At 44.2% G+C, this 288,358-nt stretch overlaps 1 pseudogene; it reads left to right on the forward strand.

Annotated features, from left to right (window-relative positions):
- The first annotated feature begins 28,571 nt into the window (after positions 1–28,571).
- On the forward strand, positions 28,572–219,057 carry LOC144753281 (uncharacterized; annotated as a pseudogene).
- The last annotated feature ends 69,301 nt before the right edge of the window (positions 219,058–288,358 follow it).

Genomic DNA, 288,358 nt, shown 5'->3' on the forward strand with positions numbered 1-288,358 from the left:
TGGGGAATAAGGAGTGGAACACCCTTCTGAAAAAAACCCTCACTCCTTGTTTATTACGCAAAAATTATTCAGTCAACACAGGACCTTCTCTGGGCACAAAATTCATATTTCGTCGATTTGGTGTTTTCCCACCAAATATCAGTGGCTCTACCAAGACCATGTCCAGTTTCTATCCAACAATATTGAGCCCTTTTCAACCACAGCCTGCTACCTTGCCCCGCTGGTGGTTTTTGAATTCCATTTCTAAGTCTAAGGGCCTTATTTAAATCTTGGCTGGTAGCCCGGCCACTGATGGGGTGAAGAAGCAAATTACTCCATTGCCCTGACGGAGGTGCCACTCGCCTGATTTAGAAATGACAACTGACCCAGCAGACATTTCTAGCATTGTCAGGAACTGCTGTCACAGTGGCTCCTGACAATGCATTGTAAGGTTGACAGATAGCTCCGTCAGCATCATGGAGCCATATGAAGAACTTGCAACTTTTTTTATTTTACAAAAGAAAACCCAAAAGTTAGATTTTCCTTTTGCAAATAAAAATAATTGGCTCCTCTCATGGCGAATGTGAACCACCAGGAATTTCCTGAAAGTGATGGGTATTGAAAAACGACTGTATGTCCGCTCATCTACGTTAGATGAGAGGACATATAGTCAAAGGGAAACAACATTTACAAAGTAGTCATTACATCACACTACCTTTACATAGCAGTCATTACATCGCAACATCCTTTACATCGCATGTCATCACAACGCAGCCATTACATTGCATGTCACAACGCATGTCATTACAATGCATGCCACTACAATGCAAGCATTACATCGCAAGTCATTACAATGCATTCCATTACAACACATAGTACCCTTACACTGTCCAACACTTACTCTACTGTTGCACTCATTGTAGTTAGAATAGTAATTTATACCCCTACACTATCCAATACCTACCCTACTGTTGCACTCACTGGAGTTAGAATAGTATTTTTTACCCCTACACTATCCAACACTTACCTTAAATGCAATGTAATGGTATGCATTGTAAAGGTATTATGTGATGTAATGGAATGCATTGTAAAGGTAGTTTCTGAAAATACGATGTAATGGCATGCTATGTAAAAGAATGCGTTGTAAAGGATGTTGTGATGTAAAAACTGCGTTGTATAGGCATGCATCGTACATGTATGCATTGTAACTTCATACATTCATAGGCAAACCTCCAATAGCCCTTATGCCGTAGGGTCATCAGTGGAGTTAGACCACGGCAGAGACAGAGTAGTCTCCGTCATCTAAATAAATGGATGGATGGATTCTTATCTGGGTTAAAAGACAATTCTAGATCCATCATGGCAGCCTCTTGTGGATAACAATTGACAACTATCCTCCTTCTGTTACAATGCTACAAACTAATTGTAGTTTAGACTTTGACGTTACATTGTAAAACAACTTCCTACAAAATTATTACTTGTTATGTTTCAGGCCTTTTCTATATTGTAGATTTCGGTTATTGCAGAAACGTTGTTCATAATTACAGCTGCACTGAACATCTGTCAATTGTTTGCAGTTCTGGCAAGGTGAATCAAACATGTCTATTCTGTTGTCAGTCAAAATATTTATTGTGGGAGCATCCATGGTGATTGCAGCAAGCATTGATCCTAAGAAGGAACTGCAAACAACTAACACTTGGAGAGGCGCGCGACCGACGATCTTAAGATGGCCGTGCCTTAGGGAGCTCCGAGATGACGAGCGGCGCTCGTAAATGAAGGGCTGTTTTTCGGCGGCGGTTCCCGGACTGCATTGCAGATTCCGATGTCGGAACCATCATGCCTTCCCTGGGTGCATTTTCGCCCTTTAAAACGGCCTTTTGAGTGAGTTCTCTGCCATTTATCAATCCTCTCGAATTCCGGCCGCCATTTTGATCTTTCCTACGCAACGTTTCTTTTTTCTCTTCTCTCCTCCGCATTGCTGTTTTTTATGCCAGACTCTTGCTGCATGTCGTTTTTTCAACAAAACATTGCTACTAATTTCTCTTTGGGCCTCATGGTGTTGAACTTTATATGCTGACTAACTTTCTGCTATGACGCTGGCTGCCTATCCAAAGTACACTTCCTGACTGGAAATTTCAGCGCTGCTTCTGGACGGTTACTTTAATTTTGAAGCCTGAATTCCACAGAGGAGTCAGAATAGCCTGCACAAACAGTTCTGAGGCAGAGAGTGTCACACAGCTGCGCAAAGCTTTGACAAAAAAAGTGCGATGTCGCCTCTGAAGAGAAGTAATATTCTGCTGTTTTAAATAGCGCACTTTAATTTATCCTTCTGAATAACTCACCTAACTCCCTGTCCTCTCCCACGCAGTTGAGCTTGAATTTTTGGTGAAGTGGATACAATTGCACTTCACTTTTGCTGGCACAATTCATAGCTCCATTTGGGATGGTTGAACAGCAAGCAACAGACATTATAGCATAATTGAAATATGCGGCTGTATTATTACTATACTACACTCTAGCTCTCAAATCTGACCAGATTATTGAGGTACCCAGGAGAGAATTTTTTGGATTACATACACAGTCATTGTTTGAAAGGCCGCTTCAATTTAAGAGACGTTAATACTGTCTGCAGGCCTCCTCAAACAGAATTGCACCTGTCATCATCCCCTCTACTCTCTCTAAAATCCTCTTCATTTTCAGAATTATACCCTGTAATCTGGCAAAGTGTTCAGAAGGACAATACTAAGAATACAATTGAAATTTTGAGAGACTACCACGCTTCTATATTTCCTCAAGTTTGGATCTCTAACCAATAGCAGCTGCTTCTACCTTTACCTATCCTTTGCTATAACTGCTGGCCCCTTGGCAATTGTTTCATCAGTGTCAATTTTGACTGTTGTTGCTAATATTTGGCTCCTGTTTATTTCTTACCATTACTTTGGGCTTCTTTATTCAAAATGGAATCATCTCACAATACTATAGCGCATAGCAATGCTTCTAGCTCACGTAAAGACCCTGCAACTGGCAAGCGTCTTAAAAAGGACCCTCCATCTCCATCAAAATCTCCGCTCCCTGTTACATTAGAAGACATTATGGAGGAACAACATCTTATTCGCCTTTTTATGACAGACACAGCCACAACTCTCCAGAGGTTAGACAATAAATTGTGTAGTCTAGATATGAGGCTAACGGATGTGGAGCAAAGGGTCAGTGATGCTCAGGTTGTTGTTGCCAAGGTTGCCAGTCTGACCAAGGAGGTTGATCAACTCAAGAAAACTCCAGAAGATTTGGAAACCGACGCAATAATCTCCGAATTTATGGTATTCCGGAAGATTCTGAAGGATCAGACATCATCCAAATTTTGAAATCTCAAGTCCTTCCTATTACTGGTATTCCTAAGCACCTAGATGTTAATATTCAAAGAGCTCACCGTCTAGGTCCAAATAACTCTTCTTCCACTTCAAAGCCTAGAGGGATCATTGCATATTTTCTTTTATATTCAGACCTCATGACCATCCTTCAGAATGCTAAACAACATAAGCAATTACTATGGTCTGGATATAAGGTTTTTTTCACTCAGGATGTTTCCAAAGCAACTGCTGCTCGATGGAAAGAATTCCTGGATTTGAGACCTACGCTTCGCTCAATGAACGCCCGATATGGTCTCATACACCCATGTTTCTTCAAAGTAACCTATAAGGAACGCACTTTCAGCTTTGACGATCCAGCTGATCTTCGGAAATTCATCCACAATCATAAAGATGACCTCATGGAACTCAGCAAACCTTAGTTCTTCTGTAGTTTTATTTGTTGTTTGATTCTGTTCATATGTTGTTCTTTTTACTTCTTCTTATGTGGTAACATCTTTTTATTATCTTTTCATGTTATAGGTTCCCTTTGTGAAATTGTAATGTGTAATTCCCTTCTTCGTGCTATTGTGCTGTCTGTACTGTCCACCCAGCCCGTTGCCATTCCTTCCTAATCATTGGTAAGTCTCCTTCACATGTTCTTTTGGTCGCAACTAGTCATTGTTTTTTTTCTGCTTTTTACTATTTTTGTTTCTTTTCCCTCAACATGACTATTGTGGCTTTTTGTTATGTTTGTCTCCTGCTCGTGCGGTAGTCTGGTCTTCGCCGCCCACCTCTTACTCCACTGTTTTTCACTTGCATGTCTTTTATGACTGAAGCCATCTGACTTTTTGTCATCTTTTTTTTGCTTTCATTTTTTGAGGGACTTCTTCCCTCTCCTTTTTTTCTTTCTATGTCTATCCCTTTCCTCATTTTCTACCTTCTCTTTTCTTTCTTCTCTTTATTCCTGGACTTTCTCTTTACCCTCTTTATTACTTCCTCCTCTTCCCTTCTGGTAACTCCTCTACTATCCAATTATTTTTTGCTTCTCATGGTGCACATACAGATTGATTTTTTTTGCCACTTGCACCTCTTTTGTTCCTATACACGCCTTAATCATTCTTTCCGGCTTTCTTATTCCTTATCTATTTTCCTTCTTATGCTCTCCTAATCCTTTGCTTACTCTCTCCCTATCTTTTTAAATGAATGGTATTAGAATAATTTCTTGAAACGTAAAGGACTTCGAAATCCGATTAAAAAACAACGTGTCCTTTCTCATTTAGCAAGATTGAAATGTCAAGTTGCTTTATTGCAAGAAACACATTTATCTTTACAGGATTTGTCTTCATTGCGTAAACAATGGGTGGGAGCAGCTTTCTGCTCTCCCCCTGTTACTAACAAAAACGGTGTTATTATCTTATTTCATAATTCATTGACTGTTCAGTTGCTGAATGAGTCACAAGATACTGAAGGTAGATGGTTGTATTTGGATTGTACTGTTAACAATGTTAAGCTTTCCTTTTGCAATGTTTATGGCCCTAATGGTGTTGACCCCACCTTTCGGAATGATTTGTCTTTGCTTCTCTCCTCACATGATACTGAAGATTTAATTTTGGGGGTGATTGCAACCAGCTAATGGATCCCTTTTTGGACAGGAAATCACAAACCAAGCACATTCCTAACAAAATGCAAAAATCCTTTCATAAGGCAATTTCCTCCAGGGGCCTTATTGATTCATGGAGAATATTCCACCCTGACTCTCTTGAGTTCTCCTTTTTTTCTCCAGTTCACAACTCACACTCACGTATTGACTACATTTTTCTCACCCAACATGCTTTTCAGTTCATGACTAACTCAGAAATAGGTTCCATTCTCATTTCCGACCATGCTCCCGTTATTTTAGACATGGATTATCCTTCTCCTACTCCCACTTCCAGGCGCTGGTGCTTTAATAACTCTCTCCTTCTAGACCCTCTATTTGTTGAGCACTTTTCATTGTTCATGGAAGAATTTTTTCATACTAACCTTCACTCCACCTCTGAATTTCATTTTATCTGGGACGCCTTTAAAGCTACCGCTAGAGGCTGTATTATTGACTTTGTATCTCGTAAAAAGAAAAAAGCCATGGCTCACTCCACTCAAATTCTTAAACAAATTAAACATCTGGAACATCTCTATTTCACTACTAATTCCCCTAATACATTGTCTTCTCTTATTAAAGCTAAGATGCAGTATACCAAACACTCCTGGGACTCTGCCTCCAATAATTTTCTTAAAGTTAACGCTAAAATGTACGGTGGGCGTAATAAGGCAGGTAAATCACTTGCAAACTATTTCAAAATTAAAAAACAAAAAACTAAAATTGTATCTATTACCGACTCACACGGTATTCTGCAGTCCTCTGATGCCGAAATCCTTGATTGCTTTGTCCACTATTATTCCAATCTCTATACCCCAGAATCCAATCCCTCTTCAGCACAAATTGATTCTTTCTTTCAATCCATCCCTAAATCCTCTGATAATCATGTAGATCTCTCCTCCCTAGATACTCCTATTTCAGAGAAAGAAATACTTAATGCCATTACTCTTTTACCAAAAGAAAAAAACGCCCGACCCTGATGGCTTCACAATACGTTTTTATCTTCATTTTAAAAATGTTTTAATACCACATCTTCTTTCTTTGATTAACTCTTTTCTTGCCAAGGGAGAATCAAAAGGTTCTTTAACTCAAGCCATGCTCTGTCTCATTCCCAAAAAAAGACAAAGATCCCTTCCTCTGTAAAAATTATCAGTCCATATCCCTTATTAATACTGACTGTAAAATATATGCAAACATTTTAGCCTTACGAATTAACCAAATTATTCCTGATCTCATAAACATATATCAATCTGGATTTGTTAAAGGTAGATCCATTATGGACAAATCGATAACTCTCCTTAATATTATACACCTTGCCTATCAAATGGATTCCCTTATTGCAGCTATTACATTGGATGCCGAGAAGGCTTTTGATCGGGTTAATTGGGATTTTATGTATGGAGCATTAAGATGGCATGGTTTCAGTCCTCCTATTATTCATTACATTCAATTGCTTTATTCCGCTCCTTCTACTTATATCTGGGTAAATGGTTCGCAATCTGAATATTTTTCCCTCCATAGTGGCACTAGGAAGGGGTGTCCCCTTTCGCCTCTTCTTTTCGTTCATGCTTTAGAACCGTCTTTAGAAAAAATACGTTGTTCTTCTTACACTGGTTTTATTTATAAAAACGTTGATATAAAATGCACAGCATATGCAGATGACATTTTGCTTTATATTTTTAATCCGCCAACTTCTTTACCTTCTCTCTTTTCTTTGTTACAGGATTATTCTTCAGTCTCAGGTTATAAATTGAACATAGATAAATCTGAAGTTTTACCACTCAATAAATTTTGTCTTTCTCATCTCTTTCAGGGATCTGGTTTTGAATGGAACCCTATTAGTATTAAATGTCTCGGTATTCTATATGCTAATACCATCAGAGAAACCATTAAAATTAACCACAAAGACGTGCTTAAAAAAGTTTCTTCCCTTATCAATGGTTGGTCTCCTCTCTTTTTATCTTAGTGGGAGATACTTGCAACTATTAAAATGATGTTACTTCCTATTATAAATTTCTACCTTTCTATGCTTCCTATTTCTCTCCTGCATTAAATTTTTAAATCCATCAATAGTTTATTAACTAAATTCTTATGGAGTAATCATAAAGCTCGGTTATTGCTTTCTCGCCTTCAACAGTCCAAACACTCAGTCTTTACTCTTAAGCAAATATGGTCTTTTTTGGATGATACTGTCTCTTCCCCCATAACCGCATGGAGTCCTTTAGAACTCGAACAACTTGCCCCTTTTTCCTTCCTTACTGCTACTCGTTTTACTCACCCTCCGACACGTTTCCTTGCCCCCACTCGTAAATACTCTAAAGCACTTGCTCTATCTTTGTTTCGCTCTTTTCTCTCACAAGCTGATCTTCACTCTCTTACTCCATCTGGTATAATAAATACCTTAAAATTAACAATAGAGCGCTTTTTTGGAAAGAATGGATTGATAAAGGCATTACAACTTATACTCAACTACTTAATGATAATGTCCTGACAACTTTCTCTCACATTCGTGACACCTTCCATCTCTCCAACACACATTCTTCTCAATATCCTCTGCTCAAACATCTTCTAACTGACTTTATTTCACAACAAATTTTGTTGCCCACCTCTCCCCCAACTCTCCTTCATCCACCAGATTTTTCACTCCCTCTCAAAGCTGCTGCGATTTACAAAATAATTTCTCAACCTGACATTACTAGGACTAAATCTAAACTTGAGTTACTCTGGGAACAAGACCTAGCTCAAGAATTTTCCTTGCAGTTGTGGGATAATATCTGGTCTAAAATATACACAGTTTCCCGATCAGCTAGTACTACACAGACTTGCTACTTTTTTTACAACAGACTTTTATTTACTCCTTCTGACTTATATACATTTAAGTTACTTGATTCTAAAAAATGTTGGTCTTGCTCTCATGCAAATGGTGACTTTTTACACATGTTTTTCTATTGTCCATTAGTAAAATCCCTTTGGTCGCGCATTTGGTTACAATTGAACAAAATCTTAGCTACTGATTTTCCTTTTGAAATTGTACATATTCTCTTGGGTGGCTCTTCACCTATTTGGAATGTTAACTGTAATGTTCCCAACTTTATCGATATTTTTACAGCAATTTCCTTTCAGGTTATAACCACCAACTGGAAGGATACTTCCAAAATATCTTATAATGCCTGGTGGAATTTATTATGTCATCATCATAGATTTGACCGTGCCTTTGCCACCACGACTTCTTTATTGATTAAGAGAGACCTAGTATGGATGCCGTTAACTGACTTTCTTTCCAGAAGTGTCACATGATGTTTCTTTTTTTCTCACTCAATTTTCTCTTTTATATTATATTTTGCTGTTTTTTTTTTTTACTTTTATAAGTTTCTTTTGCCTCTGCAGTTTTGCTTCTATATAGACAGAATTGTTTACATTTGCATTATCTTTTAATATATGAGCTTGTTTCATGGGCTGTTCCCTTTTTCTCTCCTTCTTTCTTCTTCATTCTTTCTTCTCTTTCTTTTCTCCTCTCTCTCTCTTGAATGAGAGCAACTACAGCAAAGACAAGAGAGACAGGTTCTTAATAGACAGATATAATAGCGAACCAAAGCAGAGAGGACAAAAGGTTCTAAATAGTGAGGAGAGAAAGTGACAGCTGTGTGTGTGCATGTGTGAGTGAAAGGGGAGAGAGAGAGTGGGAACAAGAGAACAAGACAACAGGGATGCGAGACCGAGATGGAATACCACAACAGGTTTAAGGAAAATCCATAAGATAAAGCAGGAGAAAAGAACAGACCAGAAGTTGAGTGTGTTTGTGAGAGAGAAGCAGAGATGATAAAGAGGCAAGTGAAAAGGACTTATGATTTGAAAGAGATAGGTGATGAGGCGGCTCAAAGAAAGTTCAAGAGAGAAAACAAAACCAGTGACCCAGACCCAGGAGATATTGAAAAAAATAGAGGAGACAATAAGAGGTAAGGCATAGACACAGGAGAGGAGAGGCAGCAGGGGATTAGAAGGCTTGTGTTTCACAGGTAGCTTTCAGCTACTGAGAGCAGTTGAAAAACATTAGTGAATCAGCGCGGAAGCACCGATTCCTGTATGTTGTTCCCTAGAGTTGTGATCCCCGTTACTTCCCAACCCCCGGAATAACCAGGGTTTCTGGTAATGGCAGTTCTGGGGGGTTATTTGGGGCCACTGATATTCGAGGCCACAGTTTTAATCAGGCTCTACTATTCACTGGGAATGGGGCTCAGGGCTAGCAGCAGCAATAATATGAAAGAAGCCAAGCAAATGAGGAGCATAACCAGCCGGAACTGGACTGGAGTAATATTCTCATGTGCATTTTGTATTACATGGATTTTACCTGTGCTGCATGTTTTTCTGACTGTATGCCTATTTTTTTTTATTTATAACTAATAAAAACTACTTGAACAACAAAAAAGTTTTTAATGCTGAGATGTGTATTCATGTGCCAATGCATGTCTGTCTATTTTCTTTTTTGTTTTTTGCTTTTTAAAAGGGAGCATTTTAGTATGTTAGGCTCACTAATACGGTTGGGGATATAAACAAAGAACAATTCCAATTTACATAAACTGGCACAGTAAAATGGATGTAGCCATCTCTAGCATGATATGATAGCCATGTGCACAATGACAAATATAATCTGGAACATGTACATTTTTTGTGAGGGTAAACAATGTGTCAATTTTATACTAAAAGTATTTGTACATTCTTTATAATATGGATTGCATTTTCCATGGCAGTTTCACCATCATCTGTTTTTTTGGGTACTAAGATGTACTTTCAAGATTTTAAAGATGTACTTCAATAAAGCAGTCTTGTTTCGTTAGGGCATAGGGACAGTCAACCAGGGTTTGTTTCTGGGAGAAAGTGTGTCAGCCCTCAACTGATGTGGACTCCACTCCTGTGCACATTCTCTTTTGGAAAGTTACATCCTTTTTCCTCCCTATTGAGATTTTGGAGCCAAACAGATCTCCAGGACTGCTATTCATAAAAGGATGTAAAGGTCCATTCGCTTTCGAGGCTTCACCAGATATATGACCCAACAGCACATAGTCGGACCCTTTCTAGAAGGTTTGGTGACTTCAAGTACCTTGGGAAATCAGCACTGCACCCTAATGTTGGCAGTGTTGGTGTCTACAGGGTCTCCCACGGTATCTTTTCAGGTATTTAGTATTACACTTTTGTTGACATTGATATTCACAGCCGTCATGTTGATAAAGCAAATGGAGGCAGCTTGCTTATGTTCCCACCTTCAACCAGCAGAAAAGTGCACAATATTGCATCTGAAAGCTGCAGAGTCCTTTGGCTGAAGCAGGACGGGTACTAGGAGAAGAATCTCACCATGCCTATAATTCTTGCACCCTCCTTGTTGACATTGTTCAGCTTGTTTCAAAGTCCAAAATGGGGAGAGCACATGGTACTGGTTGAGCTTTAAGCACAAATCAAGAACCCAACATGCAAGTCTCCTATAGCTCCTGAGGCTGCTTTGCAAATCATGTTAACCATTACCTCTGGGGAACCAGGCGACCCCTGCCCAGATTGCTTTTGGAGCCAACTATTTATGCTCCTGTATGTCAGCTAATAAGTTCATCCTAGTTCAAGTAAGATGCCAGAAGATTGGATACATTGATCTCTTCTTCCAGTAATATCAATAGCCTGCCGATAACCCTGCAGTTACAGGCAACTACCACCATGTTTCACTTGCTGCTGTCGGTCCTAAGATCTGTGAGAAGTCAATAAACAAGAAACTATCTATTTCAACTCTAACAATTCTTCACTCAGTCTTGGCCTACCTGGCCTCCATCTGTCTCACAGCATCATGGTTGTCATCATCACAATCCAGAATGAGTTAAGAATGATCATGGTAGCCATCTTCTTTCTCGACCTCTGTGTCCCTCCTGCACTGACCCTGTGAGCCAGTCTCTTCTGATAGTTAAGCTGGTCAGTGTTGGGGTTGTCAGAGCTGCACTTGAGGGTTGTGCTACTTTCTGAGAGAGAGGAGCCGAGCAGTCATCATGCCCTATTTAGGTCTGCTACCAAAAGAGTCTCTTGTGGAGTGCCACAAGAATCTCCTTTGAGCCCTACACTTTGACTCTTTATGCAGCTCCATTGGCAACGCTGACTCAAATCACTCTGAGACTGGATGGTCAAAGTAACATCACTTGCGCAAGTTCTTCCAAGGCTTAAAGGCAGTCGCAAACTGGATGGATGCAAATTGTTTAAAACTTAACCCAGATAAAACTGAGGTGCTGATTCTTGGTGGATTTACCTTCTGCTAGACTACTGACTGGTGGCAAAACCTGTTAGATCAGTGTCCAACACCACTTCAATCACTAGGAATCGGGGGAGATAGCTTTTGGTGACAATCTTTTCTTATCCCTTCACATTAATAAGGTATCTGCTATCCGGTTCTGGTATTCAAACACCTTTATCAAAATCCTGCTGTTTATTCCAAAATCTGCAGACTTTTCTATCATTCAAGTGCGATTAGAAATTCGTTTGGGTTACACCACTGCCATTTTTCTAGGCTAGCCAGCCTATTCGCTTCACAAACTTGGAATGATTCACAACTGCGCTGCTTGTCTGCCACTTGGATCAGCGTGCAATGCACAGATCTCTGAGCACTTGAGATCTTTACATTGACTTCTACTAGACATGTGTGTTATGTTTAAAAGCAAATATGCCTGCTTTAAAGATTCCTTACGGTCATAGCCTGGCTTTTCTCAGACATATGCTTGCTAGTATAACCCGCACAGAACCCCTCGCTATACATTGGCCTGTTTGCTGCAAATCCCTAAAATCAGGAAAATTGACGAGATGGTAGATCCTTTGATTTCAGGCAGTCAATCTTTGCAACTTCCTTCCATTAAATTTACACCAACAGACTAATCTATCTAGATTCAGGAAACTTCTCCAGACCTGACTTTATACAGTTTAATAGCACCCATTTTTCTTCTCATTATCCAGCTCAATGACACCCTCAGGTAATCACACGTTCTACAAATACTACAATTAAGCAAAACTATAAAAGATACTACCTATGCGGGTATATGTAGCATCATTCACCATTATTCATGCATTCACTAAGCAGGTACAGGGGTACTAAGAAATGTCCACCACTTGCTGAGCACTGGAAGAGGGACAGGTGGTTTTAAAAGAGGGACACGCAGGAATGGATAAGGAATAAAAGATATCCATAAGGTGTGAGGGAAACTGCATTAAGATTCAGTATGAGGTGTAAGCCTGCAACATTTGTTGCACATGAAGATCAGTCCTGTAGTCTGAATCCCGAGCCAGAGGGATTGTGTTGTGATCTAAGCAGTAGTTTGGATCGCTGAGAACTCGCAAAGGCAGGAATTTGGGGACCACATGAGAGAGAAATGTGGCGGGGACCCCTTCATCATACTTTGTATGGGTACCCCCAAGGTTTTGTTACACCACTTCTTGGCTATGGGAAACAGCCTTTACAATGAAGTGTTTACCACGTTGTGCCTTTACTTCACATTTTTTTGCACGCATATTTTTACAACGTTTATGCATTTACAATGCATGCCTTTACCACACATTTACAGTAAGTTCAGGGGTGTGGGGGGGGTCTTCCCACAAATACATTGTCTATATATCGATATATATCGATGACACTGGAGTTTGTACTACACATCCCAGCATGCACGGGACACTATACTCACCTGTGAGGCCCAGTAAAGGGTAAATGGAACAAACAAAAGCATGCTGGGATAAATGCCTTTGAATCCTTCAAGCAAAAGACACACAATTGATGGACGGAATGCAGAACAAATCAAAACATTCACCCCCAGTCAAGAGATTTGGTTTAAATCCATGCGCGTTCACTGACTAGAGACGCACTTCAGATACAAATATTCTTGCACGTGTCTCTCCTTATTAGTGTGCGCCAATAGGCTCAGAGAATGAGGCACTCATTCTGCAGCACACATAGATGTTACAAATCGCCATTAGTGATTGTTTATGTGCAGCAAGGAACACCTTCCTGCACATGAACAACCATTCCCTGCAATGCAGGTAACCTTGCACTATGCTGCAAGGGGGCCTGCGTTGGTGCTGGGCAGCTAAATTGAATACCAGTGACAGGAGAATGCAGGGCTGCACCGTATTATGTAAATGTGGCACATCTCTGTGTTTTCAGAATGTCGGAGCTCAGCGTTGCCAATTGTGGCATAACACCACGCTCCACCATCAGGTTTCTTATGGCACAGCTTCTACTGTTTTTGATGCAGAGGCGAACAGTGAAAGATTGGCATATCGCAATGGGGGTTACCCACTGGGTTAGTTCAGAGGAACTGAATGAGGCCACCACATGAGGCAAGCAAGAACAGGGTGGGAAAAATAAACAATGGCTCCAACATACAGGTCCCTGCACACCATGGAAACTGATTTCTCAAAGAAACTATCCATGGCACACACACAGTTTTTATATGTGCCTACAGCGCGTTCACTGACTAGAGACACACTTTAGATACAAATATTCTTGCCAGTGTCTTCCCTTATTAGTGTGCGCCAATAGGCTTGGAGAATGAGGCACTGGTAGTGCATAAACACGCGGTGAGCTACAAGAGAATATTTTTCCACTTAAATTTGGCACCTGTCAAAGGACTGAATAGTGTAATTTATGTTCTAAAAACATTCTTTCTATTAGGTTGTTTCTTATGTTCAGCTCATCTTGTTTTGCTGGAAGTGTTTCTTCTATCATAATGTTACTTATTGTTGTCTACTGTATAGAGTGTTAGAGCCAGATGTGTTTCCCAAATGACATATTTAAGATCTCCCTACTGACAAACTATTTAAACAGATGAGAAATATTCAACTCCAGAGTTAAATGCCATAGAGACGATCTATCAGTTAGAACTTCTCAGGAGGAACCATTCAACTTAAATTCTCCTGAAGAACTTAGATTTTTACAAGTGCCCTATGTTATAATGCACTTGTAATTGTAATAAGATAGGGGGTATGTTTGTCACGTTTGTGATGCGGTATCCATCTTCCAAATTCTAAATCAGGCCGTTGATCTTCAAACACGAATGAAAGCAAGAAGAGACAAGGCCTCCCTCTGGGATAATACATTTGTCCAATAAGTCAAAAACATCCTGACGTCCTGACAGTGATAAGTATGATTTATGTAATCCATTCAGAACAGCAAAAAAAGGATCAAACTGGATCAATTTATCTCTGTACTGTCTATTGTTGTGTGCAGACTTTGGTAATGATTTCTGTTATGTTCTGTTCTCATGTTGGGACACCTTCATGCACAAGAACATTTCATGGAGGCGTTTTCATCTTTGCAGCAAACATTGAACTAGGAAAAAAGGAGAGGAAATAAACATATTTCTCCTTCTTACGCCTGCCCTAGGGAGGCATGTCGTTTTGACCTATTCTCAGGGTTACAGATCCTTGTAATTCCGGGAATGCATCAAAATCCATGAGTGTTGCATGGGAACACCTACAGCAACTCCTATGGAAGGCCTCCTTGAGGCAGTGTAAGGCAACACAGTGACTTGCACTTATGTATGTGGCCATGAAAAGCCACGCAAAGTGTCTTTGCGTGGCCTCGTAGATAGGCACTGCCAGTTGGATGTCTTCACCAAGAAACAGCCTTGTTGAACACATAGATCCTGTGAGCTCTGGAGGTTTTGTCAGTGACATTGCAATTTTCATTTGGTGCTTTATTTACCTGAAATGACAGTGGAGCCTGACACACCTGGGGAATTGGTGGCTACTTTCATTATTTTTCATTTTCTTTAACTCTCTGAGGCCTGCCCTCTCAACAGTGGTTACTTTAATTATTTTAGTTATTTACTTTGCATCGAGCTTTAATAGGAATGATTGCTATGATAACTTGTATTTTTTTTTTACATCGCACATTGGTAATATGGGCCATTCTTCAGAATGACATTCCCCATGCAAGTTCTTCTAGCACCCTCTATGTTTTTCCACAGGTCAGGGGTGCCAACAATAGAGTTGAAGGATTAGCATGAACTCTTTGAGAGGTGTTTAGAAGCCATTGATGGGAATGTATTTGTGGAAAAGGGAAACTTGTCCTGTTGAAGCAGTCAGTGCTTGATTGATACTGAAAGGTGAGGGAGAGCCGTCAATTATGTTATGTTATGTAAAATAACTTATTAAGTGCATGAATACAGGGAGGTGGTTTGGCACTTGTTCTGCCTGGTTTTTCTGATTAGATAGGACCAGCTCATCAGAGCATCACTAACTCAGCCAGAACGTTACCACCTCCCCCTCCCTAGGGCCTATTTACAAGGTTTTCAACATATATCTACCACCTAAGGACAGGGAATTCCTAAGATACATACCCAGACCTCCTATAATGTCAATCAATCGGCGGCCTCGCGGTCCCATTCGAACCCAGACCTCTCTACCCAGACGGCAGTATCAGAATCGGCGGCCTCGCGGTCCCATTCGAACCCAGACCTCTCTACCCAGACGGCAGTATCAGAATCGGCGGCCTCGCGGTCCCATTCGAACCCAGACCTCTCTACCCAGACGGCAGTATCAGAATCGGCGGCCTCGCGGTCCCATTCGAACCCAGACCTCTCTACCCAGACGGCAGTATCAGAATCGGCGGCCTCGCGGTCCCATTCGAACCCAGGCCTCTCTACCCAGACGGCAGTATATCCTATGATTACCATTACATAAAGGGATCAGTCTCACTATTCATCAGGGGTATAGTACTACAATATTCTGGATCACACAATAGTTGCCAAATTAGATGATGTACAACTTATCCTTCAATCCAAGAGCTCCTCTCTCCCTTATTCAGTTATCACTTACCTGATCAGGGGTAGCATCTGTTCACAGTAACATCTGACTAGAAGAACAGGTTACCTTTTCATACAAGAATAAGAGGTACACTGGTTCACTATGCAAAGGTTATCATCAAATACAAGTTCTCCTCCACCCCCTTGCTCAGTTACCATTCACATGGACGGGAGATGCATCCGTTCACCTGACTGCACCTGACTAGAAGAAAGGTTAGCTTCATTAATAATAATAACCTCTGCACAATGGTTCACTAAGAACTGGGGTATCTTTATTACAATCACAACAATAGCAACACATAATAGACACATACACAGATCTGCAGGGTCTCTGTAAAGACCACATCAACATCTAACTAACAGGGACTGTAAATAGACTGCACACCGCTGAAAGGAAAAGGATTAGTAATACAAGGTTAATGTTTCATGGGCACTAACATAACAGGACAGATATCACCTGATTAGTATGGAGTCTTGTTCTAGCTGTCATCTGGATTCCTCCTTCGTCTGTGATTCTCCTCTGCACTCTTGGACATGCATCTGCGCTGATCACTCTGCACTGAACACCTCTCCCCCACGAACTGTCTCCGCCTTCCAGCTTCAGTCTAATTGTTTCTGCCGCTCTGATAACCGTTCGCTCCACTAGCTTCTTCATTCTGTCTGATTATCTCTGTTCAAATGTCCAATTCACTCCAGCTGCTCTCACAGATTAGTATAACTTCAGTCTCTTCCAAAAGGCATCGCTTCAGACTCCAGCTGACCACAACTCCTCCTGATAAGTAACTACTTCCGACTGCTGTCTTCAGCTCCAAACATTGCTTCATCTCTCTCTGTTCAGAGCACCATCTACTCACTACTGCTTCTAGTTTCTCTCTCTCTGGTTCCAGCTCACTGGCTGTCTGTCTTCCCTCTGTTCCAAGCATCCACTGTCTCTTCTCCCCTGCTCCATCTCCTCTCCTTCTGCACTCTAACGCTCTCCGTTCCAATCATCGACTGCACTCCTTCCAACCCAAAGTCCTTCTCCCTGACTCCGCCTCTGCACTTCACTAATATGGAATGCTGTCTCCTCATGGAAAGTTCCAGCCATCAGCCTGCCGCCCTCCAAATTCTTGCACCTCCCCGTACCAAGGACACATCCCCAGCCGGCCGGCCCGATGTTGTGTCTTCGGCACGAAGAAAAATACAATCCTTCGACAAGGGCCGGCCTGAACCGGTTCTCTCCAAGCGAACAACACCTCATAACTAAAACATTACCTTTACCCTGCAAGCATCTCAGTCTGCAGGGACAGAAAGCAAAATGGAGTCTCTCTAGTTCTGGGCCTTGTAGGCCTGAGAAGGATGAAATAACACTTAGCTCTATCAGAGTACCTACACAAACCATACCAATATGTAATATGAAGTCAAGACAACAGGATCCACCCTCTACTATAGGTAGAATCATGAAAGGACACATAATTATGTCAAAGCCAATAGGCAAATAGATGGATTAGAGTCAACAATAAGGTATCTATCATCATATTAAGCAGCTATCCTCTAGTTTATGCTTCTAGGTATGGCAAAAAGGCCTTAACAGGACCAACACAAGGCAAGAATAGAGATTCAGGATGGTAGCAAGCTTAAAGTCACCATCACTCATAAATAGAGCCCAAAAATCGAGCAGAACAGCACTAAAACTAGAGTAAGCCCAAAAATGTCAGGCACCTAGTTCTGGAATAGGCATGTTTTGAGACCCTTTCTAAATAAGGCAAGTGAGCTCCCAGCTCTGATATCCATAGGAAGTGCTCAGTGCTCTAGGTGTTGAAGTACAAAACATTTGCATTGTCTGCATTATGTTCTGCTGTGAAAGCTAGGTGTTTTAAGTTGAATGAGCCATATCTGTTTAAAGATTGCACGCGGTTTGCGCGGTGAGTTGTGGCGGCACTGACGGGGAGACTCTGTGGAGTTAGCGGCAATTGGGCTAATGTCCCTTATGAGGTGTAATTATTACTGACAGTGATTCAGTTGCAAGCTTAATAACCTTCTCGTACACTGCACCGGACTGGTGAAAGTTTCCCCAGTGTGAGGTAGGAGGCTCATATGTGAATTGAATGCACAGGAGTTGTGGGAATTATAATAGAGGTGTATAATATGTTATCAATGTTCTTACATAATCATTTGAATAAAAAGACAGATATTTGTAACACAAGTAGTGTTTTGGAATCTTTGGTAATGCTCATGTGTCTTGGCACTATAGTTTTGACAACGGTTATGGTAATTTAATATTAGATACGCAACATAATGATGAGGAAATTGTATTTCTGTCAGCTTATATTGTGAGCACATTGTGGTTTTTTTAGTTGATGGTGGGGCAATTGGCATATGACACAAGGAACTACAGATGTACATTTGAGTAATTTATGAATGATGAACAATTTAGGAATTAAGGGTCTGATTATGAGTTTGGGGTCCATTGTACTGCCGAACCCGTGGTGGTGGTGGGGTGGTGGTCAGGGACCATCGCACCAGTGACCTGACCGCTGTATTACAAATACAGCCATCTGATCGTTTTTGGACTGTGGCAACTGCCAGGGAACAACCTGGTGGTGGCGCAGTGATCTGGGGCAGGAATATGTTTGGAATTGCCTCTGCGGCATCTTTAAGCATATTCTAAGTTTCCCCACCCCACCCTTTTAATGGCTGTGAGCCTGCCATGAAAAGGCTGGCGGTGGGAAAACAAAGGCCCCTGTTACCTCTGTAAACTGGGATGCATGCAGGGGAGCACATGGTGTGCCCCCCTGTCTGCATACACACCCTGTTCCTGCATGGCCTGGACTTAATAGTCCATACCGTGCAGGAACTTACTTTGGTGCTCCCATTGTGGTGCCTCTTTCAAAGGCACTGCCGTGGGAACGCCAAAGACCACCCACCAGACCAAGAGAAAACTCTGAATCAGGCAGGTAGCCAGCGGTCGACAACGGAGAAACAGCGGCCCTCATCCTCCTGGACCTCTCCGCAGCCTTCGACACTGTCTGCCACCGTACCCTAGTACAGCGCCTCAGCAACGTAGGAATCCAGGAGAAGGCACTGGAGTGGATCATCTCCTTCCTCGCCGGAAGGACACAGAGAGTCCGCCTCCCCCCATTCAGTTCGGAGGCCACCGAAGTCATCTGCGGCGTTCCTCAAGGCTCCTCGCTCAGCCCAACACTCTTCAACGTCTACATGAGCCCCCTCGCAGCCATCGCACGCCAGCACAACCTCAACATCATCTCCTACGCCGACGACACCCAGCTGATCCTCTCCCTCACCAACGACCCCACCACCGCCAGAGCCAACCTGCACGAAGGGATGACAGACATAGCCAAATGGATGTCGAACAGCCGCCTGAAACTGAACTCGGACAAGACGGAAGTCCTCATTCTGGGATCCTCACCCTCCGCCTGGGACGACTCCTGGTGGCCCCCCGCCCTGGGCAGCGCACCCAAACCAACAGACCACGCACGCAACCTGGGCTTCATCCTGGACTCCTCCCTCTCCATGACCAGACAAGTCAACGCCGTCTCCTCGTCGTGCTTCAACATCCTACGCATGCTACGCAAGATCTTCCGATGGATCCCCTCCGAGACCAGGAAGACGGTCACCCAGGCCCTCGTCACCAGCCGTCTGGACTACGGCAACTCCCTCTACGCCGGAACCACCGCCAAACTCCAGAAGAGACTCCAGCGGATCCAGAACACCTCAGCACGACTCATCCTGGACATCCCCCGCCGCAGCCACATCTCCGGACACCTGAGGGACCTGCACTGGCTCCCGGTTAACAAGAGAATCACCTTCCGGCTCCTCACCCACGCACACAAAGCCCTACACAACCAAGGCCCAGGATACCTCAACAGCCGCCTCAACTTCTACGCTTCCAAACGCCAGCTTCGATCGCCCAGCCACGCCCTCGCCGCCGTCCCCCGCATCCAAAGAGCCACCACAGGAGGAAGGTCCTTCTCCTACCTGGCCGCCAAGACTTGGAACTCCCTTCCAACCCACCTCCGCCTGACCCAAGACCACCTCGCCTTCAGGAAGCAGCTCAAGACCTGGCTGTTCGAGCAGTAGCGGACCCCCTCCCCCCCAGCGCCTTGAGACCCTCCGGGTGAGTAGTGCGCTATATAAATTCTTTGATTGATTGATTGATTGATTGATTGATTGAGCAATGCTGGTGCTGTTTACTGTAGTGATGATTATGTCTAATACACTAGACTTGTAAACACATTTAGATGGTGCATGGGTTTCCACTATACTCTACTAATTTGATAAGTGACATATGCATATTACGTCTCAGGATGATTGTTTTCATGCTGAGGACATGTGTTTGGCCTATGTAAATTGGGCATGTCATTTGCGTCTGCTTAAAGCTGTGTTCCTGTTTATGAAACCCTACGGTACATTTGAGGATGTTGGGTGGGAATCCTCCCTTTTAAGTATCGCATCACGTTATTGATAGAGATCTGGGGTCCTAATAGGATGGCGGGCGGACTTTCGTCCGCCAACCACCCTAGCGGTGCTGGGTCCCCCCACCATACTAATGTGGAGGAGGAAAATGGAATGCGGGTGGAGAAAAATGTCGGGCGCGACCCACCATAGCGGTGCTGGGACCGTCCGCCAGTGGTCCCGCACCGGCAATTAGGATGACACCGCCACGGTGGCATCCCCATCCACAAAATTGTGGCGGGCGGTGCACACAGCACCGCCCGCCACATTGCTGTGGCTGCACTGTGTGCATTTGCAGGCACAATGTGGCAGGCACCGCGCGGTTGTGCAAGCCAATACCACGTGCACCCCCACACCCCCAATACCTTGAGGGCCCGCTACGGGCCCCGCATGCAGAAACCACATGCCCTTCCATGGCGGCAACGCTGCCATGGAAAGGCACATCACTGCATGTATAGTAATATGGACGGCGCCCGGTTGACTGGTCGACCGGCAGAAAACTGTCCGCCGGGGTCCGCCGCGCCATGCTAATGTGGCGGAGGAAAATGGAATGCGGGCGTAGGAGAATGACGGGCGGCTCGCCACCGCCATGCGTGCGGAGGCGATTCGCCCAATATTCTAATAGACCCTATAGTGTGCACTGTAAAATGAGTGCTGGAATTCCTAATAATCCCCCTGTATCAGTAGTCAACCTTTAAGGTTGTTGATGAAGAAGGGCTTTAAGTTTTTATAGTTGAGGGAGTGCCAGTAAGCTTTGAGGAGATAAGGAAGTGCATAGCTGGGGAAGTTGTTCTTTAGCTGTTTCATCTGTGGGACCAAACCATGTATAGTTTGGGTGCGGTCCTAGTGCAGGATGGGGTCAGACATGAAAGAGTTGTTGCATTTGCGTCACATATCGTGGGAGCTGCAGAAAGTTGTTATTCCTCCATCGAGAAAGAGAGGCATTGGCATGCTCATGGAGTGTGCAACACTTAAGGGCCTCTGCTTGGGGTACCTTTTTGATCAGTGAACAGAGCACAAACATTTGGTGGATTTCTTCTTGACAAAGACTGCATGCAGAGCAACACTCCATATTGCAAATGGATATATAGTTTACAAGAGTACTTGTGTGATATCAGGAATGTACCTTGTTAAAGAATGTGATACTTAATGGTAATGATAGGAGGACGTGCCTAGGTTTTCCTCTGAATATCACAGTGTGTATGTAAAGAACATGATAGCAGCATGTTTGTCTATGGGTTTGATTCCAACGTTTGGCGCAGCATGTGGTACGTCACCGCCACGCTCCCCCAAAGTGATTAGGAATTTCCTCCTGTCTGGCGGGCTGGTTTTTGTGTTTCCGTAGCAGTGCCTCTAAAATTGGACATCGCAATGGGAATGCCAAATATAGTTCCTGCATGGCATGGACTGTATAGTCCATGCTGTGCAGGAATTGGTGTGCATGCACATATTGGGGAACATGTTGTGCCCCCATGTGTGCATCCACATGGCTTGAGTTGCACCAGCTTTGATGGGAAGAGTTAATGGGAAATTTACAGTGATGAAGTTGCTATTAAGATTGGGTGCATTCAAGTTCATTATGTGTAAATGCACAGTGACAAGTTTAAGAAAGTGTCATGAATAGTCAGGGAAGGGGATTTTCTAACAGTGTGTGTGGGAGTTGGTAGAAGAAAGGCCTTTCTCCAATGGTCTGTACTCAAGGAAGTGATTGAGATGAGTGTTAGTTGCATCGTGTTGAGGGATGATAAATGTGGAAAATGAGGAGGATGAGAAGGTAAATATTGTATTTACCTTCAAAACAAGATTTGGTCCAAGTATTTGGACATGGACATGAGGGAGGATGTGTGAGTGAGTCAGCGCATTGATACAGAAAACACTTTCACAGTTAGTGCCAGTGTACCTTGTTCCAGGGTTTGCCTGGTTTATATTTCCTTCTAGCTGTTTCCTTGTGCATTATACGTTATTAAGGTTCCAGCCTTCCTTGTTTTTTCTTGTTGTTTAGTTGTATTTGTATTTTTCCTTATGTTGTTATATTTTCTCTGACATATGCTTTTTTTGTGTTTGACTAGAATTGATCATCTTCTTCATTGTTCATAACTGTATTTGCGGAAAGGAGGATATGTAATGTTATGTTATATTCTCTTGCTGCCTAGTACACCGTTGTGCTTTCTTTTTTAACACCCTTACCATATTTGCTACTTCAGCCAACAGAAAAGATATTCACATAATCAGCACACTGAGCACAGCAGTCAAATTAGCTATATCCCCAAAGGCCCTTCTTTCAGCTAGATGTTTTCTCCCAAACCTTCATCAAGGTTTCTGCGGTCTGTTAGCATTATCCCAAAATAAAATTATGTATGAGTACGCTAACACCCTATAGGCTTCCCTCTACCAGAATCAACTACATTTAAAAGAGTAAAAAAACATTGCTTTCAGACGCTAAAAAAACTACACTCTGCCACAATAGGTTGTATGCATTAAGCATAAATCCTTAAGCCTTAAGGTACAACACACATTAAACAGGAGAAATATTTTGAAATTACAGGGCAGCTTACCCCCCCCCCCCCCAGATTTTTTCCTTGACTGTTTTGGCTGGCTGTAGAATCCTTTGCATTTTACCCCTGCTAACCAGAGCTAAAGTGCATATACACCCCCTTTGAATATGATGAAAGTGGCATATTTCAAATTGACATATTTAACTTATCTGTACGTCTGTAGTACGTGGTTCAAAGTGCCCCCAGGGCAGGTAATTTAAATGTTACAAGTGGACCGAAGCGCAGGATGTGCCATCCACTACAGAGACAGTGTAACATTACTCTAGGCTTACCCTCTGTAACCTCGCAGTGCAGTTTTGAGCTTCAAATTCAACTTTTCAAAATAACCTCTTTTGATAGTCTTAAACATTCCTTTTAATTATTAATAAGTTACCCCTATTTAGACCTTCTTGCCCATAAGGCAGGGTGCATGCATGTCACCTGGATTACCATTTGTACTGACAGTCACCCACTGAAACATATAGAATCCAACAAGACCTCCAAGCATGTCAGTTGGTACACCCCAGAACTCAGAGCTACCAAGTGCAACTGCCACCTACTGGATAAATGATGGTGCACCACTCATAACCCCACCGACAGAGAAGCTCACAAAACAGCCCTCAGCAACTATCACCAGCACATCAAGGAAGTCAAGAAAACAGCCAACACCTCCTGCATTGCCTCATTACTTCCCACATCGACTCCAAAAACCAATCACACAAAGAAGCTCTTCAAAATAATAAAATAATTTTCTTTTCCAAACGCTACAGAGATCACCATCCACATGCTCCCAAGAACTCTGTGACACCACTCTATGACATCCTCTCAGACTGCTTCCACAGCAAAATTACGAACATCGACAACAATTTCAACCTCCAACCTGCAACCCTCAACAGCAATGACCTCAATCAACCAATAAACATCAGACTAACTATTCCCTCCAGGTCTCCACTCACCGCCCTGACCACCGGAGCTATCATGTTTTCGATCCACTCGGGGTGCCCACAGACCCCTGCCCCCACCACTTATACAATCTTGTAATGAACCCAATCAGCACACAGCTTGCCAGCATCCTCAACACCTCAATCTCCACAACAACCTTCCCGGACAGATGAAAACATGCAGATGTCAGAAGCTCTCCTAATAAAAGCCTCTGCCGACCCCAGAGATCTAAAAAAATATTGTCCAATCTCCCTGCTTCCCTACCTGGCCAAAATACTCGGGAAAGCCATCAACCAGGAACTCACCAAATTCCTGGAACATAACCACCTACAGGATGCCTCATAAATGAGACCATGCTGATTGCCACCACAGACGACCTCAGAGCACTCCTCAACCTCACAGAAACTGTGGCCCTGATGCTCCTTGATCTCTCTGTGGCATTCAACACCATCTCCCACAACACTCTCATCCACAAACTCTACAACATAGGCATAGAGCAAGACACCATCAAATGGAATGCCTCATTCCTTACAGGATGCACACAGAGCCTCCTGCTGCCTGCCTTCACCTCCGCACCTAAAGAGATCATATGTGACGCTCCACAAGGATCATTCCTTAGCCCCGCCCTGTTAAACATCTACATGACACTCCTCACAGATGTCATCAGGTCCCACGGACTCAACATAATCTCCTATGCAGATGACACTCAACTCATTCTCTCGCTCAACGAAGACCCCTCCAACCCCAAAAACAACTTCTGCAACACCATGACCAACATAGCCAAATGGATGAATGACAACCTCCTCCAACTCAACTCTGACAAGACTGAAGTACTGATCTTCGGGAAGAACACCTCTGCATGGGACCCCAGCTGGTGACCTGTAGAACTCGGACCTACACAATGCCAACTGACCATGCATGCAACCTTGGCATCATCCTCAACAGCCAACTGACCATGAAATGACAAGTCAACGCATTTGCCTCCTCCTGCTTTCACACACGTATCATGCTCCACATAATCTTTAGATGGATCCCAATCAACACCAGAAAGACTGTCACTCAGGCCCTCATCACTAGGCGCCTCAACTACAGCAGTGCCCTCTATGCTGGCATTTCCACCCAGCTCCTCAGAAGACTCCAGAGCACACAGAACGTTGCAGCCAGACTCATCCTGGACCTCCCCAAATAAACCCACATTGCATCCCACCTGAGACACCTCCACTGGCTCCCCATCCAGAAGAGATGCTAGTTTAAGATTCTCAATCATGCCTACAAAGAGCCCCCACAATTTTGGACCTGCCCACATCAACCTTTGACTGAACTTTCACCAACCCTCCAGACAACTGTGCGCAGATTCTGCATAGGGGAAGAAGGGTTACACCATATTGAATTTAGGCATCGTGGGAATGTTTGCTGTAAGGTACACAAGACGTGCTGCAAAAGAGGGATGAGTTGCCCCATGAAACTTTTATCCAATTGGTTAGGGTGGGGCTGAGAATCACCCATACCCACAGGCATGAATGTGGTATCCAATGCACGTTTCTCAGAGTTCTTTCTGGACCTGTGGAAGATCAGAAGTCTATTGGATCTTCTGTTGGTGACATGAGAAGAGCCTAGAAGAATAGACCTGCTCTCCCTCTTATACCCAGGACAAACAGTGGACTTCAGGGAACATAAGGATGACCTCCAGTTCAAGCTACAGAGACACAAAATAAGATATAAGAGACCTTTCCATCTACATTCCAGCTGGCCAGTTCCAACTAGATTTGCCCTGGACCCTGCTGCTGGCCTCTGCTGGAGACGTCTTGACCTCAAGTTCTGTCCCCAAGGTTCTGCACCAATGGCTTGTGTAAAACTGTACTCCTAACTTTTACTGAAAACTGGGACTTAGAAACTTTTTGGCTCCAAAGACCTTTGGAGGACCAGGATCAATCTAACAAGCTGATCTGATGAAGGTGTGTTGCCACTGGGCCAAAGCTTCATGTTGCTGTTCCCCTCTGAGCTTTTCTACAGCAGCAAATCTGACTCAATGTGACCTCGTGGAGAAGGCATCTGGCCCGTTGGAGCCCTCTCTGGCTATAGGCTGAAGCTTTGCCCTGCTGGAAGAATCTGACATTCATAAAAGTGACTAAGTCTGAGGGTAGATATTTTCACAGGCCAAAGGTACAAAAAGTATTCAGTCAACACAGGACCTTCTCTGGGCACAAAATTCAAATTTTGTCGACTTGGTGTTTTCCCACCAAATGTCAGTGTCTCCACCAAGACCTTGTCCAGTTTCTATCCAACAACATCGAGCCTCTTCAACCACAGCCTGCTACCTTGCCCCGCTGGTGGTTTTTGAATTCCGTTTCAAAGTCTAAGGGCCTTATTTAAATCTTGGCTGGTAGCCCGGCCACTGATGGGTGAAGAAGCAAATTACTCCATTGCCCTGATGTAGGTGCCACTCGCCTGATTTAGAAATGACAACTGACCCAGCAGAAATTTCTAGCATTGGCAGGAACTGCTGTCACAGTGGTTCCTGACATTGCATTGTAAGGTTGACAGAAGGCTCCGTCAGCATCATGGAGCCATATGGAGAACTTGCAACTTTTTTTATTTTAAAAAAAAAACCTCAAAGTTAGATTTTCCTTTGAAAATAAAAATAATGCGCTCGTCTCATGGAGAATGGGACATTGTGCATTTTTCAATGCCACTTACCACCAGGTATGTCCTGAAATTGATGGGTATTGAAAAACGACTGTATGTCTGCTCATCTAAGTTAGATGAGAGGACATATAGGCAAAGGGAAACAACATTTACAAAGTAGTCATTACATCGCACAACCTTTACATAGCAGTCATTACATTGCAACATCCTTTACATCGCATGTCATTACAACGCAGCCATTACATTGCATGTCACTACAACGCATGTCATTACAATGCATGTCACTACATCGCAAGCATTACATCGCAAGTCATTACAATGCATACCATTACAACGCATAGTACCGTTACACTGTCCGACACTTACTCTACTGTTGAACTCACTTGAGTTAGAATAGTAATTTTTTACCCCTACACTATCCAACACTTACCCTACTGTTGCACTCACTGGAGTTAGAATAGTATTTTTTACCCCTACACTATCCAACACTTACCCTACTGTTGCACTCACTGGAGTTAGAATAGTAATTATTACCCCTTTACTATCCAACACTTACCTTAAATGCAATGTAATGGTATGCATTGTAAAGGTGTTATGCAATGAAAGGGAATGCATTGTAAAGGTAGTTTCTAAAAATAAGATGTAATGGCATGCTATGTAAAAGAATGCGTTGTAAAGGATGTTGTGATATAAAAACTGCGTTGTATAGGCATGCATTGTACATGTATGCGTTGCAACGTCATATATTCATAGGCAAACCTCCAATAGCCCTTATGCCGTAGGGTCATCAGCGGAGTTAGAGCACGGCAGAGACAGAGTAGTATCCGTCATCATTAGACTATGATTTGCCCAAATATCAATCTGGCAGGAAGTCCATAATGGTGTTTGGGAGGGAACTCTGTTGACACTGAGATCAAGTTCCCCCTCCGTCAAGATTGAAATGAGGGTCTAAGTCCGAAGGTAAAACTTCCGACCTTGTCGAGACTGGCTTTTGTATCCAACTGATGCAGTATAGTGGCAGGCCTTAATTTGGGCTTAGTACTTTTTGGCTCTAGTTTTGCATTTAAAGTAAAAAAATTCTTAACTCAGGTCTCTGGTATTGCAATTTTGTCATTTTGATGTAATTTTATTTATTGAAACATACCCTCTTTTCCGAAATCAACTAGGAATTCCTCTTATGTTGTGTTTATAATGTATTAATGTTTTGGTATTCCAGAAATAAATCACACATTGACTCTAGGTTTTCTCTAAACCATAGCTACCAGGGGATTGGGCTCAGGTTAATTTAGTGACTCTAGGGGTTCAGCCTCTCAAAGATTGTGGATATTATTTGAAGTAGGTACTCACCCCCAATTCATACTCCAATGTCTTACACTTGCACAAATATAAAGGTTAGATGTGAATATGAAAGTCAATTATCCTGTTGGCTGCTGCCGTCGGCCATTGGCCGACGGCAGCACTACCTCGCTGGTGCTGACATCGGCCAATGGCCGATGCGACCGTCCCCGTTTATTAAAACAGCCGCACTGCCGCAAAAAAGCGGAAGCAGCCATCGGGTTAAATGAAGGGTTTATTGATTGGGACCAGTGCCTAATTTGTAAAAAAAAAGATATAGTATCTGTTCTGTGACAGAGCAAAACAACAACTAACCATCACACTCATACAAGTGTGACAATTCAGACAATTTCAGGCCACCCTAAGCTATAAGAATGACTCGGGCAGAAGGCAGCAGTAATCTCTGATGTATATTGAACTATTAAATAGTAGTTGTGCTCATCTCAAAAGTAGATGCAGAGTGCCACCAAGTGGCGAACTGTCATAAATAGTTGTGTTGATAGTTGGCGGTGCTGAGCACCAGGAAACCACTGACTCAAATTAAGCACTGCTTGGGATCATGGATTAATTGGATGGGTGTACTGGTTGAAAAATGAATTGTTCATTTTCTGTTCTGAGTAGGTTGATGGTCATCAGCTAACTAAATAAATGGATGGATGGATTCTTATCTGGGTTAAAAGACAATTCTAAATCCATCATGGCAGCCTCTTGTGGACAACAATTGGCAACTATCCTCCTTCTGTTACAATGCTACAAACTAATTGTAGTTTAGACTTTGACGTGACATTGTAAAACAAACTTCCTACACAATGATTATTAATTACAGCTGCACTGAACATCTGTCAATTTTTTGCAGTTCTGGCAAGGTGAATCGAACATGTCCATTCTGTTGTCAGCCAAAAAATGTATTGTGGGAGCATCTATGGTGATTGCAGCAAGCATTGATCCTAAGAAGGAACTGCAAACAACCAACACTTGCCCAGTAATAACTTGTGGTGCCCCAGGAAACAATGGGCTGCCAGGGAGAGATGGAAGATATGCCAGGGAAGGACCAAAAGGAGAAAAAGGAGACCCAGGTATGTGCATTGAAAAGAAAATTGTTCTAATGACTTTATTCGTCCACCAGCGCATCGGGACAGTTCTGCCTACAGCCCTTTTGACTCCCTACCTCACCTGTTTGCCGCCAGTCTTGCCGGTCTCGCTCTCTGCTCCTGGCTCTTGTCTCCCCCCGCCGCCGCAGCCTTTGCCATCCCGGCGCGGCCGCTGAGAGGGAAAGAATACAACTCCCATGGTCACTTGCGGCAGGAAGCCGCTCCCGCATATTTCCGCGCCTGGAGGCGTTTAAAAATCAAGGTCGGAGGAGGAGCTTCGCGCGATTCCAAGATGGACGCGTGAGCTAAGGGCTCCCGAGACCCTTTCCGCCTCCCGCGATTATCCTGCGAATGATCCTGATTTTGACGACGGGTACTTTTTATTGATGCCCTGCTGATGTCCATGTCTATTTCAAAAATCGATTTGGCCGCCGGATATCGGACTTACTGCATTCTGGAATTTGAGGCCTACATCGTATGCCAGCCGGGGGCTTGAGTCCCCGAGGTACCCAGGTGGCAATTGAACAACAACGGCTGATGAGCCACGCCCTCTGCCCCTGGTGTACTTTCGGTTTCGTTTTTGGTCGCTGTTGTGAACGCCCAGTCGCCGATCGGCGCTCCAGCTCTGTTCTCGCTGCCAACCTTCAGCCAGCGCTGTGTCCCTATCCTCTCGCGGGTCCGAGCTTGCCGAGATGGAGATCGTTTTGGCTAAATTCTACAGATCCCGTTGGAGCTCATTGTACGTCATGGCGGGCAGGGCGGTCATCGAGAGGCACACCGCTAGAGGCCCGTCCCGAGGGGGGGTCGCCCAATCTCAGACCATCGATCGATTTACTAGACCTAGGGGCTCCCCGGGCGGGTCGAGTAGTGCCCTAGAGGAAGCTGGTGATGGTACTCCTGAAAGCGAGGAGCCAACTCTGAAGGACATTATGGGCACTATTGCGAGTGTCCAATCCACCATGGGCCAGCAATATGAAACCTTGGCGGCCAAAATAGATACGGTGGCAATCAATGTCACCCTCATCAGAGCGGACCTGGGGAAAACCAACGAGCGTGTCAAATCCCTTGATATCAAGACGGCTAGTTTGACCACGGATGTCTCGGATCTCCAGACCACAGTCCGCAATCTTCGGACTACTTGTGATCTGTTCGCCAATCGGCTGGAAGATTTCGAGGGCCGGGCCAGACGCAATAACGTCCGCATCGTGGGTGTCCCGGAGAACTCTGCTGATTTGCCTGTTGATATCCTGGTGGAGGACCTCGTGCTTAAACATTTGGCACCAAAAGGTTTAAGTAAATTCTTTGCTGTGGAGCGAGCTCATCGTGTCCCGGGTGGTAAGCCGAAGTTGGGTGCCGCTCCGCGGCCCATAATTGCCAGGCTTTTCAATTTCCGTGACAGAGACGCTATCCTACAAGCTTCACGAACGAATGGACCCACTAAATTTGAGAACGTATCGATTAGTTTTTACCCGGACTTCACTCAGGCAGTCCAGAAACAACGAATGGGCTTCACGGGTGTGAAGAGGCGCCTCAGAGAACTGGGACTGAAATATGCTATGCTTTTCCCGGCCCGCTTGAGAATTGAGCATGCAGAGCGTGCGTTCTTCTTCGACCGCCCCGAGGTGGCTAGTGACTGGTTGGACACTTTATCGACGCGCCATGAGGGCCCGGAGAACTCGAGAGGCGCTGAAGGAGGTTTGGAGGACCAGGAGCAGTGAGTCTACATCGGCGAGCCTGATTCTATGGCAGTGGCTCAGAGACTATGTCCTGTTAGGGTGTGAATGCCCGGGGGTGGGGGGGGTTTAGGGCATCTTCCTCCTCTGGGGACTTTTCTCTCTTTTGTGTAGGTTAGTTTAATGGGGCGACAGGCACACTGCAAGTTGGGGTGGCTTTTAGGTCTACCGCAGGGGTGCAGGGAGGGGGGTTTGAGTTTGATGGGTTCACTGGGGGTGGTGGGGGGGTTCTTTTCTCTTTGTTTGTTTCTAGGCTGTGCTTTGTTTTACATTTGCTATCCTGTGGCTGTTTCGAGGTGGGGAGGGCGGTCCGTTTTCTTCTAGGATGGGGGTAGGGGACTTAGGGTGTTGAGCTGGAATGTTAATGGTCTTGGGGACAGGATAAAACGTGGGATTGTACTACAATACTTGAAGAGATGTTCACCGGATGTGGTCTTGCTCCAGGAGACCCACTTGGTGGGCAATACATGTCATGCACTGAACAGACGAGGTTACTGTTTGGTGGCTCATTCCGGCTTTACCTCTAGATCGAGGGGGGTTGGTATCCTGGTTAGGAACTCCCTCCCCCTGGAGATAGATGACAGGGTGTTGGACGATAGAGGCCGTTACGCAGCTATTCTGGGGAGATGGGAAGGGAAGTTGATTTCCATACTGTCTATTTATGTTCCGCCTGGCCTACAGTCTACTACCTTCGCCGACTTGGGTGAGGTAATTCTGGGTTTGCCTGATGGATTGCTAGTGGTGGGTGGCGACTTTAATTCTGTGGTGAATGGGGAGAGTGATCGTAGCCCCCCCCAGGCTCCTCCCTACATCGCAGCTATGGCTGGGGAAATTCTTGGATGCTTTTGGGTTGGCAGACTGTTGGAGACAACTGCACCCTGGCCGGCTTCAGTATACTTTCCACTCGGGAGCCCATGGAAGTCTCTCGAGACTTGATTATATCCTTGTGCCGGTGGTGCAGTTGGTCTCGGTGCGTGAAATCAAGCATTTGGCTAGAGGAATTTCAGATCACTGCCCGCTATGGCTCCACATCGATATACATCTGGGGGCTGGGGGCAGGATTGCCCCGATCAATCCATGGCATTTTCAGAACCCCAAAATCAGATCTGAGGTGGTCAAGTGTATGAACTTTTACTTTACTGAAAATGAGGGATCGGTGTCCTCCCCGGTCTCCCTCTGGGAGGCTTATAAAACTGTGATCCGTGGTCAGACCCTGTCTTTGGTTGCTGGTGAGAGGAGGCGCAAAAATTAGGAGGTGGTGAACTTGGAGTCTGAGATTGCCGTGTTGGAGGAACGGTTGGAAGCTGGGGTTACACCCGAGAAACTACATGTCTTGGCTCTTAAGCACTCTGATTACAGGGCCTTGGTGACTGACTGGGCTGAGGCAATGAATCGTGTGCAGCAGGGACGTCTGTATGATGTGGGTGATAAAGCGGGGAAGTTGCTTGCTTGGATAGGCGAGACAGAATGAATCGTGTTGTGCCTGTAGTTGAGAAAGTTGATGGAACGCGAGTCGTGGACCCGGTTGAGATAGTTGAGGTGTTTGCCCAGCACTTTCGGGTTGTGTACGCGCCGGTTTCGAACATGCAGGAGGAGGACTCGCACTTGCTGCTTCGTGATCTTGAGTTGCCTAGTCTCTCGGAGTCGGACGGGGTGTTAATGGAGGCTGATTTTTCCATTGATGAGGTTGCGCTCCCTATACGCTCCCTTCGCTCGGGGAAGGCCTCTGGTCCCAACGGTATACCGGTTGAGTTATACAAGCTATGCCCGGATAAAATGGCGTCGTATCTGCTTAGTATGTTTGCGGCATCGCGAGACCTTGGATTCCTTCCCAGGGACCAGAGGCTGGCCTCTATTGTGGTTATCCATAAAGATGGCAAACCCCGCGAGCGCTGTTCATCATATCGCCCGATCTCACTTTTGAATGCTGAACCCAAAATATTGGCGAAACATTTGGCAAACCGACTGATCACTGTGATTAGCGAATTGGTTCACCCTGATCAGTCTGGTTTTATCCCCCAACGCAATACTGCGCTCAATCTTCGTCGTCTTCACGGCGCCATCGCGAGGGCGGGGTCTCTCAGCGAGCCGGCCATCTTGGTTTCTCTCGATGCCTCGATGGCCTTTGATACGGTTGAGTGGCCATATTTGTGGGCTACTCTTGCCAAATTCGGTTTTGGTCCGAAGTTTATTGCATGGGTTAAACTCCTGTATAAGCAGCCGTTGGCGCAGGTTGTGGTTAACGGTAGGGCCTCGGAGCCCTTTGTTCTCGGGCGAGGCACGAGGCAGGGATGTCCTTTGTCACCGCTATTATTTGCACTTGCGCTCGAGCCCCTTGCTGCCTGGCTCCGTTGGGAGCCTTCACTAAAGGGTATTCGGTGGTCCCCTGACTTCGAAGATCGTATATCATTGTATGCCGATGATATTTTATTGTACCTGACGTCCCCCCGTAAGTCACTAGGAGTCCTCTTTGATGTTTTGAGTTCCTTTGGACGTAACTCCGGGTTGGTTATTAATTGGTCCAAGTCGTGTATCTTCCCGCTGACCGGTGATCCTCTTTCGCTGCCCCGAGTATGCCCGATCCCGGTTTCTAGTGATGGCTTTAAGTATTTAGGGATCTATATTTCACTTGACCCTGTGATACGCTATGAGCGTAACTTGTTGCCTCCACTCGCCCGGCTTCGGTCGTACGTCGCTGCGTGGTGTGGTCTACCCTTGTCCCCCCTGGGACGGGCGGCCCTGTTCAAAATGTTGTCTCTCCCCCATTTTTTGTATGCCGTACAAAACACACTTGAGGGACTTCATCGGAATCAGCAAGGTAGGTGACCTCTGGGTTAAGAATAGAGTTAAGACCTTTGCTGAATTGAAACAGGAATACAGTTTGAATGACTCGGAATATTTTCGATACCTCCAGGTTCGTCATGCCATTGGGTTGGTTTTTCCGGCCGTTTCTGATATTCCGGAGAGCTCCCCCTTGGAAGACAGGGTGCTGGACGGACATATTCTAGACAGCACTATCTCCCTTATTTATAAAAAACGTATCAATACTCGATCGGACTTGCTTGTTCAGCTTTGTGGTACCTGGACTAACGATGGGCTGGAACTGGATGATGAGGATTGGCAGGCTGCGATATCCTCTCCCAAAGAGGTCGCGATTCCGGCGCGTCTGCGACTCGTTCAGCTGAAGATTCTGCACCGAGTCTATGTCACGGGTCCGCGACTGATGCATATGGGTTTTTATGAGGATGGGCTGTGTCGACGTGGCTGTGGTATGATTGCTACCTTCCTCCACATCGTGTGGGAATGTCCGGAAGTTGTGTCTTTCTGGACTAGAGTGCATGCGGTGATGAGTGAGGTGACGAATGTTGAGTTGCTGCCTGAAGCCCGGCGCTATCTCTTGAACATATGGGAACCGAACGATTGCACTGTTGCTCAGACTCGGTGGGTCACGCTGGGAAACATGGTTGCGTAAAAGGGACATTGCACAGTTGTGGGGATCTCAGAGGGCACCATCAGTTTCCAAATGGGAAGAAAATATGGACTGGTGCATGCTCAGAGAGAAGATTGTTTATGTCTCCCGTGGCAGGCCCAAAAAATGGGGTAGGATATGGGACCAATGGAACTCATACCGTGGGGAGATATGTGATCCCCCTTCATTGGTCCCCCTGACACTCCTTGTTCCCATTGAGTATACGTTTCGGCTCCCTCCTGTATCACATTATTGATATGTTTCTGGCTCTGGGTCCCCCTTTCCCCACCCCCTCCTTTATCTCCTGGAGGTTCTCCTGCTTTTCCATGTTGTATTTGACTGCCTCTCCCCGTATCATATGGAACAGACACAACAATTTAGGATGCAGCCTCGTTTTCCTCTTTTTCTTAGATATTTTTGTTTGCTTGTTTTAAAAATGAAACCTTTCCATATCTCATCGTTATGGATTTGACCAATATCTTGCACCATTGGTTGTCAGCTGATGAGCTGTGTAATGCTATACTGCTTCTCTGGTATGTCGCTGGCCGGCCCAGAGGGTTGTAGGCCTGTAATTGTATTTTCTTTCTTGCTAAATAAAGGTTTTTAAAAAAAAAAAAAATCAAGGTCAGCCCCTGCGTCGCGGGACGTGCGCGGGCAAGCCGGGCTAAGCCTGGGCAAGGGGCGGACCATCTGTGGCCGTCAGAGGCCAGAAGAGGCTGGGCTGGGCCACCCCTCTAACCCTTAAACTTGGACATAAAGTAAGCAGAATGTATTTACTGTGACATTGAACTAAAGACTTTGTTGACCGCTTTGCTTTTTAGCGGTGAGGGGGTTACCCTCGGAGTGATTAGTGGACATATCATAGCTGCATTGTGAACGTGAGAGTCTCTGTCCGTGGTAGCCTCTCTAATCGCAGGTTAAAATCTTTTTAAAGCGCCTAGTGAATCCAAAAGTTTTTTAAAGAGCGCAATATTAAACCGGGGCTATGACTTCCAAACATAACGGAGTGCGACAGAAGGCAGGGGTAGGGGGAAGTGTGGTAGGCCCCTTGGATGCTTTTTTGGTTAGAGCTGGTTCGTTGCTCCAACATGAGATAATGCAAACAGAAAAAAGGCTTTGGTTAGGAGTCTACGCAGCTCAAAAAAGATCTTCAATGGGTAACATTCAGTCGGTCAAATCACCTGTGATAGCGGGTCAACCTATAAGCCTATATGACAAATAGCACCCATTTCTGGAAAGTCCATTATTTGATGAGACAGATAATACAATTAAAGATTGCCTCATTCTCCCAGAAAGGTGGGTGGAACACTTTAGTGGCCTATACTCCGAGACCAGTCAGTCACCGTTCACTCCTCATGGGGAAATTTTTAAGGCCCCAAAAATTAATTTTATAGAGGAAGAAGTAATGGAGGCGATTGTGTCCACAGCTGTTATCCTCACAGTCCTCGGGATCAGCGTGATGCTTAATGGGGGCCACCTCCTGATCTATCCAAACCCCGAATGCTGTAAAAGCCGTGGGCTAGAGAAGGATCAAGCGAGGGCAGGGAAGGAAGGGAACAGCAGGGAAGGAGATCTGAAACGACAAACAAAGAACATTGGCCTTCTTCTTTCAATACGCTATATATTATGATCTCAATATATGCAATATACCAACAATCAATACCCTCCTACACTCTACCTGTAAAGGAAAAGAATGTCATTGCAATGTAGAAGATAAGACTCTTCACAAGCCCTGGAAGGATGTGAACTGCGTTACTCCCCACTGTAACACACAAAGAACAACAATCATTACCCAATGCCCTATATGCTTCTGAATAAAGGATTAATAGTCGCAATGTTTGTACATAACCCCTTAGAGGAATATCTAAATATTCCAAAGTTCCAACACCGGGTGTGAGTTCGCACGAAGATGTCCTTCAATTTGCAGCCGCAATATCAAAAGGAAAAGGTCCTATGAAGGAGCCACAAGACGCAGGCTTCCCAACCATGGACAGACTTACCAAGCCTGGTAAGATTCCTCTACTGGTTGACGAGATTTCGTCCTCCGCATGAGCCTTAGCAAAACAAGCTTCCCAACGGAGGGCAAAACGCTGCAAGTGTTACGTGAAAAGGCAGCAATACAATCCACAGCGCGTCCTCCGCAATGAGCCGTAGAGAAAGGCTCTTCCAACGGAGGGCAAATGCAGGCGCTCCTAATGCCCAACAAACAACGAGGAGAAACAAACCGTCCTCCGCATTGTAGTGTAGTTCCTATATTCCCAATAGGCTCTGCGCATTGGAATAATATATTCAGCAGTGTAGTCGTAGGACTGAGGTCGACTAGGTCTCTACTGACTATATTAGACTTAAGGTTTGCCAGCGAGCTCAGAGGTCACTAGAAACTTTCTCGAATAAACGAGGAGGAGTTTAACCTCCCTGGATAGACAAGAAGGGATTAGCTTCTGACAACCATATAACATGACAACTTTGCTCCCTCAGAATAAGAGTGTATCTCTAGAGTCGTGTGAAAACAATAGACAGCTATTTCACTCAGTCAAGTGTACATACTTAGTTTCACCAGAGTGCAGAGAAAAGAGAGACGGGCGTTTTCAATAAAAGGTGTAATTTATTGAGCAGTCTTCTTTCTCATACAAGAGAAATGAATTGCCACAATTGCAATACTCATAGTAAAGTAAAGTGCGTACAGTAAAAGGAGGATTATAAAATAATACTGTAAAAGCATTGATATGGCTTCTTAGCCATATGATACTTTAAAATAGATAAAATATATACATACATATATACATTGACTAACGTACTCAACTGGTGCTTCTAAATACGCCTACCCCGGTGTACCTGACCTAAGCCTAATACGTGGGAAGGAGTAAGTAAGTAGCAGTTTAAGTTAAGTTTGTTTTGCCAAGAATCTGACTCAAGAATTCTCTTTAAGGGTTTAGTCAGCTCCGTACCTGGGTAATAGAAAGCAGGAGGTCTTGTATCTCTCTCTCAGGACTCGATATCCCAGTAACCCGCGAAGGTATCTGGAAACACCGGAGCTGGATTTCTCGGCAGGAGAAAAGCCAGCGTCTCTCTCAGTGCGTCAAAAGGGAGGGACAGCGTCCGTGGGCTCTCGCATCAGCTGGGCTCTCGGGCAAGTAGATAGCTGCTCTGCTCCAAAACCACCACAGTGTGTTTGCTTAAGGCAACGTTGGTATATTTATACTAGAAAGGTGCCGGGTTTGACGTAAGGTTGGACATAAGACGTCAATAAAGATGTCACTAAGAACTGGCCGTTCCTACAGTGCTTCACAGGAGTTCTAGGACGAAATCAAAACAAAAGCAATGGGGATTTCCCAGGTTGCTGGAGGTTTGGTTTGTTTAGAGAACTCGTTGTGCTTTCTAGGAGTCCGGGGAAGTAGCCTTGCTTAATGTGACTGCATGGGCTTCGACTAAATATGGATATGATTCTTATGCCTTTATAGGGATATTATTGATTATAACCGTACAAGGGCATAAACTAGAAATATCGATTTAGGTTCCTAGATAAAAACACAATACCCACTCCACGATCTAATGTCCATCATTACTAAAACTAAGCAATAGTAAACATATAAAAGTGCATGTGTCTTCCAACCCACCCCAAAATACATTTTTTTGCATTTGAAATGGTATATGTGAAATACACGAAAATATTATTGGTACTGTACGCTTTTTAAGCAGTGTTATCATTCAGTAAAAAGGATGCATATATATATCAGCTGAATGATTTGCGAAATTTACACATGAAATGGCTCTTAATATAGAAAAGAAGGTTGAGACCATTCCATCACATATAAATACAGTTGCTGTAAATGTGCTAGAGGCTGAGGTAATATATTGCCTCTAGAGTTCCTAAAAATAGAAGCTCTGTTCTTTAAGAATAGTTCTACTTTAAGCAGAGTACAAGTGCCAGAAAAAAGTAAATATTTTGGAATTGGAAAAAAAATAATTTTGCTTTCAGGGGAAAAAATAGTTCCAAATATTTTCAGTAGCTTTTGTTTATCAAAGCTGAAGGCCGAATTCAGAGTTCAGGGAACGCTGTGTGCTTGTTGCTTAAAAGGTATTCTTTTTGTTCAGGGGAGAACATCATTTCAGACAGACTTTCAAAAAAGTGGTCTACCGCTTCAGGTGAAAGTTCGACCAAGTTTGAAAATGCCGCAACAGTGCAGTCTTGAGCATGATTGCTATCGTCGATGTCAGGATCAGCAATGCTCACAGAAGGTCGTACCTGGGTGATGTTGCTCTCATCTCGTACTTCACTACCACCTAATCGTAGTGACGAAGTTTCAATAAATGCCGTCATCAGAATGGGTAGCCGCTGGGGACAACACGATGCATGAGCCGTTACAGGACTTAGCAAAGTATCTGTATCCAATGGTACTGCTGATGGTAGTGTAAGACAGACGTCCAACACGCATTCGTCTCCGCATAGCATACATCGAAGCACAGGTAAGATGCAATTCTGCCAGATGGGTCTGAATGAAAGAAACCAGGGTCATATTCAGAGCTCTTAGCCGGGCTAATCTAAGGACTTTAGTTATGCGGTCCCGATAGCGTATAGCTAGGATCGTTTCTTCCATCGTTGCTGGAGTCTTGTCTGCGACTTGGCTTGCCATATCGGAGCAGAAGTATCAAAAAAAAATTCCTGCTACGAGACCCAAAAGAAGTGGTAGGCCGCCAAAAACAGAATGGACAAAATTAGGAAAAATGCCCAGAACTGTTTTGAAGGGTGTTAACAGTCCCGAAAAAATTGTCTTAAATACATGTGGGATACCACTGGTATCAAACATATTTAGGATTTGGTTTAGCATTATTGCGAAATGCACGGGGCAATTTGTTGATAAAAGGCTATGTATCTCTGTCGTTGTCCTTGCAACTGGCAGATCATACGTTTCTTTTGATGACGTTAAGGGCACATTTGTCTGTAACAGAACAGACTTTATTCTGCTTAAAGTATCAATTCGAATAGAAGAGATATTCAAAGAAGGCCAAATTGTTGCCTCCGTATCTGGAGTGCTGTTTGGATACAATACTTGCATACAGCAAGTGACCATGGAACTCATGCTCACGAGATAGGCTTTTCCTGGCACCATGCCACAACAGCTGTGGTCCACTATTAGAATATAGCTCCCGTTAGAAAGCCGTCTAAAGAATGGCTCTATTTGTGTTGCAGGTGTGCCGTGCTGGTGACATGAAAGGTTATTTGAAGTCCCCTCACAGGCCCCATGTAAGTTAATACCTTGACACAGAAGTATACCGCTTAGTGATCATTTACAATTGTTACCACTAAGAAATACATTCTGTTTCTTTTCACTGAAACATGTGTGTGTGTAAGGTAATTTCCATGATGACTTAATGTACCCTTTACCCAACCTTTCATACTGGCCCGCTGGTATATATTCTTGGCAGTATTGAAATTGGAAAGTTGTTATCGGAATTGTAATTATCCTGTGTATTATCCATTCAATGACAGGTCTTTCTGACATTGTCAATGGTAATCTCTCAAGTTTTTCAATGCTCAGAATCGTATAGTCTGCTCCTTTCTATGCCAAACTGATTTGTTTATCAGTAAGGTTAAAGATAGAGAATAATGACGTTGTGTTGATGAAAACGCCATGGTACGTAGCCTGAACACAGATTTTGCAACGTCCAGCCAAGCTGTACAATAGAACGTAATTGGGACTGACCATGTTGTAACATTAGTAAGTCCTGCTCTATTATATCAATAGCAGATGATACAATACTGTCCAGTGAATATATTCTGGAGGACAGAGTCATTAACCCATTGTCCACAACAGAAAGTGACTTTTCCAAATTAATACGATCAATTTCTCGTATTTTTTCAGCTGTTTCAATTTGCATTTCTTTCCAAGCTTTGTTGTATACAGCGTATATACCGGCCGCTATGAAACGTTTTTGACGCTGCTTGCGTGGTCCCATTATGAAATCACGCAAGTCAGCACCGTCTTTAAGTAAAGTCAAGTGTTGCCTAATTTCAGCCACTGTGGATTTCTGTAGCCATTCGAGGCAGAGTTTCCCTACACTGTATGTTGTAACTATCCCTGGATGTTGTCTCTGGGAGTATCTAGGGTCTGGCCTGGTCAATTTGAACCCCTGTATTTTGTTCAGGAATCTATCTTGACAGTTATTTGTATCTGTGGGCCAGATCAACCATTGTTTCCAATCAAGTGTTCTGTTTTGGTTAAAAATATGGGATACGTCTATCTCAACATCTGTAGTGCTATTACTGTCAGGTGTTGGCTTTGGAATAGACGGTTTGTTCAAGTCTTTAATCTTAGCTAGGCCAAGACAAGTAGTCTGTTGAATGGTGTTATTCAAGAATATAATTTGCTCTGGGATCATGCAGGCTCTAAATAATGCTTCTAAACCTTGGACCTGCCAATCTTTGGTACCCCAGATGGTTTTTGTTTCAATGTTGTTTTTCCAGAAATCAAAACCAAATGTAATTATTTTTTAATAAAATGTTTCCGAATAGATCAATTTAGTATTTGTCAGCACTGTTTTCACCCCTGTCTTATTTAACAGTTTAAAATAAAAAGTTTCTGCTTCACTTGTGTTAAACCCGGAGAAGTATGGGAATTTCTCGTAAAATGTTTTCGAACTACCTTTTGGTGGAGTTGCACAATGTTCCCATTGATTATAATTAAAAACATTTCTAGGTTGAGCAGATTTATGCAAATAATGGTGTGCAAAGGGATTGTAGCAGTACATTTCTTCATAGTTAGATGAACCCTGTAGGTAATCATGTTCTGTAAATTTTGCTGACATTACTAAATCTGACATCATATCATTAATACTTTCAAAGTCCCAATCATCAGAGAATGTGTTGGTTTTACAAAGTCACTTAATGAAACCTTGAACTGGTGTGGATATTTCAAGAGCTCGGCCGGGCCATAGATTTCGTAATCCGTTTTGTCCCAAGCTACCCTACCGGGTATTGGATTGACTGTGACATTCACTGATGATAGTTCTCTTTTCTCGATGTGAGATGACTTGTGTGGCTTTAGGACCAAGTTGATGTTCTGACTTGCCGTGTCCATTGTACTGTATTTTCCCTCAATGAATTTTCCCAAACAAAGAACCATGATGAGCCAAAGCAGGAGGAAAAGTACCCCTAACACAATCCAAAATTCAAACCATGGAGAAATCAGATAGATTTCTTTGAGTTGATGAAAGAGTTCAGCTACTTTGTCTTTAAAAGTTTTTTTTGTTGGCGTTTCTTCAGGCTCGCTTGGATCCTTGGAAAAGTCATCGAAAGTCATCGAAATTGATGAAGTAGCCAGATGCAGTTCTGTCAATTGTTGGAATCGCTTCGGGATTTTCATTTGCTTTTGGAATTTTCTTTGTTTCATTAGCATAGTCTGAGGCTACATCGTTGTAGACTGGTGTTTCTTGACGAACTGTTGCAATTTGGGTTTTAAGAGGCATAAGTTCCATGGCATTGTTGCATATTCACTGCAGGTTTATCAAATGTGATTAGTCTCTCAGTTTGAACCTCTTGTATTGTATTGTAACGTCCTAGATCTTCTTCCATTTGAACACGTACTGGTCCAGTCGTTGATTCTTTCGCGACTGGACTATGGAAATGCCGTCTATATGGGGGCATCAGCAGCTACCATAAAAATTCTGCAATCTGTGTAGAACTGTGCTGCTCGCCTGCTCATGAAAGTCCCCAAACGATGTTCGGCGAATGCCTCAATTCGGTTGCTTCATTGGCTACCAATTCAGGAAAGGATTGTGTTCAAGACCTTGGGTTTGGCGCATAAGTCCATCCATAATGCTGGCCCGTCCATTCTTGATTCCCTGTTTCATCGCCATCAATCGTTGAGATCTCTTAGATCCAACCAACGAAATCTGCTGGTAGTACCCAGGGTGAAGCTGGCCCGGATGGGCGGCCGCCTGCTTTCTGTCCAAGCAGCCAAAGGATGGAATAAACTCCCAGACAACATCAGGCATGAATCTAATCACCTTGCTTTCAGGAAGCGACTAAAGACATTCTTGTTTCAATAATGTCTTTTTTTAACGTCCTCCGGTCTTACAGCGCTGGGATGCTCGAGGGTAGCCATGCGCTATACAAGAAAGTATTCATTCATTCATTCATTCATTGTATTGTAGCAAGTTTTGGTACTCTGCTATTTCTTGGGAGTCCACTGGGCCTACTACTTATTATTGGCCACATGATTGTGGTTTTACCAGGTCAATGGATACAGCTCGGTTCTCCTTTTTACCAGCAAGAAGCGGTAGTACAACTGATCTTGTTGACAGCTAAGACAGGTACTGCTTTTCTGTAAGAAGGCCCAAATTCCTTCTTCACCGCGATCTTCTCTCTGACCAGATCCCCAATCTTTGTAATCCAGACAGGCCTTGCTGGGACAGGTGGTTTATCTTCAGTGGCTGTTGGCTGCTGTTTTAACTTTACGTTGCTCAGGCCTTTCCTTGTTTCATTTAAGTCCTGTAAAATAGCCAAACGATCTTTGATATCAAAGCATTTTTTTTCTACCACTGAAGTCTGACTATCTAAGTCCTGAATATGCATTCTAGTACAGAACAATAGTTCGTACGGACTGAAACCTTTTAGAGAATTTCTTGGCAGAGTATTAAGACTACGTTGGACACTTGTTAAATGTTGGACCCACCCATCACCCGAACCTAATACCCTCGCCGTTATAGATTGCTTTATGTCCCGGTTTTTTCTTTCCACAATCCCATTTCCCTCAGGATGGAAGGGACAAGAGTACCGCAATGCAATACCCATGCTGGTCATGGTCTCCTTATAAGCCCGAGAGCTAAAAGTAGGACCCTGGTCAGAATGTAGCATGCCAATTGCGTATGTGCCGATATGGACTCGCAAATCTTTGTATAACAGTTCTGGCGTCAGCCGAGTGCTGGTGTCTACATTTGAAGTGAATCTAGTCTTAAATATTACTGGGACGCATTTTCCCTGTTGGATTTTGCGTATAGATAGCCTTATACTATCTAAACGAAGAGCCATGGCAATACTCCGGCCGGTTCGCCACTGCGATCTCTGTTGCAGTTTGGACAGCTTATTGCAAATTTGTGTAGTTGCAGGCTCCTTCCCGGCCACCAGTATTCTGATTGTAATTCTTTCAGAGATTCCTTGATCTTCTGGTGTCTTAGAACCTCACCCATGTGTGCGTCTGCTATTAACAAGACTCTCCTGTTCGTGTTTGGAATTACCCTATTCCCCACTCCAGGGATTCGAGCAAAAGGAACGGAGTTTGCATCGATTATGTATGTATAATTGAGTGGATAGTTCACGGGTAGTGCTGCACAGTTGCCTTTTGAAGACGTTTTTACCGCCAGCATGGTTTCCCTGTCTATGTATTTTTCTGAACGCTTTTTTGTGGCTACAGAAGCCGGATTAGTTGCTTCCGCTGTGGCTGTGTCAGCCAATGAATTCCCTGCAACGTGAACGCCATCACGGTGATGACTCAGTGTATGTATCACGTGAGTCTTTTGTAGTTCTTTCTGTAAAAGAACTACCTGTTCCCAAAGCGTTTTATGCTTTATTGTGGTACCTGTGTCATCTTTGTAACCGTTTTGAACCCAGTTCTGTATGTCATTATTGTAAGATTTGACGCAGTAATGCGAATCGCACACTATTAGTGTCGGGAATTCGCGATCGGCATTTTCAAGCGCCATCTTTAAAGATCTGATTTCAGCTCGCTGAGCCGAACAGTTTCTCAGTGATTCAGTTTGGGTAATTTTTGGTCTGAATTTACCACAGCGCCAGCGACCTTTAACAATCGCGCACGCAGCGATGTCTTCTCTACATCGTAATGTTGTGCAAATCTGTCCATGTAGATTACACATGTGTACTGTTCGAGAGGTAGAATTTCGATTGGCAGAGGATATTCTTTTTCATATGTTAGATCTTTCCGTTTTTTCATGTTCGGGTCAAAATAGTATTTCACTTTTTCTGTAGCAACAGAATTTTCCCATTGTATCCATTTTGGATCTAATGCCACGGTAGTTAAATTGCGTGGACTTGTTAATGCCTCAAAGGCTGATTCTGCTGTTAAAACAGTTATCCTTTTGCCTTCGGCTTGGGCTCTTTCTTTTGCTACAGCTGTTTGAACCGCCTTTACCATGTTTTCCGCAAGACTGAATGTTTTTTCAGCTTGTGTGTACAAATGTGATTTGTAAGCTATTGGTACCGTTTCTCCCTCATTAGAGGTCAGGTACGTGAATCCGCATCTTCCTGGGATGACTCGATTACAAGGTTGCGTGTGTTTTCGCGAGTTTGCAATTTTGTTTTAGCTAACATGTCTGTTTGCAATGATCTCAAAATTTCTGTGTGTTTTTTAGTCCAATTGATTGGTTTAAAATCAGGTTTTATTAATTCATAGAGAGGTTTAACCCTCTCTGCATAATTTAGAATGTATGTTCTTCCAAAATTCAGGAAACCTAGTATTGATTGTAAGTTATTCAGCGTTTTTGGTGCTTGGAGGACAGCGCATTTTTCTAAGAAATTGTCCGCTAGGCTTTTTCCTTCACTTGATAATTTATATCCTAAAAACAGGACTGTTAGATGGGCAATTTGTGACTTTTTAAAGTTGAATTTGTAACCCTCTGCTGCGAACCCAAGCATTATGGTGTTCACTCTTTTCAAGTGAGTATCCAAGTCATCATCTGTTAGATAGATGTCATCGACATATGATAATGCTTCATCATCATATATTTGTAGTAACTCTGTTAATCTTGCTGAGAATATTCCTGGGCTATTCTTGAATCCCTGGGGGAGTCGACAGAATTTTCTGCGACCCCATTATTGAGAAAGCGGTCAAATACCTGCTTTCAGGTGCAATGTTTTGACAAAAGAATCCATTAGAGATGTCTAATGTCGTTTTGTATTTTTTACGCACAATGTTATTCATTACTGCTGCACTGTGTGAGTTTTGTACTGCAAATGTCTTGCAACATGAGTTAAGGTGTCTGTAGTCCAAGACTAGACGATGTGAATCGCCTGGTTTGGAGACAGGAAACAAAGGATTGTTCATTTGTGAGGTGCATGTTTCAATCACCCCTTGGTATTCAAGTTGATCTAAGATCTCCCTGACTTGTTTTTTAGCTTCTTGCTTAATTGGGTACTGTCTTTGTACAGTTGGTTGACATTTTAACTGGATTTTGTGAGGAGGAGAGTCCTCATCCCATCCTACATGATTTTTATATAATGCAGAAGCTTGGGCTACTGCCCATTTTCTTGCATATAAGGATTTTTTATGAATTGAAATATGATTTGAGAAGGCAGGCATAATCATTTCTTCGCCATGAGGGCACTCCCTGACAAACTCTGGTGGCCAGTCTTTCTCAGCTAAAAGGATGTCATAGCTTTTGGAAAGGTTATCCCAAAATAGACCCCTTACTTTCCTAGTCTTATCTCCCTCTATAAGTAATGTTATTTCGTATATTTTATGAGGTTTGCTAATTCTGGTATCTGCAGTTTCCACCTGAATGTATTCATTCGTGTCCACTGTCTCCAGATGATTCAGCAGGGTCTTGCGAGCTATGGTCACTTCTGCTGCGCTGTCTAGCATTGTCTGGGCCCACTCTCCGTTTTTCAGTTGTGTCCTCAGTATTCTCGGCATGTTTAATTATTTTAATACTGGCTACCTTCTTTTTGGGAAATTGTAATTTTTTACTTTGATGAGCAGGTTCCTTGTCTTTGGACTTGACGTGCTCTTCCCTGTGTTCTGACCGTCCTCTTCTTTCCGATTTCTGCAAGGAAGTCTGAAAAGATCGAGAGGGACGTGTATCAATATCTTGATATCTATCAGGTTTCTTTAGATTATCCCTATTTCTAAGGTTGTATCTTTTCTCAGAGGGCTCCCTCTGGGGAGACTTGTGTCCTTGGTCCGGAGATCTTTCTCTCCGCCGAGGAGACCTTCCTCTGGACTGGAATCTTTTTTCTTTGGGAGTGGATTGTTTATTTCCATCCCAGCTCTTTTTTGGAGTGTTTAGATTATTTTTAATAAATATATTTTTAGGATTTTCAGTTAGTTGGGGTTTTACTGGTTTCCCACCCAAACTATTTCTACCTAGTTCTTCATAGGATTTTTCTATGATTCTGGCAAGTTCAAAAGGCTGTTCTGCTATATCTGTTTCTTTCAATTTCTGGCGGATCGCCACAGATGCTGCTTCTCCTTTTATGTTGGCTAATAATATAGCCGAGATCTGCTTGAAGTCTTTCAGTAATTTCATACCCAGAGTTAAAGCAGGTTCTGGACCGTATTCATTTTGAATCTGTCTTAGCACATAGGGTATTACCGCCATGGACGGAACACCATGTGTTTTTGTGTAAATGGAAGCAAAGACTGTGCCCCAAGTGTCACAGTCCTCCACATGTGGTGCGATCCCCATTGGAAGACAGATAGTCAGAATTCTGTGTTTCTCAGTAGAGGTAGTATCCGGAAACACTGCCTCTATTTGAGTTATTTTTTGTGCTAACCAGAATGGAATTTGTTCCCGTTTTGTGGGTACTTTACCCAGACATGATTGTATGTTCTGTGGTGTAATTTTGTTTGGGTTCCCCTGATGAGGGGTCATCTGTGGAATGTTAATAGCTGGTTGGACTGTTGAAGTCCGCATTACATATTGGACTAATTGTCTATGTATTTTAATCAGTTGTTTTAGCTGTGCTAATAGTTCCCGGTCTGACATTTTTTCTATGTCTGGATGTGGTGTGTAGCTGGCTAGAACCGGCCAAGTTGCTCCTGGTCTACCTAGTGGACCGAGCCTGGTGATGTGATTATTATGTTTTAGGGCGCCTTTAAACCAGAGCAGGTGCTCTTGGTAATTTAATGGGATTTCCAGTTCCTCGAAAGGGGTGTATTCTTCCGGAGGTTCCTCTATTTTGTAATAGTGGAAGTCGTGTGTGACAGCGTTTGCTGCTGGAAAGTTTATCCATGAATAGAATACCTCTGTCTGCCGATATTCATGGGCCTCAATTACGATTATGACTGTACCACCTCGTGATGTCAGTCTGTTTTCTATAAGTTTAATAGTTATATTTCTTCTTATGTTGACCAGAATGAGTATAGCATTCGGGTCATTCTGTTGGAGAGTTGTGTCTTCCAACAACAGTTGAGACGCTGTAGCATCTCTTTCTTCGTCTCCGTCAGGCATTTTACTGACAGAAAGTCTTTTTAGTATGCAGATCAAGTTCCAAGGAAACAAAGATTAGGTGCACAATATTTTGGAACACTGTATCCTTCAATGTTGACTAAACCAAAAACTATACAAAGGAATCTCTTCCTACTAAGTTCCAACGGATTTTAACCTTTTACCCACTCCAGACGTCTTTTGGAGTATTTACGGGAAAAAGGGTCTGTGTGAAAAAGCACGACTGAGTTACTTTAATGTCTTGTGTTAGATTTATCGCCTTACCAAACGTTGGGCGCCATGTAGTGTAGCTCCTATATTCCCAATAGGCTCTGCGCATTGGAATAATATATTCAGCAGTGTAGACGTAGGACTGAGGTCGACTAGGTCTCTACTGACTATATTAGACTTAAGGTTTGCCAGCTAGCTCAGAGGTCACTAGAAACCTTCTCCAATAAACTAGGAGGAGTTTAACCTCCCTGGATAGACAAGAAGGGATTAGCTTCTGACAACCATATAACATGACAACTTTGCTCCCTCAGAATAAGAGTGTATCTCTAGGGTCGTGTGAAAACAAAAGACAGCTATTTCACTCAGTCAAGTGTGCATACTTAGTTTCACCAGAGTCCAGAGAAAAGAGAGACGGGCATTTTCAATAAAAGGTGCAATTTATTAAGCAGTCTTCTTTCTCTTGCAAGAGAAAAGAATTGCCACAATTGCAATACTCATAGTAAAGTAAAGTGCGTACAGTAAAAGGAGGATTATAAGATAATACTGTAAAAGCATTGATATGGTTTCTTAGCCGTATGATACTTTAAAATAGATAAAATATATACATACATATATACATTGATTAACGTACTCAACTGGTGCTTCTAAATACGCCTACCCCGGTGTACCTGACCTAAGCCTAATACGTGGGAAGGAGTAAGTAAGTAGCAGTTTAAGTTAAGTTGGTTTTGCCAAGAATCTGACTCAAGGATTCTCTTTAAGGGTTTAGTCAGCTCCGTACCTTGGTAATAGAAAGCAGGAGGTCTTGTATCTCTCTCTCAGGACTGGATATCCCAGTAACCCGCGAAGGTATCTGGAAACACCAAAGCTGGATTTCTCGGCAGGAGAAAAGACAGCGTCTCTCTCAGTGCGTCAAAAGGGAGGGGCAGCGTCCGTGGGCTCTCGCATCAGCTGGGCTCTCGGGCAAGTAGATGGCTGCTCTGCTCCAAAACCACCACCGTGTGTTTGCTTAAGGCAACGTTGGTATATTTATACCTGAAAGGTGCCGGGTTTGACGTAAGGTTGGACATAAGACATCAATAAAGATGTCACTAAGAACTGGCCGTTCTTACAGTGCTTCACAGGAGTTCTAGGACGAAATCAAAACAAAAGCAATGGGGATTTCCCAGGTTGCTGGAGGTTTGGTTTGTTTAGAGAACTCGTTGTGCTTTCTAGGAGTCCGGGGAAGTAGCCTTGCTTAATGTGACTGCATGGGCTATGACTAAATATGGATATGATTCTTATGCCTTTATAGGGATATTATTGATTATAACCGTACAAGGGCATAAACTAGAAATATCGATTTAGGTTCCTAGATAAAAACACAATAGCATGAGTCAAGGAATGACTCTCCAAAGGAGGACAACCGCCGGAACACCGGCTGCAAAATGCCAAACTTCGCGGAACCTCCGAAGTTCAAAGACAGAAAGGCCAGAAGCTTTCTTTGACTTGAATCCAATAGAATACAGGACCGAAACAGAATTCCTCCTTCAGGGGTCGCAACAAAGCAAAATATCCGACGTAGGCAACAGAAAGTCCCTGCCTAATATAGAACCGCCCATCGCCTGGTTGTCGCTCAGACTTCTGGGATATGTAGTCTTCTTCAGTATTTCACTTCTGTGCCCCCACGTAACGCCTAGAATAACCGAGGCGCTCATACTGAGAACTTAACAACAGCAAAGGGGAAAGCACCAGGCCTGGACAGGGGGCCAGCTGACTTATATAGGGCTGACTCCAGTGTATGTGCAAAGATCCCAAATGTCTTGCGGGCGCTCCGGCGCCTGCACTGGCTCCCTATGAGGGAACGCATTAGGTTTAAGACCTTGTGCTTTAGTCATCGTATTGCACATGGCAGGGGCCCGGCCTATCTTCAAAAGCTGCTAACCATCCATCGCCCTAGGCGACGTCTGAGATCTATGGGCAGCAAGCAGTTCATGATACCTCGCATATATAAAACACGGATGGGAGGCCGCTCTTTTAGATTCCTGGCCAGCAAACTATGGAATGACCTTCCTGCCGAATTGCGTATGGAGACGTCGGAACCCAGGTTCCGACAGAAGCTAAAGACTCATTTATTTCCGGAAGAATAGCTTTTTCTTCTCTGAGTCCCCCCCCTCTCCGTGGCCTGCTGTTGGCTCTCTGTGTTGGACCGCATCTTAGCGCGGAGACGCACTGTTCTAGTGTATTCAGGCGCTTCATAAATGTTTTTATATTATATATTTATATATAAAGTAGTTATAGTCCCAATATTTCAAAAGGGCTCAAGAGAAGATCCGGCCTGTTATAGGCCCATCTCACTCTTGGACTCTGCTGCCAAGACCTATATAAACAAACCATATCATCTGTTTGTTTCATTAAGGTTCAAGTATAACATGCTCCCATGGCTATTATCATTCCCAAAAGTTTTTTCCAAGGAAGGGGCTTTGGGGGCCTGCCCCTGTGATAATTTTTCTGAGCAGAATAACTCACATATGTTTTTTTTTCTGCGATTTTTATGTTTCATTAAGTAAGAAGTTTATTTTGCCATTGTTAAGGGGCTGTAACTTTGAGCAAGTTAGACTGGCTATGGCCTATCTGCAAATGCTTAGGACCTTAGTGGTGTGTTTTGGGGTAGCTAGTTACATCACAGGGGCCATGAGGCGAAGAAACAAAGTACAGCTACAGCAGTAACTGCCCTCTACCTCTTTACCTATAGTGATTTTTAAACAGAAAATTTGTGGTGTGACGATTTAGCTGATGAAATATTGGATTTTAAATGGAGAACTCAATGGGTGACAAACTTTTTTATCTATATATTTGTACTCCAAGTGTTCTTTTTATTTTATTTTTTTTGATGGTGCTATGTAACATATTTGGTCCATGCATTTCTTTTATAGTATTTGCTTATTTGTAATGTGTTATTGATATTACTTGTTTGTTTGTAATGTGATTATTTACATCATGAAATATTGTCCTGTGCTTTGATGGTTTTAAATTTTAACACAAATAAAGCAAACTTTTGACTTTGACTTTGACTTTGACTTTATGGATATGTCTACTTGTACCTTTTGATGTAAGAGAGACACACAACATGACTATGATCACTCTCTCTCATCAAGAAGTCATCAGTGGCCGCCACCAAACAACAGTGTGAAATATCAGGCAAACACCCAGAAATGTACCTAGAAACAACACCAGAATAGACTTTCTGATCTGCAAAGCAGTTGACAGACTCCCTTCCGGCTAGTACATTTCCAACAAATTCTCCGGAGCAACCCTTCACCCTGCACAATAGGGCTGGTTCTGGGTACTGTGAAACCCATGGCAAAATATTGACATGTGCATCCTCGCCCTGTCCTAATTCTGAACCTCATATTGTTCATCAAGAAGTGGAGAGAGTCCTAGGAGGGTTCTGAGTGAGAAGATGAAATGATAGGAGAAATGCCTCCTCAGAGAGACAGGTTGTGAAGAAAAGGTGTGTATGTGGATATTTGTGTGTGTGTTTTGTGAAAGAGAAGGAGAGGCAGCTTCGAGAGACTGGTTCTAAAGAGACAAGTTAAAAATACAGCTGTGTTTGTGCTTAGGTGTGTGTGTGTGTGTGTGTGTGTACGTGTTTGTGGGTGTGTGCATGTGTGTGAGAGAGAGAGAGGGAAAGACTGAGAGAATGAGAGCAACTACAGCAAAGACAAGAGAGACAGGTTCCTAATAGACAGATATAATGGTGAACCAAAGCAGAGAGGACAAAAGGTTCTAAATAGTGAGGAGAGAAAGTGACAGCTGTGTGTGTGTGTGTGCATGTGTGAGAGAAAGGGGAGAGGGAGAGTGGGAACAAGAGAAAAAGACAACAGGCATGAGAGTCCGAGATGGAAAACCACAACAGGTTTAAGGAAAATCCAGAAGATAAACCAGGAGAAAAGAACAGACCAGAAGTTGAGTGTCTTTGTGAGAGAGAAGCCGAGATGATAAAGAGGCAAGTGAGAAGGACATATGATTTGAAAGAGATAGGCGAGGAGACGGCTCAAAGAATGTTTAAGAGAGAAAGCAAAACCAGTGACCCAGACCCTGGTGATATTGAAAAGAATAGAGAAGACAATAAGAGGTAAGACATAGATACAGGAGAGGAGAGGCAGCAGGGGATTAGAAGGCATGTGTTTCACAGGTAGCTTTCAGTTACTGAGAGCAGTTGAAAAAAACTAGTGAATCAGTGTGGAAGCACCGATTCCTGTATGTTGTTCCCTAGAGTTGTAATCCCCGTTATTTCCCAACCCCCGGAATAACCAGGGTTCCTGGTAATGGCAGTTCTGGGGGGTTATTTGGGGCCACTGATAATTGAGGCCAAAGTTTTGATCAGGCTCTACTATTCACTGGGAATGGGGCTCAGGGCTAGCAGCAGCAATAATATGAAAGAAGCCAAGCAAATGAGGAGCACAACCAGCCGGAACTGGACTGGAGATAATATTCTCATGTGCATTTTGTATTACATGGATTTTACCTGTGGCGCATGTATTTCTGACTGTATGCCTCTTTTTTCATTTCTAACTAATAAAAACTACTTGAACAACAAAAAATCTTTTCATGCTGGGATGTGTATTCATGTGCCAATGCATGTCGTCTATTTTCTTTTTTGTTTTTTGCTTTTTAAAAGGGAACATTTTAGTATGTTAGGCTCACTAATACGGTTGGGGATATAAGCAAAGAACAATTCAATTTACATAAACTGGCACAGTAAAATGGATGTAGCCATCTCTAGCATGATATGATAGCCATGTGCACATTGACAAATATAATCTGGAACATGTACATTTTTTATGAGGGTAAACAATATGTCAATTTAATACTAAAAGTATTTGTACATTCTTTATAATATGGATTGCATTTTCCTTGGCAGTTTCACCATATTTTTTTGGGTACTAAGATGTACTTTAAAGTTTTTAAAGATGTAGTTCAATAAAGTAGTCTAGTTTCGTTAGGGCATAGGGACAGTCAACCAGGGTTTGTTTCTGGGAGAAAGTGTGTCAGCCCTCAACTGATGTGGAATCCACTCCTGTGCACATTCTCTTTTGGAAAGTTACATCGTTTTTCCTCCCTTCCGAGATTTTGGAGCCAAACAGATCTCCGGACTGCTATCCATAAAAGGATGTAAAGGTCCATTCGCTTTCGAGGCTTCACCAGATATATGACCCAACAGCACATAGTCTGACCCTTTCTAGAAGGTTTGGTGACTTCAAGTACCTTGGGAAATCAGCACTGCACCCTAACGTTGGCAGTGTTGGTGTCTACAGGGTCTCCCACCGTATCTTTTCAGGTATTTAGTATTACAATTTTGTTGGCATTGATATTCACGGCCGTCATGTTGATAAAGCAAATGGAGGCAGCTTGCTTATGTTGCCACCTTCAACCAGCAGAAAAGTGCACAATATTGCATCTGAAAGCTACAGAGTCCTTTGGCTGAATCAGGGTGGGTGCTAGGAGAAGAATCTCACCATGCCTATAATTCTTGCACCCTCCTTGTTGATATTGTTCAGCTTGTTTCAAAGTTCAAAATGGGGAGAGCACATGGTACTGGTTGAGTTTTAAGCACAAATCAATAACCTAACATGCAAGTCTCCTATTACTCCTGACGCTGCTTTGCAAATCATGTTAACCATTACCTCTGGGGAACCAGGCGACCCCTGCCAGATTGCTTTTGGAAACAACTATTTATGCTCCTCTATGTCAGCTAATAAATTCATCCTAGTTCAAGTAAGATGCCAGAAGATTGGATACATTGATCTGTTCTTCCAGTAATAGCAATAGCCTGCAGATAACCCTGCAGTTACAGGCAACTACCACCATGTTTCACTTGCTGCTGTCGGTCCTAAGATCTGTGAGAAGTCTCTCTCGCACTGACCCTGTGAGCCAGTCTCTTCTGATAGTTAAGCTGGTCAGTGTTGGGGTTGGCAGAGCTGCACTTGAGGGTTGCGCTACTTTCTGAGAGAGAGGAGCCAAGCAGTCATCATGCCCTATTTAGGTCTGCTACTAAAAGAGTCTCTTGTGGAGTGCCACAAGAATTATCTTTGAGCCCTACACTTTGAATCTTTATGCAGCTCCATTGACAAAGCTGACTCAAATCACTCTGAGACTGGATGGTCAAAGTAACATCACTTGGGCAAGTTTCTTCCAAGGCTTAAAGGCAGTCGCAAACTGGATAGATGCAAATTGTTTAAAACTTAACCCAGAGAAAATTAAGGTACTGATTCTTTACTGACTGGTGGCAAAACTTGTTAGATCAGTGTCCAACACCACTTCAGTAGGAATTGGGTGAGATAGCTTTTAGTGACAATCTTTTCTTATCCCTTCACATTGATAAGGTATCTGCTATCTGGTTCTGTTATTCAAAAACTTTAATGAAAATCCTGCTGTTCATTCCAAAATCTGCACACTTTTCTATCATTCAAGTGCTATAAGAAATAAGTTTGAATTACACCACTGCCATTTTTCTAGGCTAGCCAGCATATTCGCTTCACAAACTCGGAATAATTCACAACTGCGCTGCTTGTCTGCCACTTGGATCAGCGTGAAATGAACAGATCTCTGAGCACTTGAGATGTTTACATTAACTTCCACTAGACATGTGTGTTATGTTTAAAAGCAAATATGCCTGCTTTAAAGATTGCTTATGGTCATAGCCTGGCTTATGTCAGGCATATGCTTGCTAGTATAACCCGCACAGAACAGCCCGCTATACATCGGCCTGTTTGCTACAAATTGCTAAAATCAGGAAAATTGATGAGATGGCAGATCCTTTGATTTCAGGCAGTCACTCTTTGCAACTTCCTTCCATTAAATCTACACCAACAGACTAATCTATCTAGATTCAGGAAACTTCTCCAGACCTGACTTTTTACAGCTTAATAGCATCCATGATTCTTCTCATTATCCAGCTCAATGACACGCTCAGGTAAATACACATTCTACAAATACTACAATTAAGCAAAAACTATAAAAGATACTAACTATGCGGGTAGTTGTAGCATCATTCACAATTATTCATGCATTCACTATGCAGGTACAGGGCTACTAAGAAATGTCCACAACTTGCAGAGCACTGGAAGAGGGACAAGTGGTTTTAAAAGAGGGATACGCAGGAATGGCGAAGGAATAAAAGATATCCATAAGGAGTGAGGAAAACTGCATTAAGATACAGTATGGGGCGGAGAGTGCCCTGTGTAGACGGGGTTGCGGGGAAGTCACGACTTTCATGCACATACTTTGGAGCTGTCGACAGATACAACAGTATTGGGCAGATATTCATGAAGAATTACGGTCTGTACTGGGGGTAAATCTGAGACCGGAGGCTCGCAGATGTTTATTGAATGTTTGGGAACCCACAGATCTCAAGGCGTACACTACGCAGTGGGTGACACTTGCTTTTATGATAGCCAAGCGGAACATTGCACAATTGGGGGGAGCCAGTCAGCCTGCCCATGTGGGGAAGTGGAAAGAAGACCTAGACTGGTGCATGTTTAGAGAGAAGTCGGTCTTCGTAGCAAGGGGATGCCCCGGGAATTGGAGTAGGATCTGGGGAGTGTGGAACGGGTATAGAGGCGACCTCTGTCCCCCACCAAGTAGGCAGGGTGAAATGGAGGCTCCTGAAATCCCCTGATCTGTTGTATGTAACATTGGTTATTTATTTTGCTGAATTGATTTGCCTCTGTATTGGAAGGGCCAGCCTGTATGTACTCATATTATTGTAATTGGTCGAATTGTTTAATAAAACAAATATAAACATTTAAAAAAATTCAGTATGAGGTGTAAGCCTGCAACATTTGTGCACATGAAGATCAGTCCTGTAGTCTGAATCCAGAGCCAGAGGGATTGTGTTGTGATCTGTGCAGTAGTTTGGATCGATGAGAACTCGCAAAGGCAGAAATTTGGGGACCACACGAGAGAGAAATGTGGCGGGACCCCTTCATCATACTTTGTATGGGTGCCCCCAAGGTTTTGTTACACCATTTCTTGGCTATGGGAAACAGCTTTTACAACAAAGTTTTTACCACGTTGTGCCTTTACTTCACATTTTTTTTACCACACATGTTTTTACAACGTTTATGCATTTACAATGCATGCCTTTACCACACATTTACGGTAAGTTCAGGGGTGTGTGTGGGGGTCCCCCCAAAAATACATTGTTACTATATCTATATGTCGATGACACTGAAGTTTGTACTACACATCCCAGCATGCACAGGACACTATGCTCACCTGTGAGGCCCACTAAAGGGTAATTGGAGCAAACAAAAGCATGCTGGATTAAAATTCCTTTGAATCCTGCAAAGAAAAGACACACAATTGATGGACGGAATGCAGAACAAATCAAAACATTCACCCCCAGTCAAGAGATCTGGGTTAAATCCATCCGCGTTCACTGACTAGAGATGCACTTTAGATACAAAAATTCTTGCCAGTGTCTCCCCTTATTAGTGTGCCTCAATAGGCTCGGAGAATGAGGCACTGAGAGTGCACAAACACGCGGTGAGCTACAAGAGAATACTTTTCCACTTAAATTTGGCACCTGTCAAAGGACTGAATAGTGTAATTTATGTTCTAAAAACATTATTTCTATTAGGTTGTTTTTTATTTTCAGCTCATCTTGTTTTGCTGGAATTGTTTCTTCTATCATAATGTTACTTATTGTTGTCTCGTGTATAGTGTTTTAGAGCCAGCTGTGTTTCCCAATTAATATTTAGATGTCTAATTAGACAAACGACTCATCTGACATATTTAAGGTCTCCCTATTGACAAACTATTTGAACAGATGAGAAATATTCAACTCCAGAGTTAAATGCCATGGAGGCGATCTATCCATGAAAACTTCTCAGGAGGAGCCTTTCAACTTATAACTTCTCCTGAAGAACTTAGCTTTTTACAAGTGCCTTATGTTATAATACACCTGTAATTGTAATAAGATAGGGGTTATATTTGTCACGTTTGAGAAGTAGTATCCATTTTCCAAATTCTAAATCAGGCCCTTGATCTTCAGATCCGAATGAAAGCAAGAAGAGCCAAGGCCTCCCTATGGGATAATACATTTGTCCAATAAGTCAAAAACATCCTGACATCCTGACAGTTATAAGCATGATTCATGTAATCCATTCAGAACAGCAAAAAAAGGACCAAACTGGATCAATTTATCTCTTAACTGTCTATTGTTGTGTGCAGAGTTTGATAATGATTTCTGTTATATTCTGTTCTCATTTTGGGACACCTTCGTGCACAAGAACATTTCATGGAGATGTTTTCATTTTTCTATGTGTGTTGCAAAATGCAGCAAACAGCTCTGGAGTTTTTGCCAGGGACATTGCAATTTTTATTTGGTGCTTTATTTGCCTGAAATGATAGTTCAGCCTGACACACCTGGGACTGGTGGCTACTTTCATTATTTTAAATTTTTTTAAAACTCTCTGAGGCCTTCCCTCTCAACAGTGGTTACTTTAATTATGTTAGTTATTTACTTTGCATTGAGCTTTAACCCCTTCACTGCGGCGGCTATTCCGCCGCAGTGCTAAGGGGGCGGGGCGGAAGAGCGGCGGGCGCATGCTGGTGACGGAACCGCTCCGTCACCAGCGTCGGTTGCGCTGTGCTTATGACGGAGCGGTTCCGTCATGGCCCGCCCCGCTCAATAGAACGCTCAGCGCAGGCGCAGAATCCACGCCGCGCAGGCGTGCCGGGCGGGCCATGACGGAACCGCTCCGTCATCAGCACATCTCGCCCGCGGCTGATGACGGAGCGGTTCCGTCATCTGCAGGGGAGGGGTTAATAGGAGTGATTGCTATCTTAACCTGTATTTTTTTTCAATTGCACATTGGTAATATGGGCCATTCTGCAGAATGACAATCCCCATGCAAGTACTTGTAGCACCCTCTATGTTTTTCCAAAGCTCAGGGGTGCCAACAATAGAGTTGAAGGATTGGCCTGAACCCTTTGAGAGGTATTTAGAAGCCATTGATGAAAATGTATTTGTGGAAAAAGGAAACGTGGCCTGTTGAAGCTGTCAGTGCTTGAGTGATACTGAAAGGTGAGGGAGAGCCGTCAGTTATGTTATGTTACGTAACAAAACGTATCATGTGCACGAATACAGGGAGGTGTCTTGGCACTAAAACTAGAGTAAGCCCAAAAAATGTCAGGAACCTAATTCTGGAATAGCCATGTTTTGAGACCCATTCTAAATAAGGCGAGTGAGCTCCTAGCTCTGATATCCATAGGGAGCGCTCAGTGCTCTAGGTGTTGAAGTACACAGCATTTGGCATTGTCTGCATTATGTCCTGCTGTGAAAGCTAGGTGTTTCAAGTTAAATGAGCCATATCTGTTTAAAGCCTGCACGCGGTTTGCTGGGTGAGTTGTTGCGGCACTGACGGGGAGACTCTGTGGAGTTAGCGGCAATTGGGCTAATGTCCCTTATGGGGTTCTACCAAATTTTTTTAAGATATTCAACTAGATTGATTAAGCAGATATTCTGACTCTTTTCTGCAAGACAAATGAGGTTTTCAACTTAGTAAGTGTTAGTGTAGTGGAGAGTGGGACATGGTTCTATTGGTGACATATTGGCAAATGCATTGCAGCTTTGACACATTGTGTAATTATTACCGACAGTGATTCAGTCGCAAGCCTAATAACTTTCTCGTACACTGCATCAAACTGGTGAAAGTTTCCCCAGTGTGAGGTAGGAGGCTCATATGTGAATTGAATGCACAGGTGTTGTGGGAATTAGAAGGGGTGTATAATATGTTCTCAATTTTCTTACTGAATTTAAATAAAAAGACAGATATTTGTAACACGAGCAGTGTTTTGGAATCTTTGGTGATGCTCATGTGTCTTGGCACTATGGTTTTGACAATGGTTATGTTAATTTAATATGAGATACGCAACGTAATGATGAGGAAATTGTATTTCTGTCTGCATTTATAGTGAGCACATTGTGCCTTTTTTAGTTGATGGTAGGGCAATTGGCATATGACACAAGGAACTACAGATGTATATTTGAGTAATTTATGAATGATGAACAATTTAGGAATTAAGGGCCTGATTATGAGTTTGGGGTCCATTGAACTGCTGAACCCGTGGTGGAGGTGGGGTAGTGGTCGGGGACCACCGCACCAGTGGCCTGACAGCCGTGTTACAAATACGGCAGTCGGACCGTTTTGGGACTATGGCATCTGCCAGGGAACAACCTGGTGGAGGCGCGGTGGTCTGGGGCAGGAATATGCTTTGGAGTGCCTCTGCGGCAACTTCAAGCATATTCTAAGTTTCCCCACGCCACCCTTTTAATGGCTGTGAGCCTGCCTTGAAAAGGCTGGCGGTAGGAAAACAAAGGCCCCTGTTACCTCTATATGTTGGGATGCATGCAGGGGAGCACATGGTGTGCTCCCCCTGTGTGCATACACACCCAGTTCCAGCATGGCCTGGACTAAATAGTCCATACCGCGCAGGAACTTGCTATGGTGCTCCCATTGAGGTGCCTTTTTCAAAGGCACTGCCGTGGGAGCGCCAAATACCACCTACCAGACCAGGAGAATACTCTGAATCTGGCAGGTAGCCAGCGGTCACCTTTAGCAATGCGGGTGCCAGGCGGTGACGTGCTATCCCACTCCTGCATCGCCAAAGTCGTAATCAGCCCCTAAGTGTTTACTGTTGTGATGATTATGTCTATTACACTAGACTTGTATACACATTTAGCTGGCGCATAGGTTTCCAGTAAACGCTACTCTGATTTTGAGATATGGCATATGCACATTATGTCTCAGGAGGATTGTTTTCATGCAGAGAACATGTGTTTGAGCTATGTAAATTGTGCATATCATTTGCGGGTGCTTAAGGCTTTGTTACTGTATATCCGGTTGTATATATAACCCGTAGGGTTGATTTGAGGATGTTGGGTGGGAATCCTCCCTCTTAAGTATTGCATCAAGTTATCGATAGACATCTGGGGGCCTATTAGGATGGCGGGCAGACTTTCGTCTGCAAACCACCCTAGGGGTACTGGGACTGCCCGCCAATAGTGCGGCGGTCGCGCACCGGCAATTAGGATGCCACAGCCACCGTGGCATCACCCATCCACAACATTGTGGCGGGCGGTGCACACAGCTCCGCCCACCACAATGCTGTTGCTGCACTGTGTGCATTTGCAGGCACAACGTGGCAGGCACCGCGCGGTTGTGCATGAAAATGCTGGGGGTACCATAGGTACCCCCAAGTGAACCCCCCACACCCTCAATACCCTGGTGGCCCGCTACGGCCCCCCACATGCATAAACCGCATTCATTTCCATGGCAACAACACTGCCATGGAAAGGCACTTCACCGCATGTATAGTAATATGGACGGCGGTGTCTTGCAGACATCACCACCATATACAGGCCCTCTTCCACACCTGTCGACTGGTCGACCGGCGGAAAACCGACGGACGGTCTTCCTGTCCGCCGGGGTCCCCCCGCCATACTAATGTGGTGGAGAAAAATGGAATGCGGTCGGATGAGAATGTCCACCCGACATTCTAATAGACCCCATATTGTGCACTGTAAAGTGAGCGCTGGAATTCCTAAAAATCCCCCTGTATCAGTAGTCAAAGTTTAAGGTTGTTGATGAAGAAGAGCTTTACATTTTTATAGTTGAGGGAGTGCCAGTAAGCTTTGAGAAGATAAGGAAGTGCATATCTGGGGAAGTTGTTCTTTAGCCGTTTGATCTGTGGGATCATACCATGTATAGTTTGTGTGCGGTCCTAGTGCAGGATGGGGTCAGACATGAAAGAGTTGTTGCATTTGCTTCTCATATCGTGGGAGGTGCAGAAAGTTGTTATTCTACCATCGAGAAAGAGAGGTATTTGCATGCTCATGGAGTGTGCAACACTTAGGGGCCTCTACTTGGGGTACCTTTTTGATCAGGGAACAGATCACAAACACTTGTTGGATTTCTGCTTGACAAAGACTGCATGCAGAGCAACACTCCATATTGCAAAATGGATATATAGGTTACAAGAGTACTTGGTTTATATTAGGAATGTACCTTATTAAAGAATGTGATACTTAATGATAATGATACGAGGACGTGCCTAGGTTTTCCTCTGAATCTCACAGTGTGTATGTAAAGAACGTGATAGCAGCATGTTTGTCTATGGGCCCGATTACAACTTTTGGCACAGCATGTGGTACATCACCACCACGCTCCCACTACGTGATTAAGAATGTCCTCCTGTCTGACGGGCTGATTTTTGGTGTTCCCATAGCAGTGCCTCTAAAATTGTTCATCGCTATGGGAATGTCAAAAACAGTTCCTGCACAACATGGACTGTATAGTCCATGCTGTGCAGAAATTGGTGTGCATGCACATATTGGGGCACATGTTGTGCCCCCATGTGTGCATCCACATGGCTTGAGTTGCATCAGCTTTGATGGGAAGAGTTAATGGGAAATTGACAGTGATGAAGTTGCTATTAAGATTGGGTGCATTCAAGATCATTATGTGTATATGCACAGTGACAAGTTTAAGAAAGTGTCTTGAGTAGTCAAGGAAGGGGATTTTCTAAGAGTGTGTGTGGGAGTTGGTAGAAGGAAGGCCTTCCTCAAATGGTCTGAACTCAAGGAAGCGATTGAGATGAGTGTTAGTTGCATCGTGTTGAGGGATGGTAAATGTGGAAAATGAGGAGATCACAATTTACCTTCAAAACAAGATTTGGTCCGACGATTTGGACATGAACATGAGTGAGGATGTATGTGTGAGTCAGCGCATTGATACAGAAAAAACATAGGAAGTAGGAAGATTAAATATATAAATAATTGGAAACCTCATTTCTTACATATCTGGAGCGGTTCCCACGTATTCTTTTTTGTTTCCAACAAACTTTCACAGTTAGTGCCAGTGTACCTTGTTCCAGGGTTTGCCTGGCTTATATTTCCTTCTAGTTGTTTCCTTGTGCATTATACGTTATTAAGGTTCCACCCTCCTTGTTTTTTCTTGTGGTTTAGTTGTATTTTTACTTATGTTGTCATATTTTCTCTGACATATGCTTTTTTTGTGTTTGACTAGAATTGACCATCTTCTTCATTGTTCATAACTGTATTTGGGGAAAGGAGGATATGTAATGTTATGTTATATTCTCATGTTGCCTGGACACTTACGATGAGGTCATTTGGTTCTACAATGTAGATTGTAGTGTTATGTTACTTGGATTAATACAGCTCATGGCTACCCTGGCAGGGTTTCCCACCGCTATGCTACCAAAACAAATCCAGATACATATAGTGAAGATGAAAACTGTGCTTGCCAGGGGTTGGATAAAATTGTCTTCTCTTCAACAAACTCCTATGATTTACCAACAGGGTGTGCCTTTTTTTTTTAAATGTTCCCCTCTCATCATTCCTGCTCTACTCCCTTTTTCACCTACTCAAACAATCTGGCTGATCTGTCCACTACTAGATCAAAGTAAAGGAAAAATGCTGGAAACACATTTCAGGAGACGTACACTCCTTCTAATAGTAGGCAAGATGGAGCAGCCTTATTCTACAAGGCCAACAAAGGGTGTTTTCCTTACCCTCCAATGAACCCTTTTGCTTTCTTTTTTAACACCCTCACCATGTTTGCTACTTCAGCCAACAGAGAAGATATTCACATAATCAGCACACTGAGAACAGCAGTCAAATTAGCTATATCCTCAATGGCCCTTCTTTCAGCTAGATGTTCCCTCCCAAACGTTCATCAAGGTTTCTGAGGTCTGTTGGCAGCAACCCAAAATAACACTATGCATGAGTATGCTAACACCCTATAGGCTTCCCTCTACCAGAATCAATTACATTTAAAAGAGTAAAAAAACATTGCTTTTAGACTCTAAAAAAACTGCACTCTGCCTAAAATAGGTTGAATGCATTAAGCACAAAGCCTTAAGGTACACCACACATTGAACAGGAGAAAAATGTTGAAATTACGGGGCAGCCTACCCCCCACCTCCAGATTTTTTTCTTGACTGTTTTTGCTGGCTGTAGAACCCTGTGCATTTTACCCCTGCTAACCAGAGCTAAAGTGCATATGCACCCCTTTTGAACATGATTAAAGTGGCATATTTCAAATTGACATATTTAACGTATCCGTAAGTCTGTAGTACGTGGTTCAAAGTGCACCCAGGGCAGGTAATTTAAATGTTACAAGTGGACCGAAGCACAGAATGTGTCATCCACTACAGGGACAGTGTATTGTTACTCTAGGCGCAACCTCTGTAACCTGGCAGTGCAGTTTTAAACTTCAAATTCAACTTGTCAAAATAGCCTCTTTTGATAGTCTTAAACCTTCATTTTAAATATTAATAGGTACGCCTATTTATACCCTATTGTCCATAAGGCAGGGAGCATGCATGTCACCTGGATCACCGTTTGTACCGACAGAGTCACCGCACTGAAACATACAGAATCCAATAAGACCTCCAAGCATGCCAGTTGGTAAACTCCAGAACTCAGAACCACCAAGTGCAACTGCCACCAACTGGATAAATGATGGCGCACCACTAAGAACCCCACTGACTGAGCAGATCCCAAAACAGCCCTAAGCAACTATCACCAGCACATCAAGGAAGCCAGGAAAACAGCCATCACCACCTGCATTGCCTCATCACCTCCCACATCGACTCCACAGCCGATCACACAAAGAAGCTCTTCAAAATAGTCAAAGAATGTTCTAATCCAAACGCTACAGAGAACACCATCCACCCCTCCCAAGAACTCTGTGACACCACTCTGTGACATCCTCTCAGACTGCTTCCACAGCAAAATCACCAACATCGACAACAATTTCTACCTCCAACCCCCAACAGCAATGACCTCAATCAACCAACAAACATCAGCATAACTATTACCACCTGCTCTCTGGTCTCCACTCACCACCCTGACCACCTCAGATATCATGTCTTCCATCCACTCAGGATGCCCACCGATCCCTGCCCCCACCACTTATACAATCTTGCAATGAACCCAATCAGCACACAACTTGCCAGCATCCTCAACACCTCCATCTCCACAGCAACCTTCCCAGACCAAGGAAAACATGCAGATGTCAGCAGCTCTCCTAATGAAAGCCTCTGCCGACCCCGGAGATCTAAAAAAATATTATCCAATCTCCCTGCTTCCCTACCTGGCCAAAGTACTCGAGAAAGCCATCAACCAGCAGCTCACCGAATTCCTGGAACAAAACCACCTACAGGATGCCTCATAAATGTGACCATGCTGATTGCCGCCACAGACAACCTCAGAACCCTCCTCAACCTCACAGAAACTGTGGCCCTGATGCTCCTTGATCTCTCTGTGTCATTCAACAACGTCTCCCACAACACCCTCATCCACAAACTCTACAACATAGGCATACAGCAAGACGCCATCAAGTGGATTGCCTCTTTCATTACAGGATGCACACAGAGCATTGCCTCCCTTCACCTTCGCACCTAAAGACATCATATGTGACGCTCCACAAGGATCATTCCTCAGCCCGACCCTGTCAAACATCTACATGACCCCCCTCACAGATGTCATCAGATCCCACGGACACAACATAATTTCCTATGCAGATGATACTCAACTGATTCTCTCGCTCACCGAAGACTCCTCTAACATCAAAACCAACTTCTGCAACACCATGACCAACATAGCCAAATGGATGAGTGACAACTGCCTCCAATTCAACTCTGACAAGACTGAAGTACTGATCTTCGGGAAGAACACCTCCGCATGGGACCCCAGCTGGTGACCTGTAGAACTCGGACCTACACAATTCCAACTGACCATGCACGCAACCGTGGCATCATCCTCGAAAGACAACTGACCATAAAATTACAAGTCAACGCATTTGCCTCCTCCTGCTTCCACACACTTATCATGCTCCACAGAATCTTCAGATGGATCCCAATCAATACCAGAAAGACCATCACTCAGGCTCTCATCACTTGGCACCACAACCACAGCAATGCCCTCTATGCTGGCATCTCCACCCAGCTCCTCAGAAGACTCCAGAGCACAATGAACATTGCAGTCAGACTCATCCTGGACCTCCCCAAATGAACCCACATTGCACCCCGCCTGAGAGACCTCCACTGGCTCCCCATCCAGAAGAGATGCTTGTTTAAGATTCTCAAGCACGCCTACAAAGCCCCCACAACTTTGGACCTGCCCACATCAACCATTGACTGAACTTCCACCAATCCTCCAGACAACTGTGCCTCCCTTCACTCGTCACAGGCTCTGCATAGGGGAAGAAGGGTTTCACCATATTGAATTTAGGCATTGTGGGAATGTTTGCTGTAAGGTACACTGGACATGCTGCAAAAGAGGGATGGGTTGACCTAGGAACTTTTAGCCAATTGGTTAGGGAGGGGCTGAGAATCACCCGCACCCAGAGGCATAAATGTGGTATCCACTGAACGTTTCTCAGAGCACTTTCTGGACGTGTGGAAGAACAGAAGGCTATTGGACCTGCTGTCGGTGACATGGGATGAGCCTAGAAGACTAGACCTGCTCTCCCTCTTTTACCCTGGACAAACAGTGGCCTTCAAGGGGTCATAAGGATGACCTCCAGTTCAAGCTACAGGGACACAAAATAATATATGAGACCTTTCCTTCTACATTCCAGCTCGCCAGTTCCAACTAGATTTGCCCTGGACCCTGCTGCTGGCCTCTGCTGGAGAAGTCTTGACCTCAAGTGCTGTCCCCAAGGTTCTCTACTAACGGATTGTGTCAAACTGTACTCCTAACTTTTACTGAAACTTTTTGGCTCCAAAGACCTTTGAAGGACCAGGATCAATCTAACAAGCTGATCTGAAGAAGGTGTGTTGGCCAAAGATTAGTGTTGCTGTTCCCCTCTGAGCTTTTCTACAGCAGCAAATCTGACTCAATGTGACCTCATGGAGAAGGCATCTGGGCCTTTGGAGCCCTCTCTGGCTATAGCCTGAAGCTTTGCCCTGCTGGAAGAATCTGAGCTTCATAAAAGTGACTAAGTCTGAAGGTAAATATTTTCACAGAGCAAAGGTGCAAAAATTATTAAGTCAACACAGGACCTTCTCTGGGCACAAAATTCAAATATCGTCCACTTGGTGTTTTCCCGCCAAATGTCAGTGGCTCCACCAAGACCTTGTCCAGTTTCTATTCAACAACATTGAGCCCTCTTCAACCACAGCCTGCTACCTTGCCCTGCTGGTGGTTTTTGAATTCCGTTTCAAAGTCTAAGGGCCTTATTTAAATCTTGGCTGGTAGCCCGGCCACTGATGGGGTGAAGAAGCAAATTACTCATCGCCCTGACGGAGGTGCCACTCACCTGATTTAGAAATGACAACTGACCCAGCAGACATTTCTAGCATTGGCAGGAACTGCTGTCACAGTGGTTCCTGACAATGCATTGTAAGGTTAACAGATGGCTCCGTCAGCATGATGGAGCCATATGGAGAACTTGCAACTTTTTTTTATTTTAAAAAAGAAAACCCCAAAGTTAGATTTTCCTTTTGAAAATAAAAATAATGCTCTCCTCTCATGGCGAGTGGGACATTGTGTATTTTTCAATGCCACTTACCACCAGGTATGTCCTGATAGTGATGGGTATTGAAAAACGAGTGTATGTCTGCTCATCTAAGTTAGATGAGAGGACATATAGGCAAATGGAAACAACCTTTACAAAGCAGTCATTACATTGCAACATCCTTTAACTCGCATGTCATTACAATGCACCAATTATATTGCATGTCACTACAACGCATGTCATTACAATGCATGTCACCACAAAGCAAGCATTACATCGCAAGTCATTACAACGCATACCCTTACAACACATAGTACCCTTACACTGTATGACACTTACTCTTCTGTTGCACTCACTGGAGTTAGAATAGTAAATTTTACCCCTACACTATCCAACACTTACCCTACTGTTGCACCCCCTGGAGTTAGAATAATAAGTTTATACCCCTACACTATCCAACACTTACCCTACTGTTGCACCCCCTGGAGTTAGAGTAGTAATTTTTACCCCTACACTATCCAATACTTACCAAAACATGCAATGTAATGTTATGCGTTGTAAAGGTATTATGCGTTGTAATGGAATGAGTTGTAAATGTAGTTGTAATGGATGTTGCGTTGTAAAAAATGCGTTGTAAAGGTATGCGTTGTAAAAGTGTGCGTTGTAACGTCATACATCCATTGACAGGCTCCCATCCAGGTAGAACATTTCCGACAAATGCTCCAAAGCAACCCTTCACCATGCACAATAGGGCTGGTTCAGGGTACTGTGAAACCCATGGCAAAATATTGACATGTGCATCCTCACCCTGTCCTAATTCCTAACCTCATATTGTTCAACAAGAAGTGGAAAGAGGCCGAGGAGGCTTCTGAGTGAGAAGATGAAATGATAGGAGAAATGCCTCCTCAGAGAGACAGTTTGTGAAGAAAAGGTGTGTATGTGGATATTTGTGTGTGTGTTTTGTAAAACAGAAGGAGAGGGAGCTGCGAGAGAGACGGGTTCTAAACAGACAAGTTAAAAGGACTGGTGTGTATGTGTCTGTGTGTGTGTGTGTGTGTGAGAAAGAGAGAATGAGAGGGAACTAGAGCAACGACAAGAGAGACAGGTCCTTAATAGACAGATATAATAGCGAACCAAAGCAGAGAGGACAAAAGGTTTCTAAATAGTGAGGAGATAAAGTGACAGCTGTGAGTGAAAGGGGAGAGGGAGATTGGGAACAAGAGAACAAGACAACAGAGATGAGAGACTGAGATGAAAAAGACGACAGGTGAAAATCCAGAGGATAAAGCAGGAGAAAAGAACAGACCAGAAGTTGAGTGTGTTTGTGAGAGAGAAGCCGAGATGATAAAGTGGCAAGTGTGAAGGACATGATTTGAAAGAGATAGGCGAGGATGCGACACAAAGAAAGACCAAGAGAGAAAAGAAAACCAGTGACCCAGACGCAGGTAGTATTTAAAAAAAAAAGAGAAGACAATGAGAGGTAAGAGATAGACACAGGAGAGGAGAGGCAACAGGGGATTAGAAGGCCTGTGTTTCACAGGTAGCTTTCAAGCTGTTGGAAACAGTTGAAAAACATTAGTAAATCAGAGCGGAAGCACCGATTCCTATATGTTGTTCCCTAGAGTTGTAATCCCCGTTATTTCCCAACCCCTGGAATAACCAGTGTTCCTGGTAATTACATTTCTGGTGGGTTATTTAGGGCCAATGATAATCATGGCTAAAGTTTTAATCAGGCTCTACTATTGAGTGGGAATGGGCCCCAGGGCTAGCAGCAGCAATAACATGAAAGAAGCCAAGGATATGAGGAGCACAACCAGCCGGAACTGGACTGGAGTAATATTCTCATGTGCATTTTGGTTTTACATGAATTATAACTGTGCCGCATGTATTTCTGACTGTATGCCTCTTTTTATTTCTAACTAATAAAAACTACTTGAACATCAAAAAAGCATTTAATGCTGGGATGTGTATTCATGTGCCAATGCCTGTCTGTCTGTGTGTGCATGTGTCAACTATTTGCTTTTTTGCATTTTAAAAGGGAAATTTTTAGTATGTTAGGCTCACTAATACGGTTGGGGATATAAGCAAATAACCATTCTCATTTACATAAACTGGCACAGTAAAATGGATGTAGCCATCTCCAGCATGATATGATAGCCATGTGCACATTGACAAATATAATCTGGAACATGTACAAACTACATTTTTTGTGAGGCAAAACAATGTGTACATTTTATAGTAAAAGTAGTTGTACATTCTTTATAATATGGATTGCATTTTCCTTGGCAGTTTCACCATCATCTGTTTTTTTGGGTACTAAGATGTAGGAAAAAGTTTTTTTAGATGTACTTCAATAAAGCAGTTTAGTTTTGTTTGGGTATAGGGACAGTCAACCAGGGTTTGTTTCTGGGAGAAGGTGTGTTAGCCCTGAAACGATGTGGACTCCACTCCTGTGCACATTCTCTTTTGGAGAGTTACAACATTTTTCCTCTAGATCAAGATTTTGGAGCCAAACAGATCTCCCGGACTGCCATCCATAAAAGAATGTAAAGGTCTATTCGCTTTTGAGGGTTCACCAGAGACAAGACCCAAGAATACAGTTTGGCCCTTTCTAGAAGATTTGATGACTTCAAGTACCATGGGAAATCAGTGTAGGAGAGGAGGATCAGCTTCTTATAGTTACCCCCACTTGTTGCTGATGTTTCACTGTTTTCGACTTAGTCATGGCTGGGATGATGCTATCCAGGACCCTAGCCTAGCTGCTTTCTCTCTAAGCTGATTGCATGTACTTTAGGTACACTCCAGATTGGATTCTGGGGTACCCTTATAAGTCCCTAATATACAGTATACCCTGAGAAACCACTCAAACTGACACCACAGGTCTGCTACTGCAGCCTGTATAAGGTGGTGCATACACCCCTTACTTAGATATAGGTTCACTATATCTATCTTATATCACTGCACATATAAACCTATCAGTCAACCCTTTGGCAGGCCTCATCAATCCTGAAGGCAGGGTGCTGGGTTTCATTTGAGAGGGTGCCCATGCATGAGCAGAGCCACTCTGCAGCCTTCAGAACCTATTCTCCTGGGTTGTTCTGTGATGCAGCCAACCATATACTCTTAAGTGCATTATAACCTCACGGTAAATGCTAACTTTAAAATGGCAACTTGGAAACATGTCGTGTTTGGTGTCAAACACCCTGGAATCATACCTCCCTGCCAGTAACTGGTGGGGCAGGTATGATTCCACCCTCCTAAAGAGACACATGCGACACACCGGTAAACCTGGTACCAGCTTTCTCGACCTGGGCATCACAAAATGGATGTTGCCAGCCACAGACATGAGTCTGCCCTTCTGCTGCTGAGCCAAGCTCGAGCAGGGGAAGGCTTGACAATAGGCTTCCTGTCACAGGGAGGTGTAACAAACTCCCAGACAGGCTTTAGTGTATTGGGGCTGGGTGGGTGCACTCTCAGGGTGCTTTGATATCTGCACTGAGGGCACATTTGGTGTCCCTGTGCATAGTCCAGCTCAAACCGGTTGCAGGAGCCACTTGCTCCTGCTCTGGCTCGAAACTGGACAAAGGACATGGGTGTAAACACCCCTCTGTCGTGACCCTCCTATAGGTGGGTCGCCAGAGTTTTTCCCACCACTTCCTTGGGTATGAAGTAGGAACCCCTGACTACAGGACTTTAGAGTTTACCTGTACAAACCTCTGCTACAGAAACCAAGTACTTCGACAACCTACATGACGCTGGACGACTGACGAATCTCCCTTGGAGTAAAGGAGTTACTCCCCTGCTAAGCAGGCACCTAAATGCATCTGACTGGTTTGAGGACTCCGAAGATTTCTGCAACACAGGAGGTGGGTTTCCAAGTCTCTGAGGTTTATCTGTGCTCTCAGCAATTCTGAGCCCTGTATCCCTCGTGTGGACCGTGCAACCCAAACCCCGGTGCACCGTGCTCTTTTGCAACAGCATATGTTTTCCGTCGACCTCTGAGGCTGTGCTTTGGGCTACTTGTAGTCCTAACCCCGAGCAGTGTTTCCACTGAAGATTTCTGGCCTACGCTCCACGAGTGTTCCGTGGGCTGGTATTTTGTGATTTCTCTTGAGGTCCCTTTGTGATCCCTCGTCCATTGGGCTGTGGGTTCCTGTGAAGGTAACTTTGACTTTCCATGGGCTTTCCTGGTTGCTCCAGATGTGACCTGACTCTCCATTGCTTGGAGCGTCCCCAGGAACTTGTTAGTCCTCACCGAAGTTGATTTCCTTGACCGCATGGGTTTTAGTTGCTAAGGCCTGTTGGTGTTCCATCCCAACACTGACCCCCCAGCACTCGACATCCTTCGTGGAAAAGCTGACCTCTGGACTTTGGTTGTCATTGACGTCTCCTGTTCCCCGTGGCTGCAGAGTCAAGCATCTTATCAACACACCTGAAGCAAACTATTTAGAACAAACTGTGCGGCTGACCATGGTTAAGCACTTCAATTTCAGAGTAAAGATATAAGTTCATAGATGGTGCAAAAACACGTCCGGAGCTCGTCGCACAAATGCTCCACTGCGAGACAGATCTCAAAGCTTATGTAGATAAGGATGGTGCACCAAATGCAAAGTACAAAAGAGCTTCAAATTTGTCCAAAATTCTTTATTCTTTTCAATCTCTTAAAACCTCAGCCAACGCGTTTCGTTCATTTAAACTTCGTCAGGGCTTATTAGTCACTTGTAGTTCCAAAAGGTGCTTCTAAAGAAATTGGTCCAAATTACGCCTTTTCTACATAAACACGCCTGAAGCACCCGACATCGGTGGGCATTTGTCTACGGATCCCCTGGTCACCCTGAAGTGACCCAGACTCTATCCCCTCTGCTTTCAGGTTCTTCTCACCTCAGTTCCAGGCTTGGATTCCACCAGACAGTTTTCTTCTTCACGGCAGCAGCACCTTTCAGCATCACGCCATTGAAAATGATGAAGATTCCCGACATCACTTGACACGTGTGCACCCGGCTTCCCTGGGTTAGGTAACACGAGTACTTCGGTGCTCACAGGGTGCTGGCCTTAGAACCTTTTATGTTCGAAAGGGTTTGCTCAAAGTTCTCTCCGAAGTGTCCTTAATCTTTAAAATTTCAACAGCGACTTTCCCATAGAGTTGTACGGAGGTCGCACCTGTGTTCTCACACTGCACCCGTCCTCCGTGGGTGTCCTGTGTCACTACCTTGGGTGGTTCCTTGGGCTCCCAGCGATTCTACGTGCTCTAGGCACTGTGTCTATTCAAGTTGTGGTTGTTATACCACTTTCTTAATATACGGTTCGGTCTCCCCCTGGAGCCCGCTGCGTACTGTGCTATTTACTGTCATACTAGTGATTTAATATTGTGTGCTTTGTTCTCTAATCCATAAAGAGGTTAGTAGAGAGTGTTTAGTAAAAAATACATATATTTTATATATTCCTTGTGTGGTTCTCTTTTCAATTTGGTCATTCGGGAGGTTCTGATCTGGTAAAATAAGCTGCTCTCCATAGCTACCAGTAGGATAGCTTTCAATAAAGGTTGTCTTTAACCTAATTATCAATAAGGGTTGTTTGGACTGGTACAAGGTGCCTACTATAATTAGTGGTACAAAAGAGAGTGGGTTTAATCCATCACCGTTCTTTAGCCCACTCTGCGACCCCAGTTCAGACATGGCCTTATGCAAATCAGTCTGACCTTATGCCTCATGCAAGGGATAAATTACTTAGTCTGGGCCTTTGCCCTTGATTTACAAGCTTGGCTGGGGTTTTGGGGCCGATTCGAATGAAAAGCTTACTTGTGGAAAACAATCCGTTCGTTTGCCTAATAACAATGGCCCCTTTAAATTTAAATTTAGATTTAAATATAGATAGAGGCGCACACATCAGAACCACGTGACTCGCGCCACCGCTGGAATTGGAAGAACAGAGTCGGAAGGCGAACAAATGGATTGTTTTCCACAAGTAAGTCATTTATCCCTTGCAGATTAAAGAGCATAACGCGATCCAGTAATGAAATGCCGAATATGCTAGCCACATGGTAGCGGCATCGCGAGTGAACACGCCCGCAATCTATCTCACAGAGAAGTTTGGAGGTACGTTTTGGATGCCCCAATAAAAGGCTTTAAGTACACGTCCAGATTAAGAATATGTCACCTACGAATTATACAATATTGATTATAGGACAGTGTTGCCAACAAGCCCTTGAAGCACACTGTGTTACCGGAAAAGAGAACACATGAATCAGTTTGAGGTAGGAACCAATTGGGACGATACAACATGTACTCAACAAGCATGTTTGAAATGTCTAAATACAATACTGACGCTTTCCTCATTTCTGCATACAATTTTAGAGTGTCACTGCTTCCCCACGAATCATATACAGCCATTTTGAGAAGAACTACTGAATTACAGGTACTCATAGGTGTATTAAGGTGGTGTCTGAGTCAGAATAAGTTTACTAGATGAATCCCCACTTACTTACACCGAGTTTGCATTATATGTCCCAAAGTGAAGGCCATTTTCAGTCCATGTCCTGAGGAGAACCCCCAAACAAATTCCGGGTTCGAAACGGGTTGACCCTGTGCTGGAACAGGATCTATAAGGGGTGCTACAGGATTGTAGTTTATGATAGAACCTCCCTGGAATCAGACCCTCAAAATTAAGAGTTTCCAGCGCAGCCAAACAAGCAGGCCTGTAGAAAGGAGTAAACGGCCGCTTGTTTGTTTATATGTTATCAGGACTGGTGCCCCATGAATGAAACAATTAGAGGCATCTTTTTAGTTTGTATATGGTGCTTATATGAATGTATTTCATTTATATTGTTTGTAATATGTTTTTGTATTTATGGTGTCAAATGTGAATGTCTTTATAAGTGTGTCTTTTGATTTTTGGATACATTGAAATATTCTTGTAAAAAAATATGGAAACAAGTAAAAATTACTAGCTGAAAAGTTTGCCCGCTTAGGATTATTGGCTAGGTGTGGTGGTAATATATTGAATAAATCTATCTGGCCATCTTTGTTGTTTAGTACATTTTTCTAGGCTAGCCAGCCTATTCGCTTCACAAACTCGGAATAATTCATAACTGTGCTGCTTGTCTGCCACTTGGACCAGAGAAATGCACAGATCTCTAAGCACTTGAGATCTTCAAGTTGACTTCCACTAGACATGCATGTTATGTTTAAAAGCATATGTGCCTGCTTTAAAGATTCCTTACGGTCATAGCCTGACTTTTGTTAGGCATATGCTTGCTAGTATAACCCGCACAGAACCCCTTCGCTATACATCGGTCTGTTTACTGCAAATCCCTAAAATCAGGAAAATTGACGAGATGGCAGATCCTTTGATTTCAGTCAGTCACTCTTTGCAACTTCCTTCCATTAAATGTACACCAACAGACTAATCTATCTAGATTCAGGAAACTTCTCCAGACCTGACTTTTTACAGCTTAATAGCACCCATGTTTCTTCTCATTATCCAGCTCAATGACACCCTCAGGTAATCACACGTTCCACAAATACTACAATTAAATACCCGCAAGATACTACCTATGCGGGTAGATGTAGCATTATTCACCATTATTCATGCATTCACTAAGCAGGTACAGAGACACTAAGGAATGTCCACCCCTTGCAGAGCACTGGAAGAGGGACAGGTGGTTTTAAAAGAGGGACAAGCAGGAATGGATAAGGAATAAAAGATATCCATGAGGAGTGAGGGAAACTGCATTAAGATTCAGTATGAGGTGTAAGCCTGCAACATTTGTTGCATATGAAGATCAGTCCTGTAGTCTGAATCCAGAGCCAGAGGGATTGTGTTGTGATCTAAGCAGTAGTTTGGATCAATGAGAACTCGCAAAGGCAGGACATTGGGAACCACATGAGAGAGAAATGTGGCGGGGACCCCTTCATCCTACTTTGTATGGGTGCCCCCAAGGTTTTGTTACACCACTTCTTGGCTATGGGAAACAGCCTTTACAACAAAGTTTTTACCACGTTGTGCCTTTACTTCACATTTACTACCACACATGTTTTACAACGTTTATGCATTTACAATGCATGCCTTTACCACACATTTACGGTAAGTTCAGGGGTGTGGGGGGTCTCCCCACAAACACATTGTTTATATATCGATGACGCTGGAGTTTTTACTACACATCCCAGCATGCACAGGACACTATACCCACATGTGATGGACAGAATGCAGAACAAATCAAAACATTCACCCTCCAATCAAGAGATCTGGGTTAAAGCCATCCACTTTCACTGACTAGAGACGCACTTTAGATACAAAAATTCATGCCAGTGTCTCCCCTTATTAGTGTGCGACAATAGTCTCGGAGAATGAAGCACTGGGGGTGCACACACATGCGATGAGCTACAAGAGAATACTTTTTAAATTTGGCACCTGTCAAAGGACTGAATAGTGTAATTTATGTTCTAAAAACATTATTTCTATTAGGTTGTTTCCTATTTTCAGATCATCTTGTTTTGCTGGAATTGTTTCTTCTATCATAATGTTACTTATTGTTGTCTCGTGTATAGAGTGTTAGAGCCAGATGTGTTTCCCAATTAATATTTAGATGTCTAATTAGACAAACAGCTCATCTGACATATTTAAGGTCTCCCTCCTCACAAACTATTTGAACAGATGAGAAATATTCAACTCCAGAGTTAAATGCCATGGAGGCGATCTATCCATGAGAACTTCTCAGGGGGAGCCATTCAACTTATAAATTCTGCTGAAGAACTTAGCTTTTTACAAGTGCCTTATGTTATAAAGCACTTGTAATTGTAATAAGAGAGGGGGTATATTTGTCACAATTGTGATGCAATATCCATCTTCCAAATTCTAAATCAGGCCCTTGATCTTCAAACCCGAATGAAAGCAGGAAGAGCCAAGGCCTCCCTCTGGGATAATACATTTGTCCAATAAGTCAAAAACATCCTGACATCCTGACAGTGATAAGCATGATTTATGTAATCCATTCAGAACACCAAAAAAATGATCAAACCGGATCAATTTATCTCTGAACTGTCTATTGTTGTGTGCAGAGTTTGGTAATGATTTCTTTTATGTTCTGTTCTCATGTTGGGACACCTTTGTGCACAAGAACATTTCATGGAGGCTTTTTCATCTTTCTATGTGTGCTGCAAAATGCAGCAAACATTGAGCGAGGAAAAAGGAGAAGAAATAAACATATTTCTCCATGTTACGCCTGCCCTACGGAGGCATACAGTTTTGACCCATTCTCAGGTTTAGAGATACTTGTAAATCTGGGAATGCTTCAAAATCCATGAGTGTTGCATGGGAACACCTACAGCAACACCTATGGAAGGCCTCCCTGGGGCAGTGTAAGGCAACATAGTGACTTGCACTCATGTATGTGGCCATTAAAAGCCACACAAAGTGGCTTTGCGTGGCCTCGTAGACAGGCACTGCCGGTAGGATGTCTTCACCAAGAAACTGCCTTGTTGAACACATAGATCCTGTGAGCTCTAGAGGTTTTGCTAGTGTGATTGGAATTTTCGTTTGGTGCTTTATTTGCCTGAAATGACATTGGAGCCTGACACACCTGGGACATTGGCGGCTACTTTCATTCTTTTTCTTGTTTTTTTTAACTCTCTGAGGCATGCCCTCTCAACAGTGATACTTTAATTATTTTAGTTAGTTACTTTGTATTGAGCTTTAATAGGAATGATTGCTTCGTTAACTTGTATTTTTTTTTCTTTTACATCGCACATTGTAATTTAGAAGCCATTGATGGGAATGTATTTGTGGAAAAAGGAAACTTGGCCTGTTGAAATAGTCAGTGCTTGAGTGATACTGAAAGGTGAGGGAGAGCCGTCAGTTATGTTATGTTATGTTATGTAAAATAACTTATTAAGTGCACAAATACAGGGAGGTGTCTTGGCACTAAAACTAGAGTAAGCCCAAAAATGTCAGGAACCTTTTTCTGGAATACCCATGTTTTGAGACCCTTTCTAAATAAGGCAAGTGAGCTCCCATCTCTGATATCCATAGGAAGTGCTCAGTACTCTAGGTGTTGAAGTACAAAGCATTTGCATTGTCTGCATTATGTTCTGCTGTGAAAGCTAGATGTTTCAAGTTCAATGAGCCATATCTGTTTAAAGACTGCACGCGGTTTGCTCAGTGAGTTGTGGCGGCACTGACGGGGAGACTCTGTGGAGTTAGAGGCAATTGGGCTAATGTCGTTTATGGGGTTCTACAATATTCTTTTTAAGATATTCAACTAGATTGATTAAGCAGATATTCTGACTCTTTTCTGCAAGACTTGAATGAGGCTTTGAACTTAGTAAGTGTTAGTGTAGTGGAGAGTGGGACATGGTTCTATTGGTGTTAGTGGTATTTTGACACATTGGCAAATGGATTGCAGCCTTGACACATTGTTTAATTATTAATTATTACTGACAATGATTCAGTTGCAAGCTTAATAACTTTCTCGTACACTGCACCGGACTGGTGAAAGTTTCCCCAGTGTGAGGTAGGAGGCTCATATGTGAATGGAATGCACAGGAGTTGTGGGAATTATAATAGGGGTGTATAATATGTTCTCAATGTTCATACAGAATCATTTGAATAAAAAGACAGATATTAGTAACACGAGAAGTGTTTTGGAATCTTTGGTGATGCTCATGTGTCTTGGCACTATGGTTTTGACAATGGTTATGGCAATTTAATTTTAGATACGCAACATAATGATGAGGAAATTGTATTTCTGTCGGCTTTTACTGTGAGCACATTGTGGCTTTTTTAGTTGATGGTGGGGCAATTGGCATATGACACAAGGAACTAGAGATGTACATTTGAGTAATTTATGAATGATGAACAACTTAGGAATTAAGGGCCTGATTATGAGTTTGGGGTCCCTTTGACTGCAAAACCCGTGGTGGAGGTGGGGTGGTGGTCAGTGACCACCGCACCAGTGGCCCGACCGCTGTATTACAAATACGGTAGTCCGACCGTTTTGGGACTGTGGCAACTGCCAGGGAACAACCTGGTGGTGGCGCAGCTGTCTGGGGCAGGAATATGCTTGGGAGTGCCTCTGAGGCATCTTCAAGCATATTCTAAGTTCCCCTTGCCACCCTTTTAATGGCTGTGAGCCTGCCATGAAAAGGCTGGCGGTGAGAAAACAAAGTCCCCTGTTACCTCTGTACACTAGGATGCATGCAGGGGAGCACATGGTGTGCCCCCCCCTGTGTGCATACACACCCAGTTCCTGCATGGCCTGGACTAAATAGGGAAATTGACAGTGATGGAGTTGCTATTAAGACTGGGTGCATTCAAGATCATTATGTGTAAATGCACAGTGACAAGTTTAAGAAAGTGTCTTGAGTTGTCAAGGAAGGGGATTTTCTTAGAGTGTGTGTGGGAGTTGGTAGAAGGAAGGCCTTCCTCAAATGGTCTGAACTCAAGGAAGTGATTGAGATGAGTGTTAGTTGCATCGTGTTGAGGGATGATAAATGTGGAAAATGAGGAGGATTACAAGTTGTATTTACCTTCAAAACAAGGTTTGGTCCAAGGATTTGGACATGGACATGAGTGAGGATGTGTGTGTGAGTGAGCACATTGACACAGAAAAAAGCTAGGAAGATTAATTATATAAGTAATTAGAAGCCTCATTTCTTGCACGTATACTTTTTTGTTTCCAACAAACTTTCACAGTTAGTGCCAGTGTTCCTTGTTCCAGGGTTTGCCTGGTTTTCATTTCCTTCTAGTTGTTTCCTTGTGCATTAAACTTTGTTAAGGTTCTACCCTTCCTTGTTTTTTCTTGTTGTTTAATTGTATTTTTTTCTTATATTTTCTCTGACATGTGGTATTTTTTGTGTTTGACTAGAATTGATCATCGTCTTCATTGTTCATAACTGTATTTGGGGAAAGAAGGATATGTAATGTTATGTTATATTCTCATGTTTCCTGGGCACTTTAAGGTTAGGATATTTGGTTCCTCAATGTAGATTGTAGCGTTATGTTAATTGGATTAATACAGCTCATGGTTACCCTGGCAGGGTTTCGTAACCGCTATGATACCAAAACAAATCCAGCTACACATAGTGAAGATGAAGACTGTGACTGCCGGGGGTTGGATACTATTGTCTTCTCTTCAACAAACTCCTATGATTTACCAACAATGTGTGCCTCTTTAAAATGTTCCCCTCTCATCATTCCTGCTCTACTCCCTTTTTCACCTACTCAAACAATCTGACTGATCCATCCACTACTAGATCAAAGTACAGGAGAAATGCTGGAAACACATTTCAAGAAACTAACACTCCTTCGAATAGTAGGCAAGATGGAGCAGCCTTATTCTACAAGACCAACAAAGGGTGTTTTCCTTACCCTCCAATGCACCCTTGTGCTTTCTTTTTTAACACCTTCACCATATTTGCTACTTCAGCCAACCCAAACGATATTCACATAATCACCACACTGAGCACAGCTGTCAAATTAGCTATATCCCCAATGGCCCTTCTTTCAGCTAGATGTTGCCTCCCAAACCTTCATCAAGGTTTCTGAGGTCTGTTAGCAGCAACCCAAAATAAAATTATGCATGAGTACGCTAACACCCTATCGGCTTCCCTCTACCTGAATCAACTAAATTTAAAAGAGTAAAAAAACATTGCTTTAAGACTTCACTCTGACCACAATAGGTTGTATGCATTAAGCACAAAGCTTTAACGTACACCACACATTGAACAGGAGAAAACTGTTGAAATTACAGGGCAGCCTACCCCCCTCCAGATTTTTTCCTTGACTGTTTTTGCTGGCTGTAGAATCCGGTGCGTTTTACCACTGCTAATCAGAGTTAAAGTGCCTGTGCACCCTCTTTGAACATGATTAAAGTGGCATATTTCAAATCGACATATTTAACTTATCTGTAAGTCTGTAGTACGTGGTTTCAAAGTGCACCCAGGGCAGGTAATTTAAATGTTACAAGTAGACCGAATCGCAGAATGTGCCATCCACTACAGGGACAGTGTAACATTACTCTAGGCCTACCCCCCTTAACCTGGCAGTGCAGTTTGAAACTTCAAATTTAACTTGTCAAAATAACCCCTTTTGATAGTCTTAAAACTTCCTTTTAAATATTAATAAGTTACCCCTATTTAGACCTTACTGCCCATAAGGCAGGGTGCATGCATGTCACCTGGATCACCGTTTGTACCAACAGAGTCACCCCACTGAAACATACAGAATCCAACAAGACCACCAAGCATGCCAGTTGGTACACCCCAGAACTCAGAACGACCAAGTGCAACTGCCAACAACTGGATAAAGGATGGTGCACCACTAAGAACCCAACTGATAGAGCGGCTCACAGAACAGCCTCAGCAACTCTCACCAGCACATCAAGGAAGTCAACAAAACAGCCATCACCTCCTGCATTGCCTCATCACCACCCACATCAACTCCAAAGCCAATCACACAAAGAAGCTCTTTAAAATAGTCAAAGCAAACAATTTTCTAATCCAAACGCTACCGAAAACACTATCCACCCATCCCAAGAACTCTGTGACACCACTCTGTGACATCCTCACTGACTGCTTCAAAAGCAAAATTACCAACATCGACAACAATTTCAACCTCCAACCTGCAACCCTCAACCGCAATGACCGCAATCAACCAAAAAACATCAACCTAACCATTAGTACCCGATCTCCACTCACCGCCCTGACCACCTCAGCTATCATGTCTTCCTTCCACTCGGGGTGCCCACGACGACTGCCCCCACCACTTATACAATCTTGCAATAAACCCAATCAGCACACAACTTGCCAGCATCTCCACAGCAACATTCCCGGACAGATGTCAGAAGCTCTCCTAATGAAAGCCTCTGCCGACCCCAGAGATCTAAAAAAATATTGTCCAATCTCCCTGCTTCCCTACCTGGCCAAAGTACTCAAGAAAGCCATCAAACCAGCAGCTCACCGAATTCCTGGAACAAAACCACCTACAGGATACCTCATAAATGAGACCATGCTGATTGCCACCACAGATGACCTCAGAACACTCCTCAACCTCACAGAAACTGTGGACCTGATGCTCCTTGATCTTTCTGTGGCATTCAGCACCGTCTCCCACAACACCCTCATCCACAAACTCCACAACATAGGCATACAGCAAGGCGCCATCAAGAGGAATGCCTCTTTCCTTACAGGATGCACACAGAGCATCCGGCTGCCTCCCCTTCACCTCCACGCCTATAGGCATCATATGTGACGCTCCACAAGGATCATTCCTCAGCCTCACCCTGTCAAACATCTACATGACCCCCTCACAGATGTCATCAGATCCCACAGACTCAACATAATCTCCTATGCAGATGACACTCAACTGGTTCTCTCGCTCACCGAAGACCCCTCCAACACCAAAACCAACTTCTGCAACACCATGACCAACATAACCAAATGGATGAATGACAACTGCCTCCAACTCAACTCTGACAAAAATGTAGTACTGATCTTCAGGAAGAACACCTCCGCATGGGACCCCAGCTGGTGACCTGTAGAACTCGGACCTGCACAATGCCAACTGACCATGCATGCAACCATGGCATCATCCTCAACAGCCAACTGACCACGAAATGACAAGTCAACACCTTTGCCTCCTCCTGCTTCCACACACTTATCATGCTCCACTGAATCTTCAGATGGATCCCAATCAACACCAGAAAGACTGTCACTATGGCCCTCATCACTAGGCGCCTCAACTACAGCAATGCCCTCTATGCTGGCATCTCCACCCAGCTCCTCAGAAGCCTCCAGAGCACGCAAAACATTGCAGCCAGACTCATCCTGGACCTCCCCAAAAGAACCCACATTGCACCCCACCTGAGAGACATCCACTGGCTCCCCATCCAGAAGAGATGCTAGTTTAAGATTCTCAAGCACGCCTACAAAGAGCCCCCACAACTTTGGACCTGCCCACATCAACCATTCACAGAACTTCCACCAACCCTCCAGACAACTGTGCTTCACTTCAGTCTCCACAGGCTCTGCATAGGGGAAGAAGGGTTTCACCATATTGAATTTAGGCATCGTAGGAATGTTTGCTGCAAGGTACACAGGTCGTGCGGCAAAAGAAGGATGAGTTGCCCCTAGGAACTTTTATCCAATTGGTTAGGGAGGGGCTGAGAATCACCCGCACCCACAGGCATTATTTTGTGGTATCCACTGCACGCTTCTCAGAGCACTTTCTGGACCTGTGGAAGAACAGAAGATTATTGGACCTGCTGTCGGTGAAATGAGAAGAGCCTAGAAGATTAGACCTGCTCTCCCTCTTGTACCCAGGCCAAACAGTGGACTTCAGGGGTAATAAGGATGACCTCCAGTTCAAGCTACAGGGACACAAAATAAGATATAAGAGACCTTTCCTTCTACATTCTAGCTGGCCAGTTCCAGCTAGTTTTGCCCTGGACCCTGCTGCTGGCCTCTGCTGGAGAAGTCTTGACCTCAAGTGCTGTCCCCAAGGTTCTTTACCAATGGCTTGTGTCAAACTGTACTCCTAACTTTTACTGAAACCTGGGACTTAGAAACTTTTTGCCTCCAAAGACCTTTGGAGGGCCAGGATCAATCTAACAAGCTGATATGATGAAGGTGTGTTGCCACTGGGCACAAGATTCATGTTGCTGTTCCCCTCCGAGCTTTTCTAGAGCAGTAGATCTGACTCAATTTGACCTCATGGAGAAGGCATCTGGCCCATTGGAGCCCTCTCTGGCTATAGCCTGAAGCTTTGCCCTGTTAGAAGAATCTGAGCTTCATAAAAGTGACTAAGTCTGAAGGTAGATATTTTCACAGGGCAAAGGTGCAAAAAGTATTCAGTCAACACGGGACCTTCTCTGGGCACAAAATTCAAATTTCGTCCACTTGATATTTTCCCACCAAATGTCAGTGGCTCCACCAAGACTTGTCCAGTTTCTATCCAACATCATTGAGGCCTCTTCAACCACAGCCTGCTACCTTGCCCCGCTGGGGGTTTTTGAATTCCATTTCAAAGTCTAATGGCCTCATTTAAATCTTGGCAGGTAGCCCGACCACTGATGGGGTGAAGAATCAAATTACTCCATCGCCCTGACGGAGGTGCCACTTGCCTGATTTAGAAATGACAACTGACCCAGCAGACATTTCTAGCATTGGCAGGAACTGCTGTCACAGTGGTTTCTGACAATGCATTGTAAGGTTGACAGCTGGCTCCGTCAGCATCATGAAGCCATATGGAGAACTTGCAACTTTTTTTTATTTAAAAAAAGAAAATCCCAAAGTTTGATTTTCCTTTTGAAAATAAGAATGCGCTCCTCTCATGGCGAGTGGGACATTGTGCCTTTTTCAATGCCACTTACCACCAGGTATGTCCTGATAGTGATGGGTATTGAAAAACGACTGTATTTCTGCTCATCTAAGTTAGATTGCACTACCTTTACATAGCAGTCATTACATTGCAACATCCTTTACATCGCATGTAATTACAACGTAGCCATTACATTGTATGTCGCTACAACGCATGTCATTACAATGCATGTCACTATAACGCAAGCATTACATCGCAAGTCATTACAACGCATACCATTACAACGCATAGTACCCTTACACTGTCCGACACTTACTCTACTGATGCACTCACTGGAGTTAGAATAGTAATTTTTACACCTACACTATCCAACACCCAGCCGCAGCCCGTGGAGGGAGTTGCGGTGGGGCAGAGAGGCGAGGCGGGGGAGGGGCAGGTTGGGGGGGTGCTAAAATCCGGCATATGCATAAATTTCGTAGCGCCCTGCATCGCATTTTGCGATGCAGGGCACGCTAATTCAGCCGTTGAGGCACGGAATTGATGCAGCATGGGCGGAGCGGCCGCGGCGTGACGGAACCAATCCGTCATTAGCACAGCACGCCCGTGGCTCGTGACGGAGTGGTTCCGTCACGAGCATGGAACGGGTTAAACTTGAAAAATTCTTAACTCAGGTCTCTGGCATTGCAATTTTGTCATTTTGATGTAATTTTATTTATTAAAACATTCCCTATTTTTCTAAATTGACTAAGAATATTTCTTGTATTGTGTTTTTAATGTATTAATATTTTGGTATTCCAGAAATAGTTCACACATTGACTCTAGGTTTTCTTTAAACCATAGCTACCAGGGGCTTGGGATGAGGTTAATTTAGTGACTCTAGGAGTTCCGCCTCTCAAAGATTGTGGATAATATTTGAAGTAGGTACTCACCCGCAACTTATGCTCCAATGTAAAGGTTAGATGTGAATATGAAAGTCAATTAAATGAAGGGTTTATTGATTGGGACCAGGGTCTGATTTGTAAAAATAAAAAAAGATATAAGTACCAGGGTCCTTCTCAGTTATCCACTGTAGCTTAGCAATGATTTCCCCTGTGACAGAGCAAAACAACTACTAACCATCACACTCATGCAAGTGTGACAATTCAGACAATTCCAGGCCACCCTAAACTATAAGAATGACTCAGGCAGCAGGAAGCAGTAATCTCTGATGTATATTGAACTATTAAATAGTAGTTGTGCTCATCTCAAAAGTAGACGCAGTGTGCCACCAAGTGGCGGAGTGTCATAAATAGTTGTGTTGATATTTGGCGGTGCTGAGCACCAGGAAACCACTGACTCAAATTAAGCACTGCTTGGGATCATGGATTAATTGGATGAGTGCACTGGTTAAAATATGAATTGTTAATTTTCTCAGCATTTTCTCTGCTAAGCAGGTTGATGGTCATCAGCTAACTAAATAAATGGATGGATGGATGTTCTGGCAAGGTGAATCGAACATGTCCATTATGTTGTCATTTAAATATTTATTGTGGGAGCATCTATAGTGATTGCAGCAAACATTGATTCTAAGAAGGATCTGCAAACAACCAACACTTGCCCAGTAATAACTTGTGGTGCCCCAGGAAACAATGGGCTGCCAAGGAGAGATAGAAGACATGGCAGGGAAGGACCAAAAGGAGAAAAAGGAGACCCAGGAATGTGCATTGAAAATAATTTTTTTTTCTAATGACTTTATGGATATGTCTATTTGTACCTTTTGATGACAGAAAGACACACTCTATGACTATGATCACTCTCTCTCATCAAGAAGTCATCAGTGGTGCCAACAAACAACAGTGTGAAATAACAGGCAAACACCCAGAAATGTACCTAGAAACAACACCAGAATAGACTTTTAGATCTGCACAGCAGTTGACAGTCTCCCATCCAGGTAGAACCTGGATGGGCGCCACAACAAATGCTCCGGAGCAACCCTTCACCCTGCACAATAGGGCCGGTTCAGGGTACTGTGAAACCCATGGCAAAATATTGACATGTGCATCCTCGCCCTGTCCTAATTCCGAACCTCATATTGTTCAACAAGAAGTGGAGAGAGACCTAGGAGGGTTCTGAATGAGAAGATGAAATGATAGGGGGAATGCCTATTCAGAGAGACAGGTTGTGAAGAAAAGGTGTGTATGTGGATATTTGTGTGTGTGTTTTGTGAAAGAGAAGGAGAGGGAGCTGCGAGAGAGACTTGTTCTAAAGAGACAAGTGAAAAAGACAAGTGTGTTTGCGCTTAGGTGTATGTGTGTGTGGGTGTGTGTGTCTGTGTGTGTGTAGGGGGCGTCTGCATGTGTGTGTGTGAGAGAGAGAGAGAGAGAAAGAGTGAGAGAATGAGAGGGAATTACAGCAAAGACAAGAGAGACAGGTCTTTAATAGACAGAAATAATAGCGAACCAAAGCAGAGAGGACAAAAGGATTCTAAATAGTGAGGAGAGAAAGTGACAGCTGTGTGTGTGCATGTGTGAGAGAAAGTTGAGAGGGAGAGTGGGAACAAGAGAACAAGACAACAGGGATGAGAGACCAAGATTGAAAAGATGACAGGTTTAAGGAAAATCCAGAAGATAAAGCAGGAGAACAGAACAGACCAGAAGTTGAGTGTGTTTATGAGAGAGAAGCCGAGATGATAAAGAGGCAAGTGTGAAGGACATATGATTTGAAAGAGATAGGCGAGGAGGCGGGTCAAAGAAAGTTCAAGAGAGAAAAGAAAACCAGTGACCCAGACCCAGGTGATATTGAAAAAAATAGAGAAGAAAATAAGAGATAAGAGATAGATACAGGAGAGGAGAGGCAGAAGGGGATTAGAAGGCATGTGTTTCACAGGTAGCTTTCAGCTGCTGAAAACAGTTGAAAAACATTAGTGAATCAGCGCGGAAGCACCGATTCCTATATGTTGTTCCCTAGAGTTGTAATCCCCGTTATTTCCCAACCCCTGGAATAACCAGTGTTCCTGATAATGGCAGTTCTGGGGGGTTATTTGGGGCCAATAATAATCCTGCCCAAAGTTTTAATCAGGCTCTACTATTGAGTGGGAATGGGGCTCAGGGCTAGCAGTAGCATTAACATGAAAGAAGCCAAGCAAATGAGGAGCACAACCAGCCAGAAATGGACTGGAGTAATATTCTCATGTGCATTTTGTTTTACATGGATTATACCTGTGCCGCGTGTATTTCTGACTGTATGACTCTTTTTTATTTCTAACTAATAAAAACTACTTGAACATCAAAAAAGCATTTAATGCTGGGATGTGTATTCATGTGCCAATGCATGTCTGTCTATTTTCTTTTTTGTTTTTTGCTTTTTAAAAGGGAACATTTTAGTATGTAAGGCTCACTAATACGGTTGGGGATATAAGCAAATAACCATTCTCATTTACATAAACTGGTACAGTAAAATGGATGTAGCCATCTCCAACATGATATGATAGCCATGTGCACATTGACAAATATAATCTGGAACATGTACAATCTACATTTTTTTGTGAGGCAAAACAATGTGTACATTTTATAGTAAAATTAGTTGTACATTCTTTATAATATGGATTGCATTTTCCTTGGCAGTTTCACCATCATCTGTTTTTTTGGGTACTAAAATGTACTTAAAAGTTTTTTAAGATGTACTTCAATAAAGCAGTTTAGTTTGTTAGGGTATAGGGACAGTCAACCAGGGTTTGTTTCTGGGAGAAGGTGTGTCAGCCCTCAAATGATGTGGACTCTACTCCAGTGCACATTCTCTTTTGGAGAGTTACAACATTTTTCCTCCAGATCGAGATTTTGGAGCCAAACAGATCTCCCGGACTGCCATCCATAAAAGAATGTAAAGGTCCATTCGCTTTTGAGGGTTCATCAGATACAAGACCCAAGAGCGCAGTTTGGCCCTTTCTAGAAGGTTTGGTGACAACAAGTACCTTGGGAAATCAGTGTAGGAGAGGAGGATCAGCTTCTTATAGTTACTCCCACTTGTTGCTGATGTTTCACTGTTTTCGACTTAGTCATGGCTGGGATTATGCTATCCAGGACCCCAGCCTAGCTGCTTTCTCTCTAAGCTAATTGCATTTACTTTAGGTAGTCTCCAGATTGAATTCGGGGGTACCCTTATAAGTCCCTAGTATACAGTATACTATGTACCTAGGGCATAGGTACCCCAGAGGCCTCCCAGGGGCTGCAGCATGTATTATGCTACCCCTGAGAGACCACTCAAACTGACACGACAGGTCTGCGACTGCAGCCTGTATAAGGTGGTTCATTCACCCCTTACTTAGATAAAGGTTCACTATATTTACCTTATATCACTGCCCCTATGGCAGGCCTTATCAATGCTGAAGGCAGGGTGCTGGGCTTCATGTGAGAGGGTGCCCATGCATGAGCAGAGCCACTCTGCAGCCTTCGGAACCTATTCTCCAGGGTTGTTTTGTGATGCAGCCAACCATATACTCTTAAGTGCATTATAACCCTGCGGTAAATGCTAACTTTAAAATGGCTGCTTGGAAACATGTTGTGTTTGGTGTCAAACACCCTGGAATCATACCTCCCTGCCAGTAACTGGTGGGGCAGGTATGATTCCACCCTCCTATAGAGATACATGCGACACACCAGTAAACCTGGTACCAGCTTTCTCGACCTGGGCATCACAAAATGGATGTTGCCAGCAACAGACATGAGTCTGCCCTTCTGCTGCTGAGCCAAGCTCCAGCAGGGGAATGCTTGACAATAGGCTTCCTGTCACAGGGAGGTGTGACAACCTCCCAGACAGGCTTTAGTGTATTGTGGCTGGGTGGGTGCACTCTCAGAGTGCTTTGATATCTGCACTGGGGCACATTTGTTGTCCCTGTGCATAGTCCAGCTGAAACCGGTTGCAGGAGCCATTTGCTCCTGCTCTGGCTCGAAACTGGACAAAGGACATGGGTGTAAACACCCCTCTGTCCTGACCCTCCTATAGGTGGGTCACCAGAGTTTGTCCCACCATTTCCTTGGGTATAAAGTAGGAACCCCTGACTACAGGACTTTAGATTTTACCTGTACTAAACTCTGCTACAGAAACCAAGTACTTCGACAACCTACGACTGACGAATCTCCCTTGGAGTAAAGGAGTTACTCCTCTGCTAAGCAGGCACCTAAATGCATCTGACTGGTTTGCATCGCCGAAGCTCCTGAGGACTCCGAAGATTTCTGCAACACAGGAGGTGGGTTCCCAAGGTCTCTGCGGTTTATCTGCTCTCTCAGCAATTCTGAGCCCCGTATCCATCGTGTGGACCGTGCAACCCAAACCCCGGTGCACCGTGCTCTTTTTCAACAGCATATGATTTCCGTCGACCTCTGAGGCTGTGCTTTGGGCACTTGTAGTTCTAACCCCGAGCAGTGTTTTCACTGAAGATTTCTGGCCTACTCTCCACGAGTGTTCTGTGGGCTGGTATTTTGTGATTTCTCTTGAGGTCCCTTTGTGATCCCTCGTCCATTGGCCTGTGGGTCCCTGTGAAGGTAACTTTGACTTTCCATGGGCTTTCCTTGTTGCTCCAGATGTGCCCTGACTCTCCATTAGTTGGAGAGTCCAGGAATTTGCTGGTCCTCACTGTAGATGATTTCCTTGACCGCATGGGCTTCAGTTGCTGAGGCTTGTTGGTGTTCCATCCGAATACCGACCCCCCAGCACTCGACATCCTTCGTGGAAAAGCTCACCTCTGGACTTTGGTTGTCGTTGGCGTCTCCTGTTCCCCCTGGCTGCAGAGTCAAGCATTGCATCAACACACCTGAAGCAAACTATTTAGAACGAACTGTGCGGCTGACCATGGTTAAGCACTTCAATTTCAGAGTAAAGATATAAGTTCATAGATTGTGCAAAAACAGGTCCGGAGCTCGCCGCACCAATGCTCCACTGCGAGACAGATCTGAAAGCCTATTTATTTATTGACTGCCTTTATACAGCGCAACAGCTACCCGAAGGTTTCCCGGCACTAGGAAACGCAGAAAGATGAGAAGGAGAATCAAGACAATAGAAGAAAGGGAACTATTGATTAAAAAGCCACATTTTTACGTCTTTACGAAATTTGTGATAATGTTGTTCAGTGCGTAGATGATAGAGTAGAGAGTTCCAGAGTGAGGGGGCCAGATAGGAGAAGGAGCGTCCGCCCATTCTGACTCGTCTGATCCTAGGGGTTTGGAACTTGTGCTGGTTAGAGTATCGAAGCAGGAGGGAGGTGACAATATTGGTGTACCAAGGCCTTTAAGTACTGAGGTGCTTCACCAGAGTTATTCTTATGCATGTAAGACAATGCTTTGAATTTGGCACGATTGTCAATCCGAAGCTAGTGGAGGTCACGTAATGAGGCTGAGGTGGCAGTTCTATTGGGGAGTTTGCAGAGCAATCGAGCAGCAGAGTTCTGTACAACCTGTAGCCTGTGTAACACTTCCTTACTTGTGCCCAGATATAAAACATTTCCATAATCCAGTCGTGATGTTATAAGGGCATGGATTACAGTTTTTTGGGTGTGCAGTGGAAGCATCCACAGGATTTTTCTCAGCCATTTTAAGATGACAAAGCAGGTGGAGGCTACCTTGACCGCTTGTTGCCTCATTGTCAGTTGGTCATCGACAATGATGCCAAGGTTTTGAGCGGATTGCACAGGAAGCGGGGGAGATCCCTTCTGGGAAGGCCAATGTTGAGGGCCCCGGAGGGTTTTGTTGTTACCGAAAAGGAGGAGTTTGGTTTTCCCACCGTTAAGTTTTAATTTATTGGCGTGCATCCAGTCGGCAATGTTTGCTAACCCAGATCGGAGCATAGAGGTGTTGTAATTAGTTTTGGCCGAAAGTGAGAAAATGATCTGGGTGTCGTCGGCGTAGGAATATACCGTGAGCCCAGCTTGCTCAGCTATTCTAGCCAAAGGGCTGACATATATGTTGAAGAGCAAGGGGCTCAGTATGGAGCCTTGAGGGACTCCATACTGAGAAACATGGACTTTGGAGCTAGAAGCAGGGGAAAAAACTTGGAAGGTCCTATTCAATGTTACGTAGAAAAGGACGGTGCACCAAATGCAAAGTACAAAAGAGCTTCAAATTTGTCCAAAATTCTTTATTCTTTTCAATCTCTTAAAACCTCAGCCAACGCGTTTCGTTCATTTGAACTTCATCAAGGCTTATTAGTTACTTGTAGGTCCAAAAGGTGCTTCTAAAGAATATGGTCCGAATTATGCCTTTTCTACATAAACACACCTGAAGCACCCGACATCGGTGGGCATTTGTCTATGGATCCCCTGGTCACCCTGAAGTGACCCAGACTCTATCACCTCTGCTTTCAGGTTCTTCTCACCTCAGTTCCAGGCTTGGATTCCACCAGACAGTTTTCCTCTTCACGGCAGCAGCACCTTTCAGCATCATGCCATTGAAAATGACGAATATTCCCGACATCACTTGACACGTATGCACCAGGCTTCCCTGGGTTAGGTAACACACATACTTCGGTGCTCACAGGGTGCTGGCCTTAGAACCTTCTGTGTTTGAAAGGGTTTGCTCAAAGTTCTCTCCGAAGTGTCCTTAATCTTTAAAATTCCAACAGCGACTTTCCCATAGAGTTGTACGGAGCTCGCACCTGTGTTCTCACACTGCACCCGTCCTCCGTGGGTGCCCTGTGTCACTACCTTGGGTGGTTCCTTGGGGTCCCAGCGATTCAACATGCTCTAGGCACCGTGTCTAGTCAAGTTGTGGTTGTTATACCACTTTCTTAATATATGGTTCTGTATCCCCCTGGAGCCCGCTGCGTACTGTGCTATTTACTGTCATACTACTGATTTAATATTGTGTGCTTTGTTCTCTAATCTCATAAAGAGGTTAGTAGAGAGTGTTTAGTAATAAATACATATATTGTATATATTCCTTGTGTGGTTCTCTTTTCAATTTGGTCATTCGGGAGGTTCTGATCTGGTAAAATAAGCTGCTTTACATTCCTTTGAGACTTTGGCTGCTCTCCATAGCTACCAGTAGGATAGATTTCAATAAAGGTTGTCTTTAACCTAATTATCAATAAGGGTTGTTTGGACTGGTACAAGGTGCCTAGATAATTAGTGGTCACCATATACGAGGCCATCATCTCAGAATCAGCACTGCACCCTAACTTTGGCAGTGTTGGTGTCTACAGGGTCTCCCACCGTATCTTTTCAGGTATTTAGAATTACAGTTTTGTTGAGGCTGATATTCACGTCTGTCATGTTCATAAAGCAAGAGGAGGCAGCTTGCTGATGTTGCCACCTTCAACCAACAGAAGAGTGCACAATATTGCATCTGAAAGCCACAGAGTCCTTTGGCTGAAACAGGGAGGGTGCTAGGAGAAAAATGTCACCACGCCTATAATTCTTGCACCCTCCTTGTTGATATTGTTCAGCTTGTTTCAAAGTCCAAAATTGAGCACAAATCAAGAAACCATTACCTCCGGGGAACCAGGCGACCCCTGCCCAGATTGCTTTTGGAGCTAACTATTCATGCTCCTCTATGTCAGCTAATAAATTCATCCTAGTTCAAGTAAGATGCCAGAAGATTGTATACATTGATCTGTTCTTCCAGTAATATAAATAGCCTGCACATAACCCTGCAGTTACAGGCAACTGCCACCATATTTCACTTGCTGCTGTCGGTTCCAAGATCGGTGAGAAGTCAATAAACAAGCCTGTCTCACAGCAGCAAGGTTGCCATCATCACAGTCCAGAATGAGTTAAGAATGATCATGGTAGCCATCTTCTTTCTTGACCTCTGTGTCCCTCCCACCCTGACCCTGTGAGCCAGTCTCTTCTGATAGTTAATCTGGTCAGTATTGGGGTTGGCAGAGCTGCACTTGAGGGTTGTGCTACTTTCTGAGAGAGAGGAGACAAGCAGTCATCATGCCCTATTTAGGTCTGCTACCAAAAGAGTCTCTTGTGGAGTGCCACAAGAATCTTCTTTGAGCCCTACACTTTGAATCTTTATGCAGCTCCATTAGCAAAGTTGACTCAAATCACTATGAGACTGCATGGTCAAAGTAACATCACTCAGGCAAGTTTCTTCCAAGGCTTAAAGGCAGTCGCAAACTGGATGGATACCAATTGTTTAAAACTTAACCCAGAAAAAAAAGAGGTACTGATTCCTGGTGTATTTACCTCCCGCTAGATTATTGACAGATGGTTCAACTTGTTAGGTCAGTGTCCAACACCACTTCGAACGGTAGGAATTGGGGGAAATAGCTTTTGGGGACAATCTTTTCTTATTCCTTCACGTTGAAAAGTTATTTGCTACCCGGTTCTGTTATTCAAAAACTTTAATGAAAATCCTGCTGTTCATTCCAAAATCTGCACACTTTTCTATTAATCATGTGCTATTAGAAAAGTGTTCAGATTATACCACTGCCCTTTTTCTAGGCCAGTCAGCCTATTTGCTTCACAAACTCGGAATAATTCATAACTATTCTGCTTGTCTGCCACTTGGACCAGAGAAATGCACAGATCTCTAAGCACTTGAGATCTTTAAGTTGACTTCCACTAGACATGCATGTTATGTTTAAAAGCATATGTGCCTGCTTTAAAGATTCCTTACGGTCATAGCCTGGCTTTTGTCAGGCATATGCTTGCTGGTATACCCCGCACAGAACCCCTTCGCTATACATCGGCTTGTTTACTGCAAATCCCTAAAATCAGGAAAATTGACGAGATGGCAGATCCTTTGATTTCAGCCAGTCACTCTTTGCAACTTCCTTCCATTAAATGTACACCAACAGACTAATCTATCCAGATTCAGGAAACTTCTCCAGACCTGACTTTTTACATCTTAATAGCACCCATGTTTCTTCTCATTATCCAGCTCAATGACACCCTTAGGTAATCAAACATTCTACAAATACTACAATTAAGCAAAAATATAAAAGATACTACCTATGCGGGTAGATGTAGCATTATTCACCATTATTCATGCATTCACTATGCAGGTACAGGGTCACCAAGGAATGTCCACCCCTTGCAGAGCACTGGAAGAGGGACAGGTGGTTTTAAAAGAGGGACAAGCAGGAATGGATAAGGAATAAAAGATATCCATAAGGAGTGAGGGAAACTGCATTAAGATTCAGTATGAGGTGTAAGCCTGCAACATTTGTTGCATATGAAGATCAGTCCTGTAGTCTGAATCCAGAGCCAGAGGGATTGTGTTGTGATCTAAGCAGTAGTTTGGATCGATGAGAACTCGCAAAGGCAGGAATTTGGGGACCACATGAGAGAGAAATGTGGCGGGGACCCCTTCATCCTACTTTGTATGGGTGCCCCCAAGGTTTTGTTACACCACTTCTTGGCTATGGGTAACAGCCTTTACATCAAAGTTTTTACCATGTTGTGCCTTTACTTCACATTTATTACCACACATGTTTTTACAACGTTTGTGCATTTACAATGCATTCCTTTACCACACATTTACGGTAAGTTCAGGGGTGTGGGGGTCTCCCCACAAACACATTGTTTATATATCGTTGACACTGGAGTTTTTACTACACATCCCAGCATGCACGGGACATTATACTCACCTGTGAGGCCCACTGAAGGGTAATTGGAACAAACAAAAGCATGCTAGGATAAATGCCTTTGAATCCTACAAGCAAAAGACACACAATTGATGGACAGAATGCAGAACAAATCAAAACATTTTCCCCCAGTCAAGAGATCTGGGTTAAATCCAACCACGTTCACTGACTAGAGACGCACTTTAGATACAAATATTCATGCCAGTGTCTCCCCTTAGTAGTGTGCGACAATAGGCTCGGAGAATGACATGCGGTGAGCTACAAGAGAATACCTTTCCACTTAAATTTGGCACCTGCCAAAGGACTGAATATTGTAGGAGCAGCAAACAAGCTACCTCATTGACTCCGGCAATAGCTCCTGTGGCCGCGCCCGTTGTAAATATGCTAAATATACCGGCACAGATCAGTGAGGAATCGGCAGCAATAAATCATAATGCTGAGGAGACGGAGGAGACGGAGATTGCCCATGACGGTGACGGCAACGGTAACGGGGGAGAGAAGGAAGGGACAAGAAATTTGGCAAGAGATAAGGTGACATTACCAGCACAATCAACACCCACAGCTGCTGGAAAACAAAACCGGACTGGAGACCAAGCACCAATTAAAGGCAAACAGGTACAGAAACCGCCTATAGTGGGCAAAGACATTAAAAACTCACAGACTAAAGCTGTTAAAGGTGGGGATAAACTAACGGCTAAAACGGGCCCCTTAGCTGAAGGAAATGGAGGGGGTCCGGGTTTAAATATCGCTAATCTGGGGAAAGAGTGCACTCCATCTACTTTGCCTTTAAATCTTGCTCAAGAGGGGCACCCCCTTACATCTAAAGTTTTCGATATCCCGACATTACAAGGGGGAGCGCGGCAAGGGGTAACGACTTCAGATAAGGGGAATGAGTTAGACATTAATTTGCCGCCAATACTAGCTGAAGATAGCAGCACTGCTCCCTTATCCTTGAATGAACCAGAAGAATGCATATCATCCAGAACCAAGGAGAATTCTCACCTAGTAAATCAAACAACAACCTCCACGCATTTGGAGGAAATAGATGGAATAGGTGATATCAACATTGACACGGATATCGACCTGGACTCTTACGAGGACTATGAGGCAGAATCTGATGAAGCCAGGGACCCCAAAGCCAACTGCTCTACCCTTCGGGAGGGGGGGGGGGCATTTGTAAGGCCCAAAACAAGCAGAAAGCTAAAAAAAAAGGGCAAGATTTGTAAAACTCCAACAGGACCCAAAACAGCAATAAATTAGCGCAGACGCAAAAAAAACTATTACAAGTTAAGAGCCCGCTAAGAAAATGGATAGAGGCAAAGGGCATAGTTAAAACCCTTGCACTAAGACTTTCAGGGGGGAGCCCCTCGGACCCTATGGTTTTAGAACCCTCCTCTACTGAAACAACTCCCACAAGTACTTTATCTAGCAATAGTAGCTCACAGTCAGTGGAGCAGATCTTGGAACTGACTCCAAAGGGAAATGGGGGCCCTACCACCTCTAACACACTGGCGATGACACCCACAGCAGTAGGAGGCACAGCTAATAGTGACACTACCAATGAGCATCAGATACCAGCCACCGAGTCGAGAAATGCATCATCGACTAAAATGACTTTTGAAGGCACTGACTTTGAAGTATCACCCAGCTCAACATCGGGAACTACAATGACTAACCAATCACCTCTAGATGAAATTGTACAAATACTAAGTAATCAACGAGCGGAGGCACAAGAATATTACCTTCAACTGAGGGAAGACAATAACAAGATGCAATCCTCTCTCTCTGAACTTACAGCTAAAATTGGTGGAATATCACAAGAAACAACAGAGCTTCAACAGCGGGTCGCTGAGGTGGAAGAGACCACTACCAAAATGGCTGCGTCATCTGAGAAACATGAAGATCAGATTTCTGGGCTCCTTAAGAAAGTTGAGGACTTGGAAAATAGACAAAGACGCTCCAATCTGAGACTTTTTGGGATACCAGAAAAATCAGAGGGGTCAGATCCAAGAGCCTATATTGTCGGTATATTCCAAAAGGCCCTACCTGACCTGGCCGATTGGGACTGGGATTCACAGATTCAACGAGCCCATCGTCTGCCACTATTTCAGAAAAACAAAAACTCACAGTTTCCTCGTCCATTTATAATTTATTTTGGGAATTTTCTTTTACGCCAGGCTGTTTGGCAGAGAGCTCGTCCTAATTCACCAATCTTGGTTGGGGAGATGTCACTTTTCACTCGCTCAGACTTAAGCAAGGAAACAATGGATAGGCGGTGGCATCTCCGAAAATTGATTGATCCCATTAAAGCTTGCGGCGCCCAGATATTTCTACAAGAGCCAGCACGCCTTAAAGTTATTAAGAATGGGCGCACACATTATCTTAACGATCTTAAGGAGGCCGAAGCTTTTCTAGCCAATATAAACTCTGACAAAAGCTAAACTAAATTTATAGAAGAGTTATGTAGGGAATTTCTCTAGTCTTTCTAGCATTGTTTTTGATGAAGTAATTGGATTACGCGTAGGTCTATAATGGTTTACTATTGGGAAGGGGGGGACAGGGAGCCCGCAGTGACGACCCTCTACACAAGCTGCCTCACCAACGGCAGCCGAAGCTGAAGGGCGGTTCCACCCCGGATGGGGTAGGCACCAGGGGGGGCAAGGGGGGAGGGACCTTCTCCGCAGGTCATGTTGGGTGGGGGGTGGGTGAGGGGAGAATAGTAAAAATTAGTTTACAGGCTGACAAAGATTTATCTGGAGATGGACTAGACTTGGATGTCATGATATTGAATGTGAATTGCATTAGACGATGTATCATCTGGTTGAGGAATCAAGAATTTACAAAGTTTTTGTTATCTTTTTTGCTTTTTTACATATACAACTACAAACGACTAATTGACTTTTGGGAACGGGGATCGATGTATTTGTTAAAAATTTTTAATGCATGAATTAAAATCCCTCGCCTGGAATATAGCGGGTTTGAATAGCAAAGGCAAAAGATCTCTGGTCTCCGAAGAGCTGAAATTATATAAGCCACATTTTTGTTTATTATCAGAAACACATCTTATTTGGAAAGATAGGAAACTACTTAATCAACTAGGATACGAAATCATGGTTTGCTCTTCTGCTGGTACATCAATAAGAGGGGTGGCTATACTTAAAGACCGGCGAGTTAGGTTAGAAGTGATGCAGACTGCTCATGATAAAGACGGAAGATGGGCAATAGTCCAGCTTAAGTATGAGAATAATACATTTGTACTATGTGTGGTATATGGATCAAATACAGATGAGCCAAGGGTTTTTGATCAATTGAACATTAAACTGTTGGACTGGGCTGGAGAACTTATAATTATGGGCGACTTTAATTGCATTATGGGTTATAAATTGGATACAACTAGACCAAATAGCCATCAACGGATGCATAAGACGAGGACAGCTATATTAGACATCTGCCACTTACATAACATTAAAGACGCCTGGCGGTACCTCTACGCTAAACGACCTGGGTATACATACTACTCGGCACCCCATAAATTATGCTCCAGATTGGATATGGCCTTGGTGAGCGATAATATATTAAAGACTTGCTCTATGACCCTCTGCCCTCGTATCTCATCTGATCACAATGCCATAATCATATCATTCTCCACACCACATAGTGTAGCCCCCCTCAGAATGTTTTCTTTTCCCAGATATCTTATCTCAGATCAATCTTATACTTTGCAGCTGAAAGCCCATCTTGCTGAATTTATTAACATCAACAAGAACTCGGCCTCATGTCATATAGTATGGGATGCCTGTAAAGCAAGTATCAGGGGCTTCAAACAGGCATATGTGCTCAGGCAAAATGCTGAACTTAAACAAAGCCAAGCGCGGGTAACATCGCAAATAATTAACCAAGAAGAGCAATTAGCTCTAGCATTACGACATAATTTGCCTACCTGTATGGATATTAATCTTAAACTCAGTAAATTAAAAAATGATGCAAAGAAAGATCTCTACCGAAAATACAGCATTAATATTCATAAACATAAAATAGCCCAATATGAAGGAGGGGAAAAAATTGGCCGCATTCTGGCTTACAAAGTGGCGGAAGCTAGAGCAGGTTCTTTAATCTCTAACATTCGGGGGTCAGATAACAACATTTATAATAAACCACATAAAGTGTTAGAGCAATTTGCCAGCTTCTACAAAACTCTATACACCCCAGAAAATCAACCGGATTTAGATCTTATAAGGGACTATATCGATAAAAATACACCGAGGTATGATGACAGGCCAGATTTGAGCTTTCTGTCGGACAACTTAACAATGATAGAGTTACACCAGGCTATCAACTCTTAGCCCGGGGGCAAAGCAGCAGGGGAAGACACCATCCCGCTAGAGCTATACAAGGCCTGTCTGCCTGAATTAGATCTACTATTATTAGAAGTTATGCAGTCAGTAGGAATGAACGGAAATGCACCTAAATCATGGAATAAAGCGAAAATAATATTTTTTTAAAAAAAAGATAAACCGAAAGAAGAGATGGGGTCATACCGACCAATCTCATTGATTAACACTGATGCTAAACTTTTTGCTAAAATTCTTCCACACAGACTGGCAATTGTTATACCCCAATTAGTTAACACACAACAGCATGGATTTATTTTCGGGAGAGATACCACTTCACATGTAAACATGGCTATCAAGGCGTTCGACGTTGCGGAGATAGAGTCCACCCCACTAGGCATGATCTTATTAGATGCAGAAAAAGCATTTGATCGAGTGGGGTGGAACTATCTCTGGAGTGCGCTGTCAAAAATAGGGCTAAGGGGAAGGTTTCTGAGGGGGATACAGGCTCCATATAATAACCCCATTGCCTGTACAAGCTATAATGGTTTAACTTCTTTAGATTTCCCAATTCTGCGTGGCACACGCCAAGGCTGCCCTCTCTCACCTCTCTTATTTGCTCTCTCTTTAGAACCTTTTTTAATGGCCCTTAACTCTCAAAACTTGATTGTTCCGTTTAGCTCTGGCTCAAAGGAGCTTAAACTGACTGCTTATGCTGACGATATTGCTGTTTATACACACGATATAAATCAGGCTTTAAGAGGAATTAAAATAGAAGCAACTAAATTTGGGGAAGTGTCTGGTTACAGGCTTAATATACAAAAGACTCAAGTAATTGCCAATTACTCACTATCTACGGCTTCCTTAGGGATCTGTAAGGTAGCTACTCATCTTGGCGTTAAGATTACGGCCAAAATACAAGAAATATATCACATCAACTACAACGAATTAATCAAATCTACGGCTTTAATTTTAAAGAAATGGCATAGGCTACCTCTGAATATTATAGGTAGAATTAATCTTATTAAGATGAAGGTATTACCCAAATTCTTATATTTATTTAGATCGATCCCGATTAGCTTTATCTGGGGCTACAAAAAAGCAAGAAGATCACTCAAACACTTGAAAAACACCACGAACGAGGGAGGGCTTAATTTTCCTGATTTTAAGTTGTACTTTTGGTCTTCATTTGTCTTACGATTACGTTCTCTACTTCTTAAAGGGGAAAGTAATTTTTTTCATCAATTTATGCTGAAACAAGAGTCAAACATGTTTTTGTTTAGAGTAAATGACCCAAACTATTTCAAGAGGGTAAGGTTCAAGACAGCCAGGGATATAGTCAAGATATGGAAAAACATATTGACTTATAGCAGGACTTCATTTTTCCATCCAAAGGTACCGCTTTGGGGCAACCCAGGTCTTCCAAGCTTATTCTCCGACATTACTAATAACATTTGGGCCGAGAAGGGAATTAATACTCTGGCCGATTTATATGGCCCACAGGGGTTTGTTGACTTCAGCACGCTTAAAACAATATATGATCTACCAGAATATTGCAGATATAAGTATTTACAGATTCATGATTTTTTAATTAATAAAAGCAAGATTCGAAATATTACAGAATGTGACATATGGACTAGTTTATATTCTAAAAAAAACAAATCAGTTATTAGTGGGGCGTATAAGCTACTTGTAAAATATAAAACAAATGACCTGTCTAAAATAATGGAAAAATGGGGGGCTCAACTTGGCTTAAATGTCACCATGAAGCAAATAGAGAACTCGCTGTCTAACATTAATAAGTTAGTCAGATCTTCCAGCCTTAGGCTACAGCAATTTAGAACAACTTGTATGCTATATTACACTCCGGCAAGAATTTCCAGGTGGTCCCCTAACCCTGACTTTACAGATCGCACAAAATGCCCTAAATGTCTTGAAGTAGCGGCTAATCTAGTACATATGCTATTCTCTTGCCCCAAGCTTATGTGTTTTTGGTATAAGGTCCAAGTTACATGCAGATTCAAGAAGATTGGGCTGCCCACACTCTCTGCTCCCTTAATCCTGTTAGATTGCAATACCTCCCTAATCCCTCAATCTCCCTTGGCAACTATATTAATTTCTTGTGCTAAACTAATTATTGCAAGAGCTTGGATTGCTACGGACCCACCTACTGTTTGGGAATGGTGGGCTTTAGTTATGGAAATATATTCCATGGAACTTGCTTTAGCAAATACAAGGGGAGGACGCTCTCTGGTCAAATTTGAAAGAAAATGGGGATCTTTTTGTTTGACTTGATATGACTTTTTCAAGCTTTATCATTATCTGATTCATTACGAAATATACTAGCTACCTTCTTCCTGGTGTTTTATGAATTTGTATGTAAATGTGGTGCTTTATTAATGATAACCTTAGTACTTCTTATTTCCTATGTATTTGATTTGTATATCGTGACAATTCTTTTTTAATATTCTCCATGTCCCGGACATTTATATGTATTGGATTTTTTTTCCCTCTGTCAGCCTGTTTACAATAAAAAGTTTAAAAAAAAAGTTTTAAAAAAAAGAAAAAAAGAAAAAAGAGTGTAAAAAAAAAAAAGAATAGTGTAATTTATATTCTATAAACCTTTCTATTAGGTAGTTTCTTATTTTCAGCTCATTTTGTTTTGCTGGAATTGTTTCTTCTATCATAATGTTACTTATTGTTGTGTCGTGTATAGAGTGTTAGAGCCAGATGTGTTTTCCAATTAATATTTAGATTTCTAATTAGACATACTGCTCATCTGACATATTTAAGGTCTCCCTACTGACAAACTATTTGAACAGATGAGAAATATTCAACTCCAAAGTTAAATGCCATGGAGGCGATCTATCCATGAGAACTTCTCAGGAGGAGCCATTCAACTTACAAATTCTCCTGAAGGACTTAGCTTTTTACAAGTGCCTTATGTTATAATGCACTTGTAATTGTAATAGGAGAGGGGGTATATTTGTCACGTTTGTGATGCAATATCCATCTTCCAAATTCTAAATCAGGCCCTTGATCTTCAAACCCGAATGAAAGCAAGAAGAGCCAAGACCTCCCTCTGGGATAATACATTTGTCCATTAAGTCAAATACATCCTGACATCCTGACAGTGATAGCATGATTTATGTAATCCATTCAAAACAGCAAAAAAAGAATCAAACTGGATCAATTTATCTCTGAACTGTCCATTGTTGTGTGCAGAGTTTGGTAATGATTTCTGTTATGTTCTGTTCTCATTTTGGGACACCTACATGCACAAGAACATTTCATGGAGGCGTTTTCATCTTTCTATATGTGCTGCAAAATGCAGCAAACATTGAACGAGGAAAAAAGGAGAAGAAATAAACATATTTCTCCTTGTTACGCCTGCCCTAGGGAGGCATACAGTTTTGACCCATTCTCAGGTTTACAGATACTTGTAAATCAGGGAATGCATCAAAATCCATGAGTGTTGCGTGGGAACACCTACAGCAACACCTATGGAAGGCCTCCCTGAGGCAGTGTAAGGCAACACAGTGACTTGCACTTATGTATGTGGACATGAAAAGCCACACAAAGTGGCTTTGCTTGGCCTCGTAGAGAGGCACTGCCGGTAGGATGTCTTCACCACGAAACTGCCATGTTGAACACATAGATCCTGTGAGCTCTGGAGGTTTTGCCAGTGACATAGTAATTTTCATTTGGTGCTTTTTTGCCTGAAATGACATTGGAGCCTGACACACCTGGGACATTGGTGGCTACTTTCATTTTTTTTTTTTTTTAACTCTCTGAGGCCTGCCCTCTAAACAGTGGTTACTTTAATGATTTTAATTATTTACTTTGTATTCAGCTTTAATAGGAATGATTGCCATCTTAACTTGTTTTTTTTATACATCGCACATTGGTAATATGGGCAATTCTTCAGAATGACAATCCCCATGCAAGTTCTTGTAGCACCCTCTATGTTTTTCCAAAGCTCAGGGGTGCCAACAATAGCGTTGAAGGATTAGCCTGAAGCCTTTGAGAGGTATTTAGAAGCCATTGATGGGAATGTATTTGTGGAAAAAGGAAACTTGGCATGTTGAAGCAGTCAGTGCTTGTGTGATACTGAAAGGTGAGGGAGAGAAGTCAGTTATGTTATGTAATGTAAAATAACTTTTTAAGTGCACGAGTACAGGGAGCTGTCTTGTCACTAAAACTAGAGTAAGCCCAAAAATGTCAGGAACCAGGTTCTGGAATATCCATGTTTTGAGACCCTTTCTAAATAAGGCAAGTGTGCTCCCAGCTCTGATATCCATAGGGAGTGCTCAGTGCTCTAGGTGTTGAAGTACAAAGCATTTGGCATTGTCTGCATTATGTTCTGCTGTGAAAGCTAGGTGTTTCCAGTTGAATGAGCCATATCTGTTTAAAGACTGCACACGGTTTGCTGAGTGAGTTGTGGCGGCACTGACGGGGAGACTCTGTGGAGTTAGCGGTATTTGGGTTAATGTCCCTTATGGGGTTCTTCAAAAATCTTTTAAGATATTCAACTAGATTGATTAAGCAGATATTCTGACTCTTTTCTGCAAGACTTAAATGACGTTTTAAACTTAGTAAGTGTTAGTGTAGTGGAGAGTGGGACATGATTCTATTGGTGATAGTAGTATTTTGACATATTGGCAAATGGATTGCAGCTTTGACACATTGTGTAATTATTACTGACAGTGATTCAGTCGCAAGCCTAATAACTTTCTCGTACACTGCACCGGACTGGTGAAAGTTTCCCCAGTGTGAGGTAGAAGGCTCATATGTGAATTAAATGCACAGGAGTTGTGGTAATTATAAGGGGTGTATAATATGTTTTCAATTTTCTTACAGAATCATTTAAATAAAAAGATAGATATTTGTAACACGGGTAGTGTTTTGGAATCTTTGGTGATGCTCATGTGTCTTGGCACAATGGTTATGGTAATTTAATATGAGATACGCAACATAATGATGAGGACATGGTATTTCTGTCTGCTATTATTGTGAGCACATTGTGGCATTTTTAGTTGATGGTGGGGCAGTTGGCATAAATGACACAAGGAACTTCAGATGTACATTTGAGTAATTTATGAATGATGAACAATGTAGGAATTAAGGGCCTGATTATGAGTTTGGGGTCCATTGGACTGCCGAACCCGATGTGGAGGTGGGGTGGTGGTCGGGGACCACCGCACAAGTGGCCCGACAGCCGTATTACAAATACGGCAGTTGGACAATTTTGGGACTGTGGCAACTGCCAGGGAACAACCTGGTGGTAGCGTGGTGGTCTGGGCTTGGAAGTACCTCTGCGGCATCTTCAAGCATATTCTAAGTTTCCCCACGCCACCATTTTAATGGCTGTGAGACTGCCATGAAAAGGCTGGCGGTAGGAAAACAAAGGCCCCTGTTACCTCTAGTCACTCTGATGCATGCAGGAAAGCACATGGTGTGCCCCCCCTGGGTGCATTCACACACAGTTCCTGCATGGCCTGGACTAAATAGTCCATACCGCGCAGGAACTTGCTTTGGTGCTCCCATTGTGGTGCCTCTTTCAAAGGCACAGCCGTGGGAACGCCAAAGACCACCTACCAGACCAGGGAAAACTCTGAATCTGGCAGGTAGCCAGCGGTCACCTTTAGCACCGCGGGTGCCAGGTGTGGCGTGCCACCCCACTCCCACATTGCCAAAGTCGTAATCAGCCCCTAAGTGTTTACTGTTGTGATGATTATGTCTAATACACTAGACTTGTTCACACATTTAGCTGGTGCATGGGTTTCCACTATACGCTTCTCTAAATTTTGATATGTAGCATATGCACATTATGTCTCAGGGTGATTGTTTTCATGCTGAGGACATGTGTTTGAGCTATGTATATTGTGCATATCATTTGCGGGTGCTTAAGGCTTTGTTACTCTTTATGAAACCCTCGGGTTCATTTGAGGATGTTGGGTGGAAATCCTCCCTTTTAAGTATCGAATCAAGTTATCAATAGACATCTGGGGGCCTATTAATATGGCGGGCAGACTTTCATCCGCCAACCACCCTAGCGGTGCTGGGACTGGCCACCAGTAGTGCGGCGGTCCCGCACCGGCAATTAGGATGCCACTGCCACTGTGGCGATGGCATCCCCCATCCACAACATTGTGGTGGGTGGTGCACACAGCACCGCCCGCCACAATGCTGTGGCTGCACTGTGTGCATTTGCAGGCACAACGTGTCAGGCACCGTGCGGTTGTGCATGCAAATGCTGGGGGGCCCTCGCATACAGAAACCGCATTCCTTTCCAAGGCGACAACGCTGCCATGGAAAGGCACATCACCGCATGTATAGTAATATGGACAGCGGTGTCTTACAGACACCACCACCATATACAGGCCCTCTTCCGCCCGGTCGACTGGTTGTCCGGCGGAAAACCGACGGACGGTCTTCCCGTCCGCCGGGGTCTCCCCGCCATACTAATGTGGCGGAGGAAAATGGAATGGGGCGGATGAGAATGCCAGGTGGCTCGCCAACGCCATGCGGGCGGTGGCGATCCGCCCGACATTCTAATAGACCCCATATTGTGCACTGTAAAGTGAGCGCTGGAATTCCTAAAAATCCCCCTGTATCAGTAGTCAACGTTTAAGATTGTTGATGAAGAAGGGCTTTACGTTTTTATAGTTGAGGGAGTGCCAGTAAGCTTTGAGGAGATAAGGAAGTGAATAGCTGGGGAAGTTGTTCTTTAGCTGTTTGATCTGTGGGACCAAACCATATATAGTTTGGGTGCGGTTCTAGTGCAGGATGGGGTCAGACATGAAAGAGTTGTTGCCTTTGCATCACATATCGTGGGAGGTGCAGAAAGTTGTTATTCCACCATCGAGAAAGAGAGGCATTGGCATGCTCATGGAGTGTGCAACCCTTAAGGGCCTCTGCTTGTGGTACCTTTTTGATCAGGGAACAGATCACAAACATTTGGTGGATTTCTGCTTGAAAAAGACTGCATGCAGAGCAACACTCCATATTGCAAAATGGATATATAGGTTACAAGAGTACTTATGTTTTATCAGGAATGTACCTTGTGAAAGAATGTGATACTTAATGATAATGATAGAAGGACGTGCCTAGGTTTTCCTCTGAATCTCACAGTGTGTATGTAAAGAACGTGATAGCAGCATGTTTGTCTATGGGCCCGATTACAACTTTTGGCACAGCATGTGGTACGTCACCACCACGCTCCCCCTACGTGATTAAGAATTTCTTCCTGTCTGGCGGGCTGGTTTTTGGTGTTCCCATAGCAGTGCCTCTAAAATTGTTCATTGCAATGGGAATGCCAAAAACAGTTCCTGCACAGCATGGACTGTATAGTCCATGCTGTGCAGAAATTGGTGTGCATGCACATATTGGGGCACATGTTGTGACCCCATGTGTGCATCCACGTGGCTTGAGTTGCACTAGCTTTGATGGGAAGAGTTAATGGGATAATGACAGTGTTGAAGTTGCTATTAAGATTGGGTGCATTCAGTTTCAGTTTCAGTTTCATGAGCTTTATTCGATTATACAAAAGACAATCATAAAAGCACACACAAGTAAATAAAGATATTAAAATTACAACAGGTTAAAAGAATACTATGCAATACAGAGTATAAGAACAGCTCGAGTAAAAACAGATTTAGAGGGCTGGCAACAACTAGTTATACAGAGACAAGATTAAAATTCCATGCTCTTCCTAATGGATACAGATTTTAGAATAAAATTTGCGGTACAAAAACAGATATCCGGGGTAGCAAGTGTAAAAAGTAGTCTCATGGCAGTCGCAATAGTGGACACGCTATATTTCTTAAAAAGAGTTTTAAGGTAACAAATACGGCAGGGCATATACAGTGGACAAATTAGCATAAAGTGCAATGTGCTTTGTTCGGGGATACCGTCACAGGGGCAAGGTGTAGTAGTGTAGATTTTCATTTTAGGAAATGCCACCAGGTTATGGACAATGCCTAGTCTTAACCTAGTAAGAACGAACTGGTGGGATTGTTTAGTAATTACTTTACGGTACTCAGGCAAGCCATAACCATCCTCAAGATTGGAGAAATAAAAAACATGGGTAGATAAAAGGCAACAGTGTACTTTACGCCTATTAGATTTCTTCTCCAAAAAGAGACCTTTAACCACCTGTTTAGGAATATTGTTGGCACATAAGGGGTCACTAAAAATGTCAAGGCCAAAAATTTCTTTAAACGAAGTTAAAACATAGTTTAACCATGGGATCTTACGGGCTTTATCCAGGCGGAGGCAGTCTCGAATAATGCGCCTGGTAAACCCAGTTTCATCCTTAGCCCAAATGGACCTCCATGTCATAAGGGGTCGTAAACCTGTTAGGTCCGTCAAGTATTCCAACCCCACCTCTTTATGGATCAGTTCGGTAGTTGCTATTAAGATTGGGTGCATTCAAGATCATTATGTGTATATGCACAGGGGCAAGTTTAAGAAAGTGTCTTGAGTAGTCAAAGAATGGGATTTTCTAAGAGTGTGTGTCGGAGTTGGTAGAAGGAAGGCCTTCCTCAAATGGTCTGAACTCAAGGAAGTGATTGAGATAAGTGTTAGTTGCATCGTGTTGAGGGATGGTAAATGTGGAAAATGAGGAGGATTACAAGTTGTATTCACCTTCAAAACAAGATTTGTTCCGAGGATTTCGACATGGACATGAGTGAGGATGTGTGTGTGAGTCAGTGCATTGATACAGAAAAAACCTAGGAAGTAGGAAGATTAAATATATAAGTAATTGGAAGCCTAATTTCTTGCATATCTGGAGCTGTTCCCACGTATTCTTTTTTGTTTCCAACAAACTTTCACAGTTAGTGCCAGTGTACCTTGTTCCAGGGTATGTCTGGTTCATATTTCCTTCTAGTTGTTTCCTTGTGCATTATACATTATTAAGGTTCCACCCTTCCTTGTTTTTTCTTGTTGTTTAGTTGTATTTTTCCTTGTGTTATATTTTCTCTGACATATGCTTTTTTTGTGTTTGACTAGAATTGATCATCTTCTTCATTGTTCATAACTGTATTTGGGGAAAGGAGGATATGTAATGTTATATTATATTCTCATGTTGCCTGGGCACTTTAAGGTTAGGTCGTTTGGTTCTACAATGTAGATTGTAGTGGTATGTTACTTGGATTAATACAGCTCATAGCTACCCTGGCAGGGTTTCCCATCGCTATGCTACCAAAACAAATACAGCTACACATAGTGAAGATGAAGACTGTGCCTGCCAGGCATTGGATACTATTGCATTCTCTTCAGAAAACTCATATGATTTACCAACAATGTGTGCCTCTTTTTAAAATGTTCCCCTCTCATCATTCCTGCTCTACTCCCTTTTTCACCTACTCAAACAATCTCACTGATCTGTCCACTACTAGATCAAAGTAAAGGAGAAATGCTGGAAACACGTATCAGGAGACTTACACTCCTTCGAATAGTAGGCAAGATGGAGCAGCCTTATTCTACAAGGCCAACAAAGGGTGTTTGCATTACCCTCCAATGCACCCTTGTGCTTTCTTTTTTAACACCCTCACCATATTTGCTACTTCAGCCAACAGAAAAGATATTCACATAATCAGCACACTGAGCACAGCAGTAAATTAGCAAATCCCCAATGGCCCTTTTTTCAGCAAAATGTTCCCTCCTAAACCTTCATCAAGGTTTCTGAGGTCTGTTAGCAGCAACCCGAAATAAAACTATGCATGAGTACACTAACACCCATATAGACTTCTCTCTACCAGAATCAACTACATTTAAAAGAGTAAAAAAACATTGCTTTTAGACTCTAAAAAAACTACACTCTGACTACAATAGGTTGAATGCATTAAGCACAAAGCCTTAAGGTACACCACACATTGAACAGAAGAAAAATTTTGAAATTACAGGGCAGCCTACCCCCCCTCCAGATTTTTTCCTTGACTATTTTCGCTGGCTGTAGAACCCTGTACATTTAACCCTGCTAACCAGAGCTAAAGTGCATGTGCACCCCTCTTGAACATGATTAAAGTGGCATATTTCAAATTGACATATTTAACTTATCTGTAAGTCTGTAGTACTTGGTTCAAAGTGCACCCAGGGAAGGTAATTTAAATGTTACAAGTGGACCGAAGCGCAGAATGTGTCATCCACTACAGGGACAGTGTAACATTACTCTAGGCCAACACTCTGTAACCTGGCAGTGCATTTTTAAACTTCAAGTTCAACTTGTCAAAATAACCTCTTTTGATAGTCTTAAACCTTCCTTTTAAATATTAATAGGTCACCCCTATTTAGATCTTATTCCCCATAAGGCAGGGAGCATGCATGTCACCTGGATCACTGTTTGTACCGACAGAGTCACCGCACTAAAACATACAGAATCCAATAGGACCTCCAAGCATGCCAGTTGGTACACCCCAGAACTCAGAACCACCAAGTGCAACTGCCACCAACTGGATAAATGATGGCGCACCACTAAGAACCCCACTGACTGAGCAGATCCCAAAACAGCCCTCAGCAACTATCACCAGCACATCAAGGAAGCCAGGAAAACAGCCATCACCACCTGCATTGCCTCATCACCTCCCACATCAACTCCACAGCCAATCACACAAAGAAGCTCTTCAAAATAGTCAAAGAATGTTCTACTCCAAACGCTACAGAGAACACCATCCACCCCTCCCAAGAACTCTGTGACACCACTCTGTGACATCGCTCTCAGACTGCTTCCACAGCAAAATCACCAACATTGACAACAATTTCCTCCTCCAACTCCCAACCGCAATTACCTCACTCAACCAGCAAACAACAGCCTAACCATTACCACCTGCTCTCTGGTTTCCACTCACCGCCCTGACCACCTCAGCTATCATGTCTTCCATCCACTCAGGGTGCCCACTGACCCCTTCCCCCACCACTTATACAATCTTGCAATGAACCCAATCAGCACACAACTTGCCAGCATCTCAACACCTCCATCTCCACAGCAACCTTCCCGGACCGATGAAAACATGCAGATGTCAGCAGCTCTCCTAATTAAAGCCTCTGCCGACCCCAGAGATCTAAAAAAAACATTGTCCAATCTCCCTGCTTCCCTACCTGGCCAAAGTGCTCGAGAAAGCCATCAACCAGCAGCTCAAGTTCAAGTTCAAGTTCGGGCATTTGTATAGCGCGCTACTCACCCAGAGGGTCTCAAGGCGCTTGGGGAGGGGGTTCATTATTTGTCGAATAGCCAGGTTTTAAGTTCTTTTCTGAAGGAGGTGTGGTTTTGAGTGAGGCGGAGGTGAGTGGGGAGTGAGTTCCAGGTCTTGGCAGCCAGGAAGGAGAAGGATCTGCCACCCATGGTGGATTTTCGGATGCGCGGGACTGTGGCGAGGGCTTGATTGGACGATCTTAGGAGGCGGGTGGGTTTGTAGAAGGACAGTCGAGTGCTGAGGCATTCGGGTCCTAGATTGTAGAGGGCCTTGTGTGCGTGGGTGAGAAGACGGAACGTAATTCTTTTGTTGACGGGAAGCCAGTGGAGGTCTTTTAGGTGTCCGGTGATGTGATCTTGGCGAGGGACGTCTAATATGAGTCTCGCTGATGCGTTTTGGATGCGTTGGAGTTTTTTCTGTAATTTTGCTGTGATTCCTGCGTATAATGTGTTACCATAATCCAGTCGACTTGTGATCAGTGCGTGGGTGACGGTCTTTCTTGTCTCGAGGGGGATCCAGCGGAAGATCTTTTTGAGAATGCGAAGTACGTTGAAGCAGGAGGATGAGACTGCGTTGACTTGTCTGGACATCGAGAGAGAGGAGTCTAGGATGAAGCCAAGGTTACGTGCATGGTCTGTGGGAGTGGGTGCTGTGCCCAGGGCGGAAGGCCACCAGGAGTCGTCCCAGGCAGATGGGGAGGATCCTAGGATGAGCACCTCCGTTTTGTCTGAGTTGAGTTTTAGGCGGCTGTGTTTCATCCATTCGGCTACTTCTTTCATGCCTTCGTGCAGATTGGTTTTGGCGGTGTTGGGGTCTTTGGTGAGGGATAGGATCAGCTGGGTGTCGTTAGCGTTGGAGATGATGTTAAGGTTATATTGACGCGCGATGGATGCGAGTGGGCTCATGTAGACGTTGAAGAGGGTGGGACTGAGTGAGGATCCTTGTGGGACTCCACAGATGACTTCAGTGGCCTCTGAGATGAATGGGGGAAGTCGGACTCTCTGAGTTCTCCCAGCTAGGAACGAGGTGTTCCAGTCCAAGGCTTTGCCTTGAAAGCCGATGTTTCTGAGGCGTTGTATGAGGGTGCTGTGGCAGACTGTGTCGAAAGTGGCTGAGAGGTCCAGTAGAATGAGGGCCACTGTTTCTCCATTGTCCAGTAGATTTCGGATGTCGCCTGTTGCTGCAATGAGGGCGGTTTCGGTGCTGTGTTTGGCCCGAAATCCGGACTGAGAGGGGTCGAGGGAGTTGTTGGATTCAAGGAAGGCGGCAAGCTGGCTGTTGACGGCTTTCTCAATGACTTTGGCCGGGAATGGGAGGAGGGATATGGGTCGGTAGTTTTTAAGTTCAGAGGGGTCTGCTGTGGGTTTCTTCAGAAGGGCGCTGAGTTTGGCATGTTTCCAGCTTTCTGGGAAGGTGGCAGAGTTGAACGAGCAGTTGATGACATCACGGAGATGGGGTGCGATGATGGAGTCGGCTTTGTTGAAGATGTGGTGGGGGCAGGGGTCGGTTGGCGAGCCAGAGTGGATTGAGTTCATTAGTCGGATGGTGTCTTCAGAGGTGATTGGGTTCCAGGCGCTAAGGATGTTAGTTGGTGGAGTAGGATCTGCGGGGGGTGGGGAGTGTTGATCGCTGGGAATATTCTCGAAGCTGTTGTGGATGTCTGCAATTTTGTTGTAAAAGAAGGAGGATAACGCATCGCAGAGGACTTGGGAGGGAGTGATGTCATTGGATGCTGCGGTGGGGTTGGTGAATTATTTGACGATGTTGAAAAGTTCCTTGCTATTGTGAGTGTTGTTTTCGAGACGATCCTTGAATGCTGATTTCTTGGCTGAACGAATCAGTTGATGGTGTTTGCGGGTGGCTGCCTTGAGGGTGGTCATGTTGTCATTGGTTGGGTTTATTCTCCATGTTTTCTCCAGGGTGCGGCATAGCTTCTTGGATTTTTTTTAGGTCATCATTGAACCAGGGAGCCTTTTTGCTGGCTGATTTGATCTGGTGCTTTTTCAGGGGTGCTAATTCGTCAGCACTGTGGGTGATCCATTGCTTGAGATTGGTGGCCGCTTGGTTAGGGTCCAATGAGAGGGTGGGAGGGTTTTGGTTGAGTGAAGCGAGGAGTTGGTCGGAGGTGATTTTGTTCCAGTTTCTCTGAGGAATAGGTTGTGGGTCAGGGTAGTTTTGTAGCTGAAGTGTACACAGCTGTGGTCCGTCCAGTGGAGAGCTGTGGTGCGGTCGAAGGAGATGTGCTTGCTGGAGGTGAAGATAGGGTCGAGCGTGTGTCCGGCTATATGGGTGGGGGTATCAACAAGTTGTTTGAGTCCGAGGTTGTTCAGGTTGTCCAGAAGGGTGGCGGTGTTGTTGTCGTGTTTGTTTTCAAGGTGGTAATTGAGGTCTCCTAACAGAATGTAGTTCTCAGAGGCGAGGGCATGTGGGGTGATGAATTCTGTGATGTCATCGCTGAATTGAGTGCGGGTGCCTGGAGGCCTGTAAATGAGGGTGCCTCTGAGTGTGGTCCTAGGGTCGGTGTGGATTTGAAAGTGGAGGTGTTCGGCGGTTGTAAGATTGTCGTCGGAGCTAGTCGTGATTTTGATGGTGTTCCTATGAATGATGGCGATGCCTCCTCCTGTCTGAATGGTGCGGTCTTTACGGATAATCTTGTAAGAGTCCGGTATGGCTATGGCGATGTCGGGTGCTGAAGATGTGTTCATCCATGTTTCTGTGAGGAAGGCGATGTCCGGTGACGCAGTGTCGAGTAGGTCCCAGAGTTCAGTTGCGTGTCTGTGGACTGAGCGGGTGTTAAGCAATATGCATTTCAGGCGGTCAGAGTCGGTGCTTTGTACAGAGGGAGTGGATTTGGAGAGGGTTCTGGAGCAGGAGAGACAGGCGAAAGGGCCGTGGGTACGTCCAGGGATGGCAACGCAGCAATGAGGTGTGCGTCCGGGGTTGAGGGCGAGGAGAGTTGCGGCATCATAAGTGACTCTAGTGGGTTGGGTGTGGCGGGGACCAGGGGGACAGACGCTGGATGCGGTCCAGGCGCGGACGGGCGTAGGCGGGCTTACCTTTGGCGCACCTTCGGCGCGCATGGGGCGCGAAAGCTGCGCGTGAACGCTGCGCGTAAATGCTTCTGTCATATATGGATAGTGGGAGGGGCGAGGGCGGATGATCTTGGGGTGGGGAGCGGGGCGGAGAGCCGGTCTGGGGGTCGCCACAACAACAACAAGATGGCTGCAAGCCAATATGCGAGCGCGACGAGTTAGGGCATAGCACAGGCAGCAGAATTATTTTTTTTAAATACAAAACAAAGATCCTAGTCGGGGCTCTGGCACAAGCAGCGCGAGCAGCGCCAAATAACCAAACTCCAGAGATTAGAGGCACAAGCAGCGCGAGCAGCGCTATGTAAACAAAGTCCGGTAATCACAGGCACAGGCAGCGCGAGCAGCGCTAATTACATAAATCAGTGATTACTGTTCAGCAAATAAGGCACAGGCGGTGTGAGCAGCGCTACGATACCAGCAGCAAGCAGCAAGGGGAGCGACCTCCTTCGGGGATCTCGGGACGGTCACCTCACTGAATTCCTGGAACAAAACCACCTACAGGATGCCTCATAAATTAGACCATGCTGATTGCCACCACAGACAACCTCAGAACACTACTCAACCTCACAAAAGCTGTGGCCGTGATGCTCCTTGATCTTTCTGTGGCATTCAACACCGTCTCCCACAACACCCTCATCCACAAACTCTACAACATAGGCCTACAGCAAGACGCTATCAAGTGGATTTCCTCGTTCCTTACAGGATGTACACAGAGCATCCGGCTGCCTCCCTTCACCTTCACACCTATAGACATCATATGTGACGCTCCACAAGGATCATTCCTCAGCCTCACCCGGTCAAACATCTACATGACCTCCCTCATAGATGTCATCAGATCCCACGGACACAACATAATCTCCTATGCAGATGACACTCAACTGATTCTCTCGCTCACCGAAGACGCCTCCAACATCAAAACCAACTTCTGCAACACCATGACCTACATAGCCAAATGGATGAGTAACAAATTCCTCCAACTCAACTCTGACAAGACTGAAGTACTGATCTTCGGGAAGAACACCTCCGCATGGGACTCCAGCTGGTGACCTGTAGAACTCGGACTTGCACAATTCCAACTGACCATGCACACAACCTTGGCATCATCCTCGAGAGCCAAGTGACCATGAAATGACAAGTCAACGTATTTGCCTGCTATTGCTTCCACACACTTATCATGCTCCGCAGAATCTTCAGATGGATCCCAATCAACACCAGAAAGACCATCACTCAGGCCCTCATCACTTGGCACCTCAAATACAGCAATTCCCTCTACGCCGGCATCTCCACCCAGCTCCTCAGAAGACTCCAGAGCACACAGAACATTGCAGTCAGACTCATCCTGAACCTCCCCAAATGAACCCAAATTGCACCCCGCCAGAGAGACCTCCACTGGCTCCCCATCCAGAAGAGATGCTTGTGTTAGATTCTCAAGCACGCCTACAAAGAGCCCCCACAACTTTGGACCTTCCCACATCAACCATTGACTGAACTTCCACCAACCCTCTAGACAACTGTGCCTCCCTACTCGTCACAGTCTCTGCATAGGGGAAGAAGGGTTTCACCATATTGAATTTAGGCATTGTGGGAATGTTTGCTGTAAGGTACACAGGAACTGCTGCAAAAGTGGGATGGGTTGCCCCTAAGAACGTTTATCCAATTGGTTAGGGAGGGGCTGAGAATAACCCACAGGCATAAATGTGGTATCCACTGCACATTTCTCAGAGCACTTTCTGGACCTGTGGAAGAACAGAAGACTATTGGACCTGCTGTTGGTGACATGAGAAGAGCCTAGAAGACTAGACCTGCTCTCCCTCTTGTACCCAGGACAAACAGTGGCCTTCAGGGGTCATAAGGATGATTTCCAGTTCAAGCTACAGGACACAAAATAAGATATAAGAGACCTTTTATTCTACATTCCAGCTGGCCAGTTCCAACTAGATTTGCCCTGGAACCTTCTGCTGGCCTCTGCTGGAGAAGTCTTGACCTCAAGTGATGTCCCCAAGGTTCTGTACCAATGGCTTGGGTCAAACTGTACTCCTAACTTTTACTGAAACCTGGGACTTAGAAGCTTTTTGGCTCCAAAGACCTTTGGAGGACCTGGATCAATCTAACAAGCTGATCTAATGAAGGTGTGTTGGCACTGGGCCAAAGATTCATGTTGCTGTTCCCCTCTGAGCTTTTCTACAGCAGCAAATCTGACTCAATGTGACCTCATTGAGAAGGCATCTGGCCCGTTGGAACCCCCACTGGTTATAGCCTGAAGCTTTGCCCTGCTGGAAGAATCTGAGCTTCATAAAAGTGACTAAGTCTGAAGGTAAATATTTTCACATAGCAAAGGTACAAAAAGTATTCAGTAAACACGGGACCTTCTCTGGGCACAAAATTCAAATTTCGTCCACTTGGTGTTTTCCCACCAAATGTCAATGGCTCCACCAAGACCTTGTCCAGTTTCTATCCAACAACATTGAGCCCTCTTCAACCACAGCCTGCTACCTTGCCCCGCTGGAGGTTTTTGAATTCCATTTCATACTCTAAGGGCCTCATTTAAATCTTGGCTGGTAGCCCGGCCACTGATGGGGTGAAGAAGCAAACCAATCCATCGCCCTGACGGAGGTGCCAATCACATGATATAGAAATGACATCTGACCCAGCAGACATTTCTAGCAATGGCAGGAACTGCTGTCACAGTGGTTCATGACAAAGCATTGTAAGGTTAACAGATGGCTCCGTCAGCATCATGGAGCCATATGGAGAACTTGCAATTTTTTTTTATTTTACAAAAGAAAACCCCAAAGTTAGATTTTCCGTTTGAAAAAAAAAAATGCGCTCCTCTCATGACGAGTGGTACATTGTGTATTTTTCAATGCCACTTACCACCAGGTATGTCCTGATAGGGATGGGTATTGAAAAACGACTGTATGTCTGCTCATCTAAGCTGGATGACAGGACATATAGGCAAATGGAAACAACCTTTACAAAGCAGTCATTACATCGCACTACCTTTACATAGCAGTCATTACATCGCAACATCCTTTACATCGCATGTCATTACAATGCGGCCATTACATTGCATGTCACTACAACGCATGTCATTACAATGCATGTCACTACAACACAAGCATTACATCGCAAGTAATTACAACGCATACCATTGCAACACATAGTACCCTTACACTATCCGACACTTACTCTACTGTTGCACTCACTGGAGTTCGAATAGCAATTTTTACCCCTACACTATCCAACACTTACCCTACTGTTGCACTCACTGGAGGTAGAATAGTAAGTATTACCCTTATACTATCCAACACTTACCTTAAATGCAATGTAATGGTATGCATTGTAATGGTATAATGCGATGTATTGGAATGCGTTGTAAAGGTAGTTTCTGAAAACATGATGTAATGGCATGCTATGTAAAAGAATGCATTGTAAAGGATGTTGCGATGTAAAAACTGCATTGTAAAGGCATGCATAATACATGTATGCGTTGTAACGTCATACATTCATAGGCAAACCTCTAATAGCCCTTATGCCGTAGGGTCAGCAACGGAGTTAGACCACTGCAGAGAGTAGTCTCTGTCATCATTAGATTATGATCTGCCCAAATATTAATCTGGCAGGCAGTCCATAATGGTGTTTGGGAGGGAACTCTGTTGACATTGAGATCATGTTCCCCCTCCGTCAAGATTGAAATGAGGGTCTAAGTCCGAAGGTAATACTTCCGACCTTGTCGAGCCTGGCTTTTGTATCCAACTGATGCAGTATCGTGCCAGGCCTTAATTTGTCCTTAGGTACAGGTCAAGCGCAAACAGATTAGCACAGTTGGCACTTAATACTTTTTATCTTTATTTATATATTTAAACTTTAAAAATTCTTAACTCAGGTCTCTGGTATTGCAATTTTGTCTTTTTGATGTAATTTTATTTATTGAAACATTCCCCAGTTTTCGAAATTAACTAGGAATTATTCTTATGTTGTGTTTTAATGTATTAATGTTTTGGTATTCCAGAAATAGTTCACACATTGACTCTATGTTTTCTCTAAACCATAGCTACCAGGTGATTGGGCTCAGGTTAATTTAGTGACTCTAGGGGTTCAGCCTCTCAAAGATTGTGGATATTATTTGAAGTTGGTACTCACCCTCAACTTATTCTCCAATGTCTTACACTTGCACAAATGTAAAGGCTAGATGTGAATATGAAAGTCAATGAAATGAAGGGTTTATTGATTGGGACCAGTGCCTAATTTGTAAAACAAAAAAAGATATAAGTAGCAGGGTCCTTCTCAGGCATCCACTGTAGCTTAGCAATGATTGCCCCTGTGACAGAACAAAACAACTACTAACCATCACACTCATACAAGTATGACAATTCAGACAATACCAGGCCACCCAAAGCTGTAAGAATGGCTCGGGCAGCAGGCAGCAGTAATCTCTGATGTATATTAAACTATTAAATAGTAGTTATGCTCATCTCCAAAGTAGACGCAGAGTGCTACCAAGTGGTGGACTGTCATAAATAGTTGTGTTGATAGTTGGCGGTGCTGAGCAGCAGAAAACCACTGACTCAAATTAAGCACTGCTGGGATCATGGATTAATTGGATGGGTGTACTGGTTGAAATATGAATTGTTCATTTTCTCTGCTGAGCAGGTTGAGGGTCATCAGCTAACTAAATAAACGTATGGATGTATGGATTCTTATCTGGGTTAAAAGACAATTCTAGATCCATCATGGCAGCATCTTGTGGATAACAATTGGCAACTGTCCTGCTTCTGTTACAATGCTACAAACTAATTGTAGTTTAGACTGTGATGTGACATTGTAAAAACAACTTCCTACACAATGATTACTTGTTAGGTATCAGGCCTTTCCTATATTATAGATTTTGGGTATTGCAGAAAAGTTGGTCATAATTAGAGCTGCCCTGAACATCTGTCAATTGTTTGCAGTTCTGGTAAGGTGAATCGAACATGTCAATTCTTTTGTCAGTCAAAATATTTATTGCATTGATCCTAAGAAGGAGCTGCAAACAACCAACACTTGCCCAGTAATGACTTGTGGTGCACCAGGAAACAATGGGCTGCCAAGGAGAAATGGAAGAGATGGCAGGGAAGGACCAAAAGGTAAAAAAGGAGACCCAGGTACGTGCATTGAAAAAAAAATAGTTCTTCTAATGACTTCATGGATATGTCTATTTGTACCTTTTGATGATAGAAAGACACACTCCATGACTATGATCACTCTCTCTCATCAAGAAGTCATCAGTGGCCGCCACCAAACAGCAGTGTGAAATAACAGGCAAACACCCAGAAATGTACCTAGAAACAACACCAGAATAGACTTTCAGATCTGCACAGCTGTTGACAGGCTCCCATCCAGGTAGAACATGTCCAACAAATGCTCCGAAGCAACCCTTCACCCTGCACAATAGGTCTTGTTCAGGGTACTGTGAAACCCATGGCAAAATATTGACATGTGCATCCTCACCCTGTCCTAATTCCGAACCTCATATTGTTCATCAAGAAGTGGAGAGAGGCCTAGGAGGGTTCTGAGTGAGAAGATGAAATGATAGGGGAAATGCCTCCTCAGAGAGACAGGTTGTGGAGAAAAGGTGTGTATGTGGATATTTGTGTGTGTGTTTTGTGAAAGAGAAGGAGAGGGAGCTGCGAGAGAGACCGGTTTTAAAGAGATAAGTTAAAAAGACAGCTGTGTTTGTGACTAGGTGTATGTGTGTGTGTGTGTGTTTCTGTGTGTAGGTCACGTGTTTGTGCATGTGTGTGAGAGAGAGAGAAAGACTGAGAGAATGAGAGGAACTACAGCAAAGACAAGAGAGACAGGTCCTTAATAGATAGATATAATAGCGAACCAAAGCAGAGAGGACAAAAGGTTTCTAAATAGTGAGGAGAGAAAGTGACAGCTGTGTGTGTGTGTGCATGTGTGAGTGAAAGGGAAGAGGGAGAGTGGGAACAAGAGAAAAAGACAACAGAGATGAGAGACTGAGGTGAAAAAGACGACAGGTTGAAGGAAAATCCAGAAGATGAGGCAGGAGAAAAGAAAAAACCAGAAGTTGAATGTGTTTGTGAGAGAGAAGCCGAGATGATAAAGAGGCAAGTGTGAAGGACATATGATTTGAAAGAGATAGGCGAGGAGGCGGCTCAAAGATTGATCAAGAGAGAATAGAAAACCAGTGACCCAGACCCAGGTGATATTGAAAAAAATAGAGCAGACAATAAGAGGTATATAGTTAGTTCAAATAACTATGACAGGGGAATTTCTATTGTTTTGTACGAGTGCAATGTCCAACTAACTATAACATCCCTGAAACCTATGTTTTTTTCAGTGAATTTCTAAGGTTTTTTAAATGCTAATTTCTAACTATGCCTACAGAGGTAGGACATGTGGAGAAAGAGGAAGAAAGGCGCAGAAAGAAGCAAGGGAAATGCAGAAAGAGGCAACAGAAATCCAGAAAGATGAATAAAGGTGCAGAAAGAAGCAAGAGATGTGCACAAAGAACAAACAGAGGAGCACAAAGAGGCCTTGTTCCAAAATCATCCTGTGCCCACCTTTTTTTCAGACGGGTACTCGTGGTAACTGACTCTGACTAACCAGGCCTAGAGCCAGTGCAATGCTAAAAGACACTTAGAATACAGTGAAAACATCTACATACACTGGGAAACATTATGTGTTGGAGTACCCCTGTGATTAGCATGACCTCCTCTGTAAGACCCTAGAACATAATAGGGCAGTGGGATTAAAACTACCTCTAAGTCAGAGGTGCAGAAATATGCTACTTTTACTAGTAGTCGTGTTTGCAGAGTGGTGGAGAAAGGGAGCTGGGTGTCCAACCAACGCTCAGGAATTCCGCTGTGTCGGACTTTCGGGAGGTACCAGCAGGGATTTTGGGCCCCCAAACTCCCTCAGGCCTACATTGGACTTCATCCCCCATCCTGTAGTCTGCCACGAAGCACGTTTGCAGAGTGGTAGAGAAAGGGGGCCATGGCCTCCGAAGATGTCTTAGTAATCCTACTGTGTGGGACTTACTGGAGGTAACAAGAGGGGCAGTTGGCCTTCAAGGACATCCTTGGGGGCCAACTTCCCAAACTATTACCTCCAGTCAGTTCCACACAGCAGCATTGGCAAGTACTCGTACCAGGCAACACCCACTCTGCCCACCACTCTACAAACGTGCTCCCTGGCATGCTCTTGGATGGGGAATTAAGTCCTCTTAACTGCTGGGGGTCCTTTAGGGACCAACTAGCCTACCTATTACCTTCAGTAAGCCCCACACAGTGGGATTGGTGAGAGGTAGACAAAGGCCTTGCCACCTTTCTCCACCACTCTGCAAACATGCCCCCTGGCGCGTTGTAAGTTGGGGGATTAAGTCCCCTTGAAACCTGAGGGTCCATCTCGCCCACTAGGTACCTCCAGTAAGCGCCACAGAGCTGCATTGCAGAGAGGTGTTAAAAGGGATGTGGTCTGGACCACCTCTCTGCAACGCAGGCCTCTGGCGCTTACTGGAGACACCTGGCCGGCTAGTTGGCCCAGTGGGCCATCAGGATTGAAGGGGAATTGATTCCCTAACTTAAAACGCGCCATAGGGCATGTTTGCACATATGTCACCTCAGGCACCGCCCCCTCCCTTCACCACTGTGCAAACGCGCCCTGTGGCGCATTTTAAGTTGGGGGATTAAGTCCCCTTGAATCCCGAGGGTCCCTGGGGTCCAACTATCCCACCAGGTACCTCCAGTAAGTGCCACAGAGCTCCATTGCAGAGAGGTGTAAAAAGGGGCATGACCTGAACCACTTCTCTGCAACACAGCCCGGTGGTGCTTACTGGAGGTACCTGGTGGGTGAGTTGGCCCCCAGGGGCTCTCAGGATTGAAGGGGAATTAATTCCCTAACTTAAAATGCACCACAGGGCGTGTTTGCACATATGTCACCTCATGCCCCGCCCTCTCCCTTCACCACTGTGCAAACGTGGCCCGTGGCGCGTTTTAAGTTGAGGGATAAAGTCCCCTTGAATCCTAAGGGTCCCTGGGGTCCAACTAGCCCACCAGGTACCTCCAGTAAGCGCCATACATCGGCCTGATTGCTGCAAATCCCTAAAATCAGGAAAATTGACGAGATGGCAGATCCTTTGATTTCAGGCAGTCACTCTTTGCAACTTCCTTTCATCAAATTTACACCAACAGACTAATCTATCTAGATTCAGGAAACTTCTCCAGACCTGAATTTTTACAGCTTAATAGCACCCATGTTTCTTCTCATTATCCAGCTCAATGACACCCTCAGGTAATCACACGTTCTACAAATACTACAGTTAAGCAAAAATATAAAATATACTACCTATGCGGGTAGATGTAGCATCATTCACCATTATTCATGCATCCACTATGCAGGTACAGGGGTACTAAGAAATGTCACCACTTGCAGAGCACTGGAAGAGGGACAGGTGGTTTTAAAAGAGGGACAAGCAGGAATGGCTAAGGAATAAAAGATATCCATAAGGAGTGAGGGAAACTGCATTAAGATTCAGTATGAGGTGTAAGTCTGCAACATTTGTTGCACATGAAGATCAGTCCTGTAGTCTGAATCCAGAGCCATAGGGATTGTTTTGTGATCTAAGCAGTAGTTTGGATAGATGAGAACTCACAAAGGCAGGAGTTTGAGGACCACATGAGAGAGAAATGTGACGGAGACCCCTTCATCATACTTTGTATGGGTGCCCCCAAAGTTTTGTTACACCACTTCTTGGCTATGGGAAACAGCCTTTACAATGAAGTTTTTAACACGTTGTGCCTGTACTTCACATTTTTTTACCACTCATGTTTTTACAACGTTTATGCATTTACAATGCATGCCTTTACCACACATTTACGGTAAGTTCAGGGGTGTGGGGGTCTCCCCACAAATACATTGTTTATATACATAAATATATTGATGACACTAAAGTTTGTACTACACATCCCAGGATGCATGGGACACTATACTCACCTGTGAGGCCCACTGAAGGGTAATTGGAACAAACAAAAATGCTAGGATAAATGCCTTTGAATCCTGCAAGCAAAAAAACCACACAATTGATGGACGGAATGCAGAACAAATGAAACATTCACCCCCAGTCAAGAGATCTGGGTTCAAACCATCATTCTTTTGCTCTTCATGCCACCCCAGTTTAGAACTGGCATCAACTGTTGATTTTTGCTTTTGTCACCCCGACGGGTATGCTCAAACGTTAGTCCTGTGCTCTCCATGCCAGTAGAATCAAGCTATCCTGGCTGATGAGAGCTGAAAGCCTGAAACCAGTCCTAGGATGCTTGTTTCCAGTCCAGAGAGGACCTGGCTTGGCAGTTCGGGCTGGACTGTTCCCATGAGGCACAGGGTGAAGACTGATTTGTATATGGCTGGGTTCAAACTGGAATGCCATGGTGAGCAAAAAAAATGATGGATTTAGGCCTAGATCTCTGTACGGGGTGAATGTATGACATTGTTCTGCATTCTGTCCATCAACTGTTGTTTTTGCATTTGAATCCTGCAAAGCCTCACATTATGCCTGTGAACAAGAAGTCTTCACTGCGAAATGCGTAAGGCTGGAAAAATGCTCTGAATTAAAGAATGCTGTTTAAAGCCAATACTGTGTCTGTTTTAGAGTGCTCCTCAAACCGAGGAGTCATTGTTTGGCATGAATTTGACGGCGCTCCAGTCGTGAGGATGCACCACTCGCAAATCAGAGAGGCCAAGGACACAGAACTGTCTCGAGTCCGATTGGAAAACAGACCGGCCGAAGACATCAGGCACTCTTAATTCTTCAGAGGCCCACCCGAGGGTTGGAAAATAATTATTAAGTGTGTGTGGGAGCGCAGAACCTACTAAGGGAAATACTGTTTGAAAAGGCATTCTCAATGACAATGGAGTTTGTACTACACATCCCAGCATGCACGGGACACTATACTCACCTGTGAGGCCCACTGAAGGGTAATTGGAACAAACAAAAGCATGCTGGGATAAATGCCTCACATTATGCCTGTGAACAATAAGTCTTCACTTTGAAACGCGTAAGGCTTAAAAAAGTGCTATAAATTAAAGAATGCTGTTTAAAGCCAATACTGCGTCTGTTTTAGAGTGCTCCTCAAACTGGGGAGGCATTGTTTGGCATATCTCTCTCTCTCTCTATATATATATATGGCAAAAAAACGTCACAGCAGTCACGCAGAAAATGACGAGACGAACCCAGGAATAGGTGCTGGTTATTTTATTCTGCTCTCCACCACACCACCATTACGCGTTTCGGCCTACCACGGCCTTGATCACATGACAACGTGTAGGGGCGTATGTGCTCCATTTAAAGTGCTAGTGCCAATAGAAAAAACTTCTTTTTGCTAGTAATAGACATAGACAACATACTGTCATAATTTGTTAATGCTTAAATGCAAATAGCCACAAGCCTGTCAGTTTTAGAACAAAGCTCATTGAAATCAATAGTCAAAAGGGGCATTACTGTATAAATACAAAGGTAAATGATGGCGATCACTCATAGGAATCCATATTATAAATATATAAATATATAAATATATAAATAAATAGTTATAAATATGCATATCAAAATAAATGTGAATATTGAGCATAAATACAAATATAAATATAGTCATAAATATAGCAGCGATTCCAAGAGATAGCAACAGTGCTGTACTAATTCATACTAAAATATATGTTGCTCCACCATAGCTGATATAAACTCAGAATTTACCTAATCACAATTGCCTCAAATAATAAGACAACTATTGACATGTCGTGAGCTGAAAACAGGCCTATGTGCAAAATTAGCAATAAATATTGGCATAAAAAGTAAGTGCTACCACGTGTAAATTAGTGCAACTAGCTAAAAAATGTGTTATTAAAAACAATACTGTTTGATAGAAAGTTGGGAATAGGAACGGACTATTAGTATGTTTACAACTTACAGTTAAATACGAAAAAAATCATGTTCACAAATAGGTGTGACTGTCTTCCCCTGCGTTCAGACCATTGGGGGTCTTGGTATCTAGTAAGATAATATGCCTTGTCTCCAATCTGCGCAACATTGCTTCACGGTCTCCTCCCCTCCTCTGAGGAGGCACAGTATCGATTACAAAATACCTTAGTTCTGAAGGATTCTTACCATGCAGCTTTTCAATATGCCTAGCCACTGGATAAGCAGTGTCGCCATTCGTTATTGCCCTTAGGTGCTGCAGAATGCGTTTGTATACGTGCGGTCTCGTGCTACCAACATAACGCAGACCGCACGGGCATTCCAGCACATACACCGCATATTCTGTTCGGCATGTTAGTTGGCATTTAATGGCAAAAGGCTTATCACTAAATTGGAGTGATATATTCCTTCTTACTAACTCCATTTTTGCAAGCTTTGCAAGAGGCACATTTGCGGAAACCCCTGCTAGAATCTAGCCATGTTGTTGTGGTTCTGGTTTCTCGGCTGCTAGAGACTAGACAATCACCCATGCTTCTTGCTCGTTTATAGGTGATGTTGGGACTTTCTTTAACAAAATTACATAACACCGGGTCACTAGCAATCAATGTCCAGTTGCGTTTGATTATACTTCTAATGACCAAGTGTTGGTTGTTAAATGTTAAGATAAGTTGTGTCTCATTGTTGGCAATTGGAGAAGGAATGGTTCTATTCTGAGTCACACTAGACACCAATGATGTTCTGTTTCTGGAGTTTGCTCTACTGATGGCTTTATCTATGCAGTCATTTGAGTATCCTCTCTTTAAGAACCTTGTTTTACAGGCTAGTTGGGCCACCCTACAGTCACTTTCAACACTGCATATCCTTCTTATACGGAGCATTTCACCATATGGGATGCTCCTAATAAGATGGGCAGGATGATGGCTACCTGCGTGGAGGATACTATTACCAGCAGTTGGTTTCCGGTATAGCTTAGTTTCAAGTTTTCCCCCTCTGGAAAAAACCTCTACATCCAGGAAACACACAGTTGTCTCGCTGATCTGTGCAGTGAACTGCAAGTTTAGATTATTTACATTGAGCGGTGAAATGAAAGCATTGGCCTCATTGACTGACCCATCCCAGATTATAAAAAGGTCATCAATATACCTTAACCACTGTACAACTTTGGTGTGCATGATTTCAGTGTAACTTGGCATGAGGACCTGCTCCTCCCAGTACCCCATATGCAAACAGGCATAACTGGGAGAGAAGCAGGCCCCCATTGCCACACCCCTCGTCTGTTGAAATAGTTGCTTGCCGAATAAGAAAAAGTTATTCTCTAAGCACATGGTAATCATAGACATAATCATGCGTGTATGCTCAGCTAAGCCACTTGGTCTTGATTCGAGATAATGTTGGACTGCTCTCAAACCGTCCCTGCAAAAAATGCTGGTGTAAAGGGAGGTTACATCAAGCGAAATTAGCAAGTAGCTCTGTTTCCATTCAACGTCTTTTATCTTACTCAGAAAGTCCCCTGTATCAAGTACAAAAGAAGATAAGGTCCTAACAAACTCCTGCAAAAAAAATCAATGTATTTGCTCACGTTTTCTAAAATACTGTTGCATGCGGAGATGATGGGCCGACCAGGTGGAAGCACACTGTTCTTGTGGATCTTAGGAATGAAGTACACAACAGGTGTTACAGGATTTTCCTTTTTCGTGAACTTATATTCGTCCATCGAAATGATACCTGTGCTGCGCCATGCCATCAATTTGGAATAAATAATGCCCTTAGCTTGTTGAACTTGGTTGGCATCTGTTCGTTGATAGCATGCTCGATCATTCAATTGTTCCAATGCAACTTCCATGTACATTTTGAGGGGCTAAAGAACAACGTTTCCTCCTTTATCGGATTGACGAATTACAAATTTCGGATTTGCATGCAATTTTTTCATTAGTTGATGGTACTCAAGATCTCCATAGTAGTGTTTTTTGGAAAAAGTACCTCTTTTCAAAAACAATGTTTTTAATTCCTGGGAAACTTTTTCGTGAAAGAGGTCAACATTGTCTTTCAGCATCATGGGGCAAAATTTGGACTTGGGTTTAAAGGTGGTTGCTGTTGATGCGGTATTCATGCCCACAACTGGACTCAGTAGAGGTAAATCCGAGTCATTACCTATATCAATCAATTCCTGTAGTAAGACAGACTCATCTGAGGTTGCAATTCCAGATTGGGTGGACTGCACATGATCATCTGTTGGTTGAGTCCTTTTATGCAAGCTGTGATATTTCTTCAATTTGAGCTTGCACACGTATTTGTAAAGGTCTATCTTAGTTCCTGCATAGTCAAAATTGGATTTCGCGCTGTAAGATAAGCCCAAGGAGAGTATGGACAATTCTTTTGGAGTCAGCTGAGTATCAGTAAGATTAACTACTATCTGTGACTCGTCAGAGCCCTGACTCATCTGCGATTCCACTGTTTTCGCGGTTTACTTACTTTGTTTGTCCCTCCTGCGGCGCCAATTGCACCGCCTCCTTGCTGCCCGCTTTGTAGTGGCGTTTTGTTTGCGTTCGCACCCTGAGCACTTGAACGGAGGGTCTCCCTGCGATCCCGCTGGACTACCTCGATTTCCTGTGCCGGGGTGAACTTGCGAAGCCCCACTCTCCGGGTTCGGGTTTGCTCATTGTCGGACTCACTGTCTATATTAGAGCTGCCATCTGATATGGGTGTTAATTCATTTGCAGCTGCCTGAGGTACTTGTAGTGTTGGCTGTGCATTACTGGCTGGTGTAACTTGCGAGGATTTTTTGATGTGGTCATACTTTTTGGCAAATGTGAAGATTTGTCCGTGCTCATAATCAAGGTGATCCCTCTGCAATTTGTATGCCTTACGTCGCTTAATTATGTCCTCCTCCCTTTTCAAACGGACCACCATATCTTCATGATACTTTGTTATTAAATGTGAACTCTGCTAATTTCCACCTGTAATTTAGCCCTGTCGGTCTCTGCATATTGCACAAGTATAATCATTAATTTCTTGGAGTATTCCAGGTTACACTCAGCCCAGTCTGCAAGCATATGAGGGTCGGGGTTTTCGTAGGATGGCGCAAGCATGTTTCTTAAGCCGTGTGGTACCCTACCGACCTCTAAATTTCCAGTGAGTGAACAATGTTCCCACCATTTAGATTGTTCGGCCTTACTGGCCTTCTCAAGCGCTTTGAACAGATCTTTCAGATTACTATGCGTGTCTTGTGTAGGGGTTGCCGTTGTACTGGCAGCCAGCTCCCCAGCCGGGGAGTCAGTAAACATACTTTTCGACGCTTCTATTTGCCCCTGCAACGTGTCGGTGGACATGATGTTACGATGTGAGCTTTAGAATTACAGGGGCACATGCATCAACAGAAATTGCATTCGCAAACAGTGCGAATCGCTAAAATTAGCCGTTTGCGAATGCAATTTCTGTTTTTGGTATGCATCAAATATTTCCATGTTAAGGAATCGCAATTTAGTTTGCGATTCCTTATTTAGTCGCAATCGGGTTTTTGAGTCGCATAAAATTCGCAAATTTAAGGAATTCTTAAAATATTTGCGAAAAATGGTATGCATGAAAATTCGCAATTTGCGAATTAAGTAGAAATCGCTATTAGGAATTCCTAAATTAAGAAGAAGTGTGAGCAGGTGCTAATTTTTTCTAAAAAAATGAAACATGTGCAAATGATCAGGCAACTATAAAAGGGCTCTTACAGACCCTCTGGAACTCTTCCAGGATGGCTGCAGCAATTGTGATGGCACGTAGGTTGCGTTTGAGAGCAGCAGGGAGGAGGCGAAGAGTACTGAGTGAAAGAATCTTTAGATTGCGCATCACTTTGCTAGGGCAGACACAGGCAGACATATATGACAAGTATAGGCTTAATGTAGACTCTATTTAGATCTGATAGCAGAACTTGACCCCATATTGCAGAGGCAAACAGCTGGGACTCAAGCTATACCCACCCATGTACAGGTGTTATGTTGTCTTCATCTACTAGCCTCTGGCTCCTTTCAAGGGGTCATAGCTGTTGCTGGGGGGGTGTCACAGAGTGCATTGTCCAGATTTTTTAGAGATTTTCTAAATGCAATGCTACAGAGAATAAACCATCACATAAGATTCCCTACAATTCAGCAGGAGTTACTGCAGACCAAATTAGACTTCTACAACATTGCACATTTCCCACATGTAATAGGATGTGTAGATGGAACTCATGTTCCCATTTGTCCCCCTTCTTCCAATGAATACATTTTTAGAAACAGGAAAAATTATCATTCATTAAATATTCAAACAGTCTGCAATGCTAAAGGAATTATCACTGATTTGGTTGCAAGTTATCCAGGGAGTGCTCATGACTCCTACATTTTTAAACACAGTGCCATCCATGCTGACTTGGTTGCTGGAGATTTTGGTGATGGATATTTACTAGGTAATTTAAATCTTAAAATATGAGAAGTTTTCAAATGTCATGCTCTTGCATGTAATTGGTACTCATGTTCAACATGTTATTTTGTTAACTTAGGTGACAGTGCATATGGTTTGAGGTCATACATTCTCACACCTTATCTGACTCCAAATACCCACAAAGAACAGCAATACAACCATGCCCACATCTCAACCCGCAGTATCATTGAGAGGACTTTTGGTGTCATGAAGTCTAGGTTCAGGGTACTCCATATGACAGGTGGTGCATTGCAATACCGTCCAGATGTCTGCTGCAAAATTGTTGCAACTTGTGCTATCCTCCACAACATAGCTACTAGGAGAGGCCTTGAACTTGATATGGAGGATATGCTGCCAAATATTGACAATCAGCCTCCACAACCTCAACACAGATTGCATGGACCTGACGCAGCAGAAGGGAGGAGAAGAAGGGCAGAAATCACTCAACACTATTTTTAACCAAAGGTGAGTTTAATGTAATGTCTTTGTCATACTTTTGATAAACAGTTCACAAAAGATGGTAGAGCATGGCACTTCTAAGTATATTATTGCTTACAATGTTATGAGTACAAGAATACAATGTGAAATCAGTGAAGGTTGTGAATTAGACAAAATAATGAAATCAAAGCACCATTATGTAGTTTTAAATGTAACTCATTTCTTTCTACCACGCAAACCTAATGCTCTGGTCTTGACATTTTCAGATGTTGTAGAATTTCCTGCAGTCATATGTAGACCTCTTGCACTATGGCGGTCAGGCAAATCTTTAGGTTTCATTATTTCTTTGCTGGCTTTACTATCTACATTTGCCCCACCTTCATCAAGTTTAACAAAATTATCTTTAGACTGCATCTCAGTTGCAGTATTTTTCATGGTCATCATACCATCACAGAGTACATCACAACATTGCTGGATGGCCTTTTGCATGGAAATTGTATTTCTCATTACTCTTGCATTGCTGCATGTGACTCTGTTTAAAGCCCTGGCATATGTGTGCATGCCTGCAATTGACCTCATATGTCTATTGCAATTTGCAATTCTCTGGCTTTCCATTCCCTGAGTGATGTTCTCCAAAGCAGTAGCTATGCGGTCAAATTGTGAACATGAGGCCTTTTGTGCAGATTCAATCACTTTTGTAAGTTTAGTTAGATTTTTGTTCATAGTAATTACATTTTCATTGATATCACTGAGTTTCCCCTTCATGATTCTCATGTCCTTCCCTTGCAGACGCTGCACTTTCAATAATTTTACCTCTACAACATTGGCATGGGTGCTATCATCTAATGAGTCTCTTTGAACTGTGGACCTTGGCTTTCTCCTGATGAATTTTTTAAGTCTTTTGCGCTGACATGACTGTTTTTCAGTGTTTTCTGGGATTGCTGCAGTTTGTTTTGTGACTTCAGTGACAATATTTTCTTCCTCAATGTCTGAGTCCAGAAGCTGACGCACTCTCTTCCTAATTTGCAAATTATTATCAGGAGTTGTAAATGATTTGGACTGTGGCTCACATGTGTTCTCAGATTCCTTGTTGTTTTCCTCTGAGACATATATTTCAGTTTCTTTCTGAGTATCTACAAGTGAAAAATTAAATTTGTTATATGTATGTTTTCTAATTACTTGTGTTAATGTACATTGCTTTGCACTTGTCTACATGATTACATTTTTTGGAAAACAAGCATGTGTACTTATATTTATGTGAAGTTTCCAGTCATATTTTCATGTTTCAGAATTTTACATGTGTATAACATTTTTTAGGATGAACTACATTTCCCATGATGCACTGCTTCAATTCATTTAATTCCTTTTTCAAAGCCAAAATGAGAAAGCAAAGTGTCCTACTCTTAAAGGGATGTTAAAAAGGGATTAAATATGTCTAATGACATCTAGCACAACAAAGGCCTGGAAAAATAAAACATTAACTATTTACAATGTTCACATACCTTGTGAAGTGCCAGCATGCTCAGATGTGTCAATCTGAATGACTCCAATCACAGCTTCAGTCACAAGCGTCCCCTCAACCAAATCCTCAAGGGGGGTAGTAGGTATGTCCTTGGGAGAGCCTCCACCAGTTTTTTCGCACTTTTCATCCTTGTCGCAATCCTTTCTTTTGCGCGTGAACGTAAATCATACCACCTTTTCTGCAGGTTGGTGATGTCTCTGTGGGCAACCCCCACAGCATTTACCTTGGCTTGAATGGCCAGCCAATGTTTCCTTTTTACTGCTTCTGGAACCTTCAAAGATAATTTCCCAAAAAGCTCCTCTTGCCTTTCAGCAACCTCCTCTATTAATATCTGCAACTCCTGCTCACTAAACTTCATCTTTCTTTTCCTTGGATGTTGGTCTTGACTTCCACCTTCTGATTCCATTTCTCCCTCTGCAGCAGCACTCAAAAAACAGTCCCTCTGGTTCAGCAAAGCAAGCAGTACTGACCAACTGCCACTCCCTAGTTCAAACTGTCTCTCAGGTGCTTTCAATTAGTGTTGGCTTCCTGGGTGTGTCCTCATTGAAATGCATCAATATGCGAATTCGCAATTTTGCGAATTTTTTGCGAATTCGCAAATAAGGAATCTCATTGAAATTCGCACTTCGATTGCGAATTCGCAAAAAATAGCGAAAAATAGCGATTTCTTAAAAAAATGCAAAAATGATGATGCATTCCGTTTTGCGAATCGCAAAATGCGATTCCTTAAAATTCGCAAATACCGATTCGCAAAACGGAACATTGATGCATGTGCCCCACAGTTCCTTATATATATCCGTTGAATAAACTGTGTCTTATGACGGATATACAATGCACACTCCACACAGGACTTACTGTGGAGCTCCGTTTGGCAGACAGGTACTCGCAGATGCAGCCTGTGTCCTCCGTCAGCGGATGCCGACCTCCGACCCGGAACCACTCCCACGGTCTTCCCTGCTGTTGTGTCCGAAGCTTCCACTCTCCCGGGGCAATCGGGTCACTCCTTACAGAGTATGGAAAGAAAGATCCCGACAGAAATCACAGCTTCTCGCCCAAGAGCCCAAGCGTGGAGTGGTTCGCCAAATCCGGGGAAGCAGTCCCGAAGGTATTTGAGGCAAAAAACGTCACAGCAGTCACACAGAAAATGACGAGACAAACCCAGGAATAGGTGCTGGTTATTTTATTCTGCTCTCCACCACACCACCATTATGCGTTTCGGCCTACCACGGCCTTGATCACATGACAACGTGTAGGGGCGTATGTGCTCCATTAAAAGTGCTAGTGCCAATAGAAAAAACTTCTTTTTGCTAGTAATAGACATAGACAACATACTGTCGTAATTTGTTAATGCTTAAATGCAAATAGCCACAAGCCTGTCAGTTTTAGAACAAAGCTCATTGAAATCAATAGTCAAAAGGGGCATTACTGTATAAATACAAAGGTAAATGATGGCGATCAGTCATAGGAATCCATATTATAAATATATAAATATATAAATAAATAGTTATAAATATGCATATCAAAATAAATGTGAAGTTTGAGCATAAATACAAATATAAATATAGTCATAAATATAGCAGCGATTCCAAGAGATAGCAACAGTGCTGTACTAATTCATACTAAAATAGATGTTGCTCCACCATAGATGATATAAACTCAGAATTTACCTAATCACAATTGCCTCAAATAATAAAACAAAAATTGACATGTCGTGAGCTGAAAACAGGCCTATGTGCAAAATTAGCAATAAATATTGGCATAAAAAGTAAGTGCTACCACGTGTAAATTAGTGCAACAAGCTAAAAAATGTGTTATTAAAAACAATACTGTCTGATAGAAAGTTGGGAATAGAAACGGGCTATTAGTGTGTTTACAATTTACAGTTAAATACGAAAAAAATCATGTTCACAAATAGGTGTCACAGTCTTCCCCTGCGTTCAGACCATTGGGGGTCTTGGTATCTAGTAAGATAATATGCCTTGTCTCCAATCTGCGCAACATTGCTTCACGGTCTCCTCCCCTTCTCTGAGGAGGCACAGTATCGATTACAAAATACCTTAGTTCTGAAGGATTCTTACCATGCAGCTCTTCAAAATGCCTAGCCACAGGATAAGCAGTGTCGCCATTCGTTATTGCCCTTAGGTGCTGCAGAATGCGTTTGTATACGTGCGGTCTCGTGCTACCAACATAACGCAGACCGCACGGGCATTCCAGCACATACACCGCATATTCTGTTCGGCATTATAGTTGCCATTTAATGGCAATAGGCTTATCACTAAATGGAGTGATATTTTCCTTCCTGCTAACTCCATTTTTGCAAGCTTTGCAAGAGGCACATTTGCGGAAACCCCTGCTAGAATCTAGCCATGTTGTTGTGGTTCTGGTTTCTGGGCTGCTAGAGACTAGGCAATCACCCATGCTTCTTGCTCGTTTATAGGTGATGTTGGGACTTTCTTTAACAAAATTACATACCACCGGGTCACTAGCAATCAATGTCCAGTTGCGTTTGATTATACTTCTAATGACCAAGTGTTGGTTGTTAAATGTTAAGATAAGTCGGGTCTCATTGTTGCCAATTGGAGAAGGAATGGTTCTATTCTGAGTCACACTAGGCACCAATGATGTTCTGTCTCTGGAGTTTGCTCTACTGATGGCTTTATCTATGCAGTCATTTGAGTATCCTCTCTTTAAGAACCTTGTTTTACAGGCTAGTTGGGCCACCCTACAGTCACTTTCAACACTGCATATCCTTCTTATACAGAGCATTTCCCCATACGGGATGCTCCTAATAAGATGGGCATATATATATTCACTGAAAAAACCATAGGTTTGAGGGACGTTATAGTTAGTTGGACATTTCACTCCTACAAAACTATAGAAATTCCCCCGTTATAGTTAGTTGAACTAACTATAACTCGTGCCCCTGCCATTCACTGCTGATGACATCACATATTACATCATTCATGACATGGTCAGTGACATCACTGATGACATCACTGATGACATCTCAAATGACATCACTGATGACATCATCCAGTGAATGTGTGTTTGTATAAAGTTTAAATATGTATTATATAAATGCCAAGGTGTATTGAAGAACAAGTGGGTGTATAAGTGTCTGGATGGAGGATTTAGTAGATATGTGACTGACTGTTTAAGCGAGTGATTACATGTGTCTTACTGAATGCACGGGTTAGTGACTGATACAGACATTCACAGTTTATTTTGACAGTTAGTGTGTAAGCGGCTTCATGGGTTGGTGAGTAGCTAAATGAGGATATATATGGGTTATTGATTGGTTGTCTGATTGCCTGTGTGTATGTGTGTGAGTGCTTGAGAGGTGTGTGAGTCTGTGCATAGATGTTTGAGTGGTTGATTCACTGTGTGTACGGGTTCAAGAGTGCATGTGGAAACAGCTGTATGAGTTTGAGTGTGTGTATGGTGTGTTGGTGAGAGAATGAATGTCTGAATGTTACATGTCCAAGCAACTACATTTATAAAAGGCTGTGTATATGAAAGTTGAAGTATACAAATGTCTATACATGAGAGTCAGTAATTGTGAGAGTCGCTGCATGGATGACTGTTTACTTGTATCAGTGATTGTAGAAAAGAGTAAGTATGGATTTGTTTCTGTTTAAATAACTGATGTTGTGTGTGTATAAGTGTATAGGTCATTAAATGGAATTGTGATTGATTCTTTGCATGACTAAGTAGGTGTGGGAGTAAGTCTGGCTGAGTGGGGGTGTGTGAGTATCTGTATACATGTATGAGTGCTTATGATAGTGTTGTATTGATGAGTGACTACATCTATGAGTGATTCTATGGGTGAATGAGTGGATGTGTATGTAGACTTAGGAATCAGTGAGTGTGTATGTAATAACTGGGACAGTGGGTGTATGAAAGGTTATATTACAGTGTGAGGAAGTGGATCAGATTTTCACGTGGATGATGTAATCAGTAATGTCATTTGGGATGTCATCAGTGATGTCACTGACCATGTCATGAATGATGTAATATGTAACGTCATCCGCAGTGTATGGTGGGGGCGCGAGTTATATAGTTAGTTCAAATAACTATGACAGGGGAATTTCTATTGTTTTGTACGAGTGAAATGTCCAACTAACTATAACATCCCTGAAACCTATGTTTTTTTCAGTGAATTTCTAAGGTTTTTTAAATGCTAATTTCTAACTATAACAGGCCTGAAACCTATGGTTTTTTCAGTGAATTTCAAAGTTTTTTTCAATACTAATTTCTAACTATAACAGGCCTGAAACCTATGGTTGCTTCAGTGAATTTCAAAGGTTTTTTAAATGCTAATTTCTAACTATGCCTACAGAGGTAGGACATGTGGAGAAAGAGGAAGAAAGGCGCAGAAAGAAGCAAGGGAAATGCAGAAAGAGGCAACAGAAGTCCAGAAAGATGAATAAAGGTGCAGAAAGAAGCAAGAGATGTGCACAAAGACCAAACAGAGGAGCACAAAGAGGCCTTGTTCCAAAATTATCCTGTGCCCACCTTTTTTTCAGACGGGTACTGGTGGTAACTGACTCTGACTAACCAGGCCTAGAGCCAGTGCAATGCTAAAAGACACTTAGAATACAGTGAAAACACCTACATACACTGGGGAACATTATGTGTTGGAGTACCCCTGTGATTAGCATGACCTCCTCTGTAAGACCCTAGAACTTAATAGGGCAGTGGGATTAAAACTACCTCTAAGTCAGAGGTGCAGAAATATGCTACTTTTACTAGTAGTCGTGTTTGCAGAGTGATGGAGAAAGGGAGCTGGGCGTCCAACCAACGCTCAGGAATTCCGTTGTGTCGGACTTTCGGGAGGTACCAGCAGGGATTTTTGGCCCCCAAACTCCCTCAAGCCTACATTGGACTTCATCCCCCATCCTGTAGTCTGCACGAAGCACGTTTGCAGAGTGGTAGAGAAAGGGGGCCATGGCCTCCGAAGACGTCTTAGCAATCCTACTGTGTGGGACTTACTGGAGGTAACAAGAGGGGTAGTTTGCCTTCAAGGACATCCTTGGGGGCCAACTTCCCAAACTATTACCTCCAGTCAGTTCCACACAGCAGCATTGGCAAGTACTCGTACCAGGCCACACCCACTTTGCCCACCACTCTACAAACGTGCTCCCTGGCATGCTCTTGGATGGGGAATGAAGTCCCCTTGACTGCTGGGGGTCCTTTAGGGGCAAACTAGCCTACCTTTTACCTCCAGTAAGCCCCACACAGTGGGATTGGTGAGAGGTAGACAAAGGCCATGCCCCCTTTCTCCACCACTCTGCAAACATGCCCCCTGGCGCGTTGTAAGTTGGGGGATTAAGTCCCCTTGAATACTGAGGGTCCAACTAGCCCACTAGGTACCTCCAGTAAGCGCCACAGAGCTGCATTGCAGAGAGGTGTTAAAAGGGATGTGGCCTGGACCACCTCTCTGCAACGCAGCCCTCTGGCGCTTACTGGAGGCACCTGGCCGGCTAGTTGGCCCTGTGGGCCATCAGGATTGAAGGGGAATTAATTCCCTAACTTAAAACGCGCCACAGGGCGTGTTTGCACATATGTCACATCAGGCCCCGCCCCCTCCCTTCACCACTGTGCAAATGCGCCCTGTGGCGCATTTTAAGTTGGGGGATTAACTCCCCTTGAATCCCGAGGGCCCTGGGGTCCAACTATCCCACCAGGTACCTCCATTAAGTGCCACAGAGCTCCGTTGCAGAGAGGTGTAAAAAGGGGCGTGACCTGGCCCAACTCTCCGCAACACAGCCCTGTGGTGCTTACTGGAGGTACCCGGTGGGTGAGTTGGCCCCCAGGGGCTCTCAGTATTGAAGGGGAATTAATTCCGTAACTTAAAATGCACCTCAGGGCGTGTTTGCACATATGTCACCTCATGCCCCGCCCTCTCCCTTCACCACAGTGCAAACGTGGCCTGTGGCGCGTTTTAAGTTGAGGGATAAAGTCCCCTTGAATCCTAAGGGTCCCTGGGGTCCACCTAGCCCACCAGGTACCTCCAGTAAGCGCCACAGAGCTGCGTTGCAGAGAGGTGTAAAAAGGGGCGAGGTCTCTGAACACCTCTCTGCAACGCAGCTTCCTGGCACATACTGGAGGTACCTGGTGGGCTAGTTTGCCCCCAGGGACACCCAGGATTGAAGTGGACTTAATCCCCCAATTTACAATGTGCCAGGGGGTGTGTTTGCACACTTGCTATGTCTGGCCCGCCCCCTCCTGTCACCACTGTGCAAACACGCCCCCTGGGACATTGTTAATTGGGGGATTAATTTCCCTTAAGTCCTGATGCTCCCTGAAGGCCAACTAGCCCACCAGGTACCTCCAGTAAGCGCCACAGAGCTGCGTTGCTGAGAGGTGTAAAAAGGGGCATGGCCTCTGAACAACTCTCTGCAACGCAGCTCCCTGGCGGATACTGGAGGTTCCTGGTAGGCTAGTTGGCCCCCAGGGACCCTCAGCATTCAAAGGGAATTAATTACCCAACTTACAACGCGCCAGGTGCGCGTTTGCTGAGTGCTTCATGGAGGAGGCGTGCCTAACTGCGATTCCGGGTTTAAAAAAATAATAATAACTAAGAAGGGGGGCAGTGTGGCCCCCCTTCTGTTGCCTATTTTCAGGCCCTGGGTACCCCATCCCCCAAGGCCTGACACCCTTTTTTTTTAATTAAAATGCAAACGGGAGGGGTGCTCCGGGGACCCCATCCCCCGGGGCCGGCCTTTGTTTATAAAAAAAGTATTTGGGGAGGGGGGTCATGTGGTCCCCCTCCCTGGCCACTTCTGGCCCCAGGGACCCCATCCACGGGGCCTGGCCTCTCCCTTTTGTTTTTCAATTATTCATAGGGGAGGGGAGGTCGCTTGGCCCCCCTCCGGGCCACTTCTGGGCCCGGGGAACCCGACCCCTGGTGCCTGGCCACTTTGTTGGAGACCGTGGGGGGAGCCCCAATGCCCCCACGGTCCCTGCCGGCTCCCCGCCTCCTGCAAAAGCCGGCATTGCTTTTCCACATGGGAAACTGCTGACATGCAGTTTCCCGTGTGAAAAAGCAATCTGGTTTGATTTTTTAAAGCGGGAGCAGGTTTCCTGCTCTCGCTTTTTAAACCCAAACCACAGTTTGCTATGATAGGGCCGGTGACACATGGGGGCCGCCCTTCCATGGCAAACAGCAGTGTCCCGGGTGTGGGCACCCTGGGACATTCAGGAGCCGGCCCTGGAGGGGGTAGTCCCCAGGTCCATCACAGGCTCCAGGAGGGGGGCCCCCTTTTCATCACATACACAGCCCCGGGTAGGTGGTGGTCCCCGGGGCTTGGGGGGGCCTCCGTTACAGACCCCCAAATTTGAATACTTAGTGCCCTGGGGAGGTGGCAGACCCCAAGGCATGTAGGGGCGGCTCGTGCCCCCCACAAATATTTTTAAAAAGCCCCGGGGATGGCAGTCCTGGGGTTTGGGGGGGGCTTGGAGGCCCCCACAGATTAAACAAGAAGCCCCGGGTGGCTGGGTGCCCCCCGCAACTCAATTATCTTGCCCTGGGGAGGTGGCGGTCCCTGGGGCAATGTGGGGGGATTGGGGCCGCCACACTTTTTTTTCACTGCCCCCGGGACCTGGCCCATCCAGGGGCTTCAATACAACATAGTGCGGGAGATTGCGCTTCGTTTTTTTGTTTGTTTTTTTTATCTGCCGGATTCGCGCACCAGCCCGAATTCGGCTGATTTTTTTTTTTAAAAGATGCTTTTTTTGCCCCTGGGGGTCCCTGTGTAACCCCTGAGCAGGCATAGGGGGTCAGGGTGTGTCAGCCCTGCCCCCTTTTGTTATTTTTCACCTTTTGTTTTTCTGTTTTCTTGCGCAAGATGGCTGCCAACACTTCCTGGTTTGGAGTGTTGAGAACCAATTAAAATAAAGCTTGTGGTCGGGAGGGTGTGTGGATCCTCCGTGCCTCTATATATCGAAACTTACATTTTTTTATTTTCTCGGCAACTGCTGAACGGATTTACACCATTTAAAAAAAGGGCGCTTTCTGAACCAAGCACTACATTTTTGCCAAATTTGGTGTAATTCTGTTCAGCAGTTCCAGCTGTGGCCATGTCTAAAGTTTCCTATGGGAAATGCATTTTTCAACCTCTTTTTTTAATTTCTCATGAACTACTGACCAGATTTACACCATTTACACCATTTAAGAAAAAGAGTTCTTTCTAAAACAAGGGCTACCTTTCTGCCAAATTGGGTGTATTTCCATGCAGCAGTTCGGGCTGTAGCTGTGTCTAAAGTTTCCTATAGAAAATAACATGGAAAAAACATGTTTTGGGCCCCCCTTTTTTCTTGGGCCCCGCTTGGCGAATCACCTCGAAACTTTCAGGATAGGAGCAGACCAGAGCGGGCCACATGTTTTGAAACTTTCACGAAGATTCATCAACCGGCGCCAAAGTTGTTGGGAAAACAAAAAACACTTTTTCTACGGAAATTAGGTCCTAACTATAACTATCTACTGACGACCGCCAGTAGATAATATATGTATATATGTGATCAAGGGCATCCCGCCCGAAACGCGTCAGTTTTCTTTCTCTGTTAAGCGTTGCTTAATAAAACTCTTGCCTGAATACTGGATTCGTGGAGTTGCCTGCTTTCCTGGGGATCCGGGACGGCAGTCTTGCTTCTTCTTGTTTTCGAGATATATATATATATATATATATTTACATATATATATATATATATATATGTATATATATATATATATATATATATACATATTACCTACTGGCGGTCGCCAGTAGGTATATATAGTTAGGATTTTTTCTCTATGGGATTTTTGAAAATTCTATGTCAAATAACTTTGGCGTTTGTGGACGGAATTGGCTGAAATTTTCAGGAAAATGGTACATTTTGTTTCTGAGCAGCCCCTGAAAATTGGGGGGGGGTTCGTCCAGGGGGGGGTTGAGAAAAAAGGGGGGTCCCAAAACGTGTTTTTAACATTGAGTTTTCCATAGGGCGGTTGGCCTCACTTTTAGCCCGAACGGCTGAATGGATTTGCACGAAACTTGGCAAAATTGTAGGGACTGGTAGCCCGATGTGCCTTTTGTAGGTCTCAATATATGTGCTACAGTGGATTTTGAGAAATTAACGTTTAAAAAAAGATATATGTCTGTAACAGCGGACCGGGCAGCGCTCCAGTACGCGTACTTTTCGCGCAACGGAGCTTTGTGAAGCGAAGCTGATTGGTTCTCCGGCATCTGTAAACATTCCAAACAGTCCGTAGCGGCCGCCATCTTGTCTCTCGGTAGGATCGAGAGACAAGAGGAGGCCAAAGCGAAGGGGCAAATGACCATAAGGGGGCATAGTAGATCCTCGCTGACCCCCTAGGTTTGATGTGGAGGTTTTAAAAGGGCCCCGCGGGGCAAAAAAAACAAATAATAATAATAATCGAACGGCTGAATGGATTTGCACGAAACTTGGTAAAATATTAGGGACTGGTAGCCCGATGTGCCTTTGCTAGGTCTCAATATATGTGCTCCAGTGGATTTTGAGAAATTAACGTTCAAAAAAAGATATATATCTGTAACAGCGCTCCGCTTCGCGTAACGGAGGTTTGCGAAGCTGATTGGTCATTCTGTCACTGGGCTATAGTTGGGCTACATCTGGCTGATATTTGGGCTACATTTGTTTTTTTTGTCTCTGGCGGCCATCTTTGGGCTACATTGGGCTACATTGGGCTTCATTGGGCTTCATTGGGCTACATTGGGCTACATTTGGGCTCCAACATATATATAGGCCAATGTAGCCCAATATATATTTTTCAAAGTTAATTTTCGTAAAAACCACTGGAGCATATATCTTGAGACATAGCAAAGGCACATCGGGCTACCAGTCCCTACAATTTTGCCAAGTTTCGTGGAAATCCATTCAGCCGTTCGAGCTAAAAGTGAGTCCAACCGCCCTATGGAAATGAAGGAAATGAATGGGTAATTTGTAATTAGCAAATAGCTCATCGCAAACTAGGAATGGTAAAGAATCGCTATTTATTCCTTAAAGTTCGCTATTTAGGAAATGCAAAAAACTTTGATGATACATATGGCGGTTCATCTCTAACAAGATAAGAAGCATAGGGATAGATTTATGATGACTGGCGCATCACCAGGGATGTGTTAGTCATTCTGTGCCGCTGTTCCGTCACCTATGGTGTGCTGCATTTACAATGCGGCGCATCATGGGGCAAAAACAGCACAGATGCGTGATGTATCTGTGCCGTAAAGGTGGCGCATTGCTGGAGTTGTATCGCAAGTGTGATGAAGCTCCAGCAAGGGTCGGGGGTGCCCCTGTCGCAGGGTTTCTGTTCTCACACAGAACTGTGGACAGAGGATTGGAACCTCGGCGAATTAGGGTGTCCCAAAACTCACCCTAGTAATCAAAAACCCCTTAGCAAGCTAGGTACAGTGTCACATTGGATATAACAAACTCTCAATGTTTAGACAATCCAGAATATGAACTTATAGTACCTCAGGATACGTGGAACTCATGAACAGTCGGTCGTTATATATTTCTTAGAAACCAGAACATGGAGTTAAGAAGAACACATGTGTATTTGAAATGTTTATTTACTAATGCCGTCTTCTCAGGCGTAGTATCTTAGATAATACAAGTACACATATTATCAGTAGCAAAATTACCAGCATAGTTACTAGTACATAAAAAGCGAATGGTGACAGTATGTTAACATGCTGTAAATGAATAAGAGTTAGCAACACTTATAAGCAGCCACGGGCCGTGGAGGGAGTTACGGTGGGGCAGGGAGGCGGGGAGGGGGAGGGGCAGGGTGGAGAGGGCTCCACCCTGCCCCTCCCCCTCCCCGCCTCCCTGCCCCACCGTAACTCCCTCCACGGCCCGCGGCTGCTTATATATCACCCTCCCTAATACACATATTATATTATTTGCTAAGAAGGTCTGTTTGTGTTGGTTTAGGGCGTGCCCATACTTTAGTGTCTTAGATTTGAAGGAATCACATCAGCATACACCAGCTCTCTCTTCATGTGAACCGCATCAACTGTTGTGTATGTGTGTTCGGCAAAGCAATATAAAACCCGCCTCATGCCCAGAATTGGCAGAAGCTGCACTTATGTTATGAGTATGAAGTCGTGGAGATCAGACCTCATAACAATTCTGTATCGTGTTGTTCTTGAAACTTCAGCACTCGCTGTACAGATATAGTTTAACAAGCAAAGCAGATAGTAGAGCAATAACATATTATTCTCATGTAAACCACGATGAACTACTAGGTTGAAAGCTAAAGCAACAACTAAGTGTCGTGTGCAGAAGTTGCAAAAAAGGAAAAATGGCGTTTAAACCGGTAATGAGCCCATGCTAACTTAACACGGTGTAAAGATATCCAGGACCTAGATGACACCTCCCCATGATCCGGAAACGAACTGAATAAGATAATAGAAGTGCCATCTCATGAGAGCAGATTGCAACTTTATATGTGGACGGTCCGCAAGGTAAAACATTAAAAACTAGGAAAATTTAATGCTAAAGAAAAATAAAACAGCCAAGTACTTTATCGAGTCTTAAGCCAATAGGCAAGCTAAATAATAAAAACTTGACAAATAAGTCAATGAATTGTCAATGAAATGCTAGTACTCAGCATATCAAACATGAAAAAGGTCTATGACATAACTGTGTATGCAAAATAAGCTGCAACAGCCTCCAATAGGAAGTCACCGTCTTCATCCGAAAAGAGTTCAGCCATCCAATTTAAAAGCGGAAAAGAACATACGTGCTCTCCCAGCACCGGATCCTCTATCACCATCAGAGGACAGCTCGGTGGGTTTTCAAGAAAGCTCTGTTCCAAGAAAGACTGTGTTGCCGCCAGTAAATTCCAGGGACCAATTAGTCCATGCATCAATGCCACAGCCATAATCCTTTCGCCAGGACAAACCAACTCGTGAGTAATGATAGGAGTCATCAGCTGATTAAAGTCGACGTCAGGAGAAACCGGTCCGCAGAGACACAAATCAATGGCCCAATCGAAATCACAGGTCAGGCAGTGAAATACAGGCTGGACACAGGTGAAGTAGGAGAATCGAAAAGATAATCCATATGCCGTGCTTAATATCGCCAACGGCATTGTGCCATAATATTCTAGCATGCGATTGCGGAACAGTGTCCGCAGCTGCAGGGCGGGAGCTTGCACAGGAGGGACATCCATATTTAAAAATGTAAAAAAGCACAAGAGCGTCCGCTGGTAATGCAAGTAAAAATGGGAATCCACGAAGCAGAGTGGAAAAAATAGAATGAAAGAAAGCAGGGATGACTCCAAAGATTTTCTCAAATGAAGTCACGAGACCACTGGTAACAACTTTAAAAAAGTGCGCCAGGGCCTTTGTGGAGGACGCGTTAAAGATAGTCCGAACCATGTCGCTGAAATGCAAAGGCGAATCAGTATTTAAAAGGGACTGCACCTCTGTACGGGTGTTCGCTATGTGAAGCACGAAAGTTTCACGGGCCGAACTCAAGGCCACCTCTCTCTGAGACAAAAGAGCTCTTATTCTTGCCATGCCGTTGAAATGTGCTCCCAAGGTTGGTATTTGTGGCCAGATTGAAAACTCCCTATGTTCATGTGTGGGAGGAAATAGAACATTTCTGCAGCAAATAACCCGTTCACTTACTGTTACGATAAAAGGAATACTTTTAATTAACCCAGAACAATCTTCATTATTGAGCATCAAATAACTACCATTTTCCAACAACTTGAACGTGGGGATGATAGCAGGAACTGGCGTGCCTTGCAACACGCAAGCCATATTTGGTCGGTGTTTGTTGCATGAACCGTGTAACTGTATGTGCCTACACATTAGTGAATGATCTGGCGTCTCAGTGCATTCCTCTCCATTCAGATAAACTTCTTGATCATCTTTGAAACATCTGTATGTGTATGGAAGCGACCAGACCTCATAAAGAAAAGCACTACCTAAAGGTTCATAACGACCTATTGGTATATATTTCATACAATTTGAAAACTTATATAAAGCAAAAGGCAGCGTTATTAAACCGTGGATAAGGCACGTTGCCAAAAAACCCGCAATCCTCTGCTGATGATGTCACTGAGCATGTCATGAATGATGTAATATGTGACATCATCAGCAGTGGATTACGGGTAATAGTATCTCTAGTTTACTCCCCTATAGCTGTCTTTCTTTTAACATAAGTGTCTGTTTCCTTCCCTTATACTTACAGTTCTTTTTAAAAAAAAACATTTTTGGTTCACTTCCGGTTCGCGTACCGGCGAGCGAACTGGGAAGCGAACTACGAGAAATAGAGGTTGGCACAGTTCCAAATATTGTACCAATTTTTTAATAACGGGGAGGTAGTTCTGAAAATAACTTTTTTTTTTATTGTTTTTGTTGTTTTATATTTTTTTTATTATTTTTCTGAACATTTTTTTACTTTTTTTGAATTTTTCTGAACAGTTTTATATTTTTTGGGGTTTTTCTTGCAGGGGGCAATGAAAACGATTCATTGTAAAGGGCTCAACAGGAGCAACAAAACAAAAAAAAAGTATTTATTATTTGGGGCGTTTCGTACAAACTTGCATATGATAGTCAATAGCTCTGTTGATCAGAGTGATGCTTCTTTCTCCATAGCAAATGAATCCATTGCAATGTACGCAGACGTGTTTTACTTCATGAAATCTCGTTTGAATATTTGGCACCATCTCCCTGCCCTCTGGTCCCGTTACTTCCGGTACAACAGATCTTCTGGCCATAATAGGGAGATTATCTAGGTCGTTACGAAACTGTGCAGCACTGTAGTTGCTAGGATGCCACCTAGTCATATGGCGATGCATTGTGTAGTTTCCGAAACTGTATTTTTTGTCGGTCCCTCTGGACAGTCTATCTTGACATATAAGGCAAGTTACGTATCTTGCATTTACTTTTTTCTGACCTTTGGGAATTTTAAAAAATTGCCAAATGAAGTTTTCTTTCCGGTGAGACGTCCTGGGCTCCTCAGGCAAAAAGTGCCTCTCTTCGTGCTCGTCGTCCTGTTCCTCTTCGTCCTCTTCTTGCTGAATTATAACTTGAGCAGGTGGTCCACTCTTCCTTGGATGTGGTGGAGGTGGTGGGGAAGCACCAGCTGAAGCTACTAAAGAAGCCATTGCTCACTGGTAACAAAGGGTCTTTCTCTCACAATGATGAAAGTCAGAGTGAGGAAAGAAGGAGGGATTTTCATCATTTGGGAAAAACAATAGTTCTCAACCAATGAAAAGTGTTCATTTTAGATTATATGACCTAGTCTTACATCATTAGGAAACCAAAAGTGAAATGAACCAATGAAAAGTGTTATTACCAAGTCACATGACCTGCTGTGTTTACGTTAAGCGCTTTGCAGGGCCTGCCGGTTTGCTTCCAGAAACCTGTGCTTTGCGACTCGGTAAGCGTACCAGTTCGCTAACGTAGCACGTCATATGACGTATCACGCGACAACGCGAAACGTCATGCGGACGGGAGGCGTCACGATGTTGTTTTCTAACGCGGCAGTTGCGGTAAAGAAACGTTTACCGGCTCGCGGTCTATTTCGCGGCATCAAGGTCAGCTAACGGGAAGCTTCCCGATTCGCGAAGCGGGAACGAAGAAAAAAAAATATTTTAAAAAAAAATTATTAATAAACATATAAAATATATTTTTGGATTTAAAGAAGAATACATTTTACAGCTACAGATATTAGCTGTTAAAAAACCAATGAAATTCACTGAAAAAACCATAGGTTATAGACCATATATAGTTAGGAATTAGCATTTACAAAACCTTGAAAATTCACTGAAAAAACCATAGGTTATAGACCATATATAGTTAGGAATTAGCATTTAGAAAACCTTATTTTACTCACACAAAACCATTGAAATTCCATATATAGTTAGTTGCACTAACTATATATCGCGCACCCGCAATCCACTGCTGATGATGTCACATATTACATCATTCATGACATGGTCAGTGACATCACTGATGACATCACTGATGACATCTCAAATGACATCACTGATGACATCACTGATGACATCTCATTTGACATCAATGACCACATCACTGATGATATCATTCATGTGACAATACAATGCATCTCCTCATATTTTAATATAACCTCTGTTTCACCCAGTGTTAAATACAGAGTATAATTTTTGAAACCATTGACACACCAATACTAGTTACTACATATGTACTCACTGATTCCTACGTCTACACACACATTCACTCATTCACCCATACAATCATTCATACATACAATCACTCATCTTTACAACACTATCATATGCACTCATACACCTATACAGACACTCACACTCTGCCACTCATCCATGGAGTTACTCACACACCTAGTCAGTCCTGTAAAGAATCAATCACACTTCCATTTTCTTGTCTATATAGTTAAACATAGAGCACCTTATATTTTCAAACATATACTAACACATACTTACCTTGTTATACAATCATTGATATAAGTACACATTGATCTGCACAGAGTCACACACCTCCCAGCCAGCCACACACACACTCAGTCTCCCATACAAATACTTGGACAATCAATCAATAACCCATATAGTTACTCATATAGCTATTGATCAACACATGCAACAGTTTACAGAACAACAGACATAATGATGCACAAATTAAGACAGTTTAGTCACTAACCCATGCACTCAGTGAGACACATTTAATCACTCACTCATACAGTCAGTCATGCACCTACTAAATCCTTCGTCCAGACACTTATACATCCACTCATTCTTCAATATGAAAGACATATTTAAACTTTACAGAAACATAAAATCACTGGATGTTGTTATCAGTGATGTCATCAGTGATGTCATTTGAGATGTCATCAGTGATGTCATCAGTGATGTCACTGACCATGTCATGAATGATGTAATATGTGACATCATCAGCAGTGGATTGCGGGTGCGCGATATATAGTTAGTGCAACTAACTATATATGGAATTTCAATGGTTTTGTGTGAGTAAAATAAGGTTTTCTAAATGCTAATTCCTAACTATATATGGTCTATAACCTATGGTTTTTTCAGTGAATATATATATATATATATAATGCATGATTAAGGCATATGTTATAAAAGCATACGCGCTAAAAAAAACGTGGGGTATAAAATGCGATGTAGAGGCATGCAAAGTATTTCCCTGCGTTGTTCTGTCATACAACCCTTGGCTATCTCTTCCTTCTCTCAGTCCCCAGCCTCTCTCTTCTATTATTTCCCTCGTTACACCTAATATTTTCCCTCCATCTCTCCTTTCAGTTACCCAACACCTCACCCTTCCTGTTCCCGTCACAATTTGCCTCCATTTTCCCTGCTACTGATTTAACGCTTCGGGCACAGGAGGAATGTACAACACTGTAACGAAAGCAGGGGCTGGTGCAACAGGAAGTGTGCTTGTCGTCAATTATGGGTTGTAACTGCTACTAGTACCCTGGCTCTACCCTTGGCAACTCTGGTTCTACTCTTTCTGTGCCTGGTCTCAGGGAACATGATGGATGCTGCAGGATCATGGCTACAGGACAAAGTCAAAGGATCAGGGCTGGCAGAGATGTTTCCTTGTGTTAGTTTTCAAACGTTGTCATTGCAGTATCTGTGAGGTGCAAACGTGAACCGGATGAGGGGCTAAGGATCATACAAATAACAACCCTGTGATGTCATCAGGAGTTAAACTATGATCGATGTCACTTCCAGTACCACTTCCATTTTGGAGAATCCCATGGGAGGAAGGCAGCTCCTTTCTGCTCCTTTCTGCAGCTGTGTCTGTAAGGCACAGATCTTCACTGCATCATTTTCTGCCGCCAAGTGTTTTCAGAGGCTTTAGTCCAAGTTTGCCGACGTTACAGCCCTCATCTCTCCAAACTCAGCACCATCTCCTGCTTCTAGCATCTCAAGAAATGTCAAACACAGCTGCTCTCATCAGGAGCGAATTGGACACATTTTAAATGTATGCTGTAGTTTTCGGGACTGGCTCAACAGCCAGAAGAAGTACTGTTTTATTGTCCTATCTATCGGTGCTTAATATAAATATATGTGGTGGTGTGGTGGGAATCATCTACTATTACAAGAAACACAAAGGGCTTAGTATGTGGTTGCTAAGAGCACCATGGACTCATTTTTTTACTCATATCTGTAATAATCCTGGTTAACACCTTAACCATAATGTCATCCCATGTAATACTTTCCCTAGGTCATCGGGCAAAATATTTGGGGCCCTACTTTCCATTAGTGTGAGGTGATCAAATTAACAGGAGGGTAATTTGCACCCAATCCTGAGTTTGACCCCTTGAAATGGGGAATAACTTGCCAGTCACTGATCTTATTCCTCTTCTGAGGTGCACAAATACTGCATGTGCTCTCTTTGCTCTGCGAACTTCGACAGGGTTCGCTTGCTGCAAATCACAAGAGCGAACACTTGCGATTGCTGTGATTTCTGCACACATTTTAATACCATTTGCACTAACATTGGATTGTGCAAAACATGAGTTAAGGCCCATTTAACAGAAGGAATTTCGACTTACGAAGACATGTTATCTATCCAGTGAGCAAGTCGTAGATACTGACCTCACTTCAACCACTTATTAACTGAAATGATGTATAATTATGTTTGAACACAAGCTTAAGCCCACACATCTGCGCATCTTATAATATCCTTCCTTATGCCGTGATTCAGAGTCAGGGGGAACTATATGGATTTCTGCTCCACCTGGTCACAAGTGGGCGGGTGTTCTTGCGCCTGGATTTCCCACATGCAAGAACATGTGACTGGATTTTATCGGGGAGTATTCTAGCCCATGAAATCACAAGGTTTTGGCTGTAACAGTAGTGTGGCCTTGTATCGTCCTGCAGCCTAATATTTTTTCTGGAAAGGGGAAACATACAATGCTCCCTGCTCAGTGGTGTAGCTAGAGGTACTGCCACCCGGACGGCCCCTAAATTTGTCACCCGGTTCAGGTAAGAGCGCGGGCGGGGGTGGCGATTTACAGTCGACTTGGTCTGGGGGTGTTGGCGGCGATGGACGACTTGTTCTTGGGGGGGGTGGAGGTAGTTGACAGACACAACTTGCTCACCTCCGCTGCCCCCAAAAAGAGTGCCGACAGGGGCGGATCGCCCACCCCCATAGGTACACCACTGTCCCTAATGCCAGAACTATTCTTTCCTCTCCATCACCTCCCTTCCTTCCACCCCACCCCATACAGAGGCCTCCTAAACAGAGCGGGTTGTAAATGTGTGTGTTTCACAGGCACTGTAATACCATATCTACACAGTTATTTCCCGTTTCGAGGGAGTTAACTCGTAAAAGGCACAAATCAATGCAGGTAGACTAGCCAATAACAGTAATTCTGGGAGTCTATTCATAGACATCCGCCTAACTTGTAATCACTACCACAGTAGCAACTTAATGGTATTTTGGTACATTTTTAGGCTTCTGAACCCATGTTGAAACTTTCAACATGATAAGAAAGTTATTTTTTGTCTTCTTTGTATCCGTGTTCTACCATTCTAGGCCTGTGTTAGAATTGGGGGTCTCTGGTTGGCACAGGTATACACTTGTGACAAGCAGGGACCCTCTCTTCTAGTCAGGGCAAAGGACTACTCCTAGAAATAACCCCTGCTCACCCTCTAGGCAACGTGGCGCGAGCAGACAAGGCTAATCCCCAGAGCACATATGGTTAAGCATTTGCAGTAATACATACAATAACTCATCAACCCACCACACAGAGATACAAGACTGTTCTGATGTAAAAATATATCCTTTATATTAAAAACTCTCAAGCAGGCTTTAGTACTTAAAAAGGGTTCCAGTAACTTTCAAAAGCATTTCCACAATACTCTATGAAGCTTTCCGTTCTTTAGAAATGTCTCCTTGTAAAGGATGTGTGCGTCGCAGCGCTCCTGTGCGCTTAGTGCGGGTCGAATAAGGAAGCCTTGCCGAGTCTCATGCGCCTCGCGGACACTTCTCGTCCGAGGCGCGATGCTTGGTGCGAGACGTACAGCGCTACCGGCTCACACTGGGGTACGAGTTGTTGTACTCCCGTGCGACACGTACAGCGCTTCGATGGAAAAGGCTTTACTAACTTGTACGTGCCTGGCGGACACTGCAGTCTGGGGCGCGGCGTGCGTCACAACTCGTCACAGTACCTTTGTTCTTGAGGAGAGTTCCGGGCGGATGATGCCGGGGCCAGGCGTCCTACGTCACGGTGCCTTGCTTGTTATGGCGCTACGGCACGGCAGTAGCTCCGGTATGTTGGGCAGCGATGTGTTGTGGGGCGCAGGCTCATTTGATGCAGAGTCCGCTGTGGTCCTGAAGGGGGGAAGCGGTGGACGGTGATGAAAGGGGGGGTAGTGCGATCCCAAGTACGGGACGGACACCAACCGCACTATGCGCCGCAGCTGCTCAGTCACAGTGTAGTGTAGTTACTATATTCCCAATAGGCTCTGCGCATTGGAATAACATAAACAATAGTTTCGACGTAGGACTTAGGTCGACTAGGTCTCTATTGAATATGTTAGACTTAATTATGAATGCCAGCTAGCTCAGAGGTCACTAGAAACTTTCTCGAGTAAACAAGAAGGTGTTAACTTTCCTGAATAGACAAGAAGCGATTAGTTTCTGACAACCGCATAAACATGACAACTTTGCTCCCTCCAGAATAAGGAGTATACCTCCAGAGTTGCGGAAACAATAGATAACTATTTTACTCAGTCAATCGTGCATGCTTAGTTTCACCAGAAGCACAGAGAAATAGAGAGATGGGCGTTTTCAATAAAAGAGGTTATTTATTGAACAGTCTTCTTTCTCATGCAAGAGAAGTGAGTTGCCACAATTGCAATACTTGTCATAAAGTAAAGTGCGTACAGTAGAAGGTGTATTATGAAATAATACTGTAAAAGCATGGTATGGTTTCTAAGCCATACGGTGTTTAAAATAGATAAAATATATACACAGATAAAACCATGACTAACGTACTCAACTGGTGCTTCTAAGATACGCCTACCCCGGTGTACCTAACCGAAGCCTAGTACGTGGGAAGGAGTAAGTGAGCTGCAGTTTGAGTTAAGATAGTTTCTGCCAAGAATCTGAATCAAGAATTCTCTAAGGGTCTAATCAGCTCCGTACCTTGTTTATAGAATGAAGGAGGTCTTCTATCACTCTCTCAGGACTCGATCTCCCAGCAACCTGCAAGGGTGACCGGGAAACACTGGAGCTGGATTTCTCGGCAGGAGAAAAGACAGCGTCTCTCTCAGTGCGTCAATGGGAGGGTCGGCTTCCTTCGGCACTTGCCACAGCAGGGCTTCGTGGAAGTAGATAGCTGATCTGCTCCAAACCACTGCGTGTTTTGCTAGGGCAGATGCTGGTATATTTATACCTGGAAGTTGCCGATTTTGTCGTAAGGTTGGACATAAGACGTCACTAAGAACTCGCGGTTCTTTCAGGACTCCAGGAGTTCTAGGACAAATCAATACAGAAGCAGGGGGAATTCCCAGGCTGCTGGAGGCTTGGTTTGTTTAAGAACGCGTTGTGCTTTCTAGGAGTCTATGGGAGTAGCCTTGCCGTATTTGGACTGCATTGGCTATGGCTTAATATGGGTATGATTCTTATGCCTTTATAAGGATATAATTTGTTATAACCACATAAGGGCATAAATTGGGAATATTCAAATAGGGTCCTAGATACGTTTACAACACCCACTCCACATATAATGTCCATCATTACTAAATACTAAGCAATTTTAAACATATAACTATGCATGTGTTTTCCATCCCACCCCAAAATTCATAAAATGCATGTGAAATGGTATATACACGAAAGAAAATGAGTATTATACTGTACGTTTTCAAGCAGTGGTATCATTCAGATAATGCATATATTGTACATTTGAAATGATGACTGAATGAATCACGAAATTTACATTTATGAAATGGCTCTTAATACAGAAGAGAAGGTCGAGACTATTTCATCCCATATTTAGGTTTAAAGCATTTTTATTGATTTATCCACTGACAAAACAAAAATTTCAATGGTCGCATCAAAGTTAAGACATAATATCGCCACCCCAGGGCGCTTGGCATAGATAAATTTGCAAAGAAAGCACTTGGTCAGCATTGGCGTTGGTGCGCATACTGCGACCCGAACACACTAACGAACAAACCCACACCAACTCCCCGAACCCCCCCACCTTCCCCAACCCTCCCTCCACCCTCGTCCAGCGCCTGATTAATTCACTTGCTACTCCCTAAGTCCTGCCCTGCTCCCCAGCATCCCACCCCCAATCCATCAAGTAGAGGAGCCCGAGGTGTTGACAGCCTCAAGAGTCTAAGATACCTCGGGCACGTAAGTTCTCTGAATTCCTTAACCAACAGTGAGTGGAACGGTTGCCATAGTTCCTCAAATTGGTCCACATCGCCCGCTACCGTGAGTGACAACTTCTCCATGCCCAAGACATGCCATAATCTATGCAGCCAACTTGTGTGTGAGGGGAGCGTTGTGGTGCGCCAGTGTTTGAGAATGTTTTGCACTGCCGAGCCCAGTGCAATCGCAATTTGCCGGCCCCTTCGGGATTTCAGCGGGTACATTAACCGGTTGGGCAAGCCCAGCAGCACATAGGCAGGGAAGCGCGGGAGTTCAATGTCAAAGTGTGCGTCTATTTCATCTAAAATCTCCGTCCAGTAGGAGCGCAGCAAAGGGCAATCCCTTTACACCTGTGTAAGTGTACCCACCTGCCCACATGCCCTCCAACACGTATTCTCAATATTATGATTCATCTCGTGCAACCTTTCGGGGGTGTAGTACCAGTAAGTTGTCACCCTAGTGAATGTTTCTGTAAGGCCTGTGTGGTATGCAGAGTGTCGTGCCCGGAACGAGATCTGGTCCCACTCTGTATGATCCAGTGTCCTCCCCAATTCCCGTTCCCACCGTTCCCTGCCTGGGTTATGAATATGATAGAAGGGAGGCTGCAGTAATCGGTAAAGATCCGAGATTAGTTTCGCGTCCGAGGTACGTTCACTAGCCATTTCTCGTAAGAGGTAAGCTGCCTGTCTGCCGAGTCTCGCACTCGTGGGTGCAGCGCCCAGTGCCGCACCTGCAAATATCGCATCCTCTCCGATTCAGGCATATGATGTTCGCGTTTAAAATCCTCAAACGGGATAACGCCGTCTGGGGAATACATGTGGTACAGTGCTGTGCACTTCTCCTCTCGCCAACGCCGAAAGGCACCAAGGTCCATCCCCGGGGTGAAATCCGGGTTCCAGACCAGTGGCGTAAACGGGGAGGGGAACGAGGTGAGACCATGAGCAACGCTAGTGGCGTCCCATGTTTGCAGCGGGAGGCGCGTGATAAAAGACGCATACAAGTTGGGTGGGTGGTGAGGTCTGCGCAAGAAGGGTATCTCCTGTAATGGCCTGCCTGCTATGGCCTGATCCTGAAAAAGCCAATGTTTGTCTGACTCCCGTCTGCTCCACTCGACTAGATAGCGCAATTGCGCCGCTTGGAAATACTTGCATAAGTCCGGCATACCTAAACCTCCCGCTTCAGGGGCCAGCGTGATGAACGCTCTCTTTATCCGGGGCTTGCGCCCCTGCCAGACAAATCGGGCCAGGTCCGCTTGCGTCTGGTGAAGCCACCCTTTAGGGGGATGAAGCGGTAGGGCTCGGAACAGGTACAGGACTTGTGGTAAAATTGTCATTTTAACTGCTGCAACTCTGCCCAGCCAGGACAGGGTGCTTTTGTCCCAGCGGCGCAGTTCCTCCTTAATTTTCTTACCCAATGCCGCGTAATTAGCAGTAACCATGGCAGGTAGGGTGGGCGCCAAAAGAATGCCTAGGTAGGGCACCACATCCGATGACCAATGCATGGGGAAGAGCCTCTGGAGATCAGTTCTAGTGGCCGTAGTCAGTGAGACATCAAGGGCTGCAGACTTCCCCATGTTCATTTTGAATCCCCCCACGGACGAGAAGGCCTCTAACTCCGCTATACATGCTGGAAGTGCCCCTCTCGGGTTAGTTAACGTCAAGATCACATCGTCCGCATAGAGGCTGATTGTGTGAACAAACTCCCCCATTTTCACCCCTGAAAATGACAGAGAGCACCCCTGCCTGGTGCCCCTCTCTATGTCGAACCTCTGGGAGCTGTCACCATTCACCCGCACCACCGCCGACGGTAGCCTATAGCAGTTGAACACCAAAGTGCGGAACTTCTCCCCAATGCCAATTTTTGCCAGGACACGTTCTAAATAAGGCCAATGCACCCGGTCAAACGCCTTCTCCGCGTCGACGGCCAACAGCATGGTTTCACCGGAGGTCCGAGAGGCCTTTTCAAGTAGGTGTACCACCCTCTTGGTATTGTCCACTGTCTGTCTCCCAGGGACGAAACCAGCCTGGTCCGGGTCAATCAACCCAGGTAGATGAAGTGCCAGTCTCGCTGCAAGGATCCCGGTATACAGCTTGAGGTCTACGTTCAGGAGGGAGATTAGTCTATACGAGCTGCATTGCGTACGATCCTTACCCGGTTTGGGAATGACCGAGACGGTCGCTCGAAGCAGATCCGGGGGGATAGCTCCCGGAGTAGAGAATGAGTTGAAGAGCCGGGTGAGAATAGGAGCCAGTATAGAGCAGAACGTCTTGTAGAAAAGGGAAGTATAGCCATCCGGGCCCGGGGCTTTCCCGTGCTTAAGTTTAGAGATGGCTGTGATCACTTCCTCAACTCGAATGTCCCTTTCTAGGCATTCCTCCTGCTCCGGAGTTAAGGCAGGGAGGGCGACTGAGTCCAGGTAACTCGCCTCTGTCCACGGGGATGGGGGTTCACCCGCGTAGAGCTCCGCATAATAGGTACGGAAGGTCTCGGCTATCCGAGCATCGTCCGTGACCGTGTCCCCGCCGGAGGTTTGCAGCTCTTTCACGCGATGCTGCTGGTGCACGACACGGAGCTTGTTCGCCAACAGTCGGCCACACTTGTCTCCGCCCGTGTAGTACGCATGCTTCAAGCGCAGCGCAGCATACTCTGCCCTATCTGTGTCTAGAGCTGATAAGAGTTTCCTCGCCGCCTTAAGTTGTCTCCACACCCTAGGGGCTCCGGTGCGTTGGTGCACCTGTTCTAGCTCCTTGACTGCACGCGTGAGCTCGTCCCGCTTGAGTTGTCGTTCCTTATTTTCCGCAGAAGAGATCGCTATGAACTCTCCTCTGAGCAACGTCTTAAGGGCCGCCAATTGCGTCGCCACAGAGGTATCCGCGTTATCATTGTGGGTCTGGTATTCGCGGATGGAGTCCGTGATGCGCAGCACCACCGGCTTTCTGTGCAGTAACGTGTCCCTGAGGCGCCACACCCCTCGCGATGAAGACACTGGCAGGAGGCGAAAGGTGCCCATGACGGGTGCATGATCAGACAGGGAGAGAACCCCCATTTCAGACGATGTGGCAAGGGCACAGACCGGTCCCGAGACCAAGAGGTGGTCCAATCTTGCATACATCTTATGCGCCTGCAAATAAAAGGAGTAGTCCCTATCGGTGGGGTGAAGTCTGCGCCAAAGATCATGAAGGTCCAGATCCTTCAAATGGGATCTACTCCCCTGGGAGAGTGCTCCCGTTTGTGGGAATCTCTGAGCTGACCTATCTAAGGATGAGTCAAATACCATGTTCAGGTCTCCCCCAATGATGATGTGCCTGTCTGCGGTGGCTGTGACATCCACCACAGCTGAGTGTAAAAATCGCTCCTGCTGCTCGTTGGGGCTATATATGGACCCTATAGTGAACACCAGCCCTCCCAGTTTTACCCTGTACGATAAAAGTCTCCCTTTGTGTTCAGCAATTTTATGTAAAACCTCCCCCTTAAATGTTCGGGAGAGCAAGATTGCCACTCCCGCTGTCTTGGTGGTGTTGGAGAAGAATTGCGTGGGAAAATGGCGAGATCGCATCCTATGGCAATCCTGGGCTAGTAAGTGAGTCTCCTGCAGGAGACAAATGTCTGCTTGGGTGTTTTCAAGTAGGGAGAGTACCGCCCTCCTTTTGACCGGAATATTAAGCCCCTTCACATTAAGGGTCACTACTTTAAGAGTGGCCATAATCATGGGTCTGTTGCATTGCAAGCAAAGAGTCAGAGCCCGGGCCTGGCGGCACCGTGGCAAACAGTGTATCGGAGCATTGTCTGGCTAGCGTGTGTGGTTTCAGGGCACTGGACGACCTCTCCCCCTGCTCCCTCAACATCCCCTGAACAATCCCTGGTTGATTACGGTAATGGATGTTCAGCCACCACACCCCCTCCCGCCCCTCCCCTCTCACCCCCAAACCTGCATTAGTAAAGGCGATGTCCATCTCCCCCCGGAGTCAGTTCATGCTGTTCGCGTGGCAGTGTTAGTGGTCGTGCTTCTGGCCGCCGTCTCCTGTATTGCCCTGTCCATTCCCGACCGGGCAGTGGGCGAGTCTGGGCGGCCGGAGGTGACAGATGGTCGTCGATCCGGGATGCGTTGCCAGCCGTCCCTGGTGGTGCGCCTGCGACGAGACGTGGATGGGCGCTCGTCCGACGCCGTGATTCCCAGTATTTCACACGTGTCCTGAAGGGAGCGGAGTTGGTGTAGGGTGCCGTTCCAGCGAAAGATAAGCCGGAAAGAGTGTCCTCAGGCGTACTGCGTGTCATGGCTTCTCAGAAAGTCAGTTGCGATCTTAAATGCCCTACGTTTTTGGAGCGTAATCGTCGATAAGTCTTGAGAAAGTGCGATCGCGTGACCACGGAAGTGTAGCGATTGTCGTCTCCTCGCTTCACGGAGGATCCGCTCTTTAAGTGGGTAATCCGGCAGGAAGGCCAGGATGTCCGGCGGCGGTGCTGAGGCCCGGCGAGCCAAGCCCACTCTGTGCGCTCTGTCTATCCTGATGGGGAAGTCTTCCGATTCTCCCAGTACTTCCCTGAACAGAGATTGCAGATAAGAGGCAACGTCCTCCCCTTCTTCTTTGGATGGCACTCCGCGGACTCTGATATTGTTGCGGCGGGATCGATTCTCAAGATCCTCGTTGTGGGCTTGCAAGTCCAGTTGTTGATCACGTAGGCGAAGCACCTCCTGCTGCAAGTGTTCGATCTCTTCATCCCTAGAGTGACAAGTTTCCTCCACTGTGGCCACCCTCTCACCGAGGTTATCCACCTCCTTTCGCACTTCCTTGACTTCTCCGGCCACCTCCTGCTTCAATGTCTGGAAGTCGTCTCTCAGGGAGCTGAACAGGGATTCCAGAAAGGATCTGGTGACCGGCGGCTCCCTGTCTTCCGTGTCCGGTGGGGTTCGAGAGGTGCCCGGTGAGTGCTGTCCTTTGTCAGATTTCGGAGGTCCCTTGTTCAGCATCTCGGGTAGGGTCCGTTCCCCCTTCTTGGGTCCTCGATTGCCAGCCATTGTGGTCAGTGGCACTCAGTCCAGCCACCAGGCGTCTAGACCTGCTCGGGGGGTTGCTGCGCGTCAGTGAAAGTCTGTTTGGAGTGGCGCAATATCAGGATCTGCGCCGTAGTCCTCGCGCTTCTGCTAAGGGCACAGAGCTCCTACCAGCCCCCTCTCTGGCGTGGGGCGAGACCCCCGGTCGATGCTGCGCGGGTCGCTCAGGTCTCGTCGCGGCCCACGACGTTATCCTCCGCAGCGCCCAGGCCACCAGTCTCAGCACGACGACGCCTCCATAGGCTGTACAGAGGGCAGCGGGGGACCCCCAACGTGTGCCACGAAGCGAGTCCAGTACAGGGCGCCAGGCCGGACCTGTGTGTGAGGGCGCAGGTCAGGGCCGGAGTCCATGTCCCGTGGGAAGCGCCACGGGCCCAAGCTTCCAGAGGGCAGGTCCCCAGCCTCCCGCCACCGCCGTCGGTCAGTGCTCGTCGTCCCTTGGCCCGATGGGAGCCGATCGCGCTAAGTGGGGCAGGAGGAGGGGGCCTCCGCTTTGACGTGAGAGGCCGTCTGCGATTCCCCCCGGGGGGGTCCGGTTCTGCCAGCTGCGGGGGGGTCAGGCGTCCGTAGACTCTCCCTGCAGTGTAGGGTCGGGGGGACCGTCTCCTTATCTTCGGCAGCAGGCCGCGTCTCTGGCCACCCGTGCGTCCCCCACCCAAGGCCGTGCTCGGGCGGTTCTCCACAGGGGCCCCTGAGGCTTGGAGTCCCCAGCTCGCCGTGCCCCACAGTCCCCGGAGCCGTGACTGAGAGGCAGAGGCCCCGACGCCATGTAAATCGTGCAGCGTCGGTCCCGGTCACTCCACCACGGGGCACCGCCCTGGCAACTGTCCGGGCCCGCTCCCTCCGGTGGTGTCGCAGCCGGGCTGTCCCTGACAAGCCCTCTGGGGTCGGGTGTGCTCCTCGTCTTGCCCCCGGAGTTGGCCTGGAAGCGGTCTGTCCGTGCCCGTGTGGGCCGCGACAGAGAGCCGGGGCGCGCCGTTAGTAGGCCGCGACCCCGGCCTCGCTTGGGTATTTCCGGTGCTATGGCCGGTCGAGGGGGCGCCGCCACTAGCCGTCTTCGGACGCCACCCGACCTTCAGGACCGGCCGGGCGGCCAACGGCGCCTGTCGCTGTGTGCCCGGCAGCTCACCTTCCTTCCTGCGTACACCCGGCACTGAAGCCGTTGATCTTCGCTTCACTGGCTCCTCGTCGTGCGGAGCTGCGCACAGGCCGCTGTCCGGAGGCCGCCGGTCTCGGGGTTCCCGGGTCTTCGGTTGCTGGCAGAAAGAGCGTTTCTCGGCAGAGCGCGATGTCGGCGCTTCGCCGCTACAGCTGCGGCGCAGTCCAGGGGGAGATCTGCGCTAATTCTCGGTCATAAGGGCCCGAGGTCGGAGGAGCTGCGGAGAGTGCGTCCGCTCAGCTCGCCATCTTGGCCACGCCCCCCACCTCTCATCACATATTTATACAAGACTGTACATGTGCTAGAGGTTAAATCGAAATATTGTCTCTGGAGTTTTCAAAAATAGAAATCTTGTTCTCTAAGAATAGTTCTACTTTAAGCAGAGTATCATGTGCCAAAAAAAAAAGGTAAATATTTTGGGAACGGGAAAAGAATTTCGCTTTCAGGGAAAAAATTGTTCCAATAGTTTTTAGAAGTTCTGTTTATCAAAACTGAAGGTCGAATTCAGAGTTCAGGGAACGCTGTGTGCTCATGTTTTCAAGAGCTATTCTCGTTGTTAGGAGAGAACATTAACTCAGATAGGCTGGCAAAGAATTCGTCTACAACAGTAGGTGAAAGTTGGACCATGTCAGAAAAAGTAGAAATAGTGCATATATGAGAAGCATTGCCGTCATCGGTGTCTAGATCAGCAATGGTCACAGAAGGTTGTACCTGTGTGCCGCTTTCATCTCGTACCTCACCACCAGCTAATCGTAATGGCGAGGTCTCAACGAATGCCGTCATCAGAATAGGTAGCCGCTGGGGACAACACGTTGCATGAGCCGTTACCGAACCAAGCAAAGTATCGATATCCATAGGTACTGCTGATGGTAGTGTGACAGACGTCCAACACCCATTCTTCTCCGCAGGGCAGGCATCGTAGAACAGGTGGGATGCAATCTTGCCAGATTGGTCTGAATGAAAGAAACCAGGTAGTATTCAGATCTCTTAGCCGAGCCAAGCCGAGTACTTTAGTTATCCGGTCTTGGTATCTCATCGCTAGGAGCGTTTCTTCCATGGTAGCCTGAGTTTTGTTTGTGGCTGGATTTGCCATATCGGAGCAGAAGGAACAAAAATAAAATTCCTGCTACAAGTCCCAAGATGAGAGGCAGGCCGCCAAACACAGAGTGCACGAAATTCGGGAAGATGCTCAGGACTGCTTCAAAGTAGGCTAATAGTCCCGAAAAAATTGTCTTAAATACATGTGCGATGCCACTGGTATCAGACATGTTTAAAATTTGACTTAACATTTCTACGAAATGCACAGGCAATTTGTTGATAATAATGCATGTATCTCTGCTGCTGTCCTTGCAACTTGCAGATCATACATTTCTCTAGACGAGGTTAAAGGCACAGTTGTTTGTAAAAGAATAGACTTCATTCTGCTTAAAGTATCAATTCGAATAGAAGAGATATTCAGAGAAGGCCATATCGTTGCCTCCTTGTCTGGTTTGCTGTTTGGATACAATACTTGCATACAGCAAGTGACCCTGGATGTTACACTGACGAGATATGCCCTCTCTGGCACCATGCCACAACAGCTGCGGTCACTTATTGTAACGTAACTGCCGTTGGAAAGTTGTCTGAAAAAAGGTCTATTTGTGTAGTAGGGGTGCCGTGCAGGTGGCATGTAAGGTTATTTGATGAACCTTCGCAGGCTCCATGTGAGTTAATTCCTTGACACAGAAGTGTACCGCTTAGTGAATTTTTACAGTTGTTACCACTAAGAAATACCTCTTTTTCCCCCCACTGTAACATTTATGTGTATAAGGTAGATTCCAGGTTGACATGATGTAACCTTTACCCAACCTTTTATACAGGCCTGCTGGTATGTGCTTTTGGCAATATTGAAACTGAAAAGTCGTTATCGGAATTGTAATTGTGCCATGTATTATCCATTCAATGACGGGTCTTTCGGAGACTGTCAATGGCAATCTTTCTAGTTTTTCAATGCTCAGCACCGTATAGTCTGCTCCTTTTTGTGCCAGAGAGATTTGTTTATCAGTAAGGTTAAAGATAGAAAATAATGACGTTGTGTTGATTAGACGCCATGGCATGTAGCCTGAACGGAGGTTTTGTAACGTCCAGCCTAACTATACAATAGAACGTAATTGGGACTGGGCATGTTGTAACATTAGCATATCCTGTTCTATTATATCAATAGCAGATGATACAATGCTGTCCAGCGAATAAATTCTGGAGTCGTTAACCCATTGTCCACTACAGACAGTGATTTTTCCAAATGAATATGATCAATTTCTCGTATTTTTTCAGCAGTTTCAATTTGCGTTACTTTCCAAGCTTCGTTGTAAGCAGCATATATACCGGCGTATATGAAACGTTTTTGACGCTGTTTGCGAGGTCCCAATATGAAATCTCGCAAGTCAGCACCTTCTTTAAGTAAAGTCAAGTGTTGCTTAATTTCAGGCAGTGTGGATTTCTGTAGCCATTCGAAGCATAGGTTCCCTACACTGTATGTTGTAATTATGCCTGTATGTTGCCTCTGGGAATATCTTGGGTCTGGCCTGTTCTGTTTGAACCCCTGTGTTTTGTTCAGAAATCTATCTTGACAGTTATTAGTGTCTATGGGCCAGATCAACCATTTTCTCCAATCAGGATTAGTTCTGTTTTGGTGTAAAATATGGGATACGTCTATTTCCGCATCTGTAGAGCTATTACTATCAGGTATGGGATTTGGTATAGACGGTTTGTTTAAGTCCTTTATCTTGGCTAGGCCAAGACAGGTTGTTTGTTGAATGGTGTCATTCAGGAACATTATATGTTCTGGGATCATGCAGGATCTGAATAATGATTCTAGACCTTGTACCTGCCAGTCTTTTGTACCCCAGATTGTTTTTGTCTCAATGTTGTTTTTACAAAATTCAAAACCAAATGTAGACATTTTTTCATAACATTTTGTATAATATATCAATTTAGTATTTGTCAACATGTTTTTCATTCCTGTCTTATTTAAAATTTTAAAATAAAATGTTTCTGGATCAGTGATGTTAATCCCTGAGAAGTATGGGAATTTCTCATAAAATGTTTTCGAGCTGCCTTTTGGCGGTGTTGGACAATGTTCCCATTGATTATAAGCAAAAACATTTCTAGGATTAGCAGATTTATGCAAATAGTGATGCCCATAATGATTAAAGCAATACATTTCTTCATAATCTGATGAACCTTGTAAATATTCATGTTCTGTAAATTTTGCTGACATTTCTAAATCTGACTTCATATTATTAATATTTTCAAAGTCCCAAACATCAGAGAAAGTACTAGGTGATACAAAATCACTTAATGAAACCTTGAACTGATGTGTATATTTCAACAGTTCAACCGGGCCATAGATGTCGTAATCAGTAGCGTCCCATGCTACACCACCAGGTATAGGAATGGCTGTGATGTTTACTGATGATAGTTCTCTTTTTTAATTTTATGAAGATCTGTGAGGCTTTAGAACCAAATTGATGTTCTGACTTGCTGTGTCCATTGTACTGTATTTTCCATCAATCATTCTTCCCAAGCTTAAAGCCAAAATGAGCCAGAGTAGGAGGAAAAGTACACCTAACACAATTCACAATTCAATTAATGGTGAAATCAGATATGTTTCTCCAAGTTGATGAAAGAGTTCAGTTATTTTTTCTTTGAAAGTTTTATTTGCTGGCTTTTCTTCATGTTCACTTGGATCTTCAGAAAAGTCATCGAAATTGATGAAGTAGCCAGATGCAGTTCTGTCAATTGTTGGAATTGCTTCCGGATTTTCATTAATCTTTGCATTTGTATAGTCAGAGGCTACATCATTGTAGATTGGTGTTTCTTGATGAACTGTTGCAGGTTGGGTTTCAAGAGGCACAAGTTCCATGGCTTTGTTGCATAGTCCTTTTTTATTCACTGCAGGTTTATCAAATGTGATTAGTCTCTCAGTTTGAACAGTTCAAGGGGTGGGGAGCGCACCAGACACGCCCAAACGAAATTACCTCTTAGCATGATGGTACATGAAGTTCATTCTTTCTCGCTCAATTCAAAGTGTTCGTAGCCAGTGCTGTGTTATCAGTTTCAGTTCGTATCCCTAGACACGTGTTTCGTGATTCTTCACTCATGAGTAGGGAAAAAGCAAAGTTCATAGGTTGTAGTGCGTGCTGCCTTGTCTCTCAGGACCAGTTCCACTCACAGCATGAAGGTGCAGGCTCCCGAGCTCGTCAGCTCACAAAATTTAAACAGTTCAAGGGGTGGGGAGCGCACCAGACACGCCCAAACGAAATTACCTCTTAGCATGATGGTACATGAAGTTCATTCTTTCTCGCTCAATTCAAAGTGTTCGTAGCCAGTGCTGTGTTATCAGTTTCAGTTCGTATCCCTAGACGCGTGTTTCGTGATTCTTCACTCATCAGTAGGGAAAAAGCAAAGTTCATAGGTTGTAGTGCGTGCTGCCTTGTCTCTCAGGACCAGTTCCACTCACAGCATGAAGGTGCAGGCTCCCGAGCTCGTCAGCTCACAAAATTTAAACAGTTCAAGGGGTGGGGAGCGCACCAGACACGCCCAAACGAAATTACCTCTTAGCATGATGGTACATGAAGTTCATTCTTTCTCGCTCAATTCAAAGTGTTCGCAGCCAGTGCTGTGTTATCAGTTTCAGTTCGTATCCCTAGACACGTGTTTCGTGATTCTTCACTCATCAGTAGGGAAAAAGCAAAGTTCATAGGTTGTAGTGCGTGCTGCCTTGTCTCTCAGGACCAGTTCCACTCACAGCATGAAGGTGCAGGCTCCCGAGCTCGTCAGCTCACAAAATTTAAACAGTTCAAGGGGTGGGGAGCGCACCAGACACGCCCAAACGAAATTACCTCTTAGCATGATGGTACATGAAGTTCATTCTTTCTCGCTCAATTCAAAGTGTTCGTAGCCAGTGCTGTGTTATCAGTTTCAGTTCGTATCCCTAGACACGTGTTTCGTGATTCTTCACTCATCAGTAGGGAAAAAGCAAAGTTCATAGGTTGTAGTGCGTGCTGCCTTGTCTCTCAGGACCAGTTCCACTCACAGCATGAAGGTGCAGGCTCCCGAGCTCGTCAGCTCACAAAATTTAAACAGTTCAAGGGGTGGGGAGCGCACAAGACACGCCCAAACGAAATTACCTCTTAGCATGATGGTACATGAAGTTCATTCTTTCTCGCTTAATTCAAAGTGTTCGTAGCCAGTGCTGTGTTTTCAGTTTCAGTTCGTATCCCTATACACGTGTTTCGTGATTCTTCACTCATCAGTAGGGAAAAAGCAAAGTTCATAGGTTGTAGTGCGTGCTGCCTTGTCTCTCAGGACCAGTTCCACTCACAGCTTGAAGGTGCAGGCTCCCGAGCTCGTCAGCTCACAAAATTTAAACAGTTCAAGGGGTGGGGAGCGCACCAGACACGCCCAAACGAAATTACCTCTTAGCATGATGGTACATGAAGTTCATTCTTTCTCGCTCAATTCAAAGTGTTCATAGCCAGTGCTGTGTTATCAGTTCCAGTTCGTATCCCTAGACACGTGTTTCGTGATTCTTCACTCATCAGTAGGGAAAAAGCAAAGTTCATAGGTTGTAGTGCGTGCTGCCTTGTCTCTCAGGACCAGTTCCACTCACAGCATGAAGGTGCAGGCTCCCGAGCTCGTCAGCTCACAAAATTTAAACAGTTCAAGGGGTGGGGAGCGCACCAGACACGCCCAAACGAAATTACCTCTTAGCATGATGGTACATGAAGTTAATTCTTTCTCGCTCAATTCAAAGTGTTCGTAGCCAGTGCTGTGTTATCAGTTTCAGTTCGTATCCCTAGACACGTGTTTCGTGATTCTTCACTCATCAGTAGGGAAAAAGCAAATTCATAGGTTGTAGTGCGTGCTGCCTTGTCTCTCAGGACCAGTTCCACTCACAGCATGAAGGTGCAGGCTCCCGAGCTCGTCAGCTCACAAAATTTAAACAGTTCAAGGGGTGGGGAGCGCACCAGACACGCCCAAACGAAATTACCTCTTAGCATGATGGTACATGAAGTTCATTCTTTCTCGCTCAATTCAAAGTGTTCGTAGCCAGTGCTGTGTTATCAGTTTCAGTTCGTATCCCTAGACACGTGTTTCGTGATTCTTCACTCATCAGTAGGGAAAAAGCAAAGTTCATAGGTTGTAGTGCGCGCTGCCTTGTCTCTCAGGACCAGTTCCACTCACAGCATGAAGGTGCAGGCTCCCGAGCTCGTCAGCTCACAAAATTTAAACAGTTCAAGGGGTGGGGAGCGCACCAGACACGCCCAAATGAAATTACCTATTAGCATGATGGTACATGAAGTACATTCTTTCTCGCTCAATTCAAAGTGTTCGTAGCCAGTGCTGTGTTATCAGTTTCAGTTCGTATCCCTAGACACGTGTTTCGTGATTCTTCACTCATCAGTAGGGAAAAAGCAAAGTTCATAGGTTGTAGTGCGTGCTGCCTTGTCTCTCAGGACCAGTTCCACTCACAGCAAGAAGGTGCAGGCTCCCGAGCTCGTCAGCTCACAAACGTTAAACAGTTCAAGGGGTGGGGAGCGCACCAGACACGCCCAAACGAAATTACCTCTTAGCATGATGGTACATGAAGTTCATTCTTTCTCGCTCAATTCAAAGTGTTCGTAGCCAGTGCTGTGTTATCAGTTTCAGTTTGTATCCCTAGACGCGTGTTTCGTGATTCTTCACTCATCAGTAGGGAAAAAGCAAAGTTCATAGGTTGTAGTGCGTGCTGCCTTGTCTCTCAGGACCAGTTCCACTCACAGCATGAAGGTGCAGGCTCCCGAGCTCGTCAGCTCACAAAATTTAAACAGTTCAAGGGGTGGGGAGCGCACCAGACACGCCCAAACGAAATTACCTCTTAGCATGATGGTACATGAAGTTCATTCTTTCTCGCTCAATTCAAAGTGTTCGCAGCCAGTGCTGTGTTATCAGTTTCAGTTCGTATCCCTAGACACGTGTTTCGTGATTCTTCACTCATCAGTAGGGAAAAAGCAAAGTTCATAGGTTGTAGTGCGTGCTGCCTTGTCTCTCAGGACCAGTTCCACTCACAGCATGAAGGTGCAGGCTCCCGAGCTCGTCAGCTCACAAAATTTAAACAGTTCCAGGGGTGGGGAGTGCACCAGACACGCCCAAACGAAATTACCTCTTAGCATGATGGTACATGAAGTTCATTCTTTCTCGCTCAATTCAAAGTGTTCGTAGCCAGTGCTGTGTTATCAGTTTCAGTTCGTATCCCTAGACACGTGTTTCGTTATTCTTCACTCATCAGTAGGGAAAAAGCAAAGTTCATAGGTTGTAGTGCGTGCTGCCTTGTCTCTCAGGACCAGTTCCACTCACAGCATGAAGGTGCAGGCTCCCGAGCTCGTCAGCTCACAAAATTTAAACAGTTCAAGGGGTGGGGAGCGCACCAGACACGCCCAAACGAAATTACCTCTTAGCATGATGCTACATGAAGTTCATTCTTTCTCGCTCAATTCAAAGTGTTCGTAGCCAGTGCTGTGTTATCAGTTTCAGTTCGTATCCCTAGACACGTGTTTCGTGATTCTTCACTCATCAGTAGGGAAAAAGCAAATTCATAGGTTGTAGTGCGTGCTGCCTTGTCTCTCAGGACCAGTTCCACTCACAGCATGAAGGTGCAGGCTCCCGAGCTCGTCAGCTCACAAAATTTAAACAGTTCAAGGGGTGGGGAGCGCACCAGACACGCCCAAACGAAATTACCTCTTAGCATGATGGTACATGAAGTTCATTCTTTCTCGCTCAATTCAAAGTGTTCGTAGCCAGTGCTGTGTTATCAGTTTCAGTTCGTATCCCTAGACACGTGTTTCGTGATTCTTCACTCATCAGTAGGGAAAAAGCAAAGTTCATAGGTTGTAGTGCACGCTGCCTTGTCTCTCAGGACCAGTTCCACTCACAGCATGAAGGTGCAGGCTCCCGAGCTCGTCAGCTCACAAAATTTAAACAGTTCAAGGGGTGGGGAGCGCACCAGACACGCCCAAACGAAATTACCTCTTAGCATGATGGTACATGAAGTACATACTTTCTCGCTCAATTCAAAGTGTTCGTAGCCAGTGCTGTGTTATCAGTTTCAGTTCGTATCCCTAGACACGTGTTTCGTGATTCTTCACTCATCAGTAGGGAAAAAGCAAAGTTCATAGGTTGTAGTGCGTGCTGCCTTGTCTCTCAGGACCAGTTCCACTCACAGCATGAAGGTGCAGGCTCCCGAGCTCGTCAGCTCACAAAATGTAAACAGTTCAAGGGGTGGGGAGCGCACCAGACACGCCCAAATGAAATTACCTCTTAGCATGATGGTACATGAAGTTCATTCTTTCTCGCTCAATTTAAAGTGTTCATAGCCAGTGCTGTGTTATCAGTTTCAGTTCGTATCCCTAGACACGTGTTTCGTGATTCTTCACTCATCAGTAGGGAAAAAGCAAAGTTCATAGGTTGTAGTGCATGCTGCCTTGTCTCTCAGGACCAGTTCCACTCACAGCATGAAGGTGCAGGCTCCCGAGCTCGTCAGCTCACAAAATTTAAACAGTTCAAGGGGTGGGGAGCGCACCAGACACGCCCAAACGAAATTAGCTCTTAGCATGATGGTACATGAAGTTCATTCTTTCTCGCTCAATTCAAAGTGTTCGTAGCCAGTGCTGTGTTATCAGTTTCAGTTCGTATCCCTAGACACGTGTTTCGTGATTCTTCACTCATCAGTAGGGAAAAAGCAAGGTTCATAGGTTGTAGTGCGTGCTGCCTTGTCTCTCAGGACCAGTTCCACTCACAGCATGAAGGTGCAGGCTCCCGAGCTCGTCAGCTCACAAAATTTAAACAGTTCAAGGGGTGGGGAGCGCACCAGACACGCCCAAACGAAATTACCTCTTAGCATGATGGTACATGAAGTTCATTCTTTCTCGCTCAATTCAAAGTGTTCGTAGCCAGTGCTGTGTTATCAGTTTCAGTTCGTATCCCTAGACACGTGTTTCGTGATTCTTCACTCATCAGTAGGGAAAAAGCAAAGTTCATAGGTTGTAGTGCGTGCTGCCTTGTCTCTCAGGACCAGTTCCACTCACAGCATGAAGGTGCATGCTCCCGAGCTCGTCAGCTCACAAAATTTAAACAGTTCAAGGGGTGGGGAGCGCACCAGACACGCCCAAACGAAATTACCTCTTAGCATGATGGTACATGAAGTTCATTCTTTCTCGCTCAATTCAAAGTGTTCGTAGCCAGTGCTGTGTTATCTGTTTAAGTTCGTTTCCCTAGACACGTGTTTCGTGAATCTTCACTCATCAGTAGGGAAAAAGCAAAGTTCATAGGTTGTAGTGCGTGCTGCCTTGTCTCTCAGGACCAGTTCCACTCACAGCATGAAGGTGCAGGCTCCCGAGCTCGTCAGCTCACAAAATTTAAACAGTTCAAGGGGTGGGGAGCGCACCAGACACGCCGAAATGAAATTCCCTCTTAGCATGATGGTACATGAAGTTCATTCTTTCTCGCTCAATTCAAAGTGTTTGTAGCCAGTGCTGTGTTATCAGTTTCAGTTCGTATCCCTAGACACGTGTTTCGTGATTCTTCACTCATCAGTAGGGAAAAAGCAAAGTTCATAGGTTGTAGTGCGTGCTGCCTTGTCTCTCAGGACCAGTTCCACTCATAGCATGAAGGTGCAGGCTCCCGAGCTCGTCAGCTCACAAAATTTAAACAGTTCAAGGGGTGGGGAGCGCACCAGACACGCCCAAACGAAATTACCTCTTAGCATGATGGTACATGACGTTCATTCTTTCTCGCTCAATTCAAAGTGTTCGTAGCCAGTGCTGTGTTATCAGTTTCAGTTCGTATCCCTAGACACGTGTTTCGTGATTCTTCACTCATCAGTAGGGAAAAAGCAAAGTTCATAGGTTGTAGTGCGTGCTGCCTTGTCTCTCAGGACCAGTTCCACTCACAGCATGAAGGTGCTGGCTCCGAGCTCATCAGCTCACAAAATGTAAACAGTTCAAGGGGTGGGGAGCGCACCAGACACGCCCAAACGAAATTACCTCTTAGCATGATGGTACATGAAGTTCATTCTTTCTCGCTCAATTCAAAGTGTTCATAGCCAGTGCTGTGTTATCAGTTTCAGTTCGTATCCCTAGACACGTGTTTCGTGATTCTGCACTCATCAGTAGGGAAAAAGCAAAGTTCATAGGTTGTAGTGCGTGCTGCCTTGTCTCTCAGGACCAGTTCCACTCACAGCATGAAGGTGCAGGCTCCCGAGCTCGTCAGCTCACAAAATTTAAACAGTTCAAGGGGTGGGGAGCGCACCAGACACGCCCAAACGAAATTACCTCTTAGCATGATGGTACATGAAGTTCATTCTTTCTCGCTCAATTCAAAGTGTTCGTAGCCAGTGCTGTGTTATCAGTTTCAGTTCGTATCCCTAGACACGTGCTTCGTGATTCTTCACTCATCAGTAGGGAAAAAGCAAAGTTCATAGGTTGTAGTGCGTGCTGCCTTGTCTCTCAGGACCAGTTCCACTCACAGCATGAAGGTGCAGGCTCCCGAGCTCGTCAGCTCACAAAATTTAAACAGTTCAAGGGGTGGGGAGTGCACCAGACACGCCCAAACGAAATTACCTCTTAGCATGATGGTACATGAAGTTTTATTTGCTGGCTTTTCTTCATGTTCACTTGGATCTTCAGAAAAGTCATCGAAATTGATGAAGTAGCCAGATGCAGTTCTGTCAATTGTTGGAATTGCTTCCGGATTTTCATTAATCTTTGCATTTGTATAGTCAGAGGCTACATCATTGTAGATTGGTGTTTCTTGACGAACTGTTGCAGGTTGGGTTTCAAGAGGCACAAGTTCCATGGCTTTGTTGCATAGTCCTTTTTTATTCACTGCAGGTTTATCAAATGTGATTAGTCTCTCAGTTTGAACAGTTCAAGGGGTGGGGAGCGCACCAGACACGCCCAAACGAAATTACCTCTTAGCATGATGGTACATGACGTTCATTCTTTCTCGCTCAATTCAAAGTGTTCGTAGCCAGTGCTGTGTTATCAGTTTCAGTTCGTATCCCTAGACACGTGTTTCGTGATTCTGCACTCATCAGTAGGGAAAAAGCAAAGTTCATAGGTTGTAGTGCGTGCTGCCTTGTCTCTCAGGATCAGTTCCACTCACAGCATGAAGGCGCCGGCTCCGAGCTCATCAGCTCACAAAATGTAAACAGTTCAAGGGGTGGGGAGCGCACCAGACACGCCCAAACGAAATTACCTCTTAGCATGATGGTACATGAAGTTCATTCTTTCTCGCTCAATTCAAAGTGTTCGTAGCCAGTGTTGTGTTATCAGTTTCAGTTCGTATCCCTAGACACGTGTTTCGTGATTCTGCACTCATCAGTAGGGAAAAAGCAAAGTTCATAGGTTGTAGTGCGTGCTGCCTTGTCTCTCAGGACCAGTTCCACTCACAGCATGAAGGTGCAGGCTCCCGAGCTCGTCAGCTCACAAAATTTAAACAGTTCAAGGAGTGGGGAGCGCACCAGACACGCCCAAACGAAATTACCTCTTAGCATGATGGTACATGAAGTTCATTCTTTCTCGCTCAATTCAAAGTGTTCGTAGCCAGTGCTGTGTTATCAGTTTCAGTTCGTATCCCTAGACACGTGCTTCGTGATTCTTCACTCATCAGTAGGGAAAAAGCAAAGTTCATAGGTTGTAGTGCGTGCTGCCTTGTCTCTCAGGACCAGTTCCACTCACAGCATGAAGGTGCAGGCTCCCGAGCTCGTCAGCTCACAAAATTTAAACAGTTCAAGGGGTGGGGAGCGCACCAGACACGCCGAAACGAAATTACCTCTTAGCATGATGGTACATGAAGTTCATTCTTTCTCGCTCAATTCAAAGTGTTAGTAGCCAGTGCTGTGTTATCAGTTTCAGTTCGTATCCCTAGACACGTGTTTCGTGATTTTTCACTCATCAGTAGGGAAAAAGCAAAGTTCATAGGTTGTAGTGCGTGCTGCCTTGTCTCTCAGGACCAGTTCCACTCACAGCATGAAGGTGCAGGCTCCCAAGCTCGTCAGCTCACAAAATTTAAACAGTTCAAGGGGTGGGGAGCGCACCAGACACGCCCAAACGAAATTACCTCTTAGCATGATGGTACATGAAGTTCATTCTTTCTCGCTCAATTCAAAGTGTTCGTAGCCAGTGCTGTGTTATCAGTTTCAGTTCGTATCCCTAGACACGTGTTTCGTGATTCTTCACTCATCAGTAGGGAAAAAGCAAAGTACATAGGTTGTAGTGCGTGCTGCCTTGTCTCTCAGGACCAGTTCCACTCACAGCTTCATGCTGTCTAGGGATACGAACTGAAACTGATAACACAGCACTGGCTACGAACACTTTGAATTGAGCGAGAAAGAATGAACTTCATGTACCATCATGCTAAGAGGTAATTTTGTTTGGGCGTGTCTGGTGCGCTCCTCACCCCTTGAACTGTTTAAATTTTGTGAGCTGACGAGCTCGGGAGCCTGCACCTTCATGCTGTGAGTGGAACTGGTCCTGAGAGACAAGGCAGCACGCACTACAACCTATGAACTTTGCTTTTTCCCTACTGATGAGTGAAGAATCACGAAACACGTGTCTAGGGATACGAACTGAAACTGATAACACCGCACTGGCTACGAACACTTTGAATTGAGCGAGAAAGAATGAACTTCATGTACCATCATGCTAAGAGGTAATTTTGTTTGGGCGTGTCTGGTGCACTCCCCACCCCTTGAACTGTTTAAATTTTGTGAGCTGACGAGCTCGGGAGCCTGCACCTTCATGCTGTGAGTGGAACTGGTCCTGAGAGACAAGGCAGCACGCACTACAACCTATGAACTTTGCTTTTTCCCTACTGATGAGTGAAGAATCACGAAACACCTATCTAGGGATACGAACTGAAACTGATAACACAGCACTGGCTACGAACACTTTGAATTGAGCGATAAAGAATGAACTTCATGTACCATCATGCTAAGAGGTAATTTTGTTTGGGCGTGTCTGTTGCGCTCCCCACCCCTTGAACTGTTTAAATTTTGTGAGCTGACGAGTTCGGGAGCCTGCACCTTCATGCTGTGAGTGGAACTGGTCCTGAGAGACAAGGCAGCACGCACTACAACCTATGAACTTTGCTTTTTCCCTACTGATGAGTGAAGAATCACGAAACACGTGTCTAGGGATACGAACTGAAACTGATAACACCGCACTGGCTACGAACACTTTGAATTGAGCGAGAAAGAATGAACTTCATGTACCATCATGCTAAGAGGTAATTTTGTTTGGGCGTGTCTGGTGCGCTCCCCACCCCTTGAACTGTTTAAATTTTGTGAGCTGACGAGCTCGGGAGCCTGCACCTTCATGCTGTGAGTGGAACTGGTCCTGAGAGACAAGGCAGCACGCACTACAACCTATGAACTTTGCTTTTTCCCTACTGATGAGTGAAGAATCACGAAACACGTGTCTAGGGATACGAACTGAAACTGATAACACAGCACTGGCTACGAACACTTTGAATTGAGCGAGAAAGAATGAACTTCATGTACCATCATGCTAAGAGGTAATTTTGTTTGGGCGTGTCTGTTGCGCTCCCCACCCCTTGAACTGTTTAAATTTTGTGAGCTGACGAGCTCGGGAGCCTGCACCTTCATGCTGTGAGTGGAACTGGTCCTGAGAGACAAGGCAGCACGCACTACAACCTATGAACTTTGCTTTTTCCCTACTGATGAGTGAAGAATCACGAAACACGTGTCTAGGGATACGAACTGAAACTGATAACACAGCACTGGCTACGAACACTTTGAATTGAGCGAGAAATAATGAACTTCATGTACCATCATGCTAAGAGGTAATTTCGTTGGGGCGTGTCTGGTGCTCTCTCCACCCCTTGAACTGTTTAAATTTTGTGAGCTGACGAGCTCGGGAGCCTGCACCTTCATGCTGTGAGTGGAACTGGTCCTGAGAGACAAGGCAGCACGCACTACAACCTATGAACTTTGCTTTTTCCCTACTGATGAGTGAAGAATCACGAAACACGTGTCTAGGGATACGAACTGAAACTGATAACACCGCACTGGCTACGAACACTTTGAATTGAGCGAGAAAGAATGAACTTCATGTACCATCATGCTAAGAGGTAATTTTGTTTGGGCGTGTCTGATGCGCTCCCCACCCCTTGAACTGTTTAAATTTTGTGAGCTGACGAGCTCGGGAGCCTGCACCTTCATGCTGTGAGTGGAACTGGTCCTGAGAGACAAGGAAGCACGCACTACAACCTATGAACTTTGCTTTTTCCCTACTGATGAGTGAAGAATCACGAAACACGTGTCTAGGGATACGAACTGAAACTGATAACACCGCACTGGCTACGAACACTTTGAATTGAGCGAGAAAGAATGAACTTCATGTACCATCATGCTAAGAGGTAATTTTGTTTGGGTGTGTCTGGTGCGCTCCCCACCCCTTGAACTGTTTAAATTTTGTGAGCTGACGAGCTCGGGAGCCTGCACCTTCATGCTGTGAGTGGAACTGGTCCTGAGAGACAAGGCAGCACGCACTACAACCTATGAACTTTGCTTTTTCCCTACTGATGAGTGAAGAATCACGAAACACGTGTCTAGGGATACGAACTGAAACTGATAACACAGCACTGGCTACGAACACTTTGAATTGAGCGAGAAATAATGAACTTCATGTACCATCATGCTAAGAGGTAATTTCGTTGGGGCGTGTCTGGTGCGCTCTCCACCCCTTGAACTGTTTAAATTTTGTGAGCTGACGAGCTCGGGAGCCTGCACCTTCATGCTGTGAGTGGAACTGGTCCTGAGAGACAAGGCAGCACGCACTACAACCTATGAACTTTGCTTTTTCCCCACTGATGAGTGAAGAATCACGAAACAAGTGTCTAGGGATACGAACTGAAACTGATAATACAGCACTGGCTACGAACACTTTGAATTGAGCGAGAAATAATGAACTTCATGTACCATCATGCTAAGAGGTAATTTCATTGGGGCGTGTCTGGTGCGCTCTCCACCCCTTGAACTGTTTAAATTTTGTGAGCTGACGAGCTCGGGAGCCTGCACCTTCATGCTGTGAGTGGAACTGGTCCTGAGAGACAAGGCAGCACGCACTACAACCTATGAACTTTGCTTTTTCCCTACTGATGAGTGAAGAATCACGAAACACGTGTCTAGGGATACGAACTGAAACTGATAACACAGCACTGGCTACGAACACTTTGAATTGAGCGAGAAAGAATGAACTTCATGTACCATCATGCTAAGAGGTAATTTCGTTTGGGCGTGTCTGGTGCGCTCCCCACCCCTTGAACTGTTTAAATTTTGTGAGCTGACGAGCTCGGGAGCCTGCACCTTCATGCTGTGAGTGGAACTGGTCCTGAGAGACAAGGCAGCACGCACTACAACCTATGAACTTTGCTTTTTCCCTACTGATGAGTGAAGAATCACGAAACACGTGTCTAGGGATACGAACTGAAACTGATAACACAGCACTGGCTACGAACACTTTGAATTGAGCGAGAAAGAATGAACTTCATGTACCATCATGCTAAGAGGTAATTTCGTTGGGGCGTGTCTGGTGCGCTCTCCACCCCTTGAACTGTTTAAATTTTGTGAGCTGACGAGCTCGGGAGCCTGCACCTTCATGCTGTGAGTGGAACTGGTCCTGAGAGACAAGGCAGCACGCACTACAACCTATGAACTTTGCTTTTTCCCTACTGATGAGTGAAGAATCACGAAACAAGTGTCTAGGGATACGAACTGAAACTGATAATACAGCACTGGCTACGAACACTTTGAATTGAGCGAGAAATAATGAACTTCATGTACCATCATGCTAAGAGGTAATTTCATTGGGGCGTGTCTGGTGCGCTCTCCACCCCTTGAACTGTTTACATTTTGTGAGCTGACGAGCTCGGGAGCCTGCACCTTCATGCTGTGAGTGGAACTGGTCCTGAGAGACAAGGCAGCACGCACTACAACCTATGAACTTTGCTTTTTCCCTACTGATGAGTGAAGAATCACGAAACACGTGTCTAGGGATACGAACTGAAACTGATAACACAGCACTGGCTCCGAACACTTTGAATTGAGCGAGAAAGAATGAACTTCATGTACCATCATGCTAAGAGGTAATTTCGTTTGGGCGTGTCTGGTGCGCTCCCCACCCCTTGAACTGTTTAAATTTTGTGAGCTGACGAGCTCGGGAGCCTGCACCTTCATGCTGTGAGTGGAACTGGTCCTGAGAGACAAGGCAGCACGCACTACAACCTATGAACTTTGCTTTTTCCCTACTGATGAGTGAAGAATCACGAAACACGTGTCTAGGGATACGAACTGAAACTGATAACACCACACTGGCTACGAACACTTTGAATTGAGCGAGAAAGAATGAACTTCATGTACCATCATGCTAAGAGGTAATTTTGTTTGGGCGTGTCTGGTGCGCTCCCCACCCCTTGAACTGTTTAAATTTTGTGAGCTGACGAGCTCGGGAGCCTGCACCTTCATGCTGTGAGTGGAACTGGTCCTGAGAGACAAGGCAGCACGCACTACAACCTATGAACTTTGCTTTTTCCCTACTGATGAGTGAAGAATCACGAAACACGTATCTAGGGATACGAACTGAAACTGATAACACAGCACTGGCTACGAACACTTTGAATTGAGCGATAAAGAATGAACTTCATGTACCATCATGCTAAGAGGTAATTTTGTTTGGGCGTGTCTGTTGCGCTCCCCACCCCTTGAACTGTTTAAATTTTGTGAGCTGACGAGCTCGGGAGCCTGCACCTTCATGCTGTGAGTGGAACTGGTCCTGAGAGACAAGGCAGCACGCACTACTACCTATGAACTTTGCTTTTTCCCTACTGATGAGTGAAGAATCACGAAACACGTGTCTAGGGATACGAACTGAAACTGATAACACCGCACTGGCTACGAACACTTTGAATTGAGCGAGAAAGAATGAACTTCATGTACCATCATGCTAAGAGGTAATTTTGTTTGGGCGTGTCTGGTGCGCTCCCCACCCCTTGAACTGTTTAAATTTTGTGAGCTGACGAGCTCGGGAGCCTGCACCTTCATGCTGTGAGTGGAACTGGTCCTGAGAGACAAGGCAGCACGCACTACTACCTATCAACTTTGCTTTTTCCCTACTGATGAGTGAAGAATCACGAAACACGTGTCTAGGGATACGAACTGAAACTGATATCACAGCACTGGCTACGAACACTTTGAATTGAGCGAGAAAGAATGAACTTCATGTACCATCATGCTAAGAGGTAATTTTGTTTGGGCGTGTCTGTTGCGCTCCCCACCCCTTGAACTGTTTAAATTTTGTGAGCTGACGAGCTCGGGAGCCTGCACCTTCATGCTGTGAGTGGAACTGGTCCTGAGAGACAAGGCAGCACGCACTACTACCTATGAACTTTGCTTTTTCCCTACTGATGAGTGAAGAATCATGAAACACGTGTCTAGGGATACGAACTGAAACTGATAACACCGCACTGGCTACGAACACTTTGAATTGAGCGAGAAAGAATGAACTTCATGTACCATCATGCTAAGAGGTAATTTTGTCTGGGCGTGTCTGGTGCGCTCCCCACCCCTTGAACAGTCTCTCAGTTTGAACCTCTTGGATTGTAGCAAGGTTTGGTCTTCTGCTACATCTTGGGAGTCAACTGGGCCTACTACTTATTATTGGCCACATGATTGTGTTTTTTTACCAGGTCGATTGATACAACTCTGTTCTCTTCTTTACCAGCAAGGGGCAGTAGTACTACTGATCTTGTTCCGCTGATAGCTAAGACAGGTACTGCTTTTCTGTAAGAAGGCCCAAATTCCTTCTTCACCGCAATCTTTTCTCTGACCAGATCCCCAATCTTTGGAATCCAGACAGGTCTTGCTGGGACAGGTGGTTTTTATTCAGTGGCCGTTGGCTTTAGCTTTGTGTTACTTAGACTTCTTCTTGTTTCATTTAAGTCCTGTAAAACAGCTAAAACGATCTTTGATATCAAAGGTTTTTTGTTCCACTACTGAAGTATGACTATCGAGGTCTTCGATTATCATTCTAGTACCAAACAAAAGTTCATACGGAGTGATTCCACCCAGAGAATATCTTGGAAGATTATTAAGACTACGTTGGACACTTATTAGATGTTTGACCCACCCATCACCCGAACCTAATACCCTCGCTGTTATAGATTGCTTTATGTCATGGTTTTTTCTTTCCACTAACGCATTTCCCTCGGGATGGAATGGACTAGAGTACCGCAATGCAATGCCCAAGCTGGCCATGGCCTCCTTGTAAGCTCGAGTGCAAAACTCAGGACCCTGGTCAGAATGTAGCATGCCAATTGCATATGTGCCGATAAAGACTCTCAAATCTTTTATAACAGTTCTGGCGTCAGCCGAGCGCTGGGGCCACATCTAAATGAATCTCGTCTTAATATTTATGGGATAGCATTTTTCCGTGTGGATGTCTGCGTGTAGATAGCCTAATGCTGTCTAATAGAGGTGTCTCGGCTGGTATCTGGTCCGGTTCACAACTGCGATCTCTGTTGCAGTCCTGACAATCCATTGAAAAGTTATAAATTTGCACGCTCATCAACGGCCACCAGTATTGTGATTGCAATTCTGTTAGAGATTTCAAGATCTCTTGGTGCCTCAGACCCATTCCCATGTGTGCTTCTTGAATCAAGTAAGCCCTCCGGTCCATGTTTGGAATTACTCTGTCCCCCACTCCAGGGATTCGAGCCAAAGGAACGGAGTTCGCATCAATTATGTATGTATTGTTGAGTGGATATTGAGAGGTAATGCTGCATAGTTGCCTTTTAATGAGGCTTTTACTGCCAGCACGGTTTTGCCATCTATCTGTTTTTTTAGAACGCTTTTTTGTAGCTACGGAAGCCGGTTGAACAGCTGCCGTTCTGGCTCTGTTAGCCAATGAATTCCCTGCAACGTGAACGTCATCACGTCGAAGACTCTGCGTATGTATCACGTGAGTCTTTCGTAGTTCTTTCTGTAAAAGAACTACTTGTTCTCATAGTTTTTTATGCTTTATTGTGACACCTGTCTAATCTTTGTAACCGTTTTCAATCCAGGTCCACATAAAATTATTGTAAGAGTGGACGCAATAATACGAATCGCACACTATTAGTGTGGGGAATTCGCGATCAGCATTTTCAAGCGCCATCTTTAAAGCTCGAAGTTCAGCTTGCTGAGCTGTACAGTTTCTGAGTGATTCCATTTTAGTGACCATCGGTCTGAATTTACATAAGCGCCAGCGACCTTTAACAATCGCGCATGCTGCATTGTAAACTTTTTTATCCACAATGTAGTGTTGTGCAAATCTGTCCGTGTAGATTACACAGGTGTACTGTTCGAGAGGCATAATTTCGATTGACAGAGGACATTCATGTTCGTATTCTCGATGTTCTAGCTTTTTCATTTTGGGATCAAATGCGTGCATCACGTCTGTTGCAGCAAGAGAATTTTCCCATTGTATCCATTTTGGATCTAATGCCATAGCATTTGGAATCCTTGGTCTTGTTACTGCCTCAAGGGCTGATACTGCTGTTAAAACAGATATGCTCTTCCCTTGGGCTAGGGCTCTTTCTTTTGCTACAGCAGTTTGGACCGCAGTCAGAATTTTTTCAGTAGAACTGCATTTCATTTCAGCTTGTGTGTACAAGTGTGATTTATAAGCTATTGGTACCGTTTCTCTCTCATTAGAGGTCAGGTACGTAAATCCGCATCTTCCTGGGATGACTCGGATTACAAGGTTGCGTTCGTTTGCGCGTGTTTGCAGTTTTGTTTTAGTTAACATGTCTGTTTGTATTGATCTTAAAATATTTGTGTGTTTCTGAGTCCAATTGATCGGTTTGAAATCAGGTTTTATTAATTCGTAGAGGGGTTTAACCCTCTCTGCATAATTTAGAATGTAAGTTCTTCTGAAATTCAGGAAACCTAGAATTGATTGTAAATTTTTCAGCGTTTTTGGAGCTTGGAGTACTGCACACTTCCCTAAGAAGTTGTCTTCTAGGCTTTTGCCTTCACTTGATAACTCATATCCTAAAAATAGGACAGTGAGGTGGGCAATTCGTGACTTTTTAAAGTTGAATTTGTACCCTTCAGATGCGAACCCAAGTATTATGGTGTTCACTCTTTTCAAGTGTGTCTCCAGGTCATCGTCTGTAAGATAGATTTCATCGACATAATATAATGCCTCATCATCATACTTTTGTAGTAATTCTGTTACCCTGGCTGAAAATAATCCTGGGCTGTTCTTGACTCCCTGGGGGAGACGACAGAATTGCCTTGGGCCCCCATACTTGAGAAAGTGGTCAAATACCTGCTTTCTGGTGCTATGTTTTGACAGAAGAAACCATTTGAAATATCTAATGTTGTTTTATATTTTTTGCGCACGATATTATTCATTAGTGCTGCACTGTGTGAGTTTTGTACTGCAAATGTTTTGCAACAAGAGTTTAGGTGTCTGTAGTCCAAAACTAGACGTTATGAATCGTCTGACTTGGAGACAGGAAACAAAGGATTGTTCATTTGTGAGGTGCATGTTTCAATCACCCCGTCATATTCAAGTTGATCTAAGATCTCCCTGACTTGTTTTTTAGCTTCTTGCTTAACAGGATACTGGCTCTGTGCAGTAGGTTGATGTTTTAACTGAATTTTATGGTGAGGAGAATACTCGTCCTATCCTACATGATTTTTATATAATACAGGGGCTTGGGCCAATGCCCATTTTCTAGCATATGTGTATTTTTTATGAATTGGAATGTGATTTGAGAAGGCAGGCATAATCATTTCTTCGCCATGTGGGCACTCCCTGACAAACTCTGGTGGCCAGTCTTTCTCTACTAGCAGGATATCATAGCCTTTAGATAGGTTCTCCCAAAAGAGACCTCTTATTTTTCTAATTTTGTCCCCCTCTATACGTAATGTTATTTCATATAATTTATGTGGCACACTAACTCTGGTGTCTGCAGTTTCCACTTGAATGTATTCATTCGTGTCCACTGTCTCCAGAAGATTCATCAGGATCTTGCGAGCTATGGTCACTTCTGCTGCGCTGTCTAGCATTGTCTGGGCCCATTCTCCGTTCTTGAGTTGTGTCCTCAGAATCCTCGGCATGTTTTATTTTAATACTGGCTACCTTCTTTTTGGGAAATTGTAATTTTTTACTTTGATGAGCAGGTTCCTTGTCTTTGGACGTGGCACGCTCTTCTTTATGTTCTGACCGTCCTCTTCTTTCTGATTTCTGTGAGGAAGTCTGAAAAGATCGAGAGGGACGTGTATCATTATCTTGATATCTGTCAGGTTTTCTTAAATTATCCCTATTTCTAAGGTTGTATCTTTTTTCAGAGGGCTCCCGTTGTGGAGACCTGCCCCCCCATTCTGGAGATCTATATCTCCGTTGGGGAGACCTTCCTCTGGACTGGAACTGTTTTTCTCTGGGAGTGGTTTGTTTATTACCCTCCCACGTCTTTTTTGGAGTAATGAGATTATTCTTAATAAAGCTCTTTTCAGGATTTTCAGTTAGTTGTGGTTTTAGTGGTTTCCCACCCAAACTATCTCAACCTAATTCTTCATAGGATTTTTCAATTATCCTGGCAAGTTCAAAAGGTTTTTCTGCTATATCTGTTTCTTTCAATTTTTGGCGGATCGTCACAGATGCTGCTTTTCCTTTTATGTTGGCTAGTAGTATAGCCAAGACTTGCTTAAAGTCTTTCAGTAATTTCATATCTAGATTTAAAGAAGGCTCTGGACCGTATTCATTTTGAATCTGTCTTAGTACGTCTGCTATAACCGCCATAGACGGAACACCATGGGTTTTTGTGTATATCGAAGCAAAGACTGTTTCCCAAGTGTCACAGTCCTCCACATGTGGTGCGATCCCCATTGGTAGACAGATTATCAGAATTCTGTGTTTTTCATGAGGTGTAGTATCAGGAAATACTGCCTCTATTTGAGTAATTTTTTGAGCTAACCAGAACGGAATTTGTTTCCGTTTTGCGGGTAATTTGCCAATGACTGATTGTATAGTCTGTGGTGTAATTTTATTTGTGTTCCCCTGGTGAGGGGTGTGCTGTGGAATTCTTATTGCTAGTTGGATTGTTAAGGTCCGCATGACATATTGGACCAATTATCTATGTATTTTAATTAATTGTTTTAGCTGAACTAAAAGTTCTTGGTCTGACATTCCTTCAATGTCAGGATGTGGTGTATAGCTGGCTAGAACCGGCCATGTGGCTCCTGGTCTACCTAGTGGACCAAGCCTGGTAATGTGATTTTGATGTTTTAGGGCGCCATTAAACCAGAGGTCATGCTCTTGGTAAGTTAGTGGAATTTCAATGTCCTCGAAAGGAACGTATTCCGTTGGAGATTCCTCTATTTTGTAGTAGTGGAACTCGTGTGTCACAGCATTTGCTGCTGGAATATGTATCCAGGAATAGAACACCTCTGTCTGCCGATATTCATGGGCCTCTACCACAAATATGACTGTACCACCTCTTGGTGATACTCCATTTTCTATAAGTTTTATAGTTATGGTTTTCCTTATATTTACCGGGATGATTATAGCATTCGGGTCATCATGTTGGAGACTTGTGTCCTCCGCTACTTGAGCTGCTATTCTAGCTCTCTCCCTTTCGTCGTCACTTTCCGTCATATTCATGACTGAAAGTTTTTTGCAGAGCAAGTTTCAAGGAGACAAAGTTTAGGTGCACAATATTTTGGAACACTGTATCCTTCAACGTTGACTAAACCAAAAACTAATACATAGGATTCTCATCCTACTAAGTTTTGGCGGATATTAACCTTTCACCCACTCCAGACGTCTATTGGAGTATTTTACGGGAAAAAGGGATCTGTGTGAAAAGCACGACTGAGTTACTCTAGTATCTAGCGTTAAATTATTGCCTTACCAAACGTTGGGCGCCATGTAGTGTAGTTCCTATATTCCCAATAGGCTCTGCGCATTGGAATAACATAAACGATAGATTAGACGTAGGACTTAGGTCGACTAGGTCTCTATTGAATATGTTAGACTTAATTATGAATGCCAGCTAGCTCAGAGGTCATTAGAAACTTTCTCGAGTAAACAAGAAGGTGTTAACTTTCCTGAATAGACAAGAAGGGATTCGTTTCTGACAACCGCATAAACATGACAACTTTGCTCCCTCCAGAATAAGGAGTATACCTCCAGAGTCGCGGAAACAATAGATAACTATTTTACTCAGTCAATCGTGCATGCTTAGTTTCACCAGAAGCTCAGAGAAATAGAGAGACGGATGTTATCAATAAAAGAGGTTATTTATTGAACAGTCTTCTTTCTCATGCAAGAGAAGTGAGTTGCCACAATTGCAATACTTGTCATAAAGTAAAGTGCATACAGTAAAAGGAGTATTATGAAATAATAATGTAAAAGCATGGTATGGTCTCTAAGCCATACGGTGTTTAAAATAGATAAAATATATACATAGATAAAACCATGACTAAACATACTCAACTGGTGCTTCTAAGATACGCCTACCCCGGTGTACCTAACCTAAGCCTAGTACGTGGGAAGGAGTAAGTGAGCTGCAGTTTGAGTTAAGATAGTTTTTGCCAAGAATCTGAATCAAGAATTCTCTACGGGTCTAACCAGCTCCGTACCTTGTTTATAGAATTAAGGAGGTCTTGTATCTCTCTCTCAGGACTCGATCTCCCAGCAACCCGCAAGGGTGACTGGGAAACACTGGAGCTGGATTTCTCGGCAGGAGAAAAGACAGCGTCTCTCTCAGTGCGTCAATGGGAGGGTTGGCTTCCTTCGGCACTTGCCACAGCAGGGCGTCGGGCAAGTAGATAGCTGATCTGCTCCAAACCACCGCGTGTTTTGCTAGAGCAGATGCTGGTATATTTATACCTGGAAGGTGCCGAGTTTGACGTAAGGTCGGACATAAGACGTCACTAAGAACTCGCAGTTCTTTCAGGACTCCAGGAGTTCTAGGACAAATCAATACAGAAGCAGGGGGAAATCCTGGGCTGCTGGAGGCTTGGTTTGTTTAAGAACGCGTTGTGCTTTCTAGGAGTCTATGGGAGTAGCCTTGCCGTATTTGGACTGCATTGGCTATGACTTAATATGAGTATGATTCTTATGCCTTTATAAGGATATGATTTGTTATAACCACATAGGGGCATGAATCGGGAATATTTAAATAGGGTCCCAGATACGTTTAGAACAGCAGCAGCGGGGCGCGTTCAGCAGGACGCCACACGGGGGAAGCGAGCAAGGGCAAAAGTCAGTCTTTACTTTGCGAGCTACGGCTCGGGGGCCACAGGGTCGCGGTGTTCGGACCGGACGGGGCTTTTCTTACGTTGCGAGCTACGGCTCGGAGGGGCAACAGTCACGTTGCTCGGGCCAGGCGGGGCTGGTCCTTACTTTGCAAACTGCGGCGCGATCAGGCAGAAGTCGCGTTGCTCGGCGGGACAGGGGTGCCCAGGCTCTTCAGAGTGTGTGACGATGGGGCACAGCACACTCAGCTTTCCTCGGTCAGCGCTGCAGGGACAGGCAGCACCATCAGCAGCTTTTCTTTCAGTGGGGTGGTGCCCAATGTTCCTGGGGTGCAGTTCAGGGTGCAGACTCACATGCAAGCCCTTGGAGATCAGCTTCAGAGATTGCACAAGTTGAAATAAATAAAGTCTTTCTCAGTCTTTTCTCCTCTCCTTCTTGCAGCATCCACCACAGGCCAGTCTCTCAGGCTAGAGACAGTAGTCCTCCATGCAGCTTTCCCAAGTCCTTCTCTTCGGGCAGAATTTCTTCTTGGCACAAACGGGATCTAGTTTCTTAGGAGCAGGGCTCCTACATTTATACTGAAAATCCTTTGTTCCTCAGGCCAGGGGGCCTGAGCCTGGTTCAGCCCAGTTTTGGTGACTCTGGCTTCTTCTTTCAGGGTGCAGGGCAGAGACATCAGACGCTCCACAGGAGTTGGAGCCAGCATTGTGGTGGCAGAGCACAGCCCTATTCAGAGCCAAGGGCACTCCTCCCACCTATCCTGGGGGTAATCCCTCTATTCACCACCTGGCAGCCCAGACTGTCTCCTGGAATCGCCCAGCCCTGTCACTCACAGAACCCAGACAGCAGATACACATCCTCGCAGAGGCGGGCTGAAATGGTCAGGCAAGCAAATGCTAACTTTCTAAAATTAGCATTTGCAAACACAGGATATTAAAATAAACTTTACTAAAATAAGTATTTTAATATTCTGAGTTCAGGCATACTAAACTTGACTTTCTACCATGTTCCCTGAGCCTTCTGGGATTATAGAGTGTAATAATTCCAGCAGCCCATTCTGGCCTATGAGAACAGGTAGCCTTACAATAGTGAACAACGAAAATGGCTGTAATTCACTATTAGGACATGCCACACACATCTGGGCTTGTCCTACCTTATGCTTACAATGCACCCTGCCCTTGGGCCTACCTTAGGGGTGACTCACATGAAGTAAAGGGTAACCCTGGGCTAAGTACTTCGCTACGCCCACGGAGTGGGCGTAGTGTTGCCAACTTCGCCCTTTGCGCAGTAGGCGTAGCAGGCAACACTACGCCCACCCCGTGGGCGTAGCGAAGTTGCCCGCCACCCGCCTCCCTCCCGCCCTCCCTAAATACTTAAATTACCTTTTAAAAATGAATAAAAACCACTTACCTTGTACGCTGCATCCCCCGGGGCCCCCTCTCGTAATCGCGCCGCCGTCTTGGATACTAATGCGCATGCGCGGCCGCCCGCGCATGTGCATTTCTCACGGGGGACGCAGCGTACAAGGTAAGTGGTTTTTATTAATTTTTAAAAGGTAATTTAAGTATTTAGGGAGGGCGGGAGGGAGGCGGGTGGCGCGTAGTGGGGCTACGCGAAGTGCGTAGGTGGTCGTAGTTTCTTGCCCACTTCACGTAGCTTCGCGTAGCCCCACTACTCCTACTACGCCCAGGGTTAGTAAAGGGAAGGTTTAGGGGCTGGCAAGTGGGTGCACTTGCCCAGCCAGCATGACAGTACCAGACTGCACCCAGGTTCTGCAAAGGCAGACCCGAGACACCTTTTACTAGGCCGCTTCTGTGGGTGGCACAACCAGTGCTGCAAACCCACCAGCAGCATTTGTATTTACAAGCCCTGGCACTCCTGGTGCACTTTACTGGGGACTGACAGTAAACCAAATAAGCCAATCATGGAAACCAATCAATGTATACACTTTTCATAGGGAGCACTTGCACTGTGGCACTGATTGGCAGTGGCACAGTGCTCTGAGCAGCTAACACCAGCAAAACACATGAGGCACATCAGCAAAAAAGTGGAAGGGAGACTCACGCCAAGGTGCCAGGTCTAACAGCCTGGTTCCAATTTCGAGAACCGAAAAAGTAAAATAGATATTCAATATTTAAAAATTCAAAATATACCTGGCTTTCTGTCCATATATTCAACACACCTTGTTTCCTGCTCTGCCTCCCATGCACATCAGTCCTGATTTCCTCCACCCAATGCCAACAAATCTGATTTCCTGCTTGTTCTCTATCCAAAATATAATTGCTGGTGTCCGCCTTCTGCAACCAATGCACACCATATCTCTTTCATCATATGTAAAAAAAAAAACATAAGTGCAGGTACTCAACGTTTTCTTAGGACCCTGACACCAGGAATGCCAAATGGCATGGTGCAGATACCAAGGCTATCAACTCTTTGATTCCATATTAAGGCACTTTCTCACTTCACCTCAAACTCCTACCACATTCTCCTACTTTTGTAGGCTCCTTTTCACCCCCTTTCTCCCTTTTCTACCTTTCACTCTATAGGTCCCAGTACCCAATTAAGAGTGCAGGTGCGCATCATCAAACACCTGCACATATTGTGCACTTCTCTTAAGGAACCCCCTTCAAAAATAATGGTGCCCTACTCCCCCCCCATTGAAAAAGTCTATTGTGTAAAGTTGTCATAGATCTTTGGATTTGTAAATGTAGTAATTAATCCACATTAAGCATTTGTAATGTTAATGATGATGATGATTACAATAATATTAATAAGAATAATAAGAATAACACTAATAGTAACCGTGATAACAATAATAAAAATAATAATAATAATAATAATAGCAATACATTGTTTGTTATGTAGTGCTTCACATTGCACTGTTGCAATTTCTCAGACTAAATAACATCTGGTGGACATGCACAAATCCACCAAACACTTTCTCAGTAATTACGTGTAAAGACTAATTCCGAACTTTTATAAATTATGAATGTATTGATTAAATAACTACTGAAATTAAATAATATCTAGTTCTCATTTATTTTACTTTTAGGATTGCAAGGATTGAGGGGCCTGCAGGGCCCACCAGGAAAAGTGGGACCAATAGGACCAGCTGGATCAACTGGACCCACAGGCCCCAATGGAGAACAAGGCTTGATTGGGCCAAAAGGATTGATTGGTCCAACGGGTCCAGCAGGACCATAGGAGAAACAGGACCAATGGGACAAGTAGGTCCAAAAGGTTCAGCTGGACCACCAGGGTCAACAGGGTCAATGGGCCAAAAAGGATCAATTGGCCTACCTGGGCCAGCAGGGGCTACAGGAGCTGTGGGACAAAAAGGTTCAACTAGATCCCCAGGTTCACCTGTAACAGCAGGGAAAAATGGTTCAATTGGTTCAATAGGGCCAATGGGCCCAAAAGGCTCTATGGGCTCAGCAGGACCAATGGGACCAACTGGAGTAGCAGGAACAAAAGGAGAAGCAGGACCACCTGGAGGAACTGGGCCAGCGGATCCAAAAGGATCATCTGGATCTCCAGGACCAATGGGAGCAGCGGGCCCTAAAGGCTCAACTGGATTAACATGGCCTTTGGGGCAGTGGAGCCTAAAGGTTCAACTGGAGCAACAGGTCCAATAGGTGCAAAAGGTGCAAATGGATCACCAGGCCAAAAAGGAGACCAAGGAGCACTGGGACAAAAAGGACAGAAGGGAGAGAGTGGAGGATCTGGTAAGATAAAGGTTAGTGATTGGAGGGGAAAGCCACACAGCAATTGCTGTGTCTCTAATTGGCTATTTGTGCTCTAGTTAAAAACAAATATCTATAAGTATGTGTATGAGTCTATTTGAGAAGATTCTCAATATGACTATATGTTGTTTAAACAAAACACCCTCAGTGGGAGTTGTGTATTCTCAGATTGTGCTGCAGGTTAAGACTTTTCTTTTGTGCATCAACTTATTGCATTTTTTGTAGAGCTTTGACCTCTACTATCATCTGGTCAAAAACAGACATTAGCCCCTCCTGCCAACTTTTTTCCTGCTATTAGTATGCTTCCAAGCTCTCACAGGATAGTCCAAGCTTCAACTAATGGTGGTAACTGCTACTGAGTAAGTAATGGGTGGTGTGTCTGCTTGCTGCCTGCATCAGTTGCCCCAGCATATGCAGGGGATTTCCAGTCCTCTCCTTCAGGTCAAAGGGACGGTGGCAATCTCTGGGTTTTCCAGTTCCTCAGGGTGTAAAGCTAAAAGATCTACTTTATAAAGCCCTAGAGTGGTGAGCCGCCATAATCTTCAACTCCACTAGCCCAAACACTGCAATCTAAATCTAATCTAATGATCAAACTGCACAGATGTTCCCATCCAAAATGTCGCTACTTCTGGAACACCATGTTTGACCTATCCCGTAACTATGAAACGTTAATCATCTTCTTGAGTCTTAGGTGGTTTGAGAATCTAATAGATTTGATGCTTCCACATGAGCTTTGAACCTGTCCTCAATCAATTAGATATCTATCATTGGTGCAAAAACAGTTTTGAGAGTGAGGTGCTGTCCAGCCTCATCACCTCTCTAAAAACATCGGGCTGCAAACATTTTTATTTAAAGAGCTAGTATACTAAATGAGGGAATCCTGTTTTGTGCAATAATGTAGTAGCTTGCAGTTAAATGGTTGGAGCACATATATAACAAAATATGCGGTGTAGGTTACTGTCCAGAAATTTGCACTTGGATCATGATTCCAACATGTGCTGAAATACCATACTTTTTCTTAATACAACTTTTGTTAGGTCAAAACTGCCAGACAATATATGAGGAAATACTACAAAATTCTGAGTTGTGCATCAATTACAGGGAAACATATTTAATAAAATGGTCTCCCTCGTTTCGAGATGTGCAACTCAACAACAGGTAGCTATACCACACTTGAAAAATATCTCACCACAGCTGTATTTATGGGGTGATGAATTAGCTCCTGACATACTGTATTTTCTTTTAATGAACTCAATGTCTTTCAGTGTTGCTCGTAATGTTTGCAATCTGTGAAAAATGTAGTTTGAAAACTATGAGACAGTTGGCTCTGCTGGCCAAAGTCTGGGGCATCTCCCTGGTGTCATACGCAGATGGCACCCAGCTGGTGATTGCCTTCTCCAACAATCCCAGCCAGGACTCTGCAAAATTTAAAGAGGATCTAACAGCCATCTCGGAGTGGATGGCTGCTAATTATTTGCAGCTAAATTCAGCTAAATCCGAGATCCTTCTGGTAGGCAGGGATTCCCATCTCTGGGGCAATGAGTGGTGGCCTCCAGCTCTTGGAGTGCCCCCCATACCAAACCTGTGGTGAAGAATTTAGGAATAATGATGGATAAAGATCTCTTCTTTGAGGCACATGCCAAACAGTGGCAGGGTAATGTTTCTGACTGTTTCGTGGCCTGAAACCGAATACTAGGTCTCTTTGATTCTTAAACTCAGCAGCTGGTCATCCAATCATCCATCCTGGCCAGATTGGACTATTGCAACATGCTATTTCTGGGTGCCAATAAACCAGTGATCAAATGGTAGCAGAACGTTCAGAACGCTGCAGCCCGAGCTATCTTCGCTACTCCGAAACACTGACATGTCTCCAAACTCTTCTGCCGCTTACATTGGCTACCTCTACAACAGAGAGTGTGCTTCAAAACGCTGTGTATCACTCATAAGATTCTTTTGGGCTTCAGCCCAAGAAACTTGAGTGATTTATGTTCTTACTATGCACCCACACGAGTGCTGCACTCAGCAGATCTGCTCCTGGCCAGAGTCCCTCGGATAAGGAGTGTCAGAGCGGGTGGTCGATCCTTCAAGCTGTTGGCTCCCACCCTTTGTAACTCACTCCCTCTCCACATCCGTAGCAACCCTGATCACCTGACCTTCAGAAGGCTGGTAAAGACATGACTTTTCTCCAACTGTTAATTTTGTCTCCTCACTTTGTGATCAACTTTAGCACTGGGATGCCCCTGTGCTGGGGCAGCCATGTGCAATACAAATACCATAACATAACATAACTATGCATATATTATTATTTTTATGGGGGCTTAAAACCACCTGCAGGCTTAGCCTTGTATTCATATTTTCCCTAACCCTTTTGGCAAGAGTGTCACTTGAATGAAATTACAAAATGACTCCATTGTTTGAGTCAAAGAAAGCAAAAGTAAATACTTACTGAAAAGAGTTATCAGCAGCTGATCATCAGAAGAAGCCATCTGACATTTGACAGTCTGTTTTTTAAAATAACGATGCACATCTCTTAAAACATCAAAGGAGTTTTATTTTTCAAAGTAAACTCCATTGAGGCTGTCTGGGGGTGCACAGCGCCTCCAGCATCTCTAGTTTCCAGCACTACTGCACTCTTGGCACACCCCTTGTTGAGTGTTGCCTAGTTTTGGGAACTTCAGTGTGTGGTCACAAGGGATAGAGGTAAGTGCTGTATGCCTATTTAGTAGTCACAGTTGCTGGGTTTTATTGGCGTGCATAGATTTGTATGTGAGGACATTGACCTTCTTACTCTGTTCTGCAGTCTTTGCCTAATGGACACTTGAGTTTCATACCTCTGCTCTGAGGTTAGCTGGCCATGCCCCAGCCACTATATATGGTGTCTGATAACGGTTGCCCATCTCATTCAGAGTTCCCAGTGGCACTGGTCTGACACTGTACCAAGACACCAGTCCTATACTAGGAGGGAGACAACATTGGTAATCTTTGATTTGCCATCTCCAACTACTTGGATTTACCATCGACCAGAAAATAACTGTGCAAACTGAAAAACCCAAGTCAGTCAATTCAATTCAAAAAGCATTTATTTCGATAAAATAATCATAAAAGACACACACCAAGTCAGTCAAAACTGCCTCATTCGACTCCATATCACTTGAAAACTAAAGCACTTTATTCTACAAGCAGACTTCATGACAATGGTAAAATCTCTTGTTCTTTCTCAATCTGGTGGTGACATCAGCATTTTAGCTCGCCTCCATGAAGACTCAGCAGTGCCTCTCAAGTCCATTTTACACTCAGCAGCACCCCTGGTTAAGGGTGCAAACACATCTGACAAAATTACATCCAGTGTAACAGATCTCCACTGGCAGCCACTCCTCTGTCTCACTCACAAGTTCTCCACTTTTGTCTTATCTTACTTAAGAAGCAAACTACACACCGCATGAGAACAGAGAAACATCAGAGGCAAATCAACACATCTTCTTGAAATTCCCATAACAACATAATCAAAAACTCTCAACTGCGCCTTCTCATTCCGAGCTCCTACAGCATGCAATCATATCTCCAAAGAACTCAGACTTAGTGTAAACTTCCGTTCCTTGCATAAGGCTCTGAAACCCTATTCTTTTTATTTCATCTGAAATCGGACAATTAATTGACCTTATTTTCACTATTAAGCCTGTTACTTTATTCATCTATTCTTGTAGTTGTCATCTTTTCTTCTCTACTCGTGTAGTGGGATCCCCTGTTAACTACTTCAGTACCTCTGGTGTTATATGTGGCCCACTGCCCATCTGCTAACGTCTGCACTATATGAATAGCACTATAATGTTTTTTAACCGTAATCAGAAAAATATGTTAGCTGTAACGAATGAGGGCACCGTGTTTAGATGCCTAAGTGCTACTTAATGTGTCTAGGAAGCAGAATTTACCTCCCCACAGACAGATCTTATATAGCCTGCGTGTGCAACACAGAAAGTAGGCAGACTTAAACATGTTGTGTCCTAAAGTAATAGGTCTGATTTGGTGGTATTTTTATGATTACCAAATAGGTTTATAGTTTTTGATCTAAATTGCTCTAAACAATTTCAGTTTCAATGACCGCTTACCATAACAATATTGCTATCCTGCTAAACTCCACCTCATTCAATTCATTGGATGGCATTCTATGAACTGCATTTAATTTGCACTATCCTCCCCATACATTCTCCTGAGCCCTTCCCTCCTTCGGTCTGGGGTTACGCCCACTATTCACTCATCGAAATCTGAAATGAAAAACACCTTCATGGGTGGGGCAAAAATAGAACTAATGGGCAACTTGAATCGTTTAAGAAATTGCTGAGATTCTTCACCATAGCTCCTAACAATGAAAAATAAGAACGTTTCCAATCCCTTATCTGTTCCTTGTGCTTCCTCCCTCAATGAATTAACTATGGCATACTAATTTCTCCCCACAATTGAAACTTCTCTGGCTAGCTCTTCATGGCTTTCATGCCTCCTGAAATGCAATCCAGTCCTTTCACCCGCTGTACCCACCTCTACACCTTTCCTTCCACATCTTTCGTTAATCTACTTCTGATAGTCAAACCTGCAAACCCATCAGGTGCCACAACCCAGCCTTCCAGGCCCAAACCCCTTTAAACCCTTTACAATCATCTCTCATGTACTATTTTGATCCCACTCTTTAAGCACTCCTTCCTTTGACTGTAACATCTACACAACACTTTAAATCTGAAATCGTCTAGCCTCTGTTAAAAACAAGCAGTGCTGACCACATCCCCTTCCAATGATTTACTAGTCTCTTACTGCCTTTCTTTTCAGAACTGTTTCTTTTTACCTGCCTAACCGTCTGCCATTCCAAATAAAATCTCCTTAATCCCTCTCAATCAGACTTCCAGACTGTCCAATCCATACACAATACCCTCTGTTGCATCTTCATCATATCAGGGTGTGGCATTTGAGCTGCTCCTCTCTTTGATTTTCGCATCTTAGAATTAAAAATATGGAAGGGCTTCCACAGACACCACGATGAAACCCCTTTAAGCCAAAGAGAGAGAGAGACAGAGAGAGAGAGAGAGACAGAGAGAACAGGATAGAAGTTAGTTTGATCCCCTAAAGTGGAAATGGACATCAAAAGAGGAAAAGAAAAAAATGAATAAACATATTCTTCCAAAGGTAAAAACTGAAAAAAACACATGGCTTAGTCACACTGGGAATTATACAACAAGCAATATTAACCAAGTAAAAGCAAACCACAAGCAAACAGGAACAGCCTAGTTTGAAGAGTTCTACAGCTTTCCTAGGCTTTCATTGTTTGTTATGGAGTAGTTAGATTTTCTTTAATTACAGATTAATAAAAAAAATCAACCATTCTTTAAGTGTCATTTTACTTAATACAGTTTAATATTATATACAGAAAAGAATAAGGACTTTTAGTGTTTTGATTTAGAGTTTGGCGAATGGGATACTCCCTCACAAACGTGACGGATATCCCGTCCACCCTGTTGCAATTACATTGTATTGCATGGCACTTATAATATGGGAAACGGGATATTCAAAAAATTTGTAACAGAGTGTCACATCCACCTAACTCTAAATCAGCCCTTTAGTTCTATTCTTCTACTGTTTTTAGGTTTAGTTGCAGATATCAAATTGTACATTTCTTTTAAGGTTTGCCTTGCTGCCGTGGCCATTCAACCACATATGAAACAAGAATACCTATAGGAAATCAGCTTATCCTTTCTGTCGTTTTTTTGGCCTTGTTCACTTAAAGAACATGGTCCTTCTGTCAGATAGACTGCCAAGCATCTTGTCTCCAGGGTCTCATACAGGGAGTCTGATTGTTCATATCATAGAGCCCGGTATTGCAAATGGATGTGCTTGCCTAAGTTAGAGTCCTTTGAAAAATGGCTAGTGTGTGTTCTTAAAACAAAACAACGTAGCTAATAAAAGTTAAAGGGTTTTAAGTATTTCCATGGGATACTTCCATAAGGTATGCCACTATTCTAACACAACAAGAAAATATTCCAGACTTTTTAAGAGACGTAGCAGGAAGTACAAGCATAGTCTAAGGAAGAGATTTCCAGCTGTCCAAACTCTGTATTTCATTACAAGACAGGAGGCTACATTATGCATTAATCCTTTTAATGCAGCTCTCACACAGCCGCTTACGTCACAAAGGTAAGAACAAGAATTAGGTGACATCATAGTATCCATAAAGGCCAGGTGCCAAGGGACATCAGCCTCTTTTAAATGCGGCTCTCAAACAGATAAGTTGCCTTTACTACTCCTTGTCTTTACTAATGTTAACACTTGATATTGTTATTGATAGTTGTTGATGTTGATAGATCTTTATTACTGCTTATTGAACCTTGCCTATACATATGTATGATACTGCTTATATATATGCTTATATATATGCTATGCTCGTGCTGACCCCCATAGGGACTCGTGTGTTCCCATTTACCGGCGTTTGTGTTACCTTTGCTGTAACCCCTCCCCAAGACTTTCAATTTTCGGTTGTCTTCCCCGCACCGTGTGTCTTCCCTGTACCCCCAGTACACTCGATTACACCCGCCTTACACGCCGACCGCTCACAGCTCCCGTTTACTCCTGAAAACAAAATCGGCCCTTTAAGTATGCCTTAAATTCTAAAATGGATCACCTTCTTAAAACGCACCATCGCTGCCCGTTTCCCCTCGCGCTGTGTTCCCGATACCATCCCGGTATCTTGCGCCCCCTCGCGTGTCCCGCATTAGAGGAATGACCCGCGGCGGCGCAATGCCCCCTGCCTCCTAAGGGTCATTCCTCTTCTCCCAGCACTGCCTCGAGCACGTCAGTTGCTGTGAGGCTTTCCTGAGCTACCGACAGACTATTGCTTCGACCAAATCTTACCACAACCCTGCCCAAATATGCTAACAAAGGCAAACAAAGGCATTCTCTGGCAAGCGCAGGCATAACCTTACAAAAAAAAAAAAACATGGCATTCATACAGATAAAAAAAAAAAAGAAAGAGCGAAGGTAAGAGGCAGGTTAAGCCTTCTGTTTTCCATTATCACCAAACAAAATGTCAGATATGGAGAGCGAGGATGCTACGGCTTCCTCTCCCTCTCACAATAGTGACGCTTTCAAAAACTTTCTGAAAAAGGAAATGAGAGCATGCATGCTCGATACCTTTAGCGAGGTAATGTCTCGTAAGAGGACCCTCAGCGACCTTGGGCAACAACCTAATGACCCTACAAGGCTCAAAGCACCTAGAAAAACCAAGCACACTATAGATAGTCGTGCGGGGAACTTTGGAGGTCCAAGCACCTCTCTGGATTCGGGAAGCCTTAGCGCTCCAAGAGGCATTGGTGCCCCTCGCGGCACAACTAGGTTGGGTACCCCTGGCGGTACAACTCTGGAAGGTGTCCTAAGAGGCACGACTGGTCACGGTGCTAGTGCTCTTTCCGATACCTACTCTGACCTGGAGGAGACCTTCGAGGAACCCTACGACGAGTTCATTTTCGATCCTAATGATTACCTCTCCAACGACTCAGACCCCAACTCGTTTCCAGACTTAGACCCTCCTTCCTCCTCCAAGGATACCATCCTTGACCCCCTAGGGGGAGAAATGTTTTCTCCTGTCAATATCTCACGCCCCAATAGCTCTAAGTGGTCCCCCCAGGAACATGTCGGCAAGTTTATAACCAAATGGTTGAGAAACTCCTTGGAAACTGATACAAGGAACATCATGCGCGCTGAATGCCCGAGACCATGGATTGGGGATAAGGTCTGCCAGACCCCCAACCTTGACCCAGACCTTATTAAATTTCTCTTTAAACTGGGAAAGGACCCTAGAAAGGGGCTCGAAAGAGCATTTAAATCCTGCCAGGACCGTCTACTAGACATCCTAGGCCCTCTCACCAAAATCCTTGATCTTGCTGAGGAGTCCTATATTTCAGATACTCCCCTCGACACTGCGCTCATCAGGGGTTGGAGCCAGAGAGCCATCGTTCTCCTAGGGAACGCCAATTCGAGCCTCAACATGGAAAGGAGAAAAACTGTCTTAAACAGAATTAACCCCAAACTCGGGGACTTGGCCGACAAAGAACCTTCTTCCGAACCTCAAGGCCTACTCTTCGGGCAAGATATGATTAAGTCAATTGGCAGATACGTCGCGACCTTTACAGCGCTTGATAGGGCTCAGAGTAACCTGAAAAAAGTATTTCCATCTAATGTTTTTGATCAGGCCGGAAGAAGGGACCGTTCTTTCGGCCGTGCCAACTTCCGGCCCTATAACTCCGGCAGAGGAAGAGGTGGTGCAGGAAGGGGATACTACCCCTCGAACAAGCAGTTCTACCCCCAACGAGGAGCTCGTGGTTCCCGAGGCAGAGGCTTCCCCTCCCGTGGAGCACCTAATACCAACACCTCAAGTAAGTGCCCTCCTTCCTCCTTCCCCTACAAAGGTCGGGGGAAGGCTCAAATTGTTTTACCATGTCTGGGAAAGTTATACTCAGGACCCGTGGGTCCTACAAACTGTCAGCGGGTTCATGATAGATTTCGTGGACATTCCTTACCAATCCACGACTCCAAGACCCTTGGACCTCCCCCCGGAACACCTAGCTATCGCCAAGGAGGAGGTCTCCTCTATGCTGAAAAAGGGAGCTATTATCGAGGTTCCTTGGTCACAAAAGAATTTTGTAAGTACCCTCTTCTTGGTAGAGAAAAAGGACAAAGGCTGGAGGCCTGTCATAAATCTACGGGAAGTGAACAAATACCTGGTCTATCGCCACTTCAAGATGGAGGGCATCCATCTCCTCAGGGACCTTCTTCTCCAAGGAGATTGGCTAGTCAAGCTAGACCTGAAGGACACCTACTTTACTATCCCTATGGCCAAGGAACACCAATCCTTCCTCCAATTTACTTGAGACGGACACCTCTACCAATTTCGAACTCTCCCCTTCGGTCTCTCTTCCGCCCCATGGTGTTTCACCAAGGTCATGAGAGCCATTGTTTCGATTCTCAGAGCAAGAGGGGTTCGCCTAATTATTTACTTAGACGACATCCTCATCATGTCTCAAACCCAGGAACAAATTCTAGAAGACCTCAGGGTCTCCATGGAATTGATAGAGGATCTCGGCTTCATTATAAACAGAGAGAAGTCCATCCTGACTCCCTCAAAATCCCTGGAGTTTTTAGGCTTCACCGTGACCACCTCAAGCTGTCTTCTTTCACTCCCGAAGAAGAAGATCGCGAAAATCCGAAAAGAAATCAGGTTTGTCCTGAAACATCAATCTCTCTCTCTACGAGAGCTAGCCAGACTCTTGGGTCTTCTTTCCTCTTCGATCCAAGCTATCTTCCCGGGCCCTCTAAACTACCGTGCCCTCCAGAGGGTGAAAGCCCAAGCCCTCCGGTCCGGTCTCTGGTATGGGGACAAGATCTCTCTGGATCAACCAGCGAGACTGGAACTCGCTTGGTGGCTGGACAATTTGGATGCATGGAACGGAAGGGCTATCTTTGGTTCCACCCCAGACTTCGTCTTGGAATCAGACGCCAGTCTCCATGGCTGGGGCGCTCGCCTCCTCGACCAGGACACCGGCGGAGTTTGGACCCCTTCCGGAGTCCTCCCACCACATAAATTTTTTAGAGCTAACCGCTGGGCTTTATGCCTTGATGAGTTTCAGACACTCACTTCAGGGCAGATCTGTCCTTCTGAAAATGGACAATGTCTCTGCGGTCTCTTACATCAACCGTCTCGGTGGCACGAGGTCCGCAGACCTATCGGATCTGGCCAAGAAATTATGGATGTTCTGTCTAGAACACAAAATTTCTTTGAGAGCAGAATACCTTCCGGGGAAATCCAATATCTCAGCGGATTGGAACTCGAGGTTCCTTCAAGATTTCAGCGACTGGAAACTCGATGCGACGATCTTCAATTCCCTGGACACTCTCTGGGGTCCCTTCGACGTGGACCTCTTCGCAAGCCGGTTGACCTTCCAACTTCCCCAGTACTTCAGCTGGATGCCAGACCCGGGTGCTCTAGCTGTGAACGCCTTCCTCCAGCCTTGGGCTCCCCTTCGCCCTTACGCCTTTCCCCCCTTTGCGATGATTCAGAGGGTTCTTCAGAAGGTGAGACAGGAACAATGCTCCCTTGTTCTGATAACCTCTTTTTGGCCGTCTCAAGCCTGGTTCCCCACTGCTCTGGAACTTTCTTGCGACGTTCCCTGCTTGATTCCCGTGACTCAGGGCCTCCTCCTAAACGCAGACGGAGAGGATTATCACCTGGTTGTTTCGGGGAGTTTGAACCTTCTTGCCTGGAAAGTGTCAGGCAATCTCACCAACTGTCTGGACTTTCGTCGTCTGCTCTCACTCTCCTCGGAGAGTCATGGGCACCCGGAACCCATTAAAGATACAATAAAATCTGGAAGAAATGGTCTAGTTGGTGCTTGGAAAGGAACCTGGATCCCGTGGAGGCTCCTATAGTCTCTATTGTTAATTTCCTTGTTGAAATCTACGATAATGGTCTCTCCTATAGATCAATTAATTGCTTTAGATCTGCAATTTCAGCCGGCCATGCTCTTGTCAATGGTAAAATGGTAGGTAAAAACGTTATTATCTGCAGAGTTCTTAAAAGCATTCGTCTTAAGAGACCCCCTCGTCCTATATATCAATCAGTTTGGGATGTTAAACTATTGCTTGATCTTTTTTGTTCATGGCCTAATAATTCTCTCCTTAACAGGAAATGTCTCTCTATTAAGCTCGCCTCTCTCTTATGTCTAGTTTCTTGTCGCAGAGTTTCTGATGTCAAGGCTCTCGACATCTCTAATAGATGTTACGACATGTTTGGTGTTAAATTCGAAATATTTAGAAGAACTAAAACCATGTCTGATTCTATCTTTTACCCTCGTTTTGATTCTCACCCAAAACTATGTGTCGTTGATTGCATGAAGGAATACGATTCCAGAATGTCTAACCTTCGTCCTCCTGGTGCAAATCAACTTTTAGTTTCTTACGTTAGTCCCTTTAAACCCATCTCATCCTGCTCTATCGCTAGGTGGGTTAAAATTGCTATGAACCTTGCTGGTATTGACCTGTCTAAGTTCCAGGCTCACTCTCTCAGGAGCGCTATGGCCAGCAAGTCTTTCTGGTCTGGTGGTAAGTTGGATGCTATCCTTAAATCCGCTGATTGGTCTAACGCCTATACCTTTGCACATCACTATTATAAACCAATTGAAAATGTTTCTGATGCAGTTATTCAAGGCTACCAACATGCATAATGTAGCCTCCTGTCTTGTAATGAAATTGCGATTCTCCTATTTACATGACCAGAGAATCTGGATTTCATTAAAGACACGGAGGCTAACATTATCCCTCCCGTCCCTCCCTGAGGGTAATTGTGAATTGTTATTTAATCTGGTTTACAATTATTTAATCCGTTTTACAATGCTCTCTTATTGTGATGTTTTTGTTCATGCTTCTCATGAAGTCACTTTCCTTCCTTCTCCTTGATTTACCTCGTCTTTCCATTTCAGACAATTCTAACTGATGAATCTACTTGGAATTCAAGATGGTCTCCAGTTCCTCATTCAAGTTCAAGCTTTGTTCCTCCGTTTCAACTTCTCCTGTCACTCGAGGCATTTAAAAGAGGCTGATCTCCCTTGGCACCTGGCCTTTATGGATACTATGATGTCACCTAATTCTTGTTCTTACCTTTGTGACGTAAGCGGCTGTGTGAGAGCTGCATTAAAAGGATTAATGCATAATGTTAGCCTCCGTGTCTTTAATGAAATCCAGATTCTCTGGTCATGTAAATAGGAGAATCGCAATTACACTTCAGTGATACATACATTGCAACATGTTATAGTGCGTAGTGCCACAGTTTTGCCACTCTTGAGCATTGTAAGCTACTGGGCTGTTATTGCTCATTGCTCTCATTGCTCAAATAAACAGTACTCGATTTATTCATCTCAGAAAGTTGAAATACTGAGTTAACCTTGCCAGAATTCAAACTCGTTACTTGCATAATCAAATGATAACAGTAACACCAAACCCTCTTGATTGCTTTTTTGTACCCAAATAATGGATATGCTAACAATGGGTTTAAGGCACGATTTTAACTTGGTATGTTCAGCAGTGAAGTTTTATGGTGCCAGGACAGTCATAGACTCAGAGTCAAGCTGGATGCTTCAGTTCATCTCCCATTTAGTGAAACTCCATTCCACGAAGGCTACCAAACACAAGCTCTATTCCAAAATGGACTTTGAATGCAAAGTTAATTTCAAGATGGCGACCAAAACCGTCATTATTGTATGACCAATTCCTTCTAAAATAAGGCCTCCTCATATCAGGTGGTTCCTATTGTACTGACCAGTACAGGATCTCGGATCAGTGTACCACTGAGTCACAACTCTTCCACTTACTGGGGCTGTAGTAATCTAGTAACACTGCTTCTGTTCTGATCCAGTCTTACCAGCTCCAATTCTACTTCAGTTTTGGTCTTACCAAGATATTTTAGCCCAGTGAGAATTTTTCATCAATTACCTTGAGCTTTTTTGATTTTAGGCTTGTCTATCCTGGTACTGCCAGGCATTGCTATCCATATGGAATGTTCTGTGTAACCTGTGTTACAACCAGGAAAGGCTGTGTGGTTTCCATAAGAAGCTACCCTTTCCTAAAAGTCTGATATTGTCTAAGGACTGATCCCTGTTCCAGCACTTGACATGCAGAACTTATGAGAGAAAGGCTTGAATGTAAGTGATTTCAAATGGAGATTGAGAGAATGTGGTTCTGTATGAGCACCAACCCCCGTGCTCTTGATCAGCGTTATCACCCTTCATTTTCAGAGTGTAAATATATACTCTTGAAGACCTAGTGCTTGATGTAGAGTTTGGCGGATGGGTTACTCTGTCACAAACGTGAGGGATAGCTCTCCCCGTTTTACAAGTGCCATAGGATATAATGGACTCATAATCCAGCAGCTTGGATTTCCACTACATTTATGACGTAGTAATCTGGTCTGCCAAACTCTAAATCAAGCCCTTAGTATCAAATTCCCATTTGGCCAATTCATTCACTCTCAACGTGGACAGACTCTAAGTAAATTCATGCATTTCTTTCCACAATGTGTTGGTTAACCGTCTTTTATCGTTGGGGATCAGGGACAAAGCACTCTGCCTGCTAAGTTCTTTTCTGTCAGACAGATCTCAAATGGTGGCTCTTGGAGAATTTGTTTCCCCTGCTTTTTCCCTTCCCTGTGGAGTTCCCCAGGGCTCATCTTTGAGCCCTACCTTGATTAATTTGTATGTCATCCCTCTGACCAAATTAATCAAAAGCTATGGCTTCACCTTGGTGTCATATGCGGATGATGACACCCAGTTTATCGTTTCAACTAACAGTGCTCCTGCGGATACTCAAGTTCGATTTCAAGACTGTATGGGCCATATAGGGAAGTGGATGCAAGATAACTATCCAAAATGAAATGTGTCCAAAACTGATGTTATGCTCTTTGGGAATTCATCTTCAGTATGGTCAGATTAATGGTGGCCCGATCACATGGGTCCATTACCAGTACCCTCAAACAGAGTGAGAAATCTTGGTGTCCTTTTTTATACCAATTTGAAACCCAGATCAACCGCACCACGTCAGCCTGGTTCTTCATTCTTAAAATACTGAAGAAAGTGCTTCCTTTTATCCCTTTCGATTTAAGAAAAACAGTGGTACTGGCACTTATTGCATATAGGCTTGACTACTGCAATGCCCTTTTCACTAGTGTGAGTAAGCGCAGCATTCATAAACTTCAGACTGTTCAGAATGCAGCAGCTAGAGTCCTGTTTTGGATCACATGCTATGGCTCGGTCTCTAAGGCTCTCACACAACTACACTGGCTGCCCATAGCCAAGCGTATACAATTTAAGGCCCTATTCATAGCCTTCAAAGCTCGGCATGGCCTTGGTCCGTGGCAGCTGTCACAATCTTTTAAACCTTATATCCCGGCTAGACCACTTAGGTCGTCGGATTGTGGAAAAATGATCGTTGCCAGAGTGCGGAAAGTAAAATGGGGAGGTAAAAGCTTTACTCATCCAACCACCAAGCTCCGGAACTCCTTGCCTATAACTTTGAAAAAAGAAACCAACCTGCTTAAATTTAGGAAAGGACTGAAACCCGGGCTTTTTTAATGGTGACTCCATCATAATATGTGAAATCCACTAGTCTGAATCAGGGCCTAGACACTCTTGGGTACATGTAGCGCTATATAAATACTTCATTTCATTTCATTTCTTTTATTATTAGTTCTCTTACATATTTAATCATGAAATCCAAAAAAAGAATTACATTTTTTTATTTTAAAATCGTAAAACCCAGCAAATATGTAAACAATTCACTGTTGCATCACACATTTCTAAATATCCAATAGGCAATATTCCTAAAACAGTTGCCCATTATTAAATTGATTTGCATGCAAAGAATGCAAAAAGACTTCCCATCCAAAAGAATACAATTTTCTAACAAATCCCTGATACTGGTGGTAAAGAACAATTATAAATATGGTCAGTCAGCCTGTATTTCAGTGCTGGAAATGTAATAACTTGCACCTTCTTCGGGAACTCAATTTATTCAAGCAAGGTTTTAAAACACAATTCAAGCAGGACAAATCTAAATTCAAACAGTAACCATTTAGTATTTGTCCACGTTAATTTCTTTGCCCAATTTATTTTTTACAGGTTAGCTCATACCAGTGAACTTGTGTATTCAAAGCTGTCCCCTGTTTCTTTATTTTCGTGGTGTAAGCTCTAAGATGCATATGCTATCATGCTTGAAGATGCTTTTCTTGTCTATGTTTTGAATGCTTACCTATCTAAATCTTCTATTAGCTTAATGTTAGTATTGATTGTCGTCTCTTAGAGAGGTTTATCTCATATAGTTTCTTCTGAGTTCAAAATAGGTAATAACCTAATCTAATGAAAGAATGTATGGCCATTAGTTTTTATTTAGAGCTTTTGGTTACAGTTCAATAACTTAAGACTGACTATATCCTTTATTTTGAGTATATTTGCCCTCTATTTGTGGAGAAGGGTGAACCACATTGTATTACCAGAGGAACAACGGCAACGCTATTTTCCCTTTGGATTTAACATATTTTTTTGTCTGGTCATTTGATGGAAATTATTCCTCAGTAGTAGCAACATGGGCATAATTACATAGAAGGGTAAATTATTGCACCCTGTAATATCAAAATCAATTCTTTGTCACAGACATACACCCATTTATTCTACTTATCTCTGCTGCTAGGCTTAGTGCAGTTTCCTTACCTTCAGATTTCTAGATGTATCTGAATGCCAAACATTGTAGGCTTGTTGATAACATGAGAATCCTGGAAGACTTTAGAGCTGGGCTGATGTCCTAGAGCAATAATATCATTTGGATGATGTACAGCTGGAGCTGTAGGTAACTACTGTCAAGGATTTTAGAGCACAGTAGAACTGGCTTTTGAAGATGAAGACGTGGGCAGCAATCAATACATTTCTTGAAATTAATCACTTCAAAATCTTAGTTTTTGTAATTTGGCAGTCAATATGATTTTTATGGTAAATCTGAGGTTTCCTCCAGATCAACAGTTATCCATGGAACGTGAAATTTATAATGGGTCAGATTGGAAAGCATTTACTGTAAGTAGGAGGGTCTTGCTAATTTAGTAGCCCTGACTTACACCTGAATTCCAGACGTTTGCCAGGAGTACTCATGACTTACTCTGGGAATCTATGAGTATGTCAGGAGTACTCCAGAAGTAGGTCAACTCGACTCAAGTAGTGGCCCAATGTGGTTACATCTTCTAAATTCCAGTAACATTGTCTCTCGTCCTTCATGCCAGTATTACTTCCTGTGGTGCGTACTGTAGTGATGTCTCACCTTTACACTAACAATGTCCATTTTTAGCCTGCGTGGATCTTCTTTCGCACCACTGAAAGCTTTTCTTCATGTTGACCCTTATCAAGGATGCCTAGAGTGTTAAACACATTATCCGAATGTTAAACATTGAAATCGCTTCAACTTCATTTGATTGTCCATTTCAAATTTTCTTGGCCCACAAAAAAAGTTTGCACTTTGCAGTCCTCCCGTCTGTCCTGCTAATACTTGGCAGGTTGGAGATGCTTTCCCCTGGGTTGTGCAGCTGTCACCCATTTCACCTTAAGGTTTCTGGGTTTGGAACCAAATGCTGACTGATTTGAGAACGGCCTGACTTCCACCCATTTTGGAAGCTGCTGAAAATTAGGTTGTAGTTTACGTCTGATTCTTATAATTCCCCTCAGTTCTTTGTTTCTAAAAGTATTGTGTTGAAAACAACATAATATTCTATTTTGCAAAAGTCTATGCTAAAGCATGGTCTATAATTTGATCATCATTTGAATAGTAATCTTCTGTCTGTATAGACTGTGGGAAAATATCTGTGCTCTAAACTGAATTTTCTTTCTTTAGAACTTGACCTTCTCAAGCATCAACTCAGTTCTTTGGACCTTCAGGTGAAGACCCTGCAGGCCGCTGCCACCAAGCAGAGGAAAGGTAAGGGATATGTTGATCATGTGACATTGCCACTACCACGCTTGGGATTATCAGGATCTGGAACCCAAAGCATTCTGGGAATGCCGCCTCACTGCCAACCCGACATTCCACTTCCATTTCCCTGACCCCTACTCAGACATGGGGCAGTTCCTACTTCTATGGTACCAGAAGACCCTGGCCAAAATATAGTCTGACAACAATATACTGTCCTAAACATTGCTTATGAAAATGTTGCCCATTGAAGTGAATATTTAAAAATCTTCACCCAATGGAGCTACAGTTTTGTAAACGATGCTTAGGGCATGATATTTATGTCTTCTGAGAGTTTTGTAGCTGCTTCCTCTCACAGGCATAGTTGTCTGGGTCGTCGTTGTGTGTGGTTTGTTTGGACTTCCCTGACCTCACAGTTAGCTGGACACTGAATTCTTCTTGTTAGATCACATATAAGACTGCTTTGCAATGCAGCTGTGAAAGAGATGCAGGCAGGTCAGCTGTATCATTGAGGGATCTGTGAATGAACGGGGCCTGATATCAGTATATTTCACACATCACACAATTCTTATTCTTATAAAGTTTATTTCGGAAAATTGATTCCTTGAAACTTGCAGACAATAAAACAATCATTTAAATACAATTTTTCGAAAGTGTTAGGACCATATAAAATCAGTTACATCCTATCATAATAACTCTTTGAAAAGAATGTAAAAGAATTCGTGTAACACAGCCTGGAGTAACAAACGTGTTCATGCGTAAAAGAAGCAGCCAGTGCAAACAGCCGATTTATCCTGGTCTAGAATTTAAGACCTTTAACTTTCCTTATCAACCCAGTCATGAATAAAAACTTACTGAGGGCAAAAACTGTGTAAATGGAGGTGTTGCCCTTCAAGATTCTCATTGCCTCCTGGTATCACCAAAAACCATATTAGTTGTGCGGTGGGAATATCACACAAGAAATATCATATTGATTATCTTTACATTCCACTGTTGAAGGGGATCAATCATGAATGTAATGATTGCCTTTACTTGCTGTGCAATCTTTCTGCCATTTCATCCTTTGTGTTTTGCTTTAAATTAGTTATATATTTTAGAGGGATCAACCGTTTTTTGTCGTTCTGCATTTCTATCAATCACCAACAGCAGGCATTCTAGGATGATGCTTTCATGATGCACGTGCGGATTTTGAGATGTAATGTTACATCATTCACTGTATGCCCTTTTAAAGCTTTTTCATTTCTACTTGAAGTGGTAAAACAGAATAAACGGATGCAGTCCAGCCCTCCCACTTTAAATGATACTTATGCCAGATGAAACTTTTGTTAGCAATGTTCTGACAAACAACCACCGGAGGCACTGACTACGTAGGGCCTGCCCTAATATCTCTATAAGCTAGTCCATCTCTTCCTAATGCACCTCCGTTGTAAATCTAAAAGCAAAATAGTGCAACCCAATTTTCCCTGAATTGAATTCACAGAGTGGACCGATATTGAATATGGAAAGAATTTGGATCAAAATAATCCCTCCGTTTTCAATAAATGACTTCGTCTCGCTCATGCTTATCATTTCACTCAACTAAAGTAACTCTTCAGGAAAAATGTGAAAGGACATGAGGACAATCCTTCTTGCTGCTAGAGTGATCCTTGTGTCACTGTGTACTGAACAGATTTTCTGCAGCACAAAGTTTTGTGGGGCAGATTTACAAGCCCCATGCGCCGCCGGTGCAGCACGTTGCGTGATGCACCAGTGGAGCAGCCTGTTGAGTGATATTTACAAACGCAGGTAAAGTAACCCTGCGTGACTTAACCTGTGCTTGTAAATATCGTCCCTGTTCACCCAACACTTTGCATGTTAGGGGTGTGAGATGGTTGTTGCTATGGGTGTTCCCAAGCAGCACCCATGTCCACTGTTCATTTCCAGATTCACGAGACATTGTAAATCTGGAAATGCGTCAGAAATGCTACGCCACCCTAGGGGTGGTGTAGCAAGGTGCAACGAGGAGAAATGTATTCATTTCTCCTAGGTTTTTTCCTCTTTCAATGCCTGCTGCATTCTACAGCACACATTGGAAGAGGAAATCACCTCAATTGATTGTTTTTGTGCAGGAAGGGGAACCTCCTGCACAAAAACAATCTCGCAGGCATTCTTGCACCATGGTGCAAGAGTGCCTGCCCCGGTGCATTGCAGCAGTTTGTGCGCCAGTCAGCGCAGGTGGAAGCACAGAGATGCAACATATCGTTGTAAATATGTCGCATCCCTGTGCTTCGAAACTAACGCAGCGCGGTGCAGCAAAATGACTTGCTGCATCGCGCTGCGTTAGTTTCTTGGAGATCTGCCACCAAGAGTAGGCAAGAAAAGGTTCCTGGGCAAGTGTCTAAGCAATTGCCATCGTATGAAATGACAAGGGCCTCTCTCACTGCCAGGGCTGGGAACCCAAAGCGGACCTGGCAATTTTGACGGACAAGCCTTCCCCCCTCGTCCCTGCTGGAGAAGGGATTCAGAAGCGTGGCGGCTTTTGTTACTGGGGGCAGATATTTCAGAAGCACTAAAAAACTGGCCCCCAGTAACAAAAACAGCCCCTACAACTGCAAATCCGGCCCCCCACCCTTCCAGCCTCCCAGGAAAAAAACATGTGATGCCCGCTACGGCCAGTTCGGCCCTACTCACAGCAACCAACAACAACAAATTAGGCCCTGTTTCAAATTCGAACTCGCATCAGGGCCTAATTTGTGCCAGCAAATGCAGCTGGACACCAGTGTTAATTTTGAGGGGACTTAGGGGCATATTACCAAGCAATAGCGATAATTATCACTATTGCTTGGTTAGAGACAAAAATTTACAGCTGAGCTGCGGCGATTTTTATCGCAGATAAACCTTGGTATTACCAAGGTTTATCGCAAATGCGCTAAAAATCGTCCGCAATGCATGAATATCGCTGAAAAGTCAGCGATATTCATGCATTACCGAGCTAATGCTCTTAGCCATGTTATCTACCTCCCATTGGATAACATGGCTAAGAACTGCTCAGGGCAGGTGTTAGCTTTTGGAGATATTCGCACTTAGCGCGAATATCTCCAAAAGTTGGTAATAGGAGATAGCGATGTTAGCGACTGTTTCCAGTCGCTAACATCTTGGCACGCCCACTTTGCATGTCATTAGTGATAAATATCACTGACATGCAAAGTGGGGCCCAAGATGGTCGCTATCTCCTACTAGCTGTCGCTAACTGGTGTTAGCGACAGCTAGGTAATAGGGAGATAATTTTATCTCCGCTTTCTTGGCTTTTAAAGCCAAAAAAGCGGAGATAAACCCCCTTGATAATATGCCCCTAAGTTATTTGCCATCCACAGAGTTTGACCCAGAGAAATTGAAAGGCAGAAAGAGGAGAAACAAGAAGATAGATATAAACAGAGTGATAAAAAAGGAAAGCATGATTAAAAAAACTGTGAGATAAAGGGAGGGTATGTTTCGAGTGGTGGAAAGAAACAGGTATGAGGTAGAATCAATATTAGACAGCGTTGGTATTCAGTTACCCTGACATTCAGCAACTCTGACATGGCCTCCTATGAAAAACGTTGGGCTTTTGAACTTTTAATTTTTTTCACAAATAAAGCACTTTTTTCTATTATGTTATCCCTTTAGGATTCTCCTCATTGGATGCCCAATTAGTTAAGAGCTTTAGGTATGTTTTTTTTTAAAACACCCTCACATCCTCATAAACATGAAGCAGTCTTAAAAATTAAGACGAGTGTTTCTAAACCTACATACATTACATTTTATAACATTTTAAAAATGGAAAAAAGTCTTCATAATGTCATTTACTGAAATGTTCTACCATCATAGAGTGCATGGGCCAGATTCCAAACCCTGAATTTCAGCTTTTTATTTTAATCTTTACAGTCCTTGCAAAGTGCAAAGCTTCCGAAGTAAAAATTAATAAAAGGGCAATCCTTCACAATGGGCGGCATGGTAACCGTTCAAGCTGCTGTGAGAGGCAATGGGTGCATGCTGATGTGACAAACGCTGATGTTTGGAAACAATCCACTGTTGCTTCTTGTGGTTACCCCCACTTTTTTCTTGATGTCTCACTGTTGCTGGTCTGGCTGGGATCTTGCTAATCAGGACCCCAGCCTATCTGATTTCTCCCTTAAATTGACATACAAGTACTTTGGTACACTCCATATTGGATACTGGAATACCTTTATCAGTCCCTAGTATATGGTACACCATGTACCCAGGGCGTAGGTACCCCAGAGGCCTCCCATGGGCTGAAGCATGTATTATGCCACTCATGAGAGGGCATGCTACTTCAGCCTGTGTTAGATGTTGCTTGCACCACTTACTTTAGATATAGGTTCACTATATCTAATGGTCACTACACTTAAAACGTATGTCACCCCTATAGCAGGCCTTATCAATTCTGAAGGCAGGGTGCTGGATTTTATGTGAGAGGGTGCCCTTGCCTGAGCCGAGCCTCTCTGCAGCCTTCGGAGACTATTCTCCCAGGTTGTCTGTAACTCAGCCGGACATATAGGTAGAGGTGCATTATAACCTTGCGGTAAATGCTATCTTGAAAACAGCTGCATGGAAACATATCGTGTTTGGTATCAAGCACATTGGAAGAATACCTCCACACCAGTAAATGGTGTGGGAGGTATGATTCCACCCTTCTGAAGCGAACTTCTTGGGGTCACCGGTCTACCCGGTGCCAGCATTCTCGACCCGTACAGCACAAAATGGATGCTTCCAGCCAAAGACACAGTTCTGACCTCCTGTTGCTAAGCCAAGCTCGAGCAGAGGAAGGCAGCACAATAGGCATCATGTCACGGGAAGGTCTGACCACCTCCCAGACAAGGTTTAGTGTATTGAGGCTGGGTGGGTGCACTCTCAGAGTGCCTGAAAGTCTGCTCTGGGGGCACATTTAGTGTCCCTGTGCATAGTCCAGCTCAAACCAGTTCCGGGAGCCATTGGTTCCTGCTCCGGTGCGAAACTGGACAAAGGACATGGTTGTAGCCACCCCTCTGTCCTGCCCCTCCCCTAGGAGGGATCCTTGAATCTGTCCAACCCTCTCCTGTGGGTATAAAATGGGTTACCTGGGTACAGGACATTAGATTTTATGTGGACAAGATTCTACCAGAAGAAAACACTGACCTTCGACCGTCTGGACACCTTGAACTTTGCTGGACCTCGACTGGGCTTGACTTTGTCCCCCTTTCCGTCCAAAGCCGAGTTGGTGCCGGGACTCCATACAGACTCCGTGCAGGACCTGTGGAGCACTTAAGACAACAGAAGAATCTCCCTTGGAGTGAAGGAGTCACTCCCCTGCTTCGCAGGCACCTAAAGCGCAACTGACCGATAGCTGCTCCTGGGCTCCTGTGGACTCTGAAGATTTCAGCAACACAGGTGGTCGGTTCCTGAAGTTTCCTGAGGTCGATATGCCCTCTCACTGAGCTTGAGGCCAGTATGCTTGTGGGGGCTGCGTAACCGAAACCCCTGTGCACCACATCCATTTGCAAGTGCATCTGTTTGTTGGTGATTCTTGAGCATTGGACTCCATGTAGTCCTGACCCTGAGCAGTATTTGCACCAAAAAGCTCTGGCCTCCTCACACCGAGTGCTCCGTCGGCTGGTGCTTTGCAATCTTGCTCAAGGCCCCTTGTGACTCCTGGTCCTTCGGCCTTTGGGTCCCCCTGAGGGTCATCTTGATTGTTCTTGGGCTTTCCTGGTTACTCCAGACATGTCCCGACTCCCCATTGCTTAGTAAGTCCCCTGGTCCTTTCTGGTCCACACCGTAACCTGTTTGTACTTCCTGTGTGGGTTGCTGTTGTCAAGGCTTTTTGGTGCTTCTGTCGGACGCCGACCCCTCAGCACTCGACATCCTTTGTGGGACAGCTCACCTCCGGCTCTTGGTTATCCTCAATGCCTCTGGGACCTCATGGCTGCAGAGTCAAGCATCCCCTCTTCGCATCTGAAACACCCAACATTGGTGGGCATTCATCTACTGAGCCCCTGGTCACTCTGAAGTAACCCAGACTCTGTCCCCTCTGCTTTCAGGTTACCTCCATCAAGAATCCAGGCTTGAATTCAACTGGACCCTTTTCACCTTTGCGTCAGCAGTACTTAATCACTTCCTTCCGTAGAGAACAACAAGAGTTTCCGACACCACTTCAGACCTACGCACCCGGCTTCCCTGGGAGAGGTAACTCCGATACTATGATATCCACGGGTGGGATAGCTCTTTACATAACATAACATCTGCATTTGTAAAGCGCACGTTCACCCAGAGGTATCTTGGCGCTGAACAACAGATGTTTATTGTTACCCAACTCAATGGTACTCATTTTATCGACCTCAGATGGATGAAAGGCTGAGTGGACCCACTGGGATTTGAACCTGTGACCATGAGGTTAAACACAGGCCCCTGAAGTGGATGCATTAGTCCACTGAACCACCAGACATGGCTTTAAACTCTTAAGTTCCTAAGGGTTTGTTCGAAGTCCTCAGAGAAGGGTCCTTAAACTTTAACTTTGTAACCACGACTTTCTCATAGAGTTTTATGGATCATGCGGTCGTGTTTCCTTGTTGCACCCGTCCCCCCTGGGTCTCCTATGTCATCACCTTGGGTGGTTCCTTGGGGTCCCAGCGATTCTATGTGCACTAGGCACTGTGATTAGTCAAGTCGTGATTGTTATACCACTAATTTAGTATAAGGTTTGGTTACCCCCTGGAGCCCGCTGTATATTGTGCTACTTACAATTGTTCTATTGTTCCAGTATTGTATGTGTTGTCTTCTATCCTCGTGTAGAAGGTAGTAGAGAGGGTTATATTTATAAATACATAATTTTATGTAACTACTTTGTGGTTCTCCTTCATTTAGTCATTCAGGAGGTGATATTCTGGCAAAACAAGCTGCTTTACATTCCTTCAAGATTAAGCCTGAGGGCTGCTCTCCATAGCTACCACTAGGATATCTTTCAATAAGGTTATCTTTGACCTCATACATCATAAGGTTCGTGTGGATTGGTACGGGGTGCCCACTTTAATTAGTGGACAGCATATACAAAGCCACCTTCTCACAGTCAACACAATCTCTGACCCGCCTCCTTGCCTAATGCCCTGCTACAGTTTGCTGGCTCTATAAATCACTCTTACCATTCCTTACTTGGGAGCTCCCTGTGTCAGTGTTCCGCTTCCCCATGCACATATCTCCATCCAGAACCACAGCCCTCTACACTGCTCCATAATATTTACTTTTCCACATTCCCATTCATAGAATATCCCATTCTCCATGGACACTAGGACAGAAACAATGAGCTAGACAATAGCCCTGCTGTGCAGGCTGCAGGCAAGAAAATGTGACCTAAGCGAGGTTGTGAAATGTTTGTTGGAGTACTTTGAAGTACTTAGAGGATGAAGGATTTTCTATTGACCATCTCTAAACTCAATACTTCATCTTTCAAAAGCACAATTCCAAAGATAAAGCAGCTCAGGAATTAAGAAGACAATAAATTAATACAGGACATTTCTTCCTTCAAAAGATGGGCGTTCACTAAATCAAACAGTTTAACCCCCTCCTCTCCTAAATCCTTGTCCTGTTCTTATGCCTTTGTCTTCCATCTACCTTCCTTAATCCCTTGGAGTTTCCATAATGTGTTGAGCCTCCCAAAAGTCCAACATGAATAAATACATTACAATTAGAATAAACAGGGAATGCTCAAATTATTCCTTCGTAAGCAGGGAAAGCACTAGATCCTTGAGATATACCAATGATCGGGTATTAGGAAATTCCAAATTTCTGTCTCACAGTTGAGAAGCTTCTACACACGTTCTTGATCACTGGGTACTTGAAGCTTACTTGGAAACACATGCATTTGTACAATCAATGCGGGACTGCCTGGTTTTTGTGAGTGACTGGGATTTTTTATTTATTTTTTTTTTTCATTTTCATAGCGCTTTAAATGACAAAGGTACAAACTTGAGTTCTCTTCGTTCATAAACTTTATTTGGATGTGTAAGGAATACAACCATAAAAGTACATAGCTAAAATCACACTTTTGATATAAACATACATAGATGAATCCATTATATATATAAAATATTAAATGAGACAAGTGTTTAAAACATATTTAAAATAATATGTACAGATAATATGATAGGTGGGGACTGCAATCGATAATGTGAGCCTTTCAAAGTTCACACTTCCAGGACCTTTTGGTACATCACCTTTACCTATTACAGTGTGACTTCCTAATTTTAATAGCTTTCGTTATAAATAGTGCAACATTATAACACACATGCGGGCTACCTGGTGAGACCAAAAAGGTTCAGTGCATTTCCGTGCGTTTGGATATTCTGGGCAATCAGCATAGGTTTAAAAAAGCGGGCCCTCGGATTCTGGTACATTTTACAAATAGTAAAAAAATGCAAAGTACTTTGTTTACTGTGGCCATCACAAGGGCACAAACTTGCATCTGGGTGGCTCAGTCTCACATGGTCAGCGACTAGCTGCCGCCTCCCCCCCAATCCGGCACCCAATACCCAGGAACGTGGACACGAGACGTCTTTACTTTTGGAAGGCGGGCGCTAGTCGCCCGGCCGTATTTATTAAAGTATGAAATTAAAAAAGGTTTTAATTGCATAATCAACAATTTATACAAAAATTCAGCAGGACATTTAGGTACATAATTCTTAGCAACAAGTTTGAGAGCCTGACTTTAACAAAACTCTAATACATGTTGTTTCCTAACTTAGACTAAACATCCTCATCTAGAATTTTTGTACATTTCTGGCCATATGGCAGGGTCACTACCGGTGTCAGGTCCTACAAGCTGCGCCTCCCCTCTGGATGTGCGCATGCGCAGTGTTACCCCGGGAATTGCCCGGTCTACGCCCTGAACTCCATTTACCCACTAAAGGAGGGCCCTTACTCTGCGCCGGTGGCGTCATGAGTCCACGCGCGCGGGGTGGCTACCAGCCTAAGGAAAGCGTGAACTACTCCTACCCGCGCTCCTTTGCATATTACCTTGCCCCTGGAGTTCTGGGAGTGGCCCGCAGGCCCCTCCCCCTGGGCGGGAACCTCCATAGGATGATGCCCGCCCCCTCAGACCTCAAATATGTGCTCACCGATAATGACCTTACCGCATGCCCCATACCTAATAAATACGACGACCTATGGGAAAAATTCTAAAGGACAGCTACACTGGCTAATAAATAACAGTATCAACGTATAGCTACAAAGGGAAAAAAGGCCTAAAGACACTTAGCATCAAATACAATTCACTTCACACATGACTTGCTAAAAGGGGAAAAAATTCCTAGACAAAAGCATCAACAAAATATACCAACAGTTCCATCTCTATTACCCTGTGAGACCCGTGGACCGTACCTTCAAAACTTACCATTCACCCAGACATAAGAACTGCTACAAAACTTTTTGTTCCAAGGGATGGTGGGTGGGAAAACAAAGAAGCCCCGAGCGCGGGGCACACCGTTTCGGCGAGGGAGCGTCCAGGGACAAGGGGGTCTCCTGGGCGCTCCCTATCTCTTTATTCCCGAGGGGCCAGGTGGCCCCTCCTATAGCCCGCCCCCCCTGACCCGGACCCACTTCCCAGGATCCGGGTCAGGGAGGCCGCCAGCCAATCGGCGGTGGGCCGCGCCCCCAAGGGCACGCCCCCACCGCCGAATGGCGACAAAGGAGACAGTGGGGGCGACGGTCGCCGCGCCGCCATGCGTGCGGGGGGGCCGAGGGCCCCCCCTTTTCACATGGTCAGCGACTAGCTGCCGCCTCCCCCCCAATCCGGCACCCAATACCCAGGAACGTGGACACGAGACGTCTTTACTTTTTGGAAGGCGGGCGCTAGTCGCCCGGCCGTATTTATTAAAGTATGAAATTAAAAAAGGTTTTAATTGCATAATCAACAATTTATACAAAAATTCAGCAGGACATTTAGGTACATAATTCTTAGCAACAAGTTTGAGAGCCTGACTTTAACAAAACTCTAATACATGTTGTTTCCTAACTTAGACTAAACATCCTCATCTAGAATTTTTGTACATTTCTGGCCATATGGCAGGGTCACTACCGGTGTCAGGTCCTACAAGCTGCGCCTCCCCTCTGGATGTGCGCATGCGCAGTGTTACCCCGGGAATTGCCCGGTCTACGCCCTGAACTCCATTTACCCACTAAAGGAGGGCCCTTACTCTGCGCCGGTGGCGTCATGAGTCCACGCGCGCGGGGTGGCTACCAGCCTAAGGAAAGCGTGAACTACTCCTACCCGCGCTCCTTTGCATATTACCTTGCCCCTGGAGTTCTGGGAGTGGCCCGCAGGCCCCTCCCCCTGGGCGGGAACCTCCATAGGATGATGCCCGCCCCCTCAGACCTCAAATATGTGCTCACCGATAATGACCTTACCGCCACAGGCCAGCATTGTTAACCGACGATCTGGCCTCCCCCTGCCTAGACCTACCCTAGAAAGTTCTCACTTTTAGCAAAACCTTCCACCCAGGCCCTGACATCGTCAGACTACAGGACCCTTCCTCCCTCCGTCAAATGGACTCCCTTCAGCAGGTAGAACAAATACACCCATGTTGGATCATCTACAACCGGGGGGGGCTTGAAATAACTCGTCCCTCTGTGTGTTGATCCTCTTTATCGAGTGATTCAACGCCCTGACCGAGTCCCTGCCACCACGGGATAAGTTGAGGCCCTACAACTGTGCCACCCAGGCAAGTCCTGAAGACCCCCCCACAGTGGAGATGGACTCAATGAGTATTCGCCTCCCCAGTTTGGCCAATTCAGTCCCCCCTGGGTGAAGTATCACCACTGACAGGGGGTCGGGCTTCTGGGCTAAAAGTCCCTGAAAGAGGTTCCTGAACTGACCCTGGCACAGACCCTCAAACCAATTCTTCCCTGTCCTGCGTCCAGCCTGTTGTTTGTGCCGGCCATTGTAGCTCCTCCACTTCTGGTGCTGAGTTCCTCCCCTGCGTGACAGGTTTGAGAAAATGCAAGAACCAGGGAAAGACCAAGAAAACCTGGGTGACAATTCCCACTTCCACCTTAGGGAATGGGTAGCACTTACACCTGCCAGCAATACTTGGGCCCTTGGTGTCCTCTTTCTCGACGTATTCTTTCGCTATCGACGTCCACCCGCTGCTGATGTTGCGGTGTGGGGCACTCCTCAGATATCCGCCCTGGACCCAGCCGTGCCTGACGTAAGCCTCCCTTGGGCTGTCCACCTGTTGCAGTTGTTGTGATGTGGAGCACTCCAGGTATACACCCGGTCATACATAAATTGAAAAGATAGACACACACCATTAGTGTTTCCGGCGATAACTGCTGTACACGCGTTAGACTTACATTACCATCCATTGCTAAGTTTTAGATAATCTTAGTGCCAGATTACTACACATTAACACGTCGACAGTAAATGTTAAGCATAGCCTCAGTTTGTTTGTTTGCGATTGCAGCATCTATGTCGTTAAGCATAGGATCTGCGCCACCCCCACCATGGTAGGCTATAAATTGGCTTCCTATTTTAACAATCATTGTTACACAAGAAAGTTGAGCTGTAGGCGAGGACATCGCCTCTTAATCCTGGTTTCCTACCCACGTTTCTATGCATAGGGTCCATGTGTAAAAACAAGACAGTCTACTTAACAGTGCAGCCTCACAGTCTTTAGCTAAAAGAATTAGCACAGCCCTACCTCTGCCAGGCCATAAGCTGGCCAAAGGACCCTTTCCGCTCGCCACTTTGACCTCTGGGGAATATCATCCCAGCCAACCGGACATGATCACATGCATCCCTAGAACTATGTGGTGCCGCAACTAGGCTCTTGGGCACCTTTGGGTGTGACATCAGGGTCTGCATCATTACCAGGACCCCAAGTAATCTTTCTACAGGCTCTAGGCCCTGCCTTTCTGCTATTCGTGGTTCCTCCCCCATATTATTAATATATGGCTTTGTTACACCCCTAGAGCTCAACGTATATGGTGCTAAATTACTGTGTGCCATATAAGTTTTCACACTGTAATTATTCGCCATTAAATCTCATCATGGGCTCACGTATATTGTGCCAATTTACTTGTGTGTTAAATAAGATTACTGACTGTAATTCTTGTTTTTTGCCTCGGAAAGGAACTACAGGGGTGTGTTTAGAACCAATATATATACTTGTTGTTATACACCTGTTCTTTTCATTTACCCATTCATGAGATTAAAAACTGGTAAAACAAGCTGCTCTATATTCCCTCAAGACGTAGCCCGAGGGCTGCACGCAATACAGCCAACCCTAGGATAGCTCACTAATAATGTTGGCTTTAACCTATCATCCCTGAAGGGTCGCTTGGACAGGTGCAATGTTTGGACTGGTGCCATGTCCCCCCTAGAATAGTGAACAGCACCTCGTATGGTGAGTACCTCCACACTGAAATAAGTCCATTGTGTGGCTTTCCGCTTGCAAAGGAAAGTGGGACCTGGGGAACTGGCTCTCAGTCTCGTCAAGCCCTACCCCTAGATGTCGTTAATCCCCAGGATGACCCCAAGAGAAGGTGGTATACCTTATTCGTGAATGGTTCCACAATTGTTCCAACTATCACCTAGCAGATACCAATGATAGTCGTTCTAGAGTGTCAAAATTTGACTTATGTCAATGGCTGTTCCTTGCGTAAGAGAAATAAGCTGCAACCATGGCTTGGATAAAGTATTGCAAGTGCTTAGAGGACATCAATAAAGCCATCCTATTCTCCAGGTGAAATTTAATGTCACCCATGTAGCGTTAGCTCTGATTTAGACCGTGAGTTTTCCAAAAACTGAACTCATCAGCTGAATGACCTGAGGTCTTGAGTGCCGACAGAGCATCTTCTGTGTAATTCACAGCCCATGGTGGGGACCCGTCCCATCAGGGAGCTGCGTCTGCCTTGTGAATTCTACCCACGTACAACCTGAGCATTAGTAGAACGCCCAAAAAGTTTTGGGCCGACCGAACTCTTAAATGCTCAAACAGCTGGAAAAAGTGCTATTCTACCCCATACACGAAGTAATATAACAAGAAAATTAAAACTTTACAGGGCACAGCATCATGAAATAGTCAAAACTGGATCCAACCCACCAGCTATAGCCCCAGCGCAGTATTTTTGCAATAATGAAGTACAAACACTGCAACAGAAAATTAGCAGAACACATCACCTTCACCTTAAAAATTGTCACCCAATTCGGTAACAACAAACCCTGCCTCAATTTACTACCAAGGACATAACAATGTTCTGTGATCTGGGACATTCTGGTGTGTGTTTAGAATTACTTCAAGCTGTTTAACAGCTTTACTTTAAACGAGGGGCATTTACATGTGCTTCAGTCTCTCGCAGTGCGTATTTCTTCTCTTCCTGCGCATTTAAAGAATTGGGTGTTTTGACCATGAGCAGACGTCTGGATTTCATAATTCCCTGCTTTAACATAAAGGTTGCTGCATAAGTGTTTAATGAATCAGACCCTTAAGGGTCTGATTCATCACCTTTAGCTGGTAATTGCACCCCGGATTGAAGTAAAAACGTTTTATGCTCAATATTATAAAATTGCGTGTAAACATTACTCTTTATTAATGAACATGACATGCTTCTGTCTGGCGGAAAACCGTAATGAATTCCTAGCTCTTCAGTTTATCTGAATTGCTTACGCTGTCAATAGCATAGCGTTTTCTCTACCCAAAATTATGAAAATGCAGAATTTAAGTGAAATTGACATGCGAATTTCTCTGGTAACAAGCAGCCTGTAGAAGTAAAATATACCGAGGTCGGCGGTATAGGAAACCCGCCTTTCATATTTTCCATTAACCTAAGCACACAAACAAGCCGCAGAGTGCATCCGCCTTATATAACGAAAGGAGATGTGAACCATTAAAACAGGAGCAGACTTGGCCTGAATGTCTGTTTTCAATGCAGTGGTTGACTACTGCATGTGGTAAACTAATGTAAACAGTGCCACTTAAAAAGTTCTGTACAGTGCATGCACACAGTATTATGTCTTCTGCATGTCTGCAAATTACAGCTTTGATGAATGCAGTTGTCACGTCATGGTGGTCTAATATAATGGTCAATCCCTGTACACCCACCTGCTCGCATTACTAGAGCCCGCAGAACATAGCAGCCCACCCAAACACACTCGAGCGCTGTTGCATAGGTTCATGGGCACACCTTCAATATCTTCCTGCCAACGGAGGAGCCTGGTTTAACACCCTTTTGATAGTTCTAATATTATGGGACCTGCAGACAAAATGCTATGTGAAGGCGGGATTGACATACCCATAATGCACTGGGCATAGGTTGTAAACCATGAGTGGGTCGACATCTCACTCTATGGATTGTAACGGAAGACCCCCGACGACAAGACAAGTACATGCAGCGCACCTGTTCACTACCACTGGGCATTGTAGTAGAGTTATATGGAGAACGAGGTACTGCGCAGCCTAAGTTATGAGGGGGTAAGTACACTCTGGCGACGTAGGGAGTCCATCAGTGCCGTGAGGTAGGGTGCGGAGTTTCTAATCTAACGTACGCATGGCCTTCAAAGTCTAACAGGCAGGCACACCTGTTTAGTACACACAGTTTGATATGGGGCAGATAAGGTGGACTGGATTATTGCAGTCTCTTCAAGGTTGCAGGAAAAAGGAGGTGTCTGAAATTCCTCTAGGAGATAGGGGAATGCTCGTACCCTCTCTCTATGTACCCCACAACCCTAGTCCATAACAGCCTAAGGCCGCAGTTCCAGCTCCCTCCGCACTCATTTGCACCTGCGCCTTGCCCATGACCTCTTCGCCTTGTCACTTGTTTGCATGCCCTCGTCGCATTCACAAAGTGTACTCTGCTTGCCTGCTTCCCCTCACTCACGTACATAGTCACACGGCTGTAGACTCCTATCGCTTCAGCGCTAGCCTTTCCTTCACTCCCCTATCCTTGTTCTTCTGCCCACCATCCCAAGCAACTGGGCCTCTCGGAGTCCCTGGGGAGAGCAGGGCCCTTCTCAGGCACACACATCTCAGGAAAACGGAAGAACGGTAAAAAGTAAAGTTTAAACCCTCAAGAAGCACAAAAGTGCAACATTCTTTGAAAAAAGAACCCCTAGAAACCCCCATCTACATTATGACAACAACTTATTTTAAAAGAATACCAAGTCGGGCAGCAGGCTATAGTAAGCACACACTTTGCTTACGTGATCGTGCGTCGCCCCAAATAAGCAATTGTAAATTAACCGGCTTCTTAACCGTACATTTGAAACAGCTGCCTGACGCCGAAAGCCGAGTGAACTCCAGCACCTGATACAACCTGAACGTATTACTGGCTGCTTTGCATCCCGGATAGTCGGTTACAGATGCATATTGCCAACCACGAACTAAAAACGTGGGCCAGACAACTAAGAACCAACAGTGCGATAAGGTGCAGAGAGCGTCCAGTGCTAGAACCGGACATGGGGTGAAACCGTGAAAGAAAAGACCAATAAGCCTCTGTATCGCCACCCAGCACCCGCCCCTTGAACCTGTCCCCTAACCACATGGCAGTTAACTGCGGGTGTGGAGCAGACACTTTCTCTCACGGGCTCACTTCGATCTCGCACTCACACGCGCTCAGACACATTTTAGGTACTGAGCCGTGGCACGCTCTCATGGTCAGCGACTAGTAAAATACTATAGCACAGGGCGCCAGGGGAGTCAAAGCCGGCCGTGCTCGAGGGTACCTGTTGCTTCTATTCATCGTAAAGTTAAGCGGTTCCTTTGTGCAGTTGAAGCATTAACCCACCGGGCTACTGGTAGGGCGAGAGCAGCGGAGCAGTCTTTACTTTTCCGATGGAACATTATGCACAAAACTGTTCAAAAGCGGGAATATTTGCATAGGAATGACTGCCCCCGCAAGCAGCCCAGTGAACCCCGTCTGTGAAAGAACACATCCCCACCATGAGACTCGCAAACCCATGCCGCCAACCAGGCGCACGCTCACCATTTTTTAAAACAGGAAGCGGTAGGTGGAGGTGTCTGCTCGCACCGCCGGAGACCGACACAGCTGTTCCCCCAAGGCGCGTTGGCTTCTCCGCCGACTGGCCCAGCTGCCCTCTCACTCCCGCGGGTATCGGATCGCTTTAGCCTCCATGCTCGTCCCTCGATGCAGTGGCGGTGATTCTTTGAAATAGTCACGACGCCAACCCCCATACCTGCGAATAAAAAAGGGAAAAAATTAAAGAAACAAAGAAGCCCCGAGCGCGGGGCACACCGTTTCGGCGAGGGAGCGTCCAGGGACAAGGGGGTCTCCTGGGCGCTCCCTATCTCTTTATTCCCGAGGGGCCAGGTGGCCCCTCCTATAGCCCGCCCCCCCTGACCCGGACCCACTTCCCAGGATCCGGGTCAGGGAGGCCGCCAGCCAATCGGCGGTGGGCCGCGCCCCCAAGGGCACGCCCCCACCGCCGAATGGCGACAAAGGAGACAGTGGGGGCGACGGTCGCCGCGCCGCCATGCGTGCGGGGGGGCCGAGGGCCCCCCCTTTTTATTTGTGGAAAAGTGACTAGAAGGTGCACAATGCCGCATCTCAACCTTCTCAACACAAAGCGGTTTTGAGTAATATTTACATATGTCAAATAGTGGTTTGCCCCCACTTCCTTGTCCAGGGTCTTATAAAAAATTGACAGCTGTTTTTTCTCTTTGTCCAGATCACGTTTAACAAGCCTAGATTGGAGAAATGTTTGCTGGATCTTATTCCTATTAAGTAACATGAACTGGTTGGTATCAGACCAAATGGACAAGTTGCACAATTCGCCCAAAAGAGAGTTCATATAAAATAGCCACGGTATTTTTAGGGCTTTATCTATTGTTAAGCATCGATTATTATGTTTCAGGTAAAACTAATCTCATCCTTAGCCCACAATGATATCCAAGCTTGAGTTTGATTTGCAGCTTCATCCATAGTCTCTGAAAATCACTAAGGCCCTACTCACAAGTGACTCTGTAATTGTTGTAATATGTATTGTAAGTTGGAATTAATCAGGTATGATAACTACCACCCAATTACAGGTTTTTGGAGAATAACCTGCAGATTTTGGCGCTTAGAGCACCATAACCTGAATTATGAAATTAATATTGGATATTTAGTGCATATAAATATCACAGGTTTTTTAAGCAATATTTATCACAAAAATAATAATTGCAATAGATGCCATGACTCAACTAACAGTTGTTTGTAATGGCCTAAATTACTAAGTAATGTTGTGCCGGTGGTAAAAAAAAGCCTCAATATAGGTGCCCTTTTATGCAAATGTGTGGTATTTGTTTTTCTGCTATTTGCTTTTAATGTTTGGCATCACAAAGTATCATAAGTTGAAATAACGGTGGGGGAGTCCAAATATCCCAATCAAAATATTTACGCGCAATAATACCACATCCACAATATCGACTACCATTGCATAAGCACTGTAAATTAATTCGGAGTTAAGAATGAGAAACATCTACTTATCTCTATATACTTACCTGAGGAAATAGTGGGATTTGATATGGTGGCTGCAAAAGCTTTGTAGGTCAATAATTCGACTGAGATGTTGTGACATACAACCAATATAGCCATTCTTTAAGAACTTCGATGAACACAATTCATATCAAGGTTAATTGATGCCTTTCTCCCTTCTTCTCTGTCATAGCTTCCCTTCTATATAATGCCAGGACCGTGGGTGAAAAACTCTTCGTGACACGTTACCTCGAAGCAAACTATGATTCGGCGAGAGCAGCATGTGCCAAAGCCGGCAGACTCATCGCCACTCCAAAGAGTGCGGCCGAGAATGCTGCGTTCCAGGAAATTGTGGTTGCGACGGGGAAGTCAGCCTACCTTGGGATAAACGACATAGAAACAGAAGGTACCTTCAAGTACCTCACCGGAGAGAAATTTAGCTATACCAACTGGTTTCCAAAAGAACCGAATATTTATAAGGGAATTGAGGACTGTGCACATAGTGTTGACAGCGGGAAATGGAATGACATGCCTTGCGGGGAGAAGTGGCTAATTATTTGTGAATTTTGAATTCCCGTGCTCTGTTGTTTTGAAGCCATTTTCCTTAATGGAAAAAAAGCTTTGAAAAATATGTCGAATTTGCAAATTTCTAAAAGTTTGCTCTCTACGTGAAAATCGGGACATTGGTAATGATTTACAACTGCATTCTCCCCATATTCCACATTTTGTATGGAAGCGTAGTTAGCAGGAAATCTCGCAAGCTCTGCGAAGACCCAACACCAACAACCGGGACCTACCAGAAACTGTGCTTGCATAATAACAAATCAAAACTCTCTAAGAAAGCACTTTAATTAGTGCATTTTTGTTGTTTTGGAAACTCAACGTCGATGTACACATATCTTTAATGTAAAATGTATAATTTCTCGTATTGATGCTCTTTTGTTTTCGCTGAATGTGCCCTAACTCCATGAAATGTTTTCTACCTAAGTTATTAAGTTATTACATTATAATTCATCTTTTCAATGTGAACAGTTCTCTGTATGCCTATTGCATCTATTTTTGATAATGTCAGTAGCAATGATTGTAACCTTCACTCCATCCAAAATTATTAATTGTAATTAATGTATTTATAAGCTATGCAGCATAGTATTTAAAAGGCATGATGAACACAGCCAAAGAGTTAGAAATTATGGTGTAATTCTGCAGGTGTGCCCGTGTTCCTGAGCGCAAGAGCCCCAGTTTGTATCTGTGAGGGTCATTAAGAGCAGAAGTGTTTTTCTGTATGCGTCGTTTTACGTTGTTCTTTATATCTGTGTACTTGAGAGTCTGTCTTTCTCTTTGGGTGTTCATGGGTGATCGTCAATGCGTTTGTGACTACATGCTCCCACTGTTAATGTTTTTAAGTCTCGCCTGCGTGGGCTGCGCACATGCGCATTCTGGCTGGCGAGATTTTATGTTTTGAATGAGCTTTCAGTAACAGGCTTCAAGCCCCGTCCCTCTTTCCCATTGGCAGGCATTACCTTTTATGCCTAACGTTGGCCAGCCATTGGGAAAGAGCTTTCTGTGACGTGGAGTTTTCTCTTTAACTGACGGCCCACTTGGACGGGCTTGTCTGCCTTCCTTCTGCTGCAAAAGCTTTCTTATCTTTATGGGGCCATGTGTTTCAAACACATGGCCCCATAAAGACAAGAGAGTTCAGCAAGTTTTTGCACGTACCGTCACACGCGTCTTCTCTTTTCCTCCACCCCCACCCCACTCTCTCTGCTGTTCCTCCCTCTCCCTCCAGTGCTGTGTGGGGCGCAACGTTGACAGCTTGTTTTTCTTGGCACTCTTCTTTGCCAGCTGTCAGTAACTTCTTTGGAAATTTGTTTTCTTTTTTTGTGCGATATCACAGGCCCCAACATCTTCTGCCCTGGAGGCTCCATGGAAACATCAGAACGCTCAATGTCTACAGCAGTGAATTACGCACGCTGAGCGGTCCCGGCGAGGCAGCTGCTGACAGCTGTGATCCTCAGCAGTGTTTTATGTTTTCAGCTATCTAAAGAATTTCCCCCGTGCCGATTCACACGACGGCGCAGAGCCTGCAGCGCCACTGGGCATGCATCTCTGTTGCTCCTCAGGTTATGAAATCCTCGTGGTAGAATCATGAAGGCACGCAGGAAGTGCCTCCGACCCGCCAGGTGATTCAGAGGCCGTTCTTGTGAGGAAAACACAAGGCTGGGAACTGCAGTAACCACAGCCAGAGTGCACCCCAAACCTAATATAGGGGAGAGGATGTCAATAATTCAGTTATTTGGTGTCATATGACCCATACATATCTCAATATTTAGGTCATATTAAAAACAGGTCTGGCCGTCGAAGCCCAGGCAGCTTTGGAGTACAGGAAGGCGGTTAAACTGGACCTGATAGATCTGTTGTTCGAGCAAGTAAGCACCGTTTGCGCCCCATAGTTGCAACTCTAAGTAACACCCCCATCCGAGGCTCTACCAGTAGAGAGTAATCTGTTCTCCAGACTTTAACTAACTATTGCCCTCTGACCACGCCACCCGGCTGGGACGGTGGGTCCTCCTGACAGGTGTGTACTGCGAGTACCCTCTACTCTTCAATACTGTAACTGTGAGTACTACATGCTCCCACGGGCCATGACTGCGCGTGCCCTTTGCCCCCCCCCCGGCACTAACAGTGAGTGCGCCCAATCGCCTGGGCTTAAACTGAGGGTACCCTCTGACTGTTCCACCAGACTTAAAATGACGGTACCCCCTGCAACTTTAGCTAAAGCTGTAAGTTCACCTCGGTCGTCCAGGTGTTGTGAATACTGCCCTCTTCACAGGTTGAAACTCAGTATGCCTTGGAACTGTGAGTACCACCTCCAGGCCCAAGCTCCCACCGTGAGTAGCCCCTACTGCAAGGCTCTGTCTGTACCCTCACTCGGGCGGGATTTCATGGTAAGCAGCGCCTTCTCCCCCGCGTCTAAATATGAGTCACACACCCATATCCCTCTACGTAAGAAATTCACCCCGGACGTCAGGTTTGATACATTCGGCTGCATCCAGTCCATAGCGCTGCGTAGCTCCCGCTGACGCTTCTAAACGCTAAACTCAGCTGTGCTGTCTTGAAAGAGGTTGAATACAATGGCACTATTGTTTGAAGAATGAACTAACACCCCCTGCTGCCCCCCCTCCCCCCATCTCCCCATAACTACATACTGCCCCACCAGAGACTCCCTGCTTTCCTGGCCTATATGTGTGAGTAATCTAACTCCCAGACTATACATTCGACGACCTCCCCCTGCTGCTATTTACATAACTGTGAGAACCCCGAGTATGACTTGAGCCTCTCTGATTGCCTAACCTATATTTGTGAGTGCCCCTTTTACACTTCTTTGCAGTCGCGAGTACTCCCAGATCCCATGATTAGAACTGTATGTTATATTGACTATACCCAGGGCTGGCTGAAGGGTTGTGCGCCTGGTGCGGCCACACTGGGCGCTGACCTTCGCTGTTCAGAAATAACTTACCATTTAAAAACACCTGTGACAGAGTTTCTTGTAGGCCCAGTTTTCAGGTTGCAATAAAACTGTAGAGAGAGAGAGATATCAGAGCTGTGTCTAGGGACAGTTTTGACTCACCATAAAGTAGCGCGGAGGGTTAATATGCCTGCTGCAAAGAACTAGTACCGTACAGATCTGTATTTTATGTGCATAGCTCAGTGGGTTACTGCTTTTGTCACAGAAATTCTTCTTTTGTCATTGCAGTTCATAAGATCCAACCCTAATATAGAACAGTGATTGTTATGGAATGTCATCAAAGAGCTATATGCAAACTGCATTAAATAGGTTAGGACGTTATGCCCCCCCCTCTTTCATTATCTGTTCCTAATGTTGCAGAAAAGGGTTTGTTTGGCTAGATATAAATTCTAATTAGTAAAGTCAGCCTTTATCAGTGCTTAAAACAAATTAAATGTCCACTGTGAGTAACCACTGCTCACCTATTTTAAGGGGCATAGTTATCAACAGTGCAGCAGGAGCAGTGGCCTGATGGACTGATTTGTTTTTCACTACAAAACAAGGTGATGAGTGCGGTTGGTGGGGGCAATTTCCTTGCTTGCATTGGGCCTCATGGACCAGTGGCTACATCAAAGCATGACTGAATAAACAGTTTTCCCCCCCCAGGGTATCAGTGCCAGTACCTTCTCCTCACGACTATAGCTGTGAGTACTGATGGCGCCCCCAGACAGGCTCTAACAAAGTACCCCCCTGCTCTCTATCATTAGTGGTAGCTTCTGCCCCCTCCTCTTCAGTTGGAGCAACCAGGCTCCTCAATTCTTTAGCATCAAGAACCTCCCACCCATGGAGCGCGCAAGACCGCACCCCTGCATGAAACAAAGCAGGTTCCAGTCTGTGAGAGCCACCGGGATCACATATCTCGCGTCTGGGTGACATCTGTCCTCCCCCCCTCAAGGGCCCTCCCCTCCGAGGGTGAGGTCACTCCACCCCACCCTTTTCTACAGTTATCAAGAGAGGGAACCCCCCTGGGGACAGGAGAGACCAGAGCCTGACACACAGGAGGACAGCAGAGGGGAGAGACAAACGAGAGAGACTGGTTAGACCAGGAGTGACACCGAGGAGGCGAGAGGACAGGAGAGTGGAGGGGCAAGGGACTTGGACCAAGGAGAGGGAAGAGACGAGAAGTGAACAGAGAATAGTACCATCATGGCGACACTCCCCACTCCCAAGTACACAGCCTGCATGCAATTAACTACACACCACACAAGCTTTGTTATGGGATAAAACTGCTGCAGGTTTATTACAAACAACGGTATGCAATATGGTGGGTTATCTTACGGGCGATCCAAGGGCAGGCAGCATTCTCGCCACCTGCCTGCCTATTGAGCCAAGCAGCACTGGGGCGAACCCCATCTGTGCTACCCCTTCTGGTGATCCTCCTCCTGGATCACGTGACACTTATTACTCACGCCCCTTTCAGGGCGGAGCCTAGCAAGGCAAGCCCCCGGTTGTTCAGGCCCACAACCGCCCGAAGGACACACGGGGCGCCGACACGGTTTCCAGGCACCTCTCATGAGGCTCCTGGGCTCTGGCACACCTATGTGCCGTGCAGAGGTACTCTTCTGTACCCATATGCTTCCAGATCGCCCTGTAACTCTGCCTGCAACGAAAAAGTACAAGATTACAATGTTCTCACCATGCATCCTACCACCGACCACGCCAGGTAAGCGGTAGGGTGGGAGGCGGCATGTCCCTGCAAGGCAGCGGCCGCGCGTGTCCGGGCGAGCAAAGAGGTCGCCAGCGTGGTGAGGGGGGCATAAATACCCCCCTTCACCCCACCTACCGGACATGACGCGGCCCTGCCCGTGCCCAGGAGGTGACTCCACGGGAGTCCCCGCCCCTAGGGGAAAATGGAGAGGGGTGTGGAGCGCCCGATGGTACTAAAGGGACGCCCTCCTGAGTGGCCTCCTGCGGTGGTGTAGTGTAGTTCCTATTATCCCAATAGGCTCTGCGCATTGGAATAATACCTTCAATAGTATAGGCCTAGACCAGACGTTAACTAGGTCTACTACTGTCGATATTAGACTTAAAGTTTTGGGGTTGCCAGCTAGCTCAGAGTTCACTAGAAACTTTCTCGAATAGGCCAGGAGGAGTTGAACCTCCCTGGATAGACAAGAAGGGATTTAGTTTCTGACAACCATAGAACATGACAACTTTGCTCTCCCCTAATCAAGAGTGTATCTCTAGAGTCGTGTGAAAACAAAAGACGACTTATTTTACTCAGTCAGTACGTGCATTCTTAGTCTCACCAGATTGTAGAGAAAAGGAAGAGACGGGCGTGTTCAATAAAAGATGTTATTTATTGATCAGTCTCTTTTCTCATACAAGAGAAATGGATCGATATTATTGCAATACTTATGGTTAAGTAAAGTGCATACATTAAAAGCAGAAGTATAAAATAATACTGTAAAAACATTGATATGGTTTCTAAGCCATATGATGGTTTAAAATGGATAAAATAGATACATACACATATACATTTGACTAATCGTACTCAACTGGTGTTTCTAACTACGCCTACCCCAAATGTACCTGACCTAAGCCTAATACGTGGGCGGGAATAGAAAGTAGCAGTTTAAGTTAAGTTTGTTTTGCCAAGTGACTGACTCAAGAATTCTCTGCGAGGGGTTATTCAGTTCTGTACCTGGAATCTAGGATGAATGAGGGATGGTATCTCTCGTCTCTGGTCTCGATATTCCAGGCTGCCTGCGAGGGCTACCCGGAAGCGCCGGAGCTGGATTTCTCGGCAGGAGAAAAGGCAGCTTCTCATTCTCAGCGCGTCAGGAAGGCGGGGCTGCGCCAGCGGGGTCTGCTCTGCTCTGGGCTTCGGCAAGTCTGGCTGCTCCGATCTCGTCACCACCGCGTGTGTTTGCATAGGGCAATATCGGTAATATTTATACCTTTAAGGTGCCGAGATTGACGTAAGGATGGACATAGATACGTCAATTAGGATGTCATACGACCTGGTCGTTAGCACATTCTTTTGCTGAAGTTCTCGGTGAAATCAAAACAATGGCCGCAGGGTTTTTCCCAGGTTGTCATAGGTTTGATTTGTTTTGAGAACTCCGTATGCCTTATCAGGGGCTGGAGGAATATCGCTTGTCTAATTAGATGGCAAGCGTTATGACCTAATCAGTTAACACGTTCCTGTGCCGTAGTGTGGCTTAATCAGATAACGGTTCCTGCATCATGGGGGTTTTTTGCCTCATGGGATGGCTGCTAGTTAACTTGTTAACCAGAATAGGGTCAGGAATAGGGGGATCGATACAGAACCTATAGGAATACATCACACCCACTCCACGCTAACTATGGACATATTTACGAATCTATGCATAGTAAAACATACTGTAGAGTATCGTGTATACCTTACCACCCCAAAATACATAAATGCATTTTGAAATTATCAAATATACGGAAAAACCAGTCACATGTAATATATGCACTCAAGCTGTAGAATAATGCTAAAGTAATCACGCATATCTATACATTATCACTAATTTGTATATGAGAATTTACTCATGAAATGGCTCTTAATACAGAAAAAAGGTTCGCGACCATTCCATCACAGAATAAAATAATTATGAACATACCAGCGGGCAGCTAATGTCTATAAACTATCTAAAATTAGAAATGTTAGTTCTCTAAGAATAGTTCTTACTTTAAGCAGAAGATAAGTGTCCCGAAAAATTCGAAAAATATTTTGGGGCTGCTGAAAAAAATCGCTGTCCGTGAACTGGAGGGAAAATTGTTCATGGTATTTTGCTTTTCTAGTTGAAGGCCAAATTCAGGGAACGCCGTGTGTGAGCTTGCTCAAAAGTCTCTATTTCTGCTCTGGTGAGAACATCATATCATTTAGACTGTCGAAAAAGCTGTCAACAGCTTCCTGGGAGAGTTCCACTAACTCGGAAAAAGGTGTAACCATGCATTCGTGCGCATGATTGTCTCCATTGACATTTTGATTAGTATTGCTGACAGAAGGTCGTACCTGATCAATGCTGCTTTCATCTTGAACTTCACTAGCCCTTAATCGTAGTGGTGAAGCTTCCACGAATGCCGTCATCAGGATTGGTAGCCGTTGAGGGCAGCACAAAGCATGAGCCTTTATCGGACTCAACAATGTTTCTGCATCCATTGGCGCATCCGATTGTAGCGTCAGACAGGTGTCTAACACGCATTCTTCTCCGCATAGCAAGCACCTTAATACAGGTAAAACACATCGTTGCCACATTGGTCGAAATGAAAGAAACCAAGTCATGTTCAGGTCTCTAAGCCGGGATAGTCCCAGGATTTTTGATATCCGGTCCCGGTATCCAATGGCTAGGATTGTTTCTTCCCTTGTCACAGGTGTTTTGTCTGTGACATGGTTTGCCATAACGAAATATAAGGACTAGGAATAGGATTCCTGCAATTAGTCCCAAAATGAGGGGAAGTCCGCCAAAAATCGAATGGACGAAATCTGGAAAAATACCCAGTAGGGCTTTGAATGGTGTTAATGCCATCGAAAATACTGTCTTAAATATTTTTGAGACTCCACTGGTATCAGAAATATTTAAGATTTCATTCAGGATTTCTGCGAAGTGTATGGGGGAATTAGTTGATAATAAGGAGTGAATCTCTGCAGTCGTCCTTGCGACTAGGAGATCATACGTTTCTTTTGATGACGTGAGCCTTGTCGGCGTCTGAAGAAGCACTGTTTTCATTCTGCTTAAAGTATCTATTCGAATAGAAGTAATTTTCAAGTTGGGCCATGCCCTTGCCTCCCTGTCTGGAAGGGAGTTGGGGAACAATAAGCGTCCACAGCACTTGACCTTCGCAGTCGTAGTTACGAGATAAGGAGTCCCGGGCATAAGACTACAACATCTGCGGTCCACAATTAGAACGTAACTCCCATTATAGAGTCTTTGAAAGAATGGTTCTATCTCTGTTGCAGGTGCGCCTAGCTGGTGACATGAAAGGTTATTTGAGTTCCCTTCACAGGCTCCATGCAAACTAATTCCATTACACAGAAGTGTACCGCTCAGTGACATCGCACAATTATTGCCACTAAGAAACACTTTCTGTCCTTTATTACTGACACATGCATGTGAATAGGGCAAGTTCCATGTTGTTTTAATGTACCCTTTCCCCAATTTTTCGTATATGCCAGCCTGTATATATTTTTGGCAGTACGAAACCTGAAGGTTGATATTGGAATAATAATTATCCCATGTATTATCCATTCACTGACAGGTCGTTCTGACATTGTCACTGGTAATCTCTCGAGTTTCTCAATGCTCAGGATTGTATAATCAGCACCCTTTTGTGCCATACTGATTTGTTTATCAGTGAGGTTAAAGATATTGAATAGTGACGTTGTGTTGATTAGACGCCAAGGCACATAGCCTGAACGCAGATTTTGTAACGTCCAGCCAAGCTGTACAATAGAACGCAATTGGTACTGACCGTGTTGTAACAACAGTAAGTCTTGCGATATTATGTCGATTGCTGAAGACACAATGCTGTCCAGAGAAAAAATTCTGGAGGACAGAGTTATTAACCCATTGTCCACTACAGAAAGTGATTTTTCCAAATTAATACGGTCAATTTCCCGTATACTTTCTGCTGTCTCAATTTGAGTCACCTTCCAGGCCTCGTTGTATGCTGCATATACAGAGGCTGCTATGAAACGTTTCTGACGCTGTTTGCGCGGTCCCATAATGAAATCACGCAAGTCAGCACCATCAGTAAGTAAAGTTAGGTGTTGCTTAATTTCTGCCAGTGTGGAAGTTTGTAGCCACTGAAGGCATAATTTGCCCACACTGTAGGTGGTTATTATCCCTGGGTGATGTCTTTGGGAATATCTAGGGTCTGGCCTGGTCATTGTGAACCCCTGTGTTTTGTTCAGGAATCTGTCTTGACAGTTATTAGTATCTGTGGGCCAGATCAACCACTTTTTCCAATCAGGATGTGTTCTGTTTTGGTTTAATACATAATTTACGTCTATCTCTTCATCTGTAGAGCTATTGCTGTTCATTGTTGGTTTTGGAATAGACGGTTTATTTAAGTCTTTGATTTTGGCTAGGCCAAGACAGGTAGTTTGTTGAACAGTGTCATTTAAAAATATAATTTGTTCTGGGATCATGCAGGCTCTAAACAAAGATTCTATACCTTGTACTTGCCATTCTTTCGTTCCCCAAACACTTTTTACTTCAACATTTTTGTCCCAATAATCAAAACCAAAAGTATTCATTTGTTCAAAGAATGAGTCTGAATATATCAATTTCGTGTTTGTTATCATGGTCTTTGTCCCTGTCTTATTTGACAATTTGAAATAAAATGTTTCAGCATTACTCGTGTTGAAACCTGAAAAGTATGAATATTTGTCATAAAAGGTTCTTGAGCTTCCTTTTGGAGGGGTTGCACAATGTTCCCATTGATTATAATTTAAAACATTTCTAGGTTGTGCAGATCTATGTAGAAAATGGTTACCATAGTGGTTATAACAGTACATACTATCATAATTTGTCGAACCCTGCAAATAATCATGTTTGGTAAATTTAGCAGACATCACTAAGTCAGACATCATATTATTTATACTTTCAAAGTCCCAATCATCAGCAAATGAGCTTGGTTTTACAAAGTCACTCAACGAGATTTTAATTTGGTGTGGATATTTCAGGATTTCAACCGGATCATAGATTTCGTAGTCAGTGTTGTCCCATGCTACCCCACCCGGTATAGGATTGGCTGTGAAGTTGACTGAAGAAAGTTCTCTTTTCTCGACGTGTGAAGATGTGTGTGGTTTGAGGATCAAGTTGATTTTCTGACTTGCTGTGTCCATTTTAGCATATTTTCCCTCAATGAAGCGTCCCAAAGTTAGTACCATGATGAGCCAAAGTATGAGGATAAATGCACCAAAACCCACCCAAAATTCAATCCATGGAGAAATCAGATATGTTTCTTTCAGTTGTTTCAAAAGCACTTTAACTTTATCTTTAAAGGTTTTTGTTGATGGCTGTGTTTTTGATTCAGTGAAGCCTTCAGAGGAATCATCGAAGTTTATGAAGTAGCCGGATGCAGTTCTGTCAATTGTTCCAATTGCTTCAGGATTACTGTTTCTTGCATAGTCGTTTGTTACTTCATTATAGATTGGTGTGTCTCTGCTAAATGTTTTTATTTGGGTTTTCAGAGGTCTAAGTTCCATTGCATTGTTGCATAGTCCTTGTTGTAGTTCTGTAGGCGTTTCGAATGTGATTAGCCTCTTAGATTGAACCTCTGTGTTTGTAGCAAATCTTGGTGTTCTACTACTTATCGGGAGTCCACTTGGCCTACTATTTGTTATCGGCCACATGATTGTGGTTTTACCAGGTCGATGGATACAACTCGGTTCTCCTTTTTACCAGCAAGCGGCGGTAGTACAACTGATCTTGTCCCGTTGATAGACAAGACAGGAACTGCTTTTCTGTAAGAAGGCCCAAATTCCTTCTTTACCGCGATCTTTTCTCTGACTAGATCCCCGACTTTTGGAATCCAGACAGGTCTTGCTGGGACAGGTGGTGGTTCTTCAGTGGTTGTTGGCTGCTGTTTCAACTTTATGTTGCTCAGGTCTTTTCTTGTTTCGTTTAAGTCCTGCAAAATAGCCAAACGATCTTTGATATCAAAGCTTTTTTCCTTCACCACTGAAGTCTGACTGTCGAGGTCTAAGACTAACATCCTAGTTCCAAACAATAATTCGTACGGACTGAATCCCTTCAGAGAATTTCTTGGCAGGTTATTTAGACTACGTTGGACACTCCCGAACCTAATATCCTTTCTGTTATAGATAGCTTTATGCCTTGGTTTTTTCTTTACACCATCCCGTATCCCTCAGGAAGGAAGTGAGAAGAGTCCCGCTGTGCTATGCTCATTTGGCCATGTTTCCCCTCAGGCTGGAGGGCTAGAGTGAAAACAATGGTCAAACGTAGCATGCTCCTAGCGTATATGCCATTTAGACTCGCAAATCTTTGTATAACAGTCCAGACGTCAGCCGAGTGCTGGGGATCTACATTATAAGTGGAAACTAGCCTGTATATGTTAATCGGACGCTTTGCTTTTTACTGTTGATCCTTTCTGGAGTGAAACGCCACGGTAGTATACCGTTTCTCTCACCACTGCGATTTCTGTTACAGTTTGGGCAGTTCTTTACAAACATGGTATGATGCAGGCTCATGCCTGGCCACCAGTACCTTGATTGTAATTCTTCCAGAGAATCTTTTAGTTTGAGGTGTCTGAGACCCTCGCCCATATGTGTGTCTGCTATTAACAAGGTTCTCCTGTCCATGTTTGGAATCACTCTATCCCCCACTCCAGGGATTCGAGCAAAAGGGACGGAGTTTGCATCGATTATGTATGTATAATTGAGTGGATAGTTGATCGGTAGCGCTGAGCAGTTGCCTTTTGATGACGTTTTCACCGCCAGCACTGTTTCACCGTCAATATACTTTAATGTACGCTTTTTTCTAGCTACGGAAGCCGATTTAGTTGCTACCGCTGTGGCTGTCTCAGCCAATGAATTCCCTGCAACGTGAACGCCATCACGCTGATGACTCAGTGTATGTATCACGTGAGTCTTTGGTAGTTCTTTTTGTAACAGAACTATTTGTTCCCAAAGCAGTTTTTGCTTTATCGTTGCACCTGTGTCATCTTTGTAACCGTTTTGAATCCATGTCTGCAAATCGTTGTTATATGATTTGACGCAGTAATATGAATCGGACACTATAAGTGTCGGGAATTCGCGATCCGCATTATCTAGCGCCATTTTCAATGCTATTATTTCAGTCTGTTGTTCTGAATTAGTTTCTACTGAGTGTGTTTTTGTTAATAGAGGTCTTAGTTTACCTCCGCGCCACACTTCTTTTGTAATCTCACATGTGGGGTTGTATGCTTGTTCTCCCCAAACGGAGGGTTGAGCATGTCCGTCTGTATAGATTACACAAGCGTATTGTCGTAAGGGCAGAATGTCGATTGGCAGAGGGAATGTTCTTTCATATTCTAGATTTTTCAGTTCCTCTAGTTCTGGATCAAAGTAGTAGTATACTTTGTCCGTTGTAATTGAATTCACCCATTGTATCCATTCCGGATTCAATGTTGTTGTTTACACGGTGTTGTTAATGCCTCAAAAGCTGATTCTGCTGTACTGACTGAGATACGTCTACCGTCAGCTTGATCTTTTTCTCTAGCTATTGCGGTTTGAACTGCATGAACAATGTTTTCTTTAATGCTGAATTTCTTTTCAGCTTCTGTGTACAAGTGTGATTTGAATGCAATTGGTACCTTTTCTCCCTCATTAGAGGTCAGGTATGTGAATCCGCATCTTCCTGGGATGACTCGAATCACAAGATTGCGTGTGTTATCACGTGTTTCTAATTTTGTTTTAATTAACATGTCTGTTTGTAAGGATCTCAGAATTTCTGTGTGTATTTGAGTCCAATTGGTTCTTTTAAAATCTGGTTTTATTAGATCATAAAGGGGTTTGACCCTTTCTGCGTAATTTGCAATGTATGTTCTTCCGAAATTTAGGAAGCCTAGAATTGACTGTAGGTTTTTTAGTGTTCTAGGTGCTTGGAGTACGGCACATTTCTCTAGGAAATTGTCAGCCAGGCTTTTGCCTTCACTTGATAATTCATATCCTAAGAACAGGACTGTTAGATGGGCAATTCTGGATTTTTTAAAGTTGAATTTGTAACCCTCTGCTGCGAACCCAAGTATTATGGTGTTCACTCTCTTCAAGTGAGTATCCAAGTCATCATCTGTTAAGTATATGTCGTCGACATACGATAATGCTTCGTCATCATATGTTTGTAGTAATTCTGTTACTCTCGCTGAGAATACCCCTGGGCTATTCTTGTACCCCTGGGCTAACCGACAGAATTGTTTTTGAGTGCCATTTATTGAGAACGCAGACAAATATCTGCTCTCTGGTGCTATGTTTTGACAAAAGAATCCATTAGAGATGTCTAATGTTGTTTTGTATTTTTTGCGCACTATGTTATTCATTAGTGCAGCACTATGCGAGTTTTGCACTGCAAAAGTTTTGCAACATGAGTTAAGGTGTCGGTAATCCAAAACTAGACGATATGAATTGTCTGGTTTGGAGACCGGAAACAAAGGGTTGTTCCTTTGTGAGGTGCAAGTTCCAATCACCCCCTGGTATTCTAATTGATCTAGAATTTCTTTTACCTGTTTTTTAGCTTCTTGCTTAATTGGGTACTGTCTCTGTGCAGTAGGTTGTGATTTTAACTGGATTTTGTGAGGAGGAGAGTCCTCATCCCATCCTACATGATTTTTATATAAAGCAGGAGCTAGAGCTACTGCCCACTTTCTAGCAAGTGTATATTTTTTATGAATTGGGATATGATTTGAGAAGGCAGGCATAATTATTTCTTCGCCATGAGGGCAGTCCCTGACAAACTCTGGTGGCCAGTCTTTTTCAGCTAGAAGGATGTCATAGCCCTTGGAGAGATTATCCCAAAATAGTCCCCTTATTTTTTTAGTCTTATCCCCTCCTATACGTAAAGTTATTTCATATATTTTGTGAGGTTTGCTAACTCTGGTGTCTGCAGTTTCCACTTGAAGATATTCATTCGTGTCCACTGTCTCCAGAAGATTCATAAGGACTTTGCGAGCTATGCTCACTTCTGCTGCGCTGTCTAGCATTGTCTGAGCCCATTCTCCGTTTTTCAGTTGTGTCCTCAGTATTCTCGGCATTGTTAACTACCTTGATACTGGCTACCTTCTTTTTTGGAAATTGTAGTTTCTTTTTTAGATGAGCAGGTTCCTTGTCTTTGGACTTGGCGTGCTCTTCTCTTTGTTCTGATCGTCCTCTTCTTTCCGATTTCTGCGAGGAAGTCTGAAAAGATTGAGAGGGACGTGTATCAATGTCTTGATATCTATCAGGCTTCTTTATATTATCCCTATTTCTAAGGTTATATCTTTTCCCAGAGGGGTCACTTTGGGGTGACCTGTGTCTTTGGTTCGGAGATTTTTCTCTCCGCCGAGGAGACCTTCCTCTGGACTGGAATTTCTTTTCTTTAGGATTGGATTGTTTGTTTCCATCCCAGCTCTTTTTTGTGATGTTGAATTATTATTAAAAAATATTTTTTCAGGACTTTCAATCAGTTGTGGTTTTACTGGTATTCCACCTAAACTCTCTCTACCTAGTTCCTCATAGGATTTTTCTATAATTCTGGCAATTTCAGCTGGTTGGTCTGCTATATCTGTCTCCTTTAACCTCTGGCGGATCGCCACGTTTGCTGCTTCTCCCTTTATGTTGGCTAATAATATAGCCGAGACCTGCTTGAAGTTTTTTAGTAATTTCATACCAAGAGTTAAAGCGGGTTCTGGACCGTATTCGTCTTGAATTTGTTTTAGCACATCTGGTATTACCGAAATGGATGGAACACCGTGCGTTTTTGTGTAGATGGAAGCAAAGACTGTACCCCAAGTGTCACAGTCCTCCACGTGTGGTGCGATTCCCATTGGAAGACAGATAGTCAGAATCCTGTGTTTTTCTAACGGGGTGGTGTCTGGAAACACCGCCTCTATTTGGGTGATTTTTTGTGCTAACCAGAATGGTATTTGTTCCCGTTTAGCTGGTACTTTACCTAGGCAGGATTGTATGTTCTGTGGTGTAATTTTATTTGTGTTCCCCTGATGAGGGGTCAGCTGTGGAATTTTAATTGCTGGTTGAATTGTTGAAATCCGCATCACATATTGGACTAATTGTCTATGTAATTTTAATAATTGTTTTAGCTGTGTTAAAAGCTCTGCTGCAGACATCCCATCGATGTCTGGATGTGGTGTGTATCCGGCTAGAACCGGCCACGTTGCTCCTGGTCTACCTAATGGACCTAGCCTGGTGATGTGATTATTATGTTTTAGGGCGCCATTAAATAAGAGCAGATGCTCTTGAAATTTAAGTGGTACTTCCACCTCCTCGAAAGGAGTGTACTCATTAGGAGGTTCCTCTGTTTTGTAATAGTGGAAGACCTTTGTTACAGCATTTGCTGCTGGAAAGTGTATCCATGAATAGAATACCTCTGTCTGCCGATATTCGTGTGCCTCAATTACGAATATGACTGTGCCACCTCTAGGTGTCAGTCCATTTTCTATAAGTTTTAAAGTTATAGATTTTCTTATGTTGACCGCGATGAGTATTATATTCGGGTCTGTTTCTTGCATAGCAGTATCAGCTGCTACGAGTTCAGCTGCTATTCTAACTGCCTCTCTTTCTCCTTCAGTGTCTGACATTGTACTGTCCAGAAGGTTATTTTGTTTGTTTGCAGATCAGGTTCTTATGGAAACAAAGATTAGATGCACAATATTTTGGAACAGTGTATCCTTCAACGTTGACTAAACCAAGGACCATTCATAGGAGTTTCCTCCTGCGAGGTCTGGCGGATATTACCTTTCACCCACTCCAGACGTCTTTGGAGTATTATTGGAAAAAAGGGGTCTGAGTGAAAAAGCACGACTGATTTACTCTAAATGTCTTACGTTAGTTTTATCGCCTTATCCAAACGCGTTGGGCGCCATGTAGTGTAGTTCCTATTATCCCAATAGGCTCTGCGCATTGGAATAATACCTTCAATAGTATAGGCCTAGACCAGACGTTAACTAGGTCTACTACTGTCGATATTAGACTTAAAGTTTTGGGTTTGCCAGCTAGCTCAGAGTTCACTAGAAACTTTCTCGAATAGGCCAGGAGGAGTTGAACCTCCCTGGATAGACAAGAAGGGATTTAGTTTCTGACAACCATAGAACATGACAACTTTGCTCTCCCCTAATCAAGAGTGTATCTCTAGAGTCGTGTGAAAACAAAAGACGACTTATTTTACTCAGTCAGTACGTGCATTCTTAGTCTCACCAGATTGTAGAGAAAAGGAAGAGACGGGCGTGTTCAATAAAAGATGTTATTTATTGATCAGTCTCTTTTCTCATACAAGAGAAATGGATCGATATTATTGCAATACTTATGGTTAAGTAAAGTGCATACATTAAAAGCAGAAGTATAAAATAATACTGTAAAAACATTGATATGGTTTCTAAGCCATATGATGGTTTAAAATGGATAAAATAGATACATACACATATACATTTGACTAATCGTACTCAACTGGTGTTTCTAACTACGCCTACCCCAAATGTACCTGACCTAAGCCTAATACGTGGGCGGGAATAGAAAGTAGCAGTTTAAGTTAAGTTTGTTTTGCCAAGTGACTGACTCAAGAATTCTCTGCGAGGGGTTATTCAGTTCTGTACCTGGAATCTAGGATGAATGAGGGATGGTATCTCTCGTCTCTGGTCTCGATATTCCAGGCTGCCTGCGAGGGCTACCCGGAAGCGCCGGAGCTGGATTTCTCGGCAGGAGAAAAGGCAGCTTCTCGTTCTCAGCGCGTCAGGAAGGCGGGGCTGCGCCAGCGGGGTCTGCTCTGCTCTGGGCTTCGGCAAGTCTGGCTGCTCCGATATCGTCACCACCGCGTGTGTTTGCATAGGGCAATATTGGTAATATTTATACCTTTAAGGTGCCGAGATTGACGTAAGGATGGACATAGATACGTCAATAAGGATGTCATACGACCTGGTCGTTAGCACATTCTTTTGCTGAAGTTCTCGGTGAAATCAAAACAATGGCCGCAGGGTTTTTCCCAGGTTGTCATAGGCTTGATTTGTTTTGAGAACTCCGTATGCCTTATCAGGGGCTGGAGGAATATCGCTTGTCTAATTAGATGGCAAGCGTTATGACCTAATCAGATAACACGTTCCTGTGCCGTAGTGTGGCTTAATCAGATAACGGTTCCTGCATCATGGGGGTTTTTTGCCTCATGGGATGGCTGCTAGTTAACTTGTTAACCAGAATAGGGTCAGGAATAGGGGGATCGATACAGAACCTATAGGAATACATCACAGTGGCCTCGGGCAGCCGCATAGTACCATCATGGCGACACTCCCCACCCCCAAGTACACAGCCTGCATGCAAATAACTACACACCACACAAGCTTTGTTATGGGAAAAAACTGCTGCAGGTTTATTACATACAACGTTATGCAATATGGTGGGTTATCTTACGGGCGATCCAAGGGCAGGCAGCATTCTCGCCACCTGCCCGCCTGATGAGCCAAGCAGCACTGGGGCGAACCCCATCTGTGCTGCCCCTTCTGGTGATCCTCCTCCCGGATTATGTGACACTTATTACTCACGCCCCGTTCAGGGCGGAGCGTAGCAAGGCAAGCCCCCGGTTGTTCAGGCCCACAACCGCCCGAAGGACACACGGGGCGCCGACACGGTTTCCAGGCATTTCCCATGAGGCTCCTGGGCTCTGGCTCTGGCACCCCTATGTGCTGTGCAGGGGTACTCTTCTGTACCCATATGCTTCCAGATCGCCCTGTAACTCCGCCACAGCTCTGGCGGCGGCCACCGTTGCCGACAGGGCCCCCCACCAAAACAGCTCTCTGCATCTTCTCCTATACCGGCCCCCTGCCACATGGGCAGGAAACCCCATTTCTATCCCAGTGACCCTTGACGGTCGGTCGCCAGAGTCACCTGATGAGGGCCTTTTGGACAAGGGAAAATGTCCCAAGAACTGCTCCCATGGGCAAGTTCCATCGCTTCCCTGACCCTGCCCCTTTCCACTCTGACGGTGCTGAATCAGGCACATGGTTCACATGGCCCCCTGACTTTGCTGGTCAACCAGGCAGCACCAAGTGTCCAGAACCCTGTGCCCCCACATCTTAAGGGGCAGCAACCCGCTGGTTTGCTGACCGCTCCCATACTCGCCTGGCCATCTGGCTTGTTAGGATGACAAGGAAAATACTACAGCATTTGCAGACATTCTGCTTTCTGCATCTTGCCGCACCTGATTGTCCCCAACTGTGAGTATGTGACAAAGAGCTAGGGTCGCCACCTTTGCTCCCTCTGATCGGTCCCCCTGAGCCTACCGGAACACACAATGTCTGACTATGCTGAGCCCGCTGCCGGACATGGTAGTGCCTAATGTTGCGGACTGACTAAGTCCTGCTTACCCCTCCCTAGCATAACACGACTGGGGGGGGGGGGTTGGGGGGCATCGCCTGTACCACTGACCTGCCCTGTAGTAGGGGTAAGACCTGCCCAGCTCCAGTAAGTTCTAGTAGCACCCTGCACGAGCCACCTGCTCGATTACATCGTTGTCTGTATTAGACACCAATTGGACCCCCTTTCTAGAGACGGCCACAATGAGAGACCTTGCGCCGTCTGCTTGGCGTGCCACAATAAGCCACCCTGGGCTTGCGGACCTTGAAAGGCACCAGGTTCCCACTTGGGGGTAACTCCACCTTAGGATCCAAGGTTCCCTCGAGGGGTGCAGACCCTCCCACCGTGGTATATATCCCTCCGTGGGGGGGGGATTTGTCTACTAGCCCACCTCCTCTTGACGTCTGTAACTATGTTTGACTGTGGGAAATGTCCCCCGCTCTACACAAGGTGCCCGCTGCTGCCACCGTTCCTCCGATATGGCGCAACAGTGATTAATCAGTCTAAGATGATCTGGTACCTCTGCCAGAACCATCACGGGTGACTGACCCTCTCCCACATGTAGTTGTCGTGAAAGTTGAGGGCTAGTCCCTCCCCTTAGCCAGCCCCTCCCCCAAGGGAGTTGTGCCCTCCCCCTTCTGCTGGCATAAAACACAGGCCCGCCTCTTGTTCCAGTGAATTCAATATCCACGGTGCTGAAGACCCAGAGGCTTGGTACTGGGCCATGTCTGTGAGGCCCTGGTGACCATGAATCCTCGGTTTGGAGAGGCTGGGAGTTAGTACTGTCTAGCTGACAAGCAAAACCTAAGACTCCTGCCAACGGGGAGAGGTGGAAGATATCCAGCCCCCCTGCTTCCTTCCCCGAAGGTTGCTTGCCCGAAAGAGGCCAAGTTGGCTGGCACCCCGGCCGTCGTATTTAACTTTGTGCCTTAAAGCATGGCACTGCTCATCGCTGCAAGCTGCCCCGTGCGTAAACGCCTGTTAGTGTGCTATTCCCTGTGGCGATGGTAAATCAACAATACTGTTCCTATGAATAAAACCCCTGCATGATTTGCTGGACACTTTCACCTGTCAGTAACTGTGAAACTTATAGGCTATTCACTCGCATTAAGCCAGTCACCCCCTAAGTTCTGTCTTGCTATTTTACTACCCATTAACCCCATTTGTGCTATTCAGGCCTGGTGGGGGTTGCGGTAAATTATGAAGATTCTGTGACATGCCTATTACACCCTTTCAATAGTAAGAGGGGCCTGCAACTGCCAGCATCCAAGCTATTAGAAATTTTGCATTCCCCAGATTATATTTACATTCCCTCCAGTAAGCTTCTTTCCCTTTAGTGATCCTTCCAATTAAACACTGAGCCACAGCTTATTAGCGTCTGAACACGGCTCGAGGCATCCTTTCTGCCATTGGCATGTGCTCCATCGCCTAACACTCTATTTGTTAGTATAACATTGAAACGTTCCTATCTCATTTCGTTTCTATCTCCCAAAGTGGTGAGGGATTATGCTACACTCGTGTTTATGATTAATGATTCTTTGGGAACCAATGCTCTGAGGGTGGTCAGCATGATCTGCGTCCCCTACCATTCATTAACATGCTGTACCTGGCACAGTATTATATTATGATTGTGTGCTGTCCAGTAACACGCCATCAGATGTGAAAGATAGCCAGAATGGGGATAAGCTGGAAAGAAGCAGCCCCGCCCTGGCTTGTCGTGCTGCCTGAATCACCCCGAGACCCTTCCCCAATGCAGGTGATCGCAGAAGAAACTGGACTTGGCCCTCGACTAAGAAACCCCCCGATATCTTGCTAGAGGAACCTTCTTCATGACATGGGAAGAATGTGGGCAGTTTGTCAGCGGGTGCCCTAAAGTCCAAACGCAAATTTAACATTTGTGAGCTAGTAGAGGGAACACAGACTGGAGTATAGAGCAACAGTAGGTGGCGGGAAAAGAGAAGGAAGCAATACACATGGACCACTTATTTAGGGGGGATGCTGTTAGAGGCTGTGGACATAGGACATCAAAACTTGAAAGGTGGGCTGTGCCCTTAAAGGCCTACCTCACATTTACCTTACCAAGTAAGACTACCGCAGAGTGCCCCCCGCTAAAATCACAGCTATTATGTTATTATGCACCCGCCCTGACCTCAGAAGGTGTTCGATATGCTTGTAACCCGCGTGGGTGCAGGCAGAGGTGGATCAGTGCAGGGATGCATGTCCCATGCCTATTGCTGTACTTCTGAGGACTTGAGCTGCCATCAGTTCTACCCCCCGTGAGGTGAGCTCTGGCCCTTATTACTGAAAGACGGCCCAGGAGCATGTTGGCCACACTACACTGTACCGGATAATGACAAAACTCAAAATTCCATGAGGCACTAGTGATTTAGTATTCAGAAACACTTGCCTTTTCGGACAGCCCTCAGCAATATTACTTATAGCGACAAGATATCTGCCTCATGTCCCCAGGTTACTGCAGACAGTGTGACCATTTGCACCAGGCGCCACACCACTACCCGTAGGTCGCCAAGTGCAACCTGTGAGAGGCCGCGGTGACAACAGGGTGCCCGCCGCTGCCGTGTACGCTTATTATGTTATTAAACATGAATGGACAAATGCACACCACCGCTGGTGATGTGCGGCGTAGAAAACAGGAGTCGTGTTGCTACTTCCTGTAGATTACGTGGGGCTGGCCGTGGGGATGGCCGCGTCTGCCCGCCTTCAATGAGGGGACACCCTTCTTTGATCGACTTCAATCATACTTGGTACCTGACGCGGTTTCTAAGCCTGAAAGTTTTATCCGCCATTGATGTAGCCCCATTGATTACTTCATGCGGGCAGGCCAATGTCACACCAACACCCAAAGCATGGTGTGGTGCCTCGCCTAGCGAGGCGTGTCGCACCGTTACGATGATAATACCGTTTCCCCTAGATTGCTATAGGTCTTCTTGACAGGGGCAGGTTTGCTTTAGTGACATTCGTTCGAGTTCTCACAGCCACCCTGCCTCTTAGGCGCAGGGAGTTGCACGCAGGGCAATCCCAAATCTGACCAGAAACAGAAAACAACCAGCCCGAAACGATGTGATCTCGTAAGACGACTAACTAGTGGAATACCAAACAACTTTCTGCTCAGATAATATGCTATTGCCACTCGCTCCGATCAGCCAGTTGGCCACTCTCAGCACCCCTGGTAAGTCGAGGGGGCTGTCTTTACCAGAGTCCGGTACTCCCTCGGCTGTGCAGTGGCCTCCTACACGCACCATTCCCGAAGCCACGATGCTAACCAATCACAAGGGAGTCCAGTTTAGGCCCACGCGGGGCGCCTCCCATATGCGCTGCTAGTGGAGGGACAAGTGCCTCGACGTTCAACCTCTTCATAACGCGTATTCTAGGGCCCCCGTCGGCGGAATTCTCAAGCACCTCGCTCTTTGGATCAACTTTGAACCCGACAGTTACATCTAAAAACCATTTTCCTAATAGGCTGTCCCACCAACACCTAAATGCACTGTTGAGCCACCCAGCACGCATCCAATCTGTAACCGTGCCGTGCTCCATATTGCCCTTCTGTCTCCGCCCGTGCAGGCAGCGCGGCGGCTGCAAATAAACGGCCGTTCCCCGCCCGCGGGCCGGCTGTAGATTTGAAATGTGGCCAAACCAAGTTCTTGGAGGGAACTGCCTGGGAACGGGCGGGGGCAGCGCTCCGCTAGTTCCTGCTTGTGGGGCAATGCGCGGGGGGGCGTGCGACCAAATTAGAAGCCAAAGTAAAAGCCCATAACCGGAACGGCGCGTGCTTCGGCATTAACAGCAGTGAAACATAGTGTAATCGGCAAAATTAATAGACAAATCCATATCTTATCTCGAAAACGCCACGGGTGTTTCAAATGGTATAAAACCGCGCCGTTCATCGATCGTTGCGACACTGACCCAATGGGCCAGCACAACCAACCTAAAACAAATGTGCAGGGTCAGCCCCAGAAATTGCCGCCACCCCACGGCCGAGGGAACCACTCTGCCAAAAAAGATGGGGTGGGTCATTGCGATCTCACCCATCTGGCTAGTCTCTGTGGGTTACTAGGCCTATTTGGGGATCGGACCCTAGTTCCAATACCCAACTGTGTCTCAGGCGGCCTCGCGACCCATTGGGCCCAACAGGCAACATTGCCAACACTGCCTGCTCGCCACCCCTGATGCCCCCTTCTCGGCCCACACCCGGCGGTGAAGAGACCCAAGAGCCAGACAAGAAAGGACGGCAACGGCCCGAGCAAAATAAACACGGAATACAAAAGCGTCACAACCCTGAAATACGCTGTGAGGCAAAAGGGGGCCCAAGGTGCTGTGTGGCCAGGAGATAGGCCCATGCCTGGCTGAGAGAATGAGGGGGAAGAGAGGGAGCGGAGCATGAGGAGCCCGATGAGGCGTTGGAGGGTAAGAGCCGCCTGCCAAAGCGAAGCCCCTTTGATGCATTCACATGGTGCCCAGATAGCGAGCCGCCCTGTCCGCTCCCTAGGGTACCTGTAATTTATGAACCTCGAACTGGACCACAGTCGGCCACTTACTTAATTAAGCCCCACGCGCACCACCCAAATTGTAACACGAGGCGCTCCCTACCAACGGCCTCATGCAAACGGAGGAGACACAACTGATTGAAGCTACTCCAACCCCGCTAAGCAGGCACGCACTCGCGCCCGAGTTGCAATATACTGGAGGGGCAGAGGCCGCCATAAACACCGCTACTGCCAAGCGCATGAACCGTCAGAGACAGCCCGGGCTGGAAATCAACTGACTCTCGAGGCTGTGAAGTAGGAAATCTTCTATAAATTAATTAAATATGAAGAACAAGGCTTGACGAGGTATAAATCCAAGTTTAAGTATTTAATAAATAAATACAGCGTTTCACGGGAGTGCACAACAGCTAAAGGATCAACGGGTGAACAACATCACATAATCATGTTTGAAGATACACTCCTAGCAACAATGCATACACGAGAAACATGGAACCTTAGAATGAGTTCCAGGCAAAATGATAATAAAGATAAAGAACAGACTACAACTAAAGTAACAACCTCATTACAGACACATAACACTCTAGAACTATGACATGTTACATCATCACAACCATCTTACCAACCTCCGAGTAATGTCGAAATCAGTACCGGCTCTCACACCCCTGCATATTTGTGTAATATCCCTGCTGACCAGAGGCCACTTCAGAGCGCCAACGGTGCGCAGGCTCCAGGCAGCCATGGCGTCCAAGTCATTACAGCGCCATGGAGACTTGACGTCACAAATCCCGATGTGCCGTCCGCTTTATGAATCAACATGAAAGTGAGAGAGTCTATTATGAAGGAGGGCAACTCGCTTGTGCGGAAAGAAATGATAATCAGAAGTGATGGGAATGCTGCTGCCCAAGGCCCCCCTGAAGGCCAATCAAGAGGGCCTCATACCAATAGAGGGAACACGACTGACTGCAGCTGCTCCACCCCCGCTCCACCCCCGCTACTGCAAGCACGCACTCGCACCCAAGATGACCTGTAATGGAGGAGCAGAGGCCGCAAAAAACACCACTATGGCCAGGCACATGTACAGCCAAATGACGTTCTCCATTGTCAAACTAATTTAATCTATTTAAACACGGGCAATGGCATCCAGGTTACCTCCCCCGCTGAACTGACCCGACGGTTCACTGCTCCCCTGCCTTGGGGGAAAAGATCATACAGCTAGCAAGCTGTCTGCCCCCGCATCCTAGATTAAGAACATCGAGGAGGGGGGGATGCAGCCAGCAGTGAACAGAATAGAACTTTCCCCAGCTCCCACATGCAAGCACAGACTCTGCCCCACGTTCCCAGCAAACCAGCGGAACCTAGAGCTGATCTAACATGGCGTGCCGGGCTCACCTTCATCACCCATGCCCTTTTAGGCCCCGCCAAAAGCATGCCCGAAGGCAGTCCCTGGCAATCTGTCCCACCCTAAGGCAAATCACAAAGCCCCTCAAAAGTGTGGGGTGGGGGGCAGACTCACCGCATGTGATCCCTGACGCCTGCCTCAGACACCACGCGATTTGAGCCAACAACAACACATCGGCGAGACGGATACGATGACCAGTGAAGACGGCGTGTCCCTGCGAGGCAGCCGCCGTGCATGACCGGGCGAGCAAAGAGGTCGCCAGTGTGGTGAGGGGGGCATAAATACTCCCCTTCACCCCGCCCAACGGACATGACGCGGCCCTGCCCGCACCCAGGAGGTGACTCCGTGAGAGTCCCCGCCCCTAAGGGAAAATGGAGAGGGGTGTGGAGCGCCCGATGAGACTAAAGGGCCGCCCTCCTGAGTGGCCTCCTGCGGTGGCCTCGGGCAGCCGCTGAAGAGACGAGAGGTGAGGAAAGGAGAGGAGAAGAGACAGACCGGGGCTTAGAGGGGGAGAGAGAACGTAAGGGAAAGAGAGAGAGAGAAAGAGCGAAAGAGAATGTGTGTGTGAGAGAGAGAGAGAGTGGGAAAGAGGACCAGGGACTGAGACAGGTGATGCTACAGAAGAACAGGAGACACACAGGGAGGTCAAGGAGGTCAGAGGGAAATGACTCTCGGCAGGCAGGCGTGTTATGGGTGTGTAGAGACGGAGGCTTGGACATGGCATGGCAGCTTAAATGACCACAAGCGGTTTATAATATCCACCCCAGTCAGGACGAGCGCGTAATAGGAGAAGAGTCAAGCGCAGCAAAGGCAGAGGCCAAACGACCTCCGAGGTGTAGATGGTGTGCCCCAGTGTGCGGTTAAAGAACAGACAGAACGTATGAATTACCGTTTTTAAATATTTTATCGTGCTAATTTCGAAGGAAGTCGCGAGGGTGCCATAGAGTGAACATAAAGATACTCAGACCCGTCTCAAACTAGGAGGCACACAACAATAAATCCAGAGCAGTGTGATAAAGACATGAAATAAGGATTCTCATGTATGAGGCAACCACCCAGTGCCGCAAAATAGGAGAGACTCAATTTTCAGTCTTGAGAAAGATGGCATATTATTGAAAAAAAGCCATCGAAACGCGTCGACGCCCAAAAAACTGCACAATTGAGAAATCGAGCTCATCCTTTGAATAACACGAATTAAGCGAGTCTAAGATTGAGTTTTGAATTATGGTCTTGATGTGCAAACCTTCATGACAAATTGTACTGTCTATGTTTGTCTCTCCCTTCCCCCTTGTTTTAATCAATAACTCTTTCATGTTATTGTTTTAATTTAGTTGATACTTTGTGCTTGCAATACCAGGTGCAGCATGAGAATTTGTGAATTATAGAACAATTTTAGATGAACTGCGACTGTGATGATACTGTATAAGACGTTTATGGAATTTTGTTTTTTAATGTGTTACTGGCCTTGTTTTTAATATACAAATAAATTTCAAATATTTTATATATTTTATATATAAAAATTTTTTGTTTATGATTAATTAACAGTAGTTTCCATTACTAACATTTGGGCTGAATTTCTCAGTCATTTCGCCAAGGGAAATTTCTGTTTTCACTGTCTATAAGTACCCTATTCCTCTGGTGTTCTAAGGGGTCTCTCTCAAAAATGTTTTACATCTCAAGGCCCCCCATCCCTTTAGAGGGCCCCATTTTCCCAAAGTCCAGTACTCAGGGGCTTGACAGATACATGTTGTAGCACAAGCACGGAGCCCCGAAAACAGCATGGGGTTGGAGAAATGATGCCTCCCCTGCTCGCCATTCAGACTGCCGAGGCACAACTTTATGTGTGGCAATGCATACAACGGCACAGCTCTCAAACTGGACAAAGTGTCTCCCAGTGTCCATATGCCGAGGAGCAAGCAGTGCGCTGGGGGAGTGCAGATAGCGGGGATGGCAATCCATCACGTGCAGACAAAGGGTGGCTGGGGGGCTTGGAGACCCAGATCACAGCCCCTCAGGGATGGGCAGATGGCCAGATGGTCCTCTTTGGGCCTCTGGGGTGACGGTGCGGAAGATGCAGAAGTAGATGTACAAGGGCTGGCTGCTGTCCCTCGAGATGAAGGAGCGCATCATCAGCGCGTCCCTGAGGCCCGGGGCCGCGGCATGAGGGGCGAGGAGGAGGCATGGTGCCGGGGAGCGCGCCAAGCAACAGGAGGCAGCGGACAGGCATGTTAAGATCATGACTTTAAACTTCCCTCGTGTAGAAAGTTCTCTTTCCACCGTCGTTATTTTTCCATTCGTTTTTTGTAATTTACAGTTCTGACGTGCTTTGTTTTTTTTGGTTCTAAAGTCGCAACTTGTCCCCGGCCAGGTCAAAGTATCACATCCGGATGTGTGTGTTTTCTTCGTGCACTTTCCATTACCCTAATCCATAGTGGGGAGGGGGTTCACAGTAAGCATGGGTGGATTTTGCGAATTCGCAATCCGCGAAATTGCGTATTTACGGATTCGCAATCCGCAAAATCCGCAAACTCTCACGAATTTTGCGGATTCTTTTTTTTTGTGTTCGCAAGTGTTTCTGCCATTTCGCAAGGGTTTTTTACCAGTTCCCAAACGCGAACTTACTTGTCAGGTAGCAACGGTCGCGACCATGTTGTTTCTACGTCTGGTTCATCACAGCACCCTCTGTTTCACCACTGCCACCCTCTGTTTCACCACTGCCACCCTCTGGCTCACCCATGCCACCCTCTGGTTCATCACTGTAGATTATGGGGGGAAAAGCACACCTGCCCTGCCTCAACTAACATGAATTAATTTGGGGCTGATGAATGTGTCACTGAATTTGAGCTGGCACCTGCTTCCTTAGCTGTAAGTGCTTCCTCATTAATGATGAGCTTGAACTTTTGCACCTTCCAAGTGCTTTCAGTTTTGTAAAATTCGTTAGCACACCTGCCCTGCCTCAACTGACATAAATGAATTAGGGGCTGATTAATGTGTCACTGAATTTGAACTTCCAGGCTGGCACCTGCTTCCTTATCTGTAATTGCTTTCTGTTGCAGTGTAATTCTTTTTAACAGGACCTTTGTGGCATTCTCTGGGCCTGCTGTGAGGGTCAGAGCAGGGTCATAGAATAGTTGCAAGTAGGCAACTGAACTCTGAAGGGGCCCCTCAGGAAGCACTACAGGGAATGGTTACTAATGATAAGATTGAACTTTTGCACCTGCTGAGTGCTTTCCGTTTTGCAAAAATCGTTTTTCTGCAATTTCGCGCGATTCGCGGGGCGCAAATTCGCGCGAGATCGAATTCGGAAGCCGCAAATTCATGCGAATATACAATTTGGTTTTTTTTGCGGCGTGTTAGTTCACGTGATTTTTTGCGTTTTCGCAAGCCTCTTGTAGCTCAACGTTTGCGAAGTTACCCTAGCGGTCGTACATGGGCGCGGCTATCTTGTTTGTGTGACGTATTTCCGTTTCCGGGCGCTATGTGTAATCTCGCAAAGTGTGCGACTCGCTAGTACAAGTTCGCGTGTGATCGCGGGGGAAATCTCACGCGAACTTACCCACGCAGTCGTGAACGGGCGCGGCCATCTTGTTTTTCATTCATTGCTATGGTTCTGGGCATGCTTTCTGTATCCTCTGTCAATCTCTGCCATCCTTTGCTTGTTTGAAGTTTTTTTTGATCTATTTTACTTTTATTATCTATCCCTCTATTTTTCTATCCCTCTATTTTTCTAGCTCTATATTTTTGTGTTTTCTGCTACTTTTGGTTAATTTTAAACTACTTTTTTAAACTCTTTTCTTGTCTTCTTCCCTATTCTATTTCTTATTTATTATTTACCTCCCTTTCTGCCCAGACCATGGTAAAGGGAGCAAGGAAGCAGCCCGAGAAGGGGAAGGGTCCCGCACCCCGTGCCCGGCTCCCATGCGGGCGTTTGAGGGGGGAGCAAGTCATAGCATGGGAAATTTTTAGCGCGGAGGAGGTGGCCGCACTAGTGTTTTATGTCCAGCGCAGCCTCCCCAGGACCATCATGGCAGGCGACAAGATCGCTAGCGGCTCCGGGCTCCGGGAGCGCCGGAAGCGGTGGGAGAAGGTGTGCCGGGCCATGTTTCAACACTCTCGGGTCCGGCGCACCTACAACCAGGCCACCCACCGTTGGACGGATCTCCTGGACCGGGAACGCGACTTGCTCGACGTGCTCGGCATCGAGATCCCCGGGCTTGGTGAGTAGTAGGAGCTATTTCTAGCAATTTCATCACTACTCTGATTTCTCCTGATCTGTGTGTTATTATATTGCTAATTTTTGTTTTGTACCAAGAGCAATATTGCTGCCAATTACATTGTAGGTAAATTATATTTCCAAATCTTCTGTGCATTTCAGGTGCACTGCTCTCCTCAGTAGCGTTGCTACTATGCTTATTTGTTTTCGATTTTGTGTTCATTTCATTGGCCTGAGAAATTATGTATGAGTGTGGTGTTTAAAGAACTGAGTAATGCTAGACACTAAGGGTCAGATTTTCAATTACCGGCGCATCCCTGCAAAGTAGCAGGGATGCGCCAGTAATTGTGCGCCACGTCACCACCACCTATGGTGCGCCGTATTTACAATGCGGCGCACCATGGGCCCAAAACGTCACCGAAGCGTTACGCATCCGTGCCGTAAAGTCGGCACATTGCTGGAGTTGCGTCGCAACGATGGCGCAGCTCCAGCAATGCTCTGGGGTGCCCTATCTCCCCAATGCTGCGTGAAGCTGTACGTCTGCTTCAAGCAGGCGCAGGGTTTGAGTGACGCATCATTGTCCTAAAAGTGACTGATTGAAATCTTGTAGATTTCCCTCAGCCACTTTTAGGATGCGTTCCTGCGCAGGAACGCCCTCCCTTGCGCCGGAACACCCACTGATGGCGCATGGCTTTACAACGTGATGCATCTCCCATATACGCCGCACCATGGCGCCTCTTTTGTTCTGCCGCTGTGTCACAAAAGTCACACAACAATGGAGCAAAAGAGCCGCAAGGGGCTTGTAAATCTGCCCCTACAGACTCAAGTCCAGTCCTTCCTTTGTACACCTGGCAATAAGAAGAAATAGTGGTGGTGGATTGATAGTTTGAGTATTTTAATGACTGGTTAATGTAGTAGGAAACTTTTTAGTGTTGTCGCTGATCTGCAATCATGATGGAGTTTTTCTGTCACTTCGCGTGCTGCGGACTGCTGCCTGCCAGTCCTAGGCGAACCTTTTTAGTAGTTTGTTTAGTGAGTTACATAACTTTCCAAGTCGACGGTCCGCAAATCAAGCAATACTAATATCGTAGTAGACCACATGAGATAGGTCAATATATCCCGTGGAATAGTTGTCTATTTGCTATTTCGCTAATATATTTAGTTATTGTTCTTTTGAAATGTTTGATTTGGTTGACAACAATCATCCATGTTTTCGGGTCTTTCTTTCTTTCATGTTGTACATCAGCTCCCCCCAGGGGCAAGAGGACAGAGGAGGAGGGGTTATCGGCTGCTGCTGCTGTTCAAGGCCGGGATCGGTCAGGCGAGGGCTCCTTTGCTGTCCCCGGTAAGTTTTAATTTTAATATAGAGTACCTATTTTTTCCTAGCGTTCCTCATTCGATTTTTTCTAAATCGTCTTTCATCTTCTTGTAGACTGTATCTAAATTCTTATCCTGCCTCTACTATGACTCCCTGTGGTATTACTAGATTATTCTTATTAGTCTGTCTGTGTAGCTAACTAAGATTGCACATTTGGCAAAAGGTGTTAAACGAAACTCCCATTCTAGTCAGCAATAGCTCTATGCTCTGAGTGCAGTCCTCTGGGATTGTCCATAATGTCTTTTCAAGTCTTCTAAATGTTTATGCTTTGACAATTACCAACAATAAAAAGGTGAATGACCACCAAGAAAGAATAAGATACTACTTTACTTTTGGTTTGGATAGGAGGACAATCCATACTACTACTGTTGTACTGACAAATCTGCACAAACCGAACTATGGACACTAAATAGTGCATTGTTTATCAATTATATTAGGCGCAGGTAGACTTTCCACATACCTCAGTGATATCAGACTTTGAAGAACCCCCAATCTCCTTACTGACTAGATAGTGTGGCAGAGTCATTTAGCTCCCGAATTCATCGATGATTGATCCCCAACGATGATTATCCAATGCAGGACAAGAATACGGAGTCAGAGTCCAGAAGTATCAGAGGCATGGACTCATGCTTGCAAATTGCAAAACCTTTTGCTCATTCACTCTTGACCAAAAACCACAGAGTCTATTTAAGTTTTAAAGCTTCCTTAAAAGTAAAAATATTTATTAAAATCAAGCTTGTCATAAAACATAAACGGTTGATTAAAAATGGGAAAGTGCTTAGTGATTTCACACATTTATTGTGGGCGAGCCGAGCCCTCACCTGGTTTGAACTTTAATTTTTCTTTTTGGTGCTGAATCGTTGGTCACTCCGTCCTAGTGATGATGATTTGTTCTTAGAAGTGAAGCTTCTGTCTGTTATGAGAAAAATGGTGCATGTTAAAAAGCAAGCATTCATCAGTTTTGCCAAAAAGTGCAGCAAGACAACACCCTTCCCTGGAAAAAGGGACATTTTTACTTTAGAGTAGACAGTCACAAATTATTAGATTGGTTTCTGTATTCACAGTTCTTCATTCCTACACAAAATACTAGTGAGTGGTGTATGTCTATGACATCTAACATTCTTAACCCCTTCAGTGCTAATGACAAGGGTAACTCGTCATGGAGTTTCCATTGATTTCAATGGAAATTACATTGAAGTGGTACCAGATGCTTAGCATCCAAGTGGTTAAATGTACTTTGTAGGTGGAACATCTGGTGCTGGGCCCAGCGCGGAGGTGGAGGAGGACAGTTCTGGGGAGGAGGCGGTGCAAGTGCCGGACGAAACTGCTGTGCGGGTTGCCACGATAGAGGCGGGCAGTGGTAAGCTCTTATATTCCTTACTTATTGAGATTGCAGACTGCATAGTGTGCTCTCTGCACGGGTATGTTCTACAGTTAAGTTACTATACTGTTAAGCAGACTTTCAAATTTAGAACAATTGTTTTTATCAACCAGGTAGTAGCCTCCTCTAAATTTACTTCAACTCAGCGGTGAATTTTTTTTCGAGCATCCAAATCAGATCTGAGATGAACTTGATGGATGGGATGAACGAAAAGCAAAAGAAGGGTGTAAGTAAGCGTGGAAGGATGAGCAAATTAAAAGTATTGATGACTGACAAAGAAGAATGATACGTGTTTGATTGGTGCCCGAGGTGGCTGGGAAGGAATATGGTGCATGGCTGGGTGAAGGATGAAGCAAGGATGGGTGGAAGGAGAACAGCCTGGGTGGGTGAAACAGAAACTGTATGTGTGCGCAATATATGCTTTGGTTGAAATTCAAATGCAAGTCAAGCACGGATGTATGGCTTGCGGTTTCCCAAATAAAATGAAAAGGTTGTTTTCCCGTGAGAAAACGTAAGGTTTGTCCAGATGAGAGACATGAAGAAGAATGATTGACATATAGTTTGAATGGATGGATGCCTGGATCATGGTACTATCTGACTCTTAGATAGCATATGTGTATCTAGAGAGAGTAGACGGTCACTGGATGAACTAAGTGTTACTTTGAAGAGCATGTAACACCGCACTCGCTCGTCCGTCCCAGTGTAGGAAAGGCAAGGAAAAGAAGTTGTAATTTTGTCCGAATACTACCATGAATAGTAGCAGTAGTTTGTATTGCAAGCACAGCATATATCCGGCTATTACGATGGCCACTCACTACCTCTGTTAATAAGTTTAGTAGAACTCGGTCATTCACATGTGGATGTATCACTGTTCACTCAATAAACAGCAAAGCACCTAAAGTCATCCCATATGTAAGCAAATACATACCATGTGCAGTGATAGATAATCAGATTATTTATCTTCTTCATTTTCCTTTTCTAGTATTCATTGGCACTGTAGGGTGAAAGTTTAATTAATTAAGCAGTAGCCCTTGTAACAGAGTATTCTCAGTGCCACCCGTAATAGAAAAGTAAGAGCATCACCACCTGCATGTACTGGACTGGTACAGTAACGCAAGTCTGTCTCACTCATCATGGCGGGCGTCTGTTTTTCTCGGGTGCAAGTTGACTGCGCTGGCATTATGCCGGCTTGCAGAAGTTAACGTACCAATTTTGCTAAACAAGAGAGAAGAATAAGAATAAGACTGGTGTACTGTCATAGTCGACACTAATGGAGTGAGTCCATAGTGCTCGTAGAATTGATTCCTTAAACTCCCACTAATGTTAAAACAAGGATGAAGAAGTGGGAGGTTAGATAGATACTGGCCACAAAAGTTATGTACTGCGCTTGCAAGTTGCTAGTTCTACTGTGACACAACTTTCTGCTGAATCATTTTGTGATAATCTTAAAGAGCATTGGTTACAGACTGTGTCTTTCTTTCTTCATATAGATGCTCCTTCCAAACCAACTTGGAAGGAGCTGGCTAAAAGGGCCAGGCAACGGAGGCTGGAGGCCACTGTTGCAGAATATCGGCTGCTGGTGGCCCAGGAGGAGGAGGACACGCAGAGTACGTTGACAACATCCACGGCGACACCTGCATCCTCCTCCGCGCTCCCTGGGTCAGCCAGTCAGCGCAGCAGGTCTCCAGCGGTACGGAGCCGGGGTACCGCAGCCATCCGCCACCGCCGAGCAGCAAAGAAATCAGCTGCCCCTCACAGCAGGTGCAAGACACGCATGCACCGCCTTTTACTGAGGGTGTCCTACCTCGAGCAGGAGCTCCTCAACACCAAAACCCTGCTCAAGACCCTTCGCAAGGAGCACGCCGACCTGGCCCGAAAAGTTAACAGCAGCCAGCAGTTGGAGGAGACTGTCCCTTGCCCCTATTTTAAAGACTTCTGGGGGGTGGGAATTGGGAGTTGGGTTTTCTACTTTTTTGGACTTAGTTTTCACGGACATTCGTTGGGGTTTGGGAGGGGGGGTGGGTTGGGTCTTGCGGGAGATTATTTATGTTAGGGATATATAAATATACTTTAAACTTTATCTTAGCATATGTGCTTTTTACTGCTTTTGAGGCTGGTGGGTGGGGGTTTAACAGTAAGTTTGTTTTCCTGAAACTTAAGTGGCATCTTGATTCAAGTTGTGTAAGTACTAGTAATTGCCCAAATATTTTCAAAACTAAGTGCCTGTCACAGAGTAAGTGAATTCAATAGTCCTAGGACCGTCAGTCTCTCGTCTCTCCTAATACTCCATTATACTACCTCCCCCCAAATGCTTATCTTACCTGTAATTTGTGTTTGGAAATAGGGCTAGGCACAGGGCTGGCTGCACGGGAAATGGCGATTAAGGTTGGCAATCCTGGGCGGATGAAATGTCATCATTGCGTTGGTACTTGTGGTGTTACACAGTGGCAGTTGCAGCATCTGAAAAAAAAGAAAATGAAACCTTGTTTGTCCTTACCGTAGCATTAGAACGGTACGATAGAGAATATAGCAGGTGACAGTACACTACAACAGTGCCACAATGTAGCCGAACAAATAGTAAAGTATTGAAAGTACTTGCTTTGAATTTCTTTGACATTGGCTACTACTACAAGAAATAGTACTGAAGGTGAAGGACACAGCAGCGTAATAATTTGCCACGTCTAGGAGGAGGATGTTCTTGATGACCAATCAAGTTGATGGAGCACATGAAAATCTGCTTTCATTTGCCAATAGTGACTCAATGTCAAGCTGAGTAAGAATATATCCTCGGATTCCTTCACCAGCCTGTTGCTATGACCTTATCCTCCCCAGCAAGTGTGTGGAATTATTGCTGTCATTTAGTCACACATCAATCAAAACCACACAGCCCGTGGGAAGAGGGTTAGGGTTTGGAAAATGGATGGGAATGGGGGGTTTTGGGAAAGTTTTGTTGAGAGAAGAAAAAAAAAAGCACAGCATGGACAAACAATAATTGAAGATAAACAAATCTTTGGGTACAAAGCTATCCATAAATCTTGTAAGTGACATAAAGGAAGTGCATGCACTACTGCATGCATGGTTACTGAAAAGTAAGTAGTACTTTCGACAATCGTGAATGAAAGAATGCGACAGTACAGGGCTGCAGTAATAATTATGCGTTTTCACTTGCCTATCTCTGCACTCAGAGAAACACTTCTTACATTAAATTAGGTTTAAAAAATAGCAAAAGTAAAACCTATAGAATGGCTGTATGGATGAATTTAGAAGCAGAGATCAAAGAAATGCAGAGTCACACTCATAGAAGTTCACAGCAATAACATTACTTAAAAGATAATTAGAAAAGAACGGATACTGTATCTGTATGTTTTTGTAGTTGTCCTGTTGAATTTGGTAAGTTGCATGCATCCAACCATTCCTCTTATTAGCGGGACTCCTCCATTCCATCTGACGCTCCGTCCATCAATGTTGGTGACCAGAAGACACCCTGTCCACTGCCTGCCTGGCGGATGCTGAATTCCGGCTCGCTAATGTGAAGCCTGACTTCATCCTTTTTTCCCCATTGCACAGGCTGAAACCCGGCCTGTAATTATTGATGGAAAAACAGGAAGTGATATTAGAACACCACTGACAAATAAATATAAGGTATGTACGCTGTGTAGTGCAAAAAGTCACACTTTGAGTTTCCTAATAGACAGTACAATATTTTTGAAAGTGCCTACTCTGTCTGAGTCTCCTTTTGAAGGATAAATAAGTATGGGCGAATTAATTTTGCAGATCTTTCCCCTCAAGCTAGGTGTACTGTAAACTCTGTTTTAGAACAAAATTAGACCTTCCCAGCAGTGCTCCCAGACCCTTACTAAACCCAGTCGCAAAAATGTAGAAGACCCCCAATCAGATCTCCAAAAACGAGGCCTAGTAGAAAATGGTGACAAAACGTACTTTGAAAGTAAAGTAGGCCCAAATCCCCCCTTACCCACCATGGATTGTATTCAAACCACTTGCAAGCAAGCAAAAGTATCCATACACAGCATTACTCCAAGACTCGCAAACCCCCCCACAAACACCAGGAACCCCCACAAACAGCCCCCCGAAAACGGTAGAGTGAGCGAAATCTCAGAAAATGCAAACACTTTTTCCCCAGGGATTGTCTCCAAAACACTTTCTTTCGGGTATTAGACCTTTCCAGCAATGGCCCCAGAACTGTCAACTTGGGCGAAAACAAGTTTAACCCCCCCAACACGCAAAAAGGAAAAACCCGGGAAAAGCCACACTTAAAAAACTTTGGGCCTACCTGGAATTCTGTCCAAATGCGCTCTGCAGCTAGGCCCTAACTCCCCTTTTCCACCATGGATTTCCTGAAAAACAAATGCAATCAACATTAGACTGTGCCAGCAGTGCTCCCAGACCCCAAAACCCACCCACAACAACCTAAAAGCCCGCCAAACAGCACCCCAAAGACAGGCAAGTGATCAAAAGCGCAACATCTTTTTCTGCTCCGATTTTCTCCAAACCACTTTTATCTGGTAGTAGACCTTCACAGCAATGCCCCAGACCTGTCAACTCACCCGCAAAGAAGTAGAACACCCCCACAATTGCAGAGTCTTTCTTCATTGGGCATAATCCAGCCATCTGCTTTGAGGGAAATAGGAGTCTGGAGGAGGAGGAGGATAGAGGAGCATGTTCTTGTGAACTTGTGAACCTGAGGAATGCAGACTGCGGCACCTTCAAATCAATAAGCAAATAAGTGAAGACAGTTCTGCTGATGGGCTTGTTTTTGTGATTAGGTGATTAAAGTTTTTTTTTATATAGATTTTGCAAAACAAAGAAAGACAGACACACAGGAATAAAAGTGAATAAGGACGAAAAAGAAAGTTAGTGATTCATTGACTCATTTTCAGGGCTCGGTGTCAGGGAAGAAGAGCTCGTCCTCAAACTCTGCTAATTCAGACGGGAGTAGGTCAGTTAACAGGGAAGAACTTCCCTCATCTAAGCTGGTGTCCTCCTCGTCTTCTTCCTCCATGCATTCTCGTATTTTGTAATCTGGTGGTATAAAGTGCTGATTCATCTTGATCATTGTTAACCTCTCCATATTTTTGGGCGAGAGGCGGGTCCTTTTGGAAGTTACAATGCCACCAGCAGCACTGAAAACACGTTCAGAAGACACGCTTGTGAGTGGGCTAGACAAGTAATTTATAGCCAGGTTGGTGATCTCTGGCCACACATCTGTTTTCCCATGTCAATACGCCAATGGGTCATGAGAAAGATGGACCTTTGTTGAGTCATTCAGATAGGCCTGCACCATCGACTCAAGGTTATCCAGGGTTCCTCCACTTTGCTTACTTTTTTCTGGGACCATTTCGGAAGCAAACCCAAGCTGAGTTAGCCAATCCTCTTCTTCACACAATATTACTGTTGTGTCTGGTGCAGATGATACGGTTGCTGGTGTCATTAACGGCTGAGAGGGAAAATCACTCACTTCTGCCACAAATGCAGAAGTGGATTTTTTTGACTGCGGACGGCCTGCTGATGCTGATGGACTGCCTTTTCCTTTAATTTCCTGCCATTCTCTTTCAAACTGAGTGGCTGAAACAGCTAGCCAATGTTTGTACTTTGTAACATCTGCGTCATTAAAAGGAAAGAATACTCTGCCTGCCACTGCCTTTTTGTACCGTGGATCCAGAGTAGTAGCACAAATGTAATGCTGTTCTGTGTTGATCATTTCAAGACGATCATCGCCAAGTAGGCGGTGTAATAACTTCTCCGCCAACTCACATGCTTTTTCCTTTCCATCTTTTTCAAACTTAGAACACACCGCCTTCAGTCGGTGCTCTAGCATGCTCAACAATGGGATAGCTTTTCCCAAATTACAGTCCTCCCTGCTGACTGCACGCGTGAAGACCTCAAAAGGATGAAGCATGTCTGTCAGGCTTTTAACTAGGTCCCATTGCTCCACCTGTATCCTCATGTCTATCATAGGTGTACCCAGTTTAAAGAAATACTGATCGACTACCGCATACTGCTCATACAGATGCTTAAGCATGTAGAAGGTTGAGTTCCAACGTGTTGCCACCTCCTGGATGAGTGCTTTCACTGGCAATTTACGTTCATGTTGCAGGCACCTCAGCTGCTTCCAGGCCTTAAAATAATGGTTGAAATGTGTGCAAATTCTTCGGCAGGTGGTCAGTAACTCGGAGACTGGACTTTCTTCACTCAAGAATTTTTTTACAACCAGGTTTATACAGTGCGCCAGACACGGCACTCTGAAATAGTTACCCATATCCATGGCCTTAACTACATTGGCGCCATTATCCGTGGAAACATAACCAATCATGCGTTTTCTTGGGGACAGCCATTCAAAGACCTTTGTGTTAAACTCATGCAAAATGTTTTCTCCTGTATGACTTTTCTCCATGGCAAACATGGCTATTGTTGCATGTTTCCGAGCAGCTTTATAAACTTTGTCCGAGTCAACACCTGCCTTTATCTTTGCTTTAACCCCTGAAAAAGAAACCCAGTGTACAGTGATGCACATGTAATCAGTGGCTGCGCAACTGGTCCACATGTCTGTTGTCAGATGTATAGTGTGAACAGCACTCTTCTGCAAAGCTGCCCCAATCACCTCCAGCACATCTTCATGTAGTGCTGGAACCGCAACTCTGGCAAAATAGAACCAGCTAGGAACCTTCCATTTAGGGCAGAGCGTTGCCACCATTTCAAGAAAACCCACCCCTTCCACAAAAGAAAAAGGGAGAAGGTCCAGCGCTAGCATTTTGGCCAGCTTAGTGTTATACAGACACGCCATTGGGTGGTTGCGTTCATATGGCGCTTCTGAAAACAACATGCTTCTAATGGTGGGCTGGACCATTTTACGGGATGATGATGACTTCTGCGACCCAGTTACGCTCAGTGATGATGAACTTTTTCGCATTGGTGTCTCACTCTCTCCCACACTCTTAGTGCGGCTCATATATCGGGCAGGGGGTGTGCTGCTAACAGGGGTACTGGGTGTAAATGAAGAAATGTTTGACGCTTCTTCCTCCTCGTCATCAGCAGATGAAACATCAATGGATACAATTTGTTGACTTGCAATTCGGGCATCCTTGATCTCCCTTAGGTGCGCATGCCATTTGACAGTGTGCTGTCTCCCAAGATGACCTCTCTGGCCTCCGGTACCATAGTTGGTACCCACCTTCCCACGACTAACTCGAACCTTGCAAATGGTACAAATGGCTATGTTTTCCCTTGTTGGGCTAACACTAATGAAGTCCCAAACTGCGGACTTCAAATGTCTGTGGGGGGCGGAGGAGGCGATACTGGGAATGCTGCTAATGCCAGATGAACTGGAGGATGTGTGTTGCCGAAATTTAGTACGTTGTGCACTTACAGCACCACTAATTGAGGAAATGGAGGTCGAGGTGGATGGAGGTCCCTTCTGGCGTGAAAATATGGAAGCTGTAGGTGGTGGTGTACTAGTTAACTGCATTTGTGGTGGTCCCATTCCCACATCACCATCATCATCATCACGCTCAGCAGCATTTCGGGCTAGGGTTAAAATGTCTGTTTGCTGCATGCCTGCTGAGGCTGGAGTGACGTGTATGATGACTGCGTCGTCGTCGTGAGAGTCTTCATCAACAGGAGTATACGCCACTTCTTGTTCAGCGTCATCATCACACTCCATAACTCTGAGACTTTCGGGGACCTTCCTTTTACGCTTAGCTACCTTTGTCAGATCATGGTGTGCCTCACTCTAAGACGGCCGTGGTGGTTCCCAAGTTTCATCCATATCATCAGAAGGAAGGGGGCTTGAAGAAGAAGTAGACACAATCCTTGATCTTTTCCTTGCTGGGGATCTGGAAGACAATGAATCATCAGGAGGAGTGGCTTCCTCATGTGATACCTCGGCTTGAATGTGGATTTCCTGATGTTCCCCTACTTCGGGAGGAACAACTATTGTGGGCACTTGTGCCGCTCCATGCACCTCTGCTTGCTCCTCTCCTTGCGCCGCCTCTCCTTCCACATGTACTTGGGCATGTACTTGCACATGTGGTTGTTGTTGCGGCTGTGGTTGTTGAACACTCGTCAGATGAGTTACAACAACCTGTGTTGATTGGGGGATGCTGCTACTTTCTTGCGATGAGCCAACATCACTGGTCGATGGTGATTGAACAACTATACTGGCTGCCTCTGCAGCACTCAAGGGCTTGGACCTAAGTTGGCATGGTGGTGGTGGCACTGAGCCCAATGGAGCGGAGGTGCTGCTCCCAGCTTGGTCCCCAGCAGACCCCGCTGCTGCTGCAGGCGTACTTTTTTTTCCCCCAAAAAATGCGGCGGTCAGCACACCAGTCTCCTTGGTAAGTGGCGCCACTTGCTTCTTCTGCTCCTTACTGGCAACTTTCTTGCTAGAGGAGCTACGGGCAACTTTTTTGGGGGCCATCTTCTTCAGATGTCAGAACAGCAGGCCGCAGTTGCACAAGTTGCAGAGTTGTCTGTGGCCACACGTGACGTTGTGCTGCACACACCGCAGCAGGACTTCTTCCTGGATCTGATGAGGAACGATGAGGCTGATGAGTCGTCTTTCTGCACCTAAAAGCAAACAAAGCCAGAGGAACATCAGTTAAATAAATGTTCCATATGTAGCGCTTCAATTAATAGTTTGCAAGTAAGCATTTTTATTATACCCACCCCCCAAAATGGAAAGACCAATAAAATGCACCACTGACAGAGTACCCCTGGGCATAATGGATGAAAGCATGGCAGACTGGGTGCAGGCCTATGACACAACAAAGCACACTGCCTGGCTTCAAAATTGCCCCTAGACCCCCACCCACATGGCCAGGCCCTGCCTGGACCAGGCCTCAAAATGGCCCCCACCCACATGGCCATGCCCTATCAACACCCCAAAAAATCGAAAAACACACAGAAATCACCACAATCCAATGCCATCCATGCCCTCCATGATCTTTACATTCAAGACACCCCACAGAAAGACTAGGCCCATGCACCACTGAGTACCCCTGGGCAAAAGGCCCCACCAACAGCCAAAAAATCAAAAAACACACAACAATCACCTCAATCCAATCCCATCCATGCCCTCCATGATGTTTACATTAAAGAGACCCCACAGAAAGACTAGGCCCATGCACCACTGGGTACCCCTGGGCATAATGGATGAAAGCAAGGCACATTGGATGCAGGCCTATGGCACAAAGCACACTGCCTGGATTCAAAATGGCCCCTTCACCCCCACCACATGGCCCTGGACCAGGCCTCAAAATGACCCCCACCCACATGGCCATGCCCCATCAACACCCCAAAAAATCGAAAAACACACAAAAATCACCACAATCCAATGCCATCCATGCCCTCCATGATGTTTACATTAAAGAGACCACACAGAAAGACTAGGCCCATGCACTACTGGGTACCCCTGGGCATAATGGATGAAAGCAAGGCACATTGGATGCAGGCCTATGGCACAAAGCACACTGCCTGGATTCAAAATGGCCCCTTCCCCCCACCACATGGCCCTGGACCAGGCCTCAAAATGGCCCCCACCCACATGGCCATGCCCCATCAACACCACAAAAAATCGAAAAACATACAAAAAACACCACAATCCAATGCCATCCATGCCCTCCATGATGTTTACATTCAAGACACCCCACAGAAAGACTAGGCCCATGCACCACTGGGTACCCCTGGGCATAATGGATGAAAGCAAGGCACATTGGATGCAGGCCTATGGCACAAAGCCCACTGCCTGGATTCAAAATGGCCCCTTCACCCCCACCACATGGCTCTGGACCAGGCCTCAAAATGGCCCCCACCCACTTGGCCATGCCCCATCAACACCCCAAAAAAATCAAAAAACACACAAAAATCACCACAATCCAATGCCATCCATGCCCTCCATGATGTTTACATTAAAGAGACCACACAGAAAGACTAGGCCCATGCACCACTGGGTACCCCATGGCATAATGGATGAAAGCAAGGCACATTGGATGCAGGCCTATGGCACAAAGCACACTGCCTGGATTCAAAATGGCCCCTTCACCCCCACAACATGGCCCTGGACCAGGCCTCAAAATGGCCCCCATCCACATGGCCATGCCCATCAACACCCCAAAAAATCGAAAAACACACAAAAATCACCACAATCCAATGCCATCCATGCCCTCCATGATCTTTACATTCAAGACACCCCACAGAAAGACTAGGCCCATGCACCACTGGGTACCCCTGGGCATAATGGATGAAAACAAGGCTCATTGGATGCAGGCCTATGGCACAAAGCACACTGCCTGGATTCGAAATGGCCCCTTCACCCCCACCACATGGCCCTGGACCAGGCCTCAAAATGGCCCCCACCCACATGGCCATGCCCCATCAACACCCCAAAAAGTCGAAAAACACACAAGAATCACCACAATCCAATGCCATCCATGCCCTCCATGATCTTTACATTCAAGACACCCCACAGAAAGACTAGGCCCATGCACCACTGGGTACCCCTGGGCATAATGGATGAAAGCAAGGCACATTGGATGCAGGCCTATGGCATAAAGCACACTGCCTGGATTCAAAATGGCCCCTTCACCCCCACCACATGGCCCTGGACCAGGCCTCAAAATGGCCCCCACCCACATGGCCATGCCCCATCAACACCCCAAAAAATCGAAAAACACACACAAATCACCACAATCCAATGCCATCCATGCCCTCCATGATGTTTACATTAAAGAGACCACACAGAAAGACTAGGCCCATGCACCACTGGGTACCTCTGGGCATAATGGATGAAAGCAAGGCACATTGGATGCTGGCCTATGGCACAAAGCACACTGCCTGGATTCAAAATGGCCCCTTCACCCCCACCACATGGCCCTGGACCAGGCCTCAAAATGGCCCCCACCCACATGGCCATGCCCCATCAACACCCAAAAAAATCGAAAAACACACAAAAATCACCACAATCCAATGCCATCCATGCCCTTCATGATGTTTACATTAAAGAGACCACACAGAAAGACTAGGCCCATGCACCACTGGGTACCCCTAAGCATAATGGATGAAAGCAAGGCACATTGGATGCAGGCCTATGGCACAAAGCACACTGCCTGGATTCAAAATGGCCCCTTCACCCCCACCACATGGCCCTGCACCAGGCCTCAAAATGGCCCCCACCCACATGGCCATGCCCATCAACACCCCAAAAAATCGAAAAACACACAAAAATCACCACAATCCAATGCCATCCATGCCCTTCATGATCTTTACATTCAAGACACCCCACAGAAAGTCTAGGCCCATGCACCACTGGGTACCCCTAAGCATAATGGATGAAAGCAAGGCACATTGGATGCAGGCCTATGGCACAAAGCACACTGCCTGGATTCAAAATGGCCCCTTCACCCCCACCACGTGGCCCTGGACCAGGCCTCAAAATGCCCCCCACCCACATGGAACATGCCCCATCAACACCCCAAAAAATCGAAAAACACACAAAAATCACCACAATCCAATGCCATCGATGCCCTCCATGATGTTTACATTCAAGACACCCCACAGAAAGACTAGGCCCATGCACCACTGAGTGAGTACCCCTGGGCAAAAGGCCTCAACAACAGCCCAAAAAATCGAAAAACACACAAAAATCTCCACAATCCAATGTCATCCATGCCCTCTATGATGTTTACATTAAAGAGACCACACAGAAAGACTAGGCCCATGCACCACTGAGTGAGTACCCCTGGGCAAAAGGCCACAACAACACCCCAAGAAATCGAAAAACACACCAAAATCACCACAATCCAATGCCATCCATGCCCTAAATGAAGTTGAAATTCAACAAAACTGTTGCATCATGCACCCATAACTAACCCTGGTCCTACTGGATACTGTGACTACCCACAATATATTTTATTTAATGTTCTGAAAAAGTTCCAAAATTGTAGTTGCAGCAACTGTAATGCCCCAAACAAACTTACTTGTGAAATTTCTAATCCAAAAGTGATCCAAAGAAAGTCAAAAAGGCCTCAAATCCAAATATCCAGCAGCATCCACAAAAAGTAATCCTTCCAGGTCAAGATCCAAATCAAAGTGACCTGCACATGAAGAAAGCACTGGGAGGAGCCTGCTGGACAGGAACAGGAAGTTGGAGACTGTGGGGCACTTCCTTCCTCCCACCCCCCCGCCCCCAAAATGGACTCCTTGCAAAAAAAATGTGCAGGCAAATGCCAACCTGAGGAGTTATTCTGATAAAAATCATAATTTTCAAGGTTTATGCTGCCTGCTGGTGGATTTCTTGTGCGAAATTGCAAATTTTGGAATCTCGCAATTGCGAGATTGTCGCTGCCCGCCGCATCTACGCGTTCGCAAGTGTTTACTCCCGCAATGCGTGATCACGGGCCTTTATGACGTACTCGCGTTGACAAACTCTCGCTGTGCAAGGTGGCAAGCCGCGATGACGTAATCACGGTCGACAAACTCCCGCGGGATCCCGCAGCAAGATCCAAAATGGCGCAACACACGCAAACATGGAGAAAAACAACTCTTCAAACGCTGAATAACGGTAAGTGAACGCTGCGCGCTGCAAAATTGTATAGTATTCTATTTGGCAAGTGCGACCAAGCAAAAAATCCGCTTCGCGCGAATTTGCAAATTTTCAGCAGATTCGCGAGAGTTCGCGGATTGCGAATTTGCCGAAAATCCGAAAAATCTGCGAGCGGAACGGATTTTACGCCCACGCTTAGTTCAAGGTATCAGTGCATGTTAGAGATCAGTAACCCACTCTTTGGGTACAGACAGCACAATCCCTCAGCAATCTTTGGTATAAGTGGCCCAAGTGGTGCATGCTCTCAGCGTCACTAACTGCTGTTGGCAGCGTACTTTATTAACATTATAATCATAATAATAATCATAGCAGTTCTAAAGTGCACTACATACCTGTGAGGGTCTCAAGGCGCAAGGGGGGTGTGGGGGGAGCTGCTACTGATTGAAGAGCCAGGTCTTCAGGAGTCTCCTGAAGGTTAGGAGGTCTTCAGTCTGCCGTAGGTGGATGGGGAAGGGTGTTCCACATCTTGGCCGCGAGGTGGGAGAATGATCTGCCGCCGGCGGTCACTCTTTGGCAGCGGGGGGGCGGTGGCGAGGGTGTGGTCTGCAGAGCGGAGCTGGCGGGCGTGGGTGTAGAGGCCGAGTCGGCTGTTGAGGTACGCTGGTCCGGTGTCATGGAGTGCTTTGTGTGCGTGGGTGAGGAGCTTGAAGGTTATCCTCTTGTTGATGGGGAGCCAGTGAAGGTCTTTCATGTGGGTTGTGATGTGGCTGCAGGGGGGATGTCGAGGAGCAGGCGTGCGGATGCGTTCTGGATGCGTTGGAGACGTTTCAGGAGTTTGGCCGGGGCTCCTGCGTAGAGTGGGTGGCCGTAGTCCAGTCTCCTGCTGACGAGGGCCTGAGTGATTGTCCTTCTAGTTTTGGTGGCGATCCACTTGAAGATCCTGCAAAGCATGCTAAGGGTGTTAAAGCAGGAGGAGGAGACGGCGTTGACCTGCTCTGTCATAGAGTGTGGAGTCAAGGATGATCCCAGGTTTCGTGCGTGGTCGGTGGATGTTGGGGGTGCTCCTAGTGCTGTCGGCCACCAGGAGTCATCCCTGGCCGAGGGGGTGGAACCGAGAATGAGGACCTCCATCTTGTCCGAGTTCAGTTTCAGACGGCTATTCCTCATCCAGTCGGCGATGGTCTTCATTCCTTCGTGGAGATTGGTTTTGGCGGTGTGGTTGGCCTTGGTGAGCGAGAGCATAAGCTGGGTGTCATGGGCATACGAGATAATGTTGAGGTCGTGCTGTCGGGCGACGTGGGCGAGCGGTGCCATGTATACGTTGAACATTGTTGGGCTGAGGGATGAGCCTTGGGGTAAGCCGCAGATGATCTTGGTAACTTCGGAGCGGAATGGGGGAGGCGGATGCTCTGTGTTCTCCTGGAGAGGAAGGAAGCGGTCCAGTCCAGGGCCTTTGCTTGGATTCCAGTGTCGTGGAGCCGTGCTCTTAGTGTGCGGTGGCAGACAGTGTTGAACGCGGCTGGTAGGTCCAGGAGGATGAGGGACGCTATTTCTTCATTGTCGAGCAGGATCCTGATGTCGTCGGTAGCGGCGATGAGGGCAGTTTCGGTGATGTGGTTGCTGCGGAACCCGGACTGGGATGGATCCAGGATGTTGTTCTCTTCGAGGAAGTTGGTCAGTTGTTTGTTGACGTCCTTTTCGATGACCTTCCACGGGAGCAGGGAGATGGGCTGGAAGTTCTTGAGGTCCTTGGGGTCTGCCTTGGGTTTCTTTAGTAAGGCGTTGATCTCTGCGTGCTTCCAGCTCTCCGGGAAGGTTGCTGTCTCGAAGGAGATCTTGAGGGTTTTCCGGAGGTGGGGTGCGATGATGCTGCTGGCTTTGTTGAAGATGTGGTGTGGGCAGGGGTCTTCCGGGGATCCGAAGTGGGCGGTGTTCCTGATCTTGATGGTGTCGTCGTCGTTGATGTTGGTCCAGGCGAGCAGGCGGTTGGTGTGGGTGGTGGTCGTGGGAGCGGGGGTGTCGGTGGTTGCCGGGAGGGGTGACGGCATCGAAGCTGTCGCGGATGTCTGAGATATTGTGATGGAAGAAGGTGGCCAGCGATTTGCATAGGTCTTGTGACGGTGGGATATCGTTGGCTTTGGAGCTGGGGTTGGAGAGTTCTTTAACGATGCTGAAGAGCTCTTTGCTGTTGTGTGCGTTGTTGTCTATGCGTTCTCTGAAGGCGGTCCTTTTGGCTGATCTGATGAGTTGGTGGTGTTGGCGGGTGGCGTTCCTGTGGGCTGAGTAGCTTTCCGGTGTTCTTTCGCGGGTCCAATTTTTTTCTAGTTTTCGGCAGGTTCGCTTGGAGGCCTGGAGGTCTTTAGTGAACGAGCTGGCTTTCTTGCTAGTGTGGGTGTTGGGGGGCTTCTTGAGTGGGGCGAGGGTGTTGGCGCAGTCGTTGATCCATTGTCTGAGACTGCGGGCTGTGGCGTCGGGGTCGGTCGGGTCCACAGGTGGGCTCTGGGTGCGGGTGGCAGTTAGCTGATCCTCGGTGATCTTGCCCCAGCTACGGTGGGGCATCTGCTGGGTGTGGTGGTGTGTGGTGGGTTTCCGGAAGGTGAAGTGGATGCATCGGTGGTCGGTCAGTGGAGTTCGTGGTGCGGTCGAAGAAGACGTGAGTGCTTGCTGAGAAGATGGGGTCAAGCGTGTGGCCGGCGGAGTGAGTGGGTGTTGTGAAGAGTTGTCTGAGTCCGAGGTTGCTGAGGTTGTTGATCAGGGTGGAGGAGTTGGCGTCGTTGTTGTTCTCGAGGTGGAAGTTTAGGTCCCTGAGGAGGATGTAGTCCTTTCCCATTTGTAAATATACCAGTTGCTTCAACTCCTTTAGACAGATCCCGTCCTATCCTGGCACCTGTTGTGTTTGTGTGTGTAGTGCTCCAGGCGTCTCAGGGGAGATGCTGCTTCTGAGCACCAGTTCCATTGTAGGATGTAAGGGCATTCTGTCCTGCACAAGTAGTTCACTCCCTCCTGTGGGCAATGTAGTGGCTCCTGCTATGCTGTCTTTACCCAGAGCTGTGAGTTCTCTACTTGCTATTTGCCTCAATACGACATCGTTCATTAGCGGGTTGACTTGTTACACTGGCCGGTTATGTACATCTGTGTACGGGTTGCAGACAGGTAAGGTGTAAGGTGCGTATCTGCTAGTTAAACTCGCCACCATCTGTGTTTCATTTCCCAGAAGCAGCTAAGGCGCATGTTATCACAGAGGCACATTAAACAGGGCGCTGTAACATCTATTATCTGGCGCGCCTACAAATAGCAGATGTGCGGTTTGAAGCGCTGGATACAGTTATTATTTAATGAAGAACTTGCAATCTGCTTGACAGGGGCCTGGTTTTAGGGTGGAGATAGACAACTATTAAAGTTTTGAAAGCCGCTCGGGTGGAAGGGATACAGTTTTCGAAATGGACTCCAATTTGAAACACTGCTTGCTGCCTTTATATAAGAAACACATTTATGCGTCAGTGCGCCTGCCATGTCTGTTTCACAAACTTTATTGAAACGTACTTGCGTTTTTTGTTGAGATCCGATTGGTCAAATAAAATGCATCACCACATCCCCTGAACATGGTTTCCGTCGGACGAGTGGTGATTGTTAGCAATTTCTTAATGGTGCTTTTTTGCACTTGTCTTGTGCTACATTAGATGCGTTTGATGGAGCGTTACGGGCACGGACACTGGAGCTGGTTCATACAGCGTGGACCGGCAGGTGAAGGGTGATCAGGGTCCATACAGCGTATACTTTCTGGTGTAGAGAGCTCTATCAAAACCAACCAGTGCTAAGCAAAATATATTTTGCAACCAGATAGTGTGTGCTCTTTGTTAGGCAAAACAAAAAAATGCTGGGGAAAAGCATTGGACTCTAGACTCAGGTTCTTTGAGGGAAATATGGCCGTTTTGTGGACATTCTGCAGTCTTTATTGTGGCTTAAAGGAGGAGGTTCTCAGTGGAAGGTGTCGACCACTGTGAAATGTTGTGAACACCAACAAAATAATAATTGTGATTATTCACTGACGTATCCAGCGGCTTATCACACTTGTGAAAGCTGTAAACAACCCCTCATTTTCCATGTGGCAAAACAACCTCAGACTTTCCAGGTGGAGAATAAAAAATACCTCATTGATTACCATGGACTGTCTGTACTGCTGATGGCCTGCAGGCTTCATTAGTGGAGAGCAGGCTCGTGGTTGGGCTGGAAATGTACGCCTCATGTGGATTTTCAAGATCTACACCTTGGCATTCAGCGAATCCCGAAAAAAGGAGGCAATCTACAAAGATCTCTGTAAATTACATCCACATTGTGTCAGTCAAACCGTTGCCGAGTTTTTGTATCTTTCTTGAGCCTCATAATTGTGCCCAGGATACTTAATGCTTGCTGTTCATTTATTATCTTTCCAATGTTACTGCAGATTCGAGTAAACAGTAGCCCTGTGCTGCTGTTGCCTAGAGGGTCACATGTAAAGGCCAGGAGGGCTGTACTTTGAGTATCACTGTACTAGAGGAACCCATCTCAACAGAAACAAGCATTAAAAATGCAATAGGTCTCGCCTTTTATTAAGTTAAAGCCATCTGCTTTGCTATACAATGCCATTAGCAAATGAAAAGGCTTTAACTTAGCCAAAGGCGAGACCTTTTGCATTTTCAATGCTTGTTACTTCATATACATCAAAGTTTGAGTTGATGCATTTCAGTATGTCTCTATCTGTGAATGTGTGTGCAAGTGCTTGGGTGTGTTTGTTCCAAAATGTGTGAAAATGTCATGATGTGCATCTATGCAACCCTTTAAAACGATGTGATTCCCAGGAATGAAAGATTCAAGAGTCGTCTCTTTTATATACAATTCATGGCAAGAATATCCTTATTCCAGTGTCAAAACATATTTGCAAAATATTCAGCTTTATTCTGTAAAATTTGCTGCTGGCTTACTTTATAATGATTTCACTATGCCAAAATGACACAGTTTTGGAGTTGGTATATTGTCACCCCTACCCCATAAACAATCCACCAAAATTACTGGCTAAGCTTTTCTCTATTAGTCGTTTTGCACGTAGGACTATTCTGATGATTTTCGTTGTTTCGCTCTACATATCTGCCTTCATAGATTACACCACTAGGCCATCTCCCTATACATTCTCCAAAGTCCACCATTATTTCAAAAAGAAAGGGAAGCAAAGCACTGTTATGCTATGCTTTTAACACATGACACCTCACGGTCACCCAAAGTTTTCTCAAACTCCTCACTGGTTTCTTAAAATTACAAAATCACCTTGTGACAAAAACGTTCAATTTATGCCCTCGTTCTCACACAAGGATAATTTATCATTTTCTATGGGAACGGTGATCCAAGCAACATTTACATTCAGACTCTCAAATGCTTCTGAACTCAAGGGCAATCTAACATCAGGAAACCCCCTACCGTCTACATCTTACTGCTTCAGTCACATCCAATGTCAAACTTCATATTTACACAACATCTTCTACAAACATACTCGCAAATACAGTGATAAAAATCTATGCTCTACATCTCCCACTCTCCTTTGTCCTGCGCTCTTGAAGACCACTCAATCTCTCTTAAATATTGGCCGTCTTCCCCTTCCTTATAAGATGAGCTCTCACTGCTTTAACAAGGTTGACTACTTTCACAATTTCCATGTCTTCAATTCTTTCTTAGACAGATAAAATTGGCGCCCTCCTCTAAAAAAATAGGATTTTCACTTCAGACCTCAAATATATGAAAACCTCTTTACTGCACTTCATAAGATTGTTAATTCACACATTTAATGTTACTGCTATATCTCTCCACTCCAAAAAGTACCAAAGAGCCTCAGGAACACAAACTCTCACACTCTATACAGTAATAAAATCAATGAACTGCTACTAGATTTTTAACCTCACCTACTTTGAAGTCACCCTTGCACACTTCATATATAGTGATGATCATGAACACCGAAAAGCCTAGAGCCCAATTTTATCAACAAAGGATCCCATTCTAAAGGAGAAGTGGCCTAGCAGCTAGACCAGCTGACCTTAGAACTGGTTCAAATATTGGCCTTAGCTCAACATATTTTGATTCTGGGAAGTTAATTTAATCTCCTCGTGCCCATAAATGTGTAAAACGTGTTTCTTTTCAATGGGGCTCTGTGTCCACCTGCAAGTTTTAGCTATACAAAAAGTGTCTCAACTGCCTTTTAAACAATTGATAGAGGCATGATCTTCACTGGTAAGCTTAACCTTAAGTGAAACCTGGATGAGCGAATCCTACTGCTAGTAATAGACCTCCTCATCCGCCTGAACTTTTCAATAATACATCTTGACAGCAAAAGTAAAATTGGATGAGATCTGGAGATCATTCAGAGAGGCCCCATTCAATGAAAATCTTTTAAACAAGAACAAGTGCCCATCCTCTGAAATCTCTCAGTGGCAGGTGCATTCTTCTATTTTATGAACAATTGATGAAACACTTTGAGGAAACATTGAGTTCCTCCTCAAGTAACAATTTCCTGAAGGGCTTCAGTCTCTTGGGAGGCGTTTATGACAATTATCCCTCTTAATAATAAACCATGACCTTCTACAACTGTGTTCTTCTTCCACACATTAGTGGTACTACCCTAGATTTGTTTAGTTACCAAGGATGACATTATGAACCATGAGACTGTGATCTCAGTTAATTAATTAGATCACTTCTTGATCCCTTTTCTCTTCTTGTTTCCAAAACTGTGATCACTTTTCAACCAAAAAGACCAAATGGGTCAGAGGTTTGATGGATTTTGACTAATTCACTCTTGCATACTATATCCCATCACACCTCCAAAATATACCAATTGAGCCTAAGGTATACTCGGTTATGAGCCACTAGAATGAGGCTTAACCTGTGCCATTGTTGAACCTGTACCACTAAAATAGAAGAGACAAAAAATAGACAATTACAGGAAATCTCTCAGAGCTATTAAACAAATTGGATGACAAAATCCCATCCACAAGAATTATGAAATAGTATGGAATGAACTAAAATACTGCAAAAATATTTGAGACTAAATCAGCATTGTTCAGATTAGAAATTGATTAAGCTAAAAACTGTACCCAGAAAACTATTTGTTATTGTCACACAGAATTTGATTCCAAGTTCGCTTCAAAAGGGTATTTCACATGGTTCTATCCTATCCCTGTCACTCTTTAACGTGTTCAGAGACCCACTAGGTTCACTTTAGATGCTTTCCAACAACTTCTACCATAAATTCTCTGATGACATGAACCTGTATCTGAAAGTCTTTTTTCCGGAAGGCATCGCTTCCTCTACTCGGATACTTATAAGCATCCAGTCCTGGAAGTCTATCCATCATCTTAAAGTGGACCCTGTAAAAGTGAGTACTTTCCGAGCATTGCCACTAAACGGCCTTCTCCTAGATTAATTTGGCTCAGTGCACTCAACATTTGTCACATCATGCCTTCCATTATTGATTGAGTTTAATCTGTGAGATTCCTATTGAGAAATCTGTACTTCTTTGCTCATATAAATTTATTTACCTTTACCGAAGGCCCCCAGGGCCTCATTAACAGGTTGCTGATAATGGGACCAAAGTACTGTTTTGTTCCTGCCAATTGTGGGGGCCATAAAAATGTCGTAAATCACTTTGGGGGGGAAGGATCACTTGTCCTGCATAACCTGGGTATACAGGTGATGTGTATGTCCCAAGATAAAAAACCCTCATGCACGTGTGAAGTTGTTTGGAGTAGCGGTATAGCTTGGTTCTCCGCTGTTCATTCACGTGACTGCATAATCATTGGGTTAGTTGTTATGCAATCTCCACCCGGAGGTCTTCACCCTTGGTTAAAAACAGTAGTGATCAGTGATAAGTGGTAAGTGAATAAAATTAAAATAACCCGGACAGCCAGTCCATTCTCTTTATTTATCTGGATTCGGGTTAGTAGTCTGAAAAATATATAGATGTGCATTTTAGGAATTATTAGGATTCTTACGCACTCAACTTTCGTGTTTTTTGTTAAAAATCGGTCGACATGTTTCAGCCCTGGGTCGTCTTTTCAGATCAGTCGGGCTTTCTTCAGGACCAAGTGGAAATTAGTGAAGTATCATACATAAGGATTTCTTACTATGATGATTGTGTAGTAAAGTGACTTGATAGTCCTTCACTTCATGGAGGTCAGAATCGTACCTGTTAGGATCAATGGTGTGGATAACAAGGGAGAAAGAATTGGGGTTTAAGGGACGCTAAAAATTACTTCAGTGACAACTCTTTATGCAACTGAAAAATGTCAATACTTTATAGAACAGCCGCCCATCGGGCAAATGACACATACTCGATTACCTGGCCCACAACTTAGATAATGGTGTGGTCTCGAATGGCAAATTTCCATGCTCATTTTTCATAGTTTTATGGCTATTCATTCTTAAAATAAAATAAGATTACACTCGCTCTCATAGATTCATCCTTCAGTGGTGGACACGTGTATAGACAAAAAGCTTGGTTAGTGTATTTTGCACATTCATAACACGCTCGTCTTAATGTTATCGTTAGAAGGCCAAATTTGCTGCTTATCTGTCTATATAGATTGAAAATTGAAATTTGAAATAGAATAATCACATCATCATCATGCCATGCAGTTCATTATGTTACTCAAGATGTTGATTAATCACGTGCTCGGACACACACGCTCATCCATTTTGGTATTCAAGCATATTTCAAAATACACTTTCATTCGGTTGTCTCATTTGCATTTTTACGCAGACTGCGTGTATTCGCACTCAATTTGTCGTCATGCATATTAAATAATCAATATGGGGACATACCTCTTTGCACTTATTTAGCGCTTCTACTCTTGCCAGAGGGTCGAGGGGGCCTACTAACGATGACAATAACCTTGATAAGAAAAGGGTTTAAAGATACTCATCGGTTTGTCATGCTTCGAAGCTTCTTGTTTCAGCTACCTGCGGCTCTCTTCCTCTCACACAACTTGTGCTGACGCTGCCCTTTCTGTTCCCGGATAGCGGGTTTGTGTCCGGGGCCGTTTTAGTAAGGAACAGATTATGTCAGCCCATAAGGACTGAAGAAAGACTTTGCGGGATAGTTCCTTGGTAATGTTATTCTTTATCGCAAGTAAATAGAAGGAAAATGTTATAAATTGCTGTTCGTTTAGAAAGAATGATTTTTTTTTTTAAATAAAGATAAAAATAAATAAAATATGCTTTTCGGTGAGCCAACAATTATGTTACTTGTAGAAAGTGTACACGAGGTGTATGATATTCTTTGTTATTTCATAAAAAAATGCTTCTCGGTGACATGTTGTTATATTGCGTTTTTATGTGAGGAGAGTTGATTGTCCGATTGTCTGGTCTGTTTGCAATCTGTGTACCCATCTTTGTTCTTTTTCGAACAAGGTATGTTCTGCATTGTGGTCCTTGTTTAGTAGTGTTTCCGTTAGATGATCTTAAATGGATTGTTTTGGAAACACTACTGAACAAGGACCACAATGCAGAACGTACCCTGTTCGAAAAAGAACAAAGATGGGTACACAGATTGCAAACAGACCAGATAGGTCTGAACGATAATATTACCTGGTTGAGCCTCAATAGATAACCTCACAGTGATGAGCATAATTGATAACATTGAATACGACCTAAAAACTATATGATCAAGCGCAACATCACTAGACAAGTGGTCGGACAATCAACTCTCCTCACATAAAAACACAATATAACAACATGTCACCGAGAAGCATTTTTGTATGAAATAACAAAGAATATCATACACCTCGTGTACACTTTCTACAAGTAACATAATTGTTGGCTCACCGAAAAGCATATTATTTATTTTTATCTTTATTTACAAAAAATGTAATTCTTTTCTAAACGACCAGCAATTTATAACATTTTCCTTCTATTTACTTGCGATGAAGAATAACATTACTAAGGAACTATCTCGCAAAGTCTTTCTTCATTCCTTATGGGCCGACATAATCTGTTCCTTACTAAAACGGCCCCGGAAACAAACCCGCTATCCGGGAATAGAAAGGGCAGCGTCAGCAAAAGTTGTGTGAGAGGAAGAGAGCCACAGGTAGCTTAAACACGAAGCTTTGAAGCACGACAAACCGATGAGTATCTTTAAACCCTTTTCTTATCACTGTTATTGTCATCCTTAGTATGCCCCCTCGACCCTCTGGCACCCGTAGAAGCGCTAAATAAGTGCAAAGAGGTATGTCGCCATATTGATTATTTATTATGCATGACGAGAAATTGAGTGCGAATACACGCAGTCTGAGTAAAAATGCAAAGGAGACAACCAAATGAAAGTGTATTTTGAAATATGCTTGAATACCAAACTGAATGAGCGTGTGTGTCCGAGCATGTGGATAATCAACATCTTGAGTAACATAATGAACTGCATGGCATGATGATGATGTGAATATTCTATTTCAAATTTCAATTTTCAATCTATATAGACAGATAAACAGCAGATTTGGGCTTCTAACGATAACATTAAGACGAGCGTGTTATGAATGTGCAAAATACACTAACCAAGCTTTTTGTCTATACACGTGTCCACCACTGAAGGATGAATCTATGAGAGCGAGTGCAATCTTATTTTACTTTAAGAATGACAAGCCATAAAACTATGTCAAATGAGCAGGGGAATTTGCCATTTGAGACCACACAATTATCTAAGTTGTGGGCCAGGTGATCGAGTATGTGTCATTTGCCCGATGGGCGGCTGTTCTATAAAGTATTGACATTTTTCAGTTGCATAAAGAGTTGTCACTGAAGTAATTTTTATCGTCCCCTAAACCCCATTTCTTTCTCCCTTGTTATTCACACCATTTATCCTAACAGGTACGATTCTGACCTCCATGAAGGGAAGGACTATCACGTCACTTTACTACACAATCATCATAGTAAGAAATCCTTATGTATGATACTTCACTAATTTCCACTTGGTCCTGAAGAAAGCCCGACTGATCTGATAAGACAACCCAGGGCTGAAACATGTCGACCGATTTTTAACAAAAAACACGAAAATTGAGTGCGTAAGAAGCCTAATAATTCCTAAAACGCACATCTATATATTTTTCAGACTACTAACCCGAATCCGGATAAATAAAGAGAATGGACTGGCTGTCCGGGTTATTTTAATTTTATTCACTTACCACTTACCACTTATCACTGATCACTACTGTTTTAACCAAGGGTGAATACCTCCGGGTGGAGGTTGCATAACAACTAACTCAATGATTATGCAGTCACGTGAAGGAACAGCGGAGAACCAAGATATACCGCTACTCCAAACAACTTCACACGTGCATGAGGGTTTTTTATCTTGGGACATACACATCACCTGTATACCCAGGTTATGCAGGACAAGTGATCCTTCCCCCCCAAAGTGATTTATGAGATTAAATACAAAGGAAATTGGACGGATCGCAATTCCCCCCCCCCCCCCAGAATTGATTTATGAAGGGCCATAAAAATGTGCCATTATAATTTCGACCCTGTTAGTCCCCTAAATCATGGAGAAAATGCAAAGGAGACAACCAAATGAAAGTGTATTTTGAAATATGCTTGAATACCAAACTGAATGAGCGTGTGTGTCCGAGCATGTGGATAATCAACATCTTGAGTAACATAATGAACTGCATGGCATGATGATGATGTGAATATTCTATTTCAAATTTCAATTTTCAATCTATATAGACAGATAAACAGCAGATTTGGGCTTCTAACGATAACATTAAGACGAGCGTGTTATGAATGTGCAAAATACACTAACCAAGCTTTTTGTCTATACACGTGTCCACCACTGAAGGATGAATCTATGAGAGCGAGTGCAATCTTATTTTATTTTAAGAATGACAAGCCATAAAACTATGTCAAATGAGCAGGGGAATTTGCCAAAATTGGTTAAGCCATATTTACTGCGTACATTCCCCTAGCTAAGAATTATTCAACATTCTCCATTGAAACTTTGCATGAAAAGTTTGATTGACTTGAGAAGTTGTGGTCCCTGGGGGACCTAAGTGGGTCTGTGGTTTTTCTGCGTTAATCACTATCCGAAAAGGCCAGGTAACTCCCCTTTATAGGACCATTGGAGATTACAAGTAACTTCTAATGAAGCGTGAGCCCCTAGTGCTGTTTAGGATTAACCATGGGAATACACTCCTCAAACTTCACTTGAAGACTGTCCTTCATATAACTGCAGGGCTTGGATCAGAAACCAAAATGTTTGACCACATCTCGCTCTTCGTGGAATCTTTCGAGTAGCTTTTTATTGAAACCAGGAAAATATTTAAGATCGTTGTATAGGGCATCTAATTTTACACTCTGTAACCTCACAATACTTGGCTCAGAAAATGACCATGTCATGTGAATCCCGTTCCCTTCAGAGCTCAGACAACGTCCAACTTAAATCCCATTATTGAAGAAAACAGAACTGTCAAGCAAGCTTTCTCATGGAGCACATCTAAAGTTTGGAACTCCATCACCCACTATCATAACTTATTCATCATTCAAAGTGATCAGAAATAAAGTGAAAGATCTGTTTCAACACCATTACCACCTTTAACTATCTTCATGACTTGGGTGCTACATCTGTTGATGTTTTTAATCATCTTTCTGGCTTATGTATTGTCTGCATCATTTATTACAATTGTAAATAGGCATATCCATCTTTTTGTTGCTAACTACTTCATTATTCTTCACCACAAATTTTTTTAACCAAAAGTATCGTTTTGATCCTGATGACTCTTACACCTATGTATCGCTGCAAATCACACAGACTTCGAGTCTATGCTGGCCCTAATTATATAAAGCAGCAGATAAAGAAGTGAATGCCATCTTTTAATTTTTGATTTTCTGGCTGAAGGCAGGGTAATGGTGAATTTTTAAAGGTTAACTAAATAAAGATTCAAGATTTTATTAAAGACAAAGGCTGCCAGCATAATGCATACATCTTTTATTCACTCCTTCTGAGCAGCACCTTTAAAGCTTCCAACATAGAACTTTGAAACATGCATAATGCCAGCCTTCTGACTTGACATAAAATTAGTGAGAACTAAGAGCTCCAAAATCATAGCTTATTTGTGAGTTTCTTCATGCTGCTACAACTCATTGCTTGCACAATGATGTTTTATCAGTTACCACGTTTATGTAATTTTTTTCTTGTAATTCTGACTGGGCCACTGTTTTCTCTATCTGTCTGGTACTGCAATTATATATTTTGGACATTATTTTAAAAGTATGAGTCAAGTTACTTAGTTGCTTTTATTTGTGTAATGTTATCCCTATTCTTCTGACACATACTCCTGTTATCCCGGACCAATTTTAAGGCTGTCTCCAACTCTGTCTGCCTAAACGTGCATTCAATCTGAAGTCCCTTTTATATTTTTTGTAACAGTCATTTTTTTGTGCAAGTCACTTTCCTGGTTTAACATTCTTTATCTGCCACACATTCGTTACAGTTCTCCTCTGGTTAACACATGTTTTGTTGTTGATGGTGAACACAGAATTTCTGTAAATGTTCCTTCCTCATGTTTTCCCTACATTTGTTTGCACTTCAGCTTACTATCCCTTTTCGGTTGGCTCAGTTTCTTGAAGATATGTTTTCCTGTTTTTCTGCTTGTGTCTCCCTTTTCTCCTGGGATTGAAATGCTCTCTGTCATATATTTAATTTTGTGACACACTTGAGCAAGTTTGAAGATGGAGGGAAAGTTATGCCTTCTTTTTTAATTTAGTTGGATATGTCTTTGGACTAGACAAGTCACTTTACAAATGTATTTTACATGCCCCCTAGTTGGCAGATGTCCACCACCAGAGCAGAGAACTATGAGACTAAGATAGATATATCTTTATTTATTTATTTAAATGTCTTATATATCACACGGCTACCTAGATGTATAGATGGGTTTAGTAACAGTAATAGCAAGAAAAGTCTCACAATAAACTATTAAAGAAAAAAATAAACTGCAATTTACTCAGAGGCAACTAAAAGGTGACAAGTGTGATTGAACAAGGGGGAGAGCAGTTAGGAGTTGAGGAGAAGCAATGTTAATACACAGGAACTAGAATAGGTTATAAAAGATTGTAAGTATGTCTACACTACAACGGTTACTTTACATCAGAGTGAAGATGACAGATATAGTTTATAAAATGAGTCTTTAGAAGACAGCAAAATTACTGCAGAGTAGGATTGATTCTAACTTCCACAAGAAACGTGTTTGAGAGGAGGAGGGCAGGTCCAGAGAATGATTGATACAATGTATGAGGAGTTCTAAAGGTATGGATTTCCGAAAGAAAGATATCTTTGCTCCTGCGATTTTTAGAGCCACTGGAAATATTAAGCCAGGTAAGGTGAAGATCTGGAGAGGACTGTTTTGCAAGCTATGTTTTATAAGCTAAATATACTTTCCTGTGGGAAATTTTAATAACGTTTACGATAAAAAAAAAAAAGAATACAAATATTGTTATGTGTAATATAAATGTTAATTATTATAAATCGTAATTATTATCCTGGAAACAATAAAATATCATTTTACAGCGCATTAACTCCTGAAATTAAGTGTGTTTTAAATAATAAAACAATAAAAACATATTACCTAAATGTATATATACTAAAATTAAAAATACCATAATTACAGTTTTTATTTGTATTTAATATTTAGTCAACTTAGAAAGTATATATTTAATTAACAAACTTTAAAAACAAATTGCAGCCCCAATGGTTGGCAATGTGTGGTGCTCACTGGGCTCCAAGTGTATGCTGGAGTACATTCACACATCTTTTGATATCTTTAGGGCTGTAGTAACTGCAAAAGTGAGTTTTCAGAACTGTAGTTCTCTTACTCTTTTGTGGATGTGACCTTTATAGTTCCATAGCCATCTGAAACCCCTCTTTAAGTATAAATACCATGAACAGAAGAACCAACAAGCTCTACTGAATGGTTGATGGGATGAATGTGTTTGGAATGTGCGTCATCAAAAGTTCTACTATGTAATTAGTTGTCTAGGGTAGGGGAGTCAGAGAAGTTAACCTCCCTTATACCAGTTATTTTGTAGAAATGGGGTTTCTAGTAATTTCAAATGATAATAATTCAACATTAGATATGACTATGTCACATTTTCTGGACAGAGCAGTTTTCTAATAAGCATAGGTTAAATCAACCCCACACCAAAGTAGGAAGCAGGTATTAATTTTCTGATTCATTGTGCCTAGTTCTATCGGTATTGAGGTTCAGTGATACATTGCTATTAAGTAAATGTATTATCTGTTTTACAATTAAATGAAACTAAAACTGTATGTAGGCCAGTACAGGCTCTGGCTAAAATATTTTCTTTGGGATACGTTTTCCTGGGGAATTATAATCTTGTGTTCTCATTTGTAAATTTAAGATCTAGCAAAGAAAAGCAGCCTGAGGTACATAATTCAATTTTTACAAAAATAGAATATGTTGCATCCACTCAGACACTGTGTGGACATCAGTTTTTTTACCTGTATGTGAGAACCGCTAATGCATCTGCCACAAGCTATTGTGGTAACTGAATAAGCAGATGAGCAGCATATTTGTTTAACAATACACATAGGTATATTACATGGTTGGCAAAAATTACTCTCTGGCTATATTTCAGATGCACTGTCCATGATGTGACAAGTACCATCACAAATGACATTGATGGCATTGCTGGCAAAATTACCTTTTTTTATTGGTATAATTATGTTGAGGTCATAAGCAGTGCATTTGTCGGGGAAGCTCTGGTTTGTATTGTAAGGTTATAGATATATTGAATGAATAACTGCTTTTTGACCGTGTTTTTACACGTAATTTCTGAGACTTTTTAAACATACGTTTTGGTGCAGTAACATGCATGTGAATTTATAAAATGCATGTTTAACCCTTAGGACATGCTCGTGATGATTTAAGAAGGATAATGGGACATGTTTGGATTTTAAACTGACAAGGAGATCAAAAACGGATCACTGAAGTGAATGCATTAGCCCACCTGGCTATTAAGAGCAGGAGAAACCATAATTTCACTTTAATAATTGTTTTGTCAATTTTTAATGGTTTTTGATGATATATTACATCCGCATCTCCTCAATACATTCCTTACAGTATGAGTATTGACCAGTGCACTCATTGTTCCCACAATCCAAAGCTTTTTTTATCTTTCCATTAAAACAACTGAAGTAGGGGGAGACGCGCGAGCGCGTCAATCAAGATGGCCGCCACCACCGGAGCTCCGTAACTCCCTCAGCCTGACTCTAATTAAAACGCCGATTTTTGTGTCAGAAAGTCGGCGGAAATGCCGGCGCTTACCTTCTCATGCTGTTTTCGACCTGTAGAGTGACTTTTGATCGATTTCCTTCGGCGGAAGTGCGATTTGTGGCTCCATGGTTCCTGCTCCCAGCCTTTCCTGCAGGTATCACCGGTTCTCAGTGCTTGTGGGCAGAGTAACTTTTATGAGAGAGCCTGGCTTGGGCCTAGCCACGCCTACAGTCCAATTTAGCTGCTGCACCTGTTGTTTTGAGGAGATTTTTGGTGTTTTCTTCAATAATTACCTAATTTTTCTCACATTTTGAGGCTGTTTTCTTGTCTTTATCATTCTTCACATATTGTTGAGACTTTTTTCACCTCAGAATGGATTCTAAAAATTCCACTACTAATAAAAGGAAGCAGCAGGTTTCTCCTCCTCCAACCAAGTCTAAGATGGTAGAGTCTTCAGAACCTTCTCTCGCTCTAATTTTGGAGGAAATTAAAGCATTACGCTTAAATACTGATACAATTGCCTCAGAAGTAAAAAATGTCCGTAAAGATATGGCCTCTATGTCAATGAAAATTTCTGGAAATGCCATTAAAATTAAGGATAATAAAAATAAACTTGACGCTTTCACGCCTTTATTGACCAAAATAGTTCCAATGCATACTCAACTGTTGGGCATGGAAAATCGTAATAGGCAATACAACCTTCGTATTTTTAATTTGCCTGAAGAAGTTGAGGGGACAAACTGTCGTTTATATCTTGAATCTCTTTTACCGGGCCTTTTGAATATTAAATTCACAGAAAAATTTGAGATCGATAAAGCCCACAGAGTCCCTTCACATCGGAATCCTAGACATACTAAACCCAGGCAAATGATATTCAAGGTTCTGCGTCATCATCATCTGGTTCTCATTCGGAAGGCTGCAAGAGAAATCCCTTCATTATTGGTGAATGGATTCAAAATCTTTATTCACCAGGACTTTGCCAAAGAAACTGTTGCTATTCGTAAAGAGTTTTCTGCCTTTCGCCTGCAGCTGAGACACCTTGGATTTAAATATGGACTTTTTGATCCTTCTACGATGCGTGTATGGAAAGACAATGTCTCCAAATCTTTTCAACGTCCTGAAGACCTTCGACTGTTTCTTGATCAGCAAGCTCCTCCATCTATGGATACTCACAATCCTAAAACTTGAGTTCGTCTAGTCTGACTTCACTTGCCACATCTTTGCATATTCTTATATTCCCGGGCTTCAACGGTTCTTGGCCATACTTGTGGAACGGGTGTGCGTTTCCTTGTCCTTATTTATGTTTCTTGCTTGTTCCTTTCTCTTTCTTTTCTGTTCTCCCCTTTCATATTCTCTATATAGATATGCCTATTTCTTCCTTCTTCTTGTTCTGATTCCTTTTTCTCCTTCCTTCTAAGTCCTGATGGCTAATATTCATAATATTAAAATTGTTTCTCTTAATGTTAAGGGTTTGAGACATCCAATTAAACGTACGAAAATTCTAGATTATCTAGGTAGTTCTAAAGCTGATATTTGTTTTGTTCAAGAGACACATGTTGAGGATAAGATTCTACAGTACATGAATAAAAAATGGGTAGATGCTATTGTTTCCTCACCTGCCAAAGGTAAAAAGAATGGGGTCGCTATTTTCTTTGCTAAGAGACTACATTGCCAAATTCTCAGTAAGATTTCAGATTCTGAAGGGAGACATATTATAGTCAAAATCAAAATTCATGACTCTATTTTCTTTTTGTTTAATATTTACGGCCCTACAGCTGATGATCCCCTATTTTGGGCTACTATCACTACCGAAGTTTTAAAGTTAGGAAACGTTCCATTGATTGTTGGAGGGGATTTTAATGTTATTGTTGACCCATTGTTGGATAGGCTATCTACCTCCCGATTTCGACCATCCAAGGTTTTCCATGCCTTTAAAGCTTTTCTTCATACCACCAAATTAGCTGACATTTGGAGACTATACTTTCCCACTGATAAATATTTTTCTTTTTTTCTCCAATCCTCATAATTCCCATTCCAGAATTGATTATTTTTTACTTTCCCCTTCTCTTATTCAATCTGCAACTAATCCTGTTATTGGTACTATTGACATTTCAGATCATGCCCTGATTTCTTTTGTTTTGAATGTCTCGTCCACCTTTGCTAAGCAAACTAGATGGCGGATGAATGCTGGCATTGTCCTTAATGATACTCATAAACCTAAATTATTACAGGCGATTCAAGATTACTTTTTGTTCAACCCTGAAGACTCTACATCTCTAGTAAATAGATGGGACGCGTTTAAAGCCTACATTAGAGGTGCTACAATTTCAATTATTGCTCATGAGAATAAACAATTTAATTCCAACATTAAACTTCTAGAGAAACAAATAGCAAAATTTGAACGTTTATTTATTACTTCCAACGACCCTCAATATAAAATTAAATTACAGAAACTTAGATATGAATTTAACACTATCCTTAGTACTATGGCCGGGATACAACTCTCTAAATCCAATGCCAAATTTCGCTTTAATTCCAATAGGTCTGGGAAACTCCTCGCAAATTATTTAAGTATTAAAAGAATTAAAACACAAATTACTTCCATTCGGAGCCCTCAGGGTAAAGTTGCACTCTCCCATAATGATATTGTTCAAGAATTTTTAGACTTTTATTCCAACTTATATAGCAAACCAGATTTTTGTGATGCCTCCTTAATTGATTCTTTTTTAACTACATGTCATTTACCTCACATTTCTCCTTCAGATAGACTTGGGTTAGAGCCACCTATTACTACAGATGAAATTCTGAATGCCATCAAATCGCTCCCAAAGAATAAATCTCCAGGTCCTGATGGCATCCCTGCCGAATTTTATAAAGATTTACAACCTCATTTGTTACCTCATTTATTCCAACTTTTATCACATTTTGGTTCTTCAGGCACCATTTCGGGCTCTTTTTTGGAAGCCTTAATTATTGTCCTCCCTAAACCTGATAAAGATCTCACCCTGGTCTCTAATTACCGTCCCATATCTTTAATAAACCAGGATTGTAAACTTTATACCAAAATCCTTGCCTCTAGATTAGCCCCTGTCCTCCATTCTATTATACATTCAGATCAATCTGGTTTTATGAAAAATAGATATTCCGCTAATAACACTAGAACATTATTACATGCCATTGAGCAGAGTTCCACACTTTTTGTCCCTGCAGGTGTTATGGCTTTGGACGCAGAAAAAGCCTTTGATAACATTTATTGGCAGTTTTTATTTAAAACTTTATTATCTTTCAATTTTGGTCCCTCTTTTATTCGTAGGGTTTCGGCTTTATATTTTGCTCCCACTGCCCGATTGTTTATTAATGGTCAAATTTCTCCTCAATTTCCCCTTTTTAGAGGCACACGACAGGGATGTCCACTCTCCCCTCTTTTATTTTTATTAGGAATAGAGCCTTTTCCTAATTACATACGTAGGTGTGAAGATATTCAGGGTATTACCATCAAAGATGTTACTGTTAAAACTTTATCATATGCTGATGATGTGTTATTGTTTATCAGTAATCCTATTTCTTCTGTTCCGGTTTTACTTGACATTATTACGAAATATTCAAATGTCTCAGGGTATAAATTGAATGTTAGCAAAACTGAATTTTTCCCTTTGAATGTGCTTTGTACTCCCGATATGTTACCGTCACCTGATTTTATTTGGCAAAAAAGCAAGTTGAAGTACCTTGGCATTTTGTTTTTCATCCTCCTTACATGATACATTAAAACTAAATTATGATGTTATATATCAATATGTCAAACAGAAAACTTCTAAATGGTCTCCCCTTCATCTCTCCTGGTGGGGGAGAATGGAATCTATTAAAATGAATCTTGCCCCAAAAATATTTTACTCTCTTGCTATGATTCCCACTCAATGTCCACTTAAATTTTATAAAGATATTGATAAACTGCTGTCCAAATTTCTTTGGAATAATAAACCTCCTCGTATTGCTTATAAAAAATTGAAACTGCCTAAATGTCAAGCAGGATTTGCCCTCCCTGATTTTTATTTGTACCATAAGGCCTTTATTTTAAAACAAAGTTCGTTGTGGTTTAATACCTCACCTCTTATTAAGCCTCCTATCTGGTTTTATATCGAACAATCACTTGTAAAACCTTTCCCATTACTCTCCCTGTTAACCATGTCTCATACCTCTAAGGTTGTTCATTGCTCGTCCATAATCAAATCATCCAGATTGATTTTTAATGATTTGGATTCTAATTTTGCCTCTCCCCTACTTTCTACGGTACATTTATCACTATGGCACAGTGCTCTAATAAAATTAAATAGAAATGTCACTTTTTGGTTCTCGTGGATTGCCAAAGGCATTCTTTACCTCAAAGATGTTTTTTCTGATGGCGCTTTTATTCCCTTTGTTCAACTCCAATTACACTTCAGCTTGCCAAAGTCTGATTTGGTTAAATACCAATTTTTGTGTAACTCCATTTTAGATTCCTTCCCAGATGGTATTCCATCTACTTGTTCAGCTGATTTTATAATTTACCTTAATACTGTTTCTATATCTACTAAAGCAGTTTCTGTATTTTATAAAAAACTTACCTCTTCAATGGGCACCAACATTGATGTAATTTCCACTTGTTGGAATGCTGAACTTTCCATTTCCCTTTCTGTTGACTCTTGGTCATTAATTTGGAACAATAGTATTTCTGGTTGGTTACCAGTTTCACTTTATCAAACTAATGCATATATTTTGTTTAACTCCCTATGGACTCCATTACGCTTATTTCGTGCTCGTTTATTACCATCTGATCTCTGTTGGCATTGTAAATTGAGTCCTGGATCTTTGCGTCACATGTTATTTGATTGTCCTGTTATTTTGAACTTTTGGTCCGAAGTTTGGCTTGTAATATTGAAAATGTTGCCTATTAATGATCTGCTCTCTTATAAATTATTAATTTGCAAATCAGTTGTTTTGACTCACCCGCTTGAAGATGCGGAGGCAAAGTTATTTAATTTTTTGGTTTCAGCTGCGTTAAAATCAATTACCTTTTGTTGGAAGGATGGTTCATCTCTTTCAGTTCATGCTTGGTGGTCATGGATTATCTTTACAAGAAGAGGTGCTCAATTGTCGTTACAAGGTGTTCATCATAATTCTATTTATTATCAATCTTTTTGGTCCCCTGTTGATTCATATTTAATGTTGTAACTCATGTTATTTATTGTTAACTGCTTTACTTATGTATTGCTCTAAATATTTCTACTATGTTACTGGTAACTCTAATTTTTTTAACTTTATTATGCTATGAAATGTTCTACTCCCTTCCCTCCCCCCTTCCCTCCCTTGACTTTGGTTTTTCCTTTGATTGATTGTTGCTTATTGTATTGCACTTTTTTATGACTATTGATTGTAATTGTTCTTGATTCCTTACTTGTACTATTGCTGATATGGCATATATTTTTCTGTTTTGTCTTTTTGTGTCTTTTCTCTGAACAAATTCAATAAAATCATTTTGAACATAAAAAAACCAACTGAAGTAGTGCCTCAAATATCCTAAAATACCCTCCTCCTACAGGAACTCTTAATAAGTCTTTTCACGTTTTGTTTAGATCCTCCGATCCTTGTGGGGAGGGAATATTTTGTGGGGTTCATTTTCTTCTCTGTTTAAGGTGTTGCCAGGGGCACACGTCTACAGCACCCTTCGGCTGCTTGGACGAGTGCCGTTTTTTGCATCTTTTAGGACTCTGGAAAAATCTCAGATTTCTGCTGCAGTGCTGGGGGCCCACAATCAATTGGAGTGGGTATCTTCAGATGAGAGTGCTTGATGTTTGGATAATCGAGTACGTTTTGGCTCAGCTACGCTCGCTTGACATTTACAGGATGTGAGCTTGTGTCTTGTTGCGGAGAGAGAGATCAGTGCAATAGGCCCGATCAGAAGTAACTTTAGGATCCTAATGAGGTTCTTTTGTTACCATCGGGTTTGTGCTGAGGCTAAACTGTTTGACTCTGATTTTGTGTCTGGTTCTTAGATTTTATTGTGGTGGCTGCTTTCTGCCTGAAAAAATAATAATAATAGCAGTTAAAAGGAAATAATATGTGAGGCCATTTTAAAGTGCCAGTATATCCATCTTTTTTTTACTGTGTCTGTTTTATGGATATTTACCTTGGGCGTTCTTTTACTCTTAAATCTAAGGACCCTTTCTCACTATTTTAAACCACATTGAGTCCTTGTCATTGAGTGTCATTTTTGCTTTCTGTGTGCACAATGGGAAAGCATTCTCAGAAGAGACACAGTCTTTCCCTTCCCTTATCTCCTGGTGGAAGATCTTCTACATGGGTTAGATGCCGTTCTCAAGCCAGGTCTTGCTCTTCCCATGTGACTGCAAAGAAATTGCAGGAGATGGTTTGTTCACTGTCTGAAGCTTACGACCGTCATAGAGGCAGAGAGATCTCCCCTCATCACTCCCCTGTTTCTGTTGCTTCCTCACGAGTTTATGTTTCATCTCTTTCCTCTTTATCTTCCTGGACCTCTACTGATCATGAGGAAGAAGAGATGGGGTTTCCTGACAGTTTCTTTACCTCGAGAGTGAAATACATTCAACAGGAGAAAATGAAGCCTATTATTTTCTATTTTCCTACAAGCCTGCCGTTCCCATTGGACTTTGAGCAGGCTTCTCAAAGCAGCGATTGGTTTCAGACCTTCGATTCCGAATTTTCCTATTATTGAAGCCATTCAAGGATTGATAAAAAGAGAATGGAAAGACCCAGATAGGCTGATGGTGCAGAGATTTCTGGGCAGGCTTTACCCTTTGGCAAAAGGGGACTGTGTGTAGGCTCATTTTAGGACTCGCCTCTCTGTATATTATGGTTGTAAATAGATTCTAATTCCACGGTTGTTGTTTGGGGAATGTTGGGAATGCTGGGAAGCAGCTGAGCAGAGATCGAGCTACTAGACAGACATGTTTTACACTACACTGTACCTTGGCAATTAAGTAGCTACACATCATCCTGTGTCGAGTACATACTACAATTCGGCAATGATGGTCAAGGTGTATCCACAAAGCTGTCAGTGAGGAAAAGCTTTAGCCGTTGGAGTTCTGTGCGGATTATTGCCAGTATCATGATGGACACAATTTCCAGGAAGCGCAGGAGTGGTGCAGCACAATTATGTCTGTAGAGGTGCTACCAACTTTCATTCTGGGCAAATTCTTTGATCTGGTGAGAGAAATGTGTGGAGCGCATGCCGTTCCGTGCGTGCTGTGCAGTGTGGGGCACACTCTTGTATCTTAGCAACCACTGCTCAAGCTGTGTGCAAGGTGATGCGTGATTGCTGAGAGACACCATTCATAAACCGAGGCTCAAAGAACACCGTTCAAATTATGTTATGATTACCCGTAAGGATGATGAGGACGTAAAAATCCCTTGCGAATCAGGAACCACTTCCCGAAGGTGGAATCAAAAGCACCCATAAATTGCCTTGGCTGACTTCAATTGAAAATAAGGATACAAGGTGGGAGTCACTGGAACAGATGTGTGAAGACTCCAGTATAGAAGAAGAACCAATAAGTGACCGAGCCGTATCAAAGAATATAAGATTACACCGTAGTCTAAGCCCTGATGATAATCCCCTAAGGCAGAGGGGGATTGGAAACGCGTGGGCACGTCCATATTTGCCTGCGAGGGACCTACATCAATTGGGACTCTAGTGAGGGTGTCATTACATGAAATATACCCCGAGAGCGAACTTCCTAAAAAAAGGTTTCCCCGCAGCTTGCCTGTCATAGCGCCATATTGAAGTGCATAATGAAAATAGTCTTAGCGCTGGCAGGCATTTTGTATCACCGACTGGTGTAATTGTATGATTTGTTTGTAATGTTTTCTGTTATGAATTGATCAATAGATGTTTGTTATGAGTTTATAAATGTATATAATGTCGAATGAAATGTGTATTCCTCTCATGCACCTAAAATGATGAATTGTTGTTTCAAATTAAGTTGAATCAATACAATCGATAAAGTATAGTGCAATGACTCATGGCGTTGTATTTTGAATCTGCTGAACTTATTAGCAGTACATAAACTGGTGGCCAGGTAACCTCTTATGAAAAAAAACAAAAAAACAAGCTGTGCACAAGGCACTGTGGGACACACACTCACAGCTGTGCGCAAGGCGGTGTGGTTGTGCCCAGTATCCGAGCAACCAGCATGACAGACATTTACGTGCTAAGACATGAAAGGTCACAGAGCATGACCATTGTTTGGCTTAGAAAGTATCAGGAACCTCAGTAAACGCTCCTATAATGAGTTAAAGCGCACAGTGAAAGCCTTAATAAGTGTCAACATAAATTCCGTGTTTTACTGGATATAAAGCAATGCAAGTAAGTTAATTCTTTTATGGACTTAATTTTGATTGTGAAGGTTGGATGGTGTTTTGCTCACTGAACTAATCCATTAGGAACATGGACAACCATAATTTTAGCATCAGTTCGCCTCAGCCCTTCTGGTCATAGGACCCTGAACCTCCAATGAAGTGGACAGAATGGAGTGAATACTTAAAAAATTACAAAGCGATTGAAGATGCAGGAAAAATGTCTGCCACACAAAAGAAAAGGATCCTATTACATTATTTGGGTCCTATGGGGTTAAAAATGCATGCTCGACTGTCTAAAATGCCTCTAGTCAGTGACATGAACATTTGTATTGCTGTTATTAATGATTTAGATAAGAATTTTTAACCAAAAGTATACATTAATATAAGTAGGTACAAATATTTTCAGCGCAAGCAGACAAAACTGAAGGCTATTGATGAATGTGTGGCTGATTTGCAAAAGGTAGCAAAGCAAAGTTAGAGAAACAAAATCATAAGGAAACAATGTCTGTGAATAGACTTTTTAAAAGTTTTAGTATAAAAAATAATACCTCAATTAACAAAGAAAAATCTGCGTGAAAAAGGTAGATTCTATAGATGTAACAGAAAAAACATCTTGCTTACAGCAAAAGTTGCCCTGCTTTTAATCAGAAATGTGATAATTGTGGAAGCAGGGGTCACCAGGCGAAAGTGTGCAAGAAAAAGAAATGTGTTAAATGTGTACATGATGAAAAGGAGGCGGCAGAACAGAATGGTTCAGAGCAAGATGTGGATAGGTTAAATATTGTCATCAACGTTGGAGAGAGCTAATTTTGAATATACATGATGATACATGCAAAAGGAAACCTGAGCATAAGATGACAATTGACAGGGCGAGGTTGACTATTTTCGCTAGTTCTGGTTCGCACTACACCGTTATCAATGAAAGAATCTGGAGAGATACGTTTGCGGAAAGGATGGCTAATTTTTCACTTTTGAAAAACTGGGTGTCATATGGTAGACTGTACATAGCTAAAAACTGTCTGCCTGTTATAGGTTGGCGAGATCAGAAAGATTTGTATATTCTGTTGGACCCAAATAGCAAGGAGCAAGTTTTGATTGTAGATCAGGGTACAACAATGGGGGACAAGTTGTTTAAAACATTTCCAGCTGTATTTAACCAGGAGTTGGGTACTCTT

Source organism: Lissotriton helveticus, chromosome 5_1 (assembly GCF_964261635.1).
Source record: "Lissotriton helveticus chromosome 5_1, aLisHel1.1, whole genome shotgun sequence".
NCBI lineage: Eukaryota > Metazoa > Chordata > Amphibia > Caudata > Salamandridae > Lissotriton > Lissotriton helveticus.